Source organism: Nematostella vectensis, chromosome 2, assembly GCF_932526225.1.
Source record: "Nematostella vectensis chromosome 2, jaNemVect1.1, whole genome shotgun sequence".
In the NCBI taxonomy this organism is placed as follows: Eukaryota; Metazoa; Cnidaria; class Anthozoa; order Actiniaria; family Edwardsiidae; genus Nematostella; species Nematostella vectensis.
This window is the reverse complement of record NC_064035.1, coordinates 19,982,135-20,262,079: the sequence shown is the minus strand read 5'-3', so window position 1 is coordinate 20,262,079 and position 279,945 is coordinate 19,982,135. Positions and strand designations below refer to the sequence as shown.

General features: G+C 42.0%; 28 protein-coding genes and 9 long non-coding RNA genes across 54 annotated transcripts; 14 read left to right on the top strand and 23 right to left on the bottom strand.

Annotated features, from left to right (window-relative positions):
* Positions 1-18,425: 18,425 nt before the first annotated feature.
* Positions 18,426-28,644, bottom strand: LOC125560939. Its single transcript, XM_048723388.1, has 2 exons — positions 25,168-28,644; positions 18,426-21,985 (listed from the first exon to the last, which is right to left on the bottom strand). The coding sequence occupies exons 1-2, from the start codon at positions 28,636-28,638 to the stop codon at positions 18,539-18,541; spliced, it is 6,918 nt and encodes a 2,305-aa protein (XP_048579345.1). The 5' UTR covers positions 28,639-28,644; the 3' UTR covers positions 18,426-18,538.
* Positions 28,638-31,581, bottom strand: LOC125560997. The gene is made up of 2 exons (XM_048723744.1): positions 30,616-31,581; positions 28,638-30,436 (listed from the first exon to the last, which is right to left on the bottom strand). Exons 1-2 carry the CDS (start codon positions 30,880-30,882, stop codon positions 29,222-29,224), a joined length of 1,482 nt encoding a protein of 493 aa, XP_048579701.1. The 5' UTR covers positions 30,883-31,581; the 3' UTR covers positions 28,638-29,221.
* Positions 31,582-31,934: 353 nt separating this feature from the next.
* LOC125561003 lies at positions 31,935-33,178 on the bottom strand. 2 transcript variants are annotated; one of them, XR_007306993.1, is made up of 4 exons: positions 33,165-33,178; positions 32,772-33,012; positions 32,345-32,537; positions 31,935-32,199 (listed from the first exon to the last, which is right to left on the bottom strand). It is a non-coding gene; the product is annotated as an uncharacterized LOC125561003 (long non-coding RNA). The 2 variants fall into 2 exon arrangements; XR_007306992.1 differs by lacking the exon at positions 33,165-33,178 and having other exon boundaries at positions 32,772-33,108.
* Positions 33,179-33,200: 22 nt separating this feature from the next.
* LOC116610004 lies at positions 33,201-34,610 on the bottom strand. The gene is made up of 3 exons (XM_032370809.2): positions 34,251-34,610; positions 34,039-34,092; positions 33,201-33,460 (listed from the first exon to the last, which is right to left on the bottom strand). The coding sequence occupies exons 1-3, from the start codon at positions 34,596-34,598 to the stop codon at positions 33,350-33,352; spliced, it is 513 nt and encodes a 170-aa protein (XP_032226700.2). The 5' UTR covers positions 34,599-34,610; the 3' UTR covers positions 33,201-33,349.
* Positions 34,611-35,215: 605 nt separating this feature from the next.
* Positions 35,216-54,918, top strand: LOC116607139. Of its 2 annotated transcripts, none has more exons than XR_007307001.1 (7): positions 35,216-37,007; positions 38,674-38,715; positions 49,654-50,058; positions 51,091-51,925; positions 52,329-52,432; positions 54,098-54,139; positions 54,685-54,918. It is a non-coding gene; the product is annotated as an uncharacterized LOC116607139 (long non-coding RNA). The 2 variants fall into 2 exon arrangements; XR_007307000.1 differs by lacking the exon at positions 35,216-37,007 and adding an exon at positions 37,026-37,309.
* Positions 40,460-44,026, bottom strand: LOC125560993 (protein NLRC3-like). The gene has a single exon (XM_048723737.1). The coding sequence runs from the start codon at positions 43,942-43,944 to the stop codon at positions 40,642-40,644; it is 3,303 nt and encodes a 1,100-aa protein (XP_048579694.1). The 5' UTR covers positions 43,945-44,026; the 3' UTR covers positions 40,460-40,641.
* Positions 46,174-47,857, bottom strand: LOC125561001. The gene is made up of 3 exons (XM_048723752.1): positions 47,702-47,857; positions 47,222-47,556; positions 46,174-46,896 (listed from the first exon to the last, which is right to left on the bottom strand). The coding sequence occupies exons 1-3, from the start codon at positions 47,726-47,728 to the stop codon at positions 46,464-46,466; spliced, it is 795 nt and encodes a 264-aa protein (XP_048579709.1). The 5' UTR covers positions 47,729-47,857; the 3' UTR covers positions 46,174-46,463.
* LOC125561000 lies at positions 48,557-49,952 on the bottom strand. Its single transcript, XM_048723751.1, has 3 exons — positions 49,605-49,952; positions 49,393-49,446; positions 48,557-48,816 (listed from the first exon to the last, which is right to left on the bottom strand). Exons 1-3 carry the CDS (start codon positions 49,950-49,952, stop codon positions 48,706-48,708), a joined length of 513 nt encoding a protein of 170 aa, XP_048579708.1. The 3' UTR covers positions 48,557-48,705.
* A 967-nt stretch (positions 54,919-55,885) lies between the features above and the next one.
* On the bottom strand, positions 55,886-59,320 carry LOC125560994 (NLR family CARD domain-containing protein 3-like). 2 transcript variants are annotated; one of them, XM_048723740.1, is made up of 2 exons: positions 56,676-59,320; positions 55,886-56,327 (listed from the first exon to the last, which is right to left on the bottom strand). In XM_048723740.1, the coding sequence occupies exons 1-2, from the start codon at positions 59,278-59,280 to the stop codon at positions 56,065-56,067; spliced, it is 2,868 nt and encodes a 955-aa protein (XP_048579697.1). In that variant the 5' UTR covers positions 59,281-59,320; the 3' UTR covers positions 55,886-56,064. The 2 variants fall into 2 exon arrangements, with proteins under 2 accessions (XP_048579697.1, XP_048579696.1); XM_048723739.1 differs by having other exon boundaries at positions 55,886-59,320.
* A 7,875-nt stretch (positions 59,321-67,195) lies between these two features.
* LOC125561004 lies at positions 67,196-70,243 on the top strand. 4 transcript variants are annotated; one of them, XR_007306997.1, is made up of 5 exons: positions 67,196-67,282; positions 67,684-67,787; positions 67,987-68,704; positions 69,453-69,494; positions 70,048-70,243. It is a non-coding gene; the product is annotated as an uncharacterized LOC125561004 (long non-coding RNA). The 4 variants fall into 4 exon arrangements; XR_007306996.1 differs by having other exon boundaries at positions 67,218-67,787; XR_007306995.1 differs by having other exon boundaries at positions 67,218-67,787; positions 67,954-68,704.
* A 1,192-nt stretch (positions 70,244-71,435) lies between these two features.
* LOC125560938 (NACHT, LRR and PYD domains-containing protein 3-like) lies at positions 71,436-73,364 on the bottom strand. The gene is made up of 5 exons (XM_048723387.1): positions 72,422-73,364; positions 72,029-72,226; positions 71,855-71,965; positions 71,681-71,791; positions 71,436-71,491 (listed from the first exon to the last, which is right to left on the bottom strand). The coding sequence occupies exons 1-5, from the start codon at positions 73,341-73,343 to the stop codon at positions 71,436-71,438; spliced, it is 1,398 nt and encodes a 465-aa protein (XP_048579344.1). The 5' UTR covers positions 73,344-73,364.
* Positions 73,365-91,014: 17,650 nt separating this feature from the next.
* Positions 91,015-94,750, top strand: LOC125560937. Its single transcript, XM_048723386.1, has 3 exons — positions 91,015-91,716; positions 91,817-93,409; positions 93,686-94,750. Exons 1-3 carry the CDS (start codon positions 91,015-91,017, stop codon positions 94,748-94,750), a joined length of 3,360 nt encoding a protein of 1,119 aa, XP_048579343.1.
* Positions 94,751-96,097: 1,347 nt separating this feature from the next.
* Positions 96,098-97,083, bottom strand: LOC125560936. The gene is made up of 3 exons (XM_048723385.1): positions 96,920-97,083; positions 96,421-96,637; positions 96,098-96,156 (listed from the first exon to the last, which is right to left on the bottom strand). The coding sequence occupies exons 1-3, from the start codon at positions 97,013-97,015 to the stop codon at positions 96,098-96,100; spliced, it is 372 nt and encodes a 123-aa protein (XP_048579342.1). The 5' UTR covers positions 97,016-97,083.
* A 2,248-nt stretch (positions 97,084-99,331) lies between these two features.
* On the bottom strand, positions 99,332-103,074 carry LOC125560992 (NLR family CARD domain-containing protein 3-like). The gene has a single exon (XM_048723735.1). It carries the CDS (start codon positions 102,915-102,917, stop codon positions 99,516-99,518), a length of 3,402 nt encoding a protein of 1,133 aa, XP_048579692.1. The 5' UTR covers positions 102,918-103,074; the 3' UTR covers positions 99,332-99,515.
* A 2,827-nt stretch (positions 103,075-105,901) lies between these two features.
* LOC125561006 lies at positions 105,902-108,290 on the top strand. Its single transcript, XR_007306999.1, has 3 exons — positions 105,902-106,720; positions 107,469-107,510; positions 108,056-108,290. It is a non-coding gene; the product is annotated as an uncharacterized LOC125561006 (long non-coding RNA).
* A 90-nt stretch (positions 108,291-108,380) lies between these two features.
* LOC116617741 lies at positions 108,381-112,793 on the top strand. 3 transcript variants are annotated; one of them, XR_007307003.1, is made up of 4 exons: positions 108,381-109,096; positions 109,309-109,357; positions 110,501-110,528; positions 110,636-112,793. It is a non-coding gene; the product is annotated as an uncharacterized LOC116617741 (long non-coding RNA). The 3 variants fall into 3 exon arrangements; XR_007307004.1 differs by lacking the exon at positions 109,309-109,357; XR_007307002.1 differs by having other exon boundaries at positions 108,381-109,357.
* Positions 112,794-121,260: 8,467 nt separating this feature from the next.
* LOC125561005 lies at positions 121,261-124,323 on the bottom strand. The gene is made up of 3 exons (XR_007306998.1): positions 124,224-124,323; positions 122,403-122,436; positions 121,261-121,988 (listed from the first exon to the last, which is right to left on the bottom strand). It is a non-coding gene; the product is annotated as an uncharacterized LOC125561005 (long non-coding RNA).
* An 18,833-nt stretch (positions 124,324-143,156) lies between these two features.
* Positions 143,157-146,839, bottom strand: LOC116615562 (NLR family CARD domain-containing protein 3-like). The gene has a single exon (XM_032377270.2). It carries the CDS (start codon positions 146,651-146,653, stop codon positions 143,270-143,272), a length of 3,384 nt encoding a protein of 1,127 aa, XP_032233161.2. The 5' UTR covers positions 146,654-146,839; the 3' UTR covers positions 143,157-143,269.
* Positions 146,840-155,001: 8,162 nt separating this feature from the next.
* On the bottom strand, positions 155,002-156,717 carry LOC125560935 (NACHT, LRR and PYD domains-containing protein 12-like). Its single transcript, XM_048723384.1, has 3 exons — positions 156,270-156,717; positions 155,498-155,695; positions 155,002-155,057 (listed from the first exon to the last, which is right to left on the bottom strand). Exons 1-3 carry the CDS (start codon positions 156,715-156,717, stop codon positions 155,002-155,004), a joined length of 702 nt encoding a protein of 233 aa, XP_048579341.1.
* On the bottom strand, positions 156,682-160,563 carry LOC5500589 (protein NLRC5-like). The gene is made up of 2 exons (XM_048723742.1): positions 159,864-160,563; positions 156,682-159,132 (listed from the first exon to the last, which is right to left on the bottom strand). Exon 2 carries the CDS (start codon positions 158,970-158,972, stop codon positions 156,957-156,959), a length of 2,016 nt encoding a protein of 671 aa, XP_048579699.1. The 5' UTR covers positions 158,973-159,132; positions 159,864-160,563; the 3' UTR covers positions 156,682-156,956.
* A 6,727-nt stretch (positions 160,564-167,290) lies between these two features.
* Positions 167,291-172,008, bottom strand: LOC125560999. The gene is made up of 8 exons (XM_048723749.1): positions 171,611-172,008; positions 171,399-171,452; positions 170,526-170,820; positions 170,133-170,373; positions 169,706-169,898; positions 169,226-169,560; positions 167,925-168,900; positions 167,291-167,745 (listed from the first exon to the last, which is right to left on the bottom strand). The coding sequence occupies exons 5-7, from the start codon at positions 169,730-169,732 to the stop codon at positions 168,270-168,272; spliced, it is 993 nt and encodes a 330-aa protein (XP_048579706.1). The 5' UTR covers positions 169,733-169,898; positions 170,133-170,373; positions 170,526-170,820; positions 171,399-171,452; positions 171,611-172,008; the 3' UTR covers positions 167,291-167,745; positions 167,925-168,269.
* A 2,438-nt stretch (positions 172,009-174,446) lies between these two features.
* LOC125561009 lies at positions 174,447-176,866 on the top strand. Its single transcript, XR_007307007.1, has 2 exons — positions 174,447-175,348; positions 176,672-176,866. It is a non-coding gene; the product is annotated as an uncharacterized LOC125561009 (long non-coding RNA).
* A 1,096-nt stretch (positions 176,867-177,962) lies between these two features.
* LOC125560934 (NLR family CARD domain-containing protein 3-like) lies at positions 177,963-182,656 on the bottom strand. Its single transcript, XM_048723383.1, is given in 3 exon segments — positions 177,963-178,547; positions 178,653-179,674; positions 179,705-182,656. Coding segments are annotated over 3 exon segments (4,449 nt in total). The 3' UTR covers positions 177,963-178,072.
* Positions 182,482-190,695, bottom strand: LOC116614556. Its single transcript, XM_048723750.1, has 4 exons — positions 190,595-190,695; positions 190,115-190,449; positions 188,814-189,789; positions 182,482-188,635 (listed from the first exon to the last, which is right to left on the bottom strand). Exons 1-3 carry the CDS (start codon positions 190,619-190,621, stop codon positions 189,159-189,161), a joined length of 993 nt encoding a protein of 330 aa, XP_048579707.1. The 5' UTR covers positions 190,622-190,695; the 3' UTR covers positions 182,482-188,635; positions 188,814-189,158.
* On the top strand, positions 189,297-197,803 carry LOC125561002. Its single transcript, XR_007306991.1, has 5 exons — positions 189,297-189,424; positions 189,501-194,830; positions 195,215-195,318; positions 196,982-197,023; positions 197,570-197,803. It is a non-coding gene; the product is annotated as an uncharacterized LOC125561002 (long non-coding RNA).
* A 967-nt stretch (positions 197,804-198,770) lies between these two features.
* Positions 198,771-202,247, bottom strand: LOC125560995 (NLR family CARD domain-containing protein 3-like). Its single transcript, XM_048723741.1, has one exon. The coding sequence runs from the start codon at positions 202,163-202,165 to the stop codon at positions 198,950-198,952; it is 3,216 nt and encodes a 1,071-aa protein (XP_048579698.1). The 5' UTR covers positions 202,166-202,247; the 3' UTR covers positions 198,771-198,949.
* Positions 202,248-202,633: 386 nt separating this feature from the next.
* Positions 202,634-204,408, bottom strand: LOC125560996. The gene is made up of 2 exons (XM_048723743.1): positions 204,142-204,408; positions 202,634-203,962 (listed from the first exon to the last, which is right to left on the bottom strand). The coding sequence occupies exons 1-2, from the start codon at positions 204,406-204,408 to the stop codon at positions 202,748-202,750; spliced, it is 1,482 nt and encodes a 493-aa protein (XP_048579700.1). The 3' UTR covers positions 202,634-202,747.
* Positions 204,395-208,191, bottom strand: LOC116615565. 2 transcript variants are annotated; one of them, XM_048723747.1, is made up of 6 exons: positions 207,612-208,191; positions 206,744-207,038; positions 206,351-206,591; positions 205,924-206,116; positions 205,444-205,778; positions 204,395-205,117 (listed from the first exon to the last, which is right to left on the bottom strand). In XM_048723747.1, exons 4-6 carry the CDS (start codon positions 205,948-205,950, stop codon positions 204,487-204,489), a joined length of 993 nt encoding a protein of 330 aa, XP_048579704.1. In that variant the 5' UTR covers positions 205,951-206,116; positions 206,351-206,591; positions 206,744-207,038; positions 207,612-208,191; the 3' UTR covers positions 204,395-204,486. The 2 variants fall into 2 exon arrangements, with proteins under 2 accessions (XP_048579704.1, XP_048579705.1); XM_048723748.1 differs by lacking the exons at positions 204,395-205,117; positions 205,444-205,778; positions 205,924-206,116; positions 206,351-206,591 and having other exon boundaries at positions 206,779-207,038; positions 207,612-207,665; positions 207,824-208,191.
* A 2,321-nt stretch (positions 208,192-210,512) lies between these two features.
* On the top strand, positions 210,513-225,047 carry LOC5508477 (ATP-binding cassette sub-family C member 4). Of its 5 annotated transcripts, XM_048723726.1 has the most exons (16): positions 210,513-210,756; positions 210,955-211,056; positions 211,600-211,672; positions 212,422-212,463; positions 213,580-214,140; positions 214,447-214,826; positions 215,837-216,920; positions 218,159-218,483; positions 218,959-219,231; positions 219,521-219,667; positions 220,999-221,149; positions 221,324-221,460; positions 222,380-222,739; positions 223,178-223,398; positions 223,748-223,894; positions 224,479-225,047. In XM_048723726.1, the coding sequence occupies exons 5-16, from the start codon at positions 213,595-213,597 to the stop codon at positions 224,686-224,688; spliced, it is 3,981 nt and encodes a 1,326-aa protein (XP_048579683.1). In that variant the 5' UTR covers positions 210,513-210,756; positions 210,955-211,056; positions 211,600-211,672; positions 212,422-212,463; positions 213,580-213,594; the 3' UTR covers positions 224,689-225,047. The 5 variants fall into 5 exon arrangements, with proteins under 5 accessions (XP_048579683.1, XP_032233129.2, XP_048579682.1 ...); XM_032377238.2 differs by lacking the exon at positions 210,955-211,056; XM_048723725.1 differs by lacking the exon at positions 211,600-211,672.
* A 1,831-nt stretch (positions 225,048-226,878) lies between these two features.
* On the top strand, positions 226,879-232,338 carry LOC5508486 (polycomb complex protein BMI-1-A). 2 transcript variants are annotated; one of them, XM_032377268.2, is made up of 11 exons: positions 226,923-226,971; positions 227,448-227,487; positions 228,218-228,334; positions 228,714-228,810; positions 229,203-229,258; positions 229,363-229,416; positions 229,791-229,893; positions 229,967-229,994; positions 230,461-230,559; positions 230,891-230,974; positions 231,191-232,338. In XM_032377268.2, exons 3-11 carry the CDS (start codon positions 228,229-228,231, stop codon positions 231,746-231,748), a joined length of 1,185 nt encoding a protein of 394 aa, XP_032233159.2. In that variant the 5' UTR covers positions 226,923-226,971; positions 227,448-227,487; positions 228,218-228,228; the 3' UTR covers positions 231,749-232,338. The 2 variants fall into 2 exon arrangements, with proteins under 2 accessions (XP_032233158.2, XP_032233159.2); XM_032377267.2 differs by lacking the exon at positions 227,448-227,487 and having other exon boundaries at positions 226,879-226,971.
* A 401-nt stretch (positions 232,339-232,739) lies between these two features.
* Positions 232,740-238,966, bottom strand: LOC5508476 (spermatogenesis-associated protein 17). Its single transcript, XM_001629030.3, has 13 exons — positions 238,855-238,966; positions 238,451-238,540; positions 238,269-238,350; positions 237,724-237,774; positions 237,375-237,393; positions 237,159-237,243; positions 236,208-236,277; positions 235,869-236,138; positions 235,197-235,297; positions 233,950-233,997; positions 233,268-233,336; positions 232,996-233,056; positions 232,740-232,922 (listed from the first exon to the last, which is right to left on the bottom strand). Exons 1-13 carry the CDS (start codon positions 238,950-238,952, stop codon positions 232,863-232,865), a joined length of 1,104 nt encoding a protein of 367 aa, XP_001629080.3. The 5' UTR covers positions 238,953-238,966; the 3' UTR covers positions 232,740-232,862.
* A 2,328-nt stretch (positions 238,967-241,294) lies between these two features.
* Positions 241,295-248,634, top strand: LOC5508488 (dual specificity protein phosphatase 10). Of its 2 annotated transcripts, XM_048724039.1 has the most exons (4): positions 241,875-242,013; positions 243,438-245,172; positions 247,078-247,437; positions 247,695-248,634. In XM_048724039.1, the coding sequence occupies exons 2-4, from the start codon at positions 245,121-245,123 to the stop codon at positions 247,919-247,921; spliced, it is 639 nt and encodes a 212-aa protein (XP_048579996.1). In that variant the 5' UTR covers positions 241,875-242,013; positions 243,438-245,120; the 3' UTR covers positions 247,922-248,634. The 2 variants fall into 2 exon arrangements, with proteins under 2 accessions (XP_001629063.2, XP_048579996.1); XM_001629013.3 differs by lacking the exon at positions 243,438-245,172 and having other exon boundaries at positions 241,295-242,013.
* A 465-nt stretch (positions 248,635-249,099) lies between these two features.
* Positions 249,100-255,823, top strand: LOC5508498 (phosphatidylserine decarboxylase proenzyme, mitochondrial). Of its 2 annotated transcripts, XM_001629014.3 has the most exons (7): positions 249,100-249,452; positions 250,423-250,634; positions 251,639-251,817; positions 252,651-252,887; positions 254,405-254,648; positions 255,113-255,273; positions 255,440-255,823. In XM_001629014.3, the coding sequence occupies exons 2-7, from the start codon at positions 250,496-250,498 to the stop codon at positions 255,683-255,685; spliced, it is 1,206 nt and encodes a 401-aa protein (XP_001629064.1). In that variant the 5' UTR covers positions 249,100-249,452; positions 250,423-250,495; the 3' UTR covers positions 255,686-255,823. The 2 variants fall into 2 exon arrangements, with proteins under 2 accessions (XP_001629064.1, XP_032233151.1); XM_032377260.2 differs by lacking the exons at positions 249,100-249,452; positions 250,423-250,634 and adding an exon at positions 250,725-250,965.
* Positions 255,824-255,952: 129 nt separating this feature from the next.
* Positions 255,953-259,024, top strand: LOC5508480 (N-glycosylase/DNA lyase). Its single transcript, XM_001629015.3, has 5 exons — positions 255,953-256,823; positions 257,388-257,564; positions 257,680-257,729; positions 258,127-258,213; positions 258,820-259,024. Exons 1-5 carry the CDS (start codon positions 256,097-256,099, stop codon positions 258,874-258,876), a joined length of 1,098 nt encoding a protein of 365 aa, XP_001629065.3. The 5' UTR covers positions 255,953-256,096; the 3' UTR covers positions 258,877-259,024.
* A 221-nt stretch (positions 259,025-259,245) lies between these two features.
* Positions 259,246-263,040, bottom strand: LOC125561039 (neo-calmodulin-like). 2 transcript variants are annotated; one of them, XM_048723908.1, is made up of 6 exons: positions 262,803-263,040; positions 261,889-262,064; positions 261,597-261,650; positions 261,261-261,404; positions 260,769-261,011; positions 259,246-259,375 (listed from the first exon to the last, which is right to left on the bottom strand). In XM_048723908.1, exons 3-6 carry the CDS (start codon positions 261,622-261,624, stop codon positions 259,314-259,316), a joined length of 477 nt encoding a protein of 158 aa, XP_048579865.1. In that variant the 5' UTR covers positions 261,625-261,650; positions 261,889-262,064; positions 262,803-263,040; the 3' UTR covers positions 259,246-259,313. The 2 variants fall into 2 exon arrangements, with proteins under 2 accessions (XP_048579865.1, XP_048579866.1); XM_048723909.1 differs by lacking the exon at positions 262,803-263,040 and having other exon boundaries at positions 261,889-262,498.
* Positions 263,041-266,594: 3,554 nt separating this feature from the next.
* On the top strand, positions 266,595-268,436 carry LOC116615553. Its single transcript, XR_004294995.2, has 3 exons — positions 266,595-266,716; positions 266,956-267,156; positions 268,196-268,436. It is a non-coding gene; the product is annotated as an uncharacterized LOC116615553 (long non-coding RNA).
* Positions 268,437-272,018: 3,582 nt separating this feature from the next.
* Positions 272,019-278,123, top strand: LOC5508490 (eukaryotic translation initiation factor 3 subunit K). The gene is made up of 9 exons (XM_001629016.3): positions 272,019-272,120; positions 272,504-272,552; positions 274,245-274,294; positions 274,517-274,637; positions 274,884-274,958; positions 276,536-276,602; positions 277,030-277,107; positions 277,325-277,450; positions 277,818-278,123. Exons 1-9 carry the CDS (start codon positions 272,068-272,070, stop codon positions 277,847-277,849), a joined length of 651 nt encoding a protein of 216 aa, XP_001629066.1. The 5' UTR covers positions 272,019-272,067; the 3' UTR covers positions 277,850-278,123.
* Positions 278,124-279,945: the final 1,822 nt, after the last annotated feature.

Genomic DNA, 279,945 nt, shown 5'->3' with positions numbered 1-279,945 from the left:
CCCTACAAGAAGGCCGCTTTCGAGCGTCTATGTATAGAGTTCGGTTTGTCGCGTAAACCGGGCTTCCGATGGAGAGGCGGGCGGAACCACGGGCTAGGCGATGTGTCTGTGTTCTACCCGGTGGAGGGGTATCGCAACGTGCACGTGATCTGTGGCTACGACACGGCGGCGGACGAGTACCCGAGCCACCTCAATCTGTTTAGCGACGAAGGTGGGACGTACAATAGTGGGAAGCAGGTGGGTTACATACGCAACGACGACCACGGGGGCGTGCAATATAGCTGGTTTGCGCCTCCCAAAGGTGAGGGGCCGACAAAAGCAGGGCTAGGAAGACTCGATCGCTCGGTCGAGGCGTTCGTCTACACAGTGCTTGGCGCGCAGGTAAACGTCCGTTCCTCTATCGTGGGGGCCGGTGGGCCGGCCATGGAGGCGCGGGTGGAGTTCACGAAGCTGCTCGACGACGCGATCATAGAAAACGACATCGCTCAAAGCGTGCAAAGGCACCAGTTAGCCGTGCAGGAGGCCAAGGTGAGACTGAGTCTTGCGGTCGCACCAGGAGTGTGGCTGATGCCGAGCGATCTGGTGATAAACACGCAACGCGTCGTGGGCTACAACAATAAGCTGCAGAAAGCCACAGACTCCATGACGCTCGGCGCAAACGCGATCAACACCAAGACAAAGCCAGTCGGTGCTCATAACATGGCCGGTGGGCATCCTAAGGTGCAACACGTGACTGACCGCGTGCCGTCCCGGCGGCAAAGCAAGGATTCCGCCCCCGCGAAAGTGCACGCAGAGGGCGCGGCCCCTGCCCCCTCTCCACGTACGCACGCTGCGCATGGCATGTCGGGCGAAAAAAGTGACCACACCGCCCTCAAGGCAGGGCTGTCGGCACTCGCGGTGGCCGCGGCGTATTACTTGTTCCGATGACTGCTTTGCATTCGACGAACCAAGAACGCGACTACGGCTAGAATGAGCAGCCACGCATTTTCGCCAAGGAATTTCACCGCTTCTCCTGCAGCCTTAAACACGAAGTTCGCGATGCTGCCTACTAGCCCGGGGAGAAGCTCGCCTAGCTTTTTCCCGATGGCCTTAAGCCCGTTACCGACCCCTCTGGCCACGGAGGAGAGCGACTTGCCGAGCGACGTCACAATGGCCGCGATCGTCGTCGCTACGGCCAACCCGATGGCGGTGACGGTAAAGCCGTACTTTTTGAAGATGGCTTTGAAGCGCTCTCTTAGCGGCTTTTGGTTCTCGAGCTCTCGGTTTTCGCGTTCTAGTTCGTCAATCTCGGACAGCCTCTCCTTGTTGCGCTCACGGGTCTCTTGGCGGCTACTCTCTGACGTGTTAGGGTCGTCGATGGTCTCCCTGTCTGTAGCTACCACCCCTTGCAGCTCTTGGACCCGTTTTGTGTTCTCCTGGATGACCTCGGCCACCTCTGCCACGGACCCCATCGCCATCTTGAAGCCAACCAGATTTGCAACGTCCCGTCGGACGCTCCCGTCCTCATTGAACAGCTGTCTTGGTTTAGTCCAACCTCCTCCTGTGCCGAGGTTGCGAACCTGTATTAGCGTCTTTTCCCTCCGGTCTGACTGGAACCGTAGCAGATTCTCGTTAAGGTCTGGGTATTCCTCCCTGAGGGACTGGAGACCGAGTCTTGTCGCTGCACCCTCTGTGATGAACGAGGTTTCAGCGCTTGCCGTTCCGGCGGTTTGCGTTGCGCTTCGCGTAGCCATGCCATGCGCAGCATGCGTACGCGACGACGTGCTCGTCATTGGGATCGACTCCCCATCGTCGGGGTCAAACGGGATAAGGGGCGTCGTCTCGTCGTCCCCCGCCCCGCGATCGGCGGACGCACCCGGCAAGGTATCGTCAATGTCAACGTCAACATCACCCATGATGCGTGCGCATAACTCGTGCTATGCTATGTTAGACATGTCTAACAGTCCGCACCATAGCCACGCGGCTTCGTACTTTATGTATACATACATATACGATGTCAGTCAGCGATAAACTTGACCCCCAACGAAAACCCAGGACCCCTCTGGGGTTGAAAGCCGAGAGAACTGTTCACCGGGTCACTCTCAAACCGTCGACGGCCTCCCCAGGCGAGACGCTATATGTGGCGGTCTCAAAGCTATCGGAAGGCGTCACGCTCGTGCCTGGCCCCTTGAGGGTCGGTCTCGATCTCTCCATCTCAGGCCATGCAAATAATACCGTCGTGAACAACGTCGGCCAAAATCTCGTGAGCCGCCTGAAAATCACGTTTGCAGGAGAAACGCTCCAGGACACCAACCGCTAAGACGTCTTCAAGACGTATGAGGAGCTTTACCTGTCCAAGGTCGAGAGAGAGGACCGCCTGGAGCAGGGCGTACAGTCAGAAAACATACGCAAGCTTCGCTCAAAGGCTGGCGATAAAGAGACTAGTAACGCCAAGGAAAACGCTCTAAACGCCGCCCACGGGGCGAGGTACATCATCCCGCTAGACCATTCTCTGCTGACGGACCACGGCGTGCTGTACTCAAGAGCGCTCTCCGAGGCGCTGCTCTTCGAGATCACGTTCGCAGCGGTTGACCAGGTAGTAGTCGGAAGCGATGCTACCAAATTATCCTATGCCATCAAAAATCTAGAGCTGGAATACAAAAGCCTGAGGGACGACAACCTCGCCCGGTCTGCAGCCGCCGCCTACCAAAACGGCACAACGTTCTTCTACGAGCAAGTGAACCTTCACCAGACCTTCCATATTAGCAAAGGGACGGACAGCATAATCAACGAGAGTGTCAACCTGCCGCGAAGGTCTATGAGTGGTCTGTTGCTCCTCTTTGTGGAGCCATACACGGCAGGGGCTCGCGACTCTGAGAAGTTCGTGTACCCCGACATCAAGAGCATTCGCGTTACAATCGACGGCATGCCAAACAAGGTTTTCAGCCAGGGCCGAAAAGGAGGTTCGTCCGCCGAGTTGTTCTATGGCGATAACAAGTTTCCTCTGTGGATCGACCTTCGAACGACGGACGACAGTGCTATCCATGAGGGTGGTCTCCGATTGGTCAATACCCGCGACGGTGTGCACCTCGAGATAAAACGCACGGCAAGCGGCACGGGTACCGTAAACTGTCACTTGTTTGTGGTGGCCGACGCCCAAATGAACCTTATGAACGGACAGCTAGAGTCCATACAATACTGAGCACATACGCCGGAGCGGTATGGACCCGAAAAACATCCCATTTAACGCTCTCATCGTGGGCCAGACGTCATGCGGGAAGACCCAATTCGTAGTGGACCGGCTGCGTGGCCCTTTGCGGGGCAAGTTTGACTACATCGTACTCGTGTGCCCTACCTTTGTCTACAACTAAACATACGGTGGCTTCGGCGAGGGCGACAATCGGCTGTTTGTCATCGCACCTGAGGCGGGTCAGATCGACATACTGCTGAGATTTGTCTCAGCTCTCTTCGAAGGCACTAATACGCTAATCATACTCGACGACTGTGCGGCCTCGAAAGACGCAAAGAGGCGCTCTGACCAGCTCGTCAACTTGGCGTTCAGCGCGCGCCACGTGGATATTAGCGTGTGGGTGATCACGCAGCAGCTCACCAGCATCACGAAGCCGTTCCGCGAGAACATCGCGGCCCTGGTGGTCTTCTATATCCCGAGCAAGGCGGACATGAAAGCTATCCTGCATGACTACGGCGCGGAGCTCTCAGAAGAGAAGATGAAAGAGTACATGAAGGCCCTCAAGACGAAAAAGTTCTCGAAGTTAGAGTTTTGCTTGCGTCACCCTTATACCACCGCCCTAGTTGAACGGTAACCACCGCCCTAGGGCATAACGTGTGTGTGCACACGTGTTGCACCTTAGCCACGGCATGATGAGCGACGAATACTTGGAGAGTCTTCTTGAGGGGGGCGCCGCAGGCCTCCCGGCCGTCGAATCGTTGGGCTGCTCGACGCAGCCTGCCGAAACGGCAACCGGAGGTGAACAAACTGAGATAGCAGACGCGAGGGAGAAACTCGCGATTCTCGTAGCCCCGGGAAGTCGAGAGAAATGGTAGGCAAGGCCCTGACTCACGACGACGTCAAACGCATGAGCGCCGAGGAGGTGAGGAAGTACGAGAGGCGATACGAGACCGCTCTAGCCAGCCGGACTACAGACGCCCTGGCAGACAGCTTTCTGAAGCTTACGACCAAGCTAGTAGGCATGGCGCTGCCGATAGGCAGTGTGGCCGATCCTCACAACGACCTAGTGTCCGACTACATAATCAACAACGAGCTCCGCACATTGTGCGGAAGCCTGTCTCTACGCTGCGGTCGTTTGATGGCTTTAGCCGCCGGGGCGTTACACATAGCACGTCATGTGAACACCGCCGGAACGGCAAGCGCTGACACGCGGTGTCAACGCGAGGTAGCAGCCGCGGACTCACCTGTGGTTTGCATGCCGGAACGGCACACGGACAGTGGCGAGTCTGCCATCCCAGAGTAGACGTTCATTTGAAAGCTTGCCACTTCTTCTACCGCTTGGTACCAAGTAGTTGACACCGCGTGTGTGTTGACACACACACAAATGGAGGAACCTCAAGGAAGTACTAGTGCCCAGCCTGCCGGAACGTCAGCGGAACCTGACAAACAAGCTGCTCAAGAACCTGCTCGTACGCCTTCGGCGTTGGCGGAGAGAATCACGAGTCCCGAACCACCCGCGACCCGACCTAAACACCCTGGACGAGTCGAAGCCGGAAGGCGGTTGGCAAAGTGGAACTGAATTAACAGAGCGAAGAAAGAGGCACTTCGGGTCGAGCATCACACACACACCAACCCCGGAAAGCAACTCTGATTGGTCGGCTAGCTCGGTTATCGGGCTCGCTGGTCTTCTAGTGTCATTGATCGGCCCTTACACACGTAGGCGGGAGCTGGCTGCCGCGTTCACTCGTACACCAGCTGTTAACCAGCGAGCTACCGATCCGCATGCTACCGGTCCGCATGTAGCGGCCGACGGCGTGACTCCGCCCGCAAGGCCGCCGCTGGCGGCCGCACAGCAGACCAAGGATCGCGTTCCGGCGACAGCGCTTCGCGCTCCAGGACAATGCAAATCTCGGCTGTTATCCATGGAGTAGGCAGACATTTAGACACTAGGGCCCCACCCATATCCGCACGTCCGTGCATATACGTATATAATGTCGACGACGCAGCAGAGCAAGATCACAAAGACCATCACCGACGCCGCAGTCATAACCGGCCTCGTCGCCGGTATCGGCTGGGTTGTGCGAAGGGTCTTATGCAAGGACTTCACCAAAAACCCCTCCCCGAACGCCATGAACTACGCAAAAATGACTGCCGCCGTTGCAGGTGCTGTCGCTTTGAAGGGTTACCTTGAGGACCAGAAGATCCTGCCCGTGTAGTAGTGTACACTACTGCAGTAGTGCACACCACTGCGCCTGTGAGCCATGTATTAGACTCGTGCGTGCTTCGCACAAACATGGCCTCTATCGCGATTTTGGTTGGCGGCGCCGTCCTAAACGCGACTGCATTCGTTGGCGGCAACTACCTCGCAAAGTTCCTGTCGAACGATGAGAGCCCTGCCTTAGCTGAGAAGGAGAGGCACGACAAGGCCCTAGAGAAATACCAACAAGACTATGGACGCTACCAACAGCGGCGACAAAAAATCCTTGATTGGCAAGCTCAAAGTCGCGAGAGAGGGTCCTTCGCAAAGCAGAACTTCACCGACTACGCTCTCAAACTCTGCAACCAGACCCGGCCGAAACAATCCCTGGAGTCGAAACGCAGAAGAACGCCGAGTTGGCGTACATTGGCGCCGGCGCTCTCGCCATCGGCCGTTGAAACGCGTTCCGGCATCTAGGCGGCCTTTTTCCATGCTGCGCGTATGCGTACGCCGAAGGCGTAGCAGACGGCATCCGCCTGTTGGAGACTGATACATGCGGTTGCAACGCATCGCGTATACGTATACGTATACACACGTAATTGCCCGCCGGAACGGCAAGCGCATGTCCGACGAAGAACTCGATGCGTTCCTTCGTCCTATATACTACGCCAGAGGCGGCTTCCAGGGAGTGACCGCTCTGCATGCCAAACTTCCAAAGGGCTCAGCCTCCATAGATCGAGTGCGCAAGTGGGTAAGCTCGCAGCCCGTCGGGGGCTACACACAGACACCCCCTCCCCCGACTACCTACGCCCACTTCTAGGAGCAGATACCAAACCGTATCCACCAGTCGGACCTGCTATTCTTGCCAACCGACCGCGGATACAAGTATGCCCTGACTGTCGTTGACGTTGCTTCACGATATAAAGCCGCCCGCCCACTGAGGACTAAGAGCGCGGCCGTCGTCTCCCGCAAACTCGCTGGCATCTATGCAGAGGGACCTCTCACATGGCCTAAAGTCCTCATGGTTGATGACGGCACGGAGTTCAAGGGTACTACCACAAAGCTCCTAACAGACCACGGGGTAGAGGTCCGACGGGCTGAGCCAGGGCACCACAGGAGCCAAGCTTTCGCCGAGTCTTTCCATCGCTGGCTGGCACAGCGCCTATTTCGTGCGCAGTACTCGGAGAAGCTTGCATCCGGCAAGACAAACCGCGAGTGGGTTACTGCTTTGCCAATCGTCATCTCGGACATAAACGCAACGAAGACTCGCATGACTGGCTTTGCGCCTAAGGACGCCATAAAGCTGAGGCGCGTGCCTCTCAAAGCCTCTCTTAGAGGTCCCCTTAGAGGTCGGAACGGAGGTGTACATCGCCGTAAACGAGGAAGACCTTCAGGTCAAGGGCCGACGGCGGGCGACGGACCCGTTGTGGACAAGCAAGGCATACCCAATACTAAAGAGGGTCATGGAGCCCGGACAGCCAGTGTTGTATTACACGGCGTACTCTAAGCACGGCTTCACGCGTTCGCAGTTGCGTAGCGCCACACTAGCGTGATCAGCGCTTGTGCCTTCTATTGCAGCTAAGGCACGTGAGTCTGACATTCCACTTGTAGTGACCCTGACTGTCGTCCCGCCGGTCGATACTGAAGCATTGGGGATGACTCTTGGTGTACCCCTGAAGCAGAAGCTGAGTGCCACAGAGCGTGCACTTCTTTTCCGCGTAAGCAATCATGCCGAGTACGTGGTCTACCGTCAGAACGTGGTGCGGTCCCGTGTACTTTGTGCGACCCTTTTGCCTGTCGTCTATAGCGTATCGCTTGATTCGCGCTATAATGAGCTCTTCACTGGGTGTAGCCTGCAGTCTTGTGGGAACCAAGGCACCGGGGGTGTCATCGGGGGGGATCACGCGGACTATCTGGTCGGCGAGTCGCACGCGGGAGATGCCGGTGTATACAGCATTCGTGATCCAGCCCTCTAAGCTGTGGTCTATGATAAACAGACGCCTTGGCGTCTGGATAGTCTTGCCCTGCACCCGGTGGACTGTCCCCCAGCCCGCGTATTTCCACTCGAGGGGAAGCCCGTTAAGGACCACGCCGAAAGGGACCTCGACTACCGTGCCTTTGTACGCGTCGACCTTCTCATCCCTTTTGCCTGGCACGGGCACCGGCCGCCCTTGCTTGCGATAACGATGCGCGATGCTAGGATCGGGGTCAAAGCGGATGGTTGCTGGCAATCGGGGGTAGTTTTTCCTGTGGTGCTCTACCAATCGCTGCTGAACAAGGGCCCCCATCTTGTTGGTCGAGCACACCCACATATCGCTTGGGTGGGCCTGCTCGATCGCCGCATCGAACGCCACCCCATCCCACTTCTCTCGAAACACCTCAAGCTGTTGAGAGTCTGGCTGACACCAAATCCGGCCCTTTATGTCGTGGAGCCTGGAGGAGGGCGCGGCAGAGCCGCAGTCGCATGTACTGTACGGCTTTCCGCAGTCTTCACACTTGCAGCGGTAGTCGGACTCGAACCAGCGGATGTTCCCTTGTGCCCACTCCTTGAGCATATCGTGAGGCCCCTCTTTATCTCCCCAGGGCGGGACCTGCCCATAGTCGCCACAACACACTACCTGACACGGCCGCGTGGCGAGATACCCTAGGATGGCGCGTAGCACTTTAGTCTGTACCTTACAGCACTCGTCAATGATGATTACTTCTGCGAGATGGTCGAGTTTGTGCCCCAGCTCGGAAGGTCTCCACTCCTCTATCGGCTTCTCCGCTGGTATGCAGAGGTAGTGGTGGTAGGTTTGAGCCTTCACCGCGAGGTGCGGGTTGTTGCGATGGTCGTGGGCGAGGTCGTTCTCGGGGGTGAGCACCACAACGTTGCGGCCGCGGAACATGTGTTGTGGCGCCACTCTCCATACCTCGGATTTCGCTCCACGGGCTTCACACCACTGGGCACCGCCTTTGCGTATATGGCATCTGTGCACACTCGGAGGACGTCTTCGCGAGGGATCCGCCTCAACATGCGTCGCAACGCTATGTTTGTGTACGCCAAGACGAAGGCCCTGATATGGTACCATTGTGAGCGCCGGACACCGTCTTTGTATTGGATCAGATGAACCCCGTCGGCATGCTCGAAGTTAAGTAAGTGGTCGGTGCCCGCAAGGAGGTTTGTCAGATACGCGGCTTCTTCACGGTCGCGGACTACGATCGAGGACTCGTCGCCATGGCGAGCGCACTTGCCTACGAAACGGACAGCGAGATCTCGACCCTGCGAGTCTTCGCCACCGGGGCTGGAGCGGGGGAACTTGATGGAGTCCTTTTTTCCGACGCTATACAACACTCCCTCGCCGCGGCCATGACGAGGTCATCCGAGTCTAACAGGTCCTTGAGCTCTGGCGTGGTGATCCAGCCCTCGTTTTGTTCCAAGTGCTGCCCTACCCTCCCGAAAGTGTAGGGGTGGCAGGCCTCAGAGAACCCCCACTCGGTCAGCTGAATGGCCCCGGTCAGTTGAAGAACCTCGCTCAATGGCCGTCCCGCAACATCCGCGATACGATACACGTTCGTAGGGAAGCCGTACCAAATCAATGGCGTCCGAGGCGCCGCTCGCCAGACGTCCCTGTATTTAAGAGGCGTTGGCCTGATGTTCTCTCTTTGGGTCCACTTCTTGAAGCAATACCCTATTGCGCCGCCCATCGAGTGCGTAGCTTCGGTGTACTCTTGGTAGGCTGGGTGATCATCAGGGAGCCATTGAGGATCATGTCCAGTCTCGTCTGTAAACGCCCTGTCGATAGCCCATCCGTCTTGCCCCGATCGATCGGTTTGCCTTCGTGCCTGACTATAACACGCCCACACAGCCAGATCCTCGTGCTTCTGGGGATCGCCCTGTTTATAAAGCGGATGAGCACCTCTCGCACCTTCGCCTCGCGCGTCTTTGTGGCAGCACTGGTGGCGCGAAGCGCTGCCTCCCCCTGGCATAACGAACGAAGCTCCCTCTCAGCCTCGAAGTCTAGGCCGTGGACCCTCGCGATCGCAGGTGGTTCAGTCGGAAGCTCCGCCCAGGCGTGGTTATTGTGGCAAGGGATGGTGATCCTTGTCTTAGTCTCGTACTTCCCCGAGTCCCACAGGACGTTACCCAGGGCGTCCACGGCTACTAGCTTTACCTCGAGCTTCCTTTCCATCTCAAAGGGGTCTTCTTTGGTGCATCCCGTAGTGGCCAGCTTCTTGTCAAATCGCTCGAGGATCTTGCCTCGTGTCTTGGTTAGACCAAGGGAGCGCGAGGTGCCGCGATTCCTCAAGAAGTCGGCAACATAGCTCACAACACAGTTAGCGAAGGCGTCACTCCCCTCTCGCTCAAACATTGGCCCAGGCTCACCATTTTGCTCTGGTAGAGGGCAAAGCTCGTATCTCACGTAGACGAGGTACTCTCGTCCTTTCTCCCAAATACCCGCATCGATGCCTTCCAGGGCACCGATTGCGATTTGGCCCCCTCTTTTCCCTTTGAAAGCTGCGCTCTCTAGATCATTTATCAAAATAAAGGAACTGGCTGATGGAATAGAGCAGGACATAAGGAGTGAGCTAACAAACACTGGAATCCAACTCTTACAGGAAGATAAGTGCAACTTAGATAAACTTTGTAATGAAATGTGGGAAAATATGTCCAAGTTGGGGATGGTTTGGGCGATGGAAAAAGCTCAGGAAGTTGAGGTGCAGGAAATACAGAAGCTTGTTTGTAACTTGAAAAGAGACATAGACAAAGCTTTGCATAACCATTTAGCTACTGGAAGTTCCGCTTCAACAGTTCAGTCGCAGACCACAGGTGGGCCCCAAGCTCCCCATTGTTCCACAGGGATCCCACAAGTACCCAACCCTGTCAGTGAAAACTTAGTTATCTCACAGTCCAGTGCTAGCATCCAAACACTCCCAAGTCCAATCCAGATGACAGCAAATGGGACTCCAGATGTTCCCCAGTCAAATTTCCTTACCACATGAATCCCAGTGATTCCTCAGTCCAATGTCCTTACCACAAGGACCCCAGTAATGTCCTACAGTCCTACAACAGAGAATGGAACTCCAGATGTTCCCCATTCAAGTTTCCCTACCACAGGGATCCCAGTGATTCCTCAGTCCAGTGTCCTTACACCAGGCTACTCATCAGCTAACACAGGTTACCCAACAGCTATCCCAGGCTACTCATCAGCTAACACAGGTTACCCAACAGCTATCCCAGGCTACCCATCAGCTAACACAGGCTACCCAACAGCCACCCCACGCTACCCACCAGCTAGCACAGGCTACCCAACGGTGACCCATCCAAAAAATGGCATTCCTAGCTTTTATGAAACCCCACGTCGACCCCCATTGCAGACTAATTATCAACCCTGGTCACTGGGATATAATCCCTTTGGAACTAGAACCTCTTTGAACTCTGAAGTGAGTTTAAAGAGGATTTCGCTCCCAATCTTCTCTGGGTTAAGGAAAGATTGGCCGGAGTTTAAGTCTGTTTGGAAACAACTAGCAGAGAATGCATACAGCAATCAAGCTGCACTAGCCAGCGAACTTAAGCGGTCTGTTAAAGGGGAAGCGAAAGAACGCATAAAGTCGGTGTATGTCACGAAACCAGAAACATATAATATAATGTGGAAGAAACTTGAAGCATATTATGATGACACTAGTGCTAGTGTCCAGACAGCACTTGACGATATCATTAAGTTAACTCAAGTCTAGGACAGAGACTACAAGGGACTTGTACACATGATTGATGTAGTTGAATGTGCTTATTCGCAACTGGAAGAGATGAAGAAAGTTGATGTCCTGACCATGAGAGATGTTGACTTTGTTAGTGAATTGTTGCCTGTGCATTCAAAGATAGAATGGATTAGAAAGTACCATAATTTGTCAGTTGAAGATAAAGTCCACCCCTTTTCCCCATTTTATGAAGTTCCTGGAGACTGAAAGAGAAGCTGTTGCTCGTTTGGCGGAGAAGCAGCATTCGCTCTCGGAACGGGCAAAAAGTATTGGGCGTGGTAGAGGGCAAACCCACTTTGGTGACGGTGCAGGCACCCCTAAGTCGAAGAAAGAGTTTTTCCAGTGTGCATACCCTTCGCATCGCAAAGACACCATCAAGCACAAGACACAAGATTGTAAAGAGTTTCAAAGGCTAGACATATACGGAAAAGGGGGCAAGCTGGACGTTTTGAAGCAAGTGAAAACATGCTTCAAATGTTTTTCAGACCATCTCAGGAGCAAGTGCCCGAGCACACGGCTCTGTAGCAAGTGTCAAAGTGGTGACCACCATGTCTTGCTGTGTAAGGCGCAGAAAGAAACTCAGGCCGAATCCCATGCACAAGGGGAAAGTCACATTTCAACAAATGGGACACGCCTTGTTCCAGGAGACAGTCTGTCCTTGTACCCTATAATACAAGCTGATGTTTCTGGAAATAGTAAGAAAGCGACGGTGACCGTGTTTTGTGACGGTGGTTCGGACACAACTTACATTACTCATAAGGCTAAAGAATTATTCGCTGGATGTTACAACAATGGGGAATGTCCAAAAGACCTACGACACAGCACAGTATCCGTTTTCCCTTAAAACTGTCAAGGGTAAGAAGGTTGAGATCATTGCGTACGGTATGGATAGAATCACGGGTCCAGTCAGCCAACTGGACATGCGCACTGTCGCAGAACTGTTTCCTGGGCATGACCCAGAATCCCTACAGAGGAAGTCCTCCAGCGTTGATGTTCTTTTGGGGTGCGACTACTTTGGCCTACACCCCAAGAAGGAAGAAGCACGAAGTGGAGACCACCTAAGTGTTATGTCTGGTGACTTGGGGATCTGTCTGCAAGGTACTCATGCAAATTTGAAGGAGGAGACAACGCACGATGTCAATCTTGTGAAGACCATACACGAGTGCAGAATTAAGTTTAACACACTCCATGTTCGCTTGGATTGTCACGAACAGTTTCGCCCAGTTGTGCCTCTATGCACAGTCAAGACTGAGGTGCCTGCGGAGCAAGTCAGCCGACTCGGAGCAACAAACAACGCCCGTGTTGACAAGAAGTTGTCGGATCATAGTGATGCCTTCATTCATGGAGAAGAGTTAGGTACTGAGACCACACCTCGGTGTGGTGGCTGTCGCTGTGGCAAGTGTCCAACAGTTGGTCACACATGCTCATTCAGAGAGGAACAAGAGTTGAAGATGATACAGGATAATCTGCAGTACGATGAGAACAAGCAGCAATGGATAACCAGCTATCCATGGCTCACAGACCCAACTACGTTGCCTGATAATTATGACATTGCTTTGGCAACTCTCAAGAAAACGGAGCACACCTTGCTCAAGGACGAACAGTGGGCGGATAGAGGAGTTGCTCGAAAGCTTTCTGATCAAGAGAAGGAAGGATGGAACGGACCGGCATTCTACATCTGCCATCTAGCGGTTAGTAATCCTCGGTCTCAGTCCACGCCTGTCAGGATTGTGTTCAATTCTAGTCAGGTCTGCCATGGAGCATCTTTGAACTCTTACCTTGTTAAGGGACCCGACGGCTATATGAACAGTTTACTAGGAATCTTGTTACGATGGAGAGAGGAGCAAGTTGCACTGGTGGGAGATATAAAGAAGATGTTCAACTCGGTCTTGCTTAGACCACTAGAGCAGCACTGTCATCGATTTCTGTGGCGAGATCTGCAGACTGACAGAGACCCTGATGTATACGTCATGGAGCGAGTTAACATGGGAGACTCACCTGCGCCAGCTATCAGCACAGAGGCTATTTACAAGACAGCTGATCTTTTCCGAGAAGACAGTCAAGAAGCAGCAGAGCTCCTAGAGAAGTCAAGTTATGTGGACGATTTTATAGATTCGTTCCCAAGTAAAGAGGACGCAGTGAAGACTGCAAGTGAAGCCGAAGCCATGCTCGCGAAAGGAGGATTCAAGATCAAGTGCTGGCAGTTCAGCGGCGAACCTTTCGCTCGCAAGGGTGAAGACTTGCAGCTAACGGATGATAGTGAAGTCAAGTCTCCCAAGGATCCACGTGACATGCTGAAAGGAACTGAGGATAATCTGCGCGTTCTCGGTGTAGGATGGCAACCAGTCAAAGACACCTTAGTCTATAAGGTCAGCTTCAATTTTAGTAAGAAGAGGAAGGGGATACACACCGAAGCTGATATCGAACAATCCGATTTGGCGAGGTCGTTGCCTGCAGTTCTTACGAAGAGGATGGTTCTGGGGCAAGTAATGAAGATTTATGACCCCTTGGGTTTCGTCTGCCCATTTACGTTGATTGGAAAGGTGCTGCTGAGAGAGACATGGGCAAGGGACATCGGATGGGATGATCAACTTCCAAATGATCTTCGAGGTAGATGGTCTGATTTCTTCAGCAATCTTTTCCAGCCCGAGCATCTAGATCTCAGACAGTACTGAATATGATAAACAAGACGAGCACTCGCTTCAAGGTCTACGAAGGAGTCAGAGTTGGTGAGATACAGGCTGCAACAGATGGCGACATGTCGTACTGGGCGTGGATGTCGGGAAAGGGCAACACCGCAGACTGGCTTACCCGTGGCCGCTCACCCAAGGATCTACACGAAGACTGTGACTGGTGAAAAGGACCCCCTATTCTCACCAAACCGATTGAAGAATGGGGACTGAAGTTCGGCTTACAGCATGAAGATCCACTTCCTGGAGAGAAGAAAGTCAGTGTGGCGAATGTCGCAAAGCGGAGAGAAACAGATAGTCCATTCATCGACTACAAGCGATACAGTGACATCAATCGTGTCATATGGGTTGTTGCAAGACTCCGAGGTATCGCTAAGAAAAGATTGTTCTCCGGAGGCAGAACTACAGAAATCCTTGCTCGAGACCTGCAAGAAGCAGAAGACTTTGTAGTCAAGGACATTCAGAAGTCACTGAAGAGTGAAATGAGTAAGTCTAGTCGCAAGGGTGGAAAAGGTGGTCGTTACCAGAGGCTACACCCTACGTTCGATGAAGATTGTTTCTGGGTAGTTGGAAAGCGCTTGAACAGTTTCAATGCCATGACTCCAGACTCGAGACTACACAGGTTACTTCCATCCAGTTACCGAGGGACACGCTTGTTAATGGAACGCGCTCATCGTGCAGGACATAGAGGACGAGATGCAACCCTTGCTAGATTCCGGCAGTACTACTGGGTCCCTCATGGAGGTTAACTCGCCATGTCAGTCAGGAATTGTCAGTTATGCAAGTTGCTCGAGGCAAGCCTTTTAGAGCAAGAGATGGGCCCACTCCCAGACGCAAGACTCCGGCCAGCAACTGCGTTCAACAGTGTGATGCTCGATCTGTTTGGACCCTACACCGTACGAGGAGAAGTGCAGAGGCGGACAAGTGGAAAGGCGTATGGTGTCATCTTCACAGACCTCACAATGAGAGCAGTTCACATTGAGGCAGTGTTTGGATACGACACGAGCTCATTTCTCATGGCCTTGAGCAGATTCGCAAGCATGCGTGGTTGGCCAGAGATGATCTACAGTGATCCCGGCTCGCAATTGATTGGAGCAGATCGTGAGTTGAAAGAGCACTGGGAGAATATAGACCAAGAGGCACTTCAAAAGGCGGCGGCAGATAAAGGTCTGAGTTGGGTGTTTGGACCAGCAGACAGCCCGTGGAATCAAGGGGCGGTAGAAGCATTAGTAAAGAGTGCAAAGCGCGCCATCCACTTCGCAGTGAATGATCAGAGATTATCAGTCCCCGAGTTCCAGACGCTGTGCAGCGAGGTGACCAACCTGTTGAATGAACGACCCATCGGTAACTTTCCAAATGCTGATTCGGAAGTGAACGTTTTAACGCCCAACATTTTACTTCTTGGTCGCGCTACTGCCGTCAATCCGCTGGGATGGCAACCTCGCGGAACAGGGCGTATAACTACACGCTACCACCTCGTCCAGTCGATAACCGATGCATTCTGGACGAAATGGACGGAGCTTTATGCACCAACTCTGTTAGTACAACGGAAGTGGCACACCTGCCATCGCAACCTCAAGCCTGGAGATATAGTGATTGTTGCCGATAAGAACATGCTACGCGGAGAGTATCGACTCGCCGAAGTAAAGGAAGCGTTTCCGGGAAGTGATGGCAAAGTAAGACAGGTCAAGATCAGGTACAAGACATACAAAGTTGGCGAGAATGTGCGGAAATACAATGGCGCAAGAGACATTGTAGTATCTAGAAGCGTTCATCGACTCGCGCTGTTAGTGCCAGTAGACTACGATGTTGAGCAAGCTGAAGAGCAATAAAAGAAGGACATTAATTTTGTTTGATATACCTTTATTGCGTTTCAGAGACATTCAGTGACATTCACATTCGTTATAATACATAAGTAGTCATTAATGTCGCAATCGCAGCGACGTGCCCCCCTCCCGGTGTACCGGAACCGGAAATAATGAGTGTATCGCGCGATTGCATAATAGACGGTCAGCGGTTTCGCGAGGGAGAGTAATGACGGCGCCCGCCCACGAGGGTATTTTGTGTTGTTAAAAGGACCAAAGTGTGAGTATTTACCTAGTATTTCCCTGATTTAATGTTCTTTTTGTAGGATGGAGACCGCAATTGCAATGCACCTGTTGTTTGTATTTAGGTTTTACCGAGTTAAAGTTTAAACCCAAGGATTATTGTACGAAAAGGACTCGCGTTAAAATAAAGTTTGGTATCTCTTTGATGTATACTCTCGTGTAAGGGGTGATCCGGCAAAGGGGTCTACCATCTCGAGCACCAGCGGAAGCACTGCGTTCGCCCGCAGAGACTCTCGCTCGTGCGAGACCCACCACACCGAGCCGTCGTCACTAATATCAGGCCCCCGCACAACCGGCTTTAGAGAAATGACATCTGTTCCACCAAGATCTCGTATCTCCTGGTAAACACTGGCGCTTATGTCTTGGCCCCGAAGATGGGCGCCGCTGACGAAGAGAGAATAGTACTCCTCGGGGTCTAAGCCCTCTGGGCCCTCTTGCTGCCGTCCAGGCAGCAAAGGGTCGACTTCCTCCGTCCACACTTTCTCCGGTACGAGCGGCTTAAGCAGCTTGTGTTTGACATCGTCGGGGATGTTCTCGTCCAGGATGTTCTGGACCAGCCCCGCCAGTACGGCGGGCGCCTCTTTGTCACGCATGCTGTCGAGAACCTCTTCTATGTAAGCCTCCATGTTTGGGCACACCTTGTGCCACCCTGTCTCTAACTGAGCGTTTGCGTATGCCCTGCGCCACCCAGTCTCTAATTGACCATACTGCGGGCTGCGATGTCAGACAGGACGAGTGCGAACCATCCCCGAGCGCGCCTCTCGATGGCACGCATCCTCTGCCCTTCACGATTCGCTCCGCAGGGGCGGCACAACCGCGTCTTCGACTGAGTCCCTATGCCGCAGACCCTGCACGGCACGGGGAGGGGGCTGCCCTTACGGAGCCTTTGGAGGTGCACCTTGCAGTAGGTGTCCATGCACCTCCGGCCGCACGTGTTTGCGTGGCCGATCTTTAGCCACCCGCAATAATCTTTTCCGCACTTCATCCTTCGAACGCTCGGTATACCACAGGACAGACGGATGTCTAATTGCAAGTCCTTGGGGGTTCGGACTGCATCATTGGAAAAATATAGCGCGCGCCCGGCCTGAAGCCCTAATTAATTATTCATGTACGCGAAACGCGCCCGGCCTGCAGCCCTAATTATTCATGTACGCGAAACGCGCCCGGCATGCAGCCCTAATTATTCATGTACGCGCGCGCCCGGCCTACAGCCCTAATTAATTATTCATGTACGCGAAACGCGCCCGGCCTGGAGCCCTAATTATTCATGTACGCGAAACGCGCCAGGTCTACATGAACAATTGCCCTAATTATTCATGTACGTGAAACGCGCCCGGCCTACATGAACGATTGCCCTAATTATTCATGTACGTGAAACATTATACGCTTGATATATAGAGACGTGGCTGGGGGGCTCGGAGGGGGGATTCGCACCTCCCAGGCCTAAGACGGGAGACGGGGCTGGGAGGCCCGGAGGGGCGATCTGCGCCTCCCACTAGTTTCTCTGAAACCCCCTGGTCCCCCCCCTCTCCCCCCAGCATAAACAGATTCCGGTGCTAACGTAAGCGAGAGGCGCCGTCGAGATCGATTACATAGTCTAGACCGTCACTTCCTGTATTCTTCTGGTTGATTGACATTCGATAGTCCAATGAACAAAGTTTGAGTATGTTTATAACATTGGCGACGAGCGATTAAGGAACTCATGGCAGCAGAAACAGATTCCGGTGCCAACGTAAGCGAGAGGCGACGTCGAGATCGATTACATAGTCTAGACCGTCACTTCCTGTATTCTTCTGGTTGATTGACATTCGATAGTCCAATTAACAAAGTTTGACTGTGTTTATAACATTGACGACGAGCGATAAAGGAACCCATGGCAGCATAAACAGATTCCGGTGCCAACGTAAGCGAGAGGCGACGTCGAGATCGATTACATAGTCTAGACCGTCACTTCCTGTATTCTTCTGGTTGATTGACATTCGATAGTCCAATGAACAAAGTTTGACTGTGTTTATAACATTGGCGACGAGCGATTAAGGAACTCATGGCAGCAGAAACAGATTCCGGTATCAACGTAAGCGAGAGGCGACGTCGAGATTGATTACATAGTCTAGACCGTCACGTCCTGTATTCTTCTGGTTGATTGACATTCGATAGTCCAATGAGCAAAGTTTGACTGTGTTTATAACATTGGCGACGAGCGATAAAGGAACCTATGGCAGCATAAACAGATTCCGGTGCCAACGTAAGCGAGAGGCGACGTCGAGATCGATTACATAGTCTAGACCGTCACTTCCTGTATTCTTCTGGTTGATTGACATTCGATAGTCCAATGAACAAAGTTTGACTGTGTTTATAACATTGACGACGAGCGATAAAGGAACCTATGGCAGCATAAACAGATTCCGGTGCCAACGTAAGCGAGAGGCGACGTCGAGAGCTACCCGAGGTCCCCAAATCGTAAATATTTATTACAAATCGTGTAGAAGTTCTTGACAAGAATCATATAATGACAAAAATAATACCTCAATTGAAATTTTATTATAACGTAATAAAATACCAATCTCTATACGGTAAAACTATATAAAAAGGAAAAATATGTAACAAATGAAGCAATGTTATGTGTACAAAATCATTAAAATGTGTATAGTACAATTCTGTGTTTCAGGGCCTCACCTATGTACTTTGCTCCTTCATCTCCTATATGGTCACCATACATGTTCAACTGAGTAAGTTTACAATTCTCATGTCTAAATGCCTCACCTATGTACTTTGCTCCTTCATCTCCTATATTATTAAAGCCGATTAACAACTGAGTAAGTTTACAACTCTTATGTCTAAGTGCCTCACCTATGTACTTTGCTCCTTCATCTCCTATATTATTATAGCTGATGTTCAAATGAGTAAGTTTACAATTCTCATGACTAAGTGCCTCACCTATGTACTTTGCTCCTTCATCTCCTATTTTATTAAAGCCGATGTACAACTGAGTAAGTTTACAATTCTCATGACTAAGTGCCTCACCTATGTACTTTGCTCCTTCATCTCCTATATTAGTATGGCTGATGTCTAACTGAGTAAGTTTACAATTCTCATGTCTGAGTGCCTCACATATGTACTTTGCTCCTTCATCTCCTATATTAGTATAGAAGATCTTCAAATAAGTAAGTTTACAATTCTCATGTCTAAGTGACTCACCTATGTACTTTGCTCCTTCATCTCCTATATTGTTACAAAGCATGTCCAACTGAGTAAGTTTACAATTCTCATTTGCAAGTGCCTCACCTATGTACTTTGCTCCTTCATCTCCTATATTATAATCGCTGATATTCAACTCAGTAAGTTTACAATTCTCATGTCCAAGTGCCTCACCTATGTACTTTGCTCCTTCATATCCTATATTATTATCACTGATGTTCAACTTAGTAAGTTTACAATTCTCATGTCCAAGTGCCTCACCTATGTACTTTGCCCCTTCATCTCCTATGCTGTTGAATGTGAGGTCCAATTTAGTAAGTTTATTGCCAAAATTCTGCAACAATGTTAGAACTTCCTTACAGCCAATCAAACCAATATTATTATTGGGCATTAATAGTGTATTGAGGTTAGGCGCATGCTTCAATACATGCTTCAATACAGACATGTCAGCAGGTCCAAGTTGACATGTGGGAAAGTTAACTATATTTAAGTCCATTCTTTCAAGTTTACCCTGCACCAATGCTTTTGCCTCCATCTCACTAGCTGATTCATATAAGCAGTGGCACACATCCACAGCAAGTGTTGTGTCTTCTACAACTGGCCACTCCTTTTGATCAGTCACTCTTTCTGGAAGGAGTCTGCATGTGACTTCATGGGTATTGGAAAGCCCTGCCACAAACCGTGTGACTATTTGCCATGCACCGTCATTGATATGGTTCTCAACAAAGCTCTTTAAATCTTCTTCCGAATTTGTGTCTGTCACATGTTTAGCTGCTAGAAACTCCTGCAGTGTCAGGTGAATAAAGCAAAAGTATTGTTTAGGGGGCTCCACCAGTGAATTTGAAGGTATTTCAGGTAAACTGTGAAGCAGCCCACAATCTAATAATGCATCATCTATCTTAACAGACTCGAATATCAATTTCCTATCTCTAATTCCTTCAAATGCTAGCTTTCCAAGCCACTTGAGCACCTTTTCATTTTCAGGTTTCAGGTCTTCAAAGGGTTTGTACATGTAAGTTCTAAGGTCACATTTTGAACATCCATAAGCTTTTCTGTTGTGATTTCGCTTGTGGAAGAATATTTTCACAAAAATACTGTAAATCTCTGTAATCTTTACAGGCAGTACATGATCAGAACTATAAAGAAGACAATGACAAATAATAAAGCAGTTTACTGGAATGTAGCAGAGGGAAAATAGATTTGCATTCTGTTGTATGTGTTCCCATATCTTTGGTCGGCTCTCGGAAAATTTGGTGACATAGTCTTTGACTTGTTCAAATGAGAATCCAAGAATCTCAACAGTTCTATTCAAACAGTCTTCAGGAAGTTCCCTCAGACATTCAACAGCAGTTGGACGTGTTGTTGTTATAACTGTTGCTTCGCATAGGAGTTTTCTAGACCATATCTTACGAAAAAGTATATGTGGGGCCATTTTCCCATCTGTGCTTCTTAAGTCCAAATCTTCACTTTGAGAAATATTTGATCTAGATGAAAATTCATCAACACCATCTAAACACAAAATGAGCTTGCTAGGGTTTGCAGTAATGTAGTTTAAAATGTAGCTTATCTCATTATCATCAAGTCCTTGTGTTGTAGTAGAAAGAGTCAAAAGGTCCCTGATATTGATGTCAGAAGTAGAGGAAACATTCCGAAAAGCAATAGACAAAGCTACCTCATCACTGGACTCGCTTTCAGCCCACAATCGCAGGAGCCTGGTGCACATCATTGTCTTCCCAATGCCAGGTCGGCCAACAACAAGCACATTTTTGTGTTCAGCATCGATTATATCTGCTATCTGTTTTAGCTCACGAGTGTCCTTACCACGTTTTGGTGGGTACACTTTCAATTGTTCAGATCTTTCATGGGGGAAATCCATTGTTGCTCTGTTCTTATGGATTGTGACATCCACATAAATCTTATCTGTTTCCAGGTCGTGTGGCTGACGGCCTTCCCCAGGATTAGAACGAAATGGTGTTCTGAGATCAGCAAGTCTCTTTGTGTGTTCCAAGAAGTTCGTTTTCATTTTGCTGATGATATTCGATAATTTAAGTTGTTGCTTATTGGACCCTCCTAAGAAATTTTGATAAAATTGCAAATCATTGAAACAAGCTCTCCTTCTTTTAACCCTGTATAAAACCCACAGAATTTCTACGAAGGCAACGAAAGCAAAAATTCCATTTACCAACAATAACCCATCTGCCCAAATATTTTTCTTACTCGCCGCCTGATTATAACAATCATAAGTTATGTTGGCGGAAACGACAGCAGTGGAATTCCTTTGCCGTTTGATAGATCTGCATTCAAAGTTCGACGGAAAGCCATCAGGGTAAAAATACTCAGTTTGTGACACCATAAATAATATTCCCAATAAAATTCTGGCGGTGAGTTGACCAATGTAGGACCAAACTAATTTGGTTTTGTTCTCTGACTGGGTTGGCTGAAGTGGCTGGCGTTCGGCATCATTTGTTTCGTGGTTTTTAATCCTCTCGACTCTCCTCTTTGTAAAACGCGAGTAGATCACAAACACAAGGAGGATAACGAAAAAGTTGATCAGTACAAACACGAATATAGGGATGATTTTCATGTAGTCCTTTTCGTAATTTCCAAAGCATTGTTTAGTAATCCAAGCATTATCTTTCAATGATTCTGTCTTGCATTTGAAATCCGCGCGGGATTCGTTCTCATAAAAATCCGAAGTGCGGCCGATAAACACGACAAATACTACAAACCATGCAAAACCCGCAACATGGCTGTACCAAGTCAGAGTTTCTGGTTCCAATAAGTGAAGACACTGCTCCATTTTTTGGCTGCACTTGAGTTTAATGTTGGATTGCGTTGGGAAATATCTCAGGGGCGTAGACGGAGCTCGCGCCCACGACGACTTCTTTTATTCCAGCGGATGATCAATGAATTAATGAGACCACAGGCCTCCCACCTTTTCCATTGATGTTTACTGTGTACTAGAAATGAAATAGGGGGCATCTTAAAATTTGATAGAGTAAAATATACTAGTAAAGTAAAGTAAATGCTCGGAGCGATGGCAAATACAACATGAGAGATTTAAGCAGCCTAGTCCCAGGCGCTCTTATCGGGTTTCCTGTGGATGGTAAGAGTTACGACGTCACGACACCGCGGCAGAACGACTGTGCGCATGCGCGAGATATTGTCATTCCATTAGCTATGACTATTGCTGCTTAGTTCTGTTCGCGATCAAGCCTTTGCAGATAAAATGCAAGTGAACTTTGTAAAACCTGTGGATTACCTGATGTAATTAACAGATCGAGGGTGTCTTCAAGAGAAACAGTCCCAATGACTGAATCTAGATGAGGTTTTGCCTTAACAACACTAAAGAATGGAGACCCGCAACCATTTGTCACAGTGTCATATATGCTGTTGCCACGAACAATTGCAGATAACATCATTGAAAGCCAATGACCTCCGGCCGCACGTGTTTGCGTGGCCGTTCTTTAGCCACGCGCAATAATCTTTTCCGCACTTCATCCTTCGAACGCTGGGTATACCACAGGACAGACGGATGTCTAATTGCAAATCCTTGGGGGTTCGAACTGCATCATTGGAAAAATATAGCCGTGATACTTCATAACAGCTTTATTTATTAGGGTCACAAAGTCCTTAAAAACGTATGTCATGAAGTACCAAGCTCAATTACCCCAAAAAGTCGTGTACGCGAAACGCGCCCGGCCTACACCCTAATTATTCATGTACGTGAAACGCGCCCGGCCTACACGCCCTAATTATTCATGTACGCGCGCGCCCGGCCTGCAGCCCTAATTAATTATTCATGTACGCGAAACGAGCCCGGCCTACGGCCCTAATTATTCATGTACGCGAGCGCCCGGCCTGCAGCCCTAATCAATAATTCATGTACGCGAAATGCGCCCGGCCTACAGCCCTAATTATTCATGTACGTGAATCGCGCCCGGCCTGCAGCCCTAATTAATTATTCATGTACGTGAAACGCGCCTGGCCTACAGCCCTAATTAATTATTCATGTACGCGAAACGCGCCCGGCCTACATTAGCAATTGCCAAAAGCTTATGTACGTGAAATCGATTTGGCCTACATTAGCAATTGCCAAAAGCTTATGTACGCGAAACGCGCCCGGCCTACATGAACAATTGCCCTAATTATTCATGTACGTGAAATGCGCCCGGCCTACATGAACGATTGCCCTAATTATTCATGTACGTGAAACATTATACGCTTGATATATAGAGACGTGGCTGGGGGACTCGGAGGGGTGATTCGCACCTCCCAGGCCTAAGACGGGACACGGGGCTGGGAGGCCCGGAGGGGCGATCCGCGCCTCCCACTAGTTTCTCTGAAACCCCCTGGTTCCCCCCCCCCCCCCCCCCCCCCCAGCATAAACAGATTCCGGTGCCAACGTAAGCGAGAGGCGCCGTCGAGATCGATTACATAGTCTAGACCGTCACTTCCTGTATTCTTCTGGTTGATTGACATTCGATAGTCCAATGAACAAAGTTTAACTGTGTTTATAACATTGGCGACGAGCGATTAAGGAACCTATGGCAGCATAAACAGATTCCGGTGTCAACGTAAGCGAGAGGCGACGTCGAGATTGATTACATAGTCTAGACCGTCACTTCCTGTATTCTTCTGGTTGATTGACATTCGATAGTCCAATGAGCAAAGTTTGACTGTGTTTATAACATTTGCGACGAGCGATAAAGGAACCTATGGCAGCATAAACAGATTCCGGTGCCAACGTAAGCGAGAGGCGATTTCGAGATCGATTACATAATCTAGACCGTCACTTCCTGTATTCTTCTGGTTGATTGACATTCGATAGTCCAATGAACAAATTTTGACTGTGTTTATAACATTGGCGACGAGCGATTAAGGAACCTATGGCAGCATAAACAGATTCCGGTGCCAACGTAAGCGAGAGGCGACGTCGAGATTGATTACATAATCTAGACCGTCACTTCCTGTATTCTTCTGGTTGATTGACATTCGGTAGTCCAATGAACAAATTTTGACTGTGTTTATAACATTGGCGACGAGCGATTAAGGAACCTATGGCAGCATAAACAGATTCCGGTATCAACGTAAGCGAGAGGCGACGTCGAGATTGATTACATAGTCTAGACCGTCACTTCCTGTATTCTTCTGGTTGATTGACATTCGATAGTCCAATGAACAAAGTTTGCCTGTGTTTATAGCATTGGCGACGAGCGATAAAGGAACCTATGGCAGCATAAACAGATTCCGGTGCCAACGTAAGCGAGAGGCGACGTCGAGATTGATTACATAGTCTAGACCGTCACTTCCTGTATTCTTCTGGTTGATTGACATTCGGTAGTCCAATGAGCAGAGTTTGACTGTGTTTATAACATTGGCGACGAGCGATAAAGGAACCTATGGCAGCATAAACAGATTCCGGTGCCAACGTAAGCGAGAGGCGACGTCGAGATTGATTACATAGTCTAGACCGTCACTTCCTGTATTCTTCTGGTTGATTGACATTCGATAGTCCAATGAACAAAGTTTGACTGTGTTTATAACATTGGCGACGAGCGATAAAGGAACCTATGGCAGCATAAACAGATTCCGGTGCCAACGTAAGCGAGAGGCGACGTCGAGATTGATTACATAGTCTAGACCGTCACTTCCTGTATTCTTCTGGTTGATTGACATTCGATAGTCCAATGAGCAAAGTTCGACTGTGTTTATAACATTGGCTACGAGCGATAAAGGAACCTATGGCAGCATAAACAGATTCCGGTGCCAACGTAAGCGAGAGGCGACGTCGAGAGCTACCCGAGGTCCCCAAATCGTAAATATTTATCACAAATCGTGTAGAAGTTCTTGACAAGAATCATATAATAACATAAATAACGCCTCAATTGAAATTTTATTATAACGTAATAAAATACCAATCTCTATACGGTAAAACTATATAAAAAGTAAAAATATGTAACAAATGAAGCAATGTTATGTGTACAAAATCATGAAAATGTTGCAATGAGTGCGCCTATTGTGGTGCATATTACTACTCTGTGTACTTTGCTCCTTTACTCCCTATATTTTAGTATAGCTGATGTCCAACTGAGTAAGTTTACAATTCTCATGTCTAAGTGCCTCACTTATGTGCTTTGCTCCTTCATCTCCTATATTAGTATATCTGATGTCCAACTGAGTAAGTTTACAATTCTCATGTCTAAGTGCCTCACCTATGTGCTTTGCTCCTTCATCTCCTATATTAGTATAGCTGATGTCCAACTGAGTAAGTTTACAATTCTCATGTCTAAGTGCCTCACCTATGTGCTTTGCTCCTTCATATCTTATATTATAATTGCTGATATTCAACTTAGTAAGTTTACAATTCTCATGTCCAAGTGCCTCACCTATGTACTTTGCTCCTTCATCTCCTATATTATAATTGCTGATATTCAACTTAGTAAGTTTACAATTCTCATGTCCAAGTGCCTCACCTATGTACTTTGCTCCTCCATCTCCTATATTATTTTTGCTGATATTCAACTTAGTAAGTTTACAATTCTCATGTCCAAGTGCCTCACCTATGTGCTTTGCTCCTTCATCTCCTATATTAGTATAGCTGATGTCCAACTGAGTAAGTTTACAATTCTCATGTCTAAGTGCCTCACCTATGTGCTTTGCTCCTTCATCTCCTATAGTATAATTGCTGATATTCAACTTAGTAAGTTTACAATTCTCATGTCCAAGTGCCTCACCTATGTACTTTGCTCCTTCATCTCCTATATTATAATTGAGGATATTCAACTTAGTAAGTTTACAATTCTCATGTCCAAGTGCCTCACCTATGTACTTTGCTCCTTCATCTCCTATATCATTAGCGCTGATATTCAACTTAGTAAGTTTACAATTCTCATGTCCAAGTGCCTCACCTATGTACTTTGCTCCTTCATCTCCTATATCATTATCACTGATGTCCAACTTAGTAAGTTTACAATTCTCATGTCCAAGTGCCTCAGATATGTACTTTGCTCCTTCATCTCCTATGCTGTTGAATGTGAGGTCCAATTTAGTAAGTTTGTTGCCAAAATTCTGCAACAATGTTAGAACTTCCTTACAGCCAATCAAACCAATATTATTATTGGGCATTAATAGTGTATTGAGGTTAGGCGCATGCTTCAATACATTCACAACAGCAGACATGTCAGCAGGTCCAAGTTGACATTTGGGAAATTTAACTATATTTAAGTCCATTCTTTCAAGTTTACCCTGCAGCAATGCTTTAGCCTCCATCTCACTAGCTGATTCATATAAGCAGTGGCACACATCCACAGCAAGTGTTGTGTCTTCTGCAACTGGCCACTCCTTTTGATCAGTCACTCTTTCTGGAAGGAGTCTGCATGTGACTTCATGGGTATTGGAAAGCCCTGCCACAAACCGTGTGACTATTTGCCATGCACCGTCATTGATATGGTTCTCAACAAAGCTCTTTAAATTTTCTTCCGAATTTGTGTCTGTCACATGCTTAGCTGCTAGAAACTCCTGCAGTGTCAGGTGAATAAAGCAAAAGTATTGTTTAGGGGGCTCCACCAGTGAATTTGAAGGTATTTCAGGTAAACTGTGAAGCAGCCCACAATCTAATAATGCATCATCTATCTTAACAGACTCGAATATCAACTTCCGATCTCTAATTCCTTCAAATGCTAGCTCTCCAAGCCTCTTGAACACCTTTTCATTTTCAGGTTTCAGGTCTTCAAAGGGTTTGTACATGTAAGTTCTAAGGTCACATTTTGAACATCCATACGCTTTTCTGTTGTGATTTCGCTTGTGGAAGAATATTTTCACAAAAATACTGTAAATCTCTGTAATCTTTACAGGCAGCAAATGATCACAACTATGAAGAAGACAATGACAAATAATAAAGCAGTTTACTGGAATGTAGCAGAGGGAAAGTAGATTTGCATTCTGTTGTATGTGTTCCCATATCTTTGGTCGGCTCTCGGAAAATTTGGTGACATAGTCTTTGACTTGTTCAAATGAGAATCCAAGAATCTCAACAGTTCTATTCAAACAGTCTTCAGGAAGTTCCCTCAGACATTCAACAGCAGTTGGACGTGTTGTTGTTATAACTGTTGCTTCGCATAGGAGTTTTCTAGACCATATCTTACGAAAAAGTATATGTGGGGCCATTTTCCCATCTGTGCTTCTTAAGTCCAAATATTCACTTTGAGAAATATTTGATCTAGATGAAAATTCATCAACACCATCTAAACACAAAATGAGCTTGCTAGGGTTTGCAGTAATGTAGTTTAAAATGTAGCTTATCTCATTATCATCAAGTCCTTGTGTTGTAGTAGAAAGAGTCAAAAGGTCCCTGATATTGATGTCAGAAGTAGAGGAAACATTCCGAAAAGCAATAGACAAAGCTACCTCATCACTGGACTCGCTTTCAGCCCACAATCGCAGGAGCCTGGTGCACATTATTGTCTTCCCAATGCCAGGTCGGCCAACAACAAGCACATTTTTGTGTTCAGCATCGATTATATCTGCTATCTGTTTTAGCTCACGAGTGTCCTTACCACGTTTTGGTGGGTACACTTTCAATTGTTCAGATCTTTCATGGGGGAAGTCCATTGTTGCTCTGTTCTCATGGATTGTGACATTCACATAAATCTTATCTGTTTCCAGGTCGTGTGTCTGACGGCCTTCCCCAGGATTAGAACGAAATGGTGTTCTGAGATCAGCAAGTCTCTTTGTGTGTTCCAAGAAGTTTGTTTTCATTTTGCTGATGATATTCGATAATTTAAGTTGTTGCTTATTGGACCCTCCTAAGAAATTTTGATAAAATTGCAAATCATTGAAACAAGCTCTCCTTCTTTTAACCGTGTATAACACCCACAGAAATTCTACGAAGGCAACGAAAGCAAAAACTCCATTTACCACCAATAACCCCATTACCCAATGATTTTTCTTACTCGCCGCCTGATTATAGCAATCATACGTTATGTTGGCGATAACGACAGCAGTGGAATTCCTTTGCCGTTTGATAGATCTGCATTCAAAGTTCGACGGGAAGCCATGAGGGTAAAAATACCCAGTTTGTGACACCATAAATATTATTCCCAATAGAATTCTTGCGGTGAGTTGACCAATGTAGGACCAAACTAATTTGGTTTTCTTCTCTGGCTGGGATGGCTGAAGTGGCTGGAGTTCGGCATCATTTGTTTCGTGGTTTTTAATCCTCTCGACTCTCCTCTTTGTAAAACACGAGTAAATCACAAACACAAGGAGGAAAACGAAAAAGTTGATCAGTACAAACACGAATATAGGGATGATTTTCGTGTAGTCCTTTTCGTAATTTCCAAAGCATTGTTTAGTAATCCAAGCATTATCTTTCACTGATTCTGTCTTGCATTTGAAATCCGCGCGGGATTCGTTCTCATAAAAATCCGAAGTGGGGCCGATAAACACGACAAATACTACAAACCATGCAAAACCCGCAACATAGCTGTACCAAGTCAGAGTTTCTGGTTCCAATAAGTGAAGACACTGCTCCATTTTTTGGCTGCACTTGAGTTTAATGTTGGATTGCGTTGGGAAATATCTCAGGGGCGTGGACGGAGCTCGCGCCCACGACGACTTCTTTAATTCCAGCGGATGATCAATGAATTAATGAGACCACAGGCCTCCCACCTTTTCCATTAATGTTTACTGTGTACTAGAAATGAAATAGGGGGCATCTTAAAATTTGATAGAGTAAAATATACTAGCAAAGTAAAGTAAATGCTCGGATCGATGGCAAATACAACATGAGAGATTTAAGCAGCCTAGTCCCAGGCGCTCTTATCGGGTTTCCTGTGGATGGTAAGAGTTACGACGTCACGAAACCGCGGCAGAACGACTGCGCATGCGCGAGACAAGAGTCATTCAAAATGGCGGACGAAACACGAGTTTCCCAAAGCTGTTACAATAAACACAAACGTTTGGCTCAAAATGGACTTAACGGGAGCAAAAAATTACACATACACCAAGAAAATGTACTCGTGTTAAGGTTCCAGGAAGATTTTTTGCTGGATCGAGGGTAAAATCCTCAAGTTTGACGGCGTTTGTGGGATTTGCTGGCACGCGAAACTCAAAAGTTCTACTGCTGCCGTGAAAACGAGACAAATGTCAGGGAGCAAACATCAAATTTGGGCGAGATTAGTTTCTTTATATTCCTGAGGAAATCTTCCAAGTCAGCCTTGGGACTCATTCCGATCATCGATCCAAAGTTATGACCGTGCGCATAGTGTAGATGGCTATCTAGAACATAGATCTTTGAATCGCGTCCGACGAGAGATATTGTCATTCCATTAGCTATGACTATTGCTGCTAGGTTCTGTTCGCGGTCAAGCCTTTGCAGATAAAATGCAAGTGAACTTTGTAAAACCTGTGGATTACCTGATGTAATTAACAGATCGAGGGTGTCTTCAAGAGAAACAGTCCCAATGACTGAATCTAGATGTGGTTTTGCCTTAACAACACTAAAGAATGGAGACCCGCAACCATTCGTCACAGTGTCATATATGCTGTTGCCACGAACAATTGCAGATAACATCATTGAAAGCCAATGAGGGTTTATGGGAGGACCACGGCTGAGCTGTATACTGGTTCGGTTTGCAGAAGTGATGTATGAATGGGCCAAAATTAGTGAGATAAAAGTAAATGCATTAGATCCATTTCTTCCAAGTAGAGTTGACTGAGATATGTAAGGAGGAAAGAACCAAAATGTAGATGAACCAACTGGATGAGTGGTAACTTGGATGTTAATTGCCTGTGAAGGTGCAGCCTGGTGATTAGGAACATTGTGTCTCAGTTGTGGTTGTGCAACAACAAATGAATTTAACTCGCTGTCAATGTGGGATTCCCATTGTGCAGAGTCATAGTATTCAGGGTCACAATTTCTTTTGACATTAATGCTGTCATTCTCATCATTACTACCAGGTTCTTGATTGCTTTGTGGGGTTCTAGTAGATTTTGCTGTTGGTTTCAACAAGCTTTCATTAAATGCTGAACAGATTTCTGCAATTTTTTCAGCAAGGTGAGGGGAACAGATTGGACACTGGTCTCCAGCTTCTTCTAAACAAAAATTGTGAAATGTGTGAAAACAGTTAAGGCGATTGACATTGGTTGTTGATAATTGCGTGCAGTTTTTGTAGTCACAGATTAATTTAGGATCAGGTATTGTGGAAGGGTCTTCTTTTACAAATGAGTAGCCAAGGGGCATTGCTTTTGAAGTAATGGTGGTGTCAAAGGTAGGAAGAAAAAATTTCATGTCTCCTTTAGGCTGCCCTCTTGCATTTGTTTCTTGTGGAACCTTAAATGTAAAAAAATAGACATGATTGTTAGTCATGAAAAAGAAAATAAGTTGAGGCTATGATCAAGTGCTCGACTAATCATTATTATTACTTCCCTGCATAAAAAAACATTGTTCAGGCACTGCACTGCACCAAGGTAATAAAAAATTACTTATGGATGGATGGATGTCTACTATACCTGCTTTGCTTTTCCCAGATTTTGACCAACTTGCTTGATGATTTCCAGTAATGCATCAGCAGCTGTACCAGTCACCAAACTTAGGTCTTTTTCAGAATAACCTCTACTGTATGGTGTTGTTAAATAGTTATGAAAGAGCTGTTCTGTCTTTGATGCAGCAAATGACAGGGCTTTGTCCCTAATTTGACTAGCACTGTCATAATTTGAAATGAAGCTGCGTAGCACACTATGCCAGATTTCAACTTTTCTGTTATTAGAGCCATCCATTTCTTTTTAAGTTCATGGTACTGTGAAAAATGTTGTTTGTGAAAAGAAAAGTCACTAAGCATCAAGAGTGTTGATCTGTCATAATGATGCCTTTTTCCAGATTATAAACAGTAGAGATAACTTTAACATCATTGTTATATATGATTCCATGTCTCCAGACCTGAATGTAACAGGATAGTGGAAGAATGATATGGGAACCACCTCATCTAAAAGAAACAGAATGGAAGCATACTCTATGTACTTGCAGAGCTTGAATTTTAGGAGAACTTTATCACGTAATTTGCCCCATGCCAGAAAAAGAGCAGTTATTACCAGGCTGACGCGAAAAGGCTTTGGCTTGTTGGGTAAGTCAGATCCAAATGTCTCTTTGTAAACTTTTTTAAATAAGAAGTCATAAATTGTTACAACATCTTCTTGTAGATTCAGGAAAACATGAAATGGGCCCTGCTCTGGGATGACTGATAGGAAACTGGCATCTGCATTGACTTCTTGAGCAATGAGTTTCTTTTGGTAAAACCAAGTTGGCCAGTCCCCGGGTGCTGGTACTACAAATTTTTTCAAGTAATGTTCCAGTTGTGGACAGCACAGGAATATGTGATCAATGGCTGACTTATAGTCCTCCATACTTTTTAAAGATTGCTCAAACTCATCTATTAAATTAGTAGACTCAAGGGTACAGAGCTCATCGTGCGACAACCCAGAATAGACCCTACAAAAAAAGAAAAAAATGATAATTTGGCAAATTTAATGTTCCATATTTGCTTCCAAAATTGATATTAATCATTATGTATATGGCTTTCACAAACTAATGTAAGAGGTACATATTTATTGGGTGGGAGGTCCATATAGGGGAATAAAGTATTGTGCCTGGAAAAATATTTAGGAAGTGTCAATATTAAAACATTTTTTAAGAAGAGAAAACAGTATTTTTCTTATATGGATTGCTGACCTTTAAATAACTACATTAAAATCCATAGAATACCTTAATTCCTTTAGTTGTTGTTGGATGTATTTTGGTGAAATGCATTGGTGATTTGTTTCCAAGTACATTCTTGATAACACTGGTCTTTGAAACAACTCTTTTATGTAGTCTAGAACAATTCCTCCTCTGCAAATTTTATTTTCATTCCCTATCTTCACAATCACTCGGCTGTGTCTTGTATCTCTTGTAGGAATAGGAACAGCAGGAATTGAAGGATGGATGTCCAGTAGGCCACTAGCCATGTGCGTAGCTAATGATAGCTTCAGATTTGTTGGTAGTCTAACAGTCAAAATATTATGGAAGTCATCCAACAGTTGTACAATTAGGAATCCTTTCTGAAAATTTTAAAGAAAGTTAAGCATCAGTTATCCCACTGGCTTGTTTAAATTGGAATGGTTCTTGCTTATCCTCAAGTATTGTTTTTATTATTCTCTTATTCACTATTTACTAAAATAAAAATTTGTACCACACTAATCTCACCTCTGTTGCCAGGATAACCTTTCTCATCAGTATGTCTGGATATTTTGTTATTAGTGTTTTCTTGTGAGAATCAATATTTCTAGGACTTGTACTGAAATGAAGTATCCTTCCTGAATTGATTGCTGTCCTAGAAGCACCATGATGTTGTAGGAATAGCCCTTCATCCTTTTGTAGGGTGGAAGTTTTCTGAGACCTGGTAAAATAAATTTGTGTCATTTAAAAAAGAACAAAAGACTAGTTTTCTGGTGCAGCTTGTATACATTGAATTATAGTATTAAGCATGATATTGAACATACCTAGGCCCAATTATGAAATTGGAGCAGATAGAAAGGGGGAGCTTATTACAAAATTTAGCCTCTAGAGGGTTTTTAGAAAGGAAAGTAATTGGAGGTTAGGGAGGTGGGTCTTAATGGAGCATTTAGGTTACCTGAAATATGCCAGTGTGTGAAGGAGAACAACAGTTCTTTGCTCCTGTACAGCTTGATGTTCATCTGAGAGTCTGGAGTCCTCCCTTGTTTTTTAACTTAAAAGCATTTCAAACAGACCTGGAGAGTGTTTTTATGTGAACGCTTTCATTGCTGCTGGCTCATATAATGGAGCTTCACTACTGAGGGCATGATGGTATAGAGCCATCTGAAATTGTTGCACTAGTTGGCCCAGTGAATTACCTGTTGATAGCAATTATTGAATAAATTATTCACAGTTTTAGTTGGGCTTGATCCATCACTGGGGTTGAACACTGATCAGCCACATCGTTGCTGATCGATAAAGCTATTATAAATATTAGAGCATGCAGATATATTTGATCATACAGCTGTACCTTCATCCAATTCTTCAATTTTTTTTTATTGTTGTCTTTATTTGGTCCCATACTTGACTATCCATTAACACGTTGCCATTTGGGGCAATTTTGATGGTACCTAGGGGAGTTTGCAGCTCTTTCCATGTTTCCAGGAGATGAATATCACATATGTCTGCTAGAGCTTTAAGTCTTGAAAACAGCCTTCAAAATTGTTGCTTTGTTTGATCCAGTTGGGATATGGTAGGTGCTGACATAGATATATCTTGCAAAATTTCATGGAGGTGTAGAATAGGGGATCCCGTAAACTGAAATATCTGAAATTTACAAAACAGTCAAAATGGAAAACAAAATAAGAATAAACAAACTATCTAAAATAAATAACAATGATTAGCAAAATGTATCATCTTTTGGGGTGCAGGTTTTCTGTTGTGGGTGGGTCAAATGGGGAGGGGTCATACCTGTTTTCTAAATTATTGTTAAGGGGGAGTCAAAGGTTTCTATTAGATATTAGGGGGGGGGGTCCAAAGATATTTCTGAAAAATTGCCTTAAATATCCCAGCCCACCCTAGCTCCTCAATAATAAAATGTTTCTTGTCTTATTCTATTCCACCTATTCTAAATTAAGGAATTCCTTTCATTCTCTCACAGAAAATTAATAATTTTATATGAATTGGCTTGGTGGAAAAAAAAACTTGTCAAAAAGCTTATTTGTCAGAATTTTTACAAATTGTAAAGAAAAAATATTTCTTTTTCAACAAATGCAAAAATATTGTTTGCACTACTACTTCTCAATAATTGATAAAGTATTTTTCCCCACAAAAAACAAAAAGAAAGGCGAACTGAATTTTATAGATAATTTATGTGTTTCTTCAGAATGTACAAATAAACAAACCTTTTGTAGTTGTTGTTCTGTGCCGATGGCGGATGTACTACTATTTGCTTTTTCCTAATAAAAAGAACGAAAGAATGTTCAAGCCTTTTCTATGTACTCGTTTTTATATTTTGTTAAACAGATTGAAAATACAGGAAGAAATACATAGCAATTTACAGCGAAGAGGCACTGCAGAGGAGTGGTTGTTTTCCCGAATAAAAATATACACTTACCTCGACTGGTTTTCTACTTGTTTGAGGACGGCTTTCAAATTTCTTATAGGCGAGCAACTTGCACCGGTAACACCACCGAGTACCAGGCTGGTATCCTGCCACTGTTAGCCCAATCTCGTCAAATACCGGATAAAAACGACTTGGAATAGGTTGCTTGTTCAGACGTGAGGGCAGTTGTTTATCGTGCATGGGACATGAGCAGCGCAAGTTGCTTCTTCGTAACGTATCCCAATGTCGCCGGCAAACATGCGAACCTACCGGCAACTTAGCGACACGACTAAGCTCCTCGGAAAGCTGGTAAAGTCGACCAATGCATCCTTTCCCGTTTCTAGTTTTGCAACTTATCATACAGTGTTGTGCAGGGGCAGGCGCCCGGCAATTCCCCCGCCGGAAATAAGAGGCTGCGCGTGCGCACTACGTTCTGCAGCGGTGTGCAGAACGAACTGACACTCTTGGTAATGACTTATTTTAGCTGTTTCATTGTCAAATTTAGTTTCAGATTTTATACTTAAACTTTTTGTTTGTTGGCGATGAAAAATAGAAACACTGCAGCTTTTGTTGTTTTGTTTTTAACTGTAATTGTTTTTCGGAATGTTCAGTTTGTCCTCAATAGCTAGTTGATAATCTTATATGGGTGTTGTTTTAGCAATGAAGCGTTAGTATTTCAAGCCTTTTAAATGGCAGCCCAGCTTCTTTCAAAGGGAACAACCTTTGGTCTGAAAAAAATAAAACTATTTGATATTTTTTACTCAAAAAGTTTGGATAAGTCTTCTGAAGGGTACACAAATAGTCCAAGTTCTTGATCTGGAAATTTGAACCATTTTGCTTTTGATATAAACCAATGTTTGAGCTTATGATTGTTCTCAAGTCTCGCACATAGCTAGGGGGTGAGGGTAGGGGGCGGATGCTTTCCACTCAACCAACACCTGGGTATGTAAGGGTGATCAATGCATTTGTATTTTATTTTCATTGTTGCCACTAAATTTACCCTTAGAAATCACTCCAGTATATCCCAAGTTGCCCTTGTCTTTGCCCTTAGCTTTAACAGATCAGGTGATTGTATAAAGGCTTTTATCAGACCATTTTGTGTAGGCTACCTCACGGTTTATCTCTGAGCACAGGAAACCCGGTAAGAACGCCTGGGACTAGGCTGAGGTTTAAGGACAGTTGACACTGTGATCGACTAAAAACGGTTGATTTTCTTTGGATTTTATTTTTTGCTTCAAATTAAATTATTGACGGTTTCGAGAACGTAGTTTTTGAGCATACATGATTCTGCTGATCTATTGAAAAACGCGACATTTTTTTGGTAGCTAGAGATCAAGTCGATCATTTTTAAGAACACAAATGCAAAATGCATTGAAATAACATTGAATATTATATTGAGACAACATCGAACAACACGAATGCAAAATTTAACCATCTCATGCCATTACAGTTTGCGAAGCATTCTGGAAATCCACTCAAACATCCACGCAAGCTCGCCCCCAGGGTCTTCTTGGTAATTTTCAGCTGGACACCATATTGAAAAATACCCAGGAGACCGTGGGGACGAGGTTGACATCCACGAAGAGACGGTCAGTCAACACGCCTTTCCCACAGAGACAGACCCGGATGTAAACAACTTTGGAATCAATTTGGTTTCAGAAAACACAGCATTTAGAGAGATATGGTGATTAATTTATTAAACTTTATTTTCTCACATAGACAAAGCAAACAAGACTAAATAGAGTTTTGACCGCAAAGCACTGTTAGAAAATTTGGATACCGCTGATACTAGGTACAGCGGTGTTTACCTTGAAGGGCTGTAAAAAAATAAAAATAGATGGGGGGTTGGAATCTGTTTCCTGTCTGCCCCTGCGTCTTGGCACGAATACCCGATTCAGACTGAAAAAGCATGGTTCCATAACAATCGTACATATATCATACTCGAAGATCCAGCGTACTTTGCGGGCGCTCAATGTCCCGCAAAGTACGCGGGGATGACCTTTGGGAGCGCCCGCAATGTACGCTGGATCTTCGAGCATGTACATATATTCACGAGTCAGCTATTACAAGTTTGTTTTGTTTACATTTATAGTTTTCAATAAACCATGCAATAAACCAAACAAATAAAATCCTTATTGTCACGATAGCTTTCAGCCTTGTATTAATCTCCCGTAAGCGACAACAACTATTGTTCAAGTATTTGGTGCCCAGTTAAGCTTTTCGCCATTGAGTATTGTTAATGACCAGACAGATAGTCAAATTCTGTAAGAATGACGACATACAGCCATCAACAAGTTCAAGGTAGGTCAATTCTATTAAATCCCTGGTATCCAGGAACCGCTTTCACTTGGGATCCCGGTTCAACGTTTCGGTACGCGGTCTCACCTCTTTTTATCCACTTACATGAGACATACTTCCAATCAGTTCATAAACAACTTCCATAGTATTCGCTATTCTATTTGGTAGTGATTAAAGAACATCGTCTTCCTTACCCAGGTGTTTTTTTTTCTATGGTTCCGTCCCAAGCGCTTCTTGATTTAAACACTAATAACCCGTAAATTGCATTCCTCTCGGCACATCTGCAAGCGCCAATGAGCTTTTGGCAGCCAGTGAGCGAGCACAATTATTCCATTAGCACCCTCTTCACCCGTCCCCATCTTTGCAGAGTACCGATTAGTGATTCTCACAGCCATAAAAGAGTGGGGATTGCTCTAGAAGACTCCATGATATCAGACAGGGTCTTTAACAAAGATAAGTCATCCTTCTTAGGTAAGATTTTTTTTTTCGATTTTCTTCTCTAGAATGTTGTTATAGCGTGGTTTGTCATACCGTGTTGTTATACGTTAGATGTATCATCTCAATTAACACAGATTGTTTAGATTTTTTCATTTCTTTTTCTTCTGCTGTTTTGCCTCTCGTTTTGGTTAACGAACTAGAAATGCTATTGTGGAGATATTCCCGCTCCCCAGGGTGGATGTAAAATTCGCTTGGAAACATCGTGATGGAGATGAGCCAACAATAGTGATAAATCGTTGATAATTTTCCAGTGTTTTAGTTTACATCACGTCTCGGTGATTTGTGTTATTTTGTTTTTAAACTCGTTAAGTTTATATTTTTATTAATGTAAATGTAAAACTACGTTGGCCGCAAATTTGTGACTCCTCATATCTCATTTCTTGTGACAACGGGGGGTCTTTCTCTACTAGATCTCCATTTTTACTTTCCAAGTTCAAAAAATAATAATTAGACAATTACTATTCCATTGAAAGGCTTATTTCACGGCCATTGTAAAGTTTGTGAAGACCATATTTTCTTGTGTTCCTTAAAAGTCAAAGTATCTGTGTTTCTTGAGTTTTTGGGAAAAGTTCCTAAGCTGTGACTGGCTTGCGTGTTATGGAAGGTTGATGAATCTAAACAAATTCTCTTTGACGAAACATTCCCCCGCACAGTTGGTATTCCGGAAGAAAAAATATGAACAAAACACGAAAAAGAAAACACGGCTAGTTTTGTTTTAACGCAAACTTGCTTCATTATAGTTTAACTTTTTACGGGAGCCAAGTACACATTCCTGACGATATTTTGAACAGCGATGTTACACCTAAATTGATTTCCAGTTGAATCCCGGCTGCGATCTGCTGTTGAAATTTGCATCTTTCGTCTATTAAAGGTCTCTTCCTATATTTATTGGTGGGTTTTAATGACTAAAAGCTAACGTCAAAGTTGTATGCGAGATGAGAATTTGCCATTTAATTTATTTGACTTTAGCCATAATGGAAGGTGCCATTGGTAACAGGGCTAGGCTTGCTGAACACATTTTTCTAAAAGACAAGAATTCATTGTAAGGCGAATATTTTTATTTTCTGCTTAATTGTTGTAAATGCGTGAATGGCTATACACCGAAATATAATGTATTATAACACCTCAATTCTTTATAGTCCTAGCTACGAAGAAATCTCTATATTTATTCAAAATTTAAAATATGTAATTGCGAAAATGAACAAACTGATAAAAAATCCCTATTGATGTTTGCTCTTGTTTACCAAATAAAAACTTTATGATCCTTTTCTTGCGAAAACCCGACTTTCATAACAATTACCCAAAGTACTTATCTGAAAAGTAATAACTCGGCCACCTTTCATTTTGGAAAATGATCTTATGCTATTTCCAAGTAAAATTAAATTTTGTATTTTGAGCCATTCAAAATCCTTTTAAATGGACTGGGAGATGTTGAACAATCGGTTCGGTGGTTCTTTTAACAAAACTTGTCAAGTCATCACCAGTTAAATGAAAAAAGTGTGAATGTGTGACTCGCTCCTTAAAGATTAATATAGAGGCCAAGCGACAAGTTGTGATTATGAGTTAAGTATTACTGCCGCGCTCTAGCAGGCACCACCATTTTAGCAATTCCAATGTGCTTTTTTCAATACTTTTGCAGCATTTTTTCTGGACCTTAAACTAGCAAGGAAAGGAAACTAAGGTAGGTTATGGAGGTATTGATTTCTTCTTCATCAAGTTATGCAAGCCATCTTTCAACTTCTTTCATCTTTTTTCTGTAACATGTTTTTGCTATGTATGTTTTTTTAATAAAAATGTATATTTTTTAATTATAACTGAGGTCTTAAGCTTTTTTTATTTATTCCCTAGCTGGCTTTAAGGTTAAGCTTGATTGTTAACTGTCTTTCTCATCGCCTTTCCGGTACCTTAATTAAAATATCAGTTGGATCTTTCGGTTGGATCGTTCCCGTATAGCATTTACATGCTGGGTTCTCTCTGACTTTTTGAGTTTGTATTTTTTATTATTCATATCTTGATTACAGCACCGCGGACCCGGCTCGTATAGGAAGGGGCTTAAAATCGTGGACGGGTATTCTGCAAACGCTCACCCCTTCCATAAATAAACTTTCCGCCCTTAAGCGCCCCGAGCGCTTATTCGAATCATTACAGTAGCTTCTCTTTGACATCCCCATAATTCCTCGATCATAATAATAATGGTTCTTTGAATCACAAGGTTTATGTTATTAGCTTCGCCACAATTGGCAGGGTAGCCGCAACAGCATGGCCATTTACAGATAATAGAAGATGTAAAAAGACTATTTACAACAAGTTATAGGAGATGTAAAAATTCATCGACAACATTATTCAACAAGTGGATGAGTCCTTTTTGCAAGAGGAGGCTTAGACTAACACTGGCAAATAAAAATAACAATGTTTTTTTTCACTAATGTAATCTTATTTTAAAGATTAAAGACAATACACCAAAAATGGTATTAGACCAAATTTTCGTCTTTAATAAGACGTCTGAAGAAGTCGGAGCGGAGCGGTCATTAATTACTAAAGGGGGGGGTACGTTTTTTTAGGCGCCGATTTAGGGGGGGGTCTTTTTGGGGGCTGTCATCAGAGGAGGGGTCTCATTTCTTTGGGTGCCGAATTTAAGTGGTTTTAATATAATACTGAGCAAGAGATTCATGAAGGTAAAGTTTTTATAGGACCTAATTCAAACGTCATCTTCTTTGAAGTAGACTCAAATGTCTTTGTTAAAGTCGTCGACGAGGTGGTCGTTTTCTAGAGACACAGGTATTTGTTGTTTATCTCTGTGCCATTCTTAAATTAGCGAAAAGGAAGTTGGGGCTTGGATTTGAGGGGGGAGGGGGTGTTGGGCCCAGGGTTTGGCAGAATCGAGTACCAGTTTTTGGTGTATATTTATTCTTCTGGTTTATGATCACGACAAGTTGGGCCTTTTGTTTTGATTTGTATTAATATAGAAATATAGAAAAACACCATTGTGGTTTCTTGCATGTAGTGTAAGGGATGCGTGTAGTGTAAGGGATGATGAGATCGATTTCATAGTCTAGACCGTCACTTCCTGTATTCTTCTGGTTGATTGACATTTGATAGTCCAAGTGGGCATGTTGATAGGATAAAAAACTTCATAAATAAACAAAGTTTGACTGTGTTTACAACATTGGCGACGAGCAATTATAAGGAACCTATGGCAGCATAAACAGATTCAGGTGCCAACGTAAGCGAGAGGCGACGTCGAGAGCTACCCGAGGTCCCAAATCGTAAATATTTATCACAAATTGTGTAGAAGTTCTTGTCAAGAATCATATAATGACATACCTCAATTTTATTATAACATATACTTGGTGCCTATACAAGTATCGCGAAATCCCTGAACTGCTCAGACGTTACAAATACCACTTTTTCTGAATAAATACACATCACAGAGCAATGAGAGTTTATTGTGACCTTTCTTCTAGGATATAAGACAATAAAAGGTGATCAACCGTAAAATATTTCGAGCTAGGTAATAAGATGCCACCCGATTACTTATTTTACAAATATCAACCGAGTAAGTTTACAATTCTCATGACTAGGTGCCTCACCTATGTACTTTGCTCCTTCATTCCCTATATTCATCAAAGATTTCCACATGAGTAAGTTTACAATTCTCATGTGCAAGTGCCTCACCTAAGTACTTTGCTCCTTCTTCTCCTATATGGTTATCACCCATGTTCAACGTAGTAAGTTTACAATTCTCATGTCTAAGTGCCTCACATATGTACTTTGCTCCTTCATCTCCTATATTATTAAAGCTGATGTTCAAATGAGTAAGTTTACAATTCTCATGTGCAAGTGCCTCACATATGTACTTTGCTTCTTCATCTCCTATATAATTATAGCTGATGTCCAACTGAGTAAGTTTACAATTCTCATGTCCAAGTGCCTCACCTATATACTTTGCTCCTTCTTCTCCTATATTATTATCGTTGATGTCCAACTTAGTAAGTTTACAATTCTCATGTCCAAGTGCCTCACCTATGTACTTTGCTCCTTCTTCTCCTATATTATTTAAGCTGATGTCCAACTGAGTAAGTTTACAATTCTCATGTCCAAGTGCCTCACCTATGTACTTTGCTCCTTCTTCTCCTATATAATTAAAGCTGATGTCCAACTGAGTAAGTTTACAATTCTCATGTCCAAGTGCCTCACCTATGTACTTTGCTCCTTCTTCTCCTATATTATTAAAGCTGATGTCCAATTGAGTAAGTTTACAATTCTCATGTGCAAGTGCCTCACATATGTACTTTGCTTCTTCATCTCCTATGTTGTTGGATGTGAGGTCCAATTGAGTAAGTTTACAATTCTCATGTCTAAGTGCCTCACCTATGTACTTTGCCTCTTTATCTCCTATGCTGTTGAATGTGAGGTCCAATTTAGTAAGTTTATTGCCAAAATTCTGCAACAATGTTAGAACTTCCTTACAGCCAAACAAACCAATATCATTATGGGTTATTAATAGTGTATTGAGGTTAGGTGCATGCTTCAATACATTCACAAAAGCAGACATGTCAGCGGGTCCAAGTCCACATTTGGAAAAGTCAACTATATTTAAGTCCATTCCTTCAAGTTTACCCTGCAGCAATGCTTTAGCCTCCATCTCACTAGCTGATTCATATAAGCAGTGGCACACATCCACAGCAAGTGTTGTGTCTTCTGCAACTGGCCACTCCTTTTGATCAGTCACCCTTTCTGGAAGGAGTCTGCATGTGACTTCATGGGTATTGGAAAGCCCTGCCACAAACCTTGTGACTATTTGCCATGCACCGTCATTGATATGGTTCTCAACAAAGCTCTTTAAATCTTCTTCCGAATTTGTGTCTGTCACATGTTTAGCTGCTAGAAACTCCTGCAGTGTCAGGTGAATAAAGCAAAAGTATTGTTTAGGGGGCTCCACCAGTGAATTTGAAGGTATTTCAGGTAAACTGTGAAGCAGCCCACAATCTAATAATGCATCATCTATCTTAACAGACTCGAATATCAACTTCCCATCTCTAATTCCTTCAAATGCTAGCTCTCCAAGCCTCTTGAACACCTTTTCATTTTCAGGTTTCAGGTCTTCAAAGGGTTTGTACATGTAAGTTCTAAGGTCACATTTTGAACATCCATACGCTTTTCTGTTGTGATTTCGCTTGTGGAAGAATATTTTCACAAAAATACTGTAAATCTCTGTAATCTTTACAGGCAGCAAATGATCACAACTATGAAGAAGACAATGACAAATAATAAAGCAGTTTACTGGAATGTAGCAGAGGGAAAGTAGATTTGCATTCTGTTGTATGTGTTCCCATATCTTTGGTCGGCTCTCGGAAAATTTGGTGACATAGTCTTTGACTTGTTCAAATGAGAATCCAAGAATCTCAACAGTTCTATTCAAACAGTCTTCAGGAAGTTCCCTCAGACATTCAACAGCAGTTGGACGTGTTGTTGTTATAACTGTTGCTTCGCATAGGAGTTTTCTAGACCATATCTTACGAAAAAGTATATGTGGGGCCATTTTCCCATCTGTGCTTCTTAAGTCCAAATCTTCACTTTGAGAAATATTTGATCTAGATGAAAATTCATCAACACCATCTAAACACAAAATGAGCTTGCTAGGGTTTGCAGTAATGTAGTTTAAAATGTAGATTATCTCATTATCATCAAGTCCTTGTGTTGTAGTAGAAAGAGTCAAAAGGTCCCTGATATTGATGTCAGAAGTAGAGGAAACATTCCGAAAAGCAATAGACAAAGCTACCTCATCACTGGACTCGCTTTCAGCCCACAATCGCAGGAGCCTGGTGCACATTATTGTCTTCCCAATGCCAGGTCGGCCAACAACAAGCACATTTTTGTGTTCAGCATCGATTATATCTGCTATCTGTTTTAGCTCACGAGTGTCCTTACCACGTTTTGGTGGGTACACTTTCAATTGTTCAGATCTTTCATGGGGGAAGTCCATTGTTGCTCTGTTCTCATGGATTGTGACATTCACATAAATCTTATCTGTTTCCAGGTCGTGTGGCTGACGGCCTTCCCCAGGATTAGAACGAAATGGTGTTCTGAGATCAGCAAGTCTCTTTGTGTGTTCCAAGAAGTTTGTTTTCATTTTGCTGATGATATTCGATAATTTAAGTTGTTGCTTATTGGACCCTCCTAAGAAATTTTGATAAAATTGCAAATCATTGAAACAAGCTCTCCTTCTTTTAACCGTGTATAACACCCACAGAAATTCTACGAAGGCAACGAAAGCAAAAACTCCATTTACCACCAATAACCCCATTACCCAATGATTTTTCTTACTCGCCGCCTGATTATAGCAATCATACGTTATGTTGGCGATAACGACAGCAGTGGAATTCCTTTGCCGTTTGATAGATCTGCATTCAAAGTTCGACGGGAAGCCATGAGGGTAAAAATACCCAGTTTGTGACACCATAAATATTATTCCCAATAGAATTCTTGCGGTGAGTTGACCAATGTAGGACCAAACTAATTTGGTTTTCTTCTCTGGCTGGGATGGCTGAAGTGGCTGGAGTTCGGCATCATTTGTTTCGTGGTTTTTAATCCTCTCGACTCTCCTCTTTGTAAAACACGAGTAAATCACAAACACAAGGAGGATAACGAAAAAGTTGATCAGTACAAACACGAATATAGGGATGATTTTCGTGTAGTCCTTTTCGTAATTTCCAAAGCATTGTTTAGTAATCCAAGCATTATCTTTCACTGATTCTGTCTTGCATTTGAAATCCGCGCGGGATTCGTTCTCATAAAAATCCGAAGTGGGGCCGATAAACACGACAAATACTACAAACCATGCAAAACCCGCAACATAGCTGTACCAAGTCAGAGTTTCTGGTTCCAATAAGTGAAGACACTGCTCCATTTTTTGGCTGCACTTGAGTTTAATGTTGGATTGCGTTGGGAAATATCTCAGGGGCGTAGACGGAGCTCGCGCCCACGACGACTTCTTTAATTCCAGCGGATGATCAAGAATTAATGAGACCACAGGCCTCCCACCTTTTCCATTGATGTTTACTGTGTACTAGAAATGAAATAGGGGGCATCTTAAAATTTGATAGAGTAAAATATACTAGCAAAGTAAAGTAAATGCTCGGATCGATGGCAAATACAACATGAGAGATTTAAGCAGCCTAGTCCCAGGCGCTCTTATCGGGTTTCCTGTGGATGGTAAGAGTTACGACGTCACGAAACCGCGGCAGAACGACTGCGCATGCGCGAGACAAGAGTCATTCAAAATGGCGGACGAAACACGAGTTTCCCAAAGCTGTTACAATAAACACAAACGTTTGGCTCAAAATGGACTTAACGGGAGCAAAAAATTACACATACACCAAGAAAATGTACTCGTGTTAAGGTTCCAGGAAGATTTTTTGCTGGATCGAGGGTAAAATCCTCAAGTTTGACGGCGTTTGTGGGATTTGCTGGCACGCGAAACTCGAAAGTTCTACTGCTGCCGTGAAAACGAGACAAATGTCAGGGAGCAAACATCAAATTTGGGCGAGATTAGTTTCTTTATATTCCTGAGGAAATCTTCCAAGTCAGCCTTGGGACTCATTCCGATCATCGCTCCAAAGTTATGACCGTGTGCATAGTGTAGATGGCTATCTAGAACATAGATCTTTGAATCGCGTCCGACGAGAGATATTGTCATTCCATTAGCTATGACTATTGCTGCTAGGTTCTGTTCGCGATCAAGCCTTTGCAGATAAAATGCAAGTGAACTTTGTAAAACCTGTGGATTACCTGATGTAATTAACAGATCGAGGGTGTCTTCAAGAGAAACAGTCCCAATGACTGAATCTAGATGTGGTTTTGCCTTAACAACACTAAAGAATGGAGACCCGCAACCATTCGTCACAGTGTCATATATGCTGTTGCCACGAACAATTGCAGATAACATCATTGAAAGCCAATGAGGGTTTATGGGAGGACCACGGCTGAGCTGTATACTGGTTCGGTTTGCAGAAGTGATATATGAATGGGCCAAAATTAGTGAGATAAAAGTAAATGCATTAGATCCATTTCTTCCAAGTAGAGTTGACTGAGATATGTAAGGAGGAAAGAACCAAAATGTAGATGAACCAACTGGATGAGTGGTAACTTGGATGTTAATTGCCTGTGAAGGTGCAGCCTGGTGATTAGGAACATTGTGTCTCAGTTGTGGTTGTGCAACAACAAATGAATTTAACTCGCTGTCAATGTGGGATTCCCATTGTGCAGAGTCATAGTATTCAGGGTCACAATTTCTTTTGACATTAATGCTGTCATTCTCATCATTACTACCAGGTTCTTGATTGCTTTGTGGGATTCTAGTAGATTTTGCTGTTGGTTTCAACAAGCTTTCATTAAATGCTGAACAGATTTCTGCAATTTTTTCAGCAAGGTGAGGGGAACAGATTGGACACTGGTCTCCAGCTTCTTCTAAACAAAAATTGTGAAATGTGTGAAAACAGTTAAGGCGATTGACATTGGTTGTTGATAATTGCGTGCAGTTTTTGTAGTCACAGATTAATTTAGGATCAGGTATTGTGGAAGGGTCTTCTTTTACAAATGAGTAGCCAAGGGGCATTGCTTTTGAAGTAATGGTGGTGTCAAAGGTAGGAAGAAAAAATTTCATGTCTCCTTTAGGCTGCCCTCTTGCATTTGTTTCTTGTGGAACCTTAAATGTAAAAAAATAGACACAATTGTTAGTCATGAAAAAGAAAATAAGTTGAGGCTATGATCAAGTGCTCGACTAATCATTATTATTACTTCCCTGCATAAAAAAACATTGTTCAGGCACTGCACTGCACCAAGGTAATAAAAAACTACTTATGGATGGATGGATGTCTACTATACCTGCTTTGCTTTTACCAGATTTTGACCAACTTGCTTGATGATTTTCAGTAATGCATCAGCAGCTGTACCAGTCACCAAACTTAGGTCATTTTCAGAATAACCTCTACTGTATGGTGTTGTTAAATAGTTATGAAAGAGCTGTTCTGTCTTTGATGCAGCAAATGACAGGGCTTTGTCCCTAATTTGACTAGCACTGTCATAATTTGAAATGAAGCTGCGTAGCACACTATGCCAGATTTCAACTTTTCTGTTATTAGAGCCATCCATTTCTTTTTAAGTTCATGGTACTGTGAAAAATGTTGTTTGTGAAAAGAAAAGTCACTAAGCATCAAGAGTGTTGATCTGTCATAATGATGCCTTTTTCCAGATTATAAACAGTAGAGATAACTTTAACATCATTGTTATATATGATTCCATGTCTCCAGACCTGAATGTAACAGGATAGTGGAAGAATGATATGGGAACCACCTCATCTAAAAGAAACAGAATGGAAGCATACTCTATGTACTTGCAGAGCTTGAATTTTAGGAGAACTTTATCACGTTATTTGCCCCATGCCAGAAAAACAGCAGTTATTACCAGGCTGACGCGAAAAGGCTTTGGCTTGTTGGGTAAGTCAGATCCAAATGTCTCTTTGTAAACTTTTTTAAATAAGAAGTCATAAATTGTTACAACATCTTCTTGTAGATTCAGGAAAACATGAAATGGGCCCTGCTCTGGGATGACTGATAGGAAACTGGCATCTGCATTGACTTCTTGAGCAATGAGTTTCTTTTGATAAAACCAAGTTGGCCAGTCCCCGGGTGCTGGTACTACAAATTTTTTCAAGTAATGTTCCAGTTGTGGACAGCACAGGAATATGTGATCAATGGCTGATTTATAGTCCTCCATACTTTTCAAAGATTGCTCAAACTCATCTATTAAATTAGTAGACTCAAGGGTACAGAGCTCATCGTGCGACAACCCAGAATAGACCCTACAAAAAAAGAAAAAAAATGATAATTTGGCAAATTTAATGTTCCATATTTGCTTTTTTTTATTTTACTCTACTCCTTTTTTTGTAATAGCAGTCACTAAACAAAAGTAAAATTGATATTAATCATTATGTATATGGCTTTCACAAACTAATGTAAGAGGTACATATTTATTGGGTGGGAGGTCCATATAGGGGAATAAAGTATTGTGCCTGAAAAAATATTTAGGAAGTGTCAATATTAAAACATTTTTTAAGAAGAGAAAACAGTATTTTTCTTGTATGGATTGCTGACCTGTAAATAACTACATTAAAATCCATAGAATACCTCAATTCCTTTAGTTGTTGTTGGATGTATTTTGATGAAATGCATTGGTGATTTGTTTCCAAGTACATTCTTGATAACACTGGTCTTCGAAACAACTCTTTTATGTAGTCTAGAACAATTCCTCCTCTGCAAATTTTATTTTCATTCCCTATCTTCACAATCACTCGGCTGTGTCTTGTATCTCTTGTAGGGATAGGAACAGCAGGAATTGAAGGATGGATGTCCAGTAGGCCACTAGCCATGTGCGTAGCTAATGATAGCTTCAGATTTGTTGGTAGTCTAACAGTCAAAATATTATGGAAGTCATCCAACAGTTGTACAATTAGGAATCCTTTCTGAAAATTTTAAAGAAAGTTAAGCATCAGTTATCCCACTGGCTTGTTTAAATTGAAATGGTTCTTGCTTATTCTCAAGTATTGTTTTTATCATTCTCTTATTCACTATTTACTAAAATAAAAATTTGTAACACACTAATCTCACCTCTGTTGCCAGGATAACCTTTCTCATCAGTATGTCTGGATATTTTGTTATTAGTGTTTTCTTGTGAGAATCAATATTTCTAGGACTTGTACTGAAATGAAGTATCCTTCCTGAATTTATTGCTGTCCTAGAAGCACCATGATGTTGTAGGAATAGCCCTTCATCCTTTTGTAGGGTGGAAGTTTTCTGAGACCTGGTAAAATAAATTTGTGTCATTTAAAAAACAACAAAACACTAGTTTTCTGGTGCAGCTTGTATACATTGAATTATAGTATAAAGCATGATATTGAACATACCTAGGCCCAATTATGAAATTGGAGCAGATAGAAAGGGGGAGCTTATTACAAAATTTAGCCTCTAGAGGGTTTTTAGAAAGGAAAGTAATTGGAGGTTAGGGAGGTGGGTCTTAATGGAGCATTTAGGTTACCTGAAATATGCCAGTGTGTGAAGGAGAACAACAGTTCTTTGCTCCTGTACAGCTTGATGTTATTCTGAGAGTCTGGAGTCCTCCCTTGTTTTTTAACTTAAAAGCATTTCAAACAGACCTGGAGAGTGTTTTTGTGTGAATGCTTTCATTGCTGCTGGCTCATATAATGGAGCTTCACTACTGAGGGCATGATGGTATAGAGCCATCTGAAATTGTTGCACTAGTTGGCCCAGTGAATTACCTGTTGATAGCAATTATTGAATAAATTATTCACAGTTTTAGTTGGGCTTGATCCATCACTGGGGTTGAACACTGATCAGCCACATCATTGCTGATCGATAAAGCTATTATAAATATTAGAGCATGCAGATATATTTGATCATACAGCTGTACCTTCATCCAATTCGTCAATTTTTTTGATTGTTGTCTTTATTTGGTCCCATACTTGACTATCCATTAACACGTTGCCATTTGGGGCAATTTTGATGGTACCTAGGGGAGTTTGCAGCTCTTTCCATGTTTCCAGGAGATGAATATCACATATGTCTGCTAGAGCTTTAAGTCTTGAAAACAGCCTTCAAAATTGTTCCTTTGTTTGATCCAGTTGGGATATGGTAGGTGCTGACATAGATATATCTTGCAAAATTTCATGGAGGTGTAGAATAGGGGATCCCGTAAACTGAAATATCTGAAATTTACAAAACAGTCAAAATGGAAAACAAAATAAGAATAAACAAACTATCTAAAATAAATAACAATGATTAGCAAAATGTATCATCTTTTGGGGTGCAGGTTTTCTGTTGTGGGTGGGTCAAATGGGGAGGGGTCATACCTGTTTTCTAAATTATTGTTAAGGGGGAGTCAAAGGTTTTCTATTAGATATTAGGGGGGGGGGTCCAAAGATATTTCTGAAAAATTGCCTTAAATATCCCAGCCCACCCTAGCTCCTCAATAATAAAATGTTTCTTGTTTTATTCATTTCCACATAATCTAAATTAAGGAATTCCTTTCATTCTCTCATAGAAAATTAATAATTTTATATGAATTGGCTTGGTGGAAAAAAACTTGTCAAAAAGCTTATTTGTCAGAATTTTTACAAATTGTAAAAAAAAATATTTCTTTTTCATCAAATGCAAAAATATTGTTTGCACTACTACTTCTCAATAATTGATAAAGTATTTTTTTCCCACAAAAACAAAAAGAAAGGCTAACTGAATTTTATAGATAATTTGTGTGCTTCTTCAGAATGTACAAATAAACAAACCTTTTGTAGTTGTTGTTCTGTGCCGATGGCGGATGTACTACTATTTGCTTTTTCCTAATAAAAAGAACGAAAGAATGTTCAAGCCTTTTCTATGTACTCGTTTTTATATTTTGTTAAACAGATTGAAAATACAGGAAGAAATACATAGCAATTTACAGCGAAGAGGCACTGCAGAGGAGTGGTTGTTTTCCCGAATAAAAATATACACTTACCTCGACTGGTTTTCTACTTGTTTGAGGACGGCTTTCAAATTTCTTATAGGCGAGCAACTTGCACCGGTAACACCACCGAGTACCAGGCTGGTATCCTGCCACTGTTAGCCCAATCTCGTCAAATACCGGATAAAAACGACTTGGAATAGGTTGCTTGTTCAGACGTGAGGGCAGTTGTTTATCGTGCATGGGACATGAGCAGCGCAAGTTGCTTCTTCGTAACGTATCCCAATGTCGCCGGCAAACATGCGAACCTACCGGCAACTTAGCGACACGACTAAGCTCCTCGGAAAGCTGGTAAAGTCGACCAATGCATCCTTTCCCGTTTCTAGTTTTGCAACTCATCATACAGTGTTGTGCAGGGGCGGGCGCCCGGCAATTCCCCCGCCGGAAATAGAGGCTGCGCGTGCGCACTACGTTCTGCAGCGGTGTGCAGAACGAACTAACACTCTTGGTAATGACTTATTTTAGCTGTTTCATTGTCAAATTTAGTTTCAGATTTTATACTTAAACTTTTTGTTTGTTGGCGATGATAAATAGAAACACTGTAGCTTTTGTTGTTTTGTTTTTAACTGTAATTGTTTTTCGGAATGTTCAGTTTGTCCTCAATAGCTAGTTGATAATCTTATCCGGGTGTTGTTTTAGCAATGAAGTGTTAGTATTTGAAGCCTTTTAAATGGCAGCCCAGCTTCTTTCAAAGGGAACAACCTTTGGTCTGAAAAAAATAAAACTATTTGATATTTTTTACTCAAAAAGTTTGGATAAGTCTTCTGAAGGGTACACAAATAGTCCAAGTTCTTGATCTGGAAATTTGAACCATTTTGCTTTTGATATAAACCAATGTTTGAGCTTATGATTGTTCTCAAGTCTCGCACATAACTAGGGGGTGACGGTAGGGGGCGGATGCTTCCCACTCAACCAACACCTGGGTATGCGAGGGTGATCAATGCATGATGCACTACATGAGGCTAACATCAACTAATCACTGAATTTGTATTTTATTTTCATTGTTGCGAATTGTTGCCACTAAATTTACCCTTAGAAATCACTCCAGTATATCCCAAGTTGCCCTTGTCTTTGCCCTTAGCTTTAACAGATCAGGTGATTGTATAAAGGCTTTTATCAGACCATTTTGTGTAGGCTACCTCACGGTTTATATCTGAGCACAGGAAACCCGGTAAGAACGCCTGGGACTAGGCTGAGGTTTAAGGACAGTTGACACTGTGTTCGACTAAAAACGGTTGATTTTCTTTGGATTTTATTTTTTGCTTCAAATTAAATTATTGACGGTTTCAAGAACGTAGTTTTTGAGCATATATGATTCTGCTGATCTATTAAAAAACGCGACGTTTTTTTGGTAGCTAGAAATCAAGTTGATCATTTTTAAGAACACGAATGCAAAATGCATTGAAATAACATTGAATATTATATTGAGACAACATCGAACAACACGAATGCAAAATTTAACCATCTCATGCCATTACAGATTGCGAAGCATTCTGGATATCCACTCAAACATCCACGCAAGCTCGTCCCCAGGGTCTTCTTCGCCATATTGAAAAATACCCAGGAGACCGTGGGGACGAAGTAGATATCCACGAAGAGACGGCCAGTCAACACGCCTTTCCCACAGAGACAGACCCGGATGTAAACAACTTTGGAATCAATTTGGTTTCAGAAAACACAGCATTTAGAGAGATATGGTGATTAATTTATTAAACTTTATTTTCTCACATAGGCAAAGCAAACAAGACTAAATAGAGTTTTGACCGCAAAGCACTGTTAGAAAATTTGGATACCGCTGATACTAGGTACAGCGGTGTTTCACTTGGAGGGCTGTAAAAAACTTAAAATAGATGGGGGGTTCAAATCTGTTTCCTGTCTGCCCCTGCGTCTTGGCACGAATACCCGATTCAGACCAAGAAAGCATGGTTCCATCACAATCGTACATATACCATGCTCGAAGATCCAGCGTACTTTGCGGGCGCTCTAAGTCCCGCAAAGTACGCGGGGATGACCTTTGGGAGCGCCAGCAATGTACGCTGGATCTTCGAGCATGTACATATATTCACGAGTCAACTATTACAAGTTTGTTTTGTTTACATTTATAGTTTTCAATAAACCATGCAATAAACCAAACAAATAAAATCCTTATTGTCACGATAGCTTTCAGCCTTGTATTAATCTCCCGTAAGCGACAACAACTATTGCTCGAGTATATTTGGTGTCCAGTGAAGCTTTTGCCATTGAGTATTGTTAATGACCAGACAGATAGTCAAATTCTGTAAGAATGACGACATACAGCCAGCAACAAGTTCAAGGTAGGTCAATGCTATTAAATCCCTGGTATCCAGGAACCGCTTTCACTTGGGATCCCGGTTCAACGTTTCGGTACGCGGTCTCACCTCTCTGGGATCAACGCTTCAGGATCCGAGGTCCGATTTTTTTTTATCCACTTACATGAGACATACTTCCAATCAGTTCATAAACAACTTCCATAGTATTCTTTATTCTATTTGGTAGTGATTAAAGAACACCGTCTCCCTTACCCAGGTGTTTTTCTTCTTCTATGGTTCCGTCCCAAGCGCTTCTAGATTTAAACACTAATAACCCGTAAATTGCATTCCTCTCGGCACATCTGCAAGCGCCAATGAGCTTTTGGCAGCCAGTGAGCGAGCACAATTATTCCATTAGCACCCTCTTCACCCGTCCCCATCTTTGCAGAGTACCGATTAGTGATTCTCACAGCCATAAAAGAGTGGGGATTGCTCTAGAAGACTCCATGATATCAGACAGGGTCTTTAACAAAGATAAGTCATCCTTCTTAGGTAAGATTTTTTTTTCGATTTTCTTCTCTAGAATGTTGTTATAGCGTGGTTTGTCATACCGTGTTGTTATACGTTAGATGTATCATCTCAATTAACACAGATTGTTTAGATTTTTTCATTTCTTTTTCTTCTGCTGTTTTGCCTCTCGTTTTGGTTAACGAACTAGAAATGCTATTGTGGAGATATTCCCGCTCCCCAGGGTGGATGTAAAATTCGCTTGGAAACATCGTGATGGAGATGAGCCAACAATAGTGATAAATCGTTGATAATTTTCCAGTGTTTTAGTTTACATCACGTCTCGGTGATTTGTGTTATTTTGTTTTTAAACTCGTTAAGTTTATATTTTTATTAATGTAAATGTAAAACTACGTTGGCCGCAACTTTGTGACTCCTCATATCTCATTTCTTGTGACAACGGGGGGTCTTTCTCTACTAGATCTCCATTTTTACTTTCCAAGTTAAAAAAATAATAATTAGACAATTACTATTCCATTGAAAGGCTTATTTCACGGCCATTGTAAAGTTTGTGAAGACCATATTTTCTTGTGTTCCTTAAAAGTCAAAGTATCTGTGTTTCTTGAGTTTTTGGGAAAAGTTCCTAAGCTGTGACTGGCTTGCGTGTTATGGAAGGTTGATGAATCTAAACAAATTCTCTTTGACGAAACATTCCCCCGCACAGTTGGTATTCCGGAAGAAAAAATATGAACAAAACACGAAAAAGAAAACACGGCTAGTTTTGTTTTAACGCAAACTTGCTTCATTATAGTTTAACTTTTTACGGGAGCCAAGTACACATTCCTGACGATATTTTGAACAGCGATGTTACACCTAAATTGATTTCCAGTTGAATCCCGGCTGCGATCTGCTGTTGAAATTTGCATCTTTCGTCTATTAAAGGTCTCTTCCTATATTTATTGGTGGGTTTTAATGACTAAAAGCTAACGTCAAAGTTGTATGCGAGATGAGAATTTGCCATTTAATTTATTTGACTTTAGCCATAATGGAAGGTGCCATTGGTAACAGGGCTAGGCTTGCTGAACACATTTTTCTAAAAGACAAGAATTCATTGTAAGGCGAATATTTTTATTTTCTGCTTAATTGTTGTAAATGCGTGAATGGCTATACACCGAAATATAATGTATTATAACACCTCAATTCTTTATAGTCCTAGCTACGAAGAAATCTCTATATTTATTCAAAATTTAAAATATGTAATTGCGAAAATGAACAAACTGATAAAAAATCCCTATTGATGTTTGCTCTTGTTTACCAAATAAAAACTTTATGATCCTTTTCTTGCGAAAACCCGACTTTCATAACAATTACCCAAAGTACTTATCTGAAAAGTAATAACTCGGCCACCTTTCATTTTGGAAAATGATCTTATGCTATTTCCAAGTAAAATTAAATTTTGTATTTTGAGCCATTCAAAATCCTTTTAAATGGACTGGGAGATGTTGAACAATCGGTTCGGTGGTTCTTTTAACAAAACTTGTCAAGTCATCACCAGTTAAATGAAATAAGTGTGAATGTGTGACTCGCTCCTTAAAGATTAATATAGAGGCCAAGCGACAAGTTGTGATTATGAGTTAAGTATTACTGCCGCGCTCTAGCAGGCACCACCATTTTAGCAATTCCAATGTGCTTTTTTCAATACTTTTGCAGCATTTTTTCTGGACCTTAAACTAGCAAGGAAAGGAAACTAAGGTAGGTTATGGAGGTATTGATTTCTTCTTCATCAAGTTATGCAAGCCATCTTTCAACTTCTTTCATCTTTTTTCTGTAACATGTTTTTGCTATGTATGTTTTTTTAATAAAAATGTATATTTTTTAATTATAACTGAGGTCTTAAGCTTTTTTTATTTATTCCCTAGCTGGCTTTAAGGTTAAGCTTGATTGTTAACTGTCTTTCTCATCGCCTTTCCGGTACCTTAATTAAAATATCAGTTGGATCTTTCGGTTGGATCGTTCCCGTATAGCATTTACATGCTGGGTTCTCTCTGACTTTTTGAGTTTGTATTTTTTATTATTCATATCTTGATTACAGCACCGCGGACCCGGCTCGTATAGGAAGGGGCTTAAAATCGTGGACGGGTATTCTGCAAACGCTCACCCCTTCCATAAATAAACTTTCCGCCCTTGAGCGCCCCGAGCGCTTATTCGAATCATTACAGTAGCTTCTCTTTGACATCCCCATAATTCCTCGATCATAATAATAATGGTTCTTTGAATCACAAGGTTTATGTTATTAGCTTCGCCACAATTGGCAGGGTAGCCGCAACAGCATGGCCATTTACAGATAATAGAAGATGTAAAAAGACTATTTACAACAAGTTATAGGAGATGTAAAAATTCATCGACAACATTATTCAACAAGTGGATGAGTCCTTTTTGCAAGAGGAGGCTTAGACTAACACTGGCAAATAAAAATAACAATGTTTTTTTTCACTAATGTAATCTTATTTTAAAGATTAAAGACAATACACCAAAAATGGTATTAGACCAAATTTTCGTCTTTAATAAGACGTCTGAAGAAGTCGGAGCGGAGCGGTCATTAATTACTAAAGGGGGGGGTACGTTTTTTTAGGCGCCGATTTAGGGGGGGGTCTTTTTGGGGGCTGTCATCAGAGGAGGGGTCTCATTTCTTTGGGTGCCGAATTTAAGTGGTTTTAATATAATACTGAGCAAGAGATTCATGAAGGTAAAGTTTTTATAGGACCTAATTCAAACGTCATCTTCTTTGAAGTAGACTCAAATGTCTTTGTTAAAGTCGTCGACGAGGTGGTCGTTTTCTAGAGACACAGGTATTTGTTGTTTATCTCTGTGCCATTCTTAAATTAGCGAAAAGGAAGTTGGGGCTTGGATTTGAGGGGGGAGGGGGTGTTGGGCCCAGGGTTTGGCAGAATCGAGTACCAGTTTTTGGTGTATATTTATTCTTCTGGTTTATGATCACGACAAGTTGGGCCTTTTGTTTTGATTTGTATTAATATAGAAATATAGAAAAACACCATTGTGGTTTCTTGCATGTAGTGTAAGGGATGCGTGTAGTGTAAGGGATGATGAGATCGATTTCATAGTCTAGACCGTCACTTCCTGTATTCTTCTGGTTGATTGACATTTGATAGTCCAAGTGGGCATGTTGATAGGATAAAAAACTTCATAAATAAACAAAGTTTGACTGTGTTTACAACATTGGCGACGAGCAATTATAAGGAACCTATGGCAGCATAAACAGATTCAGGTGCCAACGTAAGCGAGAGGCGACGTCGAGAGCTACCCGAGGTCCCAAATCGTAAATATTTATCACAAATTGTGTAGAAGTTCTTGTCAAGAATCATATAATGACATACCTCAATTTTATTATAACATATACTTGGTGCCTATACAAGTATCGCGAAATCCCTGAACTGCTCAGACGTTAGAAATACCACTTTTTCTGAATAAATACACATCACAGAGCAATGAGAGTTTATTGTGACCTTTCTTCTAGGATATAAGACAATAAAAGGTGATCAACCGTAAAATATTCGAGCTAGGTAATAAGATGCCACCCGATTACTTATTTTACAAATATCAACCGAGTAAGTTTACAATTCTCATGACTAGGTGCCTCACCTATGTACTTTGCTCCTTCATTCCCTATATTCATCAAAGATTTCCACATGAGTAAGTTTACAATTCTCATGTGCAAGTGCCTCACCTAAGTACTTTGCTCCTTCTTCTCCTATATGGTTATCACCCATGTTCAACGTAGTAAGTTTACAATTCTCATGTCTAAGTGCCTCACATATGTACTTTGCTCCTTCATCTCCTATATTATTAAAGCTGATGTTCAAATGAGTAAGTTTACAATTCTCATGTGCAAGTGCCTCACATATGTACTTTGCTTCTTCATCTCCTATATAATTAAAGCTGATGTCCAACTGAGTAAGTTTACAATTCTCATGTCCAAGTGCCTCACCTATATACTTTGCTCCTTCTTCTCCTATATTATTATCGTTGATGTCCAACTTAGTAAGTTTACAATTCTCATGTCCAAGTGCCTCACCTATGTACTTTGCTCCTTCTTCTCCTATACTATTTAAGCTGATGTCCAACTGAGTAAGTTTACAATTCTCATGTCCAAGTGCCTCACCTATGTACTTTGCTCCTTCTTCTCCTATATGGTTATCACTCATGTTCAACGTAGTAAGTTTACAATTCTCATGTCTAAGTGCCTCACCTATGTACTTTGCTCCTTCATCTCCTATGTTGTTGGTTGTGAGGTCCAATTGAGTAAGTTTACAATTCTCATGTCTAAGTGCCTCACATATGTACTTTGCTTCTTCATCTCCTATGCTGTTGAATGTGAGGTCCAATTTAGTAAGTTTATTGCCAAAATTCTGCAACAATGTTAGAACTTCCTTACAGCCAAACAAACCAATATCATTATGGGTTATTAATAGTGTATTGAGGTTAGGTGCATGCTTCAATACATTCACAACAGCAGACATGTCAGCGGGTCCAAGTCCACATTTGGAAAAGTCAACTATATTTAAGTCCATTCCTTCAAGTTTACCCTGCACCAATGCTTTAGCCTCCATCTCACTAGCTGATTCATATAAGCAGTGGCACACATCCACAGCAAGTGTTGTGTCTTCTGCAACTGGCCACTCCTTTTGATAAGTCACCCTTTCTGGAAGGAGTCTGCATGTGACTTCATGGGTATTGGAAAGCCCTGCCACAAACCTTGTGACTATTTGCCATGCACCGTCATTGATATGGTTCTCAACAAAGCTCTTTAAATCTTCTTCCGAATTTATGTCTGTCACATGTTTAGCTGCTAGAAACTCCTGCAGTGTCAGGTGAATAAAGCAAAAGTATTGTTTAGGGGGCTCCACCAGTGAATTTGAAGGTATTTCAGGTAAACTGTGAAGCAGCCCACAATCTAATAATGCATCATCTATCTTAACAGACTCGAATATCAACTTCCCATCTCTAATTCCTTCAAATGCTAGCTCTCCAAGCCTCTTGAACACCTTTTCATTTTCAGGTTTCAGGTCTTCAAAGGGTTTGTACATGTAAGTTCTAAGGTCACATTTTGAACATCCATACGCTTTTCTGTTGTGATTTCGCTTGTGGAAGAATATTTTCACAAAAATACTGTAAATCTCTGTAATCTTTACAGGCAGCAAATGATCACAACTATGAAGAAGACAATGACAAATAATAAAGCAGTTTACTGGAATGTAGCAGAGGGAAAGTAGATTTGCATTCTGTTGTATGTGTTCCCATATCTTTGGTCGGCTCTCGGGAAATTTGGTGACATAGTCTTTGACTTGTTCAAATGAGAATCCAAGAATCTCAACAGTTCTATTCAAACAGTCTTCAGGAAGTTCCCTCAGACATTCAACAGCAGTTGGACGTGTTGTTGTTATAACTGTTGCTTCGCATAGGAGTTTTCTAGACCATATCTTACGAAAAAGTATATGTGGGGCCATTTTCCCATCTGTGCTTCTTAAGTCCAAATCTTCACTTTGAGAAATATTTGATCTAGATGAAAATTCATCAACACCATCTAAACACAAAATGAGCTTGCTAGGGTTTGCAGTAATGTAGTTTAAAATGTAGCTTATCTCATTATCATCAAGTCCTTGTGTTGTAGTAGAAAGAGTCAAAAGGTCCCTGATATTGATGTCAGAAGTAGAGGAAACATTCCGAAAAGCAATAGACAAAGCTACCTCATCACTGGACTCGCTTTCAGCCCACAATCGCAGGAGCCTGGTGCACATTATTGTCTTCCCAATGCCAGGTCGGCCAACAACAAGCACATTTTTGTGTTCAGCATCGATTATATCTGCTATCTGTTTTAGCTCACGAGTGTCCTTACCACGTTTTGGTGGGTACACTTTCAATTGTTCAGATCTTTCATGGGGGAAGTCCATTGTTGCTCTGTTCTCATGGATTGTGACATTCACATAAATCTTATCTGTTTCCAGGTCGTGTGGCTGACGGCCTTCCCCAGGATTAGAACGAAATGGTGTTCTGAGATCAGCAAGTCTCTTTGTGTGTTCCAAGAAGTTTGTTTTCATTTTGCTGATGATATTCGATAATTTAAGTTGTTGCTTATTGGACCCTCCTAAGAAATTTTGATAAAATTGCAAATCATTGAAACAAGCTCTCCTTCTTTTAACCGTGTATAACACCCACAGAAATTCTACGAAGGCAACGAAAGCAAAAACTCCATTTACCACCAATAACCCCATTACCCAATGATTTTTCTTACTCGCCGCCTGATTATAGCAATCATACGTTATGTTGGCGATAACGACAGCAGTGGAATTCCTTTGCCGTTTGATAGATCTGCATTCAAAGTTCGACGGGAAGCCATGAGGGTAAAAATACCCAGTTTGTGACACCATAAATATTATTCCCAATAGAATTCTTGCGGTGAGTTGACCAATGTAGGACCAAACTAATTTGGTTTTCTTCTCTGGCTGGGATGGCTGAAGTGGCTGGAGTTCGGCATCATTTGTTTCGTGGTTTTTAATCCTCTCGACTCTCCTCTTTGTAAAACACGAGTAAATCACAAACACAAGGAGGATAACGAAAAAGTTGATCAGTACAAACACGAATATAGGGATGATTTTCGTGTAGTCCTTTTCGTAATTTCCAAAGCATTGTTTAGTAATCCAAGCATTATCTTTCACTGATTCTGTCTTGCATTTGAAATCCGCGCGGGATTCGTTCTCATAAAAATCCGAAGTGGGGCCGATAAACACGACAAATACTACAAACCATGCAAAACCCGCAACATAGCTGTACCAAGTCAGAGTTTCTGGTTCCAATAAGTGAAGACACTGCTCCATTTTTTGGCTGCACTTGAGTTTAATGTTGGATTGCGTTGGGAAATATCTCAGGGGCGTGGACGGAGCTCGCGCCCACGACGACTTCTTTAATTCCAGCGGATGATCAATGAATTAATGAGACCACAGGCCTCCCACCTTTTCCATTGATGTTTACTGTGTACTAGAAATGAAATAGGGGGCATCTTAAAATTTGATAGAGTAAAATATACTAGCAAAGTAAAGTAAATGCTCGGATCGATGGCAAATACAACATGAGAGATTTAAGCAGCCTAGTCCCAGGCGCTCTTATCGGGTTTCCTGTGGATGGTAAGAGTTACGACGTCACGAAACCGCGGCAGAACGACTGCGCATGCGCGAGACAAGAGTCATTCAAAATGGCGGACGAAACACGAGTTTCCCAAAGCTGTTACAATAAACACAAACGTTTGGCTCAAAATGGACTTAACGGGAGCAAAAAATTACACATACACCAAGAAAATGTACTCGTGTTAAGGTTCCAGGAAGATTTTTTGCTGGATCGAGGGTAAAATCCTCAAGTTTGACGGTGTTTGTGGGATTTGCTGGCACGCGAAACTCAAAAGTTCTACTGCTGCCGTGAAAACGAGACAAATGTCAGGGAGCAAACATCAAATTTGGGCGAGATTAGTTTCTTTATATTCCTGAGGAAATCTTCCAAGTCAGCCTTGGGACTCATTCCGATCATCGCTCCAAAGTTATGACCGTGCGCATAGTGTAGATGGCTATCTAGAACATAGATCTTTGAATCGCGTCCGACGAGAGATATTGTCATTCCATTAGCTATGACTATTGCTGCTAGGTTCTGTTCGCGGTCAAGCCTTTGCAGATAAAATGCAAGTGAACTTTGTAAAACCTGTGGATTACCTGATGTAATTAACAGATCGAGGGTGTCTTCAAGAGAAACAGTCCCAATGACTGAATCTAGATGTGGTTTTGCCTTAACAACACTAAAGAATGGAGACCCGCAACCATTCGTCACAGTGTCATATATGCTGTTGCCACGAACAATTGCAGATAACATCATTGAAAGCCAATGAGGGTTTATGGGAGGACCACGGCTGAGCTGTATACTGGTTCGGTTTGCAGAAGTGATGTATGAATGGGCCAAAATTAGTGAGATAAAAGTAAATGCATTAGATCCATTTCTTCCAAGTAGAGTTGACTGAGATATGTAAGGAGGAAAGAACCAAAATGTAGATGAACCAACTGGATGAGTGGTAACTTGGATGTTAATTGCCTGTGAAGGTGCAGCCTGGTGATTAGGAACATTGTGTCTCAGTTGTGGTTGTGCAACAACAAATGAATTTAACTCGCTGTCAATGTGGGATTCCCATTGTGCAGAGTCATAGTATTCAGGGTCACAATTTCTTTTGACATTAATGCTGTCATTCTCATCATTACTACCAGGTTCTTGATTGCTTTGTGGGGTTCTAGTAGATTTTGCTGTTGGTTTCAACAAGCTTTCATTAAATGCTGAACAGATTTCTGCAATTTTTTCAGCAAGGTGAGGGGAACAGATTGGACACTGGTCTCCAGCTTCTTCTAAACAAAAATTGTGAAATGTGTGAAAACAGTTAAGGCGATTGACATTGGTTGTTGATAATTGCGTGCAGTTTTTGTAGTCACAGATTAATTTAGGATCAGGTATTGTGGAAGGGTCTTCTTTTACAAATGAGTAGCCAAGGGGCATTGCTTTTGAAGTAATGGTGGTGTCAAAGGTAGGAAGAAAAAATTTCATGTCTCCTTTAGGCTGCCCTCTTGCATTTGTTTCTTGTGGAACCTTAAATGTAAAAAAATAGACATGATTGTTAGTCATGAAAAAGAAAATAAGTTGAGGCTATGATCAAGTGCTCGACTAATCATTATTATTACTTCCCTGCATAAAAAAACATTGTTCAGGCACTGCACTGCACCAAGGTAATAAAAAATTACTTATGGATGGATGGATGTCTACTATACCTGCTTTGCTTTTCCCAGATTTTGACCAACTTGCTTGATGATTTCCAGTAATGCATCAGCAGCTGTACCAGTCACCAAACTTAGGTCTTTTTCAGAATAACCTCTACTGTATGGTGTTGTTAAATAGTTATGAAAGAGCTGTTCTGTCTTTGATGCAGCAAATGACAGGGCTTTGTCCCTAATTTGACTAGCACTGTCATAATTTGAAATGAAGCTGCGTAGCACACTATGCCAGATTTCAACTTTTCTGTTATTAGAGCCATCCATTTCTTTTTAAGTTCATGGTACTGTGAAAAATGTTGTTTGTGAAAAGAAAAGTCACTAAGCATCAAGAGTGTTGATCTGTCATAATGATGCCTTTTTCCAGATTATAAACAGTAGAGATAACTTTAACATCATTGTTATATATGATTCCATGTCTCCAGACCTGAATGTAACAGGATAGTGGAAGAATGATATGGGAACCACCTCATCTAAAAGAAACAGAATGGAAGCATACTCTATGTACTTGCAGAGCTTGAATTTTAGGAGAACTTTATCACGTAATTTGCCCCATGCCAGAAAAAGAGCAGTTATTACCAGGCTGACGCGAAAAGGCTTTGGCTTGTTGGGTAAGTCAGATCCAAATGTCTCTTTGTAAACTTTTTTAAATAAGAAGTCATAAATTGTTACAACATCTTCTTGTAGATTCAGGAAAACATGAAATGGGCCCTGCTCTGGGATGACTGATAGGAAACTGGCATCTGCATTGACTTCTTGAGCAATGAGTTTCTTTTGGTAAAACCAAGTTGGCCAGTCCCCGGGTGCTGGTACTACAAATTTTTTCAAGTAATGTTCCAGTTGTGGACAGCACAGGAATATGTGATCAATGGCTGACTTATAGTCCTCCATACTTTTCAAAGATTGCTCAAACTCATCTATTAAATTAGTAGACTCAAGGGTACAGAGCTCATCGTGCGACAACCCAGAATAGACCCTACAAAAAAAAGAAAAAAAATGATAATTTGGCAAATTTAATGTTCCATATTTGCTTTTTTTTATTTTACTCTACTCCTTTTTTTGTAATAGCAGTCACTAAACAAAAGTAAAATTGATATTAATCATTATGTATATGGCTTTCACAAACTAATGTAAGAGGTACATATTTATTGGGTGGGAGGTCCATATAGGGGAATAAAGTATTGTGCCTGGAAAAATATTTAGGAAGTGTCAATATTAAAACATTTTTTAAGAAGAGAAAACAGTATTTTTCTTGTATGGATTGCTGACCTGTAAATAACTACATTAAAATCCATAGAATACCTCAATTCCTTTAGTTGTTGTTGGATGTATTTTGATGAAATGCATTGGTGATTTGTTTCCAAGTACATTCTTGATAACACTGGTCTTCGAAACAACTCTTTTATGTAGTCTAGAACAATTCCTCCTCTGCAAATTTTATTTTCATTCCCTATCTTCACAATCACTCGGCTGTGTCTTGTATCTCTTGTAGGGATAGGAACAGCAGGAATTGAAGGATGGATGTCCAGTAGGCCACTAGCCATGTGCGTAGCTAATGATAGCTTCAGATTTGTTGGTAGTCTAACAGTCAAAATATTATGGAAGTCATCCAACAGTTGTACAATTAGGAATCCTTTCTGAAAATTTTAAAGAAAGTTAAGCATCAGTTATCCCACTGGCTTGTTTAAATTGAAATGGTTCTTGCTTATTCTCAAGTATTGTTTTTATTATTCTCTTATTCACTATTTACTAAAATAAAAATTTGTAACACACTAATCTCACCTCTGTTGCCAGGATAACCTTTCTCATCAGTATGTCTGGATATTTTGTTATTAGTGTTTTCTTGTGAGAATCAATATTTCTAGGACTTGTACTGAAATGAAGTATCCTTCCTGAATTTATTGCTGTCCTAGAAGCACCATGATGTTGTAGGAATAGCCCTTCATCCTTTTGTAGGGTGGAAGTTTTCTGAGACCTGGTAAAATAAATTTGTGTCATTTAAAAAACAACAAAACACTAGTTTTCTGGTGCAGCTTGTATACATTGAATTATAGTATAAAGCATGATATTGAACATACCTAGGCCCAATTATGAAATTGGAGCAGATAGAAAGGGGGAGCTTATTACAAAATTTAGCCTCTAGAGGGTTTTTAGAAAGGAAAGTAATTGGAGGTTAGGGAGGTGGGTCTTAATGGAGCATTTAGGTTACCTGAAATATGCCAGTGTGTGAAGGAGAACAACAGTTCTTTGCTCCTGTACAGCTTGATGTTATTCTGAGAGTCTGGAGTCCTCCCTTGTTTTTTAACTTAAAAGCATTTCAAACAGACCTGGAGAGTGTTTTTGTGTGAATGCTTTCATTGCTGCTGGCTCATATAATGGAGCTTCACTACTGAGGGCATGATGGTATAGAGCCATCTGAAATTGTTGCACTAGTTGGCCCAGTGAATTACCTGTTGATAGCAATTATTGAATAAATTATTCACAGTTTTAGTTGGGCTTGATCCATCACTGGGGTTGAACACTGATCAGCCACATCATTGCTGATCGATAAAGCTATTATAAATATTAGAGCATGCAGATATATTTGATCATACAGCTGTACCTTCATCCAATTCGTCAATTTTTTTGATTGTTGTCTTTATTTGGTCCCATACTTGACTATCCATTAACACGTTGCCATTTGGGGCAATTTTGATGGTACCTAGGGGAGTTTGCAGCTCTTTCCATGTTTCCAGGAGATGAATATCACATATGTCTGCTAGAGCTTTAAGTCTTGAAAACAGCCTTCAAAATTGTTCCTTTGTTTGATCCAGTTGGGATATGGTAGGTGCTGACATAGATATATCTTGCAAAATTTCATGGAGGTGTAGAATAGGGGATCCCGTAAACTGAAATATCTGAAATTTACAAAACAGTCAAAATGGAAAACAAAATAAGAATAAACAAACTATCTAAAATAAATAACAATGATTAGCAAAATGTATCATCTTTTGGGGTGCAGGTTTTCTGTTGTGGGTGGGTCAAATGGGGAGGGGTCATACCTGTTTTCTAAATTATTGTTAAGGGGGAGTCAAAGGTTTCTATTAGATATTAGGGGGGGGGGGGTCCAAAGATATTTCTGAAAAATTGCCTTAAATATCCCAGCCCACCCTAGCTCCTCAATAATAAAATGTTTATTGTTTTATTCTATTCCACATAATCTAAATTAAGGAATTCCTTTCATTCTCTCATAGAAAATTAATAATTTTATATGAATTGGCTTGGTGGAAAAAAACTTGTCAAAAAGCTTATTTGTCAGAATTTTTACAAATTGTAAAAAAAAATATTTCTTTTTCATCAAATGCAAAAATATTGTTTGCACTACTACTTCTCAATAATTGATAAAGTATTTATTTCCCACAAAAACAAAAAGAAAGGCTAACTGAATTTTATAGATAATTTGTGTGCTTCTTCAGAATGTACAAATAAACAAACCTTTTGTAGTTGTTGTTCTGTGCCGATGGCGGATGTACTACTATTTGCTTTTTCCTAATAAAAAGAACGAAAGAATGTTCAAGCCTTTTCTATGTACTCGTTTTTATATTTTGTTAAACAGATTGAAAATACAGGAAGAAATACATAGCAATTTACAGCGAAGAGGCACTGCAGAGGAGTGGTTGTTTTCCCGAATAAAAATATACACTTACCTCGACTGGTTTTCTACTTGTTTGAGGACGGCTTTCAAATTTCTTATAGGCGAGCAACTTGCACCGGTAACACCACCGAGTACCAGGCTGGTATCCTGCCACTGTTAGCCCAATCTCGTCAAGTACCGGATAAAAACGACTTGGAATAGGTTGCTTGTTCAGACGTGATTGAGGGCAGTTGTTTATCGTGCATGGGACATGAGCAGCGCAAGTTGCTTCTTCGTAACGTATCCCAATGTCGCCGGCAAACATGCGAACCTACCGGCAACTTAGCGACACGACTAAGCTCCTCGGAAAGCTGGTAAAGTCGACCAATGCATCCTTTCCCGTTTCTAGTTTTGCAACTCATCATACAGTGTTGTGCAGGGGCGGGCGCCCGGCAATTCCCCCGCTGGAAATAAGAGGCTGCGCGTGCGCACTACGTTCTGCAGCGGTGTCAGCGGTGTTCAGAACGAACTGACACTCTTGGTAATGACTTATTTTAGCTGTTTCATTGTCAAATTTAGTTTCAGATTTTATACTTAAACTTTTTGTTTGTTGGCGATGATAAATAGAAACACTGCAGCTTTTGTTGTTTTGTTTTTAACTGTAATTGTTTTTCGGAATGCTCAGTTTGTCCTCAATAGCTAGTTGATAATTTTATCCGGGTGTTGTTTTAGCAATGAAGCGTTAGTACTTGAAGCCTTTTAAATGGCAGTCCAGCTTCTTTCAAAGGGAACAACCTTTGGTCTGAAAAAAATAAAACTATTTGATATTTTTTACTCAAAAAGTTTGGATAAGTCTTCTGAATGGTACACAAATAGTCCAAGTTCTTGATCTGGAAATTTGAACCATTTTGCTTTTGATATAAACCAATGTTTGAGCTTATGATTGTTCTCAAGTCTGGCACATAGCTAGGGGTGAGGGTAGGGGGCGGATGCTTCCCACTCAACCAACACCTGGGTATGCAAGGGTGATCAATGCATGATGCACTACATGAGGCTAGCATCAACTAATCACTGAATTTGTATTTTATTTTCATTGTTGCCACTAAATTTACCCTTAGAAATCACTCCAGTACATCCCAAGTTGCCCTTGTCTTTGCCCTTAGCTTTAACAGATCAGGTGATTGTATAAAGGCTTTTATCAGACCATTTTGTGTAGGCTACCTCACGGTTTATCTCTGAGCACAGGAAACCCGGTAAGAACGCCTGGGACTAGGCTGAGGTTTAAGGACAGTTGACACTGTGTTCGACTAAAAACGGTTGATTTTCTTTGGATTTTATTTTTTGCTTCAAATTAAATTATTGACGGTTTCAAGAACGTAGTTTTTGAGCATATATGATTCTGCTGATCTATTAAAAAACGCGACGTTTTTTTGGTAGCTAGAAATCAAGTTGATCATTTTTAAGAACACGAATGCAAAATGCATTGAAATAACATTGAATATTATATTGAGACAACATCGAACAACACGAATGCAAAATTTAACCATCTCATGCCATTACAGATTGCGAACATTCTGGATATCCACTCAAACATCCACGCAAGCTCGTTCCCAGGGTCTTCTTGGTAATTTTCAGCTGGACACCATATTGAAAAATACCCAGGAGACCGTGGGGACGAGGTTGACATCCACGAAGAGACGGCCAGTCAACACGCCTTTCCCACAGAGACAGACTCGGATGTAAACAACTTTGAAATCAATTTGGTTTCAGAAAACACAGCATTTAGAGAGATATGGTGATTAATTTATTAAACTTTATTTTCTCACATAGGCAAAGCAAACAAGACTAAATAGAGTTTTGACCGCAAAGCACTGTTAGAAAATTTGGATACCGCTGATACTAGGTACAGCGGTGTTTACCTTGAAGGGCTGTAAAAAAATAAAAATAGATGGGGGGTTGGAATCTGTTTCCTGTCTGCCCCTGCGTCTTGGCACGAATACCCGATTCAGACTGAAAAAGCATGGTTCCATAACAATTGTACATATATCATACTCGAAGATCCAGCGTACTTTGCGGGCGCTCAATGTCCTGCAAAGTACGCGGGGATGACCTTTGGGAGCGCCCGCAATGTACGCTGGATCTTCGAGCATGTACATATATTCACGAGTCAACTATTACAAGTTTGTTTTGTTTACATTTATAGTTTTCAATAAACCATGCAATAAACCAAACAAATAAAATCCTTATTGTCACGATAGCTTTTAGCCTTGTATTAATCTCCCGTAAGCGACAACAACTATTGTTCAAGTATTTGGTGCCCAGTTAAGCTTTTCGCCATTGAGTATTGTTAATGACCAGACAGATAGTCAAATTCTGTAAGAATGACGACATACAGCCAGCAACAAGTTCAAGGTAGGTCAATGCTATTAAATCCCTGGTATCCAGGAACCGCTTTCACTTGGGATCCCGGTTCAACGTTTCGGTACGCGGTCTCACCCCTCTGGGATCCACGCTTCAGGATCCGAGGTCCGATTTTTTTTATCCACTTACATGAGACATACTTCCAATCAGTTCATAAACAACTTCCATAGTATTCTTTATTCTATTTGGTAGTGATTAAAGAACATCGTCTTCCTTACCCAGGTGTTTTTTTTTTCTATGGTCCCGTCCCAAGCGCTTCTAGATTTAAACACTAATAACCCGTAAATTGCATTCCTCTCGGCACATCTGCAAGCGCCAATGAGCTTTTGGCAGCCAGTGAGCGAGCACAATTATTCCATTAGCACCCTCTTCACCCGTCCCCATCTTTGCAGAGTACCGATTAGTGATTCTCACAGCCATAAAAGAGTGGGGATTGCTCTAGAAGACTCCATGATATCAGACAGGGTCTTTAACAAAGATGAGTCATCCTTCTTAGGTAAGATTTTTTTTTCGATTTTCTTCTCTAGAATGTTGTTATAGCGTGGTTTGTCATACCGTGTTGTTATACGTTAGATGTATCATCTCAATTAACACAGATTGTTTAGATTTTTTCATTTCTTTTTCTTCTGCTGTTTTTACTCTCGTTTTGGTTAACGAACTAGAAATGCTATTGTGGAGATATTCCCGCTCCCCAGGGTGGATGTAAAATTCGCTTGGAAACATCGTGATGGAGATGAGCCAACAATAGTGATAAATCGTTGATAATTTTCCAGTGTTTTAGTTTACATCACGTCTCGGTGAGTTGTGTTATTTTGTTTTTAAACTCGTTAAGTTTATATTTTTATTCATGTAAATGTAAAACTACGTTGGCCGCAACTTTGTGACTCCTCATATCTCATTTCTTGTGACAATGGGAGGTCTTTCTCTACTGGATCTCCATTTTTACTTTCCCAGTTAAAAAAATAATAATTAGACAATTACTATTCCATTGAAAGGCTTATTTCACGGCCGTTGTAAAGTTTGTCAAGACCATATTTTCTTGTGTTCCTTAAAAGTCAAAGTATCTGTGTTTCTTGAGTTTTTGGGAAAAGTTCCTAAGCTGTGACTGGCTTGCGTGTGATGGAAGGTTGATGAATCTAAACAAATTCTCTTTGACGAAACATTCCCCCGCACAGTTGGTATTCCGGAAGAAAAAATATGAACAAAACACGAAAAAAAAAACACGGCTAATTTTGTTTTATCGCAAACTTGCTTCATTATAGTTTAACTTTTTACGGGAGCCGAGTACACATTCCTGACGATATTTTGAACAGCGATGTTACACCTAAATTGATTTCCAGTTGAATCCCGTCTGCGATCTGCTGTTGAAATTTGCATCTTTCGTCTATTAAAGGCCTCGTCCTATATTTATGGGTGAGTTTTAATGACTAAAAGCTAACGTCAAAGTTGTATGTGAGATGAGAATTTGCCATTTAATTTATTTGACTTTAGCCATAATGGAAGGTGCCATTGGTAACAGGGCTAGGCTTGCTGAACACGTTTTTCTAAAAGACAAGAATTCATTGTAAGGCGAATATTTTTATTTTCTGCTTAATTGTTGTAAATGCGTGAATGGCTATACACCGAAATATAATGTATTATAACACCTCAATTCTTTATAGTCCTAGCTACGAAGAAATCTCTATATTTATTCAAAATTTAAAATATGTAATTGCGAAAATGAACAAACTGATAAAAAATCCCTATTGATGTTTGCTCTTGTTTACCAAATAAAAACTTTATGATCCTTTTCTTGAGAAAACCCGACTTTCATAACAATTACCCAAAGTACTTATCTGAAAAGTAATAACTCGGCCACCTTTCATTTTGGAAAATGATCTTATGCTATTTCCAAGTAAAATTAAATTTTGTATTTTGAGCCATTCAAAATCCTTTTAAATCGACTGGGAGAGGTTGAACAATCGGTTTGGTGGTTCTTTTAACAAAACTTGTCAAGTCATCATCAGTTAAATGAGAAAAGTGTGAATGTGTGACTCGCTCCTTAAAGAGTAATATAGAGGCCAAGCTACAAGTTGTGATTATGAGTTAAGTATTACTGCCGCGCTCTAGCAGGCACCACCATTTCAGCAATTCCAATGTGCTTTTTTCAATACTTTTGCAGCATTTTTTCTGGACCTTAAACTAGCAAGGAAAGGAAACTAAGGTAGGTTATGGAGGTATTGATTTCTTCTTCATCAAGTTATGCAAGCCATCTTTCAACTTCTTTCATCTTTTTTCTGTAACATGTTTTTGCTATGTATGTTTTTTTAATAAAAATGTATATTTTTTAATTATAACTGAGGTCTTAAGCTTTTTTTATTTATTCCCTAGCTGGCTTTAAGGTTAAGCTTGATTGTTAACTGTCTTTCTCATCGCCTTTCCGGTACCTTAATTAAAATATCAGTTGGATCTTTCAGTTGGATCGTTCCCGTATAGCATTTACATGCTGGGTTCTCTCTGACTTTTTGAGTTTGTATTTTTTATTATTGATATCTTGATTACAGCACCGCGGACCCGGCTCGTATAGGAAGGGGCTTAAAATCGTGGACGGGTATTCTGCAAACGCTCTCCCCTTCCATAAATAAACTTTCCGCCCTTGAGCGCCCCGAGCGCTTATTCGAATCATTACAGTAGCTTCTCTTTGACATCCCCATAATTCCTCGATCATAATAATAATGGTTCTCTGAATCACAAGGTTTTTTTTTTTATTTTATTAGCTTCGCCACAATTGGCAGGGTAGCCGCAACAGCATGGCCATTTACAGATAATAGAAGATGTAAAAAGACTATTTACAACAAGTTATAGGAGATGTAAAAATTCATCGACAACATTATTCAACAAGTGGATGAGTCCTTTTTGCAAGAGGTGTTTTTTTTTTTACTTATGTAATCTTATTTTAAAGATTAAAGACAATACACCAAAAATGGTATTAGACCAAATTTTCGTCTTTAATAAGACTTCTGAAGAATTCGGAGCGGAGCGGTCATTAATTACTAAAGGGGGGGACGTTTTTTTAGGCGCCGATTTAGGGGGGTTCTTTTTGGGGGGTGTCATCAGAGGAGGGGTCTCATTTCTTTGGGTGCCGAATTTAAGTGGTTTTAATATAATACTGAGCAAGAGATTCATGAAGGTAAATTCTTTATAGAACCTAATTCAAACGTCATCTTCTTTGAAGTAGACTCAAATGTCTTTGCTAAAGTCGTTGACTAAGTAGTCGTTTTCTAGAGACACAGGTATTTGTTGTTTATCTCTGTGCCACTCTTAAATTAGCGAAAAGGAAGTTGGGGCTTGGATTTGAGGGGAGGGGGGTGTTGGGTCTAGGGTTTGGCAGAATCGAGTACCAGTTTTTGGTGTATATTTATTCTTCTGGTTTAGGATCACGACAATTTGGGCCTTTCGTTTTGATTTGTATTAAAAAATTATAGAAATAAAGAAAAACACCATTGTGGTTTCTTGCATGTAGTGTAAAGATGCGTGTAGTGTAAGGGATGATGAGATCGATTTCATAGTCTAGACCGTCACTTTTCCTGCATTTTTCTGGTTGATTGATTTTCGATAGTCCAAGTGGGCATGTTGATAGGATAAAAAACTTCATAAATGAACAAAGTTTGACTGTGTTTACAACATTGGCGACGAGCAATTAAAGCCCTATTTACACTACACAAAACTAACCCGGGTTCGACCCGGGCTAAGTTAACCCGGGTTAGTTAACCCGGGTTAGTTTTGGATTGGAGTGTAAGCACTGATCTGAGACGAAACAGTAACCCGGGTTACTTTTAAAACTAACCCACCTCGAGAGGTGGGTTACTTTAACCCGGGTCGAACCCGGGTTAGTTGCATTTACACTACGAAAAACTAACCCGGGTTAACTTAACCCGGGTCGAACCCGGGTTAGTTTGTGTAGTGTAAATAGGGCTTTAAAGGAACCTATGGCAGCATAAACAGATTCCGGTGCCAACGTAAGCGAGAGGCGACGTCGAGATCATCGAGAGCTACCCGAGAGGTCCCCAAATCGTAAATATTTATCACAAATCGTGTAGAAGTTCTTGACAAGAATCATATAATGACATGATACCTCAATTTTATTATAACATATACTTGGTGCCTATACAAGTATCGCGAAATCCCTGAACTGCTCAGACGTTAGAAATACCACTTTTTCTGAATAAATACAAATCACAGAGCAATGAGAATTTATTGTGACCTTTATTCTAGGATATAAGACAATTACAGGAGGTGATCAACTGTAAAATATTCGAGCTAGGTAATAAGATGCCACCCGATTACTTATTTTTACACTTTACAAATATCAACGAGTAAGTTTACAATTCTCATGTCTAAGTGCCTCACCTATGTACTTTGCTCCTTCATCTCCTATATTGTTACGAAACATGTCCAACTGAGTAAGTTTACAATACTCATGTGCAAGTACCTCACATATGTACTTTGCTCCTTCTTCTCCTATATTATTAAAGCTGATGTTCAACTGAGTAAGTTTACAATTCTCATGACTAAGTGCCTCACCTATGTACTTTGCTCCTTCATCCCCTATATTATTAAAGCTGATGTCCAACTGAGTAAGTTTACAATTCTCATAACTAAGTGCCTCATATATGTACTTTGCTCCTTCATCTCCTATATTGTTATCACACATATCCAACTTAGTAAGTTTACAATTCTCATGTCTAAGTGCCTCACCTATGTACTTTGCTCCTTCATCTCTTATATTATTATCAATGATGTTCAAATGATTAAGTTTACAATTCTTATGTCTAAGTGCCTCACCTATGTACTTTGCTCCTTCATCTCCTATATTGTTATTAAACATGTTCAAATGAGTAAGTTTACAATTCTCATGTTCAAGTGCCTCACCTATGTACTTTGCTCCTTCATCTCCTATGCTGTTGGATGTTGAGGTTTAACACAGTAAGTTTATTGTCAAAATTCTGCAACAATTTTTTAACTTCCTTACAGCCAAACGAATTAATATAATTATTTAACATGATTAGTGTATTAAGGCAGACATGTCACTGGGTCCAAATCTACATTGGGAAAAGTCAACTATATTTAAATCCATTCTTTCAAGTTTACCCTGCACCAATGCTTTAGCCTCCATCTTACTAGCTGATTCATATAAGCAGTGGCACACATTCACAGCAAGTGTTCTGTCCTTTCCAACTGGCCACTCCTTTTGATCAGCCACTCTTTCCGGAAGGAGTCTGGATGTGACTTCATGGATCTTGGAAAGCCCTGCCACAAACTGTGTGACTATTTGCCATGCACCGTCATTGATATGTTTCTCAACAAAGCTCTTTAAATCTTCTTCCGAATAATTGTCTGTCACATGTTTAGCTGCTAGAAACTCCTGCAGGGTCAGGTGAATGAAGCAAAAGTGTTGTTTAGGGGGCTCCACCAGTGAATTTGAAGGTATTTCAGGTAAAATGTGAAGCAGCTCACAATCTAATAATGCAGCATCTATCTTAACAGACTCGAATATCAACTTCCCATCTCTAATTCCTTCAAATGCTAGCTCTCCAAGCCTCTTGAACACCTTTTCATTTTCAGGTTTCAGGTCTTCAAAGGGTTTGTACATGTAAGTTCTAAGGTCACATTTTGAACATCCATACGCTTCTCTGTTGCGAGTTCGCTTGTGGAAGAATATTTTCACAAAAATACTGTAAATCTCTGTAATCTTTACAGGCAGCACAGGATCAGGACTATGAAGAAGACAATGACAAATAATAAAGCAGTTTACTGGAATGTAGCAGAGGGAAAGTAGATTTGCATTCTGTTGTATGTGTTCCCATATGGTTGGTTGGCTCTCTGCAAATTTGGTGACATAGTCTTTGACTTGTTCAAATGAGAATCCAAGAATCTCAACAGTTCTATTCAAACAGTCTTCAGGAAGTTCCCTCAGACATTCAACAGCAGTTGGACGTGTTGTTGTTATAACTGTTGCTTCGCATAGGGGTTTTCTAGACCATATCTCACGAAAAAGTATATGTGGAGCCATTTTCCCATCTGTGCTTCTTAAGTCCAAATTTTCACTTTGAGAAATATTTGATCTAGATGAAAACTCATCAACACCATCTAAACACAAAATGAGCTTGCTAGGATTTGCAGTAATGTAGTTTAAAATGTAGCTTATCTCATTATCATCAAGTCCTTGTGTTGTAGTAGAAAGAGTCAAAAGGTCCCTGATATTGATGCCAGTTCATTAAATACACCGGGGGGGAGGGAAGATTTTAACTCACGAAACAGAGACTCCCCATTCATTGCAAACATTTTTTTTTCGGTGCCCCCCCCCCCCCCCCTATTTCAGAACCTCAAAATTTTCATTTTTTTATTCAAAATCCTCCTCCCCCCTCAAAAGTCACATTTGTATATACTTTACTTATCCGTATTTGTTAAGAATATTTTTCCGTATAAAAGGGATAATGTCCAACGTATAAAACATTGTATGTAAATCGTTTTGTGCATTTGCATGCTCCACCACTGTTTACGTTTATTCCATTTGTTACTATCGGCAAACCTGACTGTTAGATACTGATAAGCTGGAAGTATCTATTTTATGGTTTATATATTGGTTTAATATTTAATCTGTATTTGTGCTACAAACTAGATCATATCAGTAAATTTAGTGTATTTAATTGATAAATTTAGTGTATTTAATGAGCACTCTCTTATCTACGCTGTCGTTTACAAGGTCAAGATTAAGGGCCCCCGAATGGTCCCCCGAAATTTCGATGTGCTCGCAGTTTTCGGCTAATGCTCACATGCTCCCGCAATTTTTACTGCCGTGCTCGCATGCTGGCGCATTTTTTTTCCGCCTAAAAATGCTCGGTCTCGCATAAAAAACGGGGTGCTCGCAAGCCCGCAAGTGCTCACAAAAGACCATTCGGGGGCCGTAGATTACCTACACCCCACTCCCTTAGTTGGCGGAGTGCTTATAACGCAATAGCCTGAGGACAGGCGCTTCCTCTCCACAATCCCTCTCTGCCACTCACTCCGATTTTCTCTCGCCCACGGACCCCTTTCCGTTCCCCTTTAGCGCGCCTACGCAATGTAATCCACAGGGATCCCATCAACAAAAAATCTGACACATCGCTTAAAGAAAGGGTGACAAAATCAGAAATATGTTCGGGCAGAGGCTTTTGAAAGAATCGATTTTTGTGCCATCTACTAGCTGGTTGTATTATTGACGCCGTGCCGGATAAGGCTTTAACGTTCTTCCGCCATTTGTTTTTTAAAAGGTTGACTTGCTGTTCAATAGCACGCTACACCTATTACGTAATAGCTTGAATTCGTGTGACTGAGCATGCTGTGATGAGGGATCGTTATCGATGAAAGCGACGGTGAGGCCAACATTGGCATTGATTTATAAAGAATGAAACCCCCTCCATAAATCTACTATCGTTTCAGGTTATCACAAATAAAGTATTTTTGCCTAAATTAAATAAGCGTCCGCTTTCCAATAACCTCCCCCCCCCCCCTAAAAAAAATTATAAACTCGAATAATTACATAAGCGCCCCGAGCGCTTATTCGAATCATTACAGTAGCTTCTCCTTGACATCCCCATAATTCCTCGATCATAATAATAATGGTTCTTTGAATCACAAGGTTTATGTTATTAGCTTCGCCACAATTGGCAGGGTAGCCGCAACAGCATGGCCATTTACTGCGGACCCTTTAAAAACTACATAATTACAACAGATAATAGAAGATGTAAAAAGACTATTTACAACAAGTTACAGGACGAGCGAGACTACGGCATGAATTACACTTGATACAGACAGTTTTGTACGTACGCGGGTCTTCTGCGTCGTAGAAATCTAAGGCGTCAAAGTAGTAGTCTAGAATGGCTGATTTGAAAGAGCTTAAAGAAGAGCAGTTAATCAAGTTCAGTCCACTGGAGAGAGATTTCCATATCCTAGTTGTACGGACAAAAAAGATTTCTGATATGTTGTAGTTTTACACTTAGGTTCAGTGTACTTTACACAGTTTAGGGAGGATCTTGTTTGCCTTGTGCGACGTACAGTAGGGAGAAGTGACGGATTTAGATTTAGAAGTTCATTGGTCATTTAAAAAAAATAAAACTTGGTCAAGATAATCGCCTAGAGCTGTATGATATTTCTGTCAAAAAAGGAAGGTCCAGTATGTACTTAGTGGCACGCCTCTGGATTCTCTCCATATTTTGTATAAGGCCTATTGCCTGAGGGGCCCACACCTTGGTGGCGTACCCCAAGAGAGGTCTTCTAAGGTAATGTATAGGAGGCGCCTGTAGCCCATCAGTCTATTTGCGCGAGATGTTTGGCTGTGGACGTGAATGTTCCATGTTAGGTCGTCTGACACGAGCACCCCCAGATCACGTTATGTCGCCACTTCCTCGACTACTTTGGTCTTTGTAGTGTAGTTCGTCACGACCGGCTTCTTCTTCCTTGTAACCCTTTGAGCTTTACACTTGGTCTCGTTGAAGAGAAGTCCAGCGTCGGTTACCTGGTAGCGCAGACGTCCATGCGGTCTAGGTCTGACTGAATACACGCAGCGTTAGCAGGGGTCTTGATCTGCTTGTAGATGTTTGTGTTACGAGGTTTTTGGGTGGTTCTTTTATGGTATTGGGGGTAGCCGGGGATCGTACACGCTGAGCAAGGGTTGGCCGTCTTCTTTATTCTTTATTGCACCACTTGATTGTTTACAAATGGTAGGGCTACCACTGGCTAGCGGGAGGTTGGCTGTACGAAGGCAAGTGCTTTCGGAAGGTAGTGAAGGAACATCTCTTTCCCTGAAAGTTGACGAAGCCAACTTTAGAGAGTCCTGACTAAACCAACCTAGAGCACTGCCGTGTAGTGTCCTCGCAACAGTTACAGTACAATCCTAGAGCTAGTTACTATGCTGCTCAATTAATTTATACTAATCTCATTAATAAACTGGTTAAACTGGTTTTAAGGGTGATATAAGAATAGAAGATCGGATGTTGACTTTAGGAAGAAATTCAACTATGAAATAATAAATGACTAAGAATAAATTCCTTCTATAGAAATAGCAAGAGCAGGATAAAAGGAAGAGTTTGACTATAGTAATATGCAAAATTAAGTAATGTAACAGCGGTAAGATTAAGGATAAAGGTAATCGTTAAACTGTTATTTAAGCCTGGCAAATATAAAACCTGTTTTGCTAAACGGTAACTACGCATGCTCAGTCAAACAATGAAGAGATCCACGTAAAGCAAATAAGTGAAATGTCGAATGGAAAGTGAAAGTAAATATCTGACTGACGTGTCGGAAACGACTTTTGCATAGATTAACAATTCCTTCATAACATTTGCGTCGTCCGCAAACATAGCTATGTGGCTACTCTCGACTACGTCTGGTAGGTCGTTCACGTAGATTAGGAAGAGAGCCGGCCCTAAGTTTGACTGTGTTTATAACATTGGCGACGAGCGATTAAGAAACCTATGCCAGCATAAACAGATTCCGGTGCCAACGTAAGCGAGAGGCGACGTCGAAATCGGTTATAGTCCAATGAACAAAGTTTGACTGTGTTTTTAACATTGGCGACGAGCGATTAAGGAACCTATGGCAGCATGGGGGGGGGACCAGGGGGTTTCAGAGAAACTAGTGGGAGGCGCGAATCGCCCCTCCGGGCCTCCCAGCCCCGTCTCCCGTCTTAGGCCTGGGAGGTGCGAATCCCCCCTCCGAGCCCCCCAGCCACGTCTCTATATATCAAGCGTAAAATGTTTCACGTACATGAATAATTAGGGCAATCGTTCATGTATGCCGGGCGCGTTTCACGTACATGAATAATTAGGGCAATTGTTTATGTAGGCCGGGCGCGTTTCGCGTACATAAGCTTTTGGCAATTGCTAATGTAGGCCAAATTGATTTCACGTACATAAGCTTTTGGCAATTGCTAATGTAGGCCGGGCGCGTTTCGCGTACATGAATAATTAATTAGGGCTGTAGGCCGGGCGCGTTTCGCGTACATGAATAATTAATTAGGGCTGCAGGCCGGGCGCGTTTCACGTACATGAATAATTAATTAGGGCTGAAGGCCGGGCGCGTTTCGCGTACATGAATAATTAATTAGGGCTGCAGGCCGGGCGCGTTTCGCGTACATGAATAATTAATTAAGGCTGCAAGCCGGGCGCGCGCGTACATGAATAATTAGGGCGTGGAGGCCGGGCGCGTTTCACGTACACGACTTTTTGGGGCAAATAGCGATGGCTTCGGGTAGGGCCGCGAAAACGAGGAGGGCCGCCAACCTACGGGGCGCGGAATAACCGTTTTTCGGCCGTAAATTCAAAGCCGCTGGCGTGGCGTTTAAACCTGAGTTCTACTCGAACACCTCGCTCCCGAAGTCCTTGCGGATTTTTCGCAGCCTCTTTTTCATCTTTTCGCGTGCCTCCAGGGAGGGCCCTTTCCTGCATTTTTTATCACGCGGTGAGAGGCCGTGCCGGGCTCTGAGAGCGGCCTTGAGCGCGTTGTATCTCTCTTGTTCCTGAAGTATTAGCCGAAACTCATCGTCTGAGATACGCCCGCCCTGCAGAGCCTTAGAGACCAGCTCGCTGATCGTGTTTTTCTAACTCTCCGCTAAAACCATCGTGTCTTCGTGTTTAGCCACCTTGGTCGTAAGACCCCTGGAGGCTGCCCACGCGCCCGCGCCCGCGCCCACGACACCGACCAGCCCAGCGACCCCTGCCAGCGGAGCGCCGATCAGAACCCCTATTCCACTCAAAGAGACTCCCAGCCCGGCGCTGGAGAGCGCCCCTGCAGCGATGCCGGATGTCACAGACACAGCATGGGTAACGGCAAAGGCGCGCTTATACTTCTTCCGCACCTGTCGATAATGCGTTATCTCCTTGTCTAGAGCCGCCTGAGTGTCACGTATTATTTGGAGTCGGAAACTCTGCGCGTCGCCGCCGGTGCTTGCCGGAGCGGTAGGCGTCGTGTGCGTTTGCGGGGGGCAGACACTGGGGAGCGAGGGGTATTTGGCACCGCTGCTAACGTCGCTGTTTGCCATGCTTGTTATGTCGGACCTAGGTTAGCTCTAATACGAGGCGAACAGGCTTGCCCTTAAAGTCCTCCCGTCTACCGCGGTCATCCCTGATCCATATTCGGATACTCGAGACAAACTCAGAGGAAGACGCTGCGACACAAACTTGGATGTCGGGTCCATAGACGACTTTCTCGTGCGGCCTCCCGCGAATTTCTAGGCAAGCGAGAATGTTTGAAGGTTCGTCTAAGGCGAGGCATTGGGTGCGGTCTACGATATCGCAGAAGATGTAGAGGGCCTCTATTTTCGGCAAAGTCACCTTAAGTGGTGGCTCCACCAAGGGCAGTGCGAGCCCCCCCCCCCCCAACTGATCGTCTTTAGCCTCTAGGCCAAATAGTGCGCGAAGCTCGGCGTTCAGGTACAAAATGCCATTGGACACGAGCACGATCTTCCCGGTGAGGGGATCCAGCTTCGCGGTCAGAATCTTGCTCTTAGCGCGTTTAATCGTCTCCACGATGGACTCGGCCGTGTGGTGCCCGGCTGGCAGAGTAGCGATGAGCGGAAGGAAGGCTATAGTCGTTATCTGATGCTCCCGCTCGAGATTATACCAGCTGTTAAACAGCGAGCACTGCCGGAGCGCCACGAAGCGTGGGCGCCTTATCGGCTGCTCGAAGAAGAGCGTCAGTTCGCCTCCGGTGAACACAGCATGTAGGACCACCATTGTGTTGAACATAGCCCGCCTTCGTGTTTAATAGGGCTGAGCATGGATTGGGAAGGCTGGCAGATGCTGAACGAGGTTCCCCGAAGGAAGGAGGAGGAGACGAAGAAGGCGGCAGTTGCGGCGGGAGCCTCTATAGCCGAGCATATCAAACACGCTATAGCCGAACAAGTCAAAAAACCGGTTTCCCTAGGTTTCCCTAGGTCTCTGACCCTCGCGCAAAAGCTGCTCTACGCCGTGCCCGCGACCCCCGTGGAGAGCACGGCCTCAGACATCACCCCACTACTCACGCAGCTGGAGATACACGTGGCTGAGGACAAATCATTCACGACTAGGGTCCGAGACATATTCAAAGAGACAGTAGTCACGCACAAGTCCGCCAAGGAGTCTCGCCGGTGGCTATCGGAGCCTTCCTATGGGTACTCAACTTTGCGGTCTGGTGCGCAACCGCCGGATGTGGGGTGTCCCTAACTGACCCCACTTTCGCCACGCTCCCCTCTGTCATCAGGGGATTTCTAAGGTTTCACGTCTACTTTACCACCCGGAGGATACTCTACGAGCTCGGCGCCCCCCTGCCAGGCGACAGCTCGTTCACGCAAAAAGGTAACCCCTACAAGAAGGCCGCTTTCGAGCGTCTATGTATGGAGTTCGGTTTGTCGCGTAAGCCGGGCTTCCGATAGAGAGGCGGGCGGAACCACGGGCTAGGCGATGTGTCTGTGTTCTACCCGGTGGAGGGGTATCGCAACGTGCACGTGATCTGTGGCTACGACACGGCGGCGGACGAGTACCCGAGCCACCTCAATCTGTTTAGCGACGAAGGTGGGACGTACAATAGTGGGAAGCAGGTGGGTTACATACGCAACGATGACCATGGGGGCGTGCAATATAGCTGGTTTGCGCCTCCCAAAGGTAAGGGGCCGATAAAAGCAGGGCTAGGAAGACTCGATCGCTCGGTCGAGGCGTTCGTCTATACAGTGCTTGGCGCGCAGGTAAACGTCCGTTCCTCTATCGCGGGGGCCGGTGGGCCGGCCATGGAGGCGCAGGTGGAGTTCACGAAGCTGCTCGAAGACGCGATCATAGAAAACGACATCGCTCAAAGCGTGCAAAGGCACCAGTTAGCCGTGCAGGAGGCCAAGGTGAGACTGAGTCTTGCGGTCGCACCAGAAGTGTGGCTGATGCCGAGCGATCTGGTGATAAACACGCAACGCGTCGTGGGCTACAACAATAAGCTGCAGAAAGCCACAGACTCCATGACGCTCGGCGCAAACTCGATCAACACCGAGACAAAGCCAGTCGGTGCTCATAACATGGCCGGTGGGCATCCTAAGGTGCAACACGTGACTGACCGCGTGCCGTCCCGGCGGCAAAGCAAGGATTCCGCCCCCGCGAAAGTGCACGCAGAGGGCGCGGCCCCTGCCCCCTCTCCACGTACGCACGCTGCGCATGGGATGTTGGGCGAAAAAAGTGACCACACCGCCCTCAAGGCCGGGCTTTCGGCACTCGCGGTGGCCGCGGCGTATTACTTGTTCCGATGACTGCTTTGCATTCGACGAACCAAGAACGCGGCTACGGCTAGAATGAGCAGCCACGCATTTTCGCCAAGGAATTTCACCGCTTCTCCTGCAGCCTTAAACACGAAGTTCGCGATGCTGCCTACTAGCCCGGGGAGAAGCTCGCCTAGCTTTTTCCCGATGGCCTTAAGCCCGTTACCGACCCCTCTGGCCACGAAGGAGAGCAACTTGCCGAGCGACGTCACAATGGCCGCGATCGTCGTCGCTACGGCCAACCCGATGGCGGTAACGGTAAAGCCGTACTTTTTGAAGATGGCTTTGATGCGCTCTCTTAGCGGCTTTTGGTTCTCGAGCTCTCGGTTTTCGCGGTCTAGTTCGTCAATCTCGGACAGCCTCTCCTCGTTGCGCTCACGGGTCTCTTGGCGGCTACTCTCTGACGTGTTAAGGTCGTCGATGGTCTCCCTGTCTGTGGCTACCACCCCTTGCAGCTCTTGGACCCGTTCTGTGTTCTCCTGGATGACCTCGTCCACCTCTGCCACGGGCCCCATCGCCATCTTGAAGCCAACCAGATTTGCAACGTCCTGTCGGACGTTCCCGTCCTCATTGAACAGCTGTCTTGGTTTAGTCCAACCTCCTCCTGTGCCGAGGTTGCGAACCTGTATTAGCGTCTTTTCCCTCCGGTTTGACTGGAACCGTAGCAGATTCTCGTTAAGGTCTGGGTATTCCTCCATGAGGGACTGGAGACCGAGTCTTGTCGCTGCATCCTCTGTGATGAACGAGGTTTCAGCGCTTGCCGTTCCGGCGGTTTGCGTTGCGCTTCGCGTAGCCATGCCATGCGCAGCATGCGTACGCGACGACGTGCTCGTCATTGGGATCGACTCCCCATCGTCGGGGTCAAACGGGATAAGGGGCGTCGTCTCGTCGTCCCCCGCCCCGCGATCGGCGGACGCACCCGGCAAGGTATTGTCAATGTCAACGTCAATATCACCCATGATGCGTGCGAATAACTCGTGCTATGCTATGTTAGACATGTCTAACAGTCCGCACCATAGCCACGCGGCTTCGTACTTTATGTATACATACATATACGATGTCAGTCAGCGATAAACTTGACCCCCAACGAACACCCACAACCCCTCTGGGGTTGAAAGCCGAGAGAAATGTTCACCGGGTCACTCTCAACCCGTCGACGGCCTCCCCAGGCGAGACGCTATATGTGGCGGTCCCAAAGCTATCGGAAGGCGTCACGCTCGTGCCTGGCCCCTTGAGGGTCGGTCTCGATCTCTCCATCTCAGGCCATGCACATAATACCGTCGTGAACAACGTCGGCCGAAATCTCGTGAGCCGCCTGAAAATCACGTTTGCAGGAGAAACGCTCCAGGACACCAACCGCTAAGACGTCTTCAAGACGTATGAGGAGCTTTACCTGTCCAAGGTCGAGAGAGAGGACCGCCTGGAGCAGGGCATACAGTCAGAAAACATGCGCAAGCTTCGCTCCAAGGCTGGCGATAAAGAGACTAGTAACGCCAAGGAGAACGCTCTAAACGCCGCCCACGGGGCGAGGTACACCATCCCACTAGACCATTCTCTGCTGACGGACCACGGCGTGCTGTACTCAAGGGCGCTCTCCGAGGCGCTGCTCTTCGAGATCACGTTCGCAGCGGTTGACCAGGTAGTAGTCAGAAGCGATGCTACCAAATTATCCTATGCCATCAAAAATCTAGAGCTGGAATACGAAAGCCTGAGGGACGACAACCTCGCCCGGTCTGCAGCCGCAGCCTACCAAAACGGCACAACGTTCTTCTACGAGCAAGTGAACCTTCACAAGACCTTCCATATTAGCAAAGGGACGGACAGCATAATCAACGAGAGTGTCAACCTGCCGCGAAGGTCTATGAGTGGTCTGTTGCTCCTCTTTGTGGAGCCATACACGGCAGGGGCTCGCGACTCAGAGAAGTTCGTGTACCCCGACATCAAGAGCATTCGCGTTACAATCGACGGCATACCAAACAAGGTTTTCAGCCAGGGCCTGCGCCCCACGGATTTCTGGAGGGAGGCGAAAAGGCGGTTCGTCCGCCCCTCCCGGGGGGGGGGGGGGAAGGAAGGCACAGCGAAGCGCCTACCGCCCCGGCAATCGGCCCCGAGTCGTTCTATGGCGATAACAAGTTTTCTCTGTGGATCGACCTTCGAACGACGGACGACAGTGCTATCCATGGGGGTGGTCTCCGATTGGTCAATACCCGCGACGGTGTGCACCTCGAGATAAAACGCACGGCAAGCGGCACGGGTACCGTAAACTGTCACTTGTTTGTGGTGGCCGACGCCCAAATGAACCTTATGAACGGACAGCTAGAAGTCCATACAATACTGAGCACATACGCCGGAGCGGTATGGACCCGAAAAACATCCCATTTAACGCTCTCATCGTGGGCCCGACGTCATGCGGGAAGACCCAATTCGTAGTGGACCGGCTGCGTGGCCCTTTGCGGGGCAAGTTTGACTACATCGTACTCGTGTGCCCTACATTTGTCTACAACTAAACATACGGTGGCTTCTGCGAGGGCGACAATCGTCTGTTTGTCATCGCACCTGAGGCGGGTCAGATCGACATACTGCTGAGGTTTGTCTCCGCTCTCTTCGAAGGCACTAATACGCTAATCATACTCGACGACTGTGCGGCCTCGAAAGACGTAAAGAGGCGCTCTGACCAGCTCGCGCCACGTGGGTATTAGCGGGTGGGTGATCACGCAGCAGCTCACCAGCATCACGAAGCCGTTCCGCGAGAACATCGCGGCCCTGGTGGTCTTCTATATCCCGAGCAAGGCGGACATGAAAGCTATCCTGCATGACTACAGCGCGGAGCTCTCAGAAGAGAAGATGAAAGAGTACATGAAGGCCCTCAAGACGAAAAAGTTCTCGAAGTTAAAGTTTTGCTTGCGTCACCCTTATACCACCGCCCTAGTTGAACGGTAACCACCGCCCTAGGGCATAACGTGTGTGTGCACACACTTCGAGAGTCTTCTTGAGGGGGGCGTCGCAGGCCTTCCGGCCGTCGAGTCGTTGGACTGCTCGACGCATCCTGCCTAAACGGCAACCGGAGGTGAGCAAACTGAGATAGCAGACGCGAGGGAGAAACTCGCGATTCTCGTAGCCTCGGGGAAGTCGAGAGAAATGGTAGGCAAGGCCCTGACTCACGACGCCGTCAAACGCATGAGCGCCGAGGAGGTGAGGAAGTACGAGAGGCGATACGAGACCGCTCTAGACAGCCGGAGTACAGGCGCCCTGGCAGACAGCTTTCTGAAGCTTACGACCAAGCTAGTAGGCATGGCGCTGCCGATAGACAGTGTGGCCGATCTTCACAACGACCTAGTGTCCGACTACATCATCAACAACGAGCTCCGCACATTGTGCGGAAGCCTGTCTCTACGCTGCGGTCGTTTGATGGCTTTAGCCGCCGGGGCGTTACACATAGCACGTCATGTGAACACCGCCGGAACGGCAAGCGCTGACACGCGGTGTCAACGCGAGGTAGCAGCCGCGGACTCACCTGTGGTTTGCATGCCGGAACGGCACACGGACAGTAGCGAGTCTGCCATCCCAGAGTAGACGTTCATTTGAAAGCTTGCCACTTCTTCTACTGCTTTGTACCAAGTAGTTGACACCGCGTGTGTGTTGACACACACACAAATGGAGGAACCTCAAGAAAGTACTAGTGCCCAGCCTGCCGGAACGTCAGCGGAACCTGACAAACAAGCTGCTCAAGAACCTGCTCGTACGCCTTCGGCGTTGGCGGAGAGAATCACGAGTCCCGAACCACCCGCGACCCGACCTAAACACCCTGGACGAGTCGAAGCCGGAAGGCGCTTGGCAAAGTGGAACCGAATTAACAGAGCGAAGAAAGAGGCACTTCGTGTCGTGCAGTCGCCGGTGGCCCCGGGGTCGAGCGAGCCGCAGGGCTTGCGTGCGCGCGCCGACGATGCCGCGCTTCGCGATGGCATCACACACACACCAGCCCCGGAAAGCAACTCTGCTTGGTCGGCTAGCTCGGTTATCGGGCTCGCTGGTCTTCTAGTGTCATTGATCGGCCCTTACACAGTAGGCGGGAGCTGGCTGCCGCGTTCACTCGTACACCAGCTTTTAACCAGCGAGCTACCGATCCGCATGCTACCGGTCCGCATGTAGCGGCCGACGGCGTGACTCCACCCGCAAGGCTGCCGCTGGCGGCCGCACAGCAGACCAAGGATCGCGTTCCGGCGACAGCGCTTCGCGCTCCAGGACAATGCAAATCTCGGCTGTTATCCATGGAGTAAGCAGACATTTAGACACGAGGGCCCCACCCATATCCGCACGTCCGTGCATATACGTATATAATGTCGACGACGCAGCAGAGCAAGATCACAAAGACCATCACCGACGCCGCAGTCATAACCGGCCTCGTCGCCGGTATCGGCTGGGTTGTGCGAAAGGTCTTATGCGAGGACTTCACCAAAGACCCCTCCGCGAACGCCATGAACTACGCAAAAACGACTGCCGCCGTTGCAGGTGCTGTCGCTTTGAAGGGTTACCTTGAGGACCAGAAGATCCTGCCTGTGTAGTAGTGTACACTACTGCAGTAGTGCTTCGCACAAACATGGCCTCTATCGCGATTTTGGTTGGCGGCGCCGTCCTAAACGCGACTGCATTCGTTGGCGGCAACTACCTCGCAAAGTTCCTGTCGAACGATGAGAGCCCTGCCTTAGCTGAGAAGGAGAGGCACGACAAGGCCCTAGAGAAATACCAACAAGAATATGGACGCTACCAACACCGGCGACAAAAAATCCTCGATTGGCAAGCTCAAAGTCGCGAGAGAGGGTCCCTCGCAAAGCAGAACTTCACCGACTACGCTCTCAAATTCTACAACCAGACCCGGCTGAAACAATCCCTGGAGTCGATGCGGGCCCCCGAGCTGTCCGACTAATACATCCCCAGCAAAACGCAGAAGAACGCCGAGTTGGCGTACATTGGCGCCGGCGCTCTCGCCATCGGCTACGCAGCTAGCCGCTTGCTGTGATGCAGCTGCCGTTGAAACGCGTTCCGGCATCTAGGCGGCCTTTTTCCATGCTGCGCGTATGCGTACGCCGAAGGCGTAAGAGACGGCATCCGCCTGTTGGAGACTGATACATGCGGTTGCAACGCATCGCGTATACGTATACGTATACACACGTAATGGCCCGCCGGAACGGCAAGCGCATGTCCGACGAAGAACTCGATGCGTTCCTTCGTCCTATATACTACGCCAGAGGCGGCTTCCAGGGAGTGACCGCTCTGCATGCCAAACTTCCCAAGGGCTCAGCCTCCATAGATCGAGTGCGCAAGTGGGTAAGCTCGCAGCCCGTCGGGGGCTACACACAGACGCCCCCTCCTCCAACTACCTACGCCCACTTCTCGGAGCAGATACCAAACCGTATCCACCAGTCGGACCTGCTATTCTTGCCAACCGACCGCGGGTACAAGTATGCCCTGACTGTCGTTGACGTTGCTTCACGATATAAAGCCGCCTGCCCGCTGAGGACTAAGAGCGCGGCCGTCGTCTCCCGCGAACTCGCTGGCATCTATGCAGAGGGACCTCTCACATGGCTTAAAGTCCTCATGGTTGATGACGGCACGGAGTTCAAGGGTGCCACCACAAAGCTCCTAACAGACCACGGGGTGGAGGTCCGACGGGCTGAGCCAGGGCACCACAGGAGCCAAGCTTTCGCCGAGTCTTTCCATCGCTTGCTGGCGCAGCGCCTATTTCGTGCGCAGTACTCGAAGGAGCTTGCGTCCGGCAAGACAAACCGCGAGTGGGTTACTGCTTTGCCAATCGTCATCTCGGACATGAACGCAACGAAGGCTCGCATGACTGGCCTTGCGCCTGAGGACGCCATAAAGCTGAGGCGCGTGCCTTTCAAAGCCGAAAAGTCCCCCTTAGAATTCCCCTTAGAGGTCGGAACGGAGGTGTGCATCGCCGTAAACGAGGAAGACCTTCAGGACAAGCAAGTGATCCGTGGTGGACAAGCAAGGCGTACCCAATACTAAAGAGGGTCATGGAGCCCGGACAGCCAGTGTTGTATTACACGGTGTACTCTAAGCACGGCTTCACGCGATCGCAGTTGCGTAGCGTGACGCCAGCGCGATCGAACAAATCTTCTGGTCGCGCTAGCGTCACCATAGCGCCACGCTAGCGCCACCCTAGCGTGATCAGCGCTTGTGCCTTCTATTGCAGCTGAGGCACGTGAGTCTGACATTCCACTTGTAGTGACCCTGACTGTCGTCCCGCCGGTCGATACTGAAGCATTGGGGATGACTCTTGGTGTACCCCTGAAGCAAAAGCTGAGTGCCACAGAGCGTGCACTTCTTTTCCGCGTCAGCAATCATGCCGAGCACGTGGTCTACCGTCAGAACATGGTGCGGCACCGTGTACTTCGTGCGACCCTTTTGCCTGTCGTCTATAGCGTATCGCTTGATTCGCGCTATAATGAGCTCTCACTAGGCGTAGCCTGCAGTCCTGTGGGAACAAAGGCACCCGGGGTGTCATCGGGGGGGATCACGCGGACTATCTGGTCGGCGAGCCGCACGCGGGAGATGCCGGTGTATACAGCATTCGTGATCCAGCCCTCTAAGCTGTGGTCTATGATAAACAGACGTCTTGGATTCTGGATGGTCTTGCCCTGCACCCGGTGGACTGTCCCCCGTTAAGGACCACGCCGAGAGGGACCTCTCACCCCTTTTGCCTGGCACGGGCACCGGCCGCCCTTGCTTGCAAAAACGATGCGCGATGCTAGGATCGGGGTCAAAGCGGATGGTTGCTGGCAATCGGGGGTAGTTTTTCCTGTGGTGCTCTACCAATCGCTGCTGAACAAGGGCCCCCATCTTGTTGGTCGAGCACACCCACATATCGCTTGGGTGGGCCTGCTCGATCGCCGCATCGAACGCCACCCCATCCCACTCCTCTCGAAACACCTCAAGCTGTTGGTAGTCTGGCTGACACCAAATCCGGATCTTTATGTCGTGGAGCCTGGAGGAGGGCGCGGCAGAGCCGCAGTCGCCTTTACTGTACGGCTTTCCGCAGTCTTCACACTTGCAGCGGTAGTCGGACTCGAACCAGCGGATGTTCCCTTATGCCCACTCCTTGAGCATATCGTGAGGCCCCTCTTTATCTCCCCAGGGCGGGACCTGCCCATAGTCGCCACAACACACTACCTGACACGGCCGCGTGGCGAGATACCCTAGGATGGCGCGTAGCACTTTAGTCTGTACCTTACAGCACTCGTCAATGATGATTACTTCTGCAAGACGGTCGAGTTTGTGCCCCAGCTCGGAAGGTCTCCACTCCTCTATCGGCTTCTCCGCTGGTATGCAGAGGTAGTGGTGGTAGGTTTGAGCTTTCACCGCGAGGCGCGGGTTGTTGCGATGGTCGTGGGCGAGGTCGTTCTCGGGGGTGAGCACCACAACGTTGCGGCCGCGGAACATGTGTTCTGGCGCCACTCTCCATACCTCGGATTTCGCTTCACGGGCTTCACACCACTGGGCACCGCCTTTGCGTATATGGCATCTGTGCACACTCGGAGGACGTCTTCGCGAGGGATCCGCCTCAACATGCGTCGCAACGCTATGTTTGTGTACGCCAAGACGAAGGCCCTGATATGGTACCATTGTGAGCGCCGGACACCGTCTTTGTATTGGATCAGATGAGCCCCGTCGGCATGCTTGAAGTTAAGTAATTGGTCGGTGCCCGCAAGGAGGTTTGTCAGATACGCGGCTTCTTCACGGTCGCGGACTACGATCGAGGACTCGTCGCCATGGCGAGCGCACTTGCCTACGAAACGGACAGCGAGATCTCGACCCTGCGAGTCTTCGCCACCGGGGCTGGAGCGGGGGAACTTGATGGAGTCCTTTTTTCCGACGCTATACAACACCTCCCTCGCCGCGGCCATGACGAGGTCACCCGAGTCTAACAGGTCCTTGAGCTCTGGCGTGGTAATCCAGCCCTCGTTTTGTTCCAAGTGCTGCCCTACCCTCCCGAAAGTGTAGGGGTGGCAGGCCTTACAGAACCCCCACTCGGTCAGCTGAATGGCCCCGGTCAGTTGAAGAACCTCGCTCAATGGCCGTCCCGCAACATCCGCGATGCGATACACGTTCGTAGGGAAGCCGTACCAAATCAATGGCGTCCGAGGCGCCGCCGAAGACGCTGTCCTCGCATCCTAGGTACGCCGCACGCATGTCGATGTGCGCATGAGGCTGCGCCCCTAAGTTTTCCTTGCTATTCCACACTTTGGACTCAACCTGCGCCGCTCGCCAGACGTCCCTGTATTTAAGAGGCGTTGGCCTGATGTTCTCTCTTTGGGTCCACTTCTTGAAGCGATACCCTATTGCGCCGCCAATCGAGTGCGTAGCTTCGGTGTACTCTTGGTAGGCTGGGTGATCATCAGGGAGCCATTGAGGATCATGTCCAGTCTTGTCTGTAAACGCCCTGTCGATAGCCCATCCGTCTTGTCCCGATCGGTACAGTTTGCCTTCGTGCCTGACTATAACACGCCCACACAGCCAGATCCTCGTGCTTCTGGGGATCGCCCTGTTTATAAAGCGGATGAGCACCTCTCGCACCTTCGCCTCGCGCGTCTTTGTGGCAGCACTGGTGGCGCGAAGCGCTGCCTCCCCCTGGCATAACGAACGAAGCTCCCTCTTAGCCTCGAAGTCTAGGCCGTGGACCCTCGCGATCGCAGGTGGTTCAGTCGGAAGCTCCGCCCAGGCGTGGTTATTGTTGCAAGGGATGGTGATCCTTGTCTTAGTCTCGTACTTCCCCGAGTCCCACAGGACGTTACCCAGGGCGTCCACGGCTACTAGCTTTACCTCGAGCTTCCTTTCCATCTCAAAGGGGTCTTCTTTGGTGCATCCCGTAGTGGCCAGCTTCTTGTCAAATCGCTCGAGGATCTTGCCTCGTGTCTTGGTTAGACCAAGGGAGCGCGAGGTGCCGCAATTCCTCAAGAAGTCGGCAACATAGCTCACAACACAGTTAGCGAAGGCGTCACTTCCCTCTCGCTCAAACATTGGCCCAGGCTCACCATTTTGCTCTGGTAGAGGGCAAAGCTCGTATCTCACGTAGACGAGGTACTCTCGTCCTTTCTCCCAAATACCCACATCGATGCCTTCCAGGGCACCGATTGCGATTTGGCCCCCTCTTTTCCCTTTGTAAGCTGCGCTCTCTAGATCATTTATCAAAACAAAGGAACTGGCTGATGGAATAGAGCAGGACATAAGGAGTGAGCTAACAAACACTGGAATCCAACTCTTACAGGAAGATAAGTGCAACTTAGATAAACTTAGTAATGAAATGTGGGAAAATATGTCCAAGTTGGGGATGGTTTGGGCGATGGAAAAAGCTCAGGAAGTTGAGGTGCAGGAAATACAGAAGCTTGTTTGTAACTTGAAAAGAGACATAGACAAAGCTTTGCATAACCATTTAGCTACTGGTAGTTCCGCTTCAACAGTTCAGTCGCAGACCACAGGTGGGCCCCAAGCTCCCCATTGTTCCACAGGGATCCCACAAGTACCCAACCCTGTCAGTGAAAACTTAGTTATCTCACAGTCCAGTGCTAGCATCCAAACACTCCCAAGTCCAATCCAGATGACAGCAAATGGGACTCCAGATGTTCCCCAGTCAAATTTCCTTACCACAGGAATCCCAGTGATTCCTCAGTCCAATGTCCTTACCACAAGGACCCCAGTAATGTCCTACAGTCCTACAACAGAGAATGGAACTCCAGATGTTCCCCATTCAAGTTTCCCTACCACAGGGATCCCAGTGATTTCTCAGTCCAGTGTCCTTACACCAGGCTACTCATCAGCTAACACAGGTTACCCAACAGCTATCCCAGGCTACTCATCAGCTAACACAGGTTACCCAACAGCTATCCCAGGCTACCCATCAGCTAACACAGGCTACCCAACAGCCACCCCACGCTACCCACCAGCTAGCACAGGCTACCCAACGGTGACCCATCCAAAAAATGGCATTCCTAGCTTTTATGAAACCCCACGTCGACCCCCATTGCAGACTTATTATCAACCCTGGTCACTGGGATATAATCCCTTTGGAACTAGAACCTCTTTGAACTCTGAAGTGAGTTTAAAGAGGATTTCGCTCCCAATCTTCTCTGGGTTAAGGAAAGATTGGCCGGAGTTTAAGTCTGTTTGGAAACAACTAGCAGAGAATGCATACAGCAATCAAGCTGCACTAGCCAGCGAACTTAAGCGGTCTGTTAAAGGGGAAGCGAAAGAACGCATAAAGTCGGTGTATGTCACGAAACCAGAAACATATGATATAATGTGGAAGAAACTTGAAGCATATTATGATGACACTAGTGCTAGTGTCCAGACAGCACTTGACGATATCATTAAGTTAACTCAAGTCTAGGACAGAGACTACAAGGGACTTGTACACATGATTGATGTAGTTGAATGTGCTTATTCGCAACTGGAAGAGATGAAGAAAGTTGATGTCCTGACCATGAGAGATGTTGACTTTGTTAGTGAATTGTTGCCTGTGCATTCAAAGATAGAATGGATTAGAAAGTACCATAATTTGTCAGTTGAAGATAAAGTCCACCCCTTTTCCCATTTTATGAAGTTCCTGGAGACTGAAAGAGAAGCTGTAGCTCGCTTGGCGGAGAAGCAGCATTTGCCCCCGAAACGGGCAAAAAGTATTGGGCGTGGTAGAGGGCAAACCCACCTTGGTGACGGTGCAGGCACCCCTAAGTCGAAGAAAGAGTTTTTCCAGTGTGCATACCCTTCGCATCGCAAAGACACCATCAAGCACAAGACACAAGATTGTAAAGAGTTTCAAAGGCTAGACATATACGGAAAAGGGGGCAAGCTGGACGTTTTAAAGCAAGTGAATGCATGCTTCAAATGCTTTTCAGACCATCTCAGGAGCAAGTGCCCGAGCACACGGCTCTGTAGCAAGTGTCAAAGTGGTGACCACCATGTCTTGCTGTGTAAGGCGCAGAAAGAAACTCAGGCCGAATCCCATGCACAAGGGGAAAGTCACATTTCAACAAATGGGACACGCCTTGTTCCAGGAGACAGTCTGTCCTTGTACCCTATAATACAAGCTGATGTTTCTGGAAATAGTAAGAAAGCGACGGTGACCGTGTTTTGTGACGGTGGTTCGGACACAACTTACATCACTCATAAGGCTAAAAAAATATTCGCTGGATGTTACAACAATGGGGAATGTCCAAAAGACCTACAACACAGCACAGTATCCGTTTTCCCTTAAAACTGTCAAGGGTAAGAAGGTTGAGATCATTGCGTACGGTATTGATAGAATCACGGGTCCAGTCAGCCAACTGGACATGCGCACTGTCGCAGAACTGTTTCCTGAGCATGACCCAGAATCCCTACAGAGGAAGTCCTCCAGCGTTGATGTTCTTTTGGGGTGCGACTACTTTGGCCTACACCCCAAGAAGGAAGAAGCACGAAGTGGAGACCACCTAAGTGTTATGTCTGGTGACTTGGGGATCTGTCTGCAAGGTACTCATGCAAATTTGAAGGAAGAGACAACGCACGATGTCAATCTTGTGAAGACCATACACGAGTGCAGAATTAAGTTTAACACACTCCATGTTCGCTTGGATTGTCACGAACAGTTTCGCCCAGTTGTGCCTCTATGCACAGTCAAGACTGAGGTGCCTGCGGAGCAAGTCAGCCGACTCGGAGCAACAAACAACGCCCGTGTTGACAAGAAGTTGTCGGATCATAGTGATGCCTTCATTCATGGAGAAGAGTTAGGTACTGAGACCACACCTCGGTGTGGTGGTTGTCGCTGTGGCAAGTGTCCAACAGTTGGTCACACATACTCATTCAGAGAGGAACAAGAGTTGAAGATGATACAGGATAATCTGCAGTACGATGAGAACAAGCAGCAATGGATAACCAGCTATCCATGGCTCACAGACCCAACTACGTTGCCTGATAATTATGATATTGCTTTGGCAACTCTCAAGAAAACGGAGCACACCTTGCTCAAGGACGAACAGTGGGCGGATACGTACAAGAGACAGATGGAGGATATTGTGGCTAGAGGAGTTGCTCGAAAGCTTTCTGATCAAGAGAAGGAAGGATGGAACGTACCGGCATTCTACATCTGCCATCTAGCGGTTAGTAATCCTCGGTCTCAGTCCACGCCTGTCAGGATTGTGTTCAATTCTAGTCAGGTCTGCCATGGAGCATCTTTGAACTCTTACCTTGCTAAGGGACCCGACGGCTATATGAACAGTTTACTAGGAATCTTGTTACGATGGAGAGAGGAGCAAGTTGCACTGGTGGGAGATATAAAGAAGATGTTCAACTCGGTCTTGCTTAGACCACTAGAGCAGCACTGTCATCGATTTCTGTGGCGAGATCTGCAGACTGACAGAGACCCAGATGTATACGTCATGGAGCGAGTTAACATGGGAGACTCACATGCGCCAGCTATCAGCACAGAGGCTATTTACAAGACAGCTGATCTTTTCCGAGAAGACAGTCAAGAAGCAGCAGAGCTCCTAGAGAAGTCAAGTTATGTGGACGATTTTATAGATTCGTTTCCAAGTAAAGAGGACGCAGTGAAGACTGCAAGTGAAGCCGAAGCCATGCTCGCGAAAGGAGGATTCAAGATCAAGTGCTGGCAGTTCAGCGGCGAACCCTTTGCTCGCAAGGGTGAAGACTTGCAGCTAACGGATGATAGTGAAGTCAAGTCTCCCAAGGATCCACGTGACATGCTGAAAGGAACTGAGGATAATCTGCGCGTTCTCGGTGTAGGATGGCAACCAGTCAAAGACACCTTAGTCTATAAGGTCAGCTTGAATTTTAGTAAGAAGAGGAAGGGGATACACACCGAAGCTGATATCGAACAATCCGATTTGCCGAGGTCGTTGCTTGCAGTTCTTACGAAGAGGATGGTTCTGGGGCAAGTAATGAAGATTTATGACCCCTTGGGTTTCATCTGCCCATTTACGTTGTTTGGAAAGGTGCTGCTGAAAGAGACATGGGCAAGGGACATCGGATGGGATGATCAACTTTGAAATGATCTTCGAGGTAGATGGTCTGATTTTTTCAGCAATCTTTTCCAGCTCGAGCATCTAGAGCTCGACAGATGTCTTCGTCCTCCCAATGCTGAGGAGAAGCCGTGGCTGATCATCTTAAGTGACGGAAGCGACTTGGCGTATGGCTTTGCAGCTTATGTCAGATGGCAGCTACAAGAAGGAGGCATCATGGCTAAGAGTCGAATCGCCCCTGTGACCAAGCTCTCCACTCCCCAAATGGAACTGAATGCAGCTGTTCTATCCAAGAGAGGGCGCAAGGTTATTGAGAAGGAAATGCGCTTGGAGTTCGATAGAGTTTTGCAACTAGTGGACTCTGAGACAGTACTGAATATGATAAACAAGACGAGCACTCGCTTCAAGGTCTACGAAGGAGTCAGAGTTGGTGAGATACAGGCTGCAACAGATGGCGACATGTCGTGCTGGGCGTGGATGTCGGGAAAGGACAACACCGCAGACTGGCTTACCCGTGGCCGCTCACCCAAGGATCTACACGAAGACTCTGACTGGTGGAAAGGACCCCCTATTCTCACCAAACCGATTGAAGAATGGGGACTGAAGTTCGGCTTACAGCATGAAGATCCACTTCCTGGAGAGAAGAAAGTCAGTGTTGCGAATGTCGCAAAGCGGAGAGAAACAGATAGTCCATTCATCGACTACAAGCGATACAGTGACATCAATCGTGTCATATGGGTTGTTGCAAGACTCCGAGGTATCGCTAAGAAAAGATCGTTCTCCGGAGGCAGAACTTCAGAAATCCTTGCTCGAGACCTGCAAGAAGCAGAAGACTTTGTAGTCAAGGACATTCAGAAGTCGCTGCAGAGTGAAATGAGTAAGTCTAGTCGCAAGGGTGGAAAAGGTGGTCGTTACCAGAGGCTACACCCTACGTTCGATGAAGATTGTTTCTGGGTAGTTGGAAAGCGCTTGAACAGTTTCAATGCCATGACTCCAGACTCGAGACTACACAGGTTACTTCCATCCAGTCACCGAGGGACACGCTTGTTAATGGAACGCGCTCATCGTGCAGGACATAGAGGACGAGGTGCAACCCTTGCTAGATTCCGGCAGTACTACTGGGTCCCTCATGGAGGTTAACTCGCCATGTCAGTCAGGAAGAATTGTCAGTTATGCAAGTTGCGCGAGGCAACCCTTTTAGAGCAAGAGATGGGCCCACTCCCAGACGCGAGACTCCGGCCGGCACCTGCGTTCAACAGTGTGATGCTCGATCTGTTTGGACCCTACACAGTACGAGGAGAAGTGCAGAGGCGGACAAGTGGAAAGGCGTATGGTGTCATCTTCACAGACCTCACAATGAGAGCAGTTCACATTGAGGCAGTGGATACGACACGAGCTCATTTCTCATGGCCTTGAGCAGATTCGCAAGCATGCGTGGTTGGCCAGAGATGATCTACAGTGATCCCGGCCCGCAATTGATTGGAGCAGATCGTGAGTTGAAAGAGCACTGGGAGAATATAGACCGAGAGGCACTTCAAAAGGCGGCGGCAGATTAAGGTCTGAGTTGGGTGTTTGGACCAGCAGACAGCCCGTGGAATCAAGGAGCGGTAGAAGCATTAGTAAAGAGTGCAAAGCGCGCCATCCACTTCGCAGTGAATGATCAGAGATTATCAGTCCCCGAGTTCCAGACGCTGAGCAGCGAGGTGACCAACCTGTTGAATGAACGACCCATCGGTAACTTTCCAAATGCTGATTCGGAAGTGAACGTTTTAACGCCCAATATTTTACTTCTTGGTCGCGCTACTGCCGTCAATCCGCTGGGATGGCAACCTCGCGGAACAGGGCGTATAACTACACGCTACCACCTCGTCCAGTCGATAACCGATGCATTCTGGACGAAATGGACGGAGCTTTATGCACCAACTCTGTTAGTACAACGGAAGTGGCACACCTGCCATCGCAACCTCAAGCCTGGAGATATAGTGATTGTTGCCGATAAGAACATGCTACGCGGAGAGTATCGACTCGCCGAAGTAAAGGAAGCGTTTCCGGGAAGTGATGGCAAAGTAAGACAGGTCAAGATCAGGTACAAGACATACAAAGTTGGCGAGAATGTGCGGAAATACAATGGCGCAAGAGACATTGTAGTATCTAGAAGCGTTCATCGACTCGCGCTGTTAGTGCCAGTAGACTACGATGTTGAGCAAGCTGAAGAGCAATACAAGAAGGACATTGATTTTGTTTGATATACCTTTATTGCGTTTCAGAGACATTCAGTGACATTCACATTCGTTATAATACATAAGTAGTCATTAATGTCGCAATCGCAGCGACGTGCCCCCCTTCCGGTGTACCGGAACCGGAAATAATGAGTGTATCGCGCGATTGCATAATAGACGGTCAGCGGTTTCGCGAGGGAGAGTAATGGCGGCGCCCGACCACGAAGGTATTTTGTGTTGTTAAAGGGACCAAAGTGTGAGTATTTACCTAGTATTTCCCTGATTTAATGTTCTTTATGTAGGATGGAGACCGCAATTGTAATGCACCTGTTGTTTGTTTTTTGGTTTTACCGAGTTAAAGTTTAAATCCAAGGATTATTGTACGAAAAGGACTCGCTTAAAATAAATTTTGGTATCTCTTTGATGTATACTCTCGTGTGAGGGGTGATCCGGCACAGGGGTCTACCATCTCGAGCACCAGCGGAAGCACTGCGTTCGCCCGCAGAGACTCTCGCTCGTGCGAGACCCACCACACCGAGCCGTCGTCACTAATATCAGGCCCCCGCACAACCGGCTTTAGAGAAATGACACCTGTTCCACCAAGATCTCGTATCTCCTGGTAAACACTGGCGCTTATGTCTTGGCCCCGAAGATGGGCGCCGCTGACGAAGAGAGAATAGTACTCCTCGGGGTCTAAGCCCTCTGGGCCCTCTTGCTGCCGTCCCGGCAGCAAAGGGTCGACTTCCTCCGTCCACACTTTCTCCGGTACGAGCGGCTTAAGCAGCTTGTGTTTGACATCGTCGGGGATGTTCTGAACCAGCCCCGCCGGTACGGCGGGAGCCTCTTTGTCAGGCACGCTATCGAGAATCTCCTGGTAAACACTGGCGTTTATGTCTTGGCCCCGAAGAGTGGCATCCACGCTTGGGAACCGAAGATGGGCGCCGCCGACGAAGAGAGAATAGTACTCCTCGGGGTCTAAGCCCTCTGTTCCCTCTTGCCGCCGTCCCGGCAGCAAAGGGTCGACTTCCTCTGTCCACACTTTCTCCGGTACGAGCGGCTTAAGCAGCCTGTGTTTGACATCGCCGGGGATGTCCTCGTCCAGGATGTTCTGGACCAGCCCTGCCAGTACGGTGGGCGCCTCTTTGTCATGCATGCAACCGAGAACCTCTTCTATGTAAGCCTCCATGTTTGGGCACACCTTGTGCCACCCAGTCTCTAACTGAGCGTTTGGGTATGCCCTGCGCCACCCAGTCTCTAATTGACCGTACTGCGGGCAGCGATGTCAGACAGGACAAGTGCGAACCATTCCCGAGCGCGCCTCTCGATGCCACGCATCCTCTGGCCTTCACGATTCGCTCCGCAGGGGCGACACAACCGCGCCTCCGACTGAGTCCCTATGCCGCAGACCCTGCACGGCACGGGGAGGGGGCTGCCCTTACGGAGCCTTTGGAGGTGCACCTTGCAGTAGGTGTCCATGCACCTCCGGCCGCACGTGTTTGCGTGGCCGATCTTTAGCCACCCGCAATAATCTTTTCCGCACTTTATCCTTCGAACGCTCGGTATACCACAGGACAGACGGATGTCTAATTGCAAGTCCTTGGGGGTTCGAACTGCATCATTGGAAAAATATAGCCTTGATACTTCATAACAGCTTCATTTATTAGGGTGCGAGTCACAAAGTCCTTAAAAACGTATGTCATGAAGTACCAAGCTCAATTACCCCAAAAAGCCTACACCCTAATTATTCATGTACGTGAAACGCGCCCGGCCTACACGCCCTAATTATTCATGTACGCGCGCGCCCGGCTTGCAGCCCTAATTAATTATTCATGTACGTGAAACGCGCCCGGCCTGGAGCCCTAATTAATTATTCATGTACGCGCGCGCCCGGCCTGAAGCCCTAATTAATTATTCGTGTACGCGAAACGCGCCCGGCCTACAGCCCTAATTAATTATTCATGTACGCGAAACGCGCCCGGCCTGCAGCCCTAATTATTCATGTACGCGAAACGCGCCCGGCCTGCAGCCTTAAATATTCATGTACGCGCGCGCCCGGCCTACAGCCCTAATTAATTATTCATGTACGTGAAACGCGCCCGGCCTACATGAACAATTGCCCTAATTATTCATGTACGTGAAACGCGCCCGGCCTACATGAACGATTGCCCTAATTATTCATGTACGTGAAATTTTATACGCTTGATATATAAAGACGTGGCTGGGGGGCTCGGAGGGGGGATTCGCACCTCCCAGGCCTAAGACGGGAGACGGGGCTGGGAGGCCCGAAGGGGCGATCTGCGCCTCCCACTAGTTTCTCTGAAACCCCCTGGTCCCCCCCCCCCCCCCCCCAGCATAAACAGATTCCGGTGCCAACGTAAGCGAGAGGCGCCGTCGAGATCGATTACATAGTCTAGACCGTCACTTCCTGTATTCTTCTGGTTGATTGACATTCGATAGTCCAATGAACAAAGTTTGACTGTGTTTATAACATTGGCGACGAGCGATAAAGGAACCTATGGCAGCAGAAACAGATTCCGGTGCCAACGTAAGCGAGAGGCGATTTCGAGATCGATTACATAATCTAGACCGTCACTTCCTGTATTCTTCTGGTTGATTGACATTCGATAGTCCAATGAACAAAGTTTGACTGTGTTTATAACATTGGCGACGAGCGATTAAGGAACCTATGGCAGCATAAACAGATTCCGGTGTCAACGTAAGCGAGAGGCGACGTCGAGATTGATTACATAGTCTAGAGAGTCACTTCCTGTATTCTTCTGGTTGATTGACATTCGATAGTCCAATGAGCAAAGTTTGACTGTGTTTATAACATTGGCGACGAGCGATAAAGGAACCTATGGCAGCATAAACAGATTCCGGTGCCAACGTAAGCGAGAGGCGCCGTCGAGATCGATTACATAGTCTACACCGTCACTTCCTGTATTCTTCTGGTTGATTGACATTCGATAGTCCAATGAACAAAGTTTGACTGTGTTTTTAACATTGGCGACGAGCGATTAAGGAACCTATGGCAGCATAAACAGATTCCGGTGACAACGTAAGCGAGAGGCGACGTCGAGACCAATAAAATAGTCTAGACCGTCACTTCCTGTATTCTTCTGGTTGATTGACATTCGATAGTCCAATTAGCAAAGTTTGACTGTGTTTATAACATTGACGACGAGCGATAAAGGAACCTATGGCAGCATAAACAGATTCCGGTGCCAATGAAGCGAGAGGCGACGTCGAGATTGATTACATAGTCTAGACCGTCACTTCCTGTATTCTTCTGGTTGATTGACATTCGATAGTCCAATGAACAAAGTTTGACTGTGTTTATAACATTGGCGACGAGCGATAAAGGAACCTATGGCAGCATAAACAGATTCCGGTGCCAACGTGAGCGAGAGGCGATGTCGAGAGCTACCCGAGGTCCCCAAATCGTAAATATTTATCACAAATCGTGTAGAAGTTCTTGACAAGAATCATATAATAACATAAATAACGCCTCAATTGAAATTTTATTATAACGTAATAAAATACCAATCTCTATACGGTGAAACTATATAAAAAGGAAAAATATGTAACAAATGAAGCAATGTTATGTGTACAAAATCATTAAAATGTGGTGTATAGTACAACTCTGTGTTTCAGGGCCTCACCTATGTACTTTGCTCATTCATCTCCTATATGGTTATCACAATGTTCAATTTAGTAATTTTACAATTCTTATGTCTAGATGCCTCACCTATGTACTTTGCTCCTTCATCTCCTATATTATTAAAGCCGATAAACAACTGAGTAAGTTTACAATTCTCATGTCTAAGTGCCTCACCTATGTACTTTGCTCCTTCATCTCCTATATTATTAAAGCCGATGTACAACTGAGTAAGTTTACAATTCTCATGACTAAGTGCCTCACCTATGTACTTTGCTCCTTCACCTCCTATATTATTAAGGCCGATGTACAACTGAGTAAGTTTACAATTCTCATGACTAAGTGCCTCACCTATGTACTTTGCTCCTTCATCTCCTATATTGTTACCACACATGTCCCACTTAGTAAGTTTACAATTCTCATGTCCAAGTGCCTCACCTATGTACTTTGCTCCTTCATCTCCTATATTAGTTTTGCTGATATTCAACTTAGTAAGTTTACAATTCTCATGTCCAAGTGCCTCACCTATGTACTTTGCTCCTTCATCTCCTATATTGTTTCTTCTCATGTTCAAATGAGTAAGTTTACAATTCTCATGTGCAAGTGCCTCACCTATGTACTTTACTCCTCCAACTCCTATATTAGTAAAGCTGATGTCCAACTGAGTAAGTTTACAACTCTCATTTGCAAGTGCCTCACCTATGTACTTTGCTCCTTTATCTCCTATATTATTATTGCTGATGTTCAACTTAGTAAGTTTACAATTCTCATGTCCAAGTGCCTCACCTATGTACTTTGCTCCTTCATCTCCTATATTATTATTGCTGATGTTCAACTTAGTAAGTTTACAATTCTCATGTCTAAGTGCCTCACCTATGTACTTTGCTCCTTCATCTCCTATGCTGTTGACTGTGAGGTACAATTTAGTAAGTTTGTTGCCAAAATTCTGCAACAATGTTAGAACTTCCTTACAGCTAATCAAACCAATATTATTATTGGGCATTAATAGTGTATTGAGGTAAGGCGCATGCTTCAATACATTCACAACAGCAGACATGTCAGCGGGTCCAAGTCCACATTGGGAAAAGTCAACTATATTTAAGTCCATTCTTTCAAGTTTACCCTGCAGCAATGCTTTAGCCTCCATCTCACTAGCTGATTCATATAAGCAGTGGCACACATCCACAGCAAGTGTTGTGTCTTCTGCAACTGGCCACTCCTTTTGATCAGTCACTCTTTCTGGAAGGAGTCTGCATGTGACTTCATGGGTATTGGAAAGCCCTGCCACAAACCGTGTGACTATTTGCCATGCACCGTCATTGATATGGTTCTCAACAAAGCTCTTTAAATCTTCTTCCGAATATGTGTCTGTCACATGCTTAGCTGCTAGAAACTCCTGCAGTGTCAGGTGAATAAAGCAAAAGTATTGTTTAGAGGGCTCCACCAGTGAATTTGAACGTATTTTAGGTAAACTGTGAAGCAGCCCACAATTCAATAATGCAGCATCTATCTTATCAGACTCGAATATCAATTTCCTATCTCTAATTCCTTCAAATGCTAGCTTTCCAAGAGGCTTGAAAACGTCTTCATTTTCAGGTTTCAGGTCTTTAAAGGGTTTGTACATGTACTTTCCCAGGTCACATTTTGAACATAAATACGCTTTGTTGTTATTTCGCATGTGGAAGAATATTTTCAGAAACATACTGTAAATCTCTGTAATCTTTACAGGCAGCAAATGATCAGAACTAGTTGAAACTTGAAGAAGAATTTGAAGAAGACAATGACAAATAATAAAGCAGTTTACTGGAATGTAGCAGAGGGAATGTAGATTTGCATTCTGTTGTATGTGTTCCCATATGGTTGGTTGGCTCTCTGCAAATTTGGTGACATAGTCTTTGACTTGTTCAAATGAGAATCCAAGAATCTCAACAGTTCTATTCAAACAGTTTCTAGGAAGGTTCCTCAGACATTCAACAGCAGTTGGACGTGTTGTTGTTATAACTGTTGCTTTGCGTAGGAGTTTTCTAGACCATATCTTACGAAAAAGTATATGTGGAGCCATTTTCCCATCTGTGCTTATTAATTCTGAATCTTCACTTTGAGAAATATTTGATCTAGATGAAAATTCATCAACACCATCTAAATACAAAATGAGCTTGCTTGGGTTTAGAGTAATGTAGTTTAAAATGTAGCTTATCTCATTATCATCAAGCCCTTGTGTTGTAGTAGAAAGAGTCAAAAGGTCCCTGATATTGATGTCAGAAGTAGAGGAAACATTCCGAAAAGCAATAGACAAAGCTACCTCATCCCTGGACTTGCTTTCAGCCCACAATCGCAGGAGCCTGGTGCACATCATTGTCTTTCCAATGCCAGGTCGGCCAACAACAAGCACATTTTTGTGTTCAGCATCGATTATATCTGCTATCTGTGTTAGCTCACAAGTGTCATTAACACGTTTTGGTGGGTACACTTTCAATTGTTCAGATCTTTCATGGGGGAAGTCCATTGTTGCTCTGTTCTCATGGATTGTGACATTCACATAAATCTTATCTGTATCCAGGTCGTGTGGCTGAGGGCCTTCCCCAGGATTAGAACGAAATGGTGCTCTGAGATCAGGAAGACTCTTTGTGTGTTCCAAGAAGTTCTTTTTCATTTTGCTGATGATATTCGATAATTCAAGTTGTTGCTTATTGGACCCTCCTAAGAAATTTTGATAAAATTGCAAATCATTGAAACAAGCTCTCCTTCTTTTAACCGTGTATAACACCCACAGAAATTCTACGAAGGCAACGAAAGCAAAAACTCCATTTACCACCAATAACCCCATTACCCAATGTTTTTTCTTACTCGCCGCCTGGTTATAACAATCATACGTTATGTTGGCGAAAACGACAGCAGTGGAATTCCTTTGCCGTTTGATAGATCTGCATTCAAAGTTCGACGGAAAGCCATAAGGGTAAAAATACCCAGTTTGTGACACCATAAATATTATTCCCAATAGAATTCTTGCGGTGAGTTGACCAATGTAGGACCAAACTAATTTGGTTTTGTTCTCTGGCTGGGTTGGCTGAAGTGGCTGGAGTTCGGCATCATTTGTTTCGTGGTTTTTAATCCTCTCGACTCTCCTCTTTGTAAAACACGAGTAGATCACAAACACAAGGAGGATAACGAAAAAGTTGATCAGTACAAACACGAATAGAGGGATGATTTTCATGTAGTCCTTTTCGTAATTTCCAAAGCATTGTTTAGTAATCCAAGCATTATCTTTCAATGATTCTGTCTTGCATTTGAAATCCACGCGGGATTCGTTCTCATAAAAATCCGAAGTGGGGCCGATAAACACGACAAATACTACAAACCATGCAAAACCCGCAACATAGCTGTACCAAGTCAGAGTTTCTGGTTCCAATAAGTGAAGACACTGCTCCATTTTTTGGCTGCACTTGAGTTTAACGTTGAATTGCGTTGGGAAATATCTCAGGGGCGTAGACGGAGCTCGCGCCCACGACGACTTCTTTAATTCCAGCGGATGATCAATGAATTAATGAGACCACAGGCCTCCCACCTTTTCCATTGATGTTTACTGTGTACTAGAAATGAAATAGGGGGCATCTCAAAATTTGATAGAGTAAAATATACTTGTAAAGTAAAGTAAATGCTCGGAGCGATGGCAAATACAACTGTTATCGGGTTTCCTGTGGATGGTAAGAGTTGTGACGTCACAGGAAACCATCTCCCCGAACGCCTAGTGAAATTCGCCAAATACAAAATGGCGACCAGAGAATAGCGGATATGCTGCAGGAAAATCAACCTTATGTTATGTAAAAGTAGCAAACGGAGGAATACGTTCAAAGACGCTTTTATTTTATGGGTTGGCTTGGCTGTTTTGCCTCGAAGATTCGATGAGATGTTTGGAGGAGTTTGTTCCACGCATAACCGCACACATATTGGTCATCTTTGATAATTTCCCAGAGGTGTTCAGAACGAACTGACACTCTTGGTAATGACTTATTTTAGCTGTTTCAATGTCAAATTTAGTTTCAGATTTTATACTTAAACTTTTTGTTTGTTGGCGATGATAAATAGAAACACTGCAGCTTTTGTTGTTTTGTTTTTAACTGTAATTGTTTTTCGGAATGCTCAGTTTGTCCTCAATAGCTAGTTGATAATCTTATCCGGGTGTTGTTTTAGCAATGGAGTGTTAGTATTTGAAGCCTTTTAAATGGCAGCCCAGCTTCTTTCAAAGGGAACAACCTTTGGTCTGAAAAAAAATAAAACTATTTGATATTTTTTACTCAAAAAGTTTGGATAAGTCTTCTGAAGGTACACAAATAGTCCAAGTTCTTGATCTGGAAATTTGAACCATTTTGCTTTTGATATAAACCAATGTTTGAGCTTATGATTGTTCTCAAGTCTGGCACATAGCTAGGGGTGAGGGTAGGGGCTGGATGCTTCAGACTCAACCAACACCTGGGTATGCAAGTGTGATCAATGCATGATGTACTACTTGAGGCTAACATAAACTAATCACTGAATTTGTATTTTATTTTCATTGTTGCCACTAAATTTACCCTTAGAAATCACTCCAGTATATCCCAAGTTGCCCTTGTCTTTGCCCTTAGCTTTAACAGATCAGGTGATTGTATAAAGGCTTTTATCAGACCATTTTGTGTAGGCTACCTCACGGTTTATCTCTGAGCACAGGAAACCCGGTAAGAACGCCTGGGACTAGGCTGAGGTTTAAGGACAGTTGACACTGTGATCGACTAAAAACGGTTGATTTTCTTTGGATTTTATTTTTTGCTTCAAATTAAATTATTGACGGTTTCGAGAACGTAGTTTTTGAGCATACATGATTCTGCTGATCTATTGAAAAACGCGACATTTTTTTGGTAGCTAGAGATCAAGTCGATCATTTTTAAGAACACAAATGCAAAATGCATTGAAATAACATTGAATATTATATTGAGACAACATCGAACAACACGAATGCAAAATTTAACCATCTCATGCCATTACAGTTTGCGAAGCATTCTGGAAATCCACTCAAACATCCACGCAAGCTCGCCCCCAGGGTCTTCTTGGTAATTTTCAGCTGGACACCATATTGAAAAATACCCAGGAGACCGTGGGGACGAGGTTGACATCCACGAAGAGACGGTCAGTCAACACGCCTTTCCCACAGAGACAGACCCGGATGTAAACAACTTTGGAATCAATTTGGTTTCAGAAAACACAGCATTTAGAGAGATATGGTGATTAATTTATTAAACTTTATTTTCTCACATAGACAAAGCAAACAAGACTAAATAGAGTTTTGACCGCAAAGCACTGTTAGAAAATTTGGATACCGCTGTTACTAGGTACAGCGATGTTTACCTTGAAGGGCTGTAAAAAAATTAAAATAGATGGGGGGTTGGAATCTGTTTCCTGTCTGCCCCTGCGTCTTGGCACGAATTCCCGATTCAGACCGAAAAAGCATGGTTCCATAACAATCGTACATATATCATACTCGAAGATCCAGCGTACTTTGCGGGCGCTCTAAGCCCCGCAAAGTACGCGGGGATGACCTTTGGGAGCGCCCGCAATGTACGCTGGATCTTCGAGCATGTACATATATTCACGAGTCAACTATTACAAGTTTGTTTTGTTTACATTTATAGTTTTCAATAAACCATGCAATAAACCAAACAAATAAAATCCTTATTGTCACGATAGCTTTCAGCCTTGTATTAATCTCCCGTAAGCGACAACAACTATTGTTCGAGTATTTGGTGTCCAGTGAAGCTTTTCGCCATTGAGTATTGTTAATGACCAGACAGATAGTCAAATTCTTTAAGAATGACGACATACAGCCAGCAACAAGTTCAAGGTAGGTCAATGCTATTAAATCCCTGGTATCTAGGGATCCCGGTTCAACGTTTCGGTACGCGGTCTCACCTCTCTGGGATCCACGCTTCAGGATCCGAGGTCCGATTTTTTTTATCCACTTACATGAGACATACTTCCAATCAGTTCATAAACAACTTCCATAGTATTCGCTATTCTATTTGGTAGTGATTAAAGAACACCGTCTTCCTTACCCAGGTGTTTTTTTTTCTATGGTTCCGTCCCAAGCGCTTCTAGATTTAAACACTAATAACCCGTAAATTGGAGGTGAGCGAGCACAATTATTCCATTAGCACCCTCTTCACCCGTCCCCATCTTTGCAGAGTACCGATTAGTGATTCTCACAGCCATAAAAGAGTGGGGATTGCTCTAGAAGACTCCATGATATCAGACAGGGTCTTTAACAAAGATAAGTCATCCTTCTTAGGTAAGATTTTTTTTCCGATTTTCTTCTCTAGAATGTTGTTATAGCGTGGTTTGTCATACCGTGTTGTTATACGTTAGATGTATCATCTCAATTAACACAGATTGTTTAGATTTTCTCATTTCTTTTTCTTCTGCTGTTTTGCCTCTCGTTTTGGTTAACGAACTAGAAATGCTATTGTGGAGATATTCCCGCTCCCCAGGGTGGATGTAAAATTCGCTTGGAAACATCGTGATGGAGATGAGCCAACAATAGTGATAAATCGTTGATAATTTTCCAGTGTTTTAGCTTACATCACGTCTCGGTGATTTGTGTTATTTTGTTTTTAAACTCGTTAAGTTTATATTTTTATTCATGTAAATGTAAAACTACGTTGGCCGCAACTTTGTGACTCCTCATATCTCATTTCTTGTGACAATGGGGGGTCTTTCTCTACTGGATCTCCATTTTTACTTTCCCAGTTAAAAAAATAATAATTAGACAATTACTATTCCATTGAAAGGCTTATTTCACGGCCGTTGTAAAGTTTGTCAAGACCATATTTTCTTGTGTTCCTTAAAAGTCAAAGTATCTGTGTTTCTTGAGTTTTTGGGAAAAGTTCCTAAGCTGTGACTGGCTTGCGTGTGATGGAAGGTTGATGAATCTAAACAAATTCTCTTTGACGAAACATTCCCCCGCACAGTTGGTATTCCGGAAGAAAAAATATGAACAAAACACGAAAAAGAAAACACGGCTAATTTTGTTTTATCGCAAACTTGTTTCATTATAGTCTAACTTTTTACGGGAGCCGAGTACACATTCCTGACGATATTTTGAACAGCGATGTTACACCTAAATTGATTTCCAGTTGAATCCCGTCTGCGATCTGCTGTTGAAATTTGCATCTTTCGTCTATTAAAGGCCTCGTCCTATATTTATGGGTGAGTTTTAATGACTAAAAGCTAACGTCAAAGTTGTATGTGAGATGAGAATTTGCCATTTAATTTATTTGACTTTAGCCATAATGGAAGGTGCCATTGGTAACAGGGCTAGGCTTGCTGAACACCTTTTTCTAAAAGACAAGAATTCATTGTAAGGCGAATATTTTTATTTTCTGCTTAATTGTTGTAAATGCGTGAATGGCTATACACCGAAATATAATGTATTATAACACCTCAATTCTTTATAGTCCTAGCTACGAAGAAATCTCTATATTTATTCAAAATTTAAAATATGTAATTGCGAAAATGAACAAACTGATAAAAAATCCCTATGGATGTTTGCTCTTGTTTACCAAATAAAAACTTTATGATCCTTTTCTTGCGAAAACCCGACTTTCATAACAATTACCCAAAGTACTTATCTGAAAAGTAATAACTCGGCCACCTTTCATTTTGGAAAATGATCTTATGCTATTTCCAAGTAAAATTAAATTTTGTCTTTTGAGCCATTCAAAATCCTTTTAAATGGACTGGGAGAGGTTGAACAATCGGTTCGGTGGTTCTTTTAACAAAACTTGTCAAGTCATCACCAGTTAAATGAGAAAAGTGTGAATGTGTGACTCGCTCCTTAAAGTTTAATATAGAGGCCAAGCGACAAGTTGTGATTATGAGTTAAGTATTACTGCCGCGCTCTAGCAGGCACCACCATTTCAGCAATTCCAATGTGCTTTTTTCAATACTTTTGCAGCATTTTTTCTGGACCTTAAACTAGCAAGGAAAGGAAACTAAGGTAGGTTATGGAGGTATTGATTTCTAATTCATCAAAATAAAAGTCATCTTTCAACTTCTTTCATCTTTTTTCTGTAACATGTTTTTGCTATGTATGTTTTTTTAATAAAAATGTATATTTTTTAATTATAACTGAGGTCCTAAGCTTTTTTTTATTTATTCCCTAGCTGGCTTTAAGGTTAAGCTTGATTGTTAACTGTCTTTCTCATCGCCTTTCCGGTACCTTAATTAAAATATCAGTTGGATCTTAGCGTTCCCGTATAGCATTTACATGCTGGGTTCTCTCTGACTTTTTGAGTTTGTATTTTTTTATTATTCATATCTTGATTACAGCACCGCGGACCCGGCTCGTATAAGAAGGGGCTTAAAATCGTGGACGGGTATTCTGCAAACGCTCCCCCCCTCCATAAATAAACTTTCCGCCCTTGAGCGCCCCGAGCGCTTATTCGAATCATTACAGTAGCTTCTCCTTGACATTCCTATAATTCCTCGATCATAATAATAATGGTAATTTGAATCACAAGGTTTATTTTTTTTTTTTATTAGCTTCGCCACAATTGGCAGGGTAGCCGCAACAGCATGGCCATTTACAGATAATAGAAGATGTAAAAAGACTATTTACAACAAGTTATAGGAGATGTAAAAATTCATCGACAACATTATTCAACAAGTGGATGAGTCCTTTTTGCAAGAGGAGGCTTAGACTAACACTGGCAAATAAAAATAACAATGTTTTTTTTTTACTTATGTAATCTTATTTTAAAGATTAAAGACAATACACCAAAAATGGTATTAGACCAAATTTTCGTCTTTAATAAGACTTCTGAAGAATTCGGAGCGGAGCGGTCATTAATTACAAAGGGGGGGGGGGGTACGTTTTTTTAGGCGCCGATTTAGGGGGGGTTCTTTTTGGGGGCTGTCATCAGAGGAGGGGTCTCATTTCTTTGGGTGCCGAATTTAAGTGGTTTTAATATAATACTGTGCAAGAGATTCATGAAGGTAAATTCTTTATAGGACCTAATTCAAACGTCATCTTCTTTGAAGTAGACTCAAATGTCTTTGTTAAAGTCGTCGACGAAGTAGTCGTTTTCTAGAGACACAGGTATTTGTTGTTTATCTCTGTGCCACTCTTAAATTAGCGAAAAGGAAGTTGGGGCTTGGATTTGAGGGGAGGGGGGTGTTGGGTCTAGGGTTTGACAGAATCGAGTACCAGTTTTAGGTGTATATTTATTCTTCTGGTTTAGGATCACGACAATTTGGGCCTTTCGTTTTGATTTGTATTAAAAAATTATAGAAATAAAGAAAAACACCATTGTGGTTTCTTGCATGTAGTGTAAGGATGCGTGTAGTGTAAGGGATGATGAGATCGATTTCATAGTCTAGACCGTCACTTTTCCTGCATTCTTCTGGTTGATTGACATTCGATAGTCCAAGTGGGCATGTTGATAGGATAAAAAACTTCATAAATGAACAAAGTTTGACTGTGTTTACAACATTGGCGACGAGCAATTAAAAGGAACCTATGGCAGCATAAACAGATTCCGGTGCCAACGTAAGCGAGAGGCGACGTCGAGAGCTACCCGAGAGGTCCCCAAATCGTAAATATTTATCACAAATCGTGTAGAAGTTCTTGACAAGAATCATATAATGACATGATATCTCAATTTTATTATAACATATACTTGGTGCCTATACAAGTATCGCGAAATCCCTGAACTGCTCAGACGTTAGAAATACCACTTTTTCTGAATAAATACAAATCACAGAGCAATGAGAGTTTATTGTGACCTTTCTTCTAGGATATAAGACAATTACAGGAGGTGATCAACCGTAAAATATTCGAGCTAGGTAATAAGATGCCACCCGATTACTTATTTTTACACTTTACAAATATCAACGAGTAAGTTTACAATTCTCATGTCTAAGTGCCTCACCTATGTACTTTGCTCCTTCATCTCCTATATTATTATTGCTGATGTTCAACTGAGTAAGTTTACAATTCTCATAACTAAGTGCCTCATTTATGTACTTTGCTCCTTCATCTCCTATATTGTTATCACACATATCCAACTGAGTAAGTTTACAATTCTCATGTCTAAGTGCCTTACCTATGTACTTTTCTCCTTCATCTCTTATATTATTATCAATGATGTTCAAATGATTAAGTTTACAATTCTTATGTCTAAGTGCCTCATATATGTACTTTGCTCCTTCATCTCCTATATTGTTATCACACATGTTCAAATGAGTAAGTTTACAATTCTCATTTCCAAGTGCCTCACCTATGTACTTTGCTCCTTCATCTCCTATGCTGCTGGATGTTAAGTTTATTGCCAAAATTCTGCAACAATTTTTGAACTTCCTTACAGCCAAACGAATTAATATAATTATTTAACATGATTAGTGTATTGAGGTTAGGTGCATGCTTCAATACATTAACAACAGCAGACATGTAACTGGGTCCAAATCTACATTGGGAAAAGTCAACTATATTTAAGTCCATTCTTTCAAGTTTACCCTGCACCAATGCTTTAGCCTCCATCTTACTAGCTGATTCATATAAGCAGTGGCACACATTCACAGCAAGTGTTCTGTCCTTTCCAACTGGCCACTCCTTTTGATCAGCCACTCTTTCTGGAAGGAGTCTGCATGTGACTTCATGGATCTTGTAAAGCCCTGCCACAAACTGTGTGACTATTTGCCATGCACCATCATTGATATGGTCCTCAACAAAGCTCTTTAAATCTTCTTCCGAATATGTGTCTGTCACATGTTTAGCTGCTAGAAACTCCTGCACTGCCAGGTGAATGAAGCAAAAGTGTTGTTTAGGGGGCTCCACCAGTGAATTTGAAGGTATTTCAGGTAAACTGTGAAGCAGCCCACGATTCAATAATGCAGCATCTATCTTAACAGACTCGAATATCAATTTCCCATCTCTAATTCCTTTAAATGCTTGCTCTCCCAGAAGCTTAAAAACGTTTTTATTTTCAGGTTTCAGGTCTTCAAAGGGTTTGTACATGTAAGTTTTCAGGTCAATTTTTGAACATCCATACGCTTCTCTGTTGCGAGTTCGCTTGTGGAAGAATATTTTCACAAATATACTGTAAATCTCTGTAATCTTTACAGGCAGCACAGGATCAGGACTATGAAGAAGACAATGACAAATAATAAAGCAGTCTACTGGAATGTAGCAGAGGGAAAGTAGATTTGCATTCTGGTGTATGTGTTCCCATATGGTTGGTTGTCTCTCTGCAAATTTGGTGACTTGGTCTTTGACTTGTTCAAATGAGAATCCAAGAATCTCAACAGTTCTATTCAAACAGTCTTCAGGAAGTTCCCTCAGACATTCAACAGCAGTTGGACGTGTTGTTGTTATAACTGTTGCTTCGCATAGGAGTTTTCTAGACCATATCTCACGAAAAAGTATATGTGGAGCCATTTTCCCATCTGTGCTTCTTAAATCCAAATCTTCACTTTGAGAAATATTTGATCTAGATGAAAACTCATCAACACCATCTAAACACAAAATGAGCTTGCTAGGGTTTGCAGTAATGTAGTTTAAAATGTAGCTTATCTCATTATCATCAAGTCCTTGTGTTGTAGTAGAAAGAGTCAAAAGGTCCCTGATATTGATGTCAGTTCATTAAATACACCGGGGGGGAGGGAAGATTTTAACTCACGAAACAGAGACTCCCCATTCATTGCAAACATTTTTTTTCGGTGCCCCCCCCCCCCCCCCCCCTATTTCAGAACCTCAAAATTTTCATTTTTTTATTCAAAATCCTCCTCCCCCCTCAAAAGTTACATTTGTATATACTTTACTTATCCGTATTTGTTAAGAATATTTTTCCGTATAAAAGGGATAATGTCCAACCTATAAACCATTATATGTAAATCGTTTTGTGCATTTGCATGCTCCACCACTGTTTACGTTTATTCCATTTGTTACCATCGGCAAACCTAACTGTTAGATACTGATAAGCTGGAAGTATCTATTTTATGGTTTATATATTTGTTTAATATTTAATCTGTATTTGTGCTACAAACTAGATCATATCAGTAAATTTAGTGTATTTAATTAATAAATTTAGTGTATTTAATGAGCACTCTCTTATCTACGCTGTCGTTTACAAGGTCAAGATTAAGGGCCCCCGAATGGTCCCCCGAAATTTCGATGTGCTCGCAGTTTTCGGCTAATGCTCGCATGCTCCCGCAATTTTTACTGCCGTGCTCGCATGCTGGCGCATTTTTTTTTTCCGCATAAAAATGCTCGGTCTCGCAAAAAAAACGGGGTGCTCGCAAGCCCGCAAGTGCTCGCAAAAGACCATTCGGGGGCCGGAGATTACCTACACCCCCCTCCCTAAGTTGGCGGAGTGCTTATCACGCAATAGCCTGAGGACAGGCGCTTCCTCTCCACAATCTCCCTCTGCCACTCACTCCGATTTTCTCTCGCCCACGCTAGGGGAGATATCCACAATTAAGCAGGTCAAGTAGTTCATAGGAAATATATTTGAAGGTTACTACTGATAAACAAGTGAACGCAATGCGAGTAAAACATTCAATTGATAATCAATCAGTTCCACTATCTAAGTTGGGCTAAGTTGTACAGTAAGATTGCAGCTATAAGCTTACAATTATCACACAGTCCCCTAAGTAACCTGATTTGATCTTTCTCTGCCTCATAAAAATCAATACGGTGAATTGGCATATCCTCAGATTTGCCTTTTCTAAGGGTCTGTTTACATTACGAATATCAACCCTGGCTGAAGCTTTAGTATGGCCAGGCGACTGAAAATGTTTTTCATATTAGTAGCTAGCTTCAGCCTGTACTAAATTCCCTTTTTATTTATTTCAGGCAGTGTCAAATTTTGTTATTCGATGTCAAAGGTGCCAAGGTTAACAAAATTGAACCAGAGATTTTGTCATCTTTAGCTCTAAGGCGGCACCAAGCAAATAGTCCAGTTTTGAATTCAACTGTGCCATTGGAATTAAGGACACATATAAAGACAGTGTGAGCCTAAGTTTCAGATTATTGGTTCACAAATAACATCGAGATCATGAAGAATTCACATGTTTTACATTGTTTTATTTCAAGCTCTAGGAGATTTTCACTTGTATGTTACACTTGACTTATACTACCTTTGTCCATCTATTCAGCAGGCATGATGGATTTCCAAATTTGATTACTGAAGCAACCTTTGTCACATCATAGCTTTTAATGTTCTGTTGTAGTTATGTAACTATTTATTTGCATAATCTTTCAATAAATCACATGTTTCCTTGATGACTCCATTGTCTCTGAATGGCAATGAAACATATTCCTAAAGCAGCTGTTCACTAACCAAATCAACATTCCCCTACTGTAATATGCTGCCCTTTAATCCCCCCTCTATAATATGCCCCCCTCTCAATGATCTGCCCTTCCTTTCTGCCAACTCTCTTTAATAAGCCATCTTTAAAAAAACATAGCTCTCTAATAAGCTGCCCCTCTGATAAGCAATCCCTTTCTAGCAAGCCACGACTCTATTAACCCACCCCTTGGCAAAATTTCTAGTATTACATTATTTACATACCAGTGTGCACCTTCTGTTAGGCTGCATAGAGTGCATTATTTAATAAGCCACCCTCTCTATTAAGCCAACCTTATGAGACAAGCCAGTCCTCTCCAATAAGTCACCCCTCTAATAAGCCATCACTATCTAACAAGTCACCCCTTTAATAAGCCAGCCCTCTCTAATAAATCACCCATCTACAATAAGCCACCCCTCTCTAATAAGCCATCCCTCTCTAATAAGCCATCCCTCTCTAATAAGCCAGCCATCTCTGATATGCCATCCCTTTCTAATAAGCCACCCCTTTCTTATAAGCCACCCCTCTCTGATGAGCCATCCCTCTCTAATAAGCCAAACCTGTCTCATAAGGGGGGGAGGGGTGAATAGGGGTCTCCCTAGCAGGATTCTATCCTACGTGTGGCCAATATAAGTTTTGACACCTATGCGGCAGAGAAAAGGCGTGGTCCTTAAACTCTAAGGGATAGCAGTTAATGTTATCAACTGCCTTCTACGACAACTAATTACCTAGTCTATGAAAAGGTGTATTTCCTCCTGGCCTCAGCATGGAATAATGTGGCACAGTTTTGTAGTTACCGTACTATTCAATATTCAATATTATTTAGGTAGAATGAGCAGTAGACACTGTTAAAGAATAATTTTGAAGCTCCTGGAAGAACGCGCTAGGAGACTATTGAGTCGCCTCACGGCTAGAAACTGCATGTTATTTCAACAAAGACAGCAATACAGCGAAATGTTTATAACCCTATATTTTTTGGATTAAGCTATTTTGGACGCTTGTGGCCTTAAAAATACCGGGATATCGTTTTTGTAAACCATTAGCACGTACTGGGAATATTGAAAAAAAAATAGTCAGTTTTATACCATCGAATCTTTTACTATAATCACGTTGAAAGATTTCGGCAGCGTAATATGATGTGTGATCATGAAAGACAAACTCGTTCCAAAATGACAATGGCGTGTGGAGTATGGCTATGTCTATTTTCATGTAACAAATATCAGCAAATGTAACAAATGTCAGCAAATGTAACAAATATCAGCAAACGTAACAAATGTCAGCAAGTTTTGAGATCTTCACTATAGTGCAATATTTCACTATGAAATACCTGTTCAAGCAGAGCACAAGGCTTGGAAGATCTTTAAAAGGTCATATCTTATGTTATAGATAAGACGAGGGAAGTTACAAAATGCTTACTAAGAAAAAGCATCTGCGGCGTGTAGTCTATGTCGGCTATTTTTATTTTCGGCTTTATTGCACGAAGCCTGAACAGTTTGAAAACGTTGATGAAAAGGATGATGAAGCTATGAATTGACAAATCTGCACCAATACATTTTGAAATTTTGGAAGAAATTATACGCTGGAAATCGCTTTTTTTTTGCCGCATCATCCGATTAGTCGGGACGTATCGCCCTTTTTCTAGCTAATTTAACAATTGTGCAATTCACGGTCATTTTGTTGTCAAATACCAGGATTAGTAATCTTAGTATAATTTTTAATAGATCCGCTACAGTCTTTTTTTTTATGCTGATGTCCGCCCATCCAAAAAACAAACACACCCTCACCCCTTGACCCGCTTAATTTCATTCCGAACATTTGCATCTAATTGTATATTTATGAGTTTGTTATTTGCTGATTTTAAAAAAACATTGTTTACAAAAGAAATAAGACATCAGTTTATAATGTGACTGTGACTCGTTTTATTTAAAATCTTGGGAACGTAATGGTCTTTTTCTCATTTATAGGACATTTCGTTTGGCTGCCCAAGTTTTACATTGCTGTCTTTACAGCCACAAAAAATATTCCGATTATTCCTTAAAAAATCAATCCAATTGTATCTAATTTTACACGTGTAAAATTGGATATCAACTCCAAACATATCACTTGGGAAATATAGTGATTTATATAGTGGTTTATCAGAGAGGGCTGGCTCATTAGAGAGGGTTGACCTATTAGTGAGGAGTGGCTTTTAGAGAGGGGTGGCTTATTAGAGAGGGGTGACTTATTTGAGAGGTGTGGCTCATTAGAGAGGGTTGCTTATTAGAGAGGGGTGGCTTATTAGAGAGGGGTGGCATATCAGAGAGGGGTGGCTTATCAGATAGGGGTGACTTATTAGAGAGGGGTGGCATATTAGAGAGGGGTGGCTTATCAGATAGGGGTGACTTATTAGAGAGGGGTGGCTTTTAGAGGGGCTGGCTTATTAGAGAGGGATGGCTTTTAGAGAGGGGTGGCTTTTAAAGAGGGGTGACTTTTATTAGAGAGGGGTGACTCTAGAGAAGGGTGGCTTATTAGAGAGGGGTGACTTTTATTAGAAAGGGGTGGCTTATTAGAGAGGGGTGGCTTATTAGTGAGGGGTGGCTTATTAGAGAGGGTGGCTTATTAGAGAAGGGTGGCTTATTAGAGAGGGGTGTCTTATTAGAGAAGGGTGGCTTATTCGAGATGGGTGACTTATTAGAGAGGTGTGGCTTATCAGAAAGGGCTGGCTTTTTAGAGAGGGCTAGTTTATCAGAGAGGGCTGGCTTATTAGAGAGGGATGGCTTATTTGAGAGGGCTAGTTTATCAGAGAGGGTTGGCTTAGAAGAGAGGGCTGGTGTCGCAATAGTGCCTCTGATTGAATGAATCATTTTTCTCCACGTGAAATTCAGGTTTTATTATTAGAAATAAATAAACAAATTAAACAAAATAGATAAAAATCACCCGCCCGCGTGCTCTCGAGGTAGAATCGCGACCAGAAATGACATATTTTTTGGCCTAATCGTTCCCTATTTCATGTGCACTGTTTTAAGAGGGATTTTTTTCTCCTGGGGACCTCAACTCCTGCATTTTTCGCAAGCATAATAAACGAACCGCGAGAATGTTTATGGGGTATGCACCCCAGAAATCTAGTTAAAGTATTTGGAAGCCCTCCGACTCAACCGGCATGTCCGCTCATATACAAATATACTAGTACCACTGCGAGCTGGGACGAAATATCCAAGAGCAAATGGTCATCTAAATGGGTAAACGAATCCAAGCTAAAAGTTTTGGCTACATGCCTGTAACCGCGTATGTTCTTCCTGTATGTTAGTACAAAAAGAAAATCCTATGGACGGGAAATTATGATCCGTCGCAGAACAATAGAAATTTTCTTGCATACTTGATTAACAAAATGTGAATATGTTAGACAGAATTGAGAATGTTGAACTTGAAATCCTGCATCACTATCGGCTTTCTAAACAAAATATGCATACATTATGTTATTTTACCGTAGAACCTAATCGTTTTACAGTTTTTCTTAAGCAACACACATCAAACAAATGACAAAGACACTAAACAGTAGTCAGAGAGATAAAGGGAGGGAGAGAGGAGGGAGAGAGGGGAGGCGGGGGGGGGGGGGGGGCGCACGAAATGCGCAAAAATAATAGTTGTTAATCGGTAAAGTAAACCGCGAAAAGCATACACAGGTGGAAAACAAGGCATTTTGAAAATATATGTATAGGCGTTGAAATTGAAAAAAAAAAAACGCACACAGGACCATTTCCATTTATTACGTTAGACAACGAAATAATGACCGAGACTATATTTAAAAATGAAAAAATCTGCACAAAGGTGTATCTAAATTATTGAACCTTTTCTGAATTATGATTTAGAAAGGGGCTTTGTTCACTTCATTACTAGTTTTGCTGTTTTATGAGTTTTTATTGTGGCTCTGAACAGTTCACAGTTTTATTTTGCCAGTATTCTTTTATGGGGGGACTGGGGGGTTTCATAGAAACGAGTGGGAAGCGCGAATCGCCCCTCCGGGCCTCCCAGCCCCGTCGCGGGCACGGCGTAGAGCAGCTTTTGCGCGAGGCTCAGAGACCTAGGGAAACCGGGTTTTGCGCGTTTGGCTGCAGTTGCCGCCTTATTCGTCTCTTCCACCTCCCTTCGAGGAATCGCCTCCTCGTTCAGCATCCGCCAGCCTTCCCAATCCATGCTCAGCCCTATTAAACACGAAGGCGGGCTATGTTCAACACAATGGTGGTCCTACATACTGTGCTCGCCAAAGGCGAACAGACGCTCTTCTTCGAGCGGCCGATAAGGCGCCCACGCTTTGTGGCGCTCCGGCAGTGCTCGCTGTTTAACAGCTGGTATAACCTCGAGCGGGAGCATCAGATAACGACTATAGCCTCCCTCCTGTCCCGGCACCACACGGCCGAGTCCATCGTGGAAACGATCAACCGCGCTGAAAGCAAGATTCTGACCGCGAAGCTGGATCCCCTCACCGGGAAGATCGCGCTCATGTCCAATGGCGTTGCGTTCCTGAATGCCGAACTTTGCGCACTATTTGGCCTAGAGGCTAAAGATGATCAGTTGGGGGAGCTGAGCCTCGCACTGCCCTTGGGGGGGTGCCCCACTTAAGGTGGCTTTGCCGAAAATAGAGGCCCTCTACATCTGCTGCGATATCGTAGACCGCACGCAATGCCTCGCCTTAGGCGAACTTTCAAACATTCTCGCTTGCCTAGAAACCCGCGGGAGGCCGCACGAGAAAGTCGTCTATGGACCCGACGTCCCCGTTTGTGCCACAGCATCTTCCTCTGAGTTTGTCTCGAGTATCCAAATATGGATCAGGGATGACCGCGGTAGACGGGTGGACTTTAAGGGCAAGCCTGTTCGCCTCGTATTAGTGCTAACCTAGGTCCGACATAACAAGCATGGCAAACAGCGACGTTAGCAGCGGTGCCATATACCCCTCGCTTCCCAGCGTCTGCCCCCCGAAGGGTACGCATATGACGCCTACCGCTCCGGCAAGCATCCGCGGCGACGTGCAAAGCTTCCGACTCCAGAAAATATGTGACACTCAGGCGGTTCTAGACAACGAGATAACGCATCATCGACAGGTGCGGAGGAAGTATAAGCGCGCCTTTGCCGTTACCCATGCTGTGTCTGTGGCATCTGGCATCGCTGCAGGGGTGCTTTCCAGTGTCGGGGTGGGGCTCTCTTTGAGTGGGATAGGGGTTCTGATCGGCGGTCCGCTGGCAGGGGTCGCTGGGCTGGTCGGTGTCGTGGACGCGGGGGTAGTCTCTAGGGGTCTTACGAGCAAGGTGGCTAAACACGAAGACACGATGGTTTTAGCGGAGAAAACTCGATCAGCGAGCTGGTCTCTAAGGCTCTGCAGGAAGGGCATATCTCAGACGAAGAGTTTCGGCTAATACTCAGGAACAAGAGAGATACTACGCGCTCAAGGCCGCTATCAGAGCTCTACACGGCCTCGCACCGCGTGAGAAAAAAAGCAGGAAAAACACGCGAAAAGATGAAAAAGAGGCTGCGAGAAGTTCGCGAGGAGTTCGGGAGCGAGGTGTTCGAGTAAAACTCAGGTTTAAACGCCACGCCAGCGGCTTTGAATTTACGGCCGAAAAACGGTTATTCCGCGCTCCGTAGGTTGGCGGCCCAATCCACGTTCCTCGTTTTCACGGCCCTCAGGTCCTAGCACAAGGCGCTGGCGTCCCCGACATAGATTAATGATTGCTGACCATCGCTAATTACCCATCTACGCGGAGTGTGTTTTGCGTAGATTTACCCATCTACGCGAAGTGGTACCGACGTAGATTAATAACCAGCAATTATTAATCTACGCGAAACGCGTTTCGGTGTCAATGAAAGTCCCAATCCTGGAATGGGGCTGGGGGGTCGGAGGGGGGATTCGCGCCTCCCAAGCCTAAGACGGGGCTGGGAGGCCCGGAGGGGCGATCCGCGCCTCCCACTCGTTTCTATGAAACCCCCTAGTCCCCCCCTTTTATAGAGTTGCAATTCATAAAATTAAGTAGGCAAGGAAGTCCAGAGAAGCCAAAGGCTTATAAAAAAGGGACTCTCTTCTAACATATCCATAAATACATAGAAGTGGACCTTTTGCTCTCGTGGGCGGTGCTGCCTCTCTCTGGGTACGGGCCTTGTTGAATTGTTTATTGAAGCATTTGCCCTATAATGAAAGAGAATCTCTGATTTAGGCATATTATTTCCTATGACTACGCCTATTTTACTATTTCTAAGGCGTTGTAGGGAGGCGAACTATGACATGACTCACCGAATTTTATTCTCATTTAAGAATTCGGGATTTTTTCGAATAGTAATGTTGGATCCGTTTTCCACATCCATAAATCTGGTCGAATGGTGTTTAAGTTGGATAAATTTCAAAGAAGTTTGATTTCTTATTCAATATCCATTCAGCACTTCTATTGTTCTAAAAATATCGCATAGGAGGTCGGGTCCGTTTAGCCGGGTCATTCGATTTTTAAACGCGTGCAGGCGCAGTACTCCCTCCTATCAAACCAACTTTTGTGGGTGAAAATGCTAAATTACCCACAGTGGTATATCTGTGGTTATTAATATATCTGATCTTACTTCGGTAAAATACTCAAGATTCGGATTAAAGTTTTCCGGGATAATCGAAATATTGTTTTTGATAGCGGTACCGACCACACAGATTCGTTGTTTCAACTTTATATAAATAAATGATGTTGCATAAAACACTACATGTTTTAAGGTTCTGTTCTTTATTGGTTCCTGTGTATAATTATACTATTACTAGCGGGTACCCATGAAACAATTACGCTGGAGAAATACTTCTTCCTGTTGTCTTGGCCTTGTAGTGGAGTTTTATCTGCAAAGAATTAACGTAGCTAAGCAAAAATAAGTTTCTAGCCTCACAGGCTGCCCAGGATCTGTCCTAATTTTGTTAGTTAAGATATCGAGTTCGTCAAAAAGAAATAGCACAATCAAAACACTAAAGCCACTCTTAAAAGGAAAGAAGCTTGACTAATTTTAGTTTAGTGAGTATTGGCAAAATGCGATTAGTGCCTAAATAAGGTTATGCTATGGAAAGGGAAAATGTTCTAAAGAGAGAAATTCGATAGTCTCCGCTCTTAACTAAACCTCTGCTTGTGCTGTGTACAGATTCTACAAACATGATAACTTTAGGGATTATTTATTTTTAATAATCATTATTCTGTTCAGCTATCATAAAATGGATATAATAAAAACATGTATAATCTTGTTTTTTTTTATTGTATATGCCATATCACAACAATGATTCGGGCAAGAAAGGTAAGAAGCATCATCTCTTTAGATGGGGTTGGTCTCGAAGTGTGCTCCATTAAAGTAGTAGCGGCTGATGGTCCTATCTTACAAATACTATCCCCGCAGCAGAGATATCACCGGAATAAAATTCAGGAAAACTAAGAATGTGAGAATGTTTAATATTTCGTAAACATTTCTTTGGTTCACTGCCTTCAATGTGCTATCACTTAGGGGTAAATTTATTTTAACACCCAAAGTGAGCCATATTGTATTAACAATATAATTTAGATTAAATTCTTATTTCATTTATGTAAGTGCAAAATAAACAACAATATCTATTTATGCTATCATATTGTTTAAACAAACATATTTTGAAGTCAAATGAGAGAGCTATAGAATATCCAGACTTCAAATTATAGTAGATACATATTCTTAAGGATCGAGATCAACAACACTACAAAGACAACACAATGCTCTAGATTTCATTGAAAATGTTCCATAAAATGAAAATGACATTTAATGAGGGATAAAGGTATTTTAGGAAGAAAACAAAACTTATTTAAAGAAAGGACCAAAATACCAAAAAATAAGCACCATAGTACCAAAATAATTTGAAATCTACTTGGTAAAAAAATCATGTCATTCAATGAGAGTGATCAAGATATTTTATAGTAAGAAAACAAAATGTGTCTTATGGGTAGCCGGACAAGTGTCCCGATGTAAGGTAGTCACTTCTGTGGAATTCTTCACAGCGATTTGTAGAAGACGATTTTCTTCAATAGTCTCAAACTAAGGTAGTCACTTCTTTGGGATTCATTCATGGCGATCGCAAATGTAAACACGAGTAAATACAGCGAAATCAATTCGGCTTGAGATGATTTTGCACAATTACTTGGTAGAGACAGAGACTATGGTAATATATACAGTAATGAAATCTGGAATCTGGCCTTCAACTGCACAAATACATGGATCTGAGAGCTAGACTCGCAAAATCCAAGATGGTGGCCATGACACAGCTTATGCAGAAGGTATCGACTATAGCGCAAATATTCTTGGGTATTTTGCGCAAACACAAGACGACGAAAAAAAAAATGCATTTTATGACTGGGCTACCACAGGTTTTCTAGTAAAAACACCGACAAGACAACTAAAGGTTATAAACTGAATTTATAAAGAACTAAACAAGGAACAGAACAAATGACATTTCAACTCAAAGTACAACTGTATTTATTTACTACACAAATCTGCGCTAGTTAAACTTTGCCACTAGACTCTATTCATATTTAAAGCATATCTCCGGCACTGCTGTCATACGATCCTCCGTCATTTACCTCCATAAAACCCGATCGGACATACAGTTTACTACGTATGGTTGTGGAGTCTTAAAATAAAACATAAAAAGAGACAACGCAAGGTTACTGGTCCCCTCCCTATCCATTTTCTACATTTTTAATAACAGAAAATGGTAGGGATATTAACCTGGTTCACCAGGGGGTATCATCAGGAACCACCTGATTCATTGTTGCCAGCTTAAGCGAGTCACAGTTTGGCCGATCAACTTCAGACAGACCAGAAAGCTGGGGGATTTCATTTGTACTATGTGCACTTGCACCCTATTTGTACTGATTTGATATCAAGCTGTGTCGAGGTCACAATCAAATGATGTGTTACATCTGCAATCTCAATACTCGCCATCACAGTTGAAAGGTGGATGATTAGCTTCTCAAACAACGTTTTTTCACTGTACGATACAGATCCGATAAAAGTTCACATTCTGGCACAGTTGGCACTTGGATCAGGCGATGGTGCTCACTTGCATGTTGTCATTGTTTGAATCTTGCTATGGCACATAATTGGTTGCTGCCACCATTAAGACCTGGGAGAGGTTATACATTAGTTGTGAAAGACACTGAAGAAACCCAAAGAGCAAAAAACATCCTAGTGAAACTTGGGTGATGAGGTGAATGACAAAAAATTTACATATGTTGAGACTTTTTTAGTTGTCAGTCAAAGTAGTTTGATGTTTGCTGGACACAACAAAAGTGTGAATTACAGTAGGTTTTTCTTCCAATCCCTGTTGTACTTTGCTCAATGTTTTGAAGCTCGCATTTCATGAATTCGCGTGAAAAAAGAGATTCTTTTAATTTAGGATAACGAAATTCTTGTAAACCGGTGACAACAAATGTTTTAGTACAATCTTTGACATGGGGACCAAAAGTAAGCCCCGGTATTACCTTTACATATACATCAGTGGTTAACAACATGTTTGCATGTTTGGCTGGACTTTTACCTTGTATGTCTCCTGGTTCTTCTGCCATTCCAGCCTGTTAAACAGAACATGTTTAGTTTTTTTTTAACAAATTTTGCTTGTGGTGTAATACCGTCATAGTACCTCAATGTGGGTTGTGCAAACCAACATACAGTTGAACTCACAAAAAGGGACTAACTGGGACCAGTCCCATATACACATGATATCACATTTTAGTGTATTTTGAGCTTGTGTGAGAAAATTAGAAACTGGGTCACTTTTTCAAGTTTCAAAACTATATTGATGTCCTACTTCTCCAAAAACCCATTAGAACCCTTTCTATAATCTTATCCATTGCTTGAAAACCTCTACCAAGTTGTCTAGGAGTCATAGGGGTTAAGTTCAAATGTTTGCTTTTTGCTTGGCACATGGGGCTTTATACACACACATACTTTCCAAATAAAGTGCAAACCAAGTCACAGTGACATTTAGCCTACACAGCTATATGCATATACAGTATTGGAACCAGAGCGTGACACATGACTCACATCTGTGACTAAATATAAGCTTTTTCCAGCATAATATTGAAAAATGTATGTGATATTATTTCTGTATGTTTATGATTGCAATAAGTGACAAATCTTTTTTCAATTACTTTATGTTGTATGACGACTTCAAACACAAGTTACTGTATATACATGTTCTGAAACTGTTTACCACCTTTTACGAATCGTTTTTTGCATCTTACAAACTCTTTAACATTACTCTATTTTGCTTTCATGCTTGATTTGGAATTTCCAAAATTCACCATATCCTGTTTTTGTTATTAGGTGGTAAACCTTTAGAAAGCTAGTAAAGTTCCAAGGAAGCGTATAAAAAATTAGCATGGCAGGGAAAACTGTTGGTAATGGATAAAGATGATTACAACAGACCCTTATGTTTAAAGGCTTTTATTTAAGTAATTTTGCACATGAACCATCCATAACTCATAAAGCGTGTGCATAAATATTATGCACACAAAGCAATACATAATAAGGCCTTTGTTCAGAAATAGGGTCAGCGAATAAATATTTTAGTCCAATAAAAGTGAATACAAATACAGAACTCTATTTCAACGCTTTATAAGCTTATAGATAATACAAAAATGATTATTTGAGATCGTTAAACACAAGTATGGCTCAACATCATTCAAATCCCGCTCCACTAGAGCTAGGAATTAATGCGTTTGAAAATTAAAAAAATCACTAACACTTAGATTCTAAACAATGCTAATATAGGGCGCTTCCTATATTTTTTCTCGCATTTCCTTATTATTCGTTCGCTATGAGTTCCGGACACCACAAACGGCTACCGACACGTGGATTACAAGGGCAAAATAACACAAATCGGAATCCACTTTAATCGGGAAAAGCTGTAAGGATAACCAAAAATCATTATCCCTTAAGAGAACATAAAGTCTCACTTGATAAGATTGGTATGCTTGCAGATAATATATTAACAAAGGGATGTATTTTAACAGAGAAACAAAAGCAATACTTTGAAAGTGTCACTGGATGCTTGATGTCGGATTCCTTGGAACGGCGTAAAAACCTTACTTAATTTTAAAAACAGGGCCTGATTGAACTTAACAAATCGTCTTAAGAAGCATAATTAAACATGCATTATTCCATGACTTTGTTGGGCTAATAATTCAAGGTTGGATGGAGTTTGCTTTTTTCATCAGTTGAGCTAATACTTTTAAGTATTGTAATACTTAAAAGTATTACAATAGTCTTCGCTGTTTTGCTTAGAGATTTTCAAGAGGAGCATATTCAGCAGAACTTCATCTACCCAAAAATTATTATAATTAATGGAGATCCTTACCTTGAATAAAGGGTAAATGCTGAAAAAGTGATTCACCAAGTTAACAATTCCAACACGACCCTATGAACGATCTCCCCTTTGCACGATCTCCACAAGGTACAAGACACGATCACAAGGCACTTTGATTGGATGGACGGTATGGGAGATACAAGAAACAATCTGATTGGTTAGACACTTCTGCAACGAGGACCATTCTGCAACGCTACATCCGTTCCCCTTTAGCGCGCCTACGCAATATAATCCACAGGGATCCCATCAACAAAAAAATCTGACACATCGCTTGCAGAAAGGGTGACAAAATCAGAAATATGTTCGGGCAGAGGCTTTTGAAAGAATCGATTTTTGTGCCATCTACGAGCTGGTTTGTACCATTGACGCCGTGCCGGATAAGGCTTTCACGTTCTTCCGCCATTTGTTTTTTAAAAGCTTGACTTACTGTTCAATAGCACGCTACACCTATTGCGTAATAGCTTGAATTCGTGTGACTGAGCATGCTGCGATGAGGGATCGTTATCGATGAAAGCGACGGTGAGGCCAACATTGGCATTGATTTATAAAGAATGAAACCCCCTCCATAAATGTACTTTCGTTTCAGGTTATCGCAAATAAAGTATTTTTGCCTAAATTAAATAAGCGTCCGCTTTCCAATAACCTCCCCCCCGAAACTCGAATAATTACATAAGCGCCCCGAGCGCTTATTCGAATCATTACAGTAGCTTCTCCTTGACATCCCCATAATTCCTCGATCATAATAATAATGGTTCTTTGAATCACAAGATTTATTTTTTTATGTTATTAGCTTCGCCACAATAGGCAGGGTAGCTGCAACAGCATGGTCATTTACTGCGGACCCTTTAAAAAACTACATAATTACAACAAGTTACAGGACGAGCGAGACTACGGCATGAATTACACTTGATACAGACAGTTTTGTACGTACGCGGGTCTTCTGCGTCGTAGAAATCTAAGGCGACAAAGAAGTAGTCTAGAATGGCAGATTTAAAAGAGCTTAAAGAAGATTAGATCAAGTTCAGTTCACTGGAGAGGGATTTCCATATCCTAGTTGTACGAACAGAAAAAGATTTCTGATATGTTGTAGTCTTACACTTAGGTTTAGTGTACTTTGTAAACTGTACACAGTTTAGGGAGGATCTTGTTTGCCTTCAACGACGTATAGTAGGGAGAATTGACGGATTTAGATTTAGAAGTTCATTGGTCAAGATACTCGCCTAGAGCTGTATGATATTTCTGTCTAAAATGGAAGGTCCAGTATGTACTTAGTGGTTTGTATAAGGCGGTCAAGAGCGGTCTTACTAAAGTAATGTATAGGAGGCGCCTAACATTTGTGTTTTTTTAGGAATCTAGTTATCCTTCTTATGAAGCCCATCAGTCTATTTGCGTGAGATGTTTGGCTGTGGACGTGATTGTTCCATGTTAGGTCGTCCGACACGAGCACCCCCAGATCACGTTCTGTCGCCACTTCCTCGACTACTTTGGTCTTTATAGTGTAGTTCGTCACGATCGGCTTCTTTTCCCTTGTAAACCTTTGAGCTTTACACTTGGTCTCGTTGAAGAGAAGTCCAGCGTCGGTTACCTGGTAGCGCAGACGTCCATGCGGTCTAGGTCTGACTGAATACACGCAGCGTTAGCAGGGGTCTTGATCTGCTTGTAGATGTTTGTGTTACGAGGTTTTTGGGTGTGGTTCTTTTATGGTATTGGGGGTAGCCGGGGATCGTACACGCTGAGCAAGGGTTGGCCGTCTTCTTTATTCTTTATTGCACCACTTGATTGTTTACAAATGGTAGGGCTACCACTGGCTAGCGGGAGGTTGGCTGTACGAAGGCAAGTGCTTTCGGAAGGTAGTGAAGGAACATCTATTTCCCTGAAAGTTGACGAAGCCAACTTTAGAGAGTCCTGACTAAACCAACCTAGAGCACTGCCGTGTAGTGTCCTCGCAACAGTTACAGCACAATCCTAGAGCTAGTTACTATGCTGCTCAATTTATACTAATCTCATTAATAAACTGGTTAAACTGGTTTTAAGGGTGATGTAAGAATAGAAGATCGGATGTTGACTTTGGGAAGAAATTCAACTATGAAATAATAAATGACTAAGAATAAATTCCTTCGATAGAAATAGCAAGAGCAGGATAAAAGGAAGAGTTTGACTATAGTAATATGCAAAATTATGTAATGTAACAGCGGTAAGATTAAGGATAAAGGTAATCGTTAAACTGTTATTTAAGCCTGGCAAATATAAAACCTGTTTTGCTAAACGGTAAATACGCATGCTCAGTCAAACAATGAAGAGATCCACGTAAAGCAAATAAGTGAAATGTCGAATGGAAAGTGAAAGTAAATATCTGACTGACGTGTCGGAAACGACTTTTGCATAGGTTAACAATTCCTTCATAACATTTGCGTCGTCCGCAAACATAGCTATGTGGCTACTCTCGACTACGTCTGCTAGGTCGTTCACGTAGATTGGGAAGAGAGCCGGCCCTAAGTTTGACTGTGTTTATAACATTGGCGACGAGCGATTAAGGAACCTATGCCAGCATAAACAGATTCCGGTGCCAACGTAAGCGAGAGGCGACGTCGAAATCGATTATAGTCCAATGAACAAAGTTTGACTGTGTTTTTAACATTGGCGACGAGCGATTAAGGAACCTATGGCAGCATGGGGGGGGGGGACCAGGGGGTTTCAGAGAAACTAGTGGGAGGCGCGAATCCCCCCTCCGAGCCCTCCAGCCACGTCTCTATATATCAAGCGTATAATGTTTCACGTACATGAATAATTAGGGCAATCGTTCATGTAGGCCGGGCGCGTTTCACGTACATGAATAATTAGGGCAATTGTTTATGTAGGCCGGGCGCGTTTCGCGTACATAAGCTTTTGGCAATTGCTAATGTAGGCCAAATCGATTTCACGTACATAAGCTTTTCGCAATTGCTAATGTAGGCCGGGCGCATTTCGCGTACATGAATAATTAATTAGGGCTGTAGGCCGGGCGCGTTTCACGTACATGAATAATTAATTAGGGCTGTAGGCCGGGCGCGTTTCGCGTACATGAATAATTAATTAGGGCTGTAGGCCGGGCGCGTTTCACGTACATGAATAATGAATTAGGGCTGCAGGCCGGGCGCGTTTCACGTACATGAATAATTAATTAGGGCTGTAGGCCGGGCGCGTTTCGCGTACATGAATAACTAATTAGGGCTGCAGGCCGGGCGCGTTTCGCCTACATGAATAATTAATTAGGGCTGCAAGCCGGGCGCGCGCGTACAAGAATAATTAGGGCGTGGAGGCCGGGCGCGTTTCACGTACACGACTTTTTGGGGCAAATAGCGATGGCGTCGGGGAGGGCCGCGAAAACGAGGAGGGCCGCCAACCTACGGGGCGCGGAATAACCGTTTTTCGGCCGTAAATTCAAAGCCGCTGGCGTGGCGTTTAAACCTGAGTTCTACTCGAACACCTCGCTCCCGAAGTCCTCGCGGATTTTTCGCAGCCTCTTTTTCATCTTTTCGCGTGCCTCCAGGGAGGGCCCTTTCCTGCTTTTTTTATCACGCGGTGCGAGGCCGTGCCGGGCTCTGATAGCGGCCTTGAGCGCGTTGTATCTCTCTTGTTCCTGAAGTATTAGCCGAAACTCATCGTCTGAGATACGCCCGCCCTGCAGAGCCTTAGAGACCAGCTCGCTGATCGAGTTTTTCTTACTCTCCGCTAAAACCATCGTGTCTTCGTGTTTAGCCACCTTGGTCGTAAGACCCCTGGAGGATGTTCCCGCGCCCGCGCCCGCGACACCGACCAGCCCAGCGACCCCTGCCAGCGGAGCGCCGATCAGAACCCCTATCCCACTCAAAGAGACTCCCAGCCCGGCGCTGGAGAGCGCTCCTGCAGCGATGCCGGATGTCACAGACACAGCATGGGTAACGTCAAAGGCGAGCTTATACTTCTTCCGCACCTGTCGATAATGCGTTATCTCCTTGTCTAGTGTCGCGTATTATCTGGAGTCGGAAACTCTGCGTGTCGCCGCCGGTGCTTGCCGGAGCGGTAGGCGTCGTGTGCGTTTGCGGGGAGCAGACACTGGGGAGCGAGGGGTATTTGGCACCGCTGCTAACGTCGCTGTTTGCCATGCTTGTTATGTCGGACCTAGGTTAGCTCTAATACGAGGCGAACAGGCTTGCCCTTAAAGTCCACCCGTCTACCGCGGTCATCCCTGATCCATATTCGGATACTCGAGACAAACTCAGAGGAAGACGCTGCGACACAAACGGGGATGTCGGGTCCATAGACGACTTTCTCGTGCGGCCTCCCGCGGGTTTCTAGGCAAGCGAGAACGTTTGAAGGTTCGTCTAAGGCGAGGCATTGGGTGCGGTCTACGATATCGCAGAAGATGTAGAGGGCCTCTATTTTTGGCAAAGTCACCTTAAGTGGTGGCTCCACCAAGGGCAGTGCGAGGCCCCGCCCCCCCAACTGATCGTCTTTAGCCTCTAGGCCAAATAGTGCGCAAAGCGTGGCGTTCAGGTACACAATGCCATTGGACACGAGCACGATCTTCCCGGTGAGGGGATCCAGCTTCGCGGTCAGCATCTTGCTCTTAGCGCGGTTGATCGTCTCCACGATGGACTCGGCCGTGTGGTGGAGAGGCGGGCGGAACCACGGGCTAGGCGATGTGTCTGTGTTCTACCCGGTGGAGGGGTATCGCAATGTGCACGTGATCTGTGGCTACGACACGGCGGCGGACGAGTACCCGAGCCACCTCAATCTGTTTAGCGACGAAGGTGGGACGTACAATAGTGGGAAGCAGGTGGGTTACATACGCAACGACGACCACGGGGGCGTGCAATATAGCTGGTTTGCGCCTCCCAAAGGTGAGGGGCCGACAAAAGCAGGGCTAGGAAGACTCGATCGCTCGGTCGAGGTGTTCTTCTACACAGTGCTTGGCGCGCAGGTAAACGTCCGTTCCTCTATCGCGGGGGCCGGTGGGCCGGCCATGGAGGCGCAGGTGGAGTTCACGAAGCTGCTCGAAGACGCGATCATAGAAAACGACATCGCTCAAAGCGTGCAAAGGCACCAGTTAGCCGTGCAGGAGGCCAAGGTGAGACTGAGTCTTGCGGTCGCACCAGGAGTGTGGCTGATGCCGAGCGATCTGGTGATAAACACGCAACGCGTCGTGGGCTACAACAATAAGCTGCAGAAAGCCACAGACTCCATGACGCTCGGCGCAAACGCGATCAACACCGAGACAAAGCCAGTCGGTGCTCATAACATGGCCGGTGGGCATCCTAAGGTGCAACACGTGACTGACCGCGTGCCGTCCCGGCGGCAAAGCAAGGATTCCGCCCCCGCGAAAGTGCACGCAGAGGGCGCGGCCCCTGCCCCCTCTCCACGTACGCACGCTGCGCATGGGATGTCGGGCGAAAAAAGTGACCACACCGCCCTCAAGGCGGGGCTTTCGGCACTCGCGGTGGCCGCGGCGTATTACTTGTTCCGATGACTGCTTTGCATTCGACGAACCAAGAACGCGGCTACGGCTAGAATGAGCAGCCACGCATTTTCGCCAAGGAACTTCATCGCTTCTCCTGCAGCCTTAAACACGAAGTTCGCGATGCTGCCTACTAGCCCGGGGAGAAGCCCGCCTAGCTTTTTCCCGATGGCCTTAAGCCCGTTACCGACCCCTCTGGCCACGGAGGAGAGCAACTTGCCGAGCGACGTCACAATGGCCGCGATCGTCGTCGCTACGGCCAACCCGATGGCGGTGACGGTAAAGCCGTACTTTTTGAAGATGGCTTTGATGCGCTCTCTTAGCGGCTTTTGGTTCTCGAGCTCTCGGTTTTCGCGTTCTAGTTCGTCAATCTCGGACAGCCTCTCCTCGTTGCCCTCACGGGCCTCTTGGCGCGGCGACTCTCTGACGTGTTAGGGTCGTCGATGGTCTCCCTGTCTGTGGCTACCACCCCTTGCAGCTCTTGGACCCGTTTTGTGTTCTCCTGGATGACCTCGTCCACCTCTGCCACGGACCCCATCGCCATCTTGAAGCCAACCAGATTTGCAACGTCCTGTCGGACGTTCCCGTCCTCATTGAACAGCTGTCTTGGTTTAGTCCAACCTCCTCCTGTGCCGAGGTTGCGAACCTGTATTAGCGTCTTTTCCCTCCGGTTTGACTGGAACCGTAGCAGATTCTCGTTAAGGTCTGGGTATTCCTCCCTGAGGGAATGGAGACCGAGTATTGTCGCTGCACCCTCTGTGATGAACGAGGTTTCAGCGCTTGCCGTTCCGGCGGTTTGCGTTGCGCTTCGCGTAGCCATGCCATGCGCAGCATGCGTACGCGACGACGTGCTCGTCATTGGGATAGACTCCCCATCGTCGGGGTCAAACGGGATAAGGGGCGTCGTCTCGTCGTCCCCCGCCCCGCGATCGGCGGACGCACCCGGCAAGGTATCGTCAATGTCAACGTCAATATCACCCATGATGCGTGCGAATAACTCGTGATATGCTATGTTAGACATGTCTAACAGTCCGCACCATAGCCACGCGGCTTCGTACTTTATGTATACATACATATACGATGTCAGTCAGCGATAAACTTGACCCCCAACGAACACCCACAACCCCTCTGGGGTTGAAAGCCGAGAGAACTGTTCACCGGGTCACTCTCAACCCGTCGACGGCCTCCCCAGGCGAGACGCTATATGTGGCGGTCCCAAAGCTATCGGAAGGCGTCACGCTCGTGCCTGGCCCCTTGAGGGTCGGTCTCGATCTCTCCATCTCAGGCCATGCAAATAATACCGTCGTGAACAACGTCGGCCGAAATCTCGTGAGCCGCCTGAAAATCACGTTTGCAGGAGAAACGCTCCAGGACACCAACCGCTAAGACGTCTTCAAGACGTATGAGGAGCTTTACCTGTCCAAGGTCGAGAGAGAGGACCGCCTGGAGCAGGACATACAGTCAGAAAACATGCGCAAGCTTCGCTCCAAGGCTGGCGATAAAGAGACTAGTAACGCCAAGGAGAACGCTCTAAACGCCGCCCACGGGGCGAGGTACACCATCCCGCTAGACCATTCTCTGCTGACGGACCACGGCGTGCTGTACTCAAGGGCGCTCTCCGAGGCGCTGCTCTTCGAGATCACGTTCGCAGCGGTTGACCCGGTAGTAGTCAAAAGCGATGCTACCAAATTATCCTATGCCATCAAAAATCTAGAGCTGGAATACGAAAGCCTGAGGGACGACAACCTCGCCCGGTCTGCAGCCGCCGCCTACCAAAACGGCACAACGTTCTTCTACGAGCAAGTGAACCTTCACAAGACCTTCCATATTAGCAAAGGGACGGACAGCATAATCAACGAGAGTGTCAACCTGCCGCGAAGGTCTATGAGTGGTCTGTTGCTCCTCTTTGTGGAGCCATACACGGCAGGGGCTCGCGACTCAGAGAAGTTCGTGTACCCCGACATCAAGAGCATTCGCGTTACAATCGACGGCATACCAAACAAGGTTTTCAGCCAGGGCCTGCGCCCCACGGATTTCTGGAGGGAGGCGAAAAGGCGGTTCGTCCGCCCCTCCCGGGGGGGGAGGGAGGAAGGCACAGCGAAGCGCCTGCCGCCCCGGCAATCGGCCCCGAGTCGTTCTATGGCGATAACAAGTTTTCTCTGTGGGTCGACCTTCGAACGACGGACGACAGTGCTATCCATGGGGGTGGTCTACGATTGGTCAATACCCGCGACGGTGTGCACCTCGAGATAAAACGCACGGCAAGCGGCACGGGTACCGTAAACTGTCACTTGTTTGTGGTGGCCGACGCCCAAATGAACCTTATGAACGGACAGCTAGAGTCCATACAATACTGAGCACATACGCCGGAGCGGTATGGACCCGAAAAACATCCCATTTAACGCTCTCATCGTGGGCCCGACGTCATGCGGGAAGACCCAATTCGTAGTGGACCGGCTGCGTGGCCCTTTGCGGGGCAAGTTTGACTACATCGTACTCGTGTGCCCTACATTTGTCTACAACTAAACATACGGTGGCTTCTGCGAGGGCGACAATCGTCTGTTTGTCATCGCACCTGAGACGGGTCAGATCGACATACTGCTGAGGTTTGTCTCCGCTCTCTTCGAAAGCACTAATACGCTAATCATACTCGACGACTGTGCGGCCTCGAAAGACGTAAAGAGGCGCTCTGACCAGCTCGCGCCACGTGGGTATTAGCGGGTGGGTGATCACGCAGCAGCTCACCAGCATCACGAAGCCGTTCCGCGAGAACATCGCGGCCCTGGTGGTCTTCTATATCCCGAGCAAGGCGGACATGAAAGCTATCCTGCATGACTACAGCGCGGAGCTCTCAGAAGAGAAGATGAAAGAGTACATGAAGGCCCTCAAGACGAAAAAGTTCTCGAAGTTAAAGTTTTGCTTGCGTCACCCTTATACCACCGCCCTAGTTGAACGGTAACCACCGCCCTAGGGCATAACGTGTGTGTGCACACATGTTGCACCTTAGCCACGGCATGATGAGCGACGAATACTTCGAGAGTCTTCTTGAGGGGGGCGCCGCAGGCCTCCCGGCCGTCGAGTCGTTGGACTGCTCGACGCATCCTGCCGAAACGGCAACCGGAGGTGAGCAAACTGAGATAGCAGACGCAAGGGAGAAACTCGCGATTCTCGTAGCCTCGGGGAAGTCGAGAGAAATGGTAGGCAAGGCCCTGACTCACGACGACGTCAAACGCATGAGCGCCGAGGAGGTGAGGAAGTACGAGAGGCGATACGAGACCGCTCTAGCCAGCCGGACTACAGACGCCCTGGCAGACAGCTTTCTGAAGCTTACGACCAAGCTAGTAGGCATGGCGCTGCCGATAGACAGTGTGGCCGATCTTCACAACGACCTAGTGTCCGACTACATCATCAACAACGAGCTCCGCACATTGTGCGGAAGCCTGTCTCTACGCTGCGGTCGTTTGATGGCTTTATCCGCCGGGGCGTTACACATAGCACGTCATGTGAACACATGTGTTCTGGCGCCACTCTCCATACCTCGGATTTCGCTCCACGGGCTTCACACCACTGGGCACCGCCTTTGCGTATATGGCATCTGTGCACACTCGGAGGACGTCTTCGCGAGGGATCCGCCTCAACATGCGTCGCAACGCTATGTTTGTGTACGCCAAGACGAAGGCCCTGATATGGTACCATTGTGAGCGCCGGACACCGTCTTTGTATTGGATCAGATGAGCCCCGTCGGCATGCTCGAAGTTAAGTAATTGGTCGGTGCCCGCAAGGAGGTATGTCAGATACGCGGCTTCTTCACGGTCGCGGACTACGATCGAGGACTCGTCGCCATGGCGAGCGCACTTGCCTACGAAACGGACAGCGAGATCTCGACCCTGCGAGTCTTCGCCACCGGGGCTGGAGCGGGGGAACTTGATGGAGTCCTTTTTTCCGACGCTATACAACACCTCCCTCGCCGCGGCCATGACGAGGTCACCCGAGTCTAACAGGTCCTTGAGCTCTGGCGTGGTGATCCAGCCCTCGTTTTGTTCCAAGTGCTGCCCTACCCTCCCGAAAGTGTAGGGGTGGCAGGCCTCAGAGAACCCCCACTCGGTCAGCTGAATGGCCCCGGTCAGTTGAAGAACCTCGCTCAATGGCCGTCCCGCAACATCCGCGATGCGATACACGTTCGTAGGTAAGCCGTACCAAATCAATGGCGTCCGAGGCGCCGCCGAAGACGCTGTCCTCGCATCCTAGGTACGCCGCACGCATGTCGATGTGCGCATGAGGCTGCGCCCCTAAGTTTTCCTTGCTATCCCACACTTTGGACTCAACCTGCGCCGCTCGCCAGACGTCCCTGTATTTAAGAGGCGTTGGCCTGATGTTCTCTCTTTGGGTCCACTTCTTGAAGCGATACCCTATTGCGCCGCCAATCGAGTGCGTAGCTTCGGTGTACTCTTGGTAGGCTGGGTGATCATCAGGGAGCCATTGAGGAGCATGTCCAGTCTCGTCTGTAAACGCCCTGTCGATAGCCCATCCGTCTTGTCCCGATCGGTACAGTTTGCCTTCGTGCCTGACTATAACACGCCCACACAGCCAGATCCTCGTGCTTCTGGGGATCGCCCTGTTTATAAAGCGGATGAGCACCTCTCGCACCTTCGCCTCGCGCGTCTTTGTGGCAGCACTGGTGGCGCGAAGCGCTGCCTCCCCCTGGCATAACGAACGAAGCTCCCTCTTAGCCTCGAAGTCTAGGCCGTGGACCCTCGCGATCGCAGGTGGTTCAGTCGGAAGCTCCGCCCAGGCGTGGTTATTGTGGCAAGGGATGGTGATCCTTGTCTTAGTCTCGTACTTCCCCGAGTCCCACAGGACGTTACCCAGGGCGTCCACGGCTACTAGCTTTACCTCGAGCTTCCTTTCCATCTCAAAGGGGTCTTCTTTGGTGCATCCCGTAGTGGCCAGCTTCTTGTCAAATCGCTCGAGGATCTTGCCTCGTGTCTTGGTTAGACCAAGGGAGCGCGAGGTGCCGCAATTCCTCAAGAAGTCGGCAACATAGCTCACAACACAGTTAGCGAAGGCGTCACTCCCCTCTCGCTCAAACATTGGCCCAGGCTCACCATTTTGCTCTGGTAGAGGGCAAAGCTCGTATCTCACATAGACGAGGTACTCTCGTCCTTTCTCCCAAATACCCGCATCGATGCCTTCCAGGGCGCCGATTGCGATTTGGCCCCCTCTTTTCCCTTTGAAAGCTGCGCTCTCTAGATCATTTATCAAAATAAAGGAACTGGCTGATGGAATAGAGCAGGACATAAGGAGTGAGCTAACAAACACTGGAATCCAACTCTTACAGGAAGATAAGTGCAACTTAGATAAACTTAGTAATGAAATGTGGGAAAATATGTCCAAGTTGGGGATGGTTTGGGCGATGGAAAAAGCTCAGGAAGTTGAGGTGCAGGAAATACAGAAGCTTGTTTGTAACTTGAAAAGAGACATAGACAAAGCTTTGCATAACCATTTAGCTACTGGTAGTTCCGCTTCAACAGTTCAGTCGCAGACCACAGGTGGGCCCCAAGCTCCCCATTGTTCCACAGGGACCCCACAAGTACCCAACCCTGTCAGTGAAAACTTAGTTATCTCACAGTCCAGTGCTAGCATCCAAACACTCCCAAGTCCAATCCAGATGACAGCAAATGGGACTCCAGATGTTCCCCAGTCAAATTTCCTTACCACAGGAATCCCAGTGATTCCTCAGTCCAATGTCCTTACCACAAGGACCCCAGTAATGTCCTACAGTCCTACAACAGAGAATGGAACTCCAGATGTTCCCCATTCAAGTTTCCCTACCACAGGGATCCCAGTGATTCCTCAGTCCAGTGTCCTTACACCAGGCTACTCATCAGCTAGCACAGGTTACCCAACAGCTATCCCAGGCTACTCATCAGCTAACACAGGTTACCCAACAGCTATCCCAGGCTACCCATCAGCTAACACAGGCTACCCAACAGCCACCCCACGCTACCCACCAGCTAGCACAGGCTACCCAACGGTGACCCATCCAAAAAATGGCATTCCTAGCTTTTATGAAACCCCACGTCGACCCCCATTGCAGACTAATTATCAACCCTGGTCACTGGGATATAATCCCTTTGGAACTAGAACCTCTTTGAACTCTGAAGTGAGTTTAAAGGGAATTTCGCTCCCAATCTTCTCTGGGTTAAGGAAAGATTGGCCGGAGTTTAAGTCTGTTTGGAAACAACTAGCAGAGAATGCATACAGCAATCAAGCTGCACTAGCCAGCGAACTTAAGCGGTCTGTTAAAGGGGAAGCGAAAGAACGCATAAAGTCGGTGTATGTCACGAAACCAGAAACATATGATATAATGTGGAAGAAACTTGAAGCATATTATGATGACACTAGTGCTAGTGTCCAGACAGCACTTGACGATATCATTAAGTTAACTCAAGTCTAGGACAGAGACTACAAGGGACTTGTACACATGATTGATGTAGTTGAATGTGCTTATTCGCAACTGGAAGAGATGAAGAAAGTTGATGTCCTGACCATGAGAGATGTTGACTTTGTTAGTGAATTGTTGCCTGTGCATTCAAAGATAGAATGGATTAGAAAGTACCATAATTTGTCAGTTGAAGATAAAGTCTACCCCTTTTCCCATTTTATGAAGTTCCTGGAGACTGAAAGAGAAGCTGTAGCTCGCTTGGCGGAGAAGCAGCATTTGCCCCCGGAACGGGCAAAACGTATTGGGCGTGGTAGAGGGCAAACCCACTTTGGTGACTGTGCAGGCACCCCTAAGTCGAAGAAAGAGTTTTTCCAGTGTGCATACCCTTCGCATCGCAAAGACACCATCAAACACAAGACACAAGATTGTAAAGAGTTTCAAAGGCTAGACATATACGGAAAAGGGGGCAAGCTGGACGTTTTGAAGCAAGTGAATGCATGCTTCAAATGTTTTTCAGACCATCTCAGGAGCAAGTGCACGAGCACACGGCTCTGTAGCAAGTGTCAAAGTGGTGACCACCATGTCTTGCTGTGTAAGGCGCAGAAAGAAACTCAGGCCGAATCCCATGCACAAGGGGAAAGTCACATTTCAACAAATGGGACTCGCCTTGTTCCAGGAGACAGTCTGTCCTTGTACCCTATAATACAAGCTGATGTTTCTGGAAATAGTAAGAAAGCGACGGTGACCGTGTTTTGTGACGGTGGTTCGGACACAACTTACATCACTCATAAGGCTAAAGAATTATTCGCTGGATGTTACAACAATGGGGAATGTCCAAAAGACCTACGATACAGCACAGTATCCGTTTTCCCTTAAAACTGTCAAGGGTAAGAAGGTTGAGATCATTGCGTACGGTATGGATAGAATCACGGGTCCAGTCAGCCAACTGGACATGCGCACTGTCGCAGAACTGTTTCCTGAGCATGACCCAGAATCCCTACAGAGGAAGTCCTCCAGCGTTGATGTTCTTTTGGGGTGCGACTACTTTGGCCTACACCCCAAGAAGGAAGAAGCACGAAGTGGAGACCACGTAAGTGTGATGTCTTGTGACTTGGGGATCTGTCTGCAAGGTACTCATGCAAAGTTGAAGGAGGAGACAACGCACGATGTCAATCTTGTGAAGACCATACACGAGTGCAGAATTAAGTTTAACACACTCCATGTTCGCTTGGATTGTCACGAACAGTTTCGCCCAGTTGTGCCTCTATGCACAGTCAAGACTGAGGTGCCTGCGGAGCAAGTCAGCCGACTCGGAGCGACAAACAACGCCCGTGTTGACAAGAAGTTGTCGGATCATAGTGATGCCTTCATTCATGGAGAAGAGTTAGGTACTGAGACCACACCTCGGTGTGGTGGCTGTCGCTGTGGCAAGTGTCCAACAGTTGGTCACACATACTCATTCAGAGAGGAACAAGAGTTGAAGATGATACAGGATAATCTGCAGTACGATGAGAACAAGCAGCAATGGATAACCAGCTATCCATGGCTCACAGACCCAACTACGTTGCCTGATAATTATGACATTGCTTTGGCAACTCTCAAGAAAACGGAGCACACCTTGCTCAAGGACGAACAGTGGGCGGATACGTACAAGAGACAGATGGAGGATATTGTGGCTAGAGGAGTTGCTCGAAAGCTTTCTGGTCAAGAGAAGGAAGGATGGAACGGACCGGCATTCTACATCTGCCATCTAGCGGTTAGTAATCCCCGGTCCCAGTCCACGCCTGTCAGGACTGTGTTCAATTCTAGTCAGGTCTGCCATGGAGCATCTTTGAACTCTTACCTTGCTAAGGGACCCGACGGCTATATGAACAGTTTACTAGGAATCTTGTTACGATGGAGAGAGGAGCAAGTTGCACTGGTGGGAGATATAAAGAAGATGTTCAACTCGGTCTTGCTTAGACCACTAGAGCAGCACTGTCATCGATTTCTGTGGCGAGATCTGCAGACTGACAGAGACCCAGATGTATACGTCATGGAGCGAGTTAACATGGGAGACTCACATGCGCCAGCTATCAGCACAGAGGCTATTTACAAGACAGCTGATCTTTTTCGAGAAGACAGTCAAGAAGCAGCAGAGCTCCTAGAGAAGTCAAGTTATGTGGACGATTTTATAGATTCGTTTCCAAGTAAAGAGGACGCAGTGAAGACTGCAAGTGAAGCCGAAGCCATGCTCGCGAAAGGAGGATTCAAGATCAAGTGCTGGCAGTTCAGCGGCGAACCCTTTGCTCGCAAGGGTGAAGACTTGCAGCTAACGGATGATAGTGAAGTCAAGTCTCCCAAGGATCCACGTGACATGCTGAAAGGAACTGAGGATAATCTGCGCGTTCTCGGTGTAGGATGGCAACCAGTCAAAGACACCTTAGTCTATAAGGTCAGCTTGAATTTTAGTAAGGGAGGAAGGGGATACACACCGAAGCTGATATCGAACAATCCGATTTGCCGAGGTCGTTGCCTGCAGTTCTTACGAAGAGGATGGTTCTGGGGCAAGTAATGAAGATTTATGACCCCTTGGGTTTCGTCTGCCCATTTACGTTGTTTGGAAAGGTGCTGCTGAAAGAGACATGGGCAAGGGACATCGGATGGGATGATCAACTTTGAAAGGATCTTCGAGGTAGATGGTCTGATTTCTTCAGCAATCTTTTCCAGCTCGAGCATCTAGAGCTCGACAGATGTCTTCGTCCTCCCAATGCTGAGGGGAAGCCGTGGCTGATCATCTTAAGTGACGGAAGCGACTTGGCGTATGGCTTTGCTGCTTATGTCAGATGGCAGCTACAAGAAGGAAGCCATGCCTGTCGACTCATCATGGCTAAGAGTCGAACCGCCCCTGTGACCAAGCTCTCCACTCCCCAAAATGGAACTGAATGCAGCTGTTCTATCCAAGAGAGGGCGCAAGGTTATTGAGAAGGAAATGCGCTTGGAGTTCGATAGAGTTTTGCAACTAGTGGACTCTGAGACAGTACTGAATATGATAAACAAGACGAGCACTCGCTTCAAGGTCTACGAAGGAGTCAGAGTTGGTGAGATACAGGCTGCAACAGATGACGACATGTCGTGCTGGGCGTGGATGTCGGGAAAGGACAACACCGCAGACTGGCTTACCCGTGGCCGCTCACCCAAGGATCTACACGAAGACTCTGACTGGTGGAAAGGACCCCCTATTCTCACCAAACCGATTGAAGAATGGGGACTGAAGTTCGGCTTACAGCATGAAGATCCACTTCCTGGAGAGAAGAAAGTCAGTGTGGCGAATGTCGCAAAGCGGAGAGAAACAGATAGTCCATTCATCGACTACAAGCGATACAGTGACATCAATCGTGTCATATGGGTTGTTGCAAGACTCCGAGGTATCGCTAAGAAAAGATCGTTCTCCGGAGGCAGAACTACAGAAATCCTTGCTCGAGACCTGCAAGAAGCAGAAGACTTTGTAGTCAAGGACATTCAGAAGTCACTGCAGAGTAAAATGAGTAAGTCTAGTCGCAAGGGTGGAAAAGGTGGTCGTTACCAGAGGCTACACCCTACGTTCGATGAAGATTGTTTCTGGGTAGTTGGAAAGCGCTTGAACAGTTTCAATGCCATGACTCCAGACTCGAGACTACACAGGTTACTTCCATCCAGTCACCGAGGGACACGCTTGTTAATGGAACGCGCTCATCGTGCAGGACATAGAGGACGAGATGCAACCCTTGCTAGATTCCGGCAGTACTACTGGGTCCCTCATGGAGGTAAACTCGCCATGTCAGTCAGGAAAAATTGTCAGTTATGCAAGTTGCGCGAGGCAACCCTTTTAGGGCAAGAGATGGGCCCACTCCCAGACGCAAGACTCAGGCCAGCAACTGCGTTCAACAGTGTGATGCTCGATCTGTTTGGACCCTACACCGTACGAGGAGGCCTTGAGCAGATTCGCAAGCATGCGTGGTTGGCCAGAGATGATCTACAGTGATCCCGGCTCGCAATTGATTGGAGCAGATTGTGAGTTGAAAGAGCACTGGGAGAATATAGACCGAGAGGCACTTCAAAAGGCGGCGGCAGATAAAGGTCTGAGTTGGGTGTTTGGACCAGCAGACAGCCCGTGGAATCAAGGGGCGGTAGAAGCATTAGTAAAGAGTGCAAAGCGCGCCATCCACTTCGCAGTGAATGATCAGAGATTATCAGTCCCCGAGTTCCAGACGCTGTGCAGCGAGGTGACCAACCTGTTGAATGAACGACCCATCGGTAACTTTCCAAATGCTGATTCGGAAGTGAACGTTTTAACGCCCAACATTTTACTTCTTGGTCGCGCTACTGCCGTCAATCCGCTGGGATGGCAACCTCGCGGAACAGGGCGTATAACTACACGCTACCACCTCGTCCAGTCGATAACCGATGCATTCTGGACGAAATGGACGGAGCTTTATGCACCAACTCTGTTAGTACAACGGAAGTGGCACACCTGCCATCGCAACCTCAAGCCTGGAGATATAGTGATTGTTGCCGATAAGAACATGCTACGCGGAGAGTATCGACTCGCCGAAGTAAAGGAAGCGTTTCCGGGAAGTGATGGCAAAGTAAGACAGGTCAAGATCAGGTACAAGACATACAAAGTTGCCGAGAATGTGCGGAAATACAATGGCGCAAGAGACATTGTAGTATCTAGAAGCGTTCATCGACTCGCGCTGTTAGTGCCAGTAGACTACGATGTTGAGCAAGCTGAAGAGCAATACAAGAAGGACATTAATTTTGTTTGATATACCTTTATTGCGTTTCAGAGACATTCAGTGACATTCACATTCGTTATAATACATAAGTAGTCATTAATGTCGCAATCGCAGCGACGTGCCCCCCTCCCGGTGTACCGGAACCGGAAATAATGAGTGTATCGCGCGATTGCATAATAGACGGTCAGCGGTTTCGCGAGGGAGAGTAATGGCGGTGCCCGCCCACGAGGGTATTTTGTGTTGTTAAAGGGACCAAAGTGTGAGTATTTACCTAGTATTTCCCTGATTTAATGTTCTTTTTGTAGGATGGAGACCGCAATTGTAATGCACCTGTTGTTTGTATTTAGGTTTTACCGAGTTAAAGTTTAAATCCAAGGATTATTGTACGAAAAGGACTCGCGTTAAAATAAAGTTTGGTATCTCTTTGATGTATACTCTCGTGTAAGGGGTGATCCGGCACAGGGGTCTACCATCTCGAGCACCAGCGGAAGCACTGCGTTCGCCCGCAGAGACTCTCGCTCGTGCGAGACCCACCACACCGAGCCGGTGTCACTAATATCAGGCACCCGCACAACCGGCTTTAGAGAAAATGACATCTGTTCCACCAAGATCTCGTATCTCCTGGTAAACACTGGCGCTTATGTCTTGGCCCCGAAGATGGGCGCCGCTGACGAAGAGAGAATAGTACTCCTCGGGGTCTAAGCCCTCTGGGCCCTCTTGCTGCCGTCCCGGCAGCAAAGGGTCGACTTCCTCCGTCCACACTTTCTCCGGTACGAGCGGCTTAAGCAGCTTGTGTTTGACATCGTCGGGGATGTTCTCGTCCAGGATGTTCTGGACCAGCCCCGCCAGTAAGGCGGGCGCCTCTTTGTCACGCATGCAACCGAGAACCTCTTCTATGTAAGCCTCCATGTTTGGGCACACCTTGTGCCACCCTGTCTCTAACTGAGCGTTTGAGTATGCCCCGCGCCACCCAGTCTCTAATTGACCGTACTGCGGGCTGCGATGTCAGACAGGACGAGTGCGAACCATCCCCGAGCGCGCCTCTCGATGGCACGCATCCTCTGCCCTTCACGATTCGCTCCGCAGGGGCGGCACAATCGCGTCTCCGACTGAGTCCCTATGCCGCAGACCCTGCACGGCACGGGGAGGGGGCTGCCCTTACGGAGCCTTTGGAGGTGCACCTTGCAGTAGGTGTCCATGCACCTCCGGCCGCACGTGTTGCGTGCGTGGCCGATCTTTAGCCACCCGCAATAATCTTTTCCGCACTTCATCCTTCGAACGCTCGGTATACCACAGGACAGACGGATGTCTAATTGCAAGTCCTTGGGGGTTCGGACTGCATCATTGGAAAAATATAGCGCGCGCCCGGCCTGAAGCCCTAATTAATTATTCATGTACGCGAAACGCGCCCGGCCTGCAGCCCTAATTATTCATGTACGCGAAACGCTCCCGGCCTGCAGCCCTAATTATTCATGTACGCGCGCGCCCGGCCTACAGCCCTAATTAATTATTCATGTACGCGAAACGCGCCCGGCCTACATGAACAATTGCCCTAATTATTCATGTACGTGAAACGCGCCCGGCCTACATGAACGATTGCCCTAATTATTCATGTACGTGAAACATTATACGCTTGATATAGAGACGTGGCTGGGGGGCTCGGAGGGGGGATTCGCACCTCCCAGGCCTAAGACGGGAGACGGGGCTGGGAGGCCCGAAGGGGCGATCTGCGCCTCCCACTAGTTTCTCTGAAACCCCCTGGTCCCCCCCCCCAGCATAAACAGATTCCGGTGCTAACGTAAGAGAGAGGCGCCGTCGAGATCGATTACATAGTCTAGACCGTCACTTCCTGTATTCGTCTGGTTGATTGACATTCGATAGTCCAATGAACAAAGTTTGAGTGTGTTTATAACATTGGCGACGAGCGATTAAGGAACCTATGGCAGCAGAAACAGATTCCGGTGCCAACGTAAGCGAGAGGCGACGTCGAGATCGATTACATAGTCTAGACCGTCACTTCCTGTATTCTTCTGGTTGATTGACATTCGATAGTCCAATGAACAAAGTTTGACTGTGTTTATAACATTGGCGACGAGCGATAAAGGAACCTATGGCAGCATAAACAGATTCCGGTGCCAACGTAAGCGAGAGGCGACGTCGAGAGCTACCCGAGGTCCCCAAATCGTAAATATTTATCACAAATCGTGTAGAAGTTCTTGACAAGAATCATATAATGACAAAAATAATACCTCAATTGAAATTTTATTATAACGTAATAAAATACCAATCTCTATACGGTAAAACTATATAAAAAGGAAAAATATGTAACAAATGAAGCAATGTTATGTGTACAAAATCATTAAAATGGGGTGTATAGTACAAATCTGTGTTTCAGGGCCTCACCTATGTACTTTGCTCCTTCATCTCCTATATGGTTACCACACATGTTCAACATAGTAAGTTTACAATTCTTATGTCTAAATGCCTCACCTATGTACTTTAATCCTTGATATCCTATATTATTAGAGCCGATGTACAACTGAGTAAGTTTACAATCCTCATGACTAAGTGCCTCACCTATGTACTTTGCTCCTTCATCTCCTATATTAGTATGGCTGATTTCTAACTCAGTAAGTTTACAATTCTCATGTCTGAGTGCCTCACATATGTACTTTGCTCCTTCATCTCCTATATAAGTATGGCTGATGTCTAACTGAGTAAGTTTACAATTCTCATGTCCAAGTGCCTCACCTATGTACTTTGCTCCTTCATCTCCTATATAAGTATACTTGATGTCTAACTGAGTAAGTTTACAATTCTCATGTCTAAGTTCCTCACATATGTACTTTGCTCCTTCATCTCCTATATTGTTTCTTCTCATGTTCAAATGAGTAAGTTTACAATTCTCATTTGCAAGTGCCTCACCTATGTACTTTGCTCCTTCATCTCCTATATTATTATCGCTGATGTTCAACTTAGTAAGTTTACAATTCTCATGTCCAAGTGCCTCACCTATGTACTTTGCTCCTTCATCTCCTATATTATTATCGCTGATGTTCAACTTAGTAAGTTTACAATTCTCATGTCCAAGTGCCTCACCTATGTACTTTGCTCCTTCATCTCCTATATTATTATCGCTGATGTTCAACTTAGTAAGTTTACAATTCTCATGTCCAAGTGCCTCACCTATGTACTTTGCCCCTTCATCTCCTATGCTGTTGAGTGTGAGGTCCAATTTAGTAAGTGTATTGCCAAAATTCTGCAACAATGTTAGAACTTCCTTACAGCCAAACAAACCAATATCATTATGGGTTATTAATAGTGTATTGAGGTTAGGCGCATGCTTCAATACATTCACAACAGCAGACATGTCAGCAGGTCCAAGTTGACATGTGGGAAAGGTAACTATATTTAAGTCCATTCTTTCAAGTTTACCCTGCACCAATGCTTTAGCCTCCATCTCACTAGCTGATTCATATAAGCAGTGGCACACATCCACAGCAAGTGTTTTGTCTTCTGCAACTGGCCACTTCTTTTGATCAGTCACTCTTTCTGGAAGGAGTCTGCATGTGACTTTATGGGTATTGGAAAGCCCTGCCACAAACCGTGTGACTATTTGCCATGCACCGTCATTGATATGGTTCTCAACAAAGCTCTTTAAATTTTCTTCCGAATATGTGTCTGTCACATATTTAGCTGCTAGAAACTCCTGCACTGTCAGGTGAATGAAGCAAAAGTATTGTTTAGGGGGCTCTACCAGTGAATTTGAAGGTATTTCAGGTAAACTGTGAAGCAGCCCACAATCTAATAATGCATCATCTATCTTAACAGACTCGAATATCAATTTCCTATCTCTAATTCCTTCAAATGCTAGCTTTCCAAGCCTCTTGAGCACCTTTTCATTTTCAGGTTTCAGGTCTTCAAAGGGTTTGTACATGTAAGTTCTAAGGTCACATTTTGAACATCCATAAGCTTTTCTGTTGTGATTTCGCATGTGGAAGAATATTTTCACAAAAATACTGTAAATCTCTGTAATCTTTACAGGCAGCACATGATCAGAACTAGTTGAAAGTTTACAAATTTGGAGAAGACAATGACAAATAATAAAGCAGTTTACTGGAATGTAGCAGAGGGAAAGTAGATTTGCATTCTGGTGTATGTGTTCCCATATCTTTGGTCGGCTCTCGGAAAATTTGGTGACATAGTCTTTGACTTGTTCAAAGAAGAATCCAAGAATCTCAACAGTTCTATTCAAACAGTCTTCAGGAAGTTCCCTCAGACATTCAACAGCAGTTGGACGTGTTGTTGTTATAACTGTTGCTTCACATAGGAGTTTTCTAGACCATATCTTACGAAAAAGTATATGTGGGGCCATTTTCCCATCTGTGCTTCTTAAGTCCAAATCTTCACTTTGGGAAATATTTGATCTAGATGAAAATTCATCAACACCATCTAAACACAAAATGAGCTTGCTAGGGTTTGCAGTAATGTAGTTTAAAATGTAGCTTATCTCATTATCATCAAGTCCTTGTGTTGTAGTAGAAAGAGTCAAAAGGTCCCTGATATTGATGTCAGAAGTAGAGGAAACATTCCGAAAAGCAATAGACAAAGCTACCTCATCACTGGACTCGCTTTCAGCCCACAATCGCAGGAGCCTGGTGCACATCATTGTCTTCCCAATGCCAGGTCGGCCAACAACAAGCACATTTTTGTGTTCAGCATCGATTATATCTGCTAGCTGTTTTAGCTCACGAGTGTCCTTACCAAGTTTTGGTGGGTACACTTTCAATTGTTCAGATCTTTCATGGGGGAAATCCATTGTTGCTCTGTTCTTATGGATTGTGACATTCACATAAATCTTATCTGTTTCCAGGTCGTGTGGCTGACGGCCTTCCCCAGGATTAGAACGAAATGGTGTTCTGAGATCAGCAAGTCTCTTTGTGTGTTCCAAGAAGTTTGTTTTCATTTTGCTGATGATATTCGATAATTTAAGTTGTTGCTTATTGGACCCTCCTAAGAAATTTTGATAAAATTGCAAATCATTGAAACAAGCTCTCCTTCTTTTAACCGTGTATAACACCCACAGAAATTCTACGAAGGCAACGAAAGCAAAAACTCCATTTACCACCAATAACCCCATTACCCAATGTTTTTTCTTACTCGCCGCCTGGTTATAACAATCATACGTTATGTTGGCGAAAACGACAGCAGTGGAATTCCTTTGCCGTTTGATAGATCTGCATTCAAAGCTCGACGGAAAGCCATTAGGGTAAAAATACCCAGTTTGTGACACCATAAATATTATTCCCAATAGAATTCTGGCGGTGAGTTGACCAATGTAGGACCAAACTAATTTGGTTTTGTTCTCTGGCTGGGTTGGCTGAAGTGGCTGGCGTTCGGCATCATTTGTTTCGTGGTTTTTAATCCTCTCGACTCTCCTCTTTGTAAAACACGAGTAGATCACAAACACAACGAGGATAACGAAAAAGTTGATCAGTACAAACACGAATATAGGGATGATTTTCATGTAGTCCTTTTCGTAATTTCCAAAGCATTGTTTAGTAATCCAAGCATTATCTTTCAATGATTCTGTCTTGCATTTGAAGTCCGCGCGAGATTCGTTCTCATAAAAATCCGAAGTGGGGCCGATAAACACGACAAATACTACAATCCATGCAAAACCCGCAACATAGCTGTACCAAGTCAGAGTTTCTGGTTCCAATAAATGAAGACACTGCTCCATTTTTTGGCTGCACTTGAGTTTAATGTTGGACTGCGTTGGGAAATATCTCAGGGGCGTATACGGAGCTCGCGCCCACGACGACTTCTTTAATTCCAGCGGATGATCAATGAATTAATGAGACCACAGGCCTCCCACCTTTTCCATTGATGTTTACTGTGTACTAGAAATGAAATAGGGGGCATCTTAAAATTTGATAGAGTAAAACATACTAGTAAAGAAAAGTAAATGCTCGGAGCGATGGCAAATACAATATGAGAGGTTTAAGGAGCCTAGTCCCAGGCGCTCTTATCGGGTTTCCTGTGGATGGTAAGAGTTGTGACGTCACAGGAAACCATCTCCACGAACGCCTAGTGAAATTCGCCAAATCCAAAATGGCAACCAGAGAATAGCGAATATGCTGCAGGAAAATCAACCTTATGTTATGTAAAAGTAGCAAACGGAGGAATACGTTCAAAGACGCTTGTTTTTTATGGGTTGGCTTGGCTGTTTTGCCTCGAAGATTCGATGAGATGTTTGTAGGAGTTTGTTCCACGCATAACCGCACACATGCTCATATTGGTCATCTTTGATAATTTCTCAGCGGTGTGCATAACGAACTGACACTCTTGGTAATGACTTATTTTAGCTGTTTCAATGTCAAATTTAGTTTCAGATTTTATACTTAAACTTTTTGTTTGTTGGCGATGATAAATAGAAACACTGCAGCTTTTGTTGTTTTGTTTTTAACTGTAATTGTTTTTTCGGAATGTTCAGTTTGTCCTCAATAGCTAGTTGATAATCTTATCCGGGTGTTGTTTTAGCAATGAAGTGTTAGTATTTGAAGCCTTTTAAATGGCAGCTCAGCTTCTTTCAAAGGGAACAACCTTTGGTCTGAAAAAAATAAAACTATTTGATATTTTTTACTCAAAAAGTTTGGATAAGTCTTCTGAAGGTACACAAATAGTCCAAGTTCTTGATCTGGAAATTTGAACCATTTTGCTTTTGATATAAACCAATGTTTGAGCTTATGATTGTTCTCAAGTCTGGCACATAGCTAGGGGTGAGGGTAGGGGGCAGATGCTTCCCACTCAACCAACACCTGGGTATGCGAGGGTGATCAATGCATGATGCACTACATGAGGCTAACATCAACTAAACACAGAATTTGTATTTTATTTTCATTGTTGCCACTAAATTTACCCTTAGAAATCACTCCAGTATATCCCAAGTTGCCCTTGTCTTTGCCCTTAGCTTTAACAGATCAGGTGATTGTATAAAGGCTTTTATCAGAACATTTTTGTGTCACTCCTATAATCTCACAGAGAGCTGCATGTGCTGGTAGCGAAAGAAAGAAATAGTTAATGGCCAAAATATTAGACTGTAGTTTCTGGTAGGAGTAGATGGAACACGATGATGACATTTCAATTAGTTTATGTTATGCGAGTTTAGCTTTACTAAAGAATAATGTTATCAAGCAAGTAAGCAGGGCTGTAGCTAGGTGAAGGTGAGGAATTTGGTCAAACTAACCCACTTTACTGGGAGTTGTGTTCAAATGAAAGATAAATTAGTATCACTGTAGGCTAAGGGGAACTGGGATACCTAGGTAGTACCACTGCGACAGAAGAAACCTGAGAGAAAAATGGTTTGCTGAAAAGCAAAACTAAACCCCTAAAAAAATTCTGGCTATAATGGCCCATGATTTTCAAAATACATCCCACCAGGCTAATGTTTTTAAACAGCTACTCTTGTAAAACAAATAAAAAAAATAAATAAACATCCATCATGCAAATGTCACTGTAGTGAATAGAATACTGCTCAAGTGGCTTCGGAGACCTAACAAAAAAACTCATTAGACGCATTCGCTTAGTATTCTACAGGACTGATCAAAGGATTCTATAACAAACAACCAAGATATTAAAAAAATGTGAAACTTCATTCAATAACACATATTGTATAGCACAGATAGCAGGGTTATTCCGATTTATAGCTAAGAGAAAATCTATTGCCATCAAGAATTTAATAACACAATATTTTTTTGCTGGCTGCATATGGCTGCACGAAATCAAAACACGATGGATTTCGATTTTTGACTTCTCCACATTTGTTAAAGTAACTTTAGTTATACATGGAAACATAACTCGCGGAAGAAATAAAAAGAAATACAAATGAGAACAACTTAGCTGTAATAAGAGGAAAGTGGCATGGGGAAGATTTTTACAAATGCGTAGTAGATTCCAGCGACGATCAAAACAAGTCTTGAGTCAATTTTCTCCAAAATTCGGAGCTTCGTGCAAGCTTTTACGATGAAAATAATAGAAGCAAACAAACCTCCAAATGTGTAGAGGATGCTTTCCTTTCTCGGGAAACAAGCCCTAAGTCGTGAAATGACAAATATCTAAGCCGTGAGGTCAATGCATAGGCAAGGTAAAATCAGGGACCGTTTTCAGCAATCAGGGACTTTCTTGGCGAATTTCACTAGGCGTTCTGTGGGTGAGCTCGTTCCAGCCCCCAGGCTACCTCACGGTTTATCTCTGAGCACAGGAAACCCGGTAAGAACGCCTGGGACTAGGCTGAGGTTTAAAGTTCTTAAAACCTTTCATTAATATCAATCTAGCCAAATCAAAGCATAGATAAACTTTCAAATTCTGAAAAGGGAATTGAATTTGATTGAAATTTGAATTTTCTACAGATTTTTGAAAATTTTCATGGCCGCGCGAAAGGAGATTGAATCGAGTGAATAATTCCAAGTTTTGGCGGGAAAATCTGAAACAACTTATTTTCCTTAAATCCGTTAAAATTCAGAAAGGGTAATACCACAAAATATTGGCCAATTGTTTTCTATTGCAATGCTACCCACAATAAAGCGTAGAATAATTTAAAGTCGAGAATTGTATGCGAAAAAACGAAAATATCGTTTTGTCGTAGGTTTCAAAAACAGCGCGCGCTCGTGAGAATGTCGCCATTCTTGATTGCGAATGCAGCGCGCGCCCACAATGCAAAAACAATTCAAAGACTAAAAAATATCTGCTTAATTTTGCAGATTTGTTTCCTGAACTTAAATAATCATTTGACTACAAGGTGAGATATAAAGATGACGGTAATAGTTGTAACTACACAACGTTCTTCAGCGCGCGCATATGTTTTCTCATGTAATTTGGTTGACAGCCTTTCAGTTCACGGCCTTTTTTCCGAAGGTTGACCAAAATACCTCAATATTACAGATTTGAGTTATTCGCGCGAACGCGTGTTTTATAGGGTCCATACGAACCACATACCATTTGAAAGATGAAAATATAAAGAATTGACAAAGTCTATCAACTCTGAAAGGTTATATGGACTTTAAGGACAGTTGACACTGTGTTCGACTAAAAACGGTTGATTTTGTTTTATTTTTTTATTTTTTTGCTTCAAATTAAATTATTGACGGTTGTAAGAACGTAGTTTTTGAGCATATATGATTCTGCTGATCTATTGAAAAACGCGACGTTTTTTTGGTAGCTAGAGATCAAGTCGATCATTTTTAAGAACACGAATGCAAAATGCATTGAAATAACATTGAATATGATATTGAGACAACATTGAACAACACGAATGCAAAATTTAACCATCTCATGCCATTACAGATTGCGAAGCATTCTGGATATCCACTCAAACATCCACGCAAGCTCGTCCCCAGGGTCTTCTTCACCATATTGAAAAATACCCAGGAGACCGTGGGGACGAAGTTGACATCCACGAAGAGACGGCCAGTCAACACGCCTTTCCCACAGAGACAGACCCGGATGTAAACAACTTTGGAATCAATTTGGTTTCAGAAAACACAGCATTTAGAGAGATATGATGATTAATTTATTAAACTTTATTTTCTCACATAGGCAAAGCAAACAAGACTAAATAGAGTTTTGACCGCAAAGCACTGTTAGAAAATTTGGATACCGCTGATACTAGGTACAGCGGTGTTTCACTTGGAGGACTGTAAAAAACTTAAAATAGATGGGGGGTTGGAATCTGTTTCCTGTCTGCCCCTGCGTCTTGGCACGAATACCCGATTCAGACCAAGAAAGCATGGTTCCATCACAAACGTACATATATTATGCTCGAAGATCCAGCGTACTTTGCGGGCGCTCTAAGTCCCGCAAAGTACGCGGGGATGACCTTTGGGAGCGCCCGCAATGTACGCTGGATCTTCGAGCATGTACATATATTCACGAGTCAACTATTACAAGTTTGTTTTGTTTACATTTATAGTTTTCAATAAACCATGCAATAAACCAAACAAATAAAATCCTTATTGTCACGATAGCTTTCAGCCTTGTATTAATCTCCCGTAAGCGACAACAACTATTGCTCGAGTATATTTGGTGTCCAGTGAAGCTTTTGCCATTGAGTATTGTTAATGACCAGACAGATAGTCAAATTCTGTAAGAATGACGACATACAGCCAGCAACAAGTTCAAGGTAGGTCAATGCTATTAAATCCCTGGTATCCAGGAACCGCTTTCACTTGGGATCCCGGTTCAACGTTTCGGTACGCGGTCTCACCTCTCTGGGATCCACGCTTCAGGATCCGAGGTCCGATTTTTTTTTATCCACTTACATGAGACATACTTCCAATCAGTTCATAAACAACTTCCATAGTATTCTTTATTCTATTTGGTAGTGATTAAAGAACACCGTCTTCCTTACCCAGGTGTTTTTCTTCTTCTATGGTTCCGTCCCAAGCGCTTCTAGATTTAAACACTAATAACCCGTAAATTGCATTCCTCTCGGCACATCTGCAAGCGCCAATGAGCTTTTGGCAGCCAGTGAGCGAGCACAATTATTCCATTAGCACCCTCTTCACCCGTCCCCATCTTTGCAGAGTACCGATTAGTGATTCTCACAGCCATAAAAGAGTGGGGATTGCTCTAGAACACTCTATGATATCAGACAGGGGCTTTAACAAAGATAAGTCATCCTTCTTAGGTAAGATTTTTTTCCGATTTTCTTCTCTAGAATGTTGTTATAGCGTGGTTTGTCATACCGTGTTGTTATACATTAGATGTATCATCTCAATTAACACAGATTGTGTAGATTTTTTCATTTCTTTTTCCTCTGCTGTTTTGCCTCTCGTTTTGGTTAACGAACTAGAAATGCTATTGTGGAGATATTCCCGCTCCCCAGGGTGGATGTAAAATTCGCTTGGAAACATCGTGATGGAGATGAGCCAACAATAGTGATAAATTGTTGATAATTTTCCAGTGTTTTAGTTTACATCACGTCTCGGTGATTTGTGTTATTTTGTTTTTAAACTCGGTAAGTTTATATTTTTATTCATGTAAATGTAAAACTACGTTGGCCGCAACTTTGTGACTCCTCATATCTCATTTCTTGTGACAACGGGGGGTCTTTCTCTACTGGATCTCCATTTTTACTTTCCCAGTTAAAAAAAAAATAATTAGACAATTACTATTCCATTGAAAGGCTTATTTCACGGCCGTTGTAAAGTTTGTCAAGACCATATTTTCTTGTGTTCCTTAAAAGTCAAAGTATCCGTGTTTCTTGAGTTTTTGGAAAAAGTTCCTAAGCTGTGACTGGCTTGCGTGTGATGGAAGGTTGATGAATCTAAACAAATTCTCTTTGACGAAACATTCCCCCGCACAGTTGGTATTCCGGAAGAAAAAAATATGAACAAAACACGAAAAAGAAAACACGGATAGTTTTGTTTTAACGCAAACTTGCTTCATTATAGTTTATATTTTTACGGAAGCCAAGTACACATTCCTGACGATATTTTGAACAGCGATGTTACACCTAAATTGATTTCCAGTTGAATCCCGGCTGCGATCTGCTGTTGAAATTTGCATCTTTCGTCTATTAAAGGCCTCGTCCTATATTTATAGGTGAGTTTTAATGACTAAAAGCTAACGTCAAAGTTGTATGCGAGATGAGAATTTGCCATTTAATTTATTTGACTTTAACCATAATGGAAGGTGCCATTGGTAACAGGGCTAGGCTTGCTGAACACATTTTTCTAAAAGACAAGAATTCATTGTAAAGCGAATATTTTTATTTTCTGTTTAATTGTTGTAAATGCGTGAATGGCTATACACCGAAATATAATGTATTATAACACCTCAATTCTTTACAGTCCTAGCTACGAAGAAATCTCTATATTTATTCAAAATTTAAAATATGTAATTGCGAAAATGAACAAACTGATAAAAAATCCCTATTGATGTTTGCTCTTGTTTACCAAATAAAAACTCTATGATCCTTTTCTTGCGAAAACCCGACTTTCATAACAATTACCCAACGTACTTATCCGAAAAGTAATAACTCGGCCACCTTTCATTTTGGAAAATGATCTTATGCTATTTCCAAGTAAAATTTAATTTTGTCTTTTGAGCCATTCAAAATCCTTTTAAATGGACTGGGAGATGTTGAACAATCGGTTCGGTGGTTCTTTTAACAAAACTTGTCAAGTCATCACCAGTTAAATGAAAAAAGTGTGAATGTGTGACTCGCTCCTTAAAGAGTAATATAGAGCCCAAGCGACAAGTTGTGATTATGAGTTAAGTGTTACTGCCGCGCTCTAGCAGGCACCACCATTTCAGCAATTCCAATGTGCTTTTTGCAATACTTTTTCTGGACCTTAAACTAGCAAGGAAAGGAAACTAAGGTAGGTTATGGAGGTATTGATTTCTAATTCATCAAAATATGCAAGTCATTTTTCAACTTCTTTCATCTTTTTTCTGTAACATGTTTTTGCTATGTATGTTTTTTTTAATAAAAATGTATATTTTTTAATTATAACTGAGGCCTTAAGCTTTTTTTATTTATTCCCTAGCTGGCTTTAAGGTTAAGCTTGATTGTTAACTGTCTTTCTCATCGCCTTTCCGGTACCTTAATTAAAATATCAGTTGGATCTTAGCGTTCCCGTGTAGCATTTACATGCTGGGTTCTCTCTGACTTTTTGAGTTTGTATTTTTTATTATTCATATCTTGATTACAGCACCGCGGACCCGGCTCGTTTAAGAAGGGGCTTAAAATCGTGGACGGGTATTCTGCAAACGTTCCCCCCCTCCATAAATAAACTTTCCGCCCTTGAGCGCCCCGAGCGCTTATTCGAATCATTACAGTAGCTTCTCTTTGACATCCCCATAATTCCTCGATCATAATAATAATGGTAATTTGAATCACAAGGTTTATTTTTTTATTTTATTAGCTTCGCCACAATAGGCAGGGTAGCTGCAACAGCATGGCCATTTACTGCTGACCCCTTTAAAAACTACATAATTACAACAGATAATAGAAGATGTAAAAAGACTATTTACAACAAGTTATAGGAGATGTAAAAATTCATCGACAACATTATTCAACAAGTGGATGAGTCCTTTTTGCAAGAGGAGGCTTAGACTAACACTGGCAAATAAAAATAACAATGTTTTTTTTCACTAATGTAATCTTATTTTAAAGATTAAAGACAATACACCAAAAATGGTATTAGACCAAATTTTCGTCTTTAATAAGACGTCTGAAGAAGTCGGAGCGGAGCGGTCATTAATTACTAAAGGGGGGGGGGTACGTTTTTTTAGGCGCCGATTTAGGGGGGGTCTTTTGGGGGGCTGTCATCAGAGGAGGGGTCTCATTTCTTTGGGTGCCGAATTTAAGTGGTTTTAATATAATACTGAGCAAGAGATTCATGAAGGTAAAGTTTTTATAGGACCTAATTCAAACGTCATCTTCTTCGAAGTAGACTCAAATGTCTTTGTTAAAGTCGTCGACGAGGTGGTCGTTTTCTAGAGACACAGGTATTTGTTGTTTATCTCTGTGCCATTCTTAAATTAGCGAAAAGGAAGTTGGGGCTTGGATTTGAGGGGGGAGGGGGTGTTGGGCCCAGGGTTTGGCAGAATCGAGTACCAGTTTTTGGTGTATATTTATTCTTCTGGTTTATGATCACGACAAGTTGGGCCTTTTGTTTTGATTTGTATTAATATAGAAATATAGAAAAACACCATTGTGGTTTCTTGCATGTAGTGTAAGGGATGCGTGTAGTGTAAGGGATGATGAGATCGATTTCATAGTCTAGACCGTCACTTCCTGTATTCTTCTGGTTGATTGACATTTGATAGTCCAAGTGGGCATGTTGATAGGATAAAAAACTTCATAAATAAACAAAGTTTGACTGTGTTTACAACATTGGCGACGAGCAATTATAAGGAACCTATGGCAGCATAAACAGATTCAGGTGCCAACGTAAGCGAGAGGCGACGTCGAGAGCTACCCGAGGTCCCAAATCGTAAATATTTATCACAAATTGTGTAGAAGTTCTTGTCAAGAATCATATAATGACATACCTCAATTTTATTATAACATATACTTGGTGCCTATACAAGTATCGCGAAATCCCTGAACTGCTCAGACGTTAGAAATACCACTTTTTCTGAATAAATACACATCACAGAGCAATGAGAGTTTATTGTGACCTTTCTTCTAGGATATAAGACAATTAAAGGTGATCAACCGTAAAATATTCGAGCTAGGTAATAAGATGCCACCCGATTACATATTTTACAAATATCAACCGAGTAAGTTTACAATTCTCATGACTAGGTGCCTCACCTATGTACTTTGCTCCTTCATCTCCTATATTGTTATCATACATGTCCAGCATAGTAAGTTTACAATTCTCATGTCCAAGTGCCTCACCTATGTACTTTGCTCCTTCATCTCCTATATTGTTTTTATACATGTCCAACTGAGTAAGTTTACAATTCTCATGTGCAAGTGCCTCACCTATGTACTTTGCTCCTTCATCTCCTATATTGTTTTTATACATGTCCAACTGAGTAAGTTTACAATTCTCATGTGCAAGTGCCTCACCTATGTACTTTGCTTCTTCATCCCCTATATAATTAAAGCTGATGTCCAACTGAGTAAGTTTACAATTCTCATGTCTAAGTTCCTCACATATGTACTTTTCTCCTTCATCTCCTATATTATTATTGCTGATGTTCAAATGAGTAAGTTTACAATTCTCATGACTAAGTACCTCACCAATGTACTTTGCTCCTTCATTCCCTATATTCATAAAGATTTCCACATGAGTAAGTTTACAATTCTCATGTCCAAGTGCCTCACCTATGTACTTTGCTCCTTCATTCCCAATATTCATTAAAGATTTTCAAATGAGTAAGTTTACAATTCTCATGTGCAAGTGCCTCACCTATGTACTTTGCTCCTTCATCTCCTATATTGTTTTTATACATGTCCAACTGAGTAAGTTTACAATTCTCATGTGCAAGTGCCTCACCTATGTACTTTGCTCCTTCATCCCCTATAAATTAAAGCTGATGTCCAACTGAGTAAGTTTACAATTCTCATGTCTAAGTTCCTCACATATGTAGTTTTCTCCTTCATCTCCTATATTATTATTGCTGATGTTCAAATGAGTAAGTTTACAATTCTCATGACTAAGTACCTCACCAATGTACTTTGCTCCTTCATTCCCTATATTCATAAAGATTTCCACATGAGTAAGTTTACAATTCTCATGTCCAAGTGCCTCACCTATGTACTTTGCTCCTTCATTCCCAATATTCATTAAAGATTTTCAAATGAGTAAGTTTACAATTCTCATGTGCAAGTGCCTCACCTATGTACTTTGCTCCTTCATCTCCCATATAGTTATCACTCATGTTCAAATGAGTAAGTTTACAATTCTCATGTCTAAGTGCCTCACATATGTACTTTGCTTCTTCATCTCCTATGTTGTTGGTTGTAAGGTCCAATTGAGTAAGTTTACAATTCTCATGTCTAAGTGCCTCACATATGTACTTTGCTTCTTCATCTCCTATGCTGTTGAATGTGAGGTCCAATTTAGTAAGTTTATTGCCAAAATTCTGCAACAATGTTAGAACTTCCTTACAGCCAAACAAACCAATATCATTATGGGTTATTAATAGTGTATTGAGGTTAGGTGCATGCTTCAATACATTCACAACAGCAGACATGTCAGCGGGTCCAAGTCCACATTTGGAAAAGTCAACTATATTTAAGTCCATTCCTTCAAGTTTACCCTGCAGCAATGCTTTAGCCTCCATCTCACTAGCTGATTCATATAAGCAGTGGCACACATCCACAGCAAGTGTTGTGTCTTCTGCAACTGGCCACTCCTTTTGATCAGTCACTCTTTCTGGAAGGAGTCTGCATGTGACTTCATGGGTATTGGAAAGCCCTGCCACAAACCGTGTGACTATTTGCCATGCACCGTCATTGATATGGTTCTCAACAAAGCTCTTTAAATCTTCTTCCGAATTTGTGTCAGTCACATGTTTAGCTGCTAGAAACTCCTGCAAATAAAGCAAAAGTATTGTTTAGGGGGCTCCACCAGTGAATTTGAAGGTATTTCAGGTAAACTGTGAAGCAGCCCACAATCTAATAATGCATCATCTATCTTAACAGACTCGAATATCAACTTCCCATCTCTAATTCCTTCAAATGCTAGCTCTCCAAGCCTCTTGAACACCTTTTCATTTTCAGGTTTCAGGTCTTCAAAGGGTTTGTACATGTAAGTTCTAAGGTCACATTTTGAACATCCATACGCTTTTCTGTTGTGATTTCGCTTGTGGAAGAATATTTTCACAAAAATACTGTAAATCTCTGTAATCTTTACAGGCAGCAAATGATCACAACTATGAAGAAGACAATGACAAATAATAAAGCAGTTTACTGGAATGTAGCAGAGGGAAAGTAGATTTGCATTCTGTTGTATGTGTTCCCATATCTTTGGTCGGCTCTCTGAAAATTTGGTGACATAGTCTTTGACTTGTTCAAATGAGAATCCAAGAATCTCAACAGTTCTATTCAAACAGTCTTCAGGAAGTTCCCTCAGACATTCAACAGCAGTTGGACGTGTTGTTGTTATAACTGTTGCTTCGCATAGGAGTTTTCTAGACCATATCTTACGAAAAAGTATATGTGGGGCCATTTTCCCATCTGTGCTTCTTAAGTCCAAATCTTCACTTTGAGAAATATTTGATCTAGATGAAAATTCATCAACACCATCTAAACACAAAATGAGCTTGCTAGGGTTTGCAGTAATGTAGTTTAAAATGTAGCTTATCTCATTATCATCAAGTCCTTGTGTTGTAGTAGAAAGAGTCAAAAGGTCCCTGATATTGATGTCAGAAGTAGAGGAAACATTCCGAAAAGCAATAGACAAAGCTACCTCATCACTGGACTCGCTTTCAGCCCACAATCGCAGGAGCCTGGTGCACATCATTGTCTTCCCAATGCCAGGTCGGCCAACAAGAAGCACATTTTTGTGTTCAGCATCGATTATATCTGCTATCTGTTTAAGCTCAAGAGTGTCCTTACAACGTTTTGGTGGGTACACTTTCAATTGTTCAGATCTTTTATGGGGGAAATCCATTGTTGCTCTGTTCTTATGGATTGTGACATCCACATAAATCTTATCTGTTTCCAGGTCGTGTGGCTGACGGCCTTCCCCAGGATTAGAACGAAATGGTGTTCTGAGATCAGCAAGTCTCTTTGTGTGTTCCAAGAAGTTTGTTTTCATTTTGCTGATGATATTCGATAATTTAAGTTGTTGCTTATTGGAACCTCCTAAGAAATTTTGATAAAATTGCAAATCATTGAAACAAGCTCTCCTTCTTTTAACCGTGTATAACACCCACAGAAATTCTACGAAGGCAACGAAAGCAAAAACTCCATTTACCACCAATAACCCCATTACCCAATGTTTTTTCTTACTCGCCGCCTGATTATAACAATCATACGTTATGTTGGCGATAACGACAGCAGTGGAATTCCTTTGCCGTTTGATAGATCTGCATTCAAAGTTCGACGGAAAGCCATGGGGGTAAAAATACCCAGTTTGTGACACCATAAATATTATTCCCAATAGAATCCTTGCGGTGAGTTGACCAATGTAGGACCAAACTAATTTGGTTTTCTTCTCTGGCTGGGTTGGCTGAAGTGGCTGGAGTTCGGCATCATTTGTTTCGTGGTTTTTAATCCTCTCGACTCTCCTCTTTGTAAAACACGAGTAAATCACAAACACAAGGAGGATAACGAAGAAGTTGATCAGTACAAACACGAATATAGGGATAATTTTTATGTAGTCCTTCTCGTAATTTCCAAAGCATTGTTTAGTAATCCAAGCATTATCTTTCACTGATTCTGTCTTGCATTTGAAATCCGCGCGGGATTCGTTCTCATAAAAATCCGAAGTGGGGCCGATAAACACGACAAATACTACAAACCATGCAAAACCCGCAACATAGCTGTACCAAGTCAGAGTTTCTGGTTCCAATAAGTGAAGACACTGCTCCATTTTTTGGCTGCACTTGAGTTTAATGTTGGATTGCGTTGGGAAATATCTCAGGGGCGTAGACGGAGCTCGCGCCCACGACGACTTCTTTAATTCCAGCGGATGATCAATGAATTAATGAGACCACAGGCCTCCCACCTTTTCCATTGATGTTTACTGTGTACTTGAAATGAAATAGGGGGCATCTTAAAATTTGATAGAGTAAAATATACTAGTAAAGTAAAGTAAAGTAAATGCTCGGAGCGATGGCAAATACAACATGAGAGATTTTTAAAAGCAGCCTAGTCCCAGGCGCTCTTATCGGGTTTCCTGTGGATGGTAAGAGTTACGACGTCACGACACCGCGGCAGAACGACTGCGCATGCGCGAGACAAGAGTCATTCAAAATGGCGGACGAAACACGAGTTTCCCAAAGCTGTTACAATAAACACAAACGTTTGGCTCAAAATGGACTTAACGGGAGCAAAAAATTACACATACACCAAGAAAATGTACTCGTGTTAAGGTTCCAGGAAGATTTTTTGCTGGATCGAGGGTAAAATCCTCAAGTTTGACGGCGTTTGTGGGATTTGCTGGCACGCGAAACTCAAAAGTTCTACTGCTGCCGTGAAAACGAGACAAATGTCAGGGAGCAAACATCAAATGTGGGCGAGATTAGTTTCTTTATATTCCTGAGGAACTCTTCCAAGTCAGCCTTGGGACTCATTTCGATCATCGCTCCAAAGTTATGGCCGTGTGCATAGTGTAGATGGCTATCTAGAACATAGATCTTTGAATCGTGTCCGACCAGAGATATTGTCATTCCATTAGCTATGACTATTGCTGCTTAGTTCTGTTCGCGATCAAGCCTTTGCAGATAAAATGCAAGTGAACTTTGTAAAACCTGTGGATTACCTGATGTAATTAACAGATCGAGGGTGTCTTCAAGAGAAACAGTCCCAATGACTGAATCTAGATGTGGTTTTGCCTTAACAACACTAAAGAATGGAGACCCGCAACCATTCGTCACAGTGTCATATATGCTGTTGCCACGAACAATTGCAGATAACATCATTGAAAGCCAATGAGGGTTTATGGGAGGACCACGGCTGAGCTGTATACTGGTTCGGTTTGCAGAAGTGATATATGAATGGGCCAAAATTAGTGAGATAAAAGTAAATGCATTAGATCCATTTCTTCCAAGTAGAGTTGACTGAGATATGTAAGGAGGAAAGAACCAAAATGTAGATGAACCAACTGGATGAGTGGTAACTTGGATGTTAATTGCCTGTGAAGGTGCAGCCTGGTGATTAGGAACATTGTGTCTCAGTTGTGGTTGTGCAACAACAAATGAATTTAACTCGCTGTCAATGTGGGATTCCCATTGTGCAGAGTCATAGTATTCAGGGTCACAATTTCTTTTGACATTAATGCTGTCATTCTCATCATTACTACCAGGTTCTTGATTGCTTTGTGGGGTTCTAGTAGATTTTGCTGTTGGTTTCAACAAGCTTTCATTAAATGCTGAACAGATTTCTGCAATTTTTTCAGCAAGGTGAGGGGAACAGATTGGACACTGGTCTCCAGCTTCTTCTAAACAAAAATTGTGAAATGTGTGAATGTGTTACCCTTGGAATTAAGCACTTGCCCACCCCCCCATAGAAAAATATTGTATTACCCATAATGCAGTGTGGGTAGAAGAAGAAGAAAACGTGTTGACCGCCATGTTTGTTCCTGTGTGGTTTATTTTCGGTTTATTTTTAATGTTACTCGAGTTTTCACAAATTATAAGGTAACATATTGGGGGCTCAGACGGGAAAACGGATTCAGAAGATGACTGAAGAACTTCAGCTTAGTATCGAAGAGAGTTTGTGTCGCTTGACGGCCGAACAGTTACACGAAGTGGAAAACTTTTTGAAGCTACACGAGGACGACAAACTATCTAGGTTGAAACGGGTCAGAAGGATCTCACAAGCTGTGGATAACGAGCTTGAGAGCAAAGGAGACCAAGCAGTCAGCTACCTGAAGGGATTAGAGGAGGTTATTTCGGCGATTTCTGGAGCAACGAAGCCCAAACAAGAAAAACAAGCCCAGCCAAACACGAGTGCAAGTGCAAGTCCGAGCGAGGAGCTCCAAGCTCTGAAGGATCAAATGAACAAGCTTATGGGTATGGAATCAAAGAAAGGTCTCTACATTTCGGATATAAAGAGAGAAATGAAGATTTCTGGGCAAATTGGAGAGCCAGGACAGAAAGATAAGTTAAGTTTTGTCAGTCTCGTGAGACAAATTGACTCTGGACTAAAGAAAGGACACACAGAAGTTGAGGTGGTCGATGCAGTAATAAAGTCCATTTGCCCAGGAATGAGACTTCGCAGCTACTTGGAAGGTATTCCAAGCTTGACTCTGGCCCAATTAAGACACATTTTGCGCTCGCATTATCAGGAAAAAAATGCAACAGAACTGTATCAAGAATTAGCAATTTTGGCTCAAGCTCCCGGGGAAACCCCTCAGAGTTTTGTGATCAGGGCTTTGGATCAAAGGCAGAAAGTTTGTTTTGCGTCACAAGAGTCTGATAGCAAAATGAAATACGATCCCGAATTGGTGCAAGGACTATTTTTAAGAACTGTGGAGACTGGATTAATGGATGATGGTGTAAGGATGAAACTAAGACCATATCTACAGAACACAGATACCACTGATGAAGATTTAATCCAGCATGTAAATATTGTGGCATCTGAGGAGTTAGAGAGGAAATCAAAGTTAACCAAAATAACTAAGAAAGTTAATCAGCTAACAAGTGATAATGTCGAATCACAAGGGAATGGGGGACGTAAGGACAAAGGGAAGACTGCTCCAGCCGCAGTCTCAACAGAAGACCTGATCCTAGCAGAACTCAAGTCAGTGAAGTCGGAGATGGCCACATTGCGGGAGACAGTGGCCCAAGTGCAACAGGAAAGGGATGGCAATATTGATAATCGGGATATACATGTACAGAAGGCCAAGAGAGTTTGCAAGCAGTGTGAGGATAGCAATACGATTGATGCATGTGATCATTGTTTTTATTGCGGTTCATCTGAGCATTGGGCACGGGGATGTCGTAAGCAAAGACCAACACAAAACAAGGATTCGGGAAACCAGCACCGGCTGCCACCGCGGGACAGGCGGTAGCCGGGTCGCAAGTTGCTTCCACAGGAAAGTCCCAAGTATGTGTGTTATGTGGGCATCAACCATCTGGTAGTGATTGTTTAGTTCAATGTGCGGGTTGTAAGTCAGCATTGTACTGCGGTGTGCAATGCCAACGGGCTCATTGGTTGGAACACAAGAAACTTTGCACTGCGATACAAGAGTTACAAGCCAAGAAAAACAGTGAGTACGCAGAGCGAATTCAGTCTAGTGTATTTATGTCTCATCTCACTCCAAAACAACATGCTGTTATTTGTAAACTGGTAGGACCAAAATGCAAAGTTTCCTGCATGCTTAATGATATTAGCACAGAGGCCCTCTGGGATACGGGCGCGCAAATTTCAGTTTTATCTAAATCATGGGTCAATGAGAATGGTTTGAACACTGATTTACAAGATATTGAGACACTCCTGGGTCGGGATAGAAACTTAAATGTATCTGCTGCAAATGGCAGTGAGATCCCATATGAGGGATGGATCCCCATAACATTGAAGCTAGAATCCCATGGGTATACAGGGCCAGATGTAGAAGTACCTTTTTTAGTGACCCCAGGAGAGTTAGAGTGTCCCATCATTGGATATAATGTCATAGAAACAGTGATTAAAGATTTCCCAGGGGATAATAGCAACACCACAGGGAGCCCATTACAGGATATTATGAAAGGTGCATTTCCAGAAGTCAGAGGGGAGGCAGTTGGGGCCTTGATTAACTTTATCCAAACATGTGACAACTCAGAACCCTTGTGCATCTTAAAGTCACCTAAGAAGAGTGTCAGCATACCGGGGGGGCAGACCCTGAGAATTAATTGTCGTGCAAATACCGGCCCAGTCGAGGAGAAATGCCCAGTTATCTTTGAACCAGATGAAGACCAGACATTGCCTACAGGGCTAGAACTCTCCCAGTCTCTATTGTCCATCCCGAAAGGGAAAGCTACGCGAGTTGACATTTACGTCAGTAATGCCACCAAGCATGATATCACCCTCAGGGGGGGCACCATCTTGGGTAGTCTTAACCTTATCAGATCAGTTACCCCAGCAGAAGTGAAACTTAGTGAGATGAACTTGTCTGATTCAAGGGGGGTACACCCAGGTGAAACACAAGAATCCAGGGGGGCGACCATAGATTCATCACAGAGGGTCCCAGGGGTGGTGATTGGAGATCTGAATGAAGAACAAAAAAAGGAAGTCACTCGTCTGTTACAGGAAGAGGAGGAGACCTTTGCCCGTGATAGTCAGGATGTCGGTTGCATCGAAGACCTTGAGTTAAATTTAACCCTAATGGATAAGACTCCTGTTCAGAAAACATATGTCTCAATTAGCCGCCCATTGTATGCAGAAGTCAAAGGCTATATTGAGGACTTGATAAATAAGGGATGGATTGTGAAGTCAAAGTCTTCCTACTCGTCGCCGGCTGTCTGCGTCCGTAAACGGGACGGGTCTCTAAGACTGTGCATTGACTATCGTGAACTGAATCGTAAGAGTGTTCCTGACCGTTTTCCCATCCCAAGGATTCAAGATGCATTAGACACCCTAGGGGGAAATAGTTGGTTTTCAGTACTGGATCAGGGACGCGCATATCATCAGGGTTTCATGGGGAAAGACAGTAGACCATTGACTGCCTTTGTGACCCCTTGGGGACTGTATGAATGGGTTCGCATTCCCATGGGTCTTTCCCAGGCTCCCGCGGCCTTTCAAAGATATATGCAAGATTGTTTAGAAGATTTAAGAGACACCACATGTATCCCATATTTGGACGATATCATTGTCTTTAGTCAAAGTTTTGAAGAACATGTTAGTGATCTGAGGAAAGTTTTGCAAAGACTGCGGGAACACGGGATAAAATTGAAACCCAGCAAGTGTAAAATCTTTCAAAGGGAAGTTACATTCCTTGGACATGTGTCAGAAGAAAGTTATCGGATGGATCAGGAGAGTATTAAGGCAGTTACGGATTTAAAGGATACGCCACCTAAGACAGTCGGAGAAGTTCGCAGACTTATGGGACTTCTAAGTTATTTCAGGAGATATGTACATAACTTTGCGACGTTAGCAGCACCCATTTATGATCTTTTGACGGAACCCAAGGGAGGTACAAGTACCAAATCGAAAAGTAGGTCGAGTAAGTCCTTATCACGCCAACCAGTCTCTTGGTCTGAGGAACATCAGCGAATACTGGAGACACTTATAGATACTATCACATCACCACCCGTTATGGCTTATCCGGACTACCAACAACCCTTTATTCTTCACACTGACGCATCGGAGCGGGGACTTGGGGCTGTATTATACCAACGCCAGAAAGGAACCTTGAGAGTCATTGGTTACGGGTCACGATCGTTAACTCAAGCCGAGCGCAATTACCATCTGCATTCGGGGAAACTCGAATTCTTAGCGCTAAAATGGGCAATTACGGAGAAATTTAGAGACTATTTGTACTATGCCCCTAAATTTACTGTCTACACGGATAATAACCCGTTAACATACATTCTGACCACTGCCAAATTGAATGCGACCGGACAGCGTTGGGTATCAGAATTGGCTGACTATAACTTTGTCATCAAATACAGACCTGGAAAGGCAAATGGGGATGCAGACGGTCTCTCGCGGATTTCACAAGGCATGGAGAAGTATATGGAAGAATGTCAGAAGACCATATGCCAAGAAGACATAGGAGCCACTGTGAATTCTGTAAAGTTCCAGGCAGGTGAAGATGGCATTCCGACTATCTCTTTGTCAGCATGCCTTGAAGATTCTCCCGACGATAATGTCACCTTAGGCACGCAAGCATGGTCGACAGAGGACATTGTGAGACTTCAGCGTGAGGATACAACAATTGGAAAGGTGATTGGTTTCATACTTAATGAGTCATTACCCAGCTTAAAGGAGCGAAAGAAGGAAACTCCTGAAACAAAGGCCATGTTACGTCACTGGAAGAAGTTGGAACTAGGTAAGGATGATATCCTTCGCCGGAGAATTGGACCACGTCTCCAATTGGTCCTTCCACGGAAACTTCATCATCTCGTTTATAAGGAATTACATGAGGAAATGGGGCATCTCGGTGCAGAGAGGGTATTGCAACTTGCGAGGGATAGGTTCTTTTGGCCCCGTATGCAACAGGACATTGAACACTATGTTACCTCTGTTTGTCGATGTATCAAGCAAAAACGACCGAAACATGCTCAACGGGCACCAATGCAGAGTATTCAAACAACAGCTCCCTTTGAACTCATTTCTTTGGACTTTTTACATCTAGAAAAAAGCAGTGGTGGGTATGAATACATCCTCGTAGTGATTGATCATTTTACTCGATTTGCCCAAGCATACGCAACACGGAATAAATCGGCCCCTACAGTGGCAGAGAAGCTGTATAATGATTACATCATGAGGTTTGGGTTTCCCCTTCGAATACATCACGATCAGGGGAAGGAGTTCGAGAACGATCTACATAAACATCTGGAAAAGCTTAGTGGGGTAGCTCACTCAAGAACCACACCATATCATCCACAATCCAATGGACAAGTCGAGCGTTTTAATCAGACCCTTCTTGCAATGTTACGCACACTACCAGAGAACCAGAAATCCAAGTGGAAAGATAGTCTTAACAAAGTTGTACACGCATACAACTGCACTCGAAATGACTCAACAGGATTTTCTCCTTTCTATCTACTTTATGGTCGCTCACCTCGACTTCCCATTGACTTAATGCTTGGTACCAGTTTGCAAGGCACTCCGCAACAGTATCCGAAATATGTGACAAAGTGGCGAGAAACCATGGAAGAAGCTTACAGGATCGCACGTTCTAAGTCGACAGCTCAAGCCGCGCGGGGTAAGAGGTACTACGAGAAGAAAGTGAGATGCTCATCACTTAAGCCGGGTGATCGGGTATTGGTACGAAACCTGTCAGAACGAGGCGGTCCAGGGAAACTATGCTCATACTTTGAGGATCAGGTGTTTGTGGTTGTGAATCAGAAGGGAGAATCGAGCCCAGTGTATGAGGTCAGACCTGAGAATGGCAAGGGCAGGAACCGGACTCTGCATTATAACCTCTTACTGCCATGTGATTATCTCATGAGTGACGTGATTACTCAGCCAAAAAGGAAAACCAAAACACGGAAACCTGCAACAAGGAACGCAGCAGAGTTGAAAGAGGAGTCGAGTAGTGAAGAGGAACCAGACTTTGTTTACGGTAGACAGGTTGGATATGCGCCCGACGAGAAAGAAGAAGCATCAAGCGAATCGGATGTAGTCCTGGGTCAGCAGGAGGAAGTATCAGGCGAGTCTGATGTAGCACCGGATCGGCAAGAGGAAATAGCATCAGGCGAGTCAGATGTATCTCTGGATCAGCAAGAGGAAGCTTCAGACGAGCTGAATGGAGCACCCGATCAGCAGGAAGGAACGGCAGGTGAGCTGGATGAAGCAATAGAGGAGCAGGCAGAGAGGGCATCACAGCAGCAGCAAGGGGAACAAGGTGATAGGGACAGCCAGGAGAACTATGCTAATGGCAGCATCATTGGACGACCCGAGCGGAATAGGCATCCACCTTTGCGGGTTACTTATGATGTTATTGGTCAGCCATCCTATTATTGGGGACCGGTCGCTAACCATGGTATAACTATAAATGAGTCAGCATGGAGTGCTTACGGTGCACCTCCTACACAAGAGTTACCATGTGCCACATGCGGGTTCAAGGCACCCTTCGGTTTACAGGTACCCTACGGTTATTCGGTACCCTGCAGTCTACAGACTCCCTACGGTTATCCGGTACCCTACGGTTTACAGGTACCCTACAGATGTCCTTCCTTCTCACCATGGACACCAGCAATGTAATTACAAGTACACTAGTACACTTACTTGACTTATATTTGTTTGTTTGTTACAAGAAAAAGAAAAGAAAAAAAACGGTCTAGTTAGAGACACTAGTTGAATAATACTAGTATAGCCTAGCAAATAGTGTAGGTAACAAGGTGTAAGACCTTGAGCAGCATTGGGTATTTACGTGGCAATGACATTGTGCAAGAGAACTGTAGAGTAAAGAATAAGCAAGATACAGCTGTATGAAGAAACAAGTGGAAGCCATGGTTGGACTTGATCACCCTACACCATGCCTTCATGGAACTGAACATTGAAATAGTAGAGTAGTCAGATTTTTTTTTTCCTCAGTTGCATTGTAGTATTGAAACATACTAGTAACTTAAATGTCGAGGACGACATCTTTTCAGGGGGGAAGTGTGTTACCCTTGGAATTAAGCACTTGCCCACCCCCCCATAGAAAAATATTGTATTACCCATAATGCAGTGTGGGTAGAAGAAGAAGAAAACGTGTTGACCGCCATGTTTGTTCCTGTGTGGTTTATTTTCGGTTTATTTTTAATGTTACTCGAGTTTTCACAAATTATAAGGTAACAAAAACAGTTAAGGCGATTGACATTGGTTGTTGATAATTGCGTGCAGTTTTTGTAGTCACAGATTAATTTAGGATCAGGCATTGTGGAAGGGTCTTCTTTTACAAATGAGTAGCCAAGGGGCATTGCTTTTGAAGTAATGGTGGTGTCAAAGGTAGGAAGAAAAAATTTCATGTCTCCTTTAGGCTGCCCTCTTGCATTTGTTTCTTGTGGAACCTTAAATGTAAAAAAATAGACACAATTGTTAGTCATGAAAAAGAAAATAAGTTGAGGCTATGATCAAGTGCTCGACTAATCATTATTATTACTTCCCTGCATAAAAAAACATTGTTCAGGCACTGCACTGCACCAAGGTAATAAAAAACTACTTATGGATGGATGGATGTCTACTATACCTGCTTTGCTTTTACCAGATTTTGACCAACTTGCTTGATGATTTTCAGTAATGCATCAGCAGCTGTACCAGTCACCAAACTTAGGTCATTTTCAGAATAACCTCTACTGTATGGTGTTGTAAAATAGTTATGAAAGAGCTGTTCTGTCTTTGATGCAGCAAATGACAGGGCTTTGTCCCTAATTTGACTAGCACTGTCATAATTTGAAATGAAGCTGCGTAGCACACTATGCCAGATTTCAACTTTTCTGTTATTAGAGCCATCCATTTCTTTTTAAGTTCATGGTACTGTGAAAAATGTTGTTTGTGAAAAGAAAAGTCACTAAGCATCAAGAGTGTTGATCTGTCATAATGATGCCTTTTTCCAGATTATAAACAGTAGAGATAACTTTAACATCATTGTTATATATGATTCCATGTCTCCAGACCTGAATGTAACAGGATAGTGGAAGAATGATATGGGAACCACCTCATCTAAAAGAAACAGAATGGAAGCATACTCTATGTACTTGCAGAGCTTGAATTTTAGGAGAACTTTATCACGTAATTTGCCCCATGCCAGAAAAACAGCAGTTATTACCAGGCTGACGCGAAAAGGCTTTGGCTTGTTGGGTAAGTCAGATCCAAATGTCTCTTTGTAAACTTTCTTAAATAAGAAGTCATAAATTGTTACAACATCTTCTTGTAGATTCAGGAAAACATGAAATGGGCCCTGCTCTGGGATGACTGATAGGAAACTGGCATCTGCATTGACTTCTTGAGCAATGAGTTTCTTTTGATAAAACCAAGTTGGCCAGTCCCCGGGTGCTGGTACTACAAATTTTTTCAAGTAATGTTCCAGTTGTGGACAGCACAGGAATATGTGATCAATGGCTGATTTATAGTCCTCCATACTTTTCAAAGATTGCTCAAACTCATCTATTAAATTAGTAGACTCAAGGGTACAGAGCTCATCGTGCGACAACCCAGAATAGACCCTACAAAAAAAGAAAAAAAATGATAATTTGGCAAATTTAATGTTCCATATTTGCTTTTTTTTATTTTACTCTACTCCTTTTTTTGTAATAGCAGTCACTAAACAAAAGTAAAATTGATATTAATCATTATGTATATGGCTTTCACAAACTAATGTAAGAGGTACATATTTATTGGGTGGGAGGTCCATATAGGGGAATAAAGTATTGTGCCTGGAAAAATATTTAGGAAGTGTCAATATTAAAACATTTTTTAAGAAGAGAAAACAGTATTTTTCTTGTATGGATTGCTGACCTGTAAATAACTACATTAAAATCCATAGAATACCTCAATTCCTTTAGTTGTTGTTGGATGTATTTTGATGAAATGCATTGGTGATTTGTTTCCAAGTACATTCTTGATAACACTGGTCTTCGAAACAACTCTTTTATGTAGTCTAGAACAATTCCTCCTCTGCAAATTTTATTTTCATTCCCTATCTTCACAATCACTCGGCTGTGTCTTGTATCTCTTGTAGGGATAGGAACAGCAGGAATTGAAGGATGGATGTCCAGTAGGCCACTAGCCATGTGCGTAGCTAATGATAGCTTCAGATTTGTTGGTAGTCTAACAGTCAAAATATTATGGAAGTCATCCAACAGTTGTACAATTAGGAATCCTTTCTGAAAATTTTAAAGAAAGTTAAGCATCAGTTATCCCACTGGCTTGTTTAAATTGAAATGGTTCTTGCTTATTCTCAAGTATTGTTTTTATTATTCTCTTATTCACTATTTACTAAAATAAAAATTTGTAACACACTAATCTCACCTCTGTTGCCAGGATAACCTTTCTCATCAGTATGTCTGGATATTTTGTTATTAGTGTTTTCTTGTGAGAATCAATATTTCTAGGACTTGTACTGAAATGAAGTATCCTTCCTGAATTTATTGCTGTCCTAGAAGCACCATGATGTTGTAGGAATAGCCCTTCATCCTTTTGTAGGGTGGAAGTTTTCTGAGACCTGGTAAAATAAATTTGTGTCATTTAAAAAACAACAAAACACTAGTGTTCTGGTGCAGCTTGTATACATTGAATTATAGTATAAAGCATGATATTGAACATACCTAGGCCCAATTATGAAATTGGAGCAGATAGAAAGGGGGAGCTTATTACAAAATTTAGCCTCTAGAGGGTTTTTAGAAAGGAAAGTAATTGGAGGTTAGGGAGGTGGGTCTTAATGGAGCATTTAGGTTACCTGAAATATGCCAGTGTGTGAAGGAGAACAACAGTTCTTTGCTCCTGTACAGCTTGATGTTATTCTGAGAGTCTGGAGTCCTCCCTTGTTTTTTAACTTAAAAGCATTTCAAACAGACCTGGAGAGTGTTTTTGTGTGAATGCTTTCATTGCTGCTGGCTCATATAATGGAGCTTCACTACTGAGGGCATGATGGTATAGAGCCATCTGAAATTGTTGCACTAGTTGGCCCAGTGAATTACCTGTTGATAGCAATTATTGAATAAATTATTCACAGTTTTAGTTGGGCTTGATCCATCACTGGGGTTGAACACTGATCAGCCACATCATTGCTGATCGATAAAGCTATTATAAATATTAGAGCATGCAGATATATTTGATCATACAGCTGTACCTTCATCCAATTCGTCAATTTTTTTGATTGTTGTCTTTATTTGGTCCCATACTTGACTATCCATTAACACGTTGCCATTTGGGGCAATTTTGATGGTACCTAGGGGAGTTTGCAGCTCTTTCCATGTTTCCAGGAGATGAATATCACATATGTCTGCTAGAGCTTTAAGTCTTGAAAACAGCCTTCAAAATTGTTCCTTTGTTTGATCCAGTTGGGATATGGTAGGTGCTGACATAGATATATCTTGCAAAATTTCATGGAGGTGTAGAATAGGGGATCCCGTAAACTGAAATATCTGAAATTTACAAAACAGTCAAAATGGAAAACAAAATAAGAATAAACAAACTATCTAAAATAAATAACAATGATTAGCAAAATGTATCATCTTTTGGGGTGCAGGTTTTCTGTTGTGGGTGGGTCAAATGGGGAGGGGTCATACCTGTTTTCTAAATTATTGTTAAGGGGGAGTCAAAGGTTTCTATTAGATATTAGGGGGGGGGGGCAAAGATATTTCTGAAAAATTACCTTAAACATCCCAGCCCACCCTAGCTCCTCAATAATAAAATGTTTCTTGTCTTATTCTATTCCACATATTCTAAATTAAGGAATTCCTTTCATTCTCTCATAGAAAATTAATAATTTTATATGAATTGGCTTGGTGGAAAAAAAAAACTTGCCAAAAAGCTTATTTGTCAGAATTTTTACAAATTGTAAAAAAAAAATATTTCTTTTTCAACAAATGCAAAAATATTGTTTGCACTACTACTTCTCAATAATTGATAAAGTATTTTTCCCCACAAAAAACAAAAAGAAAGGCGAACTGAATTTTATAGATAATTTATGTGTTTCTTCAGAATGTACAAATAAACAAACCTTTTGTAGTTGTTGTTCTGTGCCGATGGCGGATGTACTACTATTTGCTTTTTCCTAATAAAAAGAACGAAAGAATGTTCAAGCCTTTTCTATGTACTCGTTTTTATATTTTGTTAAACAGATTGAAAATACAGGAAGAAATACATAGCAATTTACAGCGAAGAGGCACTGCAGAGGAGTGGTTGTTTTCCCGAATAAAAATATACACTTACCTCGACTGGTTTTCTACTTGTTTGAGGACGGCTTTCAAATTTCTTATAGGCGAGCAACTTGCACCGGTAACACCACCGAGTACCAGGCTGGTATCCTGCCACTGTTAGCCCAATCTCGTCAAATACCGGATAAAAACGACTTGGAATAGGTTGCTTGTTCAGACGTGAGGGCAGTTGTTTATCGTGCATGGGACATGAGCAGCGCAAGTTGCTTCTTCGTAACGTATCCCAATGTCGCCGGCAAACATGCGAACCTACCGGCAACTTAGCGACACGACTAAGCTCCTCGGAAAGCTGGTAAAGTCGACCAATGCATCCTTTCCCGTTTCTAGTTTTGCAACTTATCATACAGTGTTGTGCAGGGGCGGGCCCGGCAATTCCCCCGCCGGAAATAAGAGGCTGCGCGTGCGCACTACGTTCTGCAGCGGTGTCAGCGGTGTTCAGAACGAACTGACACTCTTGGTAATGACTTATTTTAGCTGTTTCATTGTCAAATTTAGTTTCAGATTTTATACTTAAACTTTTTGTTTGTTGGCGATGAAAAATAGAAACACTGCAGCTTTTGTTGCTTTGTTTTTAACTGTAATTGTTTTTCGGAATGTTCAGTTTGTCCTCAATAGCTAGTTGATAATCTTATCCGGGTGTTGTTTTAGCAATGAAGTGTTAGTATTTGAAGCCTTTTAAATGGCAGTCCAGCTTCTTTCAAAGGGAACAACCTTTGGTCTGAAAAAAATAAAACTATTTGATATTTTTTACTCAAAAAGTTTGGATAAGTCTTCTGAAGGGTACACAAATAGTCCAAGTTCTTGATCTGGAAATTTGAACCATTTTGCTTTTGATATAAACCAATGTTTGAGCTTATGATTGTTCTCAAGTCTGGCACATAGCTAGGGGTGAGGGTAGGGGGCGGATGCTTCCCACTCAACCAACACCTGGGTATGCAAGGGTGATCAATGCATGATGCACTACATGAGGCTAGCATCAACTAATCACTGAATTTGTATTTTATTTTCATTGTTGCCACTAAATTTACCCTTAGAAACCACAGTATATCTCAAGTTGCCCTTGTCTTTGCCCTTAGCTTTAACAGATCAGGTGATTGTATAAAGGCTTTTATCAGACCATTTTGTGTTGGCTACCTCACGGTTTATCTCTGAGCACAGGAAACCCGGTAAGAACGCCTGGGACTAGGCTGAGGTTTAAGGACAGTTGACACTGTGTTCGACTAAAAACAGTTGATTTTCTTTGGATTTTATTTTTTGCTTCAAATTAAATTATTGACGGTTTCAAGAACGTAGTTTTTGAGCATATATGATTTTGCTGATCTATTAAAAAACGCGACGTTTTTTTGGTAGCTAGAAATCAAGTTGATCATTTTTAAGAACACGAATGCAAAATGCATTGAAATAACATTGAATATTATATTGAGACAACATCGAACAACACGAATGCAAAATTTAACCATCTCATGCCATTACAGATTGCGAACATTCTGGATATCCACTCAAACATCCACGCAAGCTCGTCCCCAGGGTCTTCTTGGTAATTTTCAGCTGGACACCATATTGAAAAAATACCCAGGAGACCGTGGGGACGAGGTTGACATCCACGAAGAGACGGCCAGTCAACACGCCTTTCCCACAGAGACAGACCCGGATGTAAACAACTTTGGAATCAATTTGGTTTCAGAAAACACAGCATTTAGAGAGATATGGTAATTAATTTATTAAACTTTATTTTCTCACATAGGCAAAGCAAACAAGACTAAATAGAGTTTTGACCGCAAAGCACTGTTAGAAAATTTGGATACCGCTGATACTAGGTACAGCGGTGTTTCACTTGGAGGACTGTAAAAAACTTAAAATAGATGGGGGGTTGGAATCTGTTTCCTGTCTGCCCCTGCGTCTTGGCACGAATACCCGATTCAGACTGAAAAAGCATGGTTCCATCACAATCGTACATATATCATGCTCGAAGATCCAGCGTACTTTGCGGGCATTCAAAGTCCCGCAAAGTACGCGGGGATGACCTTTGGGAGCGCCCGCAATGTACGCTGGATCTTCGAGCATGTACATATATTCACGAGTCAACTATTACAAGTTTGTTTTGTTTACATTTATAGTTTTCAATAAACCATGCAATAAACCAAACAAATAAAATCCTTATTGTCACGATAGCTTTCAGCCTTGTATTAATCTCCCGTAAGCGACAACAACTATTGTTCGAGTATTTGGTGTCCAGTGAAGCTTTTCGCCATTGAGTATTGTTAATGACCAGACAGATAGTCAAATTCTGTAAGAATGACGACATACAGCCAGCAACAAGTTCAAGGTAGGTCAATGCTATTAAATCCCTGGTATCTAGGGATCCCGGTTCAACGTTTCGGTACGCGGTCTCACCTCTCTGGGATCCACGCTTCAGGATCCGAGGTCCGATTTTTTTTATCCACTTACATGAGACATACTTCCAATCAGTTCATAAACAACTTCCATAGTATTCGCTATTCTATTTGGTAGTGATTAAAGAACATCGTCTTCCTTACCCAGGTGTTTTTTTTTTCTATGGTTCCGTCCCAAGCGCTTCTTGATTTAAACACTAATAACCCGTAAATTGCATTCCTCTCGGCACATCTGCAAGCGCCAATGAGCTTTTGGCAGCCAGTGAGCGAGCACAATTATTCCATTAGCACCCTCTTCACCCGTCCCCATCTTTGCAGAGTACCGATTAGTGATTCTCACAGCCATAAAAGAGTGGGGATTGCTCTAGAAGACTCCATGATATCAGACAGGGTCTTTAACAAAGATAAGTCATCCTTCTTAGGTAAGATTTTTTTTCGATTTTCTTCTCTAGAATGTTGTTATAGCGTGGTTTGTCATACCGTGTTGTTATACGTTAGATGTATCATCTCAATTAACACAGATTGTTTAGATTTTTTCATTTCTTTTTCTTCTGCTGTTTTGCCTCTCGTTTTGGTTAACGAACTAGAAATGCTATTGTGGAGATATTCCCGCTCCCCAGGGTGGATGTAAAATTCGCTTGGAAACATCGTGATGGAGATGAGCCAACAATAGTGATAAATCGTTGATAATTTTTCCAGTGTTTTAGTTTACATCACGTCTCGGTGAGTTGTGTTATTTTGTTTTTAAACTCGTTAAGTTTATATTTTTATTCATGTAAATGTAAAACTACGTTGGCCGCAACTTTGTGACTCCTCATATCTCATTTCTTGTGACAATAGGGGGTCTTTCTCTACTGGATCTCCATTTTTACTTTCCCAGTTAAAAAAATAATAATTAGACAATTACTATTCCATTGAAAGGCTTATTTCACGGCCGTTGTAAAGTTTGTCAAGACCATATTTTCTTGTGTTCCTTAAAAGTCAAAGTATCTGTGTTTCTTGAGTTTTTGGGAAAAGTTCCTAAGCTGTGACTGGCTTGCGTGTGATGGAAGGTTGATGAATCTAAACAAATTCTCTTTGACGAAACATTCCCCCGCACAGTTGGTATTCCGGAAGAAAAAAATATGAACAAAACACGAAAAAGAAAACACGGATAGTTTTGTTTTAACGCAAACTTGCTTTATTATAGTTAATATTTTTACGGAAGCCAAGTACACATTCCTGACGATATTTTGAACAGCGATGTTACACCTAAATTGATTTCCAGTTGAATCCCGTCTGCGATCTGCTGTTGAAATTTGCATCTTTCGTCTATTAAAGGCCTCGTCCTATATTTATAGGTGAGTTTTAATGACTAAAAGCTAACGTCAAAGTTGTATGCGAGATGAGAATTTGCCATTTAATTTATTTGACTTTAACCATAATGGAAGGTGCCATTGGTAACAGGGCTAGGCTTGCTGAACACATTTTTCTAAAAGACAAGAATTCATTGTAAAGCGAATATTTTTATTTTCTGTTTAATTGTTGTAAATGCGTGAATGGCTATACACCGAAATATAATGTATTATAACACCTCAATTCTTTACAGTCCTAGCTACGAAGAAATCTCTATATTTATTCAAAATTTAAAATATGTAATTGCGAAAATGAACAAACTGATAAAAAATCCCTATTGATGTTTGCTCTTGTTTACCAAATAAAAACTCTATGATCCTTTTCTTGCGAAAACCCGACTTTCATAACAATTACCCAACGTACTTATCTGAAAAGTAATAACTCGGCCACCTTTCATTTTGGAAATTGATCTTATGCTATTTCCAAGTAAAATTTAATTTTGTCTTTTGAGCCATTCAAAATCCTTTTAAATGGACTGGGAGATGTTGAACAATCGGTTCGGTGGTTCTTTTAACAAAACTTGTCAAGTCATCACCAGTTAAATGAAAAAAGTGTGAATGTGTGACTCGCTCCTTAAAGAGTAATATAGAGGCCAAGCGACAAGTTGTGATTATGAGTTAAGTGTTACTGCCGCGCTCTAGCAGGCACCACCATTTCAGCAATTCCAATGTGCTTTTTGCAATACTTTTTCTGGACCTTAAACTAGCAAGGAAAGGAAACTAAGGTAGGTTATGGAGGTATTGATTTCTAATTCATCAAAATATGCAAGTCATCTTTCAACTTCTTTCATCTTTTTTCTGTAACATGTTTTTGCTATGTATGTTTTTTTTAATAAAAATGTATATTTTTTAATTATAAGTGAGGTCTTAAGCTTTTTTTATTTATTCCCTAGCTGGCTTTAAGGTTAAGCTTGATTGTTAACTGTCTTTCTCATCGCCTTTCCGGTACCTTAATTAAAATATCAGTTGGATCTTAGCGTTCCCGTATAGCATTTACATGCTGGGTTCTCTCTGACTTTTTGAGTTTGTATTTTTTATTATTCATATCTTGATTACAGCACCGCGGACCCGGCTCGTATAGGAAGGGGCTTAAAATCGTGGACGGGTATTCTGCAAACGCTCACCCCTTCCATAAATAAACTTTCCGCCCTTAAGCGCCCCGAGCGCTTATTCGAATCATTACAGTAGCTTCTCTTTGACATCCCCATAATTCCTCGATCATAATAATAATGGTAATTTGAATCACAAGGTTTATTTTTTTTTTATTAGCTTCGCCACAATTGGCAGGATAGCCGCAACAGCATGGCCATTTACAGATAATAGAAGATGTAAAAAGACTATTTACAACAAGTTATAGGAGATGTAAAAATTCATCGACAACATTATTCAACAAGTGGATGAGTCCTTTTTGCAAGAGGAGGCTTAGACTAACACTGGCAAATAAAAATAACAATGTTTTTTTTACTTATGTAATCTTATTTTAAAGATTAAAGACAATACACCAAAAATGGTATTAGACCAAATTTTCGTCTTTAATAAGACTTCTGAAGAAGTCGGAGCGGAGCGGTCATTAATTACTAAAGGGGGGGGGTACGTTTTTTTAGGCGCCGATTTAGGGGGGGTTCTTTTTGTGGGCTGTCATCAGAGGAGATGTCTCATTTTTTTGTCTGGTTTGAGACACAGTTATTTGTTGTTTATCTATGTGCCACTCTTAAATTAGCGAAAAGGAAGTTGGGGCTTGGATTTGAGGGGGTAGGGGGTGTTGGGCCCAGGGTTTGGCAGAGTCGAGTACCAGTTTTTGGTGTATATTTATTCTTCTGGTTTAGGATCACGACAATTTGGGCCTTTTGTTTTGATTTATATTAAAAAATTATAGAAACATAGAAAAACACCATTGTGGTTTCTTGCATGTAGTGTAAGGGATGCGTGTAGTGTAAGGGATGATGAGATCGATTTCATAGTCTAGACCGTCACTTCCTTTATTCTTCTGGTTGATTGACATTCGATAGTCCAATGAACAAAGTTTGACTGTGTTTACAACATTGGCGACGAGCAATTATAAGGAACCCATGGCAGCATAAACAGATTCCGGTGCCAACGTAAGCGAGAGGCGACGTCGAGATCGATTATAGTCCAATGAACAAAGTTTGACTGTGTTTACAACATTGGCGACGAGCAATTATAAGGAACCCATGGCAGCATAAACAGATTCCGGTGCCAACGTAAGCGAGAGGCGACGTCGAGATCGATTATAGTCCAATGAACAAAGTTTGACTGTGTTTTTAACATTGGCGACGAGCGATTAAGGAACCCATGGCAGCATAAACAGATTCCGGTGCCAACGTAAGCGAGAGGCGACGTCGAGAGCTACCCGAGGTCCCCAAATCGTAAATATTTATCACAAATCGTGTAGAAGTTCTTGACAAGAATCATATAATGACATGATACCTCAATTTTATTATAACATATACTTGGTGCCGCCTATACAAGTACCGCGAAATCCCTGAACTGTTCAGACGTTAGAAATACTTTTTCTGAATAAATACACATCACAGAGCAATGAGAGTTTATTGTGACCTTTATTCTAGGATATAAGACAATTACAGGTGATCAAACGTAAAATATTCGAGCTAGGTAATAAGATGCCACACGATTACTTATTTTTACACTTTACAATATCAACCGAGTAAGTTTACAATTCTCATGTCTAAGTGCCTCACCTATGTACTTTGTTCCTTCATCTCCTATATTATTAAAGCTGATGTCCAACTGAGTAAGTTTACAATTCTCATGACTAAGTGCCTCACATATGTACTTTGCTCCTTCATCTCCTATATTATTATTGCTGATATTCAACTTAGTAAGTTTACAATTCTCATGTCCAAGTGCCTCACCTATGTACTTTGCTTCTTCAACTCCTATATCATTATCGCTGATATTCAACATAGTAAGTTTACAATTCTCATGTGCAAGTGCCTCACCTATGTACTTTGCTCCTCCAACTCCTATATAAGTATAGCTGATATTCAACTTAGTAAGTTTACAATTCTCATGACTAAGTGCCTCACCTATGTACTGTGCTCCTTCTTCTCCTATATTAGTAAATCTGATGTTCAACTGAGTAAGTTTACAATTCTCATGTGCAAGTGCCTAACCTATGTACTTTGCTCCTCCAACTCCTATATTAGTATATCTGATGTCCAACTTAGTAAGTTTACAATTCTCATGACTAAGTGCCTCACCTATCTACTATGCTCCTTCATCTCCTATATCATTATCGCTGATATTCAACATAGTAAGTTTACAATTCTCATGTGCAAGTGCCTCACCTATGTACTTTGCTCCTTCATTTCCTATATTACCAGTGATGTTCAACTTAGTAAGTTTACAATTCTCATGTGCAAGTGCCTCACCTATGTACTTTGCTCCTTCATCTCCCATACCAATAAAGCTGATGTCCAACTGAGTAAGTTTACAATTCTCATGACTAAGTGCCTCACCTATGTACTTTGCTCCTTCATCTCCTATATTATTATTGTCGATGTTCAACTGAGTAAGTTTACAATTCTCATGTCCAAGTGCCTCACCTATGTACTTTGCTCCTTCATCTCCCATACCAATAAAGCTGATGTCCAACTGAGTAAGTTTACAATTCTTATGTCTAAGTGCCTCACCTATGTACTTTGCTCCTTCATTTCCTATATTACCAGTGATGTTCAACTTAGTAAGTTTACAATTCTCGTGTGCAAGTGCCTCACCTATGTACTTTGCTCCTCCAACTCCTATATTATTTAAGCAGATGTCCAACTGAGTAAGTTTACAATTCTCATGACTAAGTGCCTCACATATGTACTTTGCTCCTTCATCTCCCATACCAATAAAGCTGATGTCCAACTGAGTAAGTTTACAATTCTCATGTCTAAGTGCCTCACATATGTACTTTGCTCCTTCATCTCCTATATCATTATCGCTGATGTCCAACTTAGTAAGTTTACAATTCTCATGTCCAAGTGCCTCACCTATGTACTTTGCTTCTTCAACTCCTATATCATTATCGCTGATATTCAACATAGTAAGTTTACAATTCTCATGTGCAAGTGCCTCACCTATGTACTTTGCTCCTTCATCTCCTATATAAGTATAGCTGATATTCAACTTAGTAAGTTTACAATTCTCATGACTAAGTGCCTCACCTATGTACTGTGCTCCTTCTTCTCCTATATTAGTAAATCTGATGTTCAACTGAGTAAGTTTACAATTCTCATGTGCAAGTGCCTAACCTATGTACTTTGCTCCTCCAACTCCTATATTAGTATATCTGATGTCCAACTTAGTAAGTTTACAATTCTCATGACTAAGTGCCTCACCTATCTACTATGCTCCTTCATCTCCTATATCATTATCGCTGATATTCAACATAGTAAGTTTACAATTCTCATGTGCAAGTGCCTCACCTATGTACTTTGCTCCTTCATTTCCTATATTACCAGTGATGTTCAACTTAGTAAGTTTACAATTCTCATGTGCAAGTGCCTCACCTATGTACTTTGCTCCTTCATCTCCCATACCAATAAAGCTGATGTCCAACTGAGTAAGTTTACAATTCTCATGACTAAGTGCCTCACCTATGTACTTTGCTCCTTCATCTCCTATATTATTATTGTCGATGTTCAACTGAGTAAGTTTACAATTCTCATGTCCAAGTGCCTCACCTATGTACTTTGCTCCTTCATCTCCCATACCAATAAAGCTGATGTCCAACTGAGTAAGTTTACAATTCTTATGTCTAAGTGCCTCACCTATGTACTTTGCTCCTTCATTTCCTATATTACCAGTGATGTTCAACTTAGTAAGTTTACAATTCTCGTGTGCAAGTGCCTCACCTATGTACTTTGCTCCTCCAACTCCTATATTATTTAAGCAGATGTCCAACTGAGTAAGTTTACAATTCTCATGACTAAGTGCCTCACATATGTACTTTGCTCCTTCATCTCCCATACCAATAAAGCTGATGTCCAACTGAGTAAGTTTACAATTCTCATGTCTAAGTGCCTCACATATGTACTTTGCTCCTTCATCTCCTATATCATTATCGCTGATGTCCAACTTAGTAAGTTTACAATTCTCATGTCCAAGTGCCTCACCTATGTACTTTGCTTCTTCAACTCCTATATCATTATCGCTGATATTCAACATAGTAAGTTTACAATTCTCATGTGCAAGTGCCTCACCTATGTACTTTGCTCCTTCATCTCCTATATCATTATCGCTGATGTTCAACTGAGTAAGTTTACAATTATCATGTCCAAGTGCCTCACCTATGTACTTTGCTCCTTCATCTCCTATGCTGTTGAATGTGAGGTCCAATTTAGTAAGTTTGTTGCCAAAATTCTGCAACAATGTTACAACTTTCTTACAGCCAAACAAACGAATATAATTTTTGGGCATTAATAGTGTATTGAGGTTAGGCGCATGCTTCAATACATTCACAACAGCAGACACGTCATCAGGTCCAAGTTGACATGTGGGAAAGTTAACTAAATTTAAGTCCATTCTTTCAAGTTTACCCTGCACCAATGCTTTAGCCTCCATCTCACTAGCTGATTCATATAAGCAGTGGCACACATTCACAGCAAGTGTTGTGTCTTGTGCAACTGGCCACTCCTTTTGATCAGTCACTCTTTCTGGAAGGAGTCTGCATGTGACTTCATGGGTATTGGAAAGCCCTGCCACAAACCGTGTGACTATTCGCCATGCACCGTCATTGATATGGTTCTCAACAAAGCTCTTTAAATCTTCTTCCGAATATGTGTCTGTCACATGTTTAGCTGCTAGAAACTCCTGCACTGTCAGGTGAATAAAGCAAAAGTATTGTTTAGGGGGCTCCACCAGTGAATTTGAAGGTATTTCAGGTAAACTGTGAAGCAGCCCACAATCTAATAATGCATCATCTATCTTAACAGACTCGAATATCAACTTCCCATCTCTAATTCCTTCAAATGCTAGCTCTCCAAGCCTCTTGAACACCTTTTCATTTTCAGGTTTCAGGTCTTCAAAGGGTTTGTACATGTAAGTTCTAAGGTCACATTTTGAACATCCATAAGCTTTTCTGTTGTGATTTCGCTTGTGGAAGAATATTTTCACAAAAATACTGTAAATCTCTGTAATCTTTACAGGCAGCACATAATCAGAACTATGAAGAAGACAATGACAAATAATAAAGCAGTTTACTGGAATGTAGCAGAGGGAAAGTAGATTTGCATTCTGTTGTATGTGTTCCCATATCTTTGGTCGGCTCCCGGAAAATTTGGTGACATAGTCTTTGATTTGTTCAAATGAGAATCCAAGAATCTCAACAGTTCTATTCAAACAGTCTTCAGGAAGTTCCCTCAGACATTCAACAGCAGTTGGACGTGTTGTTGTTATAACTGTTGCTTCGCATAGGAGTTTTCTAGACCATATCTTACGAAAAAGTATATGTGGGGCCATTTCCCCATCTGTGCTTCTTAAGTCCAAATCTTCACTTTGAGAAATATTTGATCTAGATGAAAATTCATCAACACCATCTAAACACAAAATGAGCTTGCTAGGGTTTGCAGTAATGTAGTTTAAAATGTAGCTTATCTCATTATCATCAAGTCCTTGTGTTGTAGTAGAAAGAGTCAAAAGGTCCCTGATATTGATGTCAGAAGTAGAGGAAACATTCCGAAAAGCAATAGACAAAGCTACCTCATCACTGGACTCGCTTTCAGCCCACAATCGCAGGAGCCTGGTGCACATCATTGTCTTTCCAATGCCAGGTCGGCCAACAACAAGCACATTTTTGTGTTCAGCATCGATTATATCTGCTATCTGTTTTAGCTCACGAGTGTCCTTACCACGTTTTGGTGGGTACACTTTCAATTGTTCAGATCTTTCATGGGGGAAATCCATTGCTGCTCTGTTCTTATGGATTGTGACATTCACATAAATCTTATCTGTTTCCAGGTCGTGTGGCTGACGGCCTTCCCCAGGATTAGAACGAAATGGTGTTCTGAGATCAGCAAGTCTCTTTGTGTGTTCCAAGAAGTTTGTTTTCATTTTGCTGATGATATTCGATAATTTAAGTTGTTGCTTATTGGACCCTCCTAAGAAATTTTGATAAAATTGCAAATCATTGAAACAAGCTCTCCTTCTTTTAACCGTGTATAACACCCACAGAAATTCTACGAAGGCAACGAAAGCAAAAACTCCATTCACCACCAATAACCCCATTACCCAATGTTTTTTCTTACTCGCCGCCTGGTTATAACAATCATACGTTATGTTGGCGAAAACGACAGCAGTGGAATTCCGGCTGATCCTCGGTGTAAGAACCTCACAACTGACGTCACAAGCCACTAACAGTGTTTATGCTGATAACATGTTATATCAATACCTCAACTGCATAAGTTATCTCAGGAGAAACTGACTCGATGGAACGCTAGATCCGCATATCTTTAAATCGCTAGACCGTTGGATCACTAGACCGTTGGATCCATCGGTCCGATGGATTGCTGGGTCGATGCATCACTGGGTCGATGCTTCGCTGGGTCGATGGATCGCTAGGCCGATGGTTCGCTGGGCCGATGCTTCGCTGGGTCGATGAATAGCTGGGTCGATGGTTTGCTGGGCCGATGGTTCGCTGGGCCGATGGTTTGCTGGGTCGATGGATCTCTGGGTCGATGGTTCGCTGGGCCAATGAATCGCTAGGCCGATGAATATCTGGGTCGATTGTTTGCTGTCGATGGATCGCTGGGCCGATAGATCTCTGGGTCGATGGATCTCTGGGTTGATCGGGTCGATCGAAGAGGCCGCGTTTTTTGGTCTGCCTGTGTGGCTAGGGTCCAGTAGTCGAAGAGACTTCACGGCCAAGATGGCGGCATCAGTCTGACTTCGTGTTCGGCGTGTAACAAACGAAGAAATCACTTATATGTGGGTAAATGGCCGTAGTTAGTGAATAAGGTCACAATGTTGCTATTTTCAGTTATTCTGGACATTTTATTTTATTTCAGACAATTTAAAATACGGCTGCGCAGGAACCCTACCGATTTCGAGAAATTTCATCAGAAACAGCAGATTGTAGTAAAAAACAATCTCAAAGTAATTTCAGCAATTCTAAGTAAACCCTTTTAAGGGGTGATATAAAAGTACTAGTGCTTTCTATGATTGTATTGCTTGTAGACATAATTGTTTTGTGTGGGAAGTTGTTCGGTACAATACACTCCAGGCAATTAGCTGAATAAAATCTCACAAAATTTTGCCGAGTGAGATAAGAAGTAAGAATTCAAAACTTTCGTGGATTTGTTCCCAGACCGCTGTATTCAACAAGGCAAGGGTGTTCCAGAACAGCACGTTTTTGGCCAACAATAGTGTTCCTGATTAAATGCATGGGAGGGATGCTAAAGTAATAATAGAAAAGGAATAGGAAAGTGGATCTCCTACACCTCCAAAATATATATGGGTTACCCTGGGTACGCCCTTATTCACAATCTTTCATTTTGAAACAACTTTGGTTCACAGGAAGTGGCAACTGTCCCTTTATAATGAAGAATACAGAATCCACAAAGGAAAGTTTATAAATACGAGGAGTTCAGCATTATGAAGAACATGTTTCTCACAGTTTTCATTTATTTCTTTTTTCCTTATAGTAAATAATAAGAACTATAATACAATTCATTGATATTCATAACAATAACGTTTTGTTTCAAAGCTATTTACAAAAACATTAACTTGAAATATAGCAGAATATGAACATTTCTTTGAACAAGAAAAGCAAATAAGTTTTGAAAGTATTATGTACATGGTTAACAAGTCACTGTCATCACTGTTTCATTCACTTGCCCATCTACATATACTTTTTCAAAATCCACTACCGAAAAACGATCCACCAACTGCACACGAAGTGGTTAGTTCTAATACTTAAAACTAGAACACTTGATATTTAAATAAAATCAGATCACTAATAAAGTGAATTTGCAAATATTTTGGCATACAGTAACCATAAAGCCTCAACCGTAAAAATTCACATTTTGATGAAAATAAATAAATATGAAAAATCATGTGATGATATTATTCCAAATACAAATAATATGCCATCTAAGAAGCAACATTTTCTGTGGCATGAATAGATTGAGGATATTACATGGAAATATTTTATCTTGATTGTTGAAAATTGATCTCATGAGTAAGCATAGTGAAGTGATGAACTTTCTCCTCACGCTAATGCAATAATCTGTTTATTATATATCATTGAATTTGTTTCATAAAATTCAAAAACAGCATTAAAGCATATTGTTTTCTTCACATGCAAATATATCAAGTTAACGTGCAAGAGACCATCTGGTGTTTATATAATAAAATGGAGGATTACATTGCTGTGTGGAGTTAAAAATGTATCCGAAGAGTGAGCACCACAATTAAGTTATTAAGGAAACAACAATGAGATAACACCAAATTGTAATTTTTATGAAACCTTAAAACAAGCATGAAGCACATGCCAAATGTGATATTTCACATGTGAAATGATATGCCATTTTCATGTGTGAAGATATCAAGTTTTCACAAGGGAGATTACCTGGAGTTTCACTGTTGTTTATATAAATAATAAAGAATATTAACATCAGAAGGTACTGTCTAGTCATCTAGGTCAACAGTTTGGTCTCTAAAATATGCCTTAATATCATTTGCCTGGGGGTGATTTTCCAGCATGGACTGCTTTTGCAGAGATGTCAGCAGATCATCACTAGCTAAAAACTGCTCCTTGTATTCATTAATAGCAATATTGAAATTACCCAGCTCATGCTCTCTGTGCTGGAGGACAGACGGTAATTCTTTGTAAAAGACAGTCATCCTGCCAGCCTTCTTGATGGTGCCCAGTTGTGCAGCCTTTAAATCTGACATATACTCTTCAACCTTTTGTGGCGATGGCCTTGCCGTTGAAGAGAAATGACTGTAAATCCTTTTACAGTTGCTGTAAGGCCCTGTCTGAACACGTGGGCCGCGTGGGAACGCAGTAATAGGCGAAAATGTACATCTATCGATGTCGTCAGTAGTCTCAATTACCAACTTGATAAATTTTACACTTTCCTCATTTACGTGGGCCGCAGAACGCATAAAAACAGCAACATAAAGGAGTAAAATCGATAAGTAATAATAATAGTTTACGATCGCCATGTTGTCTTTCCTACCGCTGTCCAAAATACACAGGAATACCAACAAGTGAGAAATTACTTTTCTCTAACTTTTTTTTTCGTTTTTTTTCACGCAATACTTTACATGAAAACAATTAGAATTTGATACTATAACCTTTTTTTAGACGGGGTATCGCCTTTTTAAGATACAATATTAAATGATTTGATTAGTTTTACACAACGTACGGGGTCGACTGATGCCGCCATCTTGGCCACACAGGCAGACCGAAAAACGCGGCCTCGACGACCCGATCGATCCATCGGCCCAGCGATCCATCGACCCAGAGCGATCCATCGACCCAGAGATATCGACCCAGATATTCATCGGCCTAGCGATCCATTGGCCCAGCGATCCATCGACCCAGATATTCATAGGCCTAGCGATCCATTGGCCCAGCGATCCATCGACCCAGAGATCCATCGATCCAGCGATCCATCGACCCAGCTATTCATCGGCCTAGCGATCCATCGACCCAGCGAAGCATCGACCCAGTGATGCATCGACCCAGCGATCCATCGGGCCGATGGATCCAACGGTCTAGCGATTTAAAGTTATGCGGATCTAGCGTTCCATCGAGTCAGTTTCTCCTGAGATAACTTATGCAGTTGAGGTATTGATATAACATGTTATCAGCATAAACACTGTTAGTGGCTTGTGACGTCAGTTGTGAGGTTCTTACACCGAGGTAAAGCCGGAATTCCTTTGCCGTTTGATAGATCTGCATTCAAAGTTCGACGGAAAGCCATTAGGGTAAAAATACCCAGTTTGTGACACCATAAATATTATTCCCAATAGAATTCTGGCGGTGAGTTGACCAATGTAGGACCAAACTAATTTGGTTTTGTTCTCTGACTGGGTTGGCTGAAGTGGCTGGCGTTCGGCATCATTTGTTTCGTGGTTTTTAATCCTCTCGACTCTCCTCTTTGTAAAACACGAGTAGATCACAAACACAAGGAGGATAACGAAAAAGTTGATCAGTACAAACACGAATATAGGGATGATTTTCATGTAGTCCTTTTCGTAATTTCCAAAGCATTGTTTAGTAATCCAAGCATTATCTTTCAATGATTCTGTCTTGCACTTGAAATCCGCGCGGGATTCGTTCTCATAAAAATCCGAAGTGGGGCCGATAAACACGACAAATACTACAACCCATGCAAAACCCGCAACATAGCTGTACCAAGTCAGAGTTTCTGGTTCCAATAAGTGAAGACACTGCTCCATTTTTTGGCTGCACTTGAGTTTAATGTTGGATTGCGTTGGGAAATATCTCAGGGGCGTAGACGGAGCTCGCGCCCACGACGACTTCTTTAATTCCAGCGGATGATCAATGAATTAATGAGACCACAGGCCTCCCACCTTTTCCATTGATGTTTACTGTGTACTAGAAATGAAATAGGGGGCATCTTAAAATTTGATAGAGTAAAATATACTAGCAAAGTAAAGTAAATGCTCGGATCGATGGCAAATACAACATGAGAGATTTAAGCAGCCTAGTCCCAGGCGCTCTTATCGGGTTTCCTTGGATGGTAAGAGTTACGACGTCACGAAACCGCGGCAGAACGACTGCGCATGCGCGAGACAAGAGTCATTCAAAATGGCGGACGAAACACGAGTTTCCCAAAGCTGTTACAATAAACACAAACGTTTGGCTCAAAATGGACTTAACGGGAGCAAAAAGTTACACATACACCAAGAAAATGTACTCGTGTTAAGGTTCCAGGAAGATTTTTTGCTGGATCGAGGGTAAAATCCTCAAGTTTGACGGCGTTTGTGGGATTTGCTGGCACGCGAAACTCAAAAGTTCTACTGCTGCCGTGAAAACGAGACAAATGTCAGGGAGCAAACATCAAATGTGGGCGAGATTAGTTTCTTTATATTTCTGAGGAATTCTTCCAAGTCAGCCTTGGGACTCATTCCGATCATCGCTCCAAAGTTATGACCGTGTGCATAGTGTAGATGGCTATCTAGAACATAGATCTTTGAATCGTGTCCGACGAGAGATCTTGTCATTCCATTAGCTATGACTATTGCTGCTTAGTTCTGTTCGCGATCAAGCCTTTGCAGATAAAATGCAAGTGAACTTTGTAAAACCTGTGGATTACCTGATGTAATTAACAGATCGAGGGTGTCTTCAAGAGAAACAGTCCCAATTACTGAATCTAGATGTGGTTTTGCCTTAACAACACTAAAGAATGGAGACCCGCAACCATTTGTCACAGTGTCATATATGCTGTTGCCACGAACAATTGCAGATAACATCATTGAAAGCCAATGAGGGTTTATGGGAGGACCACGGCTGAGCTGTATACTGGTTCGGTTTGCAGAAGTGATATATGAATGGGCCAAAATTAGTGAGATAAAAGTAAATGCATTAGATCCATTTCTTCCAAGTAGAGTTGACTGAGATATGTAAGGAGGAAAGAACCAAAATGTAGATGAACCAACTGGATGAGTGGTAACTTGGATGTTAATTGCCTGTGAAGGTGCAGCCTGGTGATTGGGAACATTGTGTCTCAGTTGTGGTTGTGCAACAACAAATGAATTTAACTCGCTGTCAATGTGGGATTCCCATTGTGCAGAGTCATAGTATTCAGGGTCACAATTTCTTTTGACATTAATGCTGTCATTCTCATCATTACTACCAGGTTCTTGATTGCTTTGTGGGGTTCTAGTAGATTTTGCTGTTGGTTTTAACAAGCTTTCATTAAATGCTGAACAGATTTCTGCAATTTTTTCAGCAAGGTGAGGGGAACAGATTGGACACTGGTCTCCAGCTTCTTCTAAACAAAAATTGTGAAATGTGTGAAAACAGTTAAGGCGATTGACATTGGTTGTTGATAATTGCGTGCAGTTTTTGTAGTCACAGATTAATTTAGGATCAGGTATTGTGGAAGGGTCTTCTTTTACAAATGAGTAGCCAAGGGGCATTGCTTTTGAAGTAATGGTGGTGTCAAAGGTAGGAAGAAAAAATTTCATGTCTCCTTTAGGCTGCCCTCTTGCATTTGTTTCTTGTGGAACCTTAAATGTAAAAAATAGACACGATTGTTAGTCATGAAAAAGAAAATAAGTTGAGGCTATGATCGAGTGCTCGACTAATCATTATTATTACTTCCCTGCATAAAAAAACATTGTTCAGGCACTGCACTGCACCAAGGTAATAAAAAATTACTTATGGATGGATGGATGTCTACTATACCTGCTTTGCTTTTACCAGATTTTGACCAACTTGCTTGATGATTTTCAGTAATGCATCAGCAGCTGTACCAGTCACCAAACTTAGGTCTTTTTCAGAATAACCTCTACTGTATGGTGTTGTTAAATAGTTATGAAAGAGCTGTTCTGTCTTTGATGCAGCAAATGACAGGGCTTTGTCCCTAATTTGACTAGCACTGTCATAATTTGAAATGAAGCTGCGTAGCACACTATGCCAGATTTCAACTTTTCTGTTATTAGAGCCATCCATTTCTTTTTAAGTTCATGGTACTGTGAAAAATGTTGTTTGTGAAAAGAAAAGTCACTAAGCATCGAGAGTGTTGATCTGTCATAATGATGCCTTTTTCCAGATTATAAACAGTAGAGATAACTTTAACATCATTGTTATATATGATTCCATGTCTCCAGACCTGAATGTAACAGGATAGTGGAAGAATGATATGGGAACCACCTCATCTAAAAGAAACAGAATGGAAGCATACTCTATGTACTTGCAGAGCTTGAATTTTAGGAGAACTTTATCACGTAATTTGCCCCATGCCAGAAAAACAGCAGTTATTACCAGGCTGACGCGAAAAGGCTTTGGCTTGTTGGGTAAGTCAGATCCAAATGTCTCTTTGTAAACTTTTTTAAATAAGAAGTCATAAATTGTTACAACAACATCTTGTAGATTCAGGAAAACATGAAATGGGCCCTGCTCTGGGATGACTGATAGGAAACTGGCATCTGCATTGACTTCTTGAGCAATGAGTTTCTTTTGATAAAACCAAGTTGGCCAGTCCCCGGGTGCTGGTACTACAAATTTTTTCAAGTAATGTTCCAGTTGTGGACAGCACAGGAATATGTGATCAATGGCTGATTTATAGTCCTCCATACTTTTCAAAGATTGCTCAAACTCATCTATTAAATTAGTAGACTCAAGGGTACAGAGCTCATCGTGCAACAACCCAGAATAGACCCTACAAAAAAAGAAAAAAAATGATAATTTGGCAAATTTAATGTTCCATATTTGCTTTTTTTTATTTTACTCTACTCCTTTTTTTGTAATAGCAGTCACTAAACAAAAGTAAAATTGATATTAATCATTATGTATATGGCTTTCACAAACTAATGTAAGAGGTACATATTTATTGGGTGGGAGGTCCATATAGGGGAATAAAGTATTGTGCCTGGAAAAATATTTAGGAAGTGTCAATATTAAAACATTTTTTAAGAAGAGAAAACAGTATTTTTCTTGTATGGATTGCTGACCTGTAAATAACTACATTAAAATCCATAGAATACCTCAATTCCTTTAGTTGTTGTTGGATGTATTTTGGTGAAATGCATTGGTGATTTGTTTCCAAGTACATTCTTGATAACACTGGTCTTTGAAACAACTCTTTTATGTAGTCTTGAACAATTCCTCCTCTGCAAATTTTATTTTCATTCCCTATCTTCACAATCACTCGGCTGTGTCTTGTATCTCTTGTAGGGATAGGAACAGCAGGAATTGAAGGATGGATGTCCAGTAGGCCACTAGCCATGTGCGTAGCTAATGATAGCTTCAGATTTGTTGGTAGTCTAACAGTCAAAATATTATGGAAGTCATCCAACAGTTGTACAATTAGGAATCCTTTCTGAAAATTTTAAAGAAAGTTAAGCATCAGTTATCCCACTGGCTTGTTTAAATTGGAATGGTTCTTGCTTATTCTCAAGTATTGTTTTTATTATTCTCTTATTCACTATTTACTAAAATAAAAATTTGTACCACACTAATCTCACCTCTGTTGCAAGGATAACCTTTCTCATCAGTATGTCTGGATATTTTGTTATTAGTGTTTTCTTGTGAGAATCAATATTTCTAGGACTTGTACTGAAATGAAGTATCCTTCCTGAATTGATTGCTGTCCTAGAAGCACCATGATGTTGTAGGAATAGCCCTTCATCCTTTTGTAGGGTGGAAGTTTTCTGAGACTTGGTAAAATAAATTTGTGTCATTTAAAAAAGAACAAAACACTAGTTTTCTGGTGCAGCTTGTACACATTGAATTATAGTATAAAGCATGATATTGAACATACCTAGGCCCAATTATGAAATTGGAGCAGATAGAAAGGGGGAGCTTATTACAAAATTTAGCCTCTAGAGGGTTTTTAGAAAGGAAAGTAATTGGAGGTTAGGGAGGTGGGTCTTAATGGAGCATTTAGGTTACCTGAAATATGCCAGTGTGTGAAGGAGAACAACAGTTCTTTGCTCCTGTACAGCTTGATGTTATTCTGAGAGTCTGGAGTCCTCCCTTGTTTTTTAACTTAAAAGCATTTCAAACAGACCTGGAGAGTGTTTTTGTGTGAACGCTTTCATTGCTGCTGGCTCATATAATGGAGCTTCACTACTGAGGGCATGATGGTATAGGGCCATCTGAAATTGTTGCACTAGTTGGCCCAGTGAATTACCTGTTGATAGCAATTATTGAATAAATTATTCACAGTTTTAGTTGGGCTTGATCCATCACTGGGGTTGAACACTGATCAGCCACATCGTTGCTGATCGATAAAGCTATTATAAATATTAGAGCATGCAGATATATTTGATCATACAGCTGTACCTTCATCCAATTCGTCAATTTTTTTGATTGTTGTCTTTATTTGGTCCCATACTTGACTATCCATTAACATGTTGCCATTTGGGGCAATTTTGATGGTACCTAGGGGAGTTTGCAGCTCTTTCCATGTTTCCAGGAGATGAATATCACATATGTCTGCTAGAGCTTTAAGTCTTGAAAACAGCCTTCAAAATTGTTCCTTTGTTTGATCCAGTTGGGATATGGTAGGTGCTGACATAGATATATCTTGCAAAATTTCATGGAGGTGTAGAATAGGGGATCCCGTAAACTGAAATATCTGAAATTTACAAAACAGTCAAAATGGAAAACAAAATAAGAATAAACAAACTATCTAAAATAAATAACAATGATTAGCAAAATGTATCATCTTTTGGGGTGCAGGTTTTCTGTTGTGGGTGGGTCAAATGGGGAGGGGTCATACCTGTTTTCTAAATTATTGTTAAGGGGGAGTCAAAGGTTTCTATTAGATATTAGGGGAGGGTCCAAAGATATTTCTGAAAAATTACCTTAAATATCCCAGCCCACCCTAGCTCCTCAATAATAAAATGTTTCTTGTCTTATTCTATTCCACATATTCTAAATTAAGGAATTCCTTTCATTCTCTCATAGAAAATTAATAATTTTATATGAATTGGCTTGGTGGAAAAAAAACTTGTCAAAAAGCTTATTTGTCAGAATTTTTACAAATTGAAAAAAAAAAATTCTTTTTCAACAAATGCAAAAATATTGTTTGCACTACTACTTCTCAATAATTGATAAAGTATTTTTTTCCCACAAAAACAAAAAGAAAGGCGAACTGAATTTTATAGATAATTTGTGTGTTTCTTCAGAATGTACAAATAAACAAACCTTTTGTAGTTGTTGTTCTGTGCCGATGGCGGATGTACTACTATTTGCTTTTTCCTAATAAAAAGAACGAAAGAATGTTCAAGCCTTTTCTATGTACTCGTTTTTATATTTTGTTAAACAGATTGAAAATACAGGAAGAAATACATAGCAATTTACAGAGAAGAGGCACTGCAGAGGAGTGGTTGTTTCCCCGAATAAAAATATACACTTACCTCGACTGGTTTTCTACTTGTTTGAGGACGGCTTTAAAATTTCTTATAGGCGAGCAACTTGCACCGGTAACACCACCGAGTACCAGGCTGGTATCCTGCCACTGTTAGCCCAATCTCGTCAAGTACCGGATAAAAACGACTTGGAATAGGTTGCTTGTTCAGACGTGAGTGAGGGCAGTTGTTTATCGTGCATGGGACATGAGCAGCGCAAGTTGCTTCTTCGTAACGTATCCCAATGTCGCCGGCAAACATGCGAACCTACCGGCAACTTAGCGACACGACTAAGCTCCTCGGAAAGCTGGTAAAGCCGACCAATGCATCCTTTCCCGTTTCTAGTTTTGCAACTCATCATACAGTGTTGTGCAGGGGCGGGCGCCCGGCAATTCCCCCGCCGGAAATAAGAGGCTGCGCGTGCGCACTACGTTCTGCAGCGGTGTCAGCGGTGTTCAGAACGAACTGACACTCTTGGTAATGACTTATTTTAGCTGTTTCAATGTCAAATTTAGTTTCAGATTTTATACTTAAACTTTTTGTTTGTTGGCGATGATAAATAGAAACACTGCAGCTTTTGTTGTTTTGTTTTTAACTGTAATTGTTTTTCGGAATGTTCAGTTTGTCCTCAATAGCTAGTTGATAATCTTATCCGGGTGTTGTTTTAGCAATGAAGTGTTAGTATTTGAAGCCTTTTAAATGGCAGTCCAGCTTCTTTCAAAGGGAACAACCTTTGGTCTGAAAAAAATAAAACTATTTGATATTTTTTACTCAAAAAGTTTGGATAAGTCTTCTGAATGGTACACAAATAGTCCAAGTTCTTGATCTGGAAATTTGAACCATTTTGCTTTTGATATAAACCAATGTTTGAGCTTATGATTGTTCTCAAGTCTGGCACATAGCTAGGGGTGAGGGTAGGGGGCGGATGCTTCCCACTCAACCAACACCTGGGTATGCAAGGGTGATCAATGCATGATGCACTACATGAGGCTAGCATCAACTAATCACTGAATTTGTATTTTATTTTCATTGTTGCCACTAAATTTACCCTTAGAAATCACAGTATATCTCAAGTTGCCCTTGTCTTTGCCCTTAGCTTTAACAGATCAGGTGATTGTATAACGGCTTTTATCAGACCATTTTGTGTAGGCTACCTCACGGTTTATCTCTGAGCACAGGAAACCCGGTAAGAACGCCTGGGACTAGGCTGAGGTTTAAGGACAGTTGACACTGTGTTCGACTAAAAACAGTTGATTTTCTTTGGATTTTATTTTTTGCTTCAAATTAAATTATTGACGGTTTCAAGAACGTAGTTTTTGAGCATATATGATTTTGCTGATCTATTAAAAAACGCGACGTTTTTTTGGTAGCTAGAAATCAAGTTGATCATTTTTAAGAACACGAATGCAAAATGCATTGAAATAACATTGAATATTATATTGAGACAACATCGAACAACACGAATGCAAAATTTAACCATCTCATGCCATTACAGATTGCGAACATTCTGGATATCCACTCAAACATCCACGCAAGCTCGTCCCCAGGGTCTTCTTGGTAATTTTCAGCTGGACACCATATTGAAAAAATACCCAGGAGACCGTGGGGACGAGGTTGACATCCACGAAGAGACGGCCAGTCAACACGCCTTTCCCACAGAGACAGACCCGGATGTAAACAACTTTGGAATCAATTTGGTTTCAGAAAACACAGCATTTAGAGAGATATGGTGATTAATTTATTAAACTTTATTTTCTCACATAGGCAAAGCAAACAAGACTAAATAGAGTTTTGACCGCAAAGCACTGTTAGAAAATTTGGATACCGCTGATACTAGGTACAGCGGTGTTTCACTTGGAGGACTGTAAAAAACTTAAAATAGATGGGGGGTTGGAATCTGTTTCCTGTCTGCCCCTGCGTCTTGGCACGAATACCCGATTCAGACTGAAAAAGCATGGTTCCATCACAATCGTACATATATCATGCTCGAAGATCCAGCGTACTTTGCGGGCATTCAAAGTCCCGCAAAGTACGCGGGGATGACCTTTGGGAGCGCCCGCAATGTACGCTGGATCTTCGAGCATGTACATATATTCACGAGTCAACTATTACAAGTTTGTTTTGTTTACATTTATAGTTTTCAATAAACCATGCAATAAACCAAACAAATAAAATCCTTATTGTCACGATAGCTTTCAGCCTTGTATTAATCTCCCGTAAGCGACAACAACTATTGTTCGAGTATTTGGTGTCCAGTGAAGCTTTTCGCCATTGAGTATTGTTAATGACCAGACAGATAGTCAAATTCTGTAAGAATGACGACATACAGCCAGCAACAAGTTCAAGGTAGGTCAATGCTATTAAATCCCTGGTATCTAGGGATCCCGGTTCAACGTTTCGGTACGCGGTCTCACCTCTCTGGGATCCACGCTTCAGGATCCGAGGTCCGATTTTTTTTATCCACTTACATGAGACATACTTCCAATCAGTTCATAAACAACTTCCATAGTATTCGCTATTCTATTTGGTAGTGATTAAAGAACACCGTCTTCCTTACCCAGGTGTTTTTTTTTCTATGGTTCCGTCCCAAGCGCTTCTAGATTTAAACACTAATAACCCGTAAATTGCATTCCTCTCGGCACATCTGCAAGCGCCAATGAGCTTTTGGCAGCCAGTGAGCGAGCACAATTATTCCATTAGCACCCTCTTCACCCGTCCCCATCTTTGCAGAGTACCGATTAGTGATTCTCACAGCCATAAAAGAGTGGGGATTGCTCTAGAAGACTCCATGATATCAGACAGGGGCTTTAACAAAGATAAGTCATCCTTCTTAGGTAAGATTTTTTTCGGTTTTCTTCTCTAGAATGTTGTTATAGCGTGGTTTGTCATACCGTGTTGTTATACTTTAGATGTATCATCTCAATTAACACAGATTGTTTAGATTTTTTCATTTCTTTTTTCTCTGCTGTTTTGCCTCTCGTTTTGGTTAACGAACTAGAAATGCTATTGTGGAGATATTCCCGCTCCCCAGGGTGGATGTAAAATTCGCTTGGAAACATCGTGATGGAGATGAGCCAACAATAGTGATAAATCGTTGATAATTTTCCAGTGTTTTAGTTTACATCACGTCTCGGTGATTTGTGTTATTTTGTTTTTAAACTCGTTAAGTTTATATTTTTATTAATGTAAATGTAAAACTACGTTGGCCGCAACTTTGTGACTCCTCATATCTCATTTCTTGTGACAACGGGGGGTCTTTCTCTACTAGATCTCCATTTTTACTTTCCAAGTTAAAAAAATAATAATTAGACAATTACTATTCCATTGAAAGGCTTATTTCACGGCCATTGTAAAGTTTGTCAAGACCATATTTTCTTGTGTTCCTTAAAAGTCAAAGTATCTGTGTTTCTTGAGTTTTTGGGAAAAGTTCCTAAGCTGTGACTGGCTTGCGTGTTATGGAAGGTTGATGAATCTAAACAAATTCTCTTTGACGAAACATTCCCCCGCACAGTTGGTATTCCGGAAGAAAAAATATGAACAAAACACGAAAAAGAAAACACGGCTAGTTTTGTTTTAACGCAAACTTGCTTCATTATAGTTTAACTTTTTACGGGAGCCAAGTACACATTCCTGACGATATTTTGAACAGCGATGTTACACCTAAATTGATTTCCAGTTGAATCCCGGCTGCGATCTGCTGTTGAAATTTGCATCTTTCGTCTATTAAAGGTCTCTTCCTATATTTATTGGTGGGTTTTAATGACTAAAAGCTAACGTCAAAGTTGTATGCGAGATGAGAATTTGCCATTTAATTTATTTGACTTTAGCCATAATGGAAGGTGCCATTGGTAACAGGGCTAGGCTTGCTGAACACATTTTTCTAAAAGACAAGAATTCATTGTAAGGCGAATATTTTTATTTTCTGCTTAATTGTTGTAAATGCGTGAATGGCTATACACCGAAATATAATGTATTATAACACCTCAATTCTTTATAGTCCTAGCTACGAAGAAATCTCTATATTTATTCAAAATTTAAAATATGTAATTGCGAAAATGAACAAACTGATAAAAAATCCCTATTGATGTTTGCTCTTGTTTACCAAATAAAAACTTTATGATCCTTTTCTTGCGAAAACCCGACTTTCATAACAATTACCCAAAGTACTTATCTGAAAAGTAATAACTCGGCCACCTTTCATTTTGGAAAATGATCTTATGCTATTTCCAAGTAAAATTAAATTTTGTATTTTGAGCCATTCAAAATCCTTTTAAATGGACTGGGAGATGTTGAACAATCGGTTCGGTGGTTCTTTTAACAAAACTTGTCAAGTCATCACCAGTTAAATGAAAAAAGTGTGAATGTGTGACTCGCTCCTTAAAGATTAATATAGAGGCCAAGCGACAAGTTGTGATTATGAGTTAAGTATTACTGCCGCGCTCTAGCAGGCACCACCATTTTAGCAATTCCAATGTGCTTTTTTCAATACTTTTGCAGCATTTTTTCTGGACCTTAAACTAGCAAGGAAAGGAAACTAAGGTAGGTTATGGAGGTATTGATTTCTTCTTCATCAAGTTATGCAAGCCATCTTTCAACTTCTTTCATCTTTTTTCTGTAACATGTTTTTGCTATGTATGTTTTTTTAATAAAAATGTATATTTTTTAATTATAACTGAGGTCTTAAGCTTTTTTTATTTATTCCCTAGCTGGCTTTAAGGTTAAGCTTGATTGTTAACTGTCTTTCTCATCGCCTTTCCGGTACCTTAATTAAAATATCAGTTGGATCTTTCAGTTGGATCGTTCCCGTATAGCATTTACATGCTGGGTTCTCTCTGACTTTTTGAGTTTGTATTTTTTTATTATTCATATCTTGATTACAGCACCGCGGACCCGGCTCGTATAGGAAGGGGCTTAAAATCGTGGACGGGTATTCTGCAAACGCTCACCCCTTCCATAAATAAACTTTCCGCCCTTGAGCGCCCCGAGCGCTTATTCGAATCATTACAGTAGCTTCTCTTTGACATCCCCATAATTCCTCGATCATAATAATAATGGTTCTTTGAATCACAAGGTTTATGTTATTAGCTTCGCCACAATTGGCAGGGTAGCCGCAACAGCATGGCCATTTACAGATAATAGAAGATGTAAAAAGACTATTTACAACAAGTTATAGGAGATGTAAAAATTCATCGACAACATTATTCAACAAGTGGATGAGTCCTTTTTGCAAGAGGAGGCTTAGACTAACACTGGCAAATAAAAATAACAATGTTTTTTTTCACTAATGTAATCTTATTTTAAAGATTAAAGACAATACACCAAAAATGGTATTAGACCAAATTTTCGTCTTTAATAAGACGTCTGAAGAAGTCGGAGCGGAGCGGTCATTAATTACTAAAGGGGGGGGTACGTTTTTTTAGGCGCCGATTTAGGGGGGGTTCTTTTTGGGGGCTGTCATCAGAGGAGGGGTCTCATTTCTTTGGGTGCCGAATTTAAGTGGTTTTAATATAACACTGAGCAAGAGATTCATGAAGGTAAAGTTTTTATAGGACCTAATTCAAACGTCATCTTCTTTGAAGTAGACTCAAATGTCTTTGTTAAAGTCGTCGACGAGGTGGTCGTTTTCTAGAGACACAGGTATTTGTTGTTTATCTCTGTGCCATTCTTAAATTAGCGAAAAGGAAGTTGGGGCTTGGATTTGAGGGGGGAGGGGGTGTTGGGCCCAGGGTTTGGCAGAATCGAGTACCAGTTTTTGGTGTATATTTATTCTTCTGGTTTATGATCACGACAAGTTGGGCCTTTTGTTTTGATTTGTATTAATATAGAAATATAGAAAAACACCATTGTGGTTTCTTGCATGTAGTGTAAGGGATGCGTGTAGTGTAAGGGATGATGAGATCGATTTCATAGTCTAGACCGTCACTTCCTGTATTCTTCTGGTTGATTGACATTTGATAGTCCAAGTGGGCATGTTGATAGGATAAAAAACTTCATAAATAAACAAAGTTTGACTGTGTTTACAACATTGGCGACGAGCAATTATAAGGAACCTATGGCAGCATAAACAGATTCAGGTGCCAACGTAAGCGAGAGGCGACGTCGAGAGCTACCCGAGGTCCCAAATCGTAAATATTTATCACAAATCGTGTAGAAGTTCTTGTCAAGAATCATATAATGACATACCTCAATTTTATTATAACATATACTTGGTGCCTATACAAGTATCGCGAAATCCCTGAACTGCTCAGACGTTAGAAATACCACTTTTTCTGAATAAATACACATCACAGAGCAATGAGAGTTTATTGTGACCTTTCTTCTAGGATATAAGACAATAAAAGGTGATCAACCGTAAAATATTCGAGCTAGGTAATAAGATGCCACCCGATTACTTATTTTACAAATATCAACCGAGTAAGTTTACAATTCTCATGACTAGGTGCCTCACCTATGTACTTTGCTCCTTCATTCCCTATATTCATCAAAGATTTCCACATGAGTAAGTTTACAATTCTCATGTGCAAGTGCCTCACCTAAGTACTTTGCTCCTTCTTCTCCTATATGGTTATCACCCATGTTCAACGTAGTAAGTTTACAATTCTCATGTCTAAGTGCCTCACATATGTACTTTGCTCCTTCATCTCCTATATTATTAAAGCTGATGTTCAAATGAGTAAGTTTACAATTCTCATGTGCAAGTGCCTCACATATGTACTTTGCTTCTTCATCTCCTATATAATTAAAGCTGATGTCCAACTGAGTAAGTTTACAATTCTCATGTCCAAGTGCCTCACCTATGTACTTTGCTCCTTCTTCTCCTATATTATTATCGCTGATGTCCAACTTAGTAAGTTTACGATTCTCATGTCCAAGTGCCTCACCTATGTACTTTGCTCCTTCTTCTCCTATATTATTTAAGCTGATGTCCAACTGAGTAAGTTTACAATTCTCATGTCCAAGTGCCTCACCTATGTACTTTGCTCCTTCTTCTCCTATATTATTATCGCTGATGTCCAACTTAGTAAGTTTACAATTCTCATGTCCAAGTGCCTCACATATGTACTTTGCTTCTTCATCTCCTATGTTGTTGGATGTGAGGTCCAATTGAGTAAGTTTACAATTCTCATGTCTAAGTGCCTCACCTATGTACTTTGCCTCTTTATCTCCTATGCTGTTGAATGTGAGGTCCAATTTAGTAAGTTTATTGCCAAAATTCTGCAACAATGTTAGAACTTCCTTACAGCCAAACAAACCAATATCATTATGGGTTATTAATAGTGTATTGAGGTTAGGTGCATGCTTCAATACATTCACAACAGCAGACATGTCAGCGGGTCCAAGTCCACATTTGGAAAAGTCAACTATATTTAAGTCCATTCCTTCAAGTTTACCCTGCAGCAATGCTTTAGCCTCCATCTCACTAGCTGATTCATATAAGCAGTGGCACACATCCACAGCAAGTGTTGTGTCTTCTGCAACTGGCCACTCCTTTTGATCAGTCACCCTTTCTGGAAGGAGTCTGCATGTGACTTCATGGGTATTGGAAAGCCCTGCCACAAACCTTGTGACTATTTGCCATGCACCGTCATTGATATGGTTCTCAACAAAGCTCTTTAAATCTTCTTCCAAATTTGTGTCTGTCACATGTTTAGCTGCTAGAAACTCCTGCAGTGTCAGGTGAATAAAGCAAAAGTATTGTTTAGGGGGCTCCACCAGTGAATTTGAAGGTATTTCAGGTAAACTGTGAAGCAGCCCACAATCTAATAATGCATCATCTATCTTAACAGACTCGAATATCAACTTCCCATCTCTAATTCCTTCAAATGCTAGCTCTCCAAGCCTCTTGAACACCTTTTCATTTTCAGGTTTCAGGTCTTCAAAGGGTTTGTACATGTAAGTTCTAAGGTCACATTTTGAACATCCATACGCTTTTCTGTTGTGATTTCGCTTGTGGAAGAATATTTTCACAAAAATACTGTAAATCTCTGTAATCTTTACAGGCAGCAAATGATCACAACTATGAAGAAGACAATGACAAATAATAAAGCAGTTTACTGGAATGTAGCAGAGGGAAAGTAGATTTGCATTCTGTTGTATGTGTTCCCATATCTTTGGTCGGCTCTCGGAAAATTTGGTGACATAGTCTTTGACTTGTTCAAATGAGAATCCAAGAATCTCAACAGTTCTATTCAAACAGTCTTCAGGAAGTTCCCTCAGACATTCAACAGCAGTTGGACGTGTTGTTGTTATAACTGTTGCTTCGCATAGGAGTTTTCTAGACCATATCTTACGAAAAAGTATATGTGGGGCCATTTTCCCATCTGTGCTTCTTAAGTCCAAATCTTCACTTTGAGAAATATTTGATCTAGATGAAAATTCATCAACACCATCTAAACACAAAATGAGCTTGCTAGGGTTTGCAGTAATGTAGTTTAAAATGTAGCTTATCTCATTATCATCAAGTCCTTGTGTTGTAGTAGAAAGAGTCAAAAGGTCCCTGATATTGATGTCAGAAGTAGAGGAAACATTCCGAAAAGCAATAGACAAAGCTACCTCATCACTGGACTCGCTTTCAGCCCACAATCGCAGGAGCCTGGTGCACATTATTGTCTTCCCAATGCCAGGTCGGCCAACAACAAGCACATTTTTGTGTTCAGCATCGATTATATCTGCTATCTGTTTTAGCTCACGAGTGTCCTTACCACGTTTTGGTGGGTACACTTTCAATTGTTCAGATCTTTCATGGGGGAAGTCCATTGTTGCTCTGTTCTCATGGATTGTGACATTCACATAAATCTTATCTGTTTCCAGGTCGTGTGGCTGACGGCCTTCCCCAGGATTAGAACGAAATGGTGTTCTGAGATCAGCAAGTCTCTTTGTGTGTTCCAAGAAGTTTGTTTTCATTTTGCTGATGATATTCGATAATTTAAGTTGTTGCTTATTGGACCCTCCTAAGAAATTTTGATAAAATTGCAAATCATTGAAACAAGCTCTCCTTCTTTTAACCGTGTATAACACCCACAGAAATTCTACGAAGGCAACGAAAGCAAAAACTCCATTTACCACCAATAACCCCATTACCCAATGATTTTTCTTACTCGCCGCCTGATTATAGCAATCATACGTTATGTTGGCGATAACGACAGCAGTGGAATTCCTTTGCCGTTTGATAGATCTGCATTCAAAGTTCGACGGGAAGCCATGAGGGTAAAAATACCCAGTTTGTGACACCATAAATATTATTCCCAATAGAATTCTTGCGGTGAGTTGACCAATGTAGGACCAAACTAATTTGGTTTTCTTCTCTGGCTGGGATGGCTGAAGTGGCTGGAGTTCGGCATCATTTGTTTCGTGGTTTTTAATCCTCTCGACTCTCCTCTTTGTAAAACACGAGTAAATCACAAACACAAGGAGGATAACGAAAAAGTTGATCAGTACAAACACGAATATAGGGATGATTTTCGTGTAGTCCTTTTCGTAATTTCCAAAGCATTGTTTAGTAATCCAAGCATTATCTTTCACTGATTCTGTCTTGCATTTGAAATCCGCGCGGGATTCGTTCTCATAAAAATCCGAAGTGGGGCCGATAAACACGACAAATACTACAAACCATGCAAAACCCGCAACATAGCTGTACCAAGTCAGAGTTTCTGGTTCCAATAAGTGAAGACACTGCTCCATTTTTTGGCTGCACTTGAGTTTAATGTTGGATTGCGTTGGGAAATATCTCAGGGGCGTAGACGGAGCTCGCGCCCACGACGACTTCTTTAATTCCAGCGGATGATCAAGAATTAATGAGACCACAGGCCTCCCACCTTTTCCATTGATGTTTACTGTGTACTAGAAATGAAATAGGGGGCATCTTAAAATTTGATAGAGTAAAATATACTAGCAAAGTAAAGTAAATGCTCGGATCGATGGCAAATACAACATGAGAGATTTAAGCAGCCTAGTCCCAGGCGCTCTTATCGGGTTTCCTGTGGATGGTAAGAGTTACGACGTCACGAAACCGCGGCAGAACGACTGCGCATGCGCGAGACAAGAGTCATTCAAAATGGCGGACGAAACACGAGTTTCCCAAAGCTGTTACAATAAACACAAACGTTTGGCTCAAAATGGACTCAACGGGAGCAAAAAATTACACATACACCAAGAAAATGTACTCGTGTTAAGGTTCCAGGAAGATTTTTTGCTGGATCGAGGGTAAAATCCTCAAGTTTGACGGCGTTTGTGGGATTTGCTGGCACGCGAAACTCAAAAGTTCTACTGCTGCCGTGAAAACGAGACAAATGTCAGGGAGCAAACATCAAATTTGGGCGAGATTAGTTTCTTTATATTCCTGAGGAAATCTTCCAAGTCAGCCTTGGGACTCATTCCGATCATCGCTCCAAAGTTATGACCGTGTGCATAGTGTAGATGGCTATCTAGAACATAGATCTTTGAATCGCGTCCGACGAGAGATATTGTCATTCCATTAGCTATGACTATTGCTGCTAGGTTCTGTTCGCGATCAAGCCTTTGCAGATAAAATGCAAGTGAACTTTGTAAAACCTGTGGATTACCTGATGTAATTAACAGATCGAGGGTGTCTTCAAGAGAAACAGTCCCAATTACTGAATCTAGATGTGGTTTTGCCTTAACAACACTAAAGAATGGAGACCCGCAACCATTCGTCACAGTGTCATATATGCTGTTGCCACGAACAATTGCAGATAACATCATTGAAAGCCAATGAGGGTTTATGGGAGGACCACGGCTGAGCTGTATACTGGTTCGGTTTGCAGAAGTGATATATGAATGGGCCAAAATTAGTGAGATAAAAGTAAATGCATTAGATCCATTTCTTCCAAGTAGAGTTGACTGAGATATGTAAGGAGGAAAGAACCAAAATGTAGATGAACCAACTGGATGAGTGGTAACTTGGATGTTAATTGCCTGTGAAGGTGCAGCCTGGTGATTAGGAACATTGTGTCTCAGTTGTGGTTGTGCAACAACAAATGAATTTAACTCGCTGTCAATGTGGGATTCCCATTGTGCAGAGTCATAGTATTCAGGGTCACAATTTCTTTTGACATTAATGCTGTCATTCTCATCATTACTACCAGGTTCTTGATTGCTTTGTGGGATTCTAGTAGATTTTGCTGTTGGTTTCAACAAGCTTTCATTAAATGTTGAACAGATTTCTGCAATTTTTTCAGCAAGGTGAGGGGAACAGATTGGACACTGGTCTCCAGCTTCTTCTAAACAAAAATTGTGAAATGTGTGAAAACAGTTAAGGCGATTGACATTGGTTGTTGATAATTGCGTGCAGTTTTTGTAGTCACAGATTAATTTAGGATCAGGTATTGTGGAAGGGTCTTCTTTTACAAATGAGTAGCCAAGGGGCATTGCTTTTGAAGTAATGGTGGTGTCAAAGGTAGGAAGAAAAAATTTCATGTCTCCTTTAGGCTGCCCTCTTGCATTTGTTTCTTGTGGAACCTTAAATGTAAAAAAATAGACACAATTGTTAGTCATGAAAAAGAAAATAAGTTGAGGCTATGATCAAGTGCTCGACTAATCATTATTATTACTTCCCTGCATAAAAAAACATTGTTCAGGCACTGCACTGCACCAAGGTAATAAAAAACTACTTATGGATGGATGGATGTCTACTATACCTGCTTTGCTTTTCCCAGATTTTGCCCAACTTGCTTGATGATTTTCAGTAATGCATCAGCAGCTGTACCAGTCACCAAACTTAGGTCATTTTCAGAATAACCTCTACTGTATGGTGTTGTTAAATAGTTATGAAAGAGCTGTTCTGTCTTTGATGCAGCAAATGACAGGGCTTTGTCCCTAATTTGACTAGCACTGTCATAATTTGAAATGAAGCTGCGTAGCACACTATGCCAGATTTCAACTTTTCTGTTATTAGAGCCATCCATTTCTTTTTAAGTTCATGGTACTGTGAAAAATGTTGTTTGTGAAAAGAAAAGTCACTAAGCATCAAGAGTGTTGATCTGTCATAATGATGCCTTTTTCCAGATTATAAACAGTAGAGATAACTTTAACATCATTGTTATATATGATTCCATGTCTCCAGACCTGAATGTAACAGGATAGTGGAAGAATGATATGGGAACCACCTCATCTAAAAGAAACAGAATGGAAGCATACTCTATGTACTTGCAGAGCTTGAATTTTAGGAGAACTTTATCACGTAATTTGCCCCATGCCAGAAAAACAGCAGTTATTACCAGGCTGACGCGAAAAGGCTTTGGCTTGTTGGGTAAGTCAGATCCAAATGTCTCTTTGTAAACTTTTTTAAATAAGAAGTCATAAATTGTTACAACATCTTCTTGTAGATTCAGGAAAACATGAAATGGGCCCTGCTCTGGGATGACTGATAGGAAACTGGCATCTGCATTGACTTCTTGAGCAATGAGTTTCTTTTGATAAAACCAAGTTGGCCAGTCCCCGGGTGCTGGTACTACAAATTTTTTCAAGTAATGTTCCAGTTGTGGACAGCACAGGAATATGTGATCAATGGCTGATTTATAGTCCTCCATACTTTTCAAAGATTGCTCAAACTCATCTATTAAATTAGTAGACTCAAGGGTACAGAGCTCATCGTGCGACAACCCAGAATAGACCCTACAAAAAAAGAAAAAAAAATGATAATTTGGCAAATTTAATGTTCCATATTTGCTTTTTTTTATTTTACTCTACTCCTTTTTTTGTAATAGCAGTCACTAAACAAAAGTAAAATTGATATTAATCATTATGTATATGGCTTTCACAAACTAATGTAAGAGGTACATATTTATTGGGTGGGAGGTCCATATAGGGGAATAAAGTATTGTGCCTGGAAAAATATTTAGGAAGTGTCAATATTAAAACATTTTTTAAGAAGAGAAAACAGTATTTTTCTTGTATGGATTGCTGACCTGTAAATAACTACATTCAAATCCATAGAATACCTCAATTCCTTTAGTTGTTGTTGGATGTATTTTGATGAAATGCATTGGTGATTTGTTTCCAAGTACATTCTTGATAACACTGGTCTTCGAAACAACTCTTTTATGTAGTCTAGAACAATTCCTCCTCTGCAAATTTTATTTTCATTCCCTATCTTCACAATCACTCGGCTGTGTCTTGTATCTCTTGTAGGGATAGGAACAGCAGGAATTGAAGGATGGATGTCCAGTAGGCCACTAGCCATGTGCGTAGCTAATGATAGCTTCAGATTTGTTGGTAGTCTAACAGTCAAAATATTATGGAAGTCATCCAACAGTTGTACAATTAGGAATCCTTTCTGAAAATTTTAAAGAAAGTTAAGCATCAGTTATCCCACTGGCTTGTTTAAATTGAAATGGTTCTTGCTTATTCTCAAGTATTGTTTTTATTATTCTCTTATTCACTATTTACTAAAATAAAAATTTGTAACACACTAATCTCACCTCTGTTGCCAGGATAACCTTTCTCATCAGTATGTCTGGATATTTTGTTATTAGTGTTTTCTTGTGAGAATCAATATTTCTAGGACTTGTACTGAAATGAAGTATCCTTCCTGAATTTATTGCTGTCCTAGAAGCACCATGATGTTGTAGGAATAGCCCTTCATCCTTTTGTAGGGTGGAAGTTTTCTGAGACCTGGTAAAATAAATTTGTGTCATTTAAAAAACAACAAAACACTAGTTTTCTGGTGCAGCTTGTATACATTGAATTATAGTATAAAGCATGATATTGAACATACCTAGGCCCAATTATGAAATTGGAGCAGATAGAAAGGGGGAGCTTATTACAAAATTTAGCCTCTAGAGGGTTTTTAGAAAGGAAAGTAATTGGAGGTTAGGGAGGTGGGTCTTAATGGAGCATTTAGGTTACCTGAAATATGCCAGTGTGTGAAGGAGAACAACAGTTCTTTGCTCCTGTACAGCTTGATGTTATTCTGAGAGTCTGGAGTCCTCCCTTGTTTTTTAACTTAAAAGCATTTCAAACAGACCTGGAGAGTGTTTTTGTGTGAATGCTTTCATTGCTGCTGGCTCATATAATGGAGCTTCACTACTGAGGGCATGATGGTATAGAGCCATCTGAAATTGTTGCACTAGTTGGCCCAGTGAATTACCTGTTGATAGCAATTATTGAATAAATTATTCACAGTTTTAGTTGGGCTTGATCCATCACTGGGGTTGAACACTGATCAGCCACATCATTGCTGATCGATAAAGCTATTATAAATATTAGAGCATGCAGATATATTTGATCATACAGCTGTACCTTCATCCAATTCGTCAATTTTTTTGATTGTTGTCTTTATTTGGTCCCATACTTGACTATCCATTAACACGTTGCCATTTGGGGCAATTTTGATGGTACCTAGGGGAGTTTGCAGCTCTTTCCATGTTTCCAGGAGATGAATATCACATATGTCTGCTAGAGCTTTAAGTCTTGAAAACAGCCTTCAAAATTGTTCCTTTGTTTGATCCAGTTGGGATATGGTAGGTGCTGACATAGATATATCTTGCAAAATTTCATGGAGGTGTAGAATAGGGGATCCCGTAAACTGAAATATCTGAAATTTACAAAACAGTCAAAATGGAAAACAAAATAAGAATAAACAAACTATCTAAAATAAATAACAATGATTAGCAAAATGTATCATCTTTTGGGGTGCAGGTTTTCTGTTGTGGGTGGGTCAAATGGGGAGGGGTCATACCTGTTTTCTAAATTATTGTTAAGGGGGAGTCAAAGGTTTCTATTAGATATTAGGGGAGGGTCCAAAGATATTTCTGAAAAATTGCCTTAAATATCCCAGCCCACCCTAGCTCCTCAATAATAAAATGTTTCTTGTTTTATTCATTTCCACATAATCTAAATTAAGGAATTCCTTTCATTCTCTCATAGAAAATTAATAATTTTATATGAATTGGCTTGGTGGAAAAAAACTTGTCAAAAAGCTTATTTGTCAGAATTTTTACAAATTGTAAAAAAAAATATTTCTTTTTCATCAAATGCAAAAATATTGTTTGCACTACTACTTCTCAATAATTGATAAAGTATTTTTTTCCCACAAAAACAAAAAGAAAGGCTAACTGAATTTTATAGATAATTTGTGTGCTTCTTCAGAATGTACAAATAAACAAACCTTTTGTAGTTGTTGTTCTGTGCCGATGGCGGATGTACTACTATTTGCTTTTTCCTAATAAAAAGAACGAAAGAATGTTCAAGCCTTTTCTATGTACTCGTTTTTATATTTTGTTAAACAGATTGAAAATACAGGAAGAAATACATAGCAATTTACAGCGAAGAGGCACTGCAGAGGAGTGGTTGTTTTCCCGAATAAAAATATACACTTACCTCGACTGGTTTTCTACTTGTTTGAGGACGGCTTTCAAATTTCTTATAGGCGAGCAACTTGCACCGGTAACACCACCGAGTACCAGGCTGGTATCCTGCCACTGTTAGCCCAATCTCGTCAAATACCGGATAAAAACGACTTGGAATAGGTTGCTTGTTCAGACGTGAGGGCAGTTGTTTATCGTGCATGGGACATGAGCAGCGCAAGTTGCTTCTTCGTAACGTATCCCAATGTCGCCGGCAAACATGCGAACCTACCGGCAACTTAGCGACACGACTAAGCTCCTCGGAAAGCTGGTAAAGTCGACCAATGCATCCTTTCCCGTTTCTAGTTTTGCAACTCATCATACAGTGTTGTGCAGGGGCGGGCGCCCGGCAATTCCCCCGCTGGAAATAAGAGGCTGCGCGTGCCGCACTACGTTCTGCAGCGGTGTCAGCGGTGTTCAGAACGAACTGACACTCTTGGTAATGACTTATTTTAGCTGTTTCATTGTCAAATTTAGTTTCAGATTTTATACTTAAACTTTTTGTTTGTTGGCGATGATAAATAGAAACACTGCAGCTTTTGTTGTTTTGTTTTTAACTGTAATTGTTTTTCGGAATGCTCAGTTTGTCCTCAATAGCTAGTTGATAATCTTATCCGGGTGTTGTTTTAGCAATGAAGCGTTAGTACTTGAAGCCTTTTAAATGGCAGTCCAGCTTCTTTCAAAGGGAACAACCTTTGGTCTGAAAAAAATAAAACTATTTGATATTTTTTACTCAAAAAGTTTGGATAAGTCTTCTGAAGGGTACACAAATAGTCCAAGTTCTTGATCTGGAAATTTGAACCATTTTGCTTTTGATATAAACCAATGTTTGAGCTTATGATTGTTCTCAAGTCTGGCACATAGCTAGGGGTGCCCACTGTAATGTATTAATACCCATGATGCTTTGCCAATAAAGTTCTTGTAGTTTGCTGACTCATCGAGTGGTCTTCTTTCTCCATGTGGAGTTCGTTTTCCCAAAATACTACACCCACTCAACCAACACCTGGGTATGCAAGGGTGATCAATGCATGATGCACTTCATGAGGCTAGCATCAACTAATCACTGAATTTGTATTTTATTTTCATTGTTGCCACTAAATTTACCCTTAGAAATCACTCCAGTATATCCCAAGTTGCCCTTGTCTTTGCCCTTAGCTTTAACAAATCAGGTGATTGTATAAAGGCTTTTATCAGACCATTTTGTGTAGGCTACCTCACGGTTTATCTCTGAGCACAGGAAACCCGGTAAGAACGCCTGGGACTAGGCTGAGGTTTAAGGACAGTAGACACTGTGTTCGACTAAAAACGGTTGATTTTCTTTGGATTTTATTTTTTGCTTCAAATTAAATTATTGACGGTTTCAAGAACGTAGTTTTTGAGCATATATGATTCTGCTGATCTATTAAAAAACGCGACGTTTTTTTGGTAGCTAGAAATCAAGTTGATCATTTTTAAGAACACGAATGCAAAATGCATTGAAATAACATTGAATATTATATTGAGACAACATCGAACAACACGAATGCAAAATTTAACCATCTCATGCCATTACAGATTGCGAAGCATTCTGGATATCCACTCAAACATCCACGCAAGATCGTCCCCAGGGTCTTCTTGGTAATTTTCAGCTGGACACCATATTGAAAAATACCCAGGAGACCGTGGGGACGAGGTTGACATCCACGAAGAGACGGCCAGTCAACACGCCTTTCCCACAGAGACAGACCCGGATGTAAACAACTTTGAAATCAATTTGGTTTCAGAAAACACAGCATTTAGAGAGATATGGTGATTAATTTATTAAACTTTATTTTCTCACATAGACAAAGCAAACAAGACTAAATAGAGTTTTGACCGCAAAGCACTGTTAGAAAATTTGGATACCGCTGATACTAGGTACAGCGGTGTTTACCTTGAAGGGCTGTAAAAAAATTAAAATAGATGGGGGGTTGGAATCTGTTTCCTGTCTGCCCCTGCGTCTTGGCACGAATACCCGATTCAGACCGAAAAAGCATGGTTCCATAACAATCGTACATATATCATACTCGAAGATCCAGCGTACTTTGCGGGCGCTCAATGTCCCGCAAAGTACGCGGGGATGACCTTTGGGAGCGCCCGCAATGTACGCTGGATCTTCGAGCATGTACATATATTCACGAGTCAACTATTACAAGTTTGTTTTGTTTACATTTATAGTTTTCAATAAACCATGCAATAAACCAAACAAATAAAATCCTTATTGTCACGATAGCTTTCAGCCTTGTATTAATCTCCCGTAAGCGACAACAACTATTGTTCAAGTATTTGGTGCCCAGTTAAGCTTTTCGCCATTGAGTATTGTTAATGACCAGACAGATAGTCAAATTCTGTAAGAATGACGACATACAGCCATCAACAAGTTCAAGGTAGGTCAATTCTATTAAATCCCTGGTATCCAGGAACCGCTTTCACTTGGGATCCCGGTTCAACGTTTCGGTACGCGGTCTCACCTCTCTGGGATCCACGCTTCAGGATCCGAAGTCCGATTTTTTTTATCCACTTACATGAGACATACTTCCAATCAGTTCATAAACAACTTCCATAGTATTCGCTATTCTATTTGGTAGTGATTAAAGAACATCGTCTTCCTTACCCAGGTGTTTTTTTCTATGGTTCCGTCCCAAGCGCTTCTTGATTTAAACACTAATAACCCGTAAATTGCATTCCTCTCGGCACATCTGCAAGCGCCAATGAGCTTTTGGCAGCCAGTGAGCGAGCACAATTATTCCATTAGCACCCTCTTCACCCGTCCCCATCTTTGCAGAGTACCGATTAGTGATTCTCACAGCCATAAAAGAGTGGGGATTGCTCTAGAAGACTCCATGATATCAGACAGGGTCTTTAACAAAGATAAGTCATCCTTCTTAGGTAAGATTTTTTTTCGATTTTCTTCTCTAGAATGTTGTTATAGCGTGGTTTGTCATACCGTGTTGTTATACGTTAGATGTATCATCTCAATTAACACAGATTGTTTAGATTTTTTCATTTCTTTTTCTTCTGCTGTTTTGCCTCTCGTTTTGGTTAACGAACTAGAAATGCTATTGTGAAGATATTCCCGCTCCCCAGGGTGGATGTAAAATTCGCTTGGAAACATCGTGATGGAGATGAGCCAACAATAGTGATAAATCGTTGATAATTTTCCAGTGTTTTAGTTTACATCACGTCTCGGTGAGTTGTGTTATTTTGTTTTTAAACTCGTTAAGTTTATATTTTTATTCATGTAAATGTAAAACTACGTTGGCCGCAACTTTGTGACTCCTCATATCTCATTTCTTGTGACAATAGGGGGTCTTTCTCTACTGGATCTCCATTTTTACTTTCCCAGTTAAAAAAATAATTATTAGACAATTACTATTCCATTGAAAGGCTTATTTCACGGCCGTTGTAAAGTTTGTCAAGACCATATTTTCTTGTGTTCCTTAAAAGTCAAAGTATCTGTGTTTCTTGAGTTTTTGGGAAAAGTTCCTAAGCTGTGACTGGCTTGCGTGTGATGGAAGGTTGATGAATCCAAACAAATTCACTTTGAAGAAACATTCCCCCGCACAGTTGGTATTCCGGAAGAAAAAATATGAACAAAACACGAAAAAGAAAACACGGCTAATTTTGTTTTATCGCAAACTTGCTTCATTATAGTTTAACTTTTTACGGGAGCCGAGTACACATTCCTGACGATATTTTGAACAGCGATGTTACACCTAAATTGATTTCCAGTTGAATCCCGTCTGCGATCTGCTGTTGAAATTTGCATCTTTCGTCTATTAAAGGCCTCGTCCTATATTTATGGGTGAGTTTTAATGACTAAAAGCTAACGTCAAAGTTGTATGTGAGATGAGAATTTGCCATTTAATTTATTTGACTTTAGCCATAATGGAAGGTGCCATTGGTAACAGGGCTAGGCTTGCTGAACACATTTTTCTAAAAGACAAGAATTCATTGTAAGGCGAATATTTTTATTTTCTGCTTAATTGTTGTAAATGCGTGAATGGCTATACACCGAAATATAATGTATTATAACACCTCAATTCTTTATAGTCCTAGCTACGAAGAAATCTCTATATTTATTCAAAATTTAAAATATGTAATTGCGAAAATGAACAAACTGATAAAAAATCCCTATTGATGTTTGCTCTTGTTTACCAAATAAAAACTTTATGATCCTTTTCTTGCGAAAACCCGACTTTCATAACAATTACCCAAAGTACTTATCTGAAAAGTAATAACTCGGCCACCTTTCATTTTGGAAAATGATCTTATGCTATTTCCAAGTAAAATTAAATTTTGTCTTTTGAGCCATTCAAAATCCTTTTAAATGGACTGGGAGAGGTTGAACAATCGGTTCGGTGGTTCTTTTAACAAAACTTGTCAAGTTATCACCAGTTAAATGAGAAAAGTGTGAATGTGTGACTCGCTCCTTAAAGAGTAATATAGAGGCCAAGCGACAAGTTGTGATTATGAGTTAAGTATTACTGCCGCGCTCTAGCAGGCACCACCATTTCAGCAATTCCAATGTGCTTTTTTTCAATACTTTTGCAGCATTTTTTCTGGACCTTAAACTAGCAAGGAAAGGAAACTAAGGTAGGTTATGGAGGTATTGATTTCTTAGTCATCAAGTTATGCAAGCCATTTTTCAACTTCTTTCGTCTTTTTTCTGTAACATGTTTTTGGTATGTATGTTTTTTTTAATAAAAATGTATATTTTTTAATTATAACTGAGGTCTTAAGCTTTTTTTTATTTAATCCCTAGCTGGCTTTAAGGTTAAGCTTGATTGTTAACTGTCTTTCTCATTTTCTTTCCGGTACCTTAATTAAAATATCAGTTGGATCTTAGCGTTCCCGTAGCATTTACATGCGGGGTTCTCTCTGACTTTTTGAGTTTGTATTTTTTTTTATAATCACGTCATCCAGGTCTCGGAATATTAACTTGAGTCTCCTAAACTACTAGTAATGCCATTGTAACAAAAGAATTCCCTCGAGTATTTGCATGTCAGAAGTGATAATTTGCTCGTCATACGGACCGCTGACACTGTGTCAACGATTGTCAATGGTCGTAGATAATGCAACTTGTGCAAGAGAACAAAATAATATAATAAAGTAGAAATATCCCGTCTTCCAGATTCTAGCTAGGAGAGAAATTGAATACGATTGCAGTCTTCCTTAAAAAAAGAAGTGCCTTATATATAATCGAATTTCAGTCTCAGTTTTTATGTGGGAAATGTTGGTAAAGATCCTAAAGTAATTTGATCAATTTTCTTTAAATCGCTCACAAAGTCGTGAAAACACACTTTAGCAATTCACAATTTAGTACACTCTAATTTTCTTTGTGCACTTGTTAATGGTGCGCGCACTTTGTTTAATGAAAGCCATTCAAGTAAATTGGGTAACTTGTCCTGAAATCTTAAAAAAAGTTATAATTACATTCCGGAGAAAGTACTTGTTGGTAAATTTTGTGAAATAAATTCACGAGTTACTTTATTTGTCTGACACCCGAAGATCGTTTCAAGGTAAAAGTGTTATCTGAGTTGATTTGGAAATGAGGGGACGCTCTCAATATTAGAAAAAATCGACAACAATGACTCACGAGCCAGGAGTCGGTTTATTCGGTTTTCATTTTGGTGGCAAAATTAATAAAAACAAAAAAAATCCCTGTTTCCACACTTTTCAACATCTGTTACGAACATCTCTTGTTTGCAGCAATACCTTTCCACAATGGTTCGCGCAAAATACGAAAAGCTTCGTAACCATAGTAACCAGTCACGTGAGAACCCTAAGGGCACAGCCAGTTTGTTATCCCGCCTGACGTACTGGTGGATGAACGACATATTCCGCATCGGCAACGAGCGACCGCTAGAGAACCATGACCAGTACCCACTCCTCGACGAGGACCAGACAGAGGCTCTGACAGTCAAGCTCGAGCAGGCATGGGACCAAACGCGTGTTTCGCCCGGAAACAAACGCACGCGTCTTCTCAAGGCTCTGATCAGAATGTTCCCTGGGTACTTTTACGTGTTCACTATCTGCGCGGGCCTAATGGGGGCCCTGTGTAACGTGCTTCAGCCCGTGTTTCTTAGCATGCTGCTCTCGCAGTTGTTGAATGAGTACGGGAATAAGAACTCGGACTGGTCGTACTTGTACGCGCTAGGGATTTGTCTAAGCGCGCTTGTAAGGTGTCTTGTGCTACAGCAGTTTGCCGACAGGAATCTACTGACCGCCATGCGATGGAGAGCTGCTACAGTGGGCCTTATCTTCAAAAAGGTAAACATCCAAGACTTTCTATTCTTAAATTAAAATCACTCAATCACACCTTAGTATTGTTTGTATATTAAGATCTGATCTGATACAGTGAAACCTCTCGATACTAGAACTTCCATATTTGATGTAGGTGTGTATGTCACGTAAGAATGTCACGTGAGTATGTCACGCAGGTATAAAGGTATGTTGAATTATGTTTGTAATATGGACAAACAACACACAAAATATATCGAATAAATGGCGTTTTCCCAAAAAAACTCGCCAGAAGTAGTTGATGTAACAAATGAGATGTGCACATTTCCTCGACAGGTCTTGCGTCTTAGTCAAACTACGCTATCCAAAGTCACTTCCGGTTATGTTCTGGATTTGGTTTCCGGTGACGTTCAGAGGTTCGACAAGGTCTGCTTCTTGGTGGGCTACCTGGCGCTGGGCGTACCGGAAGTCGCAGCAGTGATTGGCTTCATGTGGTACCTTATTGGGTGGAGGTCTCTCTCAGGCGCCCTGTTTATGCTCCTACTCGTGTTCTATTACTCGATAATGGGAGGAGCTTGCGCTTCGCTGAGGCTGCGCATGGCAAAGATTACCGACAGGAGACTGGGCCTAATGGCTTCTATAGTCACTGGGATTAGGGCCGTTAAGATGTATGCTTGGGAGTGGCCCTTCAGGGATATGGTGCAGGGAGTACGAAGGTATGTCCTTAAATGGACCTTATCAATATCTGGCGAATTTGCACTGGGGAAAAATAGTCTTTATATCAGCGTTTATATCAACTACGTTCTAAGCGCTAAAATGCGTATTCAAAATGGTCCATTTTGGGACTGAGAAACCCAAGTTTCTAGTAAGCCCACATACGTTGAACAAGTCAAATCCGGGGCCAAAAGACACTGAAATTAAAGCTAGCCACGCCTCGACGGTGAATAAGACTTGTTTCCGCAGATGTAAGGGCACTGAAGCGCTAACATACTAGGCCAACTATGATTCCATTACAGGACCATCTGCTAGTGCTGGTTATTTTAATAGGAGTCAGGCGTATGTGCATAAACTGTGCTGTTCGTGTTTATTTTGATGAGTGTTTCGAGGAACGAAAGAGCACATCACGTGATTTATCGAGGTTCTTCTCACGTGACTAACCGATGTTATTCTCATGTGACTTGCCGAGGCACTTCTTACGTGACTATCTAGACTCTCAAATAATAATAACTTCATTCCAATAAATACCAATACAGGTATAATAGGATAATATACAAAGTAGGCTTGTATGCCTATCCTCGATATATACATAATATTTAATTACATATTTCAGAACTAGACTCGTAATGGAGTCATCTGTTAAGCTTATAATACACAAGAAAAGGTCTTTTGGGCTTTTAAAGAGTTTTTGATTACAAATAGATCATTAAGAAATACACGTCGAATGTCATTGACATGATTGCATTCCATTAAGGTATGGTACTCATCCCCAACCTTATTTTTATTACATTTTTCACAACCCTTATATCATAAGGTAAATATGTTTAGCCTGCTGTTTCAATTGCTCGTTTGTGTGCCAAGACACGCAATCGTATCATAGATTGTCGGCGTCTAACATTAGCTTCTGGTAACATGACATCTAAATATGCATCAAATGTCATGAAGAATCTTACCATGCTACATTTACGAACGGTTTCTAACTGGTTCCTATGTTTTCTTCATTCAATAGGAAAGAAATCGGGGTTCTGCGTCTACGTAGCGCTATTCTCGCGACGTTCCCAAGCTTGCAGTTCTCTTCGACGGCCATCGCAAGCCTCATTTCTTTGGTCACCCTCGCCGGTACTGGAACAGAGCTCACCACATACAATGTGTTCGTTGTGGTAGCTCTTCTCAGCACTATCAGGGTCTCCGTGTGCGAGAACATCGCCAAAGGAGCCTTTAGCGTGGGCGAATTTATATCCTCAGTCGAGAGAATCCAAACCTTCCTGGAGCTCGAAGAGCTCGTGAGGCTGAAAGAAACTCCAAGCCAGCTGCTACTCGAGACGACGAGTGAAGAACCAGAGACACCACAGAGACAAGATAGCAAGGAGGACCAGGTTTTCAGGGAGATAGACAACGTGGTGTCCAGTTCCTCATCGGAGAAGCTCTTATCCACCGATTCCGATTCTGAAGTCAAGGAATCGTTACCTAAGCCTTGCAGCCGCTCACATCGCCACTCCAGCAGCTCCACGAGCTCGCAACTGCCTCACGGCCAGCTGTCCCTCAGCAACATCACGTGTTATTGGAATGGCGACGTTAGCCCACCGGCGCTTAGGAGCCTCTCCTGCATGGCCTTCCCGGGAGAACTGGTCCTAGTGACGGGACCTGTTGGGTGTGGCAAGTCCACGTTGCTGTCGGTGATTCTGGGTGAGATTCCGATCTCTTCAGGAAAAGTCTTGAGAGGGGGTAAACTTGCACACGTGTCGCAGTGCCCATGGGTATTCTCCGGCACAGTTCGTAGTAATATTCTCTTTGGTAAGCGATACGATCCTCGGCTCTATGACGCGACTTTGCTTGCTTGTGATCTGCGCAAAGACATCAACAGCTTTCCCGACCGAGACGCGACTGTTATTGGCGAGAGAGGGACGATGTTGAGCGGTGGCCAGAGGACGCGGGTCGCATTGGCTCGTGCTGTCTATGCGGATGCTGACATCTATTTGCTGGATGACCCGCTAGGAACTGTGGACAGTAAAGTCGGCCGGCACTTGTTTGAGCGTTGCATTCAGGGGATCTTGTCCAAGAAAACGCGAATTTTAGTGACCCATCAGTTACAGGTGAGACGTACTGCTAGGTGCGATTGCTTTGTGAACAAATTCTTAAACTTTTCGACATATGTCATCTAGCTCTTACCAACAGTTTTACCCATATTTTTCAAATGCTTACCTTCACATCTTACCCATTCTACAACCTTCAGCAAGTTACCCTATAAATGTTGAATGCCTCTGTGAAACAGAGTAGTTGCGCTGAAGTTTTGAGCGTTAGCTCTTTGTCCATTTTTGCTCCGACGAAGGGCTACCCTAATCAGTGTTTAACCAATCTTTAACTCGACCTTACTACTAGCCATTATCTTGCTGTTATATTTACCCAGCTCATCACCTGTGCTTGTTTAACTTATACCTACCGTTATTCTTACCTTCACCTTAAACTTATGCTTACCGTTACCCTTACCTTCGCCTTAAACTTATGCCTACCGTTACCCTTACCTTCACCTTAAACTTATGCCTACCGTTACCCTTACCTTCGCCTTAAACTTATGCCTACCGTTACCCTTACCTTCACCTTTAACTTATGCCTACCGTTGCCCTTGCCTTCACCTTTAACTTATGCCTACCGTAACCCTTACCTTCACCTTAAACTTATGCCTACCGTTACCCTTACCTTCGCCTTAAACTTATGCCTAACGTTACCCTTACCTTTACCTTTAACTTATGCCTACCGTTACCCTTACCTTCGCCTTAAACTTATGCCTACCGTTACCCTTACCTTCGCCTTAAACTTATGCCTACCGTTACCCTTACCTTCACCTTAAACTTATACCTACCGTTACCCTTACCTTCACCTTAAACTTATGCCTACCGTTACCCTTACCTTCACCTTTAACTTATGCCTACCGTTACCCTTACCTTCAAACCCCAAATCCAGTCTGCGCTTATATTATTTCTCGGCAAATCTTGACTTCCCTAAACTTAAGTAGCAACCTTTACCCTAACTTTCAACCATATTTCTACTTTTTTTATTCTAATATTGTGTAAACACTGTAGCATCTTTATGCCAAATTCCTAGTCTACCCTTACTCCAAACCCAACCTTTCTGTCACCTGCAAACCTTTTGCCCAGACTACGCTTACCTTTACGCTTACCATCATCAGCCTCATGCCTTAACCATTCCTTCAACCTTACCTTAAATCTCTTTCCTTGTTTCCGAGCCATCCATAAGCTTTTGAATTCTTCAGAGTCTGGATAATTAAAAATGTTTATACTATCGCCAACTGAAATGAATCTCTCTCCTTCAGTATCTACAAAACGCAGATCACATTTTGTTAATGAAAGACGGGGGTATAACAAGAGAAGGCAGCTATGCTGAAATATCTCAATCTAGCGAGGAAATCTCCTTCCTAGAGGAACACGGGGAGGCCCCCGTCGTGCCACGCCCTCTTCTGAGGGACCGCTCCCTAGAGGTCGAGGTATGGAAGGAAGGTCCATTTCGTGGTCTTGAGCAGGCGGATGAGGAGAGGCATACTGGGTCTATCTCTTACGAGCTGTACTGGAGGTACCTCACCGCTGGAGTCTCGCCAATTGTGTTGACCATGCTTGCCATGATGTTCGTCTTCGTTCAAGGTACGTGGAAGGGTAATAACGAAAATCAGTCCTTCGAAGACGTTTTGGAGAGTCTAGATTATACACCTGTTTGTTGCCATCGAAATCGAAAAAAAAAAAACACTGGAGAATCAATGAATAATCGTAGCCCGTAATGTTTGAAGAAAGAAAGGTTATTTTCTTCTGTTTGACAAAAGAAATTTGCCTCTCTCTGACATTTGTTATTTTAATTCTCCTAGCTACTCCCACCATACTGCGCAGAGCTTTCTGTGCCGCCGCTCGTTCTTTGTTCCACCTCGAAGCAAAGGAAACGAGTGACACATAAGCTCTGCGCAGAAGGGAAAGCTACTCTCGATGTATTGCTGTCTACGCTTTTGTCTTTCTCTGTTCCAAGTCAAAGTTTTATGTTTTTTTTCCCTTCTAGTTGTGTTAATCCTCCCCGATGTTTGGTTGGCTACTCCTGTGTCATGTGTCAAGTCTTTGTTTTTTCTTCTAGCTGTACTAATCCTCCCAGATGTTTGGCTACTACTCATGACTCAAATGCCTTCAGAGCAACGCAAGCTTCCTCTCAACTTTTACATCTACGGGGGCCTGGTGGGCGTGGCTTTATTGCTGTCAGTCATTCGGGCCTCGTTATTTTTCTCGTCCGTGTTGAACTCTTCTCAGCGACTCCATAACGAGATGGTGGAGTCAGTGCTGAAGGCGCCTGTGTTGTTTTTCGATACCAATCCTGCAGGACGTATTATGAACAGATTCTCCAAAGACATTGGTAAGCCTGTGTACTGTTTGCTACTTTTGGTAAAGCCATAGGAGCAAAAGCATTATGTTCACTTACTTTTCATTATATGATCATGACTTTTGAGAAGCCCAGAAAATGGGAATTCCACCCAATAATTGGACACTTCAAGCGTATGTCTTTGTACACATATTGCGTGAATGTAGGGGCTGATATCCGTCTTGTGTCGTACTCAGGTTGCATAAATACTGGGCTATGTCGTCTTGTGCCGTTGCATGAATGCAGGCCTAATATCAGAATATCTTTCTCGTATTGTACACAGGCTGTATGGATGAACTTCTCCCCGATGTTCTTCTAGACGCACTTCAGCTCATTTTGTTCTCTGTGGGGGCCGTCCTCCTTCCATCGGTGCTCAACCCCTGGCTCATTATACCCGTCGTGCCGATCGTAGTCCTCTTCGTGATCATCGGTATGAACAGATTAGTCGTCACGCTAGACGCCAGACATTAAGTCAACATGCTAGACGCCAGACATTAAGTCAACATGCTAGACGTCAGACATTAAGTCAACACGCTAGACGTCAGTCATTAAGTCAACATGCTAGACGCCAGTCATTAAGTCAACATGCTAGACGCCAGACATTAAGTCAACATGCTAGACGCCAGTCATTAAGTCAACACGCTAGACGTCAGTCATTAAGTCAACACGCTTGATGTCAGTCATTAAGTCAACACGCTAGACGTCAGTCATTATGTCAAAACGCTAGACGTCAGTCATTATGTCAACACGCTAGACATCAGTCATTAAGTCAACACGCTTGACGTCAGTCATTAGGTCAACACGCTTGACGTCAGTCATTATGTCAACACGCTAGACATCAGTCATTAAGTCAACACGCTAGACGTCAGTCATTATGTCAAAACGCTAGACGTCAGTCATTATGTCAACACGCTAGACGCCAGTCATTAAGTCAACACGCTAGACGTCAGTCATTAAGTCAACAGGCTAGACGTCAGTCATTAAGTCAGCACACTAGACGCCAGACATTAAGTCAACATGCTAGACGCCAGTCATTAAGTCAACACGCTAGACGTCAGTCATTAAGTCAACATGCTTGATGTCAGTCATTAAGTCAACACGCTAGACGTCAGTCATTATGTCAACACGCTAGACGTCAGTCATTATGTCAAAACGCTAGACGTCAGTCATTATGTCAACACGCTAGACATCAGTCATTAAGTCAATACGCTAGACGTCAGTCATTAGGTCAACACGCTTGACGTCAGTCATTATGTCAACACGCTAGACATCAGTCATTAAGTCAACACGCTAGACGTCAGTCATTATGTCAAAACGCTAGACGTCAGTCATTATGTCAACACGCTAGACGCCAGTCATTAAGTCAACACGCTAGACGTCAGTCATTAAGTCAACAGGCTAGACGTCAGTCATTAAGTCAGCACACTAGACGTCAGTCATTAAGTCAACACGCTAGACGTCAGTCATTAAGTCAACACGCTAGACGTCAGTCATTATGTCAACACGCTAGACGTCAGTCATTATGTCAACACGCTAGACGTCAGTCATTATGTCAACACGCTAGACGTCAGTCATTATGTCAACACGCTAGACGTCAGTCATTAAGTCAGCACGCTAGCTGAGTCAGCACGCTGTAAGCCCCTTCATCTTGACTTTCTGCAGCATATCATTTTATTTTAGTACATATTAACGGTTTGGTTTGTATTTAAACGTTTGAATGGCATTGAGGTTTGTTTGTTTGCTTTTGTTTTTCCGGTTCAGGTAAATTCTACCTAAAGACGTCTCGGGAGATCAAAAGGCTAGAAGCCATCAACCGGAGTCCAGTCTTTGCGCACCTCGCGGACACCCTTGAAGGCTTGGTCACCACTAGATGTCATCGTATGGAGAAAGCCTTCATTAAGCGATTTTATAAGTAAGAAGCGGGGTAGAGGGGTATCGCAAGAGGGATGGGGGGGGGGGGTATTTGTCACTCACGAGGTTTGGAGAAGATATTTCATTTCTGCCATAGCAGCCCATTAATGTATAAAAGTTAATGGTCTGAAAATGGTATGCTCTTTTTTTCTTATTTATTTTGTTCATATCTCAGGTACCAGGATGTACATAACGAGTCGTGGTTCCTGATCGTCGCGACTGTGCGATGGCTAGCACTCAGGCTGGACCTGCTTTGCGTCATATTCGAGACGATCGTGGTGATCTCAGCCCTGCTCACACATTCTGGCGCAGGTATGTACAGGACCCGAAATGATCCCAGGACCCGAAACGATCCCAAGACCCGAAATGATCCCCAAAAGTTCTCCAACTGATCCCGGGACCCGAAACCATACCGAGGAGTCCCCGAAATCGACCTCAAGGAATTGCGGTAATGGACAAAGGGAAAGCAGAAGAAATCACTTATCAAAAGTGATAAATCTTAAGGCATAATTAAGGGTTTTGCCCCGGCGGTAAACCCATAAACAGAGTCCAAAATAAATACACAACTTTTAATTGCTACTGAAAGGAATACAACATTAACATAGCACAGCCTTGCTCAGAACAACCAAACTGTTGACCTTCCATCACACTCTAAACATTTGCATTTCCGACACATGACTCTGACAATATAAATCTCGTTTCCGGTAAACATCATCCCTAAAAATCCATATTTATTTGACAACCAAACGTGTATTTCACCACGAAATCCGTGTTCACATAAGCGAATATTTACCGACACATTTTAGGCAGCCGGTTTGGCCGAGAAGATGGCGGAATGAAAAAAGCACACTGAGTAATGCACTCGAACAACCCTTTAACCACCGTTGCAAGATGTGGCTTTTGTTGATTAGTTGGGGGACTTTTGGGGATCATTTCGGGTCTTGGGATCGTTTCGGGTCCTGGGATCATTTCGGGTCCTGTACAGGTGACCTATCTGAGCCATCACGTTTTTTTTAGAGAAATGACAACCAATCCTGTCTTGTTTAACGGGCCGTTCTTACTTTTCTATAACTCATCGCCTCCTCCCAACGTGTGTCCCACAGGAGTGTCGCGCGCATTTTTTAGAGACAAGACAATCAACCCTGTATTTTCTATGGAGACTTCCTCGGCTGTTCCCTAAATATTCACATAAAAGATAAAAATTCATCGTTTTTATCGCTTGCGTCTCCAGGAGTGACAGCGCTCTCCTTGATCTACGCGGCACAACTGGCATTCGACACTTCACAGGTCAGCGTGCGCCAATGCTCCGAAGTCGAGAACTACATGACCTCCGTGGAGCGTGTCATCGCTTATACAGACCTCCCCTCCGAGCCAGGCTACGGGAACCCCACCCTACCCCCTGCTGGGTGGCCCCATGAGGGGGAGATGGTGCTGCATGACGTCACCTTCAAGTACCATGACGATGGACACGAGGTGCTCAAGGGGATCAGCGTGCACATCAAGGACGGACAGAAGGTGGGCGTGGTCGGTAGGACGGGGGCCGGCAAGTCTTCGCTTGTGAGAGCCATTTATCGGATGCCGGAGCCGCAGGGTAAGGACAATATGCATTGTTGTGATTACGGTTTAAGTGTTTTTACATGATTTAGTTGCACTAAATTATAAAAGTCATATGCTGTTAGTCACCGTCATTAGAGCTGGGATGTAAAATTACGAGAAGGAAGGGCGAGGACGGGACGAAGGCATAAGGAGACGCTTTAAACCACCACCATACTACTCTTTTTAGGCAACAGAATACAGAGTTTAGGATCGGATTTATTTTTTAGTAGAAAAAACTCGAAAACCAGGAGAACAAAACGTTTATAAGTGATAAAATCTCCTCTAATTACAAGAGGAGGCTGGTCGAAAGGCCTAAAGGGATAAGGAAGACATGGCAGCCTCTTAAGAGCCTTCCCATTAACAATCTGATTAAAAAACCAAAATATAATTTATGGTAAGAGTCCCGCTAATTGTGTTTCTCAACGTGGATCAGGGGCGATAGTTGTTGATGACGTAGACTTGGGCTCCATTAACGTGCAGCGTGCAAGGTCCGCTATATCTGTCATATCCCAGGACCCTGTTCTGTTCAGCGGAACCCTGCGGATGAATTTGGACCCATTTGAAAAGTTCACGGATGACGAGCTTTGGGAAGCGATAGAGCACGCCAGTTTAAAAGCCCTCGTCGCTGGTCTTCCTGGAAAGCTGTACTATGAGGTAAGGTTAGGGCTAGAAGAGGGGGTTGGGATGCTCTTATATGATATGACATGACATGACATGACATGACATACGATATGAGGGAAGTGAAGGAAGTGAAGCTATGTCAGGTGAGTTGAGTTTAGGGTGAGGTGAGGATGATGTTAGGATGGGGTAAGATTGAGGTGATGATTAAATAAGGTGGGGTGAGGTGAAATGTGGATGGGATGAGGAGTTGATACGGTGAAGATGGGACGAGGTGTGGTGAAGTTGATTTCAAGTAAGCAAGGCGGATGGGTTAGTTGGGTGAGGTGTATTGGAATGAATGGGAAAGGTGGATTAGGTGAAGATGGAATACCATTTCTTCCAGGTCGTCGAGAGTGGATGTAATTTCAGCGCAGGTGAGCGTCAATTGATATGTCTCGCGCGAGCATTGCTGCAGAAGAGTTCTATCATAATCATGGACGAGGCGACCGCAAACGTGGATTACCAGACCGACCGGCTCATTCAAGCAAAGGTGCGTCTACATCATGAAAGGGAAAATCAGACCGCCAATTTACATTCCCTAACATTACTTGGTCACATTCATGTCCATCGCCTTAAACAAGCAACCGAGATACTGTAATCAAATATTGTTATCCAGTACTAAGTACCAGACTGCGATCATATACCCCCCTCCCCTCCCCTCCCGACCGACGATTTCGCAGAATATATAAAAGAACAGTAAGGCAATAGACCATTAAAAGCAAAGGGCACGACGTGTTTTTGTTCCTCAAAAAGAAAATAGTAACCTTTATAAACTAGGACCGGCAACGTGGACGACGACGGCAGAACACAAAAGAAATGGATTGCGAATTCAATAGAAGATGTGTGTGGGTGTGTGTTTTCATTTCAGCCGTTTTTCAACAAAAAACGACGTGAAAGCTCCACCTTTCTTAGTCAATTTCGGACGCGGACGTTTGCCCTGTAAACTCTTTAAATCTTTAAGCCGCTGTAGAATAATTTCCATTGCAAATTATTTGGAACTGAACTCCAAGTGCGAACACATTTGTTAGCCGTCTGGAGGTCCTTATCTAATATAAGTTATTTTTTATACTTCAGGTCAGAGAAGAGTTTCGTAACTGCACAGTCATCACGATTGCGCATCGCCTCTCTACGATCATGGACAGTGACCAGCTAGTGGTGCTAGACAGGGGGGAGGTGGTGGAGACGGGATCGCCAACTGAGCTACTGGAGCGCAGAGGTGGGCTTTTCAACCGAATGTACCGCTCCTACCAAGATGACTGTCGAGGGATCCAGTCTAAGCAGTGAATGTTCGATAAGACGACAGCAAGATCAAACTTCACGTTAGAGGCGTTTATCGATCCGCAGCTGGGCGGGGAACAAAAGACACTTCAAAAAAAGACAATGAAAGCTGTGGTTGATCCGCTACTTGAAGCTTATGACGACAGCCCCAAGATAGACTAAACGATGGTACCAAGAGATGTCTGCCTAGACCTCAACCACCCAATCAAATCACGGCTTCGAATTAATGAGGGGAACTGCACCTTGATAAATAGGTGTAAAAATATGACGCTCAACAATATGATAAAGAATAAAAAGAATAAAATAATAGATACATAATGTTAATTAGGATACATATATGAATAAAACAAGTGTCATTCTTGGGAAACAACCTACATTTGATATTTGTCTACGTCTCTTCGTAGATCTCTCATCGATGTTCCCCATAAAACTATATTTGGTTATAAGTAACACCATGGCACGAGGGTAGTTTAGTGATAGATAGCTAGATTTATTAGGACTCGACCAGCTTTTATATTAGAAATGTATAGGAGCTGACCTTTAATTCAGGTCCAGACCTTTTATCCAGATGTAATGGCAGTAATGAATGTGGTCCTTGGGGATTTTGTTTAAAGCCTGATGGAAAATAGTGTAGTGTTATCAGTAATATTTAGTTCCTTAAACAGGAAAAGGATATGGTTCACAGAATCAAAATACAGGTGATTTTCATTGAAAATTATGGTGATTGATTTCTCTCAATGACCAGAAACAAAAATCTTCAAAAAGACACGAAAATCCACTAAAGGATATCAAATCTAAAATAAGCCGTAAAGATAGCAGTCAGGTGGATTTTACGCCAAGAACGAGCAAATATGTGGCATTTTAATTGCGAGGGAGAGGGCTCTATGTTTTTATGTTTTGCATCAAACACTTCAGTAGGTTGGATAACAAAAAATAGATAAAATTTTGCAATCTTTACATTGTCCATGATATTGAGTTCATAATCCCGAATGTGATGACTGCAAAAAAAAAAAAAAAAAACGTATGCTAGCAAATAAGCATCAACCCAAAACAACCAGGTAAATTATTATTTCTCGTCACTCTTTCAAAAATTACAATATAGAAACGAATGATTTAAGACTACTTTATAGATTGTAGGCTAGGCGGAACAAATGTTCGATCGTGGATGGTTATTTTGAGGTTTTCTTACAAATGAACCTCTTTATTATAAGAAAATCCACCATCAGAGGCTCTCCAATCAGAATTTGAAATCATCTCCCTTTCTCTATTTATACTCCTCACTTCGACTTTCGCACGGGTTCGAACCAGTGACGCTGTAAGACCAAGTCTATTCTAAAATATTTCCATGTATTTAACCTAAACAAAGTCAAAGTCTCAAAGAATAACAATGAATATATTCAATAAAAAGACCTAGTACAACTAACTGTTTCTCTCTGGCTTCAAATAGCCATCGCAACTTCCGAATATACCTACACCAAAAACGTGACTAACACATCTCCGGTTCTTTTTTACGGCGTGATTTGTTGTGGTCAAAAAAACAAAAAACAATCTTAATCCTCTGGCGCGGGTTAATGTGTCTTTTTGGTATCTATGAGTGCTAGTCTGGGCAGTGTTACGCGACCTCGGCGAAGCTGTGATGTTCGAGAGTTGAAAAAATTGATCGCTTAGGGTTTTGGAACAAGAGAAATAAAAATAAAACAAAACGCAACGAACGGAATCGCAAGGACTGGTCATTATTATCTTAATTTTGATACAAGAGTCAAAAGCTAAACATTATTCATTTATTTTGAAAGGAGAGTAAGTTTAGTCATTGCAAGTATGAGCTAGATTTCAAACAAAGCCCTTATTTATTTACAACAGTTCAGGCAGTTTACCTGACTAGTTTATGTTTAGTTCTTTCATCTGCTCTGAAAGACAACGTTGAAAAATGTATTTGTCTTGCACCTATCTATACCTTTGAAATATTTTCAAGTTTATTAAGAATAAACTAACCAATTTGGACTTTTTATTCGGGCTTCTTTTATGAGAGTCTAACAATTCGAGAACTTAAGATCTTTACCCCTCCGACGCCAATAATTAGTACCATTAGTATTTCATTATGATTATGAGATAGATATTACTGCTTTAAAAAGGAATCGTCTTTAAAGGCAAATGGTTTCGTATTGCCAATATACCTAAACATCAAGGAGACTGGTACGGAAGTATCACGTGACCTCTCCAATCAATAGCAACGTGTGGCTCAATCAATCCGTGGTTTTAAAATTCGTCAAGATTTGCTCCTAGAAAACGGTAGGTTTTCACACTAGCACTTCAGATTTCGTCTCCATGCTTGCCATCTCGTTAGTAGAATAGGTTAACTTGCTTATATTATAGTTATTATGTGGATAAGTAAGTGATTTTGAGTTAATTTCATCGCTTGAATATTGACTTCACTTAGGCTCGGTGCGTGAATTTTTGTTTTGTATCATTTGTCAGAGTTGTAGTACACATTACATGTGCGATGTAGTCAAATACTTTTAAAGTGAAACTCGATTTTGTTTGGGGATCAGTCTTATCAAAACAGGCTTTTAGTGTAGGTTATCACATAGAATATAATTCGTTCAACAAAACTTGATTTTCGACAGGAATTTGAGGCTAGTTTTGCAAAGTAGCCTCGACCATTAGTCAACCAAATGTAGACCGGCCTCGCTTTTCAGTTGATATATTTTCTGGAATAGTCGGACAACAACCCCGGACTAAATTAGATCTTTGTTTTCATATCACAGTATAGGGAATGGTAAAGTGTTCTACTTCAGATTGTGACCAGTAAGTAGCTTTCAACAGAAACTCCCGAGTAATAATTTTCACCACATTTTGTTTCCTGACAGTAGAAAGGTCGTGGACATTGGGAACATGGTGTTTATTTGAAGCAAAATTCCCTCCCGTGTGAAGAAAACTGTCGCTAAAATAAAAAATCGACGTCTATCCCTTGGGGAACTATTTAAATCACTTAATCGTTAAAAACCGTATATAGTTTTTTAGGAACCAACACAAGGAACGCAACTACGTAACTTAAACTATTACGACAAGGGAAACAGCTCTTAACGATAGGCAGTAAAACAACGAACATGTTCTTATCAAGGTTTTTGCTTCACGATACATGAAGCTTGTGAACTATTTTAAAGGGGCTTATTGTTTTTTCTCTTTATCACACGTATAGTGGACGGCCAGTTTTACTCAATTCTATCTACAACAAACAGCAGCAGAAAACGCAAAACTTGTTGTTCCATTTCGTTAAAAACATAAACATTAAAGACATAAGTTAAGTACATTTTTTTACCTGTTCCAGATTATGTAAACGTAGAAAGATTAAAAGACCCTGGCGCAATGAAGAAGACAAAGTATTTTTTCATAACGAATAGTCGGATGTCTGCTTTCGATATAAATGTGAATTTTTGTTAACTATGTCCGTTGTTTCACAATAATCTTTTAAACGATAATAGAAAAATATCATTATTACTTTCATGAATGTCTTTTTTTCGATTTCTACTTCTAGCCGGCAGAAAGATGCTGCGTAGGATGGCATTAAAGGACCTCAACCCGCACATCATATGCGTGCTTTGCGGGGGATATTTGGTGGACGCGACCACTATAGTCGAGTGCCTTCACTCTTGTAAGTTAATTTGGCTCAAACAGGGGGAAGAACCGGCCACAAAAAAGAAAATCGATGAGAAACGATAGGTCACGAAGGAAAAGAAAAGTATCGATGGGTTAACGAGCTTATCCAGATAGATCACGAAGGGACTACAAAAGTATCGAAGGGGCAACGAGTTTATTCCGAAAGATCACAAAGGGATACAAAAGTATCGAAGGGGCAACGAGTTTATTCCGAAAGATCACGAAGGGATACAAAAGTATCGAAGACTTAACGAGCTTAGCCCGATCTGTCACGAAGGGATACAAAAGTATCGTAGGGGCAACGAATTTGAGCTCGATAGGGGTCCGATCGTTGCGTGGTTACGTATCCTAATTCGTCTTTTTTTGTCCGGCAGTTTGTCGTAGCTGCATCGTCAGCTGGCTACAGGCGAGCTATCACTGCCCTGTATGCGACACGGAAGTACACAAGACGAGGCCCTTTCTGAACATCAGGTAACAGATAGTGAATAAATATACCCTTTGAATTAACAGCAGGAGGTAACAATCACGGATCATGGACCAATTTTTCACAATTTCAAAAATCATGGAGTCCATTTTTAAAATGGGTACGAACTTATCAAATAAAGCAAGACCAAATGTCATGGTTTGGAATCATGATAGATAAATTCTTCAATTCACTGTTCACGAACACGATCGATTTCACGAATCACGGTCTCAATATCTCTGTTCTTTACAAATCACCGAGGAATTTGGGTCTAATTACGGCCCCCGGAAACCCCTTCCCCCTTGTGCATATTACGGTATCTTACACGTTATAACTAAACAAAACTGAAGCTTTTCGGGATGGACATGAAATTCAATAACACGTTTGGTTTGTTCTCTAGGCCTGACTGTGTTTTGCAGGATATTGTGTACAAGCTTGTCCCTGGCCTCTATCAACGTAAGTGAGCATGCCATGGCTTGATAACGTCCATATTTGAGACGGTCATTGAGTGCCAACCCTTGTGTCTTACCCTCCAGCTTACTATATCATTTCTTTTATAGGAGAGCTAAATTACCGCGAGGAATTCAAAACAAAATTACAAGAAAATGACCCAAGTAAGTAAACCGTATACTTTATATTGCATTGACTTTGCAGCGTCTTACGGCGGAGGGGGATAATAAGCGAGAATGTTTGATTTGAAATAAAATCACGATATGTAGGAAGGAGAAATTACATAGAATGGATCAGGCGCGTAGACAGGGCGAGCCTCCTCACTCCAACAAACCCTCCTGGTAGCAAAAAAAAGTGAGTGATTTCTTATTGAGGGACCGCCAAAAATTATCCTTTATCCATATAATACCTATCACTAAGAACCCCCCTCAGCAATCCCTGGGTACGCGTCGCCTGTATATGGGAAAGGTTGGAAGGTCAGCGCCCCATATATTACGCTCTAGCGCTACTTTTTAATAGTTTGTTTTCTTTGGAAAAGCACGTGTCGAGCCAAAAGACGAAGTAAAAGGCGATAGTAATAACAAGAAGCATGAAGACGACGTGATCGAAGACCCCGTGTGCCTAACACTGGAGTATTATGGGTAAGGGGAACCATGTCCTTGACACCTTTAGACCTAAAGACGTACGGTAATGTGTTACTTTCTGTGATTTCAGAGCAAGGCGGAACTGGCGAGATCAGCCGGTAAGAGTCGAGAGTCGAGTGTCGATTGTCGAGTGTCGTACTAAGAATGAGACGAGGAGTGCTCTCTCAGTTGTTTTGTCTCTTTTTTTTCTTTTTGCTTTATGGCCAACAGCATCTACAAAAACAAAACAGAAATAACAACATCTAGCTATCTATCTTCCCATGTCTACCTGGTAGGGATGCTCGTCGTATTTTTTAGGGGTCAAAATCAGGCCTCAGGTATTTTTAGGGGGTATCCGAGAAAAAATAGGCTTTTCTTTTATAAATGGTATTTTAGGGCTTCTGAAGTAGTTGTAGAAATTGTAGCAATAGTTTGCAAAAGCAACACAACCACCACCAACAAAATCGATTATGATGAATAAATACATCAGTATTAGTTTTATTATGCTAATGGCTGTAAAATGCACATTGGCAACAACGGCAATGGCTTGGCTTCACGCTTTAAAATGCACTTATTGTGACTCAGGTGTTTCCAACGCGGTACCTCAGATGTTCATCTACAATGACGATTGGCGTCCTAAAAAAATTCTTCCTCATGAAATTCAGCATCCCGCCCTCGCACGAGGTGAGTCAAACAACAAGGCCTTTTGAGCTGAATTTTCAAATACCGGCAAGGTGAGGCTCTAAATCAACAGCAACAGATCATCGGCGACAAGGCAGTGGCGTGGTACCAAGCCCTACGAGTTTGTTACTGTGTATTTTACTGTAATGGTTAACAAAATACGCTTTTCGGCTTTTTAGGGCTTTTAAACAAGAAATGTACACTCGCTTGATTCGCCGTACCCACAGAGATAACTTTCCTTTGCGAATTCACACGCCCGATGCAGTGTCAGAGATCTGTGTTATTTATACTTGTTTATTATATGGAAGTTTCTTTTATTTGTAATTTATTGCAGGCCGAGATTGTACGAAGCGATGAGATATTGAGCGATCACTTATCAATGAAAGAAGTGGCGGGAATTTACGGACTACACTCTAAGGTATTTTACCACTCGATCTAGATATCGTGTCATTCACCCCTGATATATCAAAGCTGTGGTAGGCCTCGAGGTATGGGAGGGGGGCACATGCCCCCAGTGCCCCACCCCCTGTTACGGCCCTGTATAGAGCAAATGTCAAATCCTCCTAGTTAGTGAGGCAAAACGGTATATTTTTTACAATTCCAGTATTCTAATCAGCAATGTTTTGTCTTATAGTCCTTTATCGACCTTCAATATGTATTCATGGCCATTGACAACGACAACGATCCGGATTCGAAAATACCCAGGACATCTTTGACGAATTCTGGAAACACGCGCTTGATGGCACAAATATCTAAGAATTCAGCGCGTGATACGTTTACAAAGTCACGTGAAAAGAAACGAACAGCACGTGAGCGTAAAGCTACCTTACGTGATCAGCACAGTCCTTCACGTGACGTAAAAAATGCGGTACCAAGGAATCATAGTAATGCATCAGAAGGCCCAAACAGTACATCATGTGAAGAAAACATTCACCTTAAAAATACACTTGACCCGCATCTACTATCACATAAGCATTTACATACAAACGAGTCTCTCATTGATAGGATTGGGGTGGAACCCAGGCAGGACCTTAGCTTATCCAAGTATGAAGCGAATGGTACTATTCCAACTATGGTGGACACTTTTGAGTGCCCAGATACCCCCGAGAGTGACAAACAAGAAAAGTTCTTTCCTGGAGAGTTCTCACCTTCTGGTAACATGGAACCAGAAATATCAACAGTAGTCATGTGACATGGATCACCGGCAGTGGTCATGTGACATGGATCACCGGCAGTGGTCATGTGACATGGATCACCGGCAGTGGTCATGTGACATGAATAACCGGCAGTGGTCATGTGACATGAATCACCAGCATTGGTCATGTGACGGATCACCGGCAGTGGTCATGTAACATGGATCACCGGCATTAGTCATGTGACATGAATCACCGGCAGTGGTCATGTGACAGGGATCACCGCAGTGGTCATGTGACATGGATCACCGGCAGTAGTCATGTGACATGAATCACCGGCAGTGATCATGTGACAGGGATCACCGCAGTGGTCATGTGACAGCAGTGGTCACGTGACATGGATCACCGGCAGTAGGTATGCCATGGATCACCGGCAGTAGGTATGCCATGGATTACCAGCATTGATCTCTTTGTTGAAAGGGATTACTGCATTTCTTCTATTGAAGATCTTCATTCATTTGAATTGTATAAATTATGCACATAGTAAGTTATGTTTCAGCAGCACAGCTGCCTAATGTATCTCTGTCATCTTTATTACAACGACTCTGTTGGATCTGAATTGAATAAATCTTGATAATTCATTCATGAATAATGTGATTTATAGTGTGATTTATATATATTTTTTCTCTAATAATAATGAAAAGATGCTTGTCAATTATATATAGTTGGACATGTTCTCTCTGGTGCTTTAATGTTGGTTTCTGTACTATGGGGTGAAAAAAAATGAAAAAATGTTGAGAATTTGTATTGCGACAAGAGATTCGCAATCCTCAATGTAGACGGCCAGGTTTTACACCTTTAAAAAAATCTAAGCTGGCCTGAGCTGGGTTTGAACTCTGGTCCTCATGCAGCGAAGGCTTTACCACTGAATTATTGTGTACCACTCTCTTGAATAAAACCAGCAATTCAAATTTTGCTAAAAAAGCACAGACAGCATTTTCAAAATAGAGCCCTGCATCCCACCCTTTTTAGAAATGGGAACTTTTTAAATAGATAGAAGACCAGCTTTATTGAAACTGAAGGCATTATACCAACATGGACATCACCTTACAATCTATAATACACTGCATGTCTATTTACATTCTCTATACAATTCTTTTCCACATACAGTAGTTAGTATGTTTTCCCATACTGTTCAAATATTGGGATAGGCGATGTCACAGTTTCAAATCTCTGCAAAGTAAAAAAAAAGACATGAGACATGATGTATGGGTTCTGTAATTAAGAGGTCTTTGTCAAGTCTTACCTTGGATGTTATATGTCTTCCAGGATCACTTTCTCTGAAGTACTTTGTTCCATATGGTAAGCTTAAATGAAATATGAGATGAAATATGAATGAAATATAGAAAAACATACTGAGGGCCACAACAGGGGATGGGGCACCACCATTTCCACTTTCAAGTTGCCTTTATCTTCTTACGATTTTCTTGCTTTGCCCTCCCTCCCTCCTTCCTGTCAGATATGCCTTGATAATGATAGACCGATATTCTATCATTAGTGAAAAAGATTTAGACTCACCTCCCAAAAGCTGAGGTGCTGTGTAGGAGTGGCTCATATTCCCTTGTCCGATGAGTGAAGGGAACAAACCTGAAAAAAAAAACTTCTCTTTAGTATGATTTCCTACAATGAGACTGACTGCATGACTGTATCATTCCCTTTCCTAAGAAAGGTAGCACAGGAATTCAAGTCAGCCTGGGTGTTTGTTTCTATAATTGAACATAGTATAATCTGATTGCTAGAAAACAAATTAATGGCACTAAGACCAAGGGATCCACTCTTCTGAAGTATGTATGGGTAACAGTCTAGCCCAGATCTACACACAAAAAAGTTTCTTATAATATAACTATAGTGATGACTAAAACTATTGCAACATTTTCCGCGGAAAAACCGAGGCAACCGCGTCCAAGATACATAACAGGCCTGTACGGCAAGGGGTGCGTTCACACCCCAACAACTAGCAAATTAGATAAAAGGCATTCTAGATCACTCTGGTATGTGAAAAATAAAAACTTTTTCACTGCCAAATCTGATAATAAACATACAGTGGAGGTACTGCAATGGCAAAAATATCTTTTTGTTCTTTTGGGGATGGTCAGATTTTTATCAGAAAATTCCCCCCCCCCCTGGAGAAATTAGCCTGCATTGTAGTAATAATAATAGAATAGTAATAATATTAAATTGTATTTATTTTCAGACTTACTTATCATCAATAACTCGTGTGACCCACTCTTCAGCCTTCATCTCAGCCCTAAAAAGGCAAACATATTGTAAGAATAAAGAGCACAAAATTATTGTCTTTCACACCAAAAACAATATTTTGCTGGTAAAAAATGACCTGCACCCCCAGGTTTCAAAATTTAAAGACATGCTTAAAGTCCATATAACCTTTCAAAGTTGAAAGACTTTGTCAATTCTTTATATTTTCATTTTCCAAATGGTATGTGGTTCGTATAATAATATATAATATACGCGTTCGCGCGAATAACTCAAATCTGAAATATTGAGGTATTTTTGGTCAACCTTCAGAAAAAAGACTGTGAACTGAAAGGCCCGGTCCAGTCATTTGTGACGTAGATCGAGATGTCAACCAAATTACATGAGAAAACATATGCGTGTGCTAAACTGGTTCCCGTCTTCATGTCTTCTTAGTTATTGCTGAAGAACGTTGTGTGGTTACAACTTTTACCATCATCTTTATATCTCAACCTGGTAGTCAAATAATTATTAAACTTCAGAAAACAAATCTGCAAAATTTAGCAGATATTTTTTAGTCTTTGAATTGTTTTGTGCATTGTGCACGCACGCTTCATTCGCAATCAAGAATGACAATATTTTTACGAGCGCGCACTGTTTTTGAAACCTACAATAAAACGATATTTTCTTTTTTCGCACACAAAATTCTCGACATTTAAATTATTCTTCGCTTTATTATGGGTAGCATTGCAATAGAAAACACTTCGCCAATATTTTGTGGTATTGCCGTCTCAAAATTTTAACGGATTTAAGGAAAATACGTTGTTTCAGATTTTCCCACCAAAACTTGGAATTATTCATGCGATTCAATCTCCTTTCGCGCGGCCAGGAAAATTTTCAAAGATCTGTAGAAAATTGAAATTTCAACCAAATTTAATTCCCTTTTCAGAATTTGAAAGTTTATCTATGCTTTGTTTTTGGCTAGATTGATATAAGTGAAAGTTTTTAAGGACTTTAAAACTCACCCTTAAAATAAAATGGGTGTGTAATTCATTTTATGCCCTGGCACCAGTAAAGAATGTTTCTTTTTTTTCCACCTTAGACATCTTGTGAACCATTTTCTCCTGCATATTTCCAAGTTTCTCAAATTTCTTTTATTTTGGTGGTTCTTTTTACCCCCCCCCCCTCCCCTCTCCCTCCTGGCACTAAAGCAGAAAGCTTTGTGTAAGATTAAAAGCCAGGATGCCCAAGTACCTTGCTTGCTCAGCGGACGTGTATGATGTATCAACACGTAAAGTTGGGTTGAGTTTCTTGTGACGCTGTTTCCATACTTCTTGAGGTTCACGGAATGGTCCCTAATACAACAGAAAACATCAGCATTCATTTCTTAAGTCAGGAAAATATTTAAAGTTCTTATAAATCACTCTCATAGCTGTCAACCCAACTTGGACAGAAATCTTGTGAAATCAGGTGAAATACAGTAAATATGCAAAAAGATAGGTCCAAAAACTTGTGACACCCGCCAAATGCGGGTGAGTTGACAGCTATGCTTTCTGGCCTTTCAGAGATTAACCCTTTCACTACTGAAGCCCAATGTGTGTCACATCCTGCTGTTCCTGGAGCCTAATTAGCATTCCCCACTAATTTACACACCAAAACAAAACATGCATGCTCAGTAGGTTTTGGAGGCAGATTGTAAAGAATAAAGCACAGAAACATGTAGTGCAGATAATGAAGTTCTTAATGAACTGAAATATTGGCGTTTTTGCCACTATTGCTTAGAGCTATAATTATTTGAATTTACAATTTCATACAAAAAGTCAAATTTTGCGCCATCTTCTCTACCAATGATCTCAAATTTTGCATCATTTACAAGATTATTGTTTTTCTTAGACACAATGTGTAGCATCTGATATCCTTAATTACCTGCATCTTCGTTGTAATGGGAGGAAGCACTTCATACTTCATGTCCTTTTCGGCAGCTTTCGCGCTACCTCTGACATCTAGGGTCCCAGTTCGTCCTGTTCTAAGTCGAGCGCTAATCGCTGCACGAGTCTTGGGGCTGGGAGCACGAACAGCTAGAAGCGCATGCTCTTTTGAGAAATGTTTTTTGTCGTATGGGGAATTGTACACTCCTGGTATCTGGTGCGTGCTTATCAAATAATGTGTCTTCCGAGCCTCCATTTCTTGAGCAGCCTGGACAAATAATTAAATGTGTTAATTAGGATGGTTAATCACTTGGTTTCATATGGTCTATATTCTTACTTTTTGCTCTTCCTTTGCCTTCCTTGCTCTCTCTTGTGAAGCAGCCACTGATAGCTCATGGAGCTGTTGCCTGGAAACAAAAGATTCAGGAACAAAGAACTTAATTCACATGCAGTGAAAATCCTGTAGCCGCCCTAACATGAAATACCCGTAAAAGGATTCTTTTTACCCAGCTGTGGCTTTTTTGAACAGTGGCATTTGTCTTTAAACCAAAGGGCCATGCCAGAGGAATTCATTGGATTCTAAGCACTAAATGTGTTTGTCTTTACTATGGAATACTGTTTCTCACTGGCTGTGCAGTAGGGACATATGTGAAAAAGTATCATGAAAAGAATGGCTGAGTTACAAAAATGTATGGAAAACAGGGGCGTAGCCAGGATTTTTAACAGAAGGGGGCCCAAAAGGCCCTTTCAAGGCATTTTCTCCTGTATTTTAGATGATTTCTCATGCATTTACTGAATTTTTGGCTGCTAGAAGGGGGGCCCTGGGCCACCACCCTGGCTACGCCCCTGGAAAAGTCTGTCATCTAGGGTGGGGTGGGGGGATACTCCCCCCCTCTCCATATATGATCCATGTTTTAGTAATTAATTGTATGTCACAATTTAGATGCAATGTCTAAAAATTGATCTAGTTTTTTGTAAGCACCTGTCTTTTAATAGATAAATAGATGATGTGACAGTGTGTCCTGAACAAAAATAAAGAAGGCAGTGAGAAAAAGTCAAGTTTTCTTAAGTTACAATTTAGTTTTTGGGAGTATGCTTACATGCACATGCTGATTTCAAGGGTGTATCTTCTCTTATAACACATGGATCCAATGACAGTGTGCGTTTTTTAGTGTACACCGTAATTTAAGTTTAGCCTCTATCAATATCTACAACTACACTAATAAAATTACATAATCCTTCTACCCTACAAACAGGGTTTCTTTTGCCATGATCATTGGATTCTCACCGAACAATCTCATTCTTGACAACAAGGCCGGTCAAGAAGGCCTTCCTGCTGTAATAATTGTGGATGTACTTTCTTGTGTAATACCCTGAGAAGAACAAAGAGTTACAACAAAATATTTTAGCCATTTGATTTTAAGTTGTCACATTCGTACAGAATCCCTAAATATCTAAAGAGTGGAGAGCTTTTCTACAAAAAAGTGTTTAGAAAATAACCTACCTCTCCAAACTTTTTGTATCTGTTGAAATGAAAAAGAACTGGTTAGCATAGGAGAGAAAGGAACTGAAATTTTTTTTTTTTTTATATTCAATCAAACTAAGCAATTATCTAATATGAAAAATGATCCCTTGTTAGCTATGTGGCCTGGCTTTAAAATTTCATGTTATTTTTTTAGAACCTTCCTTCGTGTATAAAGTGTGGAATGTGTAATAAAAGATACAGTATCTGTCTGTGTTATAAAACATATCTGTTTACTTAATAAATAGCTTAAATTTTCCAGGCTTTTGTAATAGCAGGAGTACTAACACAAGTAGTATGTCTCTACATGTGCCCTTTGTACCCAACATACCTTAGTTGCTTGTGCATTATAGAAATTAATTCTCATCTGCTTCACATGCTCCTGGAATATGAAAGAATAATTATTATACAATTTCATTATCATCAACTACAGGTAACCCCAGCGTATAGGGGATCAGGGGTTAGAAATACAGTGAACTGGGGCCAGTCCCTGGAGAGCGGGTTAGCACTGACCCAGGGATAAATGCGGTTATCAATACATTTGATTTGATAAAAGTGAAATTCATCCCTGGGTTGGCATTAAATTGCTTTTCAGGAACCTGGCCCTGGTGGAGAAGAGAGGAGAAGTCCTCTCTGTTAGTGTGAAGGGTTAGCGCAGGATTTTTTTTTGTACAAATCTCCACCAGGGCACTAACAACACCACCAACTTGGCACAGTGTAAGTTTCAGCGTCATCTATTAACAATTTCATACAAATTTCCAGGTCTACTTTTACCCTATATGTTGTTGTATGTCTACCCCTATGAGCTTGGGTTACCTGTGCACAGTCATAATGGAAAGAACAATCTTAATTCCATAAGGAGCAAATAAAAATTACCTTGACTATATGACGGTAGATTTCTCGTCCTTTAAATCCCCGGAAATGCCTTTGAATCGTTCGCGCACAATAGTTCAGGAACCTATCATTATAAAGCAGTGCTCAGTGTTCTGTACGGGTACCTAGAGGAAATGCTTGTATTTTTATTACCTTTTGGTTGACAAAAAAGTAACGTAACTCACCTAATGTATGATCGTACTCGTGTAGCCCTGAACCAGCTTTGAATCTTAACAGCAGAATCGTACTCCAGTATTCTTCGGTTTTCTGCATCACTAAAATATAACCACAAAAGAAACATGACTTTTGAGGTGCGTTAGGTATCATAACAAACACTGTTTCTATCCAAAATATAGTAAATCACTTCTATCTTTCACTTTTTATTTTAAAAAAGGCACCTCAAATAAAATTGCCATAGACTATTTAGACAACAACAACCCCACAAACAAGACAGAAGAACTCCGAACAAAATGAAACTGATTTTCTCTCAGAATCAAGGAGATTTTAGCCATAGAATAGGCATAGTACTGTCATCTGATACCTTATTAGTCGTTCGAATGCCTTATCTAAAAGCTAAACTCCTTTATACCTTTGCCTTTGAAAGATTTGGTCGATCACTTCGCGCCGTCCCTCCATTAGCCTTGCGAATGTCGCCATTTTGTTCTTGTGTTTCTTGCCCGTTGCCATAGCATTTTACCACAGGAAACCCAAAACTTGGTAAGCCACGGGCTGTAGGATAAACTATCTGTATTCGAAGATTTAAATTTCAATCAGAATCGTTATTTGTGTGCATCTAGTGAACTATACCCTTGGTACCAGAGTATGAAGCTTCGTTTGTTTTTACTATGCACCCTTTACTTAATACGAGGCGCATAGTAAACGAACGAAGCTCGATATTCTGGTATCACCAAGGGTAAAGTTTACTATTGATATCCGCTAAAATGAACCAATTCACACTTTTCTAACCACGGACAGCTGTTTCGTCCTTATTAGAAGTCATCAGCATGGCATAGCCGTTTTACCTCAGTTGACTTTCATGGTTATCTTACTGCACGGGTAATAGACTAGCGTCCCGTCTTGGCACGACTGCCAGTGCACCTTCAAAAATTTTTTCACAAGAAGTCGTGATTCCATGTCTTACTTTATGATAAAGCTTCGAATCTTGAGACTTGAGATTTGAACTAATAAAATAAGAATAAAAAGTAAAATAAAAAACGCTCCAGAGGAAGAAATCGCAACAAGAAACTAATTTATGTGGTCTTATCGGAGACACGCAGCAGAGCTACAAGGAGAACGGGTTCATAACTATTTATAGCTCCCTGGTACGTATATAATTCGTCAAAGCTAATTGGAAAATGGACATTTCATCTATCTGGTAAGCATAATATCAGAGAATAGGAGAAAAAGACATAAAAAGGTGTGTTGAGGCCACATATGTAATAATCTGCCTCATTTGTTACATAAACTATCCGATATCTCATGAAAGAAACATCGTACGACAATTAAACTTGGTAGGTGTCATGTGGGCTTCAAGGGGGTGCAACCAGATGGTCACGTGATATGTGACTTAATCAATGACGTCACCAAAAATATATCCCATGAAAGAAGCACGTATGACAACCAAACTTGATAGGTGTCATGTAGGTTTTAAAGTCGTTGCAACGAGATGGTCACGTGATGTGTGACGTCATCGATGACGTCATCAAAAATATCCATACCTCATGAAGGAATCACGTATGACAACCGAACATGATTAGTGTCATCTATGTAGGTATCAAGGGGGGTGCAACGAGATGGTCACGTGATGTGTGACGTCATCGATGACGTCATAAAAATATCCATACCTCATGAAGGAAAAATCGTATGACAACGCTAGTGTCAAGGCAGTGTCAACAAAATGATCACGTGAAATGTGACGTCATCGATGACGTCATCAAAAGAAAAGGAAATAATATCTCAAGAACTGAGCTTATCAGGGCAACCAAACTGAGAGTAATTGATGGTATTGATACAGTGGAACCTGGATATACACGCGCCCATCTCTTGGGAGAAAAAAAATATTATATATAGGTAATATATAGGTAGATGGGCGCGTATGTAATGCCAGATGAACACTCGTATCATTGTAATCACCTGCTATCATTCTTATAATAACATGATAAGGGGGCGTTTTATTATTATTGAGTTCAAATGATTGATGTTCGCCTTATCGACTTGAGGTTGCATAATCGATGACGTTATTTTGATTGATTCTGTCGCTACGTCTTCCATGTCTCTTAGAAAAATCAAATTCTTCTTGTTTATCAGATAACTTAAGGCACTGCCTATAAGCATGACATATTGCATGTTTGACAGCCTGACGATGTGGGTATAATGACATATCTTTTATGTTCATATTTCTTATTTTAAATGACGTCATGGATGACGTCACATATCACGTGACCACCTGGTTGCACCCCCTTGACACCTACATGACGCCTACCAAGTTTGGATGTCATACGATGTTTCTTTCATGAGATATCGGATAGTTTATTACAAATGTGGCCTACCTTATTACAAATGTGGCCGTTATAAAAAATGTGGCAGGTTATTACAACTGTGGCCTCAACAAGGTGACCATTATGAAAACAGATATCAAGTGCATCGAAGCTATTTACACAAAAAACGAACAAACAAAAACAACAGCAAAAAACATTTTGTTCTACTTCGTAAGGAGTATACAACATTCTTCACTATCAGAAACGTATTATCTTGATCCACTTATTTTTTTTTTCTTCTTTCAGGAAGCCATTGTTACTCTACTTCTGATTTTGCATCTAGAATCTTCCAGGGTTGCCTTTGTGCTCGTAATTGCGTCAATCACATGGACCTTCCAGGTTACGGAGGCAATCGGCAGTACTTCGTCATAGTGTGTCGTAGAAACGAATACTTACCGAATGCACTGTTTCTATTTCTATCGCTCAATTGCGTGACCTGATTGGCTAACAGTGACATCATATGTTATGAAAATTCCTGCTCATAGCCAGTTTGCTCAGTCGATAAAAAAATAATAAATTCGATGATCTAGAACGTCTCAACTAAAACATTGCTGCCTTTTTAGCCTCAAGCATAGAGATAGAATAATATTAACTTATTGTTTGTAATGTGTTCGAAAAACATTTGAGCATCTGTCTAGGTTTTCATCAAAAGTTGGCGGATAATCTTCACGCGATCAACCAGCCAAGAACGAGCAGTGAGAACACATCGAATAGCAGTATTGGCTTTGACTGTTTTGTATTTTACAATTTTCGAACCTGAAGAAGTCTTTTCACTCTGATGCCTGCCATTCTGTTTGAAACAACTCCTTCGAATTTGGATTCGAAAGTCAAGTTTGGTATGAATCATTCGAAATGGCCGAGTGTTTCGCCATGCGATGTGGAACAGCTTTTGCTGAAAGATGAAGAGAGCATTGTACTTATCGACTGCAGACCACTTTTAGCCTACAATTACTGCCATATTAAAGGCGCTATTCACGTCAACTGCTCTTCTATTGGAAGAAAGAGACTCCAGCAAGGGAAAACAAAACTTAAGGATTTGATTACGTCTAAGGAAGGAAAAGAAAAGTATGTCTCGGGCTGCAAGTCACGGACTTCTTTCATTGTTTACGATGATGTGACGCGAGGCGAGGAGTTCTCCCCTTGCCGGGCGGCCGTTCTTCTTGTTATGCAAGCGTTATTCAAAGAAGGAAAAGACGTGTTTTTTCTTAAAGGTAAGAGGCTTCATATTATCTGCATATTTTAGGATAATTCTGCTTTTATAAAGGTCTAAATGTGTAATGCACCATTTGTAAACATACGCTTCGTGGAACAGATGTAGAGTTTTTGTGGGCAAATATTTTGCTAGATTTGTTTTTTAATATTCGTCTTATTTACCATCCTTTTTCTATATTTTTATGATTTTTATGATGTTTTATAATTTTATAGATCCTCATTAAAGTTGCTATGAGATAATGTATAACCATTCCCGTTAGTGTGTGTGCGCGCCACCACGTCAAACTATACCGCATCTATGCTCCCAGGGGGGGGGGGGGGGGGGGGTACCCGGGATCCGTTATTGCACTCACAGCAATTGTTAACTCTGTGATCCATGAAAGTAAGAAAATTTGGTCCATGATCTGTGATTTCTACCCTTCAACCCCTGTTGAAAACATAACTATACCCAAGTAAAACTTTACCACATTAACAGAATTTTGTTGTTTTTCATCCTGAATTAAGGTACTTGTACCTATTATCTGCCATTTAGGCTTACGCTAAATTATCTCGTAAACAAAAAAACATTCAGCTTTCAGTATTCATAACAATAAATGTTTGACTATTTGTCATTATAATTTGGCCTAGATTAAATTACCTTGATGTCTACAATTAAGATAAAATTTGTTAAAAAATACAAGTTTGTAAAAGTGTACTAAGCAATTGAAAAATGATATCACATGCGCATGGCAAAACTCCCAATCGCTCTAATCGGTCAAATTTGTTTTGAATCGTTCAAGTGGCTGATAATAGGACATGCGACCGAGGCCCAAACAATGAAAGATCACATGAAACCATGGCTGAAACAAAGGCCTGAAAGCACCCTGAGTCATCAACAACAGAGTGGCGGATTTGCAGAGCGATTTTCATCGCTATTAGTAAATGTTGGAGATTTTTACGGCTTCTTTACATCCTCGCGTTTTCAACTCAAAGACAATTTTTTGTGCAGTATTTTACGGTGTGTAAGAATAAATTGTCCTAGCTAAGCAAAATGATAAACTGTTGAAAAATATTTGGAAAACATGTTTCACAGGCATTGTTTCTTCGAATTGATATGTCATTTTTGGCTTGTTCTCTATAGTTTACGAAATATTTGACATTATTTTCAGGTGGCCGATAATAGGTACAAGTACCTTTAATGATGAATCAGTAAGTGTAAACTGTTTTTCAAAGTAATAGCATCCAAACATGGTATACAAACATAGATCATGGGAAGATTAAAAAGGTACTATCCTATATTTTCATTTAGTTATCGATTGATATCAGCATACAATAACTCATATTTCAAGGTGTACAACTTGTTATCATCAATACATAAATTGATATTATTGATAATTGGCACCAAGTATCATTTTATCAATAAGTAAGGCTTGGTATTTCGTAGTGCTCTCGTTGGAAGGGATGCCCTGGGGATACTGCAGAGTGCCTAAGCTCGTGGTTGGTTATGCTGAGCTGCCCATCATAACAAAAAAAGTTTGCCAAGGGTATAGATATGAGGAGATATAATGATAACTACAGTATCATAGACTAGTAATAACTAGCCCTTGCCTCCCCTCCCCAGTTACACTCATTGTAGCTGTTTTCTCAGTTATACCAACACACTTAATACATATTCATGAAATGCATCAATCAGTGTTTACCACCCCTACTTAAGTGGTCAGATGTGTGTGAAGGCTAGGAATAGTAGGTTACCATATTTGATTGGGGAGGCACATATTTCATAACTGTGGTTATCAGAAGAAGCCTTTACAACAAAATTATGCATGCCATAGAAACATGGGTCTGACTGGCAATCTATGTATTTATGTACCTACCCACTTGGGGGTAATGGGTGTGACTTGTAGGATCACAGGTGCCATAGTGCATCAGAAAATAGGCTCTCTCACCTCTGTTAAAACAGGCCCAAACCCCTAACATTTGATGGTTTTATAAGAACATTTGTGCATTGCGAAAGCAGGGCATTCCATTGAAGATGATCTAGTAATAGGAGACAATAATCCTTGGCATATTTTAATGGTTAAAACTATTTTGCGCCACCCATTTCCCCTTCGTTTTTTTTTGTTAACAGTACGCAGTGACATCATCATTGTATGTCAAAACAGATGGCCGAGCACCAAAGATTTGTTAATAAGCACATACTCAACATAATTTATGTCTCTTGATATCTTGGCATCTATACAAAGTTACCCTTATTCTAGCTTATCAAACACTTAATACCATCGGCTTTTTAAGATAGTTGAATCTACTAGAGACGCTTGGAAATAGTTTGGACAGCTTAACTGGCAGCGTTTAAAGAATAATTTATGAAAAATCGATGTCCATTGTCCATTTTTTTAAACCGCCAAATTTCATTATTACAAAACTCTTGGTTCATATTGCAAATTTGAAATACTTGGCCTACAGGGCCTTTTTCCGTCCCTTAAACCCAGACATCAATGAACCTAGGTAATCAATTCCTTGGTTCGTTTGGTACTCATTGCCATATGACACCATTCACTGTTCGGGCGGTCCTAAGCTCTGCTTGAAGTATTCGGAGGACTTTTCATTTGTTTGTAATTTTTTTTCGACTCTTTTTTTCGGCATTTTTTTAAACAAAAAGTTTTTGCATGCAAAAGTCCTTTCTTTTAAAAAAGAATTAAATTGGGGAACATAGGAATGCATGTAAAATAGCTAATGTCAAGAGGGTGATGAATCATTCATGCCAAAATAATTTGTTTAATCACGATAACAAAAAGGCTTTAATAGTTGGTTCTTTGTTTAACAAGTAACACCTTTCGAGTTAAAGAAACACTAACCTCATGTTCAAAAACGCAATGAGTAGGTTGTTTAATGAGTAGTTAAAAAAAAGCAGCAATAATTGACCAGAAAAGTCTTCGTATTTTGCGAGAGTATTTGTCGGCCGTGGAAGCGTCATGTTGAGGTTGTCTCGCCCAGTGGGCTGCAACATGATTACCACAGAGCTCAGCTGTGGCATGAAAGCGTTGCCTGCACTTGACGAGGTTCAGTTCAAACTGTGGCCCAGCTACACAAGCACCACTGAAGCACGCAGGAGGTTGAACAAGGAGTGATGCCGTGCCGGGTCCTACTCCCTCTGACTTTACCTCTCGCTCCTAACATCGGTAACTATACCTTTGCTACAGAATATTCCACAAGGTCTGCTCTTGCGAGATGCTTTCGTGCTGGTATCAATCATTGCAATGGAAATACTAAATAGGAATCATGGAAGCTAGTATCGGACAGTCTTCAAAACATTTGCTTTTCCTTATTTGGTGACTGCCTTGCCGAATAGAGAGCCATGCACCGGTTTTGGCTTTACAAAGGGCTGGTTCTCGCTCCAAATTGAGTGAATTACCTTTAGTATCACATTTTTTGAGAATTTAGCAGGGTTAATCCGTGGATATAAGAGATTATATATATTTTAGAGAGATTTTCTTCTTACACATTTTAGGGTTATTCTCTACAGGATATGACTTTTTCTCTACAGGATATTACTTTTTCAAAGTGACACGGAATCCGTATTTGTTTAGGTTTTAGTGAACTAGTTGACGAGAGTGCAAATTAGTCTTTTGTGCAGCGATCTTAAAGGGATCATCAGTCTTAGAGCCACGGTTCACGGAGCAGCTCTTAGGGAAACTTAAAGATTACTTTGGTTCACTTTAAGGTCGAAATTTGTTTGCAAAAGTCCTGTTCTCTTCTTGCCACTTTGTCTTGGTTACTTTTTGTTTGTTTTAATTGAAGCCTTCGAGCTTGTGTCAACTATTACTGACAACAACGCCCATAATCGGCTCCTTCCTTTGTTTAATTGTCAAATAATTTGTACTTTTTACTTCCACCTTCTACTTGAAAAATAAGGTTTTTGTCCCTCTACAATTATAGGTCCTTAATCTGCAATATAAAATATATATTAAAATAAAGGAATGGTTTGACTTTGGGCTAGCCCACAGTCATATTATCATTTTTCCTGGAGCTCGCGACATCTGTGTTGTATGAATAACCTAAAGTAGGGCTAAGTGCAGTTTAACGTTTCTTTATCAGCATAAACTGAAGGTTTTTTATTGACGGATTTCATTTCTGAAAAAAAAGAGCTGAACTAACAAGGTTTTGGCTGGCATTCATCAGCTATTCCAAGCTAATTGAAAAGATACTTGGATCAACAGGTGGTATAGTAATATCCACTGATCCTTGGAAAATAATTAGTTAACTCATTATTCCTTGTGTGTAATTTTTGAAGTCATGATTAAGTAATAGTTGTGTTGTTTTGCTTATGATCTCATGGGCAATGGCCCGTCAACTGTTAGGTTAAATACTGCGTGTAAAACAGCCAAGGAAAAAGTCCTGAGGAACAATTTATGGAACTTCATTTTGATGTTTTTCGCTTGCATTTTGCACGGACGCTTTGTCATGGCGGAATTCTGAGCGCAGGTACTCCTAATTGTTCCCTGCTACAGTTTTGAGTTGGTTACGGGTGGTGTTGCTTGAATGGTATCAACAGCAAGTGCAAGCTCGATTTTTTTTTGCAAAAGAGAGCTTCATACAAGGCTTAAGTTTGGTTAAGTCAAGGGAGTTATATAGCGTACAATAGATCGTAGTAGCTGATCTTAGTATACGTTGTTGTATTGAAAAACATAATGTTTGCTTGCAAAGTACCTTTCCAGGCTAATGTATTACTGCTGCAGATAAACAAGTTTGTAGCTCCCACACCGCTGTTTGTTAGTTTGCGCCAAGAAATTCGCATGCACTTGACGTTAATAAGGGCGTCCTTTTGCTGTTCAAACATAGAGATAGTGGAAGATACTTATTTTGCGCTTGGCACGAAGAGATAAATGGATTGAATAAGTAAAATTCCATTGTTATTTTCGTGTTTTGTTTCCCGCCAAATGTGCAGTATGCCTCTCTAGTCCAGTGGATCTCCTTGTTTCCAATGTTGGAATTCCCGGGGCTCATTTAAAGGGGGTCCTGGGCACGCATTGATTGAATCTAACATAATCCCCGTTTTAAACGTTGTACGGTTTTGTTATTAACAGGAGGGCTGAGGGAGTTCTGTAAGACGTACGACAATCTCTGCGAGCATGCGTCGCCACGAATTTGCCACCCCGTGGGCAATTGCGGAATATCTGAGCTAAGCGCACCAGATCTGTGTCCAACCCGGCCTCGCGGCCCTCCTGCCAGTTCCATCCTTCCCTTCCTATTCCTTGGCAGCGAAGAGGGAGCGGCTGACGAAGACTTGATTGACAGACTGGCGATCAAGTTTATTCTTAACCTGACTCCTGTGTGCCCAAACTTCTTCAGCGAACGAGAGGATATAATTTACAAGCGTATTCAAATCAACGACTCATATCAAGAAGACATCGGACAACACTTTGACGAAGCTATTGCATTCATAGGTACGTAAGTCCCTTTTATTTATTTTGCAACGCTCCAAGATGTTCACCTTTTGTGTAGTATAAATCACTCAGCTGTTTGGCTTTTTTATAGAAGCTTAACTTAGTGAGGTGCTGCAGTTTTCCTGTTAGGGTAAATGGGGAAAATGTACTGCCTACTGCACCGAAAAAAGCGTTGCCGTTATTAGTTTGTGTGTCGCTTCTCTTGTATTTGTCATATTACAGGAAAGGAGGTTTTATGTGTCGTTATTTTTTTTAAGATGAAGCTCGATCTCGTGGAAGCAGCGTACTGGTGCATTGTCACGCAGGTGTGTCACGCTCGGCGACGGTCACGGTGGCATATGTCATGCAACACCTTGGTCTATCTCTCAACGAAGCGTACCAGTTTGTGAAAGAGAAGAGACCGACCATTTCGCCAAACCTGAACTTCATGGGCCACCTCCTAAAATACGAGAAAAACAAGAAGAATGAGGAGCTGAAAGCATAAAGGGGCAATTGACGACGAGAACAATGAAGTTCACAAAGTAACGAGATGCATGGCGTTGAATGAAATATAGAGTCGACAAGACGTTACAGTTTACTGTTATGGTTGCATGTTTTCCCGGCCTTCTTAGGTGTCATTAATGACCAAAAACAATGGACACAAGAACGATATGCCATATGAGTCACATGTCATATGAGGCCGTGAACGTGGCCCTCTGTAACAAGGGGTACTGTTTTATTCAGTGGGTGTTCCTAATGTTTGGAGTTATGTGGTTGTGTTTTAGCCACCATATACATTCCTCATTAAAATACTGTTTAGCGGCAACAATTGTCATAACACAAGGTTAACGATACCAGAAAAAATGTTAGTAGTTTTGCCCTTAAGACGCCGTTCTTTTCATATGAGCCTAGTGTGAATAAATGCAAATGAACCGGACTATGAGTGTGAATGAATGCAAATGAACTAAAATGTTTAATTTCGTTAGGAACATGAAAAGTATGGCCCCACAACTAGGCCTTGAAGTGAATATAAATGGTTATAAGACGCGTTAAACAAGATTATAATAGAACGTATAGAGATAATTATTAATCTTTATTACCAAGTTAATAAATTTGGAACAAAATAAATATATATATGACAAACGGATCTTCCGGATCAGGAAGTGTAGCATTGCGGAATTATTTGTTTTATAATAAAATGTACCGGACAATCATCAATATTTGTCAATAGAAATGTTATTCCTCTGTACCTATTCAGGGGTGGATCCAGGATTTCTAAATGGGGGGTGGATGATCGCCGGATACACTGCTTAAAACTGATCCAGTGGTTCTTGGTAGGTAGATGTTACGATACTTCACGCTGAATTTGATTTGTCGCGTCAGCAAAGTCAAGTAGGCGAAGGGTAATGGACAGTACGTTCCGTCCCTCAGACATTTATTTTCTTCAAAGAAATGGACTTTTCAATTTTTTAACTTAAAAAAGGGGGGTGGATATCCACCCAATCCACCCCCCTGTATCCGCCCCTGCTATTAACTCTACATTTTTATAGATTGTAATATTGTAATTTGACTCTTAGTTTTTATTTGCGAATTTACCGGGTTGCCTGTGGTAGTGTGGACTTTGAACACTCTAGCATCAGGGCCGTGTTCTTGACCCACGTGACATCAGGTGATTTAGCACGTGTTCAAAATTGATTATTCAGGGTGTAAACAAAAGGGTGGAACATGGCAGAATAGCACTTGAATTTTTAAACGGACTTGTATATAGCGATCAGGAGAGCAAGGAATAGTAAAAATCAGATGTGCAACTCGCAAAAAAAAAAACTAAAAAAAGTTTATATACTCTCAATTGTGTGAAATATTTTAGTATGGTACTTGCAAACGGCGTAGAGTTTCTGGATTGGGAAAAATTTTGATTGAAAGCTTAAGACGGCGTCGGATTGTAGCTTGAGAAACTCTTCATATCCCGGCATTTCCGTTCCTCTCTGCCTAAATACTGCAACTCTATTTGCAGTATTTTATTCTTCGAATTCAAGGTAAGCTTAATATTATTTTTCTTGACTTGGAGAAGAATGTCGATCGCAGGTTGAGTATATCTTACTGTTGAAGAAATGCTCCACAGAAAATAAATATGTAAATCACTATCAGTCTTGCGAAGCCGAGAACTAACAATTATTTTGATTATTTACGCTGTAGTGGAGGTATTGTACTAATGTTCACACTTTGTTCTATGTAACGATTTAGAGTTCTAGAGCAGAACACGAGCAAGAGAAAAAGAAATGCCATCTATTGGTTTTGCAATGTCTCACAGAATTTCCATTTCTGAGGAATTTTCAGTAGACACGTGCGTGGACACATCGAATGCACTCAAAAATATTTCAGGTGTGCCCTCAAAGATGAAAATCAAAACAGATAACCTTAAAGAACTCTCGTATTTTTGTATACGTTTGTCGTGAGATCTATTTACCTTTTTAAGTGTATTGCTAAAATAATTTTCGGTATATTGACATCTGCGAATATATTATTATATACATACTTACATTAATATGGTTAGGTTCTACAGTTGTTCAGTACCTTATAAAATACATTGTACATTACCAATAAATTGTCGGAAATATTGTCATGTATTCTGTTGTCTAGACAACATAGATCATATAAAATATTACAGTTAGCATAACAACAAGCTTCGCTCGGGAACCGAAAAAAAGTGAATTTAACAACTAGAATTTTAAAGAGTGGGAAGAGCGTAAGCAAGGATTTGAAAATGTGTCTGTGTTTCCACCCACAGTGACTAGCTTGACTGTGTACACTTGTGATGATATAATATATAGATTTTTCTTCGACACAAATATGTGTTTGCTTATAACAACGATTAGTGTAAACAACAGCCCGTAAAAATGCAGATAAGTTAAATGAGACCTTGGATAACCTTTAACTTCTCTTCGCTGGCTATCTACATATAAGTTTCCCTTTACCCAATAAGACGCTGATTTTCTCGTGTTTCAGTTCACATGACAAGTCCAAATCAAGCACATTTCTCCATCTCTGCTAGACTAGCAGATAGTGGAAACTACGCGGAATGCCTGGTTTGAACTGCGATGTCCGGTTCAATGCCCAGGCAGTGGTGTTGATTCTTTTTACGCTGATTCTGTTCGCTAGCTGCAGTATGCCTTACTCCTGGTCAAAGATGTTTGGTCTACCAGATTATGGTTCAACAGGTAATAATAACAGTAAGCCTACCATGTATATATTTTTTTGATTGGCCGGATTGATCGATCGACGGCTCCGTTACAACCGTACAGCGGTATTTCACATCATTTTAATGGCGTCGTTGTGCACACGGTGATGAAATCTGGAATTTCTCGCAAAACATGTCCCGAATAGTGACATATTATCGATATACTCCATGGCCAACATTATATTTTGGACCACTAGTATTACCTGCGAGACTTGCAGGGAAAAGAAACAGCTCTAATCTACTTAAACTCGGCGGTTTAGGTTCACGCTTCGCTAGTTCGTCTGCCTCATCGTTCGAGCAAGGAACACGAGGTTTTGTACTTAACACAATTCTTGTTCAATTTATCGTGATTTTGGGTATTATAAACATTTAGAAATTTATAATGTATTTTTATCGGAAGCAGAGATTTGTGTTTTGTTTTGATTTGTGTTTTGATCATGCTTGAGTATAATCTTTGGACGAATTGCTTATTCGTACAGTAGCCCCTGGTGTTTTCAATAAAAAGAAAGATAAAAACAATCAACATATAAAATCCAGTCGATTGATATCAATTGTATCGGAAGATCGATAATAATCGATCTTTCCCAATTTATCATATCAATTTATTAATTAATTGGTAATTGGTTATTAGTTAGTAAGTTAATTATCGATTAACATCACAATTTATCTGCTATTATTATTACCGATGCTGTCAGAACTTGTTAATTGTATCAATTGGAATCGATTAATATCGATTATTTGTTCTGTTGATTGAAAACATCTTTTAATTGAACATATTTCATTTGGGTTGGTGCCTGCTATATTGAAAAATCCTGTATAACAAATAGAAAAATAATCATATGTGTACAAACCAGCCACATTAAGTGACAAATTAATTTACCAATCTCCATTTGATTGTCCCCATCACTAGAGGGGCTGAAGTATCACCGTACTAGTTATAGTATGTATTGATTGTTTTAATGATGGATTGAAACATTTCCTTAGGTTCCTGGCGATTTAGTCATGGATTAAGAAGATACTTGGCAACCTTACGGTGGTTCAGCATACCTGCAAGTGTAGGGTTTGCATACATCTGCTATCAGCAGTATTCACATATCAAGAAGAGAGAACAACGAAAGATTCTCTCCAGTGCACCAGGAGATCTCATCGCTGACCAATGGCTTGTGAGTATCTGTTGAGTGTATCTGTATGCTATGGTATAGCATTACTTCTGAATAATTTTCACAAATTATTCTAGTTCTAGTCAGTTCCAAAAATACCCAAGGACAGCCAGCTGGTATCTAAAAACAACTTTCAAAAGAATGTTGATCGAACCACTCCTTGTAGGAAAAATTTAAAATACCCCTCCACCATTCTGTCACCAGTCTGATATGCTTGGTTAATTATATTTATTGATGATATAATGATAGTTAATAGGGTTTTAAACATACTAGAATAAAAGTATTATAAGTCTTCCTAATCATAAAGAAATGTAAACATATAGTAGTAGGTCTTTATTTAGTTCTGTGATAGTAGTAAGCTTTTACCTAGCTTCTCTGTCAAATGAAGAGCCTCTCTGGGTATATGCAGACATCCTACCATTATTACTTTTGTTATCATCATCATAGTCACTGTGATTAGCAAACTTAAAATTAGTGACGGCGGAAAGTCTACGATGGCACACACGCAAGATTTCTGCGCACACTACCATCCTATTCTTTTAGTGCCAAGGGAAATACAATGTGTGTGCTGTCATAGACTTGTCAGGAATCTTAAGTTTGCTGTTATTATTTGATTGAAAATTTCTTGGTTACTTGTTTGAATTAGCCAATAGGATTCTTTGAGTCACTTGGTATTGTGCAGTGAGCGTAAAACGGCGGCCTGATTGGCCCTCTTTAACCTAGAGTAACCTAGTGTAATAGCCATGGCTATAGTCAAGATTTGCTGAACTTTTTGTGTTGTACTAAACATTGTAAACTTAAGGAAAATATTCTAACTATGTTTCCTTTTTCGACAGGTTTCACTATATAGGAAGTTACCATTCCGTGCCGTGTCTCGTGCTTGGGGAAGAGTAAATGACATAGAACTGCCAGTCTGGCTGAGAACACCTGTTATTGGGTTGTACGCTTGGAAGTTTGCTTGTAATCTTGAAGAAGCTGTTGTAGAGGACATTAAAAGCTATCCAAATCTAGGATCATTTTTTTGTAGAGAGTTGAAACCTGGCTCCAGGCCAATTGATACATCTGCAGTGCTGGTAAATCTTTTTTTCATATAGTTTTCCATATCATTTACAAAGCACAGGTCATAAAGGAATCTAAGAAAGTGTCAGGCTAAAAAAAGGAAAAAAAGGTGTTTTTTCGTTTTGAAGTCCTTTATCTCCTAAGAATCTCTAACAAAAAGTAAGAGGTAGTATCACTAGTATTTGTAAGAGCCGGTTATCTGTGAGCCTAGTATTTACAAGAGTCGGTTATCTGTGAGCATAGTATTTACAAGAGTCTGTTATCTGTGAGCCTAGTATTTACAATAGTCTGTTATCTGTGAGCATAGTATTTACAAGAGTCTGTTATCTGTGAGCCTAGTATTTACAAGAGTCTGTTATCTGTGAGCCTAGTATTTACAAGAGTCGGTTATCTGTGAGCCTAGTATTTACAAGAGTCGGTTATCTGTGAGCCTAGTATTTACAAGAGTCGGTTATCTGTGAGCCTAGTATTTACAAGAGTCGGTTATCTCAGAGCCTAGTATTTACAAGAGTCGGTTATCTGTGAGCCTAGTATTTACAAGAGTCGGTTATCTGTGAGCCTAGTATTTACAAGAGTCGGTTATCTGTGAGCCTAGTATTTACAAGAGTCGGATATCTGTGAGCCTAGTATTTACAAGAGTCCGTTATCTGTGAGCCTAGTATTTACAAGAGTCGGTTATCTGTGAGCCTAGTATTTACAAGAGTCGGTTATCTGTGAGCCTAGTATTTACAAGAGTTGGTTATCTGTGAGCCTAGTATTTACAAGAGTCGGTTATCTGTGAGCCTAGTATTTACAAGAGTCGGTTATCTGTGAGCATAGTATTTACAAGAGTCGGTTATCTGTGAGCCTAGTATTTACAAGAGTCGGTTATCTGTGAGCATAGTATTTACAAGAGTCTGTTATCTGTGAGCATAGTATTTACAATAGTCTGTTATTTGTGAGTCTGTTATTTGCAAGTCTAATGCTTACAAGAGTCTGTCATTTGTGAGTCTAGTATTTGTGAGTCTTGTATTTGTTAGTCTAGTATTTACAAGAGTCTGTAATTTGTTAGTCTAGTGCTTACAAGAGTCTGTTATTTGTGAGTCTAGTATTTGCGAGTCTAGTATTTGCGAGTCTAGTATTTGTGAGTCTGGTATTTGCGAGTCTAGTATTTACAAGAGTCTGTTATTTGTTATTTGTTAGTCTAGTGCTTACAAGAGTCTGTTATTTTGTGAGTCTAGTATTTGTGAGTCTAGTATTTGTGAGTCTGTTATTTGTGAGCAGCCAGGTGCGATAAGCAGCCAGGTGCAATAAGTAGTGTGAATTGCAGAATTCAGTGAATCATTGAATCTTTGATTCAATGTTTGTTGATCTGTTATTTGTGAGTCTGGTATTTGTGAGTCTAGTATTTGTGAGTCTGCTATTTGCGAGAGTCTTGGTGTAGATTTGTCTTAAACCAAGGCTCTCACTGTATTCATGTGTCCTTATTCTATCTTGGATTGTACTATGTTGAAGAACAACAAAGATTATGACCCTTCTCACTTCCTTGCAGACTTGCCCAACAGACGGTTGCTTGTTGCATTGTGGAGAGGTCCATGGTGACGTTGTGGAACAAGTGAAGGGTGTAACTTATTCATTAGAAGCATTTCTAGGGCCTGGATTCCCTAGATACAAAGACAATAAGCCAGATAATGGCAAGAAGTTTTTCCATTGCGTGATTTACCTTGCGCCTGGAGATTACCATGCATTTCACTCTCCAGCAGACTGGAATGTCAGGCAACGGAGGCACTTTCCGGGTATGTATGCACCTATTTCAAGTAAGGTTGCATTTTCCAGGTTTGTATACACCTTTAAATAAGGTTGCACTAGGAGAATCCATGTGCCAAAGACCAGGATTTAGCAATGTTCCCTACAAAGCAATGCGGGTTACTACTGTATGCTTTTGCGAGTGCAACCTTATTTGAAATAAGTTTATATTATATTTTCAAGACTTAACCATGTTTTTAGCTGCAGAGCACACAGAATATAATTATATTGTAATTATAGTGCATCAAGAGGAAGGAATGTTGAATTATAGGGAAATTTTTAAATATTTTAAAAGTCCTTTTTCTGCTGGGGAAAACATGACTGAAATTTTGAAAAATAGTCATGTAATTTTATAGTTCACATTTTCGTGACACATTACACTCATTTGAGTGAGAATGGAGATCCTTTCAGTTTGTAGTGTTGCTGATTTGCCAAGTGTTTTGTTGTTGTCTAGGTGAGCTACTATCTGTCCATCCAGGAGTACAAAGAATCATCAGCGGACTATTCAACCATAATGAGCGTGTGGTGATCAATGGCACATGGGATCATGGCTACTTTGCCTTTGCTGCTGTGGGAGCTACAAATGTTGGCTCAATTTATGTCAATTTTGATGAGGTAATTTGGCTACCATTGCAACCATATGTGACATGTGAACAAATTTTGGGTAACTGCTATAATTTGTACTGTAAAGGATCTCAGAAACATACTTTGCCTCTTTTGAAATGTACCAATTACTATTATGATGATAAGTGTACTCATTGAAAGCCTTCTCTTTCCCCAGGGACTCAGAACAAACCAAGCTGTGCCATTTATACCAGGGTCATACTCGGAGATCATGTTTGATGGAAATGGGGAGAAACAAGGGCGCTCACTTGCGAAAGGAGACCAGATTGGGGGATTCAAGCTTGGCTCCACTATTGTGCTGGTCTTTGAAGCTCCAGAGAATTTTAGGTTTTGTGTTGAACCAGGCCAAAAAATCAAATATGGACAGCGTCTAGGTGAACTCACATTAGATTCAGAAATGTAAAGCATTGTAAATAATCTATATGAATGATACCATGTATTGTTGGCAGTATGGGTTTTAGTTTCGAGTAAGACCTACATAGGTACCTCTATTTAGTGGCCACTCTACCAGGTCTTGAAATATTAAAGAAAATTCAAATTGTATCAAAACACTTTTTGTAACAATTTGTTGTTAGATACTTCGATATTATTACCGTAATGATTTGAGAGTTACTGGGATAATATAGGGCGTCTCTGAAATTTTCAGAACGCATCCGCTGACATTACTCGCCCCACCTTAAAAGGTTTTTTTATACAAACCCCCCTCGATGGGTTTCCTGTGCTTGTAACCGCTGACCTACTTGCGAATTGCCGTTCTTTGTTCCTTTTATTTGTGATCGTTGTCTATTGCTGTGTTTTCTTATTTGTTTGTGGTATGTCTTCTGTTGCATGGCGCCGTATCCCCTGTAAAGCATCCCAGGTTCGTTTGGATGTCGTTCTATCAGCCGGGCAGTCTTTTCGTTGGCACGAGACGAGTGAGAGAGAATGGCGAAGCGTGTTACGGGGCAAAGTATGGACACTCAAGCAAGATGCTGAATTTCTTTACTACACTTTACACGATCCTGTACCAGCAGTTACATCATCAATAAAGCCGTGTTCCTCAGAACAGTCTTCTTTACAGGGCGAAAGAACTAGCTCTGATGACAATCAAAATTGGAATGATTATGAGGCGATACTTACAGATTACTTCCAGCTAAATATCGATTTGCAAGACTTGTATGAAAAGTGGAGCGCTGCGGACATCAATTTCTCCAAAGTTGCAAAATCTTTTACAGGAATACGCACTTTAAGACAAGAGCCGGTAGAGAATCTTTTTAGTTTTATTTGTTCCTCCAATAACAATATATCGCGCATAACAAGCATGATCAAAAAAATGTGCTCGAAATATGGCGAAAAAGTGGCAAGTGTTGATGGTATTGATTACTTTAGCTTTCCAACTGTTTCTTCACTTGCTGACCCTAAGGTAGAGCAAGACTTGCGCTCCATGGGCTTTGGGTATCGAGCAAAGTTCATAAATAAGAGCGCACAACTAATAACAGAATATGGCGGCCAGGATTGGCTGTTATCTTTGCGGAAACAGAGCTATCAGGATGCCCATTCAGGTGTGTGTTGCTGGGGGTATGTGGGTAGGGGCTAGGGAAGGGGTTGCGAAATGTAGCCATTCTGATTTTAACACAGCGTATGTGGTACCACTTCATGCGACAGCGTGCAGAATCACAGCCAATTATAACTGCATCATGATTTGGTTTGCCGCAGAAGCAGATGATATCTTTTCCCGATTCTTAAACATTTCCAGGACCATAACCCAATTCAGAATAGCGTAAAATATATATCCCACACCAGGCTCTCTCTTTCTATTTTAAAATCATCCCCCAACCCCTCAGGCAAAGCAAAGCCTAAAATTTACTATTCCCCTCCCCCTGAGGCAAGAAACACAGACTATCTACCACCAATTCCCAACCATGCCCCATGTTGGTCTGGGTTGGGGTTTCCAGTAACAGCTGCAAAGGTACTTGCAGATCTAATGAGGCCCCCACACCCCACAGTTACAGTATTATGTCATAACTTGCCCCCCCCCCCCCCCCCTGTTTGGATAGACTTGCTAATAAAATGTATCACAACTGATACATTATTTAATTACTGACATTTCTTTTTCATGCCTTTAGCACTGTGTAAACTGCCAGGCATTGGATCCAAGGTTGCTGACTGTGTGTGCCTAATGTCCCTGGACAAGCATTCTGCAATCCCAGTAGACACACATGTTTGGCAGATAACAGCTAAGTGTTACATGCCAAACTTATTAAAAAACAAGACTCTTACAGACAAGCTCTATCTACAGATAGGTGAGTTGAAAGCAGAAAAACAAGATATTATTTCTATTTTCAAAATTAGCACTAAACCATTATCCATTGTACTATTGCATAGTAAAGTGCTATCTATTTTCCTTTGTCTACCCAGGGGACCATTACAGATGTTTGTTTGGAGAGTATGCAGGCTGGGCACACTCTGTGAGTTTTTAGTTTAGTGTATTTTTTTTACCATTGCAATACTGCAACTGGTACCATTATTGTCAAATGCTATCCTATTTTTTTTCATGTCTATGACTGCCCCCCCTCTCAGCCAATCCTTGTTACACACTTGCCCTTGTCTTTATTTTACAGGAAGTTCTGTTATCTTTGATGACTTTATTCCACTTAATTACTTTGTCAAGTTTTCATGTCATGACAATTTGATGGAGAGAGAATGTTGACAATGTTGTCATACTATTATTAAGCAGAATTAAGTAGCTTCGAAGTTGCACCTTGGGAGGGGAGGATGGAATCAGGGGGTATTGTTGATGATGGATGACAAGCATGACTTCTTTAAAGTCAATCTTCTTTTAGTCAATCTTTACATTGTCTATAGGTGCTGTTTTGTGCAGATTTGAAGAAATTTCAAGCTTTGCATTCAGCAGCTCCTCAATCAAAAACGCTTCCAACAAAACCAAACAAGGTAAAAGAAAATATATATATATATATACTGTAGCATTTATGTTTATACTGTCCAATCACTTCACATTTAAATCCTATTATGTATGTATTAAGAATGTCTCATTTTGGGACTGAGGAGCACTAGCTTCTAGTAAGCTCACATACTTTCAACAAGTCAAATTCAGGACGAGAAACAGAAAGATACTATCCATGTCTTACCAGGAATCTAACCCGTTTCAGCTGAGGTGAGAGGCCCGATGTACATGCTAAAACACAGGGCCACCCGTCCCCAGGGCCAATTTGACCCTATTGCTAATATTGATGTAATATGGATGGGGTTCTAAACCCAATTAAGAAAACACTTAAGTCTAGCCGGGTAAATGTAATGCCAAAGGTGTGTAGATGACAGCACAGGCAGCCCAAGGCTACTGTCAGTAGTTAATCTATAAAGGAATGAAAGGGATAGATAAAAACAACACACAGCTTAGTAGAGGGGCCACTGTAATTTAAAAGCAATAAAATCTACATCATCTCACAAACTGAATTTTATTAAAATGGGGATAGATCCCGTTTTTAAGTTGTTTTCACTTCCAGAATACTCTCTTAATTTATTTTTATTCTGTCATAGAGAGAAGCTCCGGGGAAAGGTCAGACAAAGAAACCTACAAAGAGAACAAAGAAATAGATTCCAAAAACATGCACGAAAATATAGGTCTCGTTATCATCTCTGCTGTTTTTTTTTTTCAATTTTATTATACTTATTATATATACTCTTGTAAAGTGATAAACTGAAACTGAAGTGCAAATCAAATACAATGGTAAGCTCCTACTCATACACTGCGTTCCTGCTTGGCCTTTACATACGGAGGGGATTGAAGTAACTTTTATTTAGTAAGATTTTGTGCCTTTCTTTTCGTTTTCCGTACAGCCCCTGTCGGATTCACACGTTTTTTATGTGCGTACCCAGGAAATGCTCATGGGGTGGGGGAGAGTGCGCAGTCAGGGGTATCATACAAAAAGTAAAGTTTTGACGGTCCTTTAATTAAAGAGACCCCCCCCCCCCCCCCCCCACACACACACACACTTTTTGTCGTCTGTGTACGTGTCTGTTTTTGCGTTCGGTTACGATGCTGAGGCGGTCATTTGTTCAATACTATCCACGGGTAGCATCAGCCGTCGAAAATCTGAAAAACAAAACAACATATTATCTTAATTAGATCGTTTTCAGCATCGTCCTTTATATGTAAATTAAACATAAATGGAGGTCTTGTAAAGAGAGTTAAAACTGAGCTCGCTAGCCTAAGGTTCCAACCATCGCTTTCTAAAATAACGCTCGACACGTTTGGCTTTCTTCTTTTACGGTAATTGCTCGTTCCTGTACCCGGCTTCAACAACACCCAGATTATAGCACATGCTATGGGAAAGAAGCGCAGAAAGCCCAGAAAAAACTCCAGTAGTCCCGTTATAACTCTTTTCGATTCTGCTGTCCCTTAGTGGGGATGTTCAAAGATTCTTTTTGATTCTGCTGTCCCCAAAGGGGGGGGGGGAATGTTCAAAGATTCTTTCGATTGTTCTATCCCTTAATAGGTGTTCAAAGATTCTTTTCGATACTGCTATCCCTTAGTGGGTGTTCAAAGATTCTTTTCGATTCTGCTATCTAGGCGGGTGTTCAAAGATTCTTTTCGATTCTTCTTTTCCTTAGTGGGTGTTCAAAGATTCTTCCCTATTCTGCTATCCCCTAGGGGGGTGTTCAAAGATTCTTTTCGATACTGCTATCCCTTAGTGGGTGTTCAAAGATTCTTTTTCTATTCTGCTATCCCCTAGGGGGGTGTTCAAAGATTCTTTTCGATACTGCTATCTCTTAGTGGGTGTTCAAAGATCTTTAGATTCTGCTATCCCCTAAGGGGGTGTTCAAAGATTCTTTTCGATACTGCTATCCCTTAGTGAGTGTTCAAAGATCTTTCGATTCTGCTATCCCCTAAGGGGGTGTTTAAAGATTCTTTTCGATTGTTCTATCCCTTAGTGGGTGTTTAAAGATTCTTTTCGATTGTTCTATCCCTTAGTGGGTGTTTAAAGATTCTTTTCGATTGTTCTATCCCTTAGTGGGTGTTTAAAGATTCTTTTAGATTGTTCTATCCCTTAGTGGGTGTTTAAAGATTCTTTTCTATTGTTCTATCCATTAGTTGGTGTTCAAAGATTATTTTCGATTGTTATATCCCTTAGTGGGTGTTTAAAGATTCTTTTCGATTCTTCTATCCATTAGTTGGTGTTCAAAGATTCTTTTCGGTTCTTCTATCCCTTGGTGGTGTTACAAAATTCTTTAGATTCTTCTATCCCTTGGGGGTGTTCAAAGATTCTTTCGATTCTGCTGTCCCTTAGGGGGTCTGACCTAACGCCCAAAAAGCCTTTTTTTAGGAGACTGTTGGTAACTAACGGTAGTACTATCTCTTAGACGTGAAAATTGCTTTTCCCACACCCAGTGTGCTATCTCTTAGTGTTGAGTGCCGTTGACACCCAAATTACTATCTATAAGGGTCAAATCTGATTCATACTGATTGTTTATCTATTCGGAGCTACCTTGAAATTCGAGCTTGCCATCACCATCTTTGTCCCCGAGTCTCATGATCTCGGCGATCTCTTCATCTGTGGCGCATGTGTAGCCAAATGCTCTTTTAAACTCTTCCAAGCAAATGTATCCCTTGTTGTCAGAGTCAAATAGCGAGTAAGCACTTTGCATCTCAACTCTAAAAGACTCGCATTGCTCTTTGTCAATAAGGGATATTAGCTCGTTGATCTCTGGAAGCGTTGCTTTAGTGTTTGCTAAATTGAAAATGGGGCAAACGTTGATATTATTTTCATTATAGCAATAGAGGGTCTCTATAACAAAATATCTCCCTCTCCCTTCTCTCTCCCTCTCTTTTTCCTTCCCCTTCTTCCTCTTCTTCTCCTTTCTCTGCTCCTCCTTCCCCATTTCCCTGTCCGCTTTATTATAAATAACTCCTTAGCCTTCTTCTCCTTTTCCTTCTTCTTAATCCCTCCCCCAAATTTAGTATACAATCTGACTACTACCTGCATATCCCATCAACCTCGTGTAGTTAAGCATCTTAGCTTCCGATAGGTTGTATCCAAGAGAACGAATCAACAATAGGCAATCCACCATCTTTATTGATCCCTTACCGGAGGAGTCAAAGCATAAAAAAGCATCCTCGATTTCTGTGGAAATAACACTCTCATCACCACGTTATTATGATTAGAATATGTGCGGTAACTGTTTAAGGGGTGGTAAAAAAAAAGTGGCAAATCGTCTACTCCCCCCTTCCTCCTCTCCTTGTAGCTACGGTAATGCATACATTTTTGCGATTGTCACCACCCCTCCCACCCTCAGGTAAAACTACCTCTTCTCACCTTCTCTCCAGGATGATGTTGTGTCCATGTCCGGGAATCCCGAATGCCTGGTACCTGAGTTACGCAAAAACTGCGTAGTATATTTTGACTATAAAGTTACTGCAATCTTGTATAGCAAAGAAGACGCTGCGTAAGTTCGTTTCTAAAATCTTTGTTACTAATATATTAAGGAAAGTTCGCTTTTGGTAGCTAAAGGGAAATTGCGCTCCCCGAGAATACGAGCTGCGACAAGCACGGCATCTTGCCCCCCCCCTCCCCTCCCCTACAAACGACTATACAACTGTCTACGCACCGTATTTGGAGCATCGAAACCGTCTTGGTTCACAAGCCTCTGGCAGCACCGTATTATAGTGAGAATGATAGATATGGTGACGAAAAACCCCATGATCGCAATCGTCGCCAGCACCAGATAGTTTGCTAACCCCTCGTACCAATCTTTAGGCGAGAAGTCAAATATTGTAGCCATACCTAAAGATTCCAGTCAAGATGAAGTACGTGATCTGCAGTTGGAGGGACCATTTAATATTTGACCGCTAATTTGGGGCTAACTATTTTTTGCTCATATTTTTCCCCGACAGTTATTTTCTGATTTTTTTATTTATTTTCAAGGGCCTAAGCCTTGCTGGATTTTTTGGGTCAAATATCAAATGGTCCGTCTTTTGTATTTCCATACAAGCTTATCGCAATCATTTGGGGTTGATCTTCGTCAAATGCGCAGAAATAATATCAATTTTGACTATCTTTTTTGGTTTATTTATTTTGATTATCTATTTTTTTCTATCTGAGCAACAATTCGAGACATACGATAGGAGGGGGGGGAGTAAATCGAAGGGAAAATTCTTTATGGCATTTTTCGCACCTGATCTTTGACCCTATCAGCCCATGAGGGGGGCTTATTTACCCCATAAGCCCTCCCCCCCCCCCCCCCCCCCTCTAAATCCGCTACTTTTTTGCTTTGGATAGAATTTTCGCCATCGAGGATGCTCAAAAGGCTCGAGTTTTCAGACTCAAGAATACGTACCCACAGAGAATTGAAAGTCCTACGTTGATCGTGTTTTCTCAATAGCTAGAGTGCTCGCAATTCACACTCCCAAGTACAAGGGATACTCGCATGCTCTCCGTGCTTTTCAATAACTATTCGAAATCATTCCGATTGCACGGTCGTGTAAAGATACTCAAAGTCAGCCTAGCCCTTTACTTTCTTACCCGATTTGACGTGCTTATCGAAATTAACCGGGTGGACGATTAGTATGTGGCGAGGGAATATCTCCGAGTGGACCACGAATAATAGAATGATGTTCCTTACTCTGCCCACAACACGAAGCTCCTGTCATCACAACTGTCTTGAAAATAAGCACAGTACGCAGTACGTATTTATAACCTGCGATTCCGATGGGGACATCCTGCAGCACAAAGCCGTCTGAGTGTCTTCAGGGCAAACACGATGAGAATCACACATTAAGCGCTAGATACAGCTTCCACTTTTTATTTGCGCGGTCCGAAATAAAAAGTGCATTTCCCCCGAATCATTTTCCCCCGAGTCACGTGCCTATTGGTTGGAGAAAACTCGCTTGCGCTCCGGCTTTTGGCGGCAAATTAATAACTAAACAACAAAAATCAGGCAAAGATTAAACGGTTTGCCAGAGGAGCATTTTCTTGTCGCTCTAGAAAAGTTCGTATTGATAATGCGACGTTACGCCGTTTATTGTGCACGAAATTAAATTAATGACAAGCTCGATCCCACGTCCGCTGTGAAACAGCTTTATGGGCGAGCCTCAACCGGAGCGTTAAGTCTAGGCCTTATTCGTGTAATTTAGGCCTTATTCAGTGTTTACGCATTACAAGAAAGTTTCTATGTCAGTAAAGGCTTTTTATTATTGAAATAATATTTTCATTTTTCGTCTCTACCGTGACGGCCGCAGCCATTTCCGTGTCAAAAAGTCACATGATTTCTTGGTGCAAGTTTCCTATTTTATCAGTCTAACGCTAGCTGTTACCTCAGGGGCGGTAAGGTAGGGGGGGGGGGGGGCTGGCTGCACGTTTCACGAGTTTCAAAAATCGGAAATCACGATAAACTGACGACAAGGATCAATCTTAACTCGGAAATCACGATTCACGATTTTTAAAGAGCATCGATCACGATTCATGCTGATTCAATTTCGCCTTTCACGAATCAAGGCGAAGGTAGCAATCACTGATCACGGTTTTCAGTTTGTCCTTTTCACGATTCGCGGTAAACAAAGAAAGCCGTTCACGGATGATCATGAAAATAACCCTTACCGCCCCGGTTACATTTGGTCCTCCAGCTCGTATAAACACGATACAACGGAATGAGATTTCCTCTCTTACTAGCTCTTTCCTCGATCAAACGGAATCAGGGTCAATTAGAGTTCCTCTTTTTATAGCTCTCTTATCGATCAAACGAAGATGTTGATGTGAGTCGATGAGAGTTCAACAGTGTGTCAATGAGAGTCAATGAGAATTCAACAATGTGTCAATGAAAGTCTATGAGAGTTCAACAGTGTGTCAATGAAAGTCAATGAGAGTTCAACAGTGTGTCAATGAAAGTCAATGAGAGTTCAACAATGTGTCAATGAAAGTCAATGAGAGTTCAACAATGTGTCAATGAAAGTCAATGAGAGTTCAACAGTGTGTCAATGAGAGTCAATGAGAGTTCAACAATGTGTCAATGAAAGTCAATGAGAGCTTAACAGTGTGTCAATGCAATGAGAGTTCAACAGTGTGTCAATGAGAGTTCAACAATGAAAGTCAATGAGAGTTCAACAGTGTGTCAATGAAAGTCAATGAGAGGACAGCGTGGTTAAAGGAAAATGCGAAGGTTCAACAGTGTGTCAATGAGAGTCAAGAATTCAACAATGTGTCAATGAAAGTCAATGAGAGTTCAACAGTGTGTCAATGAAAGTCAATGAGAGTTCAACAGTGTGTCAATGAGAGTTCAACAATGTGTCATTGAGAGTCAATGAGAGTTCAATAATGTGTCAATAAAAGTCAATGAGAGTTCAACAGTGTGTCAATGAAAGTCGATGAGAGTTCAACAGTGTGTCAATGAGAGTTCAACAATGTGTCAATGAAAGTCAATGAGAGTTCAACAATGTTTCAATGAAAGTCAATGAGAGTTCAACAGTGTGTCAATAAGAGTCAATGAGAGTTCAACAATGTGTCAATAAAAGTCAATGAGAGTTCAACAACATGCCAATGAAAGTCAATGAGAGCTCAACAGTGTGTCAATGAAAGTCAATGAGAGTTCAACAATGTGTCAATGCAATGAGAGTTCAACAGTGTGTCAATGAGAGTCAATGAGAGTTCAACAATGTGTCAATGAAAGTCAATGAGAGTTCAACAGTGTGTCAATGGAAGTCAATAAGGAAACAGCGTGGTTAAAGGAAAATGCGAAGGTTGCTGTGAGATGAACATGGGAAGCAAAATCGGAAACATAAAATGATTACTCGTTCTTGGATGTTTTTTTTAGCGAAAACGTTTTTGGGGCGGGTCATCTAATCTGAAAGTTAGCCTAATAACAAAGAAAAGATAAAACGGGAGCGTAAATGGGCTTACGAATTAAACAGGAAAGGAGAACTAGAGTAAAAAAGACCGTTTCGTCTTCCTTCCTCGCTTTAGTTTAGTTCCCACTTGCGTCTCCTACAGGCCTGGCGAGTAAACAGTACCCGCTTCCTCCTCTTGCCAAACCTGGCGAGTAAACAGTACCCGCTTCCTCCTCTTGCCAAACCTGGCGAGTAAACAGTACCTGCTTCCTCCTCTTGCCAAATCAAAGAAATACCGTAAGAATTTTTTTTTGCTGGATTATAAGCAAAACATGAAAACACAAAGTCGCTTGAATATAAAATGTGCTTGTGAGAGCAACTCTTCTGGCGTTTCATAAAAATGGAATATATATATATATAATATTTTTAACGTGTTTAATTGAGTAGATAATAAAAGTTTGTGGACCTTATTCCAACGTCTCTTTACGGGAATGCTTTGTTATATTTGAAAGAGAATACCAGCAACGTCCGAGTTTCCTAAATTCACGCAAAAAAGACACAAATTGGCTAAGGTTAATATCAAAACGGCAAAGGGACTGAAAAAAAAAGAAGAAAAACTGAAAGATCAAACTCTGGTCGTTGAAGGCAACTTTACACAGCATTTTCATTTACTCCAAACTCAATCATAAATCGGAATATTCCATGCCTGCTTTAAAACCTAACATTACAGAAGCCTTAGTATTTTCTGTGATTAAACTATGGTAGAGCTACGTTTGGTGCGAAAAAGAGCTTAAGCCCTTGACTGGTGGATTCCCATCTATTATTAAGGAATTTTGTTATTTAGAAATACTACTCAACTTTCCCCAAACAAAATCAACGCCATTGACGATTCACACAGGAAAACTCATATATGTATATGCTTTTTTTAATGCGTTTTCTTGGTGATTTCAAAAGAAGCTCCTAATAATATAAAAAGCAACAAAATATTATCATATATCCTAAAAATATTATCATATATCCTAAAGGGGAGGAGATGGTACGCAACCATAAATGTCACATCTCTTGATGCTTCCATAAAAAACGATTTGGGTTGGTCGGGGGCGGGTGCTACGTCTCTTCTTATTGAAGGTGCTTCCAGGCCTGTCTCTAAACTACAGAGATAAACCTTTTTATAATATGACAAAGCATATATGGTACCTTTGAATCATACCATTGTCATTTGCCGTTAACCTTTACGGACCGAGCCATTAAAGAAAGAATACACGTATATCACACTTCTGCTTTCGGTTCGAAATTGATCAGATGGTCTATGCAATTTCTTCCTCCCAGCCAAACCACCTGAGCCGCCTTTTATTAGAATAATAGCGAGCGCACGACAACCAAATCCTGTATATAGATGACTCGATGAAAGCACATCCTATGGGTGGATCTCTGCGCTTCCTAAACCCGCCCACTCTTGAATTTGCCGCGTTCGTACCCCCAGGGCTATCGCACTAACCTTCTCTTTATTTCTCGCCGATTGAATAGCTTTATAAGCAAGGTTTGTTGTTCTACGAACACACAACGCTTGAGCCATCCTTTGCAGACCTCACCGAATCGACTCGAACTTCACGAAAGGTAATAATTCAAGAGACTATGTTTAACCCTAACTCTAAACACGTACCATTTTGCTCTTACTAATATGTTTTTCATGCCATGGAGGCTAAAGAAATCCCGCCCAAAAGAAAAGAAAACCATGAACTTGGACAACTGGAATTCCTTGTTAACTCAGACCGAGGTCGAATCCCCCGGCCTTATCTCAACTCGCTCTCGCAGCTTACCCTCGTAGTTTCACTAGTTTATTCCTTGCTACTCAGGTTGAATCGTTCCATCTTTCAAGATCTCAATTATTTGCGAGCGCCAACGATGGTTTCCAAGGTACTGATGACGTCACTGCTGGTTGCAATGGTAGTAGTCTTTGTGTGCACGCGTGTATCAGAGGGCCGGTTGGCGATGTGTAGCGGCTCCAATAGGAGGATGGCCGCCTGCTTGCCAAAAAGATCAGTCTTCCCTATAAGGTAAATGAGCGTCCTTTAGTCGATCTTACCGGGATTCCTATGCTCACAAGCCGTGAGTAAGCGTAGTGCCTGGCACGAGTCAGGAGTCTCGGTCAGAAAGCCTGGGACTTTGCTGATATATTAAATTTTTACTTTTTTATGGTTCTTTGATGTGTTTTTCGTACATTGTTGCTCTGTTGCCGCCGCGTTCTCATGGCTATTATTTTGTCTTTTATAACTCATATTTAATTGATCATTACAACTAAATTGTAATTAAAAAATAGTTATGTCTGATTCAAAAAAAATTCCTTATCCTCCTGTCCCGACCATACCCTGCCCCGACCGTACCCTACGTCGACCGTACCCTGCCCCGACCGTACACTGCCCCGACCATACCCTGCCCCGACCGTACCCTGCCCTGACCATACCCTACGCCGACCGTACCCTGCCCCGACCGTACCCTGCCCCGACCGTACCCTGCCCCGGCCATACCCTGCCCCGACCGTACCCTGCCCTGACCGTACCCTACGCCGACCGTACCCTGCCCCGACCGTACCCTGCCCCGACCATTCCCTGCCCCGACCATTCCCTGCCCCGACCGTACCCTGCCCCGACACATAAACACGAATGAGGCCCCGGCAGCACCCCACCCTTGTATTTCAACTTCCTGGAATTGGACAAAATACAGAATTTACAAAGTAAAGCATGGTTTTCCACTTCGTATCATTTTTACTGTTAACGCATATCGGGGGCTTCGTAAATTTCTAGTTTCGAATTTCAAGAGCAAGGCGATCATTTGACCCCAAAACGATAGCGTTTCTCACCAGGATCAAGTGAAGATGAGATGAAAATCGGCACGCTGAAAGATCCTCCTGGAACATTTGATCGTAAAAGAAACAAGGAATCTTAGAATAGGATGTTATTTTTGAATTTGCCATATTTTATAGGCTAATTATTTGAGAAAGCTCTTGAGCAAATCATGGTTACTTCAGACCGAATAATAATTTCATCGTAAGTTATTTTTAGCTGCTCCATCAATAAGATGTCTTTTTTTTTGCAGAGAAGATGAGAACCTTGCTGACAACCTAGCAATCGATGGCGAGGGCGATGCCATTGCGCGTGCGCTGTTTTCAGGCGAAGTGGGCGACTCAAAGAAACGACGACTGTTGGCTTACTAAAAACAGCTATCTGACAACTTAACGGATTGATTACAGTGATATCTAGATGTAAGAGATTACCCAGACAAAGATCATTTAACATCTTAAAGTCTTTCTTCCTGATCATTAAATGGTATAATCAATTATGAGTCTGTGTTTATTGTTATCTTACTGTGGCCCTTTGAGAGCCTAGCTTGCGAGTATGTCAAGCACTCCCTTGGAATTGCTTTATGTATTATTTACGGCTTTCTTTGATACGCTACCCTGTTTTCCTTCCAAAATTGTGTAATATTTTTATCTTGAGAAAAAGAACCTCCTTGAAAAGACGAAATAAATCGTACGAGATGAGAGATTTTTTGCTTGTTTCTAGTACCTTTTAAGTGTTTTGTTCTTAAGCCAAAGCACCATAGAGAAAACATTTGTGTTTTTGTTTGGGAATGCTTACGCACATCTGATTGGCTGATCCGTGCGTTGCGTCAAAAAATAGCATGGGCCACCATACGCCATCGACACATATACCAGAATATGGGGAAAGTCGATTGCCCCTACTTATGAGCCCCTAGTCGCGGGCATCGTTCACTTACTCCATTCTCTTTGGCTGAAACTTATAATTCCCCTCCTATCCTGTGTACCCAGGCGGGTAGTGCACCCCCCAGCCCCCCCTCCCTATCCCCTGTTCCATGTACCGCTAAAATGCGTTTGCAAAAAGCCGCACAACCCGTAGCCTCCTTCGCGCCGCTCTTAGGGACTCCGCTTTCGGCGCGTAGGATAGTCCAGTCAATCTGTGGTTTCAGGTGGAACTAATTGCAATAGAATTTCTCTCAACGGATTTTGAACAAGTGATACAATCTAGTTATCATACTAAAAATCCCTTTGGTGGAACATCCTGAAATTTGTGATTTCTCCATTTCGGAGCAAAACCACAGGGTACCCGCTTCGCTAAAACGGAAAAACTATAAAATACACGTCTCAATCAGTACATTTGAAAGACCATTGGTCAAAGGTGATTAAATGCCCAGTTTTGATATCGAAAAAAAAAGTAAATTGCCCCTGTTTTACATCTTTTTCCAATATTACTGTATTCCAAAAATCACAGGATACTCGCGTCGAAAACACTAAACAAGTTTGAAAATTCAGCCTGGATCAGAAAATTTCAAGGGTCATTGGACAAAAATTACTAAAGACACAAATTCTAGTATCGAAATAAAGCAACTTGTCCATGTTTCATTTCTATTTTAAGTATTTTCTCCACAAATGTATTTCTGCATTCTGGCGTCAGTGACTGAAATTTGTATAGAAAACAAACTTACATGTGACAGCAACTCAGTAGCTAGGGTTGGCATGGCCTCTTGTCACCTCCCAGTGACTTCCGGGTCCCTCAAGGAAGCCTAATAGCCCCCCTTCTATCCACAGACAAAGGCACACCGCTATATACTCAGACGACACAAAGCTATACTGAAGAATATCTTCGATAAAGGACTGTGAAGCTCTTCAGGATGACCTGACAAGTCTAACAAGTGGAGCGACGAAACAAATGTGAACTTTAACGCTACCAAGTATTAATTAAGTCTTGATAGTCTCACGGAAGAAATCGCCCACACTGGTGGACTATCAGCTTGGCGCCACCAGTCTTCAGCACATCAACATTGAAAAAGATCTCGGGGGCACAATATCAAGCAATCTCACATAGGATATGATCACACCCACATTCTATTTGTGGTGTCCAAGGCCAACAGAATGCTTGGTCTGCTCAAGAGGTCATGTGTCCTAATTACAGACACAGGGTCAGGCGTACTCTGTATCTGTGCCTTGTCAAGTCGCAGCTTGTTTCGCCACTGAAGTCTGGTCCCCCGGCAGCCACATCAAGAAAATTTTGCCAAAAATTGTCGTTTTTTGACAAACGCGGTCACTTTCATATAAGGAAACTAATATATTCCTTTTTCGGAAAAACTGCATGATTCTTGTCATTTTTAAGGTCGCCGTATCGCAGTTGCTTGGTAAACTTTATGACTTGTAAACAGGAGAAAAACAGTTACTGTGACCATCTTTAGTCAACGGAGAAAGTATTTGAAAAGAAACTAAAATTACTCTGTACCAGACCCCCAAAACGACAACGTTTTCTTCATATGGTAAGACTTAAAATGTCTTACTAGAAAGAGTTTAAAGGCTAGCCACCAGTTGAATTCTAAGATCCAAGATCGGGGACTTGAGCTATAAAGAGCGACTTCTGAAACTCGATCTACTACTTTTGGTCTACGACTAAGAGGTGAAAGAACTAATCTTATGTTTTAGTGTAACTAACTAGTGTAACTTCGAAATGACCGACCTGAATGTTCAAGCTTTTGTCACTTTTGTAAATCATAATCGTACTCGTAACCTGAACCCAACCTTAACTTTATCTCCGGCTCTTTGCAGAACAACTACGTTTCAAGCATCTTATTTCAATCGTATTTTAAAAGCCATAGAATCTAGTATGTAACTTAAACTCAGTTCAATAAGTTCTCTGGCCTACTCGCGTTTATTAAATATTTCCTGAAAAACCATTATCAGACCCTACTTGCCAATGTATTCAACGTAGACTTACCCTGTACATGGTCCATCGCACGGATCTGTGACTGCCACCACAATTATTTTTTATATTCATTTTATTTCTAATTTTTTGTTTGGGGGTACGTCCTGCATGGACCCTGTGCCCGTTTACGTATGACCCCCCATTGGTCATCTTTGTTGTCTAATAAAGCTTTTGAAGACTATTCTAGTAACCAGTAACACTTTTGTGTTTTTTTTTAGGTTTTAAACCAGCCTAAAGAAAGCAAATGCAATCAAAATTGTGCATTTGCACCGCACTATTTCTAGCAGCGATCCGTGTGTTGAAGCCGCAAGTCTGTCCGCTTTGGACCATCCCCTAGGATCGCTGATAAATATAATGCGATACAAGTGCTAATTGGATTGCAGCACCAGAAGATGAATGGGCGTCTAGACTGTAGTGCGACGTTTGGAGAGTGTAAATGTCAGACTTGTCACAATCGAGCTAGAGCTAGACGTTCAGTTTCATTAGAAATGTAACTAGCTTTCTCTAGGCTGGTGTAAAACCTCAAGAAATTACAAAAGTGAACCTGATTACCGTTGTATACATGTATTGAATAGGCTACCTACTGAGCTGATGTCACATATAAGTTTGTTTCTAGACAATTTTCATTCACTGACGCAAGTGCGAAGAATGCAGATGAAATACATTTGTGGAGAAAATATTTGAAATAGAAATAAAACATGGACAAGTTGCTTTATTTCGATACTAAGATTGTGTCTTTTATCATTTTTGGCCAATGACCTTTGAAATTTTCTGATTCAGACTTGTATTTTCAATTTTTTCAGGGTTTTCGGCGCGGTTACCCTGTAGTTTTTGGAATACAGAAATATTGGAAAAGAGATATTAAACAGGGGCAATTTGCTTTGTTTCGATATCCAAACATTGTCTTTAATCAACTTTGACCAATGGCCTTTTAAATGTACTGAGACGTGTATTTTAATTTTTTTCCGTTTTAACGACGCGGGCACCCTGTGGTTTTGTTCCAAAATGGAACTTTTAGTATATTAAATAGGTTGTATCACTTGTTCAAAATCCGCTGAGAATAATTCTATTGCAATAAGTTCCACCTGGGCCATAAAAACTTCATAGATTGACTGGACTACACAACCCGAATGGCATGAATAGTTGGGTCTCCTGTGGGTGATATGCTCCGGCCCAAGCTCCCCTCTTTCTTTTCTTTCCAAGATGGCGGCGGAAATGCGAGTGACTGTCTCTCAACTCTTGAAAGGGATCGATCGGTAAATTCTTAGTTTACAAGCAGCAGCCCTAATTTACCATTCAAAAAAGCCCTGAAAGCGTTAAATAAAATAGTGCTAGACGAGAACTAGTGCTGAGTCTGTTTCACACATCAAACTGATTTCTGCTATTGTCGTCTTGATACGAATCAAAACACGTGTGATCGGCAAAACCCAAGTTCTTATAAACCCGAGGCATTTATTTTCATCGTGTTTGCACAAGTCAATTCAGGGATGTCTTTGAAGGGGTTTTTTTGCATTTCCACATAATTAAAGCCATTTTTGTGGTTAATATATACGGTTGTATGCGTTCGGTTCATAGCTCCCTTGGGCGTGCTATAACTTTAAGAATTATCCGCCTAATCAAAAAATCGTTTTGTTCTCAGGTATAATCCAGAAAATCTCAAGGTTCTAGAGCACTATGTCCACTTACAGGTTAGTAGATTACCCATCATTAACATCTTATTGTGTATACAGTGGAACCACGTTAATTCGAACCTTAAACGCAAACCAGTTTGAGTCAGAAAATATGGTAAGAGTTGGCGAGTTATGGTAGTTTCACTGTACATTTATGGTAGTTTCTTCGTACATTTTCGGGATTTGTTGATGATGTCTGCCCAGCTTATATTTACTGTAGCTTGATAGTAGAGTTTGTTAACCAGGGTAGTTTTGAGGCCTGTGACCTGTGCTATTTAACAATTATTCACCAAAGGCAAAGTGAATAGTGGTGGATAAGGACTATTCACCACTATTTGCTGAGCCTGAGGAGAATAATTGTTTTACTATATACTTGGCGGGGACTGAACAAGACACATTTTGCTGTAATTATTTTATTGAATTTCTAACTTTGTTTACCTTTAATAAAAGTTTGACTCTTCGTTTTCATGAATTTGATCGAAGAAAATTATTTCTTTCGCTTTGAATGCTTCACAGACAATAAGGTACATTCACTAAAATACCTCTCTAGATTGTAAATACATTATGCAGGCCTAAATTTTGAGTAACTCGTTGTTTTACTTCGGGAGTTTAATCCAATTTTTCTTAAAGGACAATGAATCTTAATCAATTTTAGCAAAAATGCCATTTTAATGTGAAGCTCGATAATTTCGGGTGCTAAAAGCAAGTTTTCTAATGATAATTTCACAAATCGACTCATTATTCCGAGTTTTAGCAGTGAATAATGTACCATTATTCAGAGATAGCATACCAATCAGAGCATGCGTTCTTATGAAGTTCCCGCCAAGTATATACTAAATGCTTTTAGAATTCCCCAACTAGAGGTCTATCACAAGTCCTGCATTCTAATTGGCTGAGCTACAAATGGTCTCTACATAGATGGTGGATAGCGAAATGCTCAGGAAAATGGCAGCTGAATCGCATTTTGTAAAGTTAGCAACAATTTTTTAAAGATAATGCTATCACATAAAAAAGGCAACCAGGAATTAATATTTTCATTGGTTAGAAAACAAATGAAAGCATAAATTCATGTAATATTTTCTTTTTTCAATATTTTAGATTTTCAGCCTTCAGCAGGAAATCCATTAGAGATGTAAAATTGTCATCATGTTTGTTTACAATAAGTATACATCTTGCAGAATTGAAGTCAAACAGCATTCAATTATCAAATATAAGAAATGACTAAAGAAGAGCTGAGTCACTATTTCCAAGTATTTTATTCTTCCGTTTATCAAAACAATGACACTGAATTCAAAGTTACCTCAATGTGATCAATACGAGCGGCCATTGCGCCACTGAAAAACAACCGTAAAATTTTCAAACCATTTTCATTGCTAATCTTTGTCTATGTTTTACCATCTAGTTGGTAAATTCTAAAACAACCTTTGGCTTTTACTCTCATGGTCTATTGAATCATAATCCAATCGACCTCGAGTTCTAATTGTTAAATATGTAATAATCTAATTCACAGCTGCTTGACTTTATTATGTGAAATTAACTTATTCAGTGCAAATTTGCAAAATTCACATTACCTTATTTACACAGTATAAAGAACACCTAGTTTGAAACCTTGATTTTCAAGAAATGACAATTTCCTCTATTTATTTATTAAGCCTCTGTTTAATTTACTTTGGCTACCACCACTGATCGTACATATCATTGTATTCTCAGGTGCATGAGAATGCCTATGATCTTGATGCCAATCTAGCCGTTCTGAAGCTGTGAGTCAAAATGCCATCTAACCTATTATCATATTTTAGCTGTGGATAAGAATTGAATGTAAAGCATTATCACAAAGGATAATATTCTTATAAGATAGAAATAATATTATATCACATCAATCGGTGACAGAAAAGTGGGTCGTTTTCTGGAAATTCACAACTGTTTTTGGAAGATCAATTGAAGGTCAAGACACTAATTTGTCTGATTTACTTTTTTTCTAGATACCAGTTCAACCCAGCATATTCACAGACCTCTGTCATCTCTCAGATCCTTCTCAAAGCCTTGATGAATCTACCTAATGCTGACTTTATCATGTGCCGATGTGTTATTGATGATGCAATTGTATCCTTAATTATCACTGATAATTTTGAATACCTGAAATAGGGACTTGACTCAATATCCAGAAATACAGAGCAAGTCAAAAGCGAGTCTGCGCTTTTTGTTGAATACCCAACTTGGTTGTTATGCTTTATCAAGACTATTGAAACCTATAAGAGTTCAGAGTTCATGGTCTATAAAAGGTCATGGTCTGATATGAAATTTAAAAAATTCTGACACCTTTGTATTATCCTTGATTGATGGCAATAGCAACAAGATTTGACAATCAAGAAAGTGATCCTGTTGGCAGAGCGGCTTGAAACCTGTGCATTCACCTCTGCATGGGTATGTGTAATTTGTGTACTTGGACATTTGCAGGGCAGAAATGATACAAACAGACAAAGCTCTGTGATGGCAATTTAGAAAAGCTGTGATAAGTGTTAAAAAAAATACAACATACAAGTGTTAAGGTTGGTCAGAACTTAAACATAATGATTCGGCAGAAAATACATCATGTTTGTAGAAATCTAGCCTTTCACAAAAATACAAAAAGTGCAACAGGAAAAAAGAAACAACACTAGCAATAGAACTGTTTGTTTTTGTGTGTGAATAAATCTATCTAAAATAATGCTGTCCACAAAAATACACTTTGTCAAACTGGTGCCTTACCTTGTTTCAGAATTCTACAATGGGATGCACACAAAATGCCTTGCCTTTTAGTGCAATGAGTAGCACACTAAATACATTGTCTTTCTAGTGCAATGAGTAGCACACAAAATACATTGTCTTTTCGTGCAATGTGTAACACACAAAATGCCTTGTCTTTTAGTGCAATGAGTAGCACACAAAATGCCTTACTTTTCTAGTGCAATGAGTAGCGCACAAAATGCCTTACTTTTCTAGTGCAATGAGTAGCGCACAAAATGCCTTACTTTTCTAGTGCAATGAGTAGCGCACAAAATGCTATGCCTTTCTAGTGCAATGAGTAGCACACAAAATACATTGTCTTTCTAGTGCAATGAGTAGCACACAAAATACATTGTCTTTCTAGTGCAATGAGTAGCACACAAAATGCATTGTCTTTCTAGTGCAATGAGTAGCGCACAAAATGCCTTGCCTTTCTAGTGCAATGAGTAGCGCACAAAATGCCTTACTTTCTAGTGCAATGAGTAGCGCATAGAATGCCTTGCCTTTCTAGTGCAATGAGTAGCACCCAAAATGCCTTACTTTTCTAGTGCAATGAGTAGCGCACAAAATGCCTTACTTTTCTAGTGCAATGAGTAGCGCACAAAATGCCTTACTTTTCTAGTGCAATGAGTAGCGCACAAAATGCCTTACTTTTCTAGTGCAATGAGTAGCGCACAAAATGCTATGCCTTTCTAGTGCAATGAGTAGCACACAAAATACATTGTCTTTCTAGTGCAATGAGTAGCACACAAAATGCATTGTCTTTCTAGTGCAATGAGTAGCGCACAAAATGCATTGTCTTTCTAGTGCAATGAGTAGCGCACAAAATGCCTTACTTTCTAGTGCAATGAGTAGCGCATAGAATGCCTTGCCTTTCTAGTGCAATGAGTAGCACCCAAAATGCCTTACTTTTCTAGTGCAATGAGTGGCACCCAAAATGCCTTGCCTTTCTAGTGTATTGAGTAGCACACAAAATGCCTTACTTTTCTAGTGCAATGAGTAGCACACAAAATACATTGTCTTTCTAGTGCAATGAGTAGCACCCAAAATGCCTTGCCTTTCTAGTGCAATGTGTAACACAACAAAATGCCCCTTTTTGTGCTCCAATGAGTGGCACATGAAATGCCTTTGTGCTCCAATCAGTGGCTTGTCGCTTGATGAAATTGTAGTTCTTCTCTGCTTGGCTCTGATACTGATCTGAATTCTAGTAAATATATAGTTAATTATTTTTGTAGCAATTCATTAAGGAAGAGGCCAGCCTAGTTGATGGTGTGACTGGGTTCCATGACGCTATCAGAAATTGTAAGTATGTACACACAGGACTTAAGAAAGAAGGTATGCTAAGATTTAGTCCATTTTTGAACACACATGCATATATGATAGCAATGCCTGTTTTCTAGCTTAAACTTAGATTTTTCCTGAGTGGTCATGTTGTAATGTAAGGTGAAAGTGTTATGTATTTCAAGAGGAAGCTATATTTTTTCATTTAAAAAAAAAAACATGACTATTTGCCAAACTGTAATAGTCTGCAACATTTGCCGGTACTATAATTGTCTGAAGCTATAAAAAAAATTGTCGAATCAAAAATGACAATGGCTGATAGAAAATAACTCATGCTGTTTAAATTTATAGCCAAGTACTTTACTGTATTGCAACTCAGCTTAGTTTTGTAGATATCAGTTTGATACAAGTAACTTTTGATTTATTATTTCATCACTTGCATACTTAGATATCACCTATGTTATTGGAGTGACATATCAGACAATAGAAGAAAGCCTGGCTTCTGAACTGCTTGGTGGCTTGCAAGGTTAGCTATAACCAAGTATTAGGTGTCATAGCTTTCTTAGTTTTCTTAGGTGATTGTTTTTCTTTGATAGGAAATACAAACTTACTCTATTGCTCTAGATATTATTTCTGATCTCATTCTCTTTGTAAAAAGCACAGAAGGTATTTAGTTTTAAGATCAAGCTTCAAGACTGAATCAAACTTTTGAAAAGCATATAAATGTTGTGCTTATGTTTTAGGAGCACAGCTTCAAGACTGGATCAAGGCCAAGGGATGGATGTCTAGTGACGATGGCACAATATACGTGACTAACCAAGAAGCCCATATAAAATCTAAGAACATTGCTGAGAAGATAGATTTTGCCAGTGAGTTTTGTAATATTTGTTGATCCTTTTACTGTTATATGTTGATTCTTGTGTGGTGAATGTCACCCCCCACCCCTTGCATACCTGAAAGGTGTATGCAGGCCCGTAGCCAGGGCGGGTCTGTGCAAATCAATATGTCTTTAAAATGACTATAGAAATCTTTTTATAATAATTATATTTATTATTATCGCTATATGTTAAAAAGTACCCTATTAATAACATTTTAAATACAAGATTGATTGCCTAATGTAATAAGGCGAGGAGAGGGGTATACCGGAAATTTGTCCGCTGAAATGGATAAACGAACCACCCGGCTCAAAATCCTGGCTACGAGCCTGGTATGTTATCATGTACTTGTTTATTTCAGGTGTTGCAAATATCATTGCCGCTGCCAGATGAAAACAACTTGCAGAATTGATCACACCAGATGAACTTTCAACCAGAGTCTCCGTCTTATTTATAGGATTTTAGGGGTTGCTTGTCCATGTCATGTTTTAATGCCTTAAACCTAGATTCCTTGGTTCCTTTTCACTATAAATCAATCCATAGTGTTAACAGTACAAGTGTTGTTTTCGGAATGGAGGGGAAGAAGAAAATTGTTGGCTTAGGATGTGTTTTCAAGTGACAAGTCCATGTATGACTAATACCATGTAATAAAGACAAGGAGAAAAGATTGTACTTTGATTTACTATTATGAATTACTTAAAGGGGAGGTTTCGGAGTATAAAACGCGAACCCATTGACTCACTTGTCACGACAGTTGAATTCTAGCAAACACTGAACCTTGATAAAGCCACAATAACAATGAACCTTTTTATTTCCCTTTGTTCTTGTTTTTACAGCGAAATGATTCTACTTCCACACGCATTTCTACAATAACAATGTACAAACTTACAAAACACCGTGACTGTCGCACTAATGGTTGAATGTATGCGAATTTAAAAAAATAACTGTTCAGCAAATTCTATACTTTTAGGGGTTTTTTCTTCTCTGTATCAATTCGTGGACATCAAATGTTCTTTTTTTTAACAAATGAAAGCCTAAAGTTTCCCTAGAAATGTTACGTGCCATTCAATGGTAAAATAAAATGGACAGTAGTCCAACAGTTTGTTCCTCAGCTCTCTACAAACAGCAAGAGATGTTTATTGAACCTCTTAGATACCATGACCTCTTCGATCGCTTTCTTTGACATTTTCTCGATATCATGGCCTTTTCTCTCCCTTTCTTGGAGACCTCGTCGATTCCGTGATCTTTTCCCTCGCTTTCTCTCAGATCCCATGACCTTTTAGCTCGCTTTCTTGGACATTTCTTCGATTTCATGACCTTTTCGCTCTCTTTCTAGAACATCCTCTTCTATTCCATGACCTTTTTGGGGCCTTTTTGTTCGCTTTCTTGGACCTCTCTTTGATTCCACGGCCTTTTCACTCGCTTTTGGGACATCTCTTTGATCTCTATTTCTTGTTCGTTTTTCCTCGATTAGCTGGCGGTTCTAACTTCTGTCCTCACCGTTCTGTGTGGTGACCGAACTCACCATTCTCACTGATTTGATCTCAAAAGACCTCCCTTTCACCATGGTGACAAGGTAACACTTCTCGACCTGCTCCTCCTCCACCACCACACTGAACTCGTCCCATTTGTGAATGACATTGAACCCAGTCGGGTTTTGCTCCACCCCGTATACCTTCCTTGGCGCCCTGGCCTTAGAGCTGTCTGCTCCGCTTTCTGCTCGATTTTCATCCTCTTTTTCATCCCTGTTCGGTGCAAGGTGTTTTCGCTTTGAGCACTGGATGATTCTAGCAGGCAGCATTTTCTCTTCATTCTCCTTATTCAGAAGTATTGAGCCAAGCTTGACCTCGTTGAATATCGGTTTCATTCCGGTTGTCTATGACAGTCGAGAGTTCTAATGGGCCTGTTTCTCTTATTATGAAAGGGCTATTTCTCAGTCGTGCATTTTCGTTTATTTCTCGACGTGCGTCACCTATGGAGCTTGCGTCACTCGCTGTGCGTCACTCGCTGCGTGCGTCACTACTTCTTTATTCGCCTTGCGCCAACCTCTTTCATCTCGCCGAGGACGTGATGAACTCGCTACTGCCGTGCGTCATTTGCTAAATCCGTTATCATGCTCTTGCAACCGCACACTTCCGAGTTGTTTGTCGAGTTATTTGTGGAGTTAATTGTCAAGTTGTTTGCCGAGATATTTTTCGAGTAAATTGTCGCATTAATTGGCGACTTGCTAGTCGATATATTTGTCGAGTTGCTTGTCGAGTAATTTGTCCCTTTTTTTTATCGAGTTGCTTGTCGAGATATTTGTCGACTTGCTTGTCGAGATATTTGTCGAGTTGCTTGTCGAGTTCTTTTTCGAGTTGCTTGTCGAGTTATTTGTCGACTTTTTTGTCAATATATTCGTCGAGTTAATTGTCGAGATATTTGTCTAGTTAATTGGCGACTTGCTTGTCGAGTTAATTGTTGAGTTGTTTGTCGAGTTTAATGTCGTG

Coding starts and splice junctions, on each gene's coding strand:
- LOC125560939 (XM_048723388.1), bottom strand. CDS start 28,638: ATGGAGCAGTGTCTTCACTTATTGGAACCAGAAACTCTGACTTGGTAC. Junction 21,986..25,167: donor ACATCAGCTATACTAAAATA/TAGGGAGTAAAG, acceptor CTGGAATAAAAG/AAGTCGTCGTGGGCGCGAGC.
- LOC125560997 (XM_048723744.1), bottom strand. CDS start 30,882: ATGGATGGCTCTAATAACAGAAAAGTTGAAATCTGGCATAGTGTGCTA. Junction 30,437..30,615: donor ATCTGGGAAAAGCAAAGCAG/GTATAGTAGACA, acceptor TTTACATTTAAG/GTTCCACAAGAAACAAATGC.
- LOC116610004 (XM_032370809.2), bottom strand. CDS start 34,598: ATGATAAGTTGCAAAACTAGAAACGGGAAAGGATGCATTGGTCGACTT. Junction 34,093..34,250: donor CAAGTAGAAAACCAGTCGAG/GTAAGTGTATAT, acceptor TCTTTTTATTAG/GAAAAAGCAAATAGTAGTAC. Junction 33,461..34,038: donor CAGAACAACAACTACAAAAG/GTTTGTTTATTT, acceptor TGTAAATTTCAG/ATATTTCAGTTTACGGGATC.
- LOC125560993 (XM_048723737.1), bottom strand. CDS start 43,944: ATGGAGCAGTGTCTTCACTTATTGGAACCAGAAACTCTGACTTGGTAC.
- LOC125561001 (XM_048723752.1), bottom strand. CDS start 47,728: ATGAGAAAGGTTATCCTGGCAACAGAG. Junction 47,557..47,701: donor AGGTTATCCTGGCAACAGAG/GTGAGATTAGTG, acceptor TAAAATTTTCAG/AAAGGATTCCTAATTGTACA. Junction 46,897..47,221: donor CAACAACTAAAGGAATTGAG/GTATTCTATGGA, acceptor CTTTTTTTGTAG/GGTCTATTCTGGGTTGTCGC.
- LOC125561000 (XM_048723751.1), bottom strand. CDS start 49,952: ATGATGAGTTGCAAAACTAGAAACGGGAAAGGATGCATTGGTCGACTT. Junction 49,447..49,604: donor CAAGTAGAAAACCAGTCGAG/GTAAGTGTATAT, acceptor TCTTTTTATTAG/GAAAAAGCAAATAGTAGTAC. Junction 48,817..49,392: donor CAGAACAACAACTACAAAAG/GTTTGTTTATTT, acceptor TGTAAATTTCAG/ATATTTCAGTTTACGGGATC.
- LOC125560994 (XM_048723739.1), bottom strand. CDS start 59,280: ATGGAGCAGTGTCTTCACTTATTGGAACCAGAAACTCTGACTTGGTAC.
- LOC125560938 (XM_048723387.1), bottom strand. CDS start 73,343: ATGGCTCCACATATACTTTTTCGTGAGATATGGTCTAGAAAACCCCTA. Junction 71,792..71,854: donor TGAAGGAGCAAAGTACATAG/GTGAGGCACTTA, acceptor TTAATAATATAG/GAGAAGAAGGAGCAAAGTAC. Junction 71,492..71,680: donor TGAAGGAGCAAAGTACATAG/GTGAGGCACTTA, acceptor GTATTTATTCAG/AAAAAGTGGTATTTCTAACG.
- LOC125560937 (XM_048723386.1), top strand. CDS start 91,015: ATGATTGATGTAGTTGAATGTGCTTATTCGCAACTGGAAGAGATGAAG. Junction 91,717..91,816: donor GAAATAGTAAGAAAGCGACG/GTGACCGTGTTT, acceptor AATGTCCAAAAG/ACCTACAACACAGCACAGTA. Junction 93,410..93,685: donor AAGACACCTTAGTCTATAAG/GTCAGCTTGAAT, acceptor AATCTTTTCCAG/CTCGAGCATCTAGAGCTCGA.
- LOC125560936 (XM_048723385.1), bottom strand. CDS start 97,015: ATGGAGGCTTACATAGAAGAGGTTCTCGGTTGCATGCATGACAAAGAG. Junction 96,638..96,919: donor AGAACATCCTGGACGAGGAC/ATCCCCGGCGAT, acceptor CTGGTTCAGAAC/ATCCCCGACGATGTCAAACA. Junction 96,157..96,420: donor ACGAGATCTTGGTGGAACAG/GTGTCATTTCTC, acceptor AACAAACAACAG/GTGCATTACAATTGCGGTCT.
- LOC125560992 (XM_048723735.1), bottom strand. CDS start 102,917: ATGGAGCAGTGTCTTCACTTATTGGAACCAGAAACTCTGACTTGGTAC.
- LOC116615562 (XM_032377270.2), bottom strand. CDS start 146,653: ATGGAGCAGTGTCTTCATTTATTGGAACCAGAAACTCTGACTTGGTAC.
- LOC125560935 (XM_048723384.1), bottom strand. CDS start 156,717: ATGGAGGCTAAAGCATTGCTGCAGGGTAAACTTGAAGGAATGGACTTA. Junction 155,696..156,269: donor TGAAGGAGCAAAGTACATAG/GTGAGGCACTTG, acceptor TTATGAATATAG/GGAATGAAGGAGCAAAGTAC. Junction 155,058..155,497: donor TGAAGAAGCAAAGTACATAG/GTGAGGCACTTG, acceptor GTATTTATTCAG/AAAAAGTGGTATTTCTAACG.
- LOC5500589 (XM_048723742.1), bottom strand. CDS start 158,972: ATGGAGCAGTGTCTTCACTTATTGGAACCAGAAACTCTGACTTGGTAC.
- LOC125560999 (XM_048723749.1), bottom strand. CDS start 169,732: ATGAGAAAGGTTATCCTGGCAACAGAG. Junction 169,561..169,705: donor AGGTTATCCTGGCAACAGAG/GTGAGATTAGTG, acceptor TAAAATTTTCAG/AAAGGATTCCTAATTGTACA. Junction 168,901..169,225: donor CAACAACTAAAGGAATTGAG/GTATTCTATGGA, acceptor CTTTTTTTGTAG/GGTCTATTCTGGGTTGTCGC.
- LOC116614556 (XM_048723750.1), bottom strand. CDS start 190,621: ATGAGAAAGGTTATCCTTGCAACAGAG. Junction 190,450..190,594: donor AGGTTATCCTTGCAACAGAG/GTGAGATTAGTG, acceptor TAAAATTTTCAG/AAAGGATTCCTAATTGTACA. Junction 189,790..190,114: donor CAACAACTAAAGGAATTGAG/GTATTCTATGGA, acceptor CTTTTTTTGTAG/GGTCTATTCTGGGTTGTTGC.
- LOC125560995 (XM_048723741.1), bottom strand. CDS start 202,165: ATGGAGCAGTGTCTTCACTTATTGGAACCAGAAACTCTGACTTGGTAC.
- LOC125560996 (XM_048723743.1), bottom strand. CDS start 204,408: ATGGATGGCTCTAATAACAGAAAAGTTGAAATCTGGCATAGTGTGCTA. Junction 203,963..204,141: donor ATCTGGGAAAAGCAAAGCAG/GTATAGTAGACA, acceptor TTTACATTTAAG/GTTCCACAAGAAACAAATGC.
- LOC116615565 (XM_048723747.1), bottom strand. CDS start 205,950: ATGAGAAAGGTTATCCTGGCAACAGAG. Junction 205,779..205,923: donor AGGTTATCCTGGCAACAGAG/GTGAGATTAGTG, acceptor TAAAATTTTCAG/AAAGGATTCCTAATTGTACA. Junction 205,118..205,443: donor CAACAACTAAAGGAATTGAG/GTATTCTATGGA, acceptor CTTTTTTTGTAG/GGTCTATTCTGGGTTGTCGC.
- LOC5508477 (XM_032377235.2), top strand. CDS start 213,595: ATGGTTCGCGCAAAATACGAAAAGCTTCGTAACCATAGTAACCAGTCA. Junction 216,921..218,158: donor TAGTGACCCATCAGTTACAG/GTGAGACGTACT, acceptor TCTCTCCTTCAG/TATCTACAAAACGCAGATCA. Junction 219,232..219,520: donor CAGATTCTCCAAAGACATTG/GTAAGCCTGTGT, acceptor TATTGTACACAG/GCTGTATGGATGAACTTCTC.
- LOC5508486 (XM_032377267.2), top strand. CDS start 228,229: ATGCTGCGTAGGATGGCATTAAAGGACCTCAACCCGCACATCATATGC. Junction 228,811..229,202: donor AGGCCCTTTCTGAACATCAG/GTAACAGATAGT, acceptor TTTGTTCTCTAG/GCCTGACTGTGTTTTGCAGG. Junction 230,560..230,890: donor GCATCCCGCCCTCGCACGAG/GTGAGTCAAACA, acceptor AATTTATTGCAG/GCCGAGATTGTACGAAGCGA.
- LOC5508476 (XM_001629030.3), bottom strand. CDS start 238,952: ATGGCAACGGGCAAGAAACACAAGAACAAAATGGCGACATTCGCAAGG. Junction 237,775..238,268: donor TCTACCGTCATATAGTCAAG/GTAATTTTTATT, acceptor TTCATATTCCAG/GAGCATGTGAAGCAGATGAG. Junction 236,139..236,207: donor AGGCAAAGGAAGAGCAAAAA/GTAAGAATATAG, acceptor TTATTTGTCCAG/GCTGCTCAAGAAATGGAGGC.
- LOC5508488 (XM_001629013.3), top strand. CDS start 241,581: ATGCCTGCCATTCTGTTTGAAACAACTCCTTCGAATTTGGATTCGAAA. Junction 242,014..247,077: donor AGACGTGTTTTTTCTTAAAG/GTAAGAGGCTTC, acceptor TGTTATTAACAG/GAGGGCTGAGGGAGTTCTGT. Junction 247,438..247,694: donor CGAAGCTATTGCATTCATAG/GTACGTAAGTCC, acceptor ATTTTTTTTAAG/ATGAAGCTCGATCTCGTGGA.
- LOC5508498 (XM_032377260.2), top strand. CDS start 250,788: ATGTCCCGAATAGTGACATATTATCGATATACTCCATGGCCAACATTA. Junction 251,818..252,650: donor TCATCGCTGACCAATGGCTT/GTGAGTATCTGT, acceptor CTTTTTCGACAG/GTTTCACTATATAGGAAGTT. Junction 255,274..255,439: donor TTTATGTCAATTTTGATGAG/GTAATTTGGCTA, acceptor CTCTTTCCCCAG/GGACTCAGAACAAACCAAGC.
- LOC5508480 (XM_001629015.3), top strand. CDS start 256,097: ATGTCTTCTGTTGCATGGCGCCGTATCCCCTGTAAAGCATCCCAGGTT. Junction 256,824..257,387: donor CTATCAGGATGCCCATTCAG/GTGTGTGTTGCT, acceptor TCATGCCTTTAG/CACTGTGTAAACTGCCAGGC. Junction 257,565..257,679: donor CAAGCTCTATCTACAGATAG/GTGAGTTGAAAG, acceptor TTGTCTACCCAG/GGGACCATTACAGATGTTTG.
- LOC125561039 (XM_048723908.1), bottom strand. CDS start 261,624: ATGGACACAACATCATCCTGGAGAGAAG. Junction 261,405..261,596: donor AACATCATCCTGGAGAGAAG/GTGAGAAGAGGT, acceptor TTATTTCCACAG/AAATCGAGGATGCTTTTTTA. Junction 261,012..261,260: donor GAGGTTGATGGGATATGCAG/GTAGTAGTCAGA, acceptor TTTTCAATTTAG/CAAACACTAAAGCAACGCTT.
- LOC5508490 (XM_001629016.3), top strand. CDS start 272,068: ATGGCGGCGGAAATGCGAGTGACTGTCTCTCAACTCTTGAAAGGGATC. Junction 272,553..274,244: donor AGCACTATGTCCACTTACAG/GTTAGTAGATTA, acceptor TTGTATTCTCAG/GTGCATGAGAATGCCTATGA. Junction 277,451..277,817: donor TGAGAAGATAGATTTTGCCA/GTGAGTTTTGTA, acceptor TGTTTATTTCAG/GTGTTGCAAATATCATTGCC.